The 288,358-nt window shown below is 48.1% G+C and overlaps 1 protein-coding gene and 1 long non-coding RNA gene across 2 annotated transcripts; both read left to right on the top strand.

Annotated features, from left to right (window-relative positions):
* Nucleotides 1-111,236: 111,236 nt before the first annotated feature.
* LOC146188142 (uncharacterized) lies at nucleotides 111,237-112,552 on the top strand. The gene is made up of 4 exons (XM_084604997.1): nucleotides 111,237-111,320; nucleotides 111,821-111,967; nucleotides 112,033-112,240; nucleotides 112,411-112,552. Exons 2-4 carry the CDS (start codon nucleotides 111,835-111,837, stop codon nucleotides 112,550-112,552), a joined length of 483 nt encoding a protein of 160 aa, XP_084461123.1. The 5' UTR covers nucleotides 111,237-111,320; nucleotides 111,821-111,834.
* Nucleotides 112,553-118,526: 5,974 nt separating this feature from the next.
* On the top strand, nucleotides 118,527-119,110 carry LOC146188141 (uncharacterized). The gene is made up of 3 exons (XR_014707176.1): nucleotides 118,527-118,609; nucleotides 118,677-118,895; nucleotides 118,967-119,110. It is a non-coding gene; the product is annotated as an uncharacterized LOC146188141 (long non-coding RNA).
* Nucleotides 119,111-288,358: the final 169,248 nt, after the last annotated feature.

The following is a 288,358-nucleotide window of genomic DNA, read 5'->3' as shown; positions in this document are numbered from 1 at the left end:
AGATCACGTAATGCAAGATGGCGTCCCAGGTCTTGTGTTCATCGTCGACATACATGGCGATCATGTCCTCGATCGTTTTGTTCAGGCGCTGCGTAAGGCCATTAGTCTGAGAATGGTATCCAGTTGTTCGCCGATGGCTTGTATGATTATTTCAGGACGGCTTCCGTGAACTCTGCTGTAAGCGCCGTTCCCCTGTCCGTGATGATCACTTCATGAGCACCATGTCGCAAGAAAATTTGGTCGAGAAAAATTTGGCAATTTCTGCCGCGGTACCATTGGGCAGTGGTTTTGCTTAGGCGTAACGAGTAAGGTAGTAAGTGGCCACGATGATCCACTTGTTACCCATAGACGAAGCTGGAAGGGGCCGAGGAGATCCGTCCCCATTTATTGAAAGGACAGGTCTGGGGGCAGAATCGGGTTTAGTAGTCCTGCTGGTGTGATCGGCGGCGTCTTCGTTGTTGGCACTCACGACATGTCCTCACGTAGTGGGCAACTTCGGCAGGCAGTCACGGCCAGTAGTACTTCTCCTGCATTCCAGGCAACGTCGGTGCAAACCCGAGACGGCCTACTGTGGGCTCATCGTACAACGCGTGCAGAATTAAGTGCCCGAGGTTTTTAGGCACGACAAGAAGCTGCGTGGTCCTGTTGGATGCCAAGTTCTTCTTAACGAGGAGGCCATTGCTTAACGCGAGCGATGATAAATGTCGCCTGAACACAGCAGGAGTAGAAACGGTCTTTTCTTCTAACTAATCGTCTAGCGCTTTCAGCTGAGGGTCTGATCGCTGGTGTTCTGCGAAACTGCTGGCGCTCACCGGTCCCAAAAAGTCGTCTTCGTCGTCGTTTTTCGCCGGCGTATCAGCAGGGGCTCGTGACAATCAGTCTGCATCGGAGTGCTTGAGGCCTGACTTGAACACGACTGTGATTTCGAATTCTTGATGACGTAGGCTCCACCGAGCAAGGCGGCCGGAGGGGCCCTTCAAATTTGCCAGCCAGCAGAGAGCGTGTTGATCGCTTACCACCTTGAATGATCGGCGGTATATGTACGGGCGGAACGTTGAAGTGACCCTGATTATCCTAAGGCACTCCTTCTCGGTGGTCGAGTAATTCGCCTCGGTTTTCGAGAGGGTTCTGCTAGAGTAGGCGATTACGTTCTCCTACCCGACATTTTCCTGAATGAGAATGGCGCCTAGGCAAAGACTCCTCGCTTCGGTATGTATTTCACAGGAGGAGATTTTGGCCGGCGCTTAAGTTCCTCGAAGGCTTCCGATTGCGGTGCTTCCCATTTAAATGACAGGTCTGCCTTTGTAATACAATAAGAACTGGTGGGCGAGTTGGTCTGACATATCTAGTGAAGCTGCACAACGGCACAAGGCCAGAGGAAGAAAGGGACAAACACAGCGCTGTGTTTGTCGCTTTCTTCCTCTGGCCTTGTGCCGTTGAGCTGCTTCCCTAGATATGCCTTTGTAAGCTGCGTCAAAGATTCGGCGAGGCGCGAAAAGTCTTGACCAATCGTCGGTAATATACGCACAGTCTGAGGAATCTGCACACAGCTTTGTTGCCACCTGGCTGTGGAAACTGCGATTGCAGCTGTTTTCTGTTAGTCGGGGTGCACTCCTTGCTTGCTGACAATATGACGAAGAAATATCTCCTTGTAGGCGAAGGACATTTTTCTACTTTCAACGTTAAACCTGACGACTTAATTGCGTCAAGTAGTGTTCGAAGCCTTCTCATATGGTCTTCAAAGTTTGACGAGAACACAACGACGTCGTCCAAGTATAGAAAAAAATCTGCCACATTAAGCCCACCAGGACAGTGTCCATTACCCTTTGAAATGTAGATGGCGCGGACCACAAGCCAAATGGCATTACCTTGAATACGAAGAGGCCGTACGGTGTTATGAACGCCGTCTTCTCGCGGTCTCTTTCGTCGACCTCAATTTGCCAGTACCCGCTCTTCAGGTTCATCGACGAGACTACTTAGCGTTACAGAGCCCTTCTAGAGTGCCGTCAATGCGGGGAAGCTGTTAGACATCCTCCTTAGTTATGCCATTCAGGCGGCGGTAATCAGTGCAGAAGCGAAGTGGGCCGTCTTTCTTCTTCACCAAAACGACTGTTACCGCCCAGGGGCTGTTGGATGGCTGGATCACGTCGTCACGCAGCGTTTCCTCACCTTGATCGCGTATGGCCTGGCGTTCTCGCGGCGATACATGGTAGGGGCTTTGACGTAGCGGTCGCGCGTTTTGGTCCGTGATGATGCTATGATTTGCCAACGGAGTTTGGCGCACCTTCGACGCTGAAGAAAAACACTCGCTGTAGTTTTCAAGAAGAGTGCGAATCCGGTCTTGTCTGTCTCGAGGAGCGCTTGGTTAATGTAGAAATTGGGCTACTTGTCTCGGTTGGATGCATCGTCTTAGTTGGCTGGGGAGGGCGAAGACTTCTCGGGTTTTCGCTAGCTCGTCAAGGAATGCAATCGTCATGCCCTTGTTCAGGTGCCGGTATTCGTCAGTGAAGTTCGTGACGAGCACATCAGCTTGTCCATGAAAGAAACGGACATTGCCTCTTGCGATGCCTAGTCCTCTATCCAGTAAAACTGAGTGTTTACTTCGACAACCCCTTTAATGATTTCACCTTCTGTTGTAACCACAGGGCCGATGACGCTTGATCGGGGCGGTACGATCAATTCTCTGTCGAGGACGCTGAGAGCGAATTGATGCGCAGAAGTTCTCGTAGTAGGGATGGCTTTGTCAGTCGAGAGCTTGATTAGTTTGTATCGGAGATCGATGATCGCTCGATGTTCGTTCAGAAAATCGATGCCCAGAATCACATCGCGGGAACAGTGCTTTAGGACAACGAAGCTGGTAGGGTAGGTACCGTCTGTTGCAGAAGTTTGCAGCCCAACGCGCCGGGCGGAGGAGCAGTATCGCTCCCGAGAGGCGACGCTGCGCCCGCCGGCGCTGCCTGGTGACGTAGCTTTAAAGAGTGAGGAGGCTTGTTCTCTTCCCCTCATCCAGCGGTTGATATCGCACATCTTTGCTCTCAGCCGCAGGATGAGGGGAAGAGATCAAGCCTCCTCTCTCTTTATAGCTGCGTGACCAGGCAGCGCCGGCGGGCGCAGCGCCGCCTATCGGGAGCGATACTGCTCCTCCGCCCGGCGCGTTGGGCTGCAAACTTCTGCAACAGACGGTACGTCCATTTACTGTAACCATTGTGGTGCATCGCCCCGACGGCCTAATAAGGTTACCACCAGCTATGCGGATTGGCGGGCCGTACCATGTGGTCATGACTTTCTTGAACTGGGCGGCGAAAGCTCCCCTGATGACAGAGCAGTCGGCACCGATGTCCACTAGGGCGGTAACCGTGCGTCCATCGACTGCAACCTTAAGGTCGCATGTTCGAGTCCTAGTATTGCACGTCGGCTTCAGTGGTCGAGAGTGGTCGCGGCCAGGGCACACCGTTGTAACATCGCTGGGCGGCGATGTGAACTTGAAGTCTGGTCACGATCTCGTCGACGTTGTCGTCTTGTGGATCGGCGATTTAATGGCTGTGTCGTCGTCACTCATTGGCGATGGAGGATCTTCGTGTTTTCGCCGTGAAGCAACCTCATCTCCAAAAGTTGCTGTTTAGTTTCCCGTGCGTGGGCTTGGGGACCTTTCGCGCAAAATCTCATCGTAATTATGATCTGGTGACGCAAGGCTAGCCCTGTACAGCAATGGAGATCTGAAACGAAAGCCTGGTGGCGCAATCTCACAGCTACGCAGATAGTTGTCAATTTCTTGCGATCGTTCACCAGGGCGTAGTCTTGAAGCGTCGACTGGAAATCCACGGAGAGCGATTCGTCGGTACGGACAGTGGCGCAGAATGTGGCCGGCCTCACCGCAGTGGAGGCATAATGGCCGGTTGTTTGTTGTCCTTCAGGTGTCGCACTTCCTGAGGCTTGGGGGTCGTAGGTAGTTTTGGTGGGAGTGGGCCAAGGGGTGGCTTCCAGGAACAGGACGGTAGCGGCGAGGGCGTGGAAAGTCATCACATCGGGACGCAAGGCGACGCAATGCAGCAGCGTAGTTCATCGCTGCTGCCTCTTGTGCTGGAACTGTCGCAGCCGTCGCTTGATGAAACCCCAGCGCATGCTGAACTTCTTCACTGACGACGTCCTCGAGCGTCGCAACCTGGGATTGTTGGAATGATGGTAGTAAGCGACGAAGTTCCTCTCGGACGATCTCACGGATGCGATCGCGAAGGCTTTCTCCGCTTGCAAATGCGCTGTGGTAGTGGCTTGAGTAGTCTGGTTGAAGTGGTCACTCGTAGTGGCGCCTCCGGGTGTCCAATGTCTTCTTGATGGTCGATGCTTCACTTTCAAATTCGTCCAGTTTTCGGCGGGTTTCGGACCAATTCTACAAAAAGCGACTCTTCAACGCCTCGGAGTAAAAATTTCTCTCTCACCTTCGCTTATGTTAGCGTCGGCGTGGAGAAATAGGCGCTTCATCTCCTCAACGTAGACCAGGACGGGCTTGTTTGGGAGTTAAATTCTTGATTGGAGGAGGACCTGAGCTCTTTCTTTTCGGACAGAACTCAGAAAGGTCATCCAATAATGTGCTTTGAATATCTCGCGATCCTTTAAAGAAGTCTCGCGATTTTCGAACCAAACTCGGGCATGTCCTTGAAAAGAAAGTAGACTTGCCTGAGTTTCGCCATATGGCAGCCGTTGAATTCTGCCATATGGTCAAAAAGGCCCATCCAGTCTTCCGCATCTTCAATGGGAAGTCCTTGGAAGATGGGAGGCTCCCGGTGCTGCACGAAGACGACTGGTGCTGTTGACTGGGCCATTTCTAAAGTTGATGCCTTCCGAAGTCCAACGGGGTCAGGCAGCAGACCGTGTTCAGGTTGTAAGCCTTGGAGTCGGCGGCTATTCGGTGACTTTTACGCTGGTCCTCCAGGGCGAGAGGAACAAGGCTGGGGTCTTCACGTGAAGGATCAAAGGCAGCACCTCCACCAGATGTCACGTAGTAGTGACAAGGCCGCAGACACTAAAAGATGACACAGTGTTGATTGTACCGAAATTAACTCTTTATTTGGCTTACTTGCGTCCACAAAAGAACTGAGCAACTCGGCGGCGGCAATAGCAACAAACGTGCTCTTGGATCGTAGAACAAAGATTCTGGCACGCGTACGCGTGTGATTCTGGCACGCGTATCAATTCTGTATACCGTGTTTGTTCATGCTCGTTGTCGCAATACGACGCGTTATCATTTTCTTTGTCGCGAACGATGCGCAGAGGTCTCTCTCGAAAATTGCGATCACTTGCGTATGTTTCTACAATGTTCCAGGTTGTGCTAGTAGCAGTTCGCGACGTTATCTAGATTGTTCTGAGCAGTCTTTAAATTGAGCGTTGACGAGTGTGACGGGCATTCTTTTTTCGACGATCGAAGAGCCCGTTGCTATCGCCGCCGCCGAGTTGCTTAGTTCTTTTGAGGACGCAAGTCAGCCCAATAAAGAGTTAATTTCAGTGCCATCAAGCCTGTGTCATCTTTTGGTGTCTACGGGCTTGTCACCACTACGTTACATCTGGTGGAGGTGCTGCCTTTGATCCTTCACGTGAATACCCCAGCCTTGTTCCTGTCGCCCTGGGGGACCAGCCTAAAGGTCACCAAGCCAGGCACCGGCTCAAAAGCCTGCAGCTTGAACACGGTCAGCTGCCCGACCCCGTTCGACTCCGCAAGGCATACTCTTTAGAAATGGCCCAATAAAAAGCACCAGTCGTCTTCGTGCAGCCCCGGGAGCCCCATTGTACATGGACTTCCCAGTGAAGATGCGGAAGACTGGATTGACCTTTTCGACCATGTGGTAAAATTCAATGGTTGGAACGACGCTGCGAAACACAGCCAAGTCTACTTTGTTCATCAAGGACATGCCCGAGTTTGGTTCGAATATCACGAGACTTCTTTAAAGGATTGGGAGATATTCAAAGCACAGTTTTTAAAGGCCTTTGCAATTTCTGTCCGAAAAGAAAGAGCTCAGGCCCTCCTCCAATAAAGAATTTAACCACAAAACGAGCCCGTCCTGGTCTACGTTCCGGAGATGAAGCGCCTGTTCCTCCGCGCCGACCCTAACATGAGCGAAGGTGATAGAGTGAAATTTTTAATGCCAGGCGTTAAAGAGTCGCTTTTTGCAGGGTTAATTCAGACCCCGTCGAAAACTGTGGCCGAATTTCAAAGGAAGGATCGGCCATCGAGAAGTCGTTGGACACCCGGATGCGCCACTACGAGCGACCACTTCAACCAGACTACTCAAGCCACTACCACAGCGCATCTGCAATCGGAGAGAACCTTCGGGACCTCATCCGGTAGTTCGGGTGAGAGGAGCTTCGCCGATTGCTGCCATCAAGCAACAACAACAGGTGGCGACGCTCGCGGATGTCGCCCGTGAAGACGTCCAGCAGGCGCTGGGCGTTCCTAAAGCGACGGCTGCGAAAGTTCCAGCCCAAGAGGCAACAGCGAAGAACTACGCTGCTGCATTACGTCGCCCTGCGCCCTGACGTGATGATTTTCCAAGCCATCGCCGCTACTGTCCTGTTCCTCAAAGCCGCCCCTTGGGCCCCGCCCACCAAACCTACCAACGACCCCCAAGCCCCAGGAGGTGCGACGCCTGGAGGACAGCGAACAACCGGCCATTATGTTTATACTGCGGTGAGGCCGGCCACATTCTACGCCACTGCCCGTACTGATGAATAGGTCTCCACGGATTTGCAGTCGGTGCTTCACGACCACGCACAGGTGAGCGACCGCAAGAAATCGACAACTATCTGCGTAGCGGTGAGATTGTACCAGCAGGCCATCGGTTCAGGTCTGCATCGCCGTATAGGACCCGCCTTGCGTCGCCAGGCCGTAACTACGATGAGAGTGTGCGCGGAAGGTCTCCAAGCCCGCGCAGGGGAAACTAAACAGAGCAACTTTTGGAGGTGAGGCTGCTTCATAGCGAAAACACGAAGATCCGCCATCGCCGATGATGAGTGAGAACGACGCAGCCATTAAGTGGCCGATTTACAAGACGACAACGTCGACGAGATTACGACCAGACTTGAAGTTGACATCGCCGCCCAGCGACGTTACGACGATGTGCCCCGGACACGACCTCAGTACACGAAGCAGAGATCGAACACCGAAGCCGACGTGCAATACTAGGACGCGAACAAGCGGCTTTGAGGTTGCAGTCGACGGACGCACGGTTACCGCCCTAGTGGACACCGGTGCGGACTAATCTGTCATCAGTGGAGCTTTCGTCGCCCAGTTCAAGAAAGTGACGACCACTGGTGGTAACGTATTACGCCGTCGGGGTGATGCACCGCAACGGTTACAGTAAATCGACGTACCTAACCCACCAGCTTCGTCGTCCTACAGCACTGTTCCCGCGATGTCCATTCTGGGAATAGATTTTCTGAACGAACATCGAGCGATCATCGACCTCCGATCCAAACTCATCAACCTATCGACCGACAAAGCCATACCTGCTATGAGAACGTCGGCGCATCACATTATTCTCAACGTCCTCGACGTCGAATTGACCATACCGCCACGATCAAGCGTCATCGTCCCTGTGGTTACAACAGCAGTCGAAAACACGAAAGTTGTCGAAATAAACACTCAGTTTTACTGGATAGAGCAGTAGGCATCGCAAGAGGCACCGTCCGTTTCTGCAATGGATAAGCTGATCTGCTCGTCACGAACTTCACCGACGAATACCGACATTTCAAAAAGGGCATGACGATTGCTTTCATTGAAGAGCTAGCGGACCCCCGAGAAGTCTTCGCCCTCCCCAGTCAACTTGAAGACGATGCACCCAACCGAGACAAGCCGCCCAATTTCTACATTAACCCAGCGCTTCCCCGAGACAGATGAGTTCGGATTCACACTCTTCTCGAAAACTACAGCGAGGTTTTTTCTTCAGCGTCGAAGGTGCGCCAAACTCCGTTGGCAAAGCATCACATCTTCATGGACGAAAACGCTCGACCGCTACGTCAAAGCCTCTACCTTGTATCGCCGCGAGAACGCCAAGCCATACGCGATCAAGCTGAAAAAATGCTGCGTGACGACTACATCCAGCCATTCAACAGCCCCCGGGCGGCACCAGTTGTTTTTGTGAAGAAGAAAGACTACACACTTCGCTTCTCCGTTGATTACCACCGCTTGAATGGCGTAACTAAGAAGGATTTCTACCCGCTTGCACGCATCGACGACACTCTGGAAGGGCTCTGTAACGCTAAGTACTCTCGTCGATGGATCTGACAGCGGGTACTGGCAAATTGAGGTCGAAGAAAGAGACCGCGAGAAGACGGCGTTCATAACACCGGACGGCCTCTTTGAATTCAAGTTATTGCCATTTCACTTTTGCTCCCCACCAGCCGCATTTCAACGAGTAATGGGCACTGTTCTGGCGGGCTTAAAGTGGCAGATTTGTTTGGTATACTTGGACCACGTCGTTGTGTTCTCGTCATTATTTGAAGACCATCTGAGAAGGCTTCGAACAGTACTTTACGGAATCATTGCTCAGGTTTACGTTGAATGTAGAAAAATGTCACTTCGCCTACAACGAGATGTTGTTTCTTGGTCATATTGTGACCAAGGAAGGCGTTCGCGCGACCCAGAGAAAACAGCTGCAATTGCAGCTTCCACAGTCAGGCGACAAGAAAGCTGTGCGCCGATTCCTCGGACTGTGCGCATATTACCGTCGATTTGGCAAGACCATTCGTGCCTCGTCGAACCTTTGATGCAGCTTACAAAGGCAGGCCTGCCATTTCAATAGGAAGCACCGCAAGCGGAAGCCTTCGAGTAACTGAAACGCCGCCCACAGTCTCCTCCTGTGCAGGCAACTTCAATGAGAATGCTGAGACTGAGATACATACCGATGCGAGCAGTCTGCGCCTAGGCGCCGTTCTCATTGAGAAGAATGCCGGGCAAGAGAAAGTAATCGCCTACGCTAGCAGGACCCTCTCGAAAGCCGAAGCGGATTTCTCCACTATCGAGAAGGAGTGCCTCGTGATCATCTGGGCCACTTCAAAGTTCCACCCGTACATATGCGACCGACCACTCAAGGTATTAAGCGATCAACACGCGCTCCGCTGGCTGGCAATTTTGAAGGACCCCTCCGGCCGTCTTACCCGATGGAGCCTACGTCTTCAAGAATTCAACATCACAAGCACTCCGATGCAGACTGCTTTTCACGAGCCCCCGGTGATACGCCGGCGAAAGAAGACGGCGAAGACGCCTTTTTAGGTGACCGGTGAGCGCCAGCAGTTTCGCTGAACAACAGGGTTCAGACTCTGAGCTGAAAACGCTAAACGATTACTTAGAAGAAAAGACCGTTTCTACTCCTGCTGTGTTCAGGCGACATTTATAATAGTTCGCGTTAAGCAATGGCCTCTTTGTTAAGAAGAACTTCGCAACCAACAGGACCGCGCAGCTTCCTGGTGTGCCTAAACAAATGCAGCAGGAAATTCTGCAGGCGTTGCAGGATGGGCCCACAGCAGGCCATCTCGAGTTTGCACGCACGTTACATCGAATTCAGATGTACTACTGGCCGCGACCGCCTGCCGAAGCTACCCACTACGTGAAGACATGTCGTGAGTGCCAATGACGCAAGACGCCGCCGATCAGACCAGCAGGACTACTAAACCCGATTCCGCCCCCAGACCTGCCCTTTCAACAAATTGGAATGGATCTCCTCGGCTCCCTTCTAGCTTCGTCTATGGGTAACAAATGGATCTTCGTGGCCACTGACTACCTTACGCGTTACGCTGAAGCACAAGCACTGCCCAATGGTACCGCGGCAGAAGTTACCAAATATTTTGTCGAGCAAATTTTCTTGCGACACGGCGCCCCAGAAGTCCTCATCACGGACAGGGGAACGGCGTTTACGTCAGAGTTGATGCAAGCCATTCTGGAATACAGTGATTCAAGCCATCGACGAACAACTGCATACCATCCTCAGACCAATGGCCTTACGGAGCGCCTGAACAAAACGATCGATGACATGATCGCCATGTATGTCGACGCTGAACACAAGACCTGGGACGCCATCTTGCCGTACGTGATCTTCGTGTAAAACGCGGCAGTCCAGGAGACGACCAGAGCGACCTCGTTTAAGCTTATACGGCAGGGAGCCCACGACGACGCTCGACGCCATGCTGCCGCACGTAACCAGCGAGGACAACTTTGACGTCGCCGCCTGCCTGCAGCGTGCAGATTAAGCCCGATGACTCGCATGGCTGCGTATTAAAGACCAACAGCGCACCGACTCCCGACGATACAACTTACGATGCCGCCACGCAGAGTACAATGCAGGAGAGCAAGTGTGGGTTTGGACTCCAATTCACCGCCGTGGACTAAGTGAAAAGCTGCTGCGTCGATACTTTGGCCAATACAAAATCCTTCGCCGCATCGGAATACTGGACTATGAAATCACTCCCGACGGTACGATAGCAGCACAACGGCGACGCGCTCGCCCAGAAATTGTACATGTTGTTCGCCTGAAGCCTTATTACGCGTGGTAAGTAATCTGTGGTGTTTAAACTTTGTAGTGTTTATGTTTAAGTTTTTTTGTTTTGGACCATCGAGGCGATGTTTTTTAAAGGAGGGAGTAATGCCGCGAAACCTTAAAAACTGTACTTGTTGTTTTTTAAAAGCCGCCGGCAATCGGCCTTATCACTCGGATTCTGGATCGCGTATCAGTTCTGTAGACTTTGTTTGTTAATGCTCGATGTCGCGAGACGCGCCTTTATCAGTTTCGTTGTAGCGCAAGATGCAGCGAGATCTGTCTCGAAGATTCACTCGTTTGTCTTTCTCCAATGTTCCAGCTTGTGCTTGTAGCAATTGCGAGGTTATCTACATTGTTCTGAACAGCTTTTAAATTAAGCGTTGACGAGTGCGACGGGCATTCTTTGTTCGACGATCGACGAGCCCGTTTGTTGCTTTCGCCGCCGCCGAGTTGCTTAGTTCAATGCAGGCGCAAGTCAGCCCAATAAAGAGTTAATTTCAGTACCATCAAGCCTGTGTCTTTTTTTTTGTGTCTACGGCGTGTCACCGCTACTTGAGAATATATTCAATTGATTCTAATGCTCTCTCGAGATACTTATTCCTGTTGTTCCCATTGTCATAAATTCATACATAAAATATGTCTTCCTATAATTTCTGTCCTCGATGATTTACTCTCTTGCTCGAAGGCAGGTCATTTTCAATTTGGCTTAGTGCCGAACAACTTAGTAATTACACATCAAATAATATTGTACATCAACTACTTATTATAGCCTTCATATGACAGCATTCGAAGCAAGGTGAGACACCAAATATACGGTTCCTGATTCCTGCAGATGACATCATAATAATTTCAATTCATTAATACCTAGAAGCACAGAACCTTCACACACAATCAGCTTTGAGCAATTTAGACGGGTACATTAGAGAGGCAAGCACGGAAATGTTGCCAAAAATGTCTAGCTTCATTAACATGGGAAACAAGAAGAGAAAAAATAAATTTAACGATTTTTGTTACGTCACATTGAAGATTCGCAACCACACATTAAAAGAAGTGGATGAGCTGAGGATCCTTGGGCTGCACATATGTATGAGGAAAGGAAAAACGTGAATCCATGTCACCAAAATCCAGGAGCGACCGCGTTACACTTCCTCAAAGGGACCTCATCCGGGAGAGGATCGGCCCAAACTGATATAGCTAGGCGCCTTGTAAGTACGTTCAGTAGGATCAATCTAGAATACTGTGTCAAGCTCATTTCCAAAGACTGGCGAAACGACAGTGGCTGTAGTGGAAACAATAAATAGAAACCCAATACCCGCCATTACGGGCTTGGTAAAGCTTACCCGCCTGCATATATTTAACGAATATGCATAGTTGAACACTGATGGAAAACATTGAAAAGGGAGCAAATACATGAAATATAAAGAGAAAGTATTGTGCGCCGGTTGCAAGCGTCCAAAATGAGATGAGAGCAAAGAAACCCAAATTAGCTGACCCCTCTGCCTGGGCGTACACGGCAATGACTACTAACAGGGCCACAAAAATACGCATCGGGAAATGAAAGTGCGGCAGCAACGGCGACTAGCAGCCCAGAATATAGAATATACGGAGTTATTTGTATCGCGAGTGCCTCACCCAAACCTCCCCCCTGTATTTGTTTGAGCACGCTATTCACTGTGCTCAAACAAAGGCTAATAATAACCACAGCCAAAGCTGTCCGTACGGCCTCTCTTCCCTTGAAGGAAATAAAACTCAGACGCACATCAAGGTGTGGAAACTATCCCCTAAAAGAAAAAGCAGTTTGACAGGGCGACGGATTACATCCCATAAAGGCGCAATATAAGCTTGAATACTGCGCTTACTCAAGACCTCGGGTACAAGCTTAAGAAAGGGGGGAAGGGGATACGAGGCTCGCAGGCTAGTACAGCAAGGCCGGCATCTTCAGCCTGTTGTCACCTACAACAAAGAAGCGCGTATGCCAACGCCGCAGAAACCGCGCCTCACCATCTCTTTCTAGCTGATCAGACAAGTACTTCCAGATGACGAGGCGCAGATTCCGCAGCGCTGGGTACATTGCGCGAGCAGGAGTCCGACGTGCCTCAGCGACGCCGCCACAGTACATACATGGTGGCGGCGACAAGTAAACGTGGAAAAAGGCCACGCTGGCGTCTTGTGCCAGGGCCTACGCGAACTCTAAACATGCGCTGCACGAGGCGCCACATCGTGCGTGCAACAACACATTCAAAGAAAGCATGCTGCAACGTTTCTACCCCACCACAATTGGCGCATCTATCGTTGGGTACCACGCCCCACCTGGCGAGGCGCTGGCGCGTGGGAAGAACCCCCCAGCGCCTGTTCCACTCAAAATCTACAACTTCATTGGGCATTCGGCCTGTCGCCAATGCCCGCCATTTGGAGATGGTTGTCATCCGGACTTCATCCGGTGTAAGGCGTGCACACGCGATTTGTTCGCTAATCTGAATGAGTGGCGTGTCTGTAAGGCTCGCATCAGGTAAGTCGGCGTCTAACGCCTCTTTCATTCCCGCGACAGCGCGATAGAAAGAGGACGGCCTCTCCGCTTGGGGGCCTACATGCCTACCAGGGCTGAAAGCCCGACGTGCCGTGCTTAATCAGTAGAAGAGTAGTGAGCGTCCTGGGTAAGACTCCCTTGTGAGAAGGGAACCCACTAACCTCACTGCCAGCACCCGCGACACAGTAGGGATGCACGGCAATCCAAGGCCCCCCCCTGTTTGTCGGCAGTGTTAACAAGTGACGGGCAACCAACGCAGTCCGGCCGTCCCACACAAAGGCGCCTACAAGAGACGCGAGGCGGCCCGCTGTACGGCGCGGAATTATTGCGACGCGTGCCACATAAAAAGCGAAAGCGCACACACGAGTTTTCACAACCGTGGCTTTTGCCCTTAGTGAGAGGCTGAAAAGTGCGGCCTCCGAAAGAGCGCCTGTTGCTCGCAACACAACCTCTTCCCAAGTACGGGAAGAAACACCACTTGTTTCGAACAATATCCCCAACACACGGACTGCGGCCACAAAGTTCACCGCCACAGGCAGTGGATCTCTGAAAGACCCAAAGCGCAGCGCCTGGCTTTTACTAGGGTTGAGCTGTGCACCTGACAGAAGAGCGTATTGGTCACAAAGGTGGATAGGAAGACTCGGAAGCTCTCGCTGTCCCGGACAAAAACACAGATATCATCCGCATACGCGGAAACCACTAGCGTTTCCTGTCCTACCATTGGGAAGCCCCGAATTCGTTTGTCGGCGAATACTTTACGCAGAAAAGGATCCAGAGCAAGCACGAAAAGGGCCGGTGAGAGCGGGCACCCTTGTCTTACCCCTCGTGTTACCGCAAAACTGCCTGCGATGGTGCCATTGAGGACGAGTTGGCTGGTTAAACCATTATATAGTGATCTTATGAGTCGTACAAATTGAGTCGGTAAGCCAAAGCAACTAAGCACTTAGAGAGATAGCTGTGATCTACGTTATCAAAAGCCTTCGCCTGGTCTAAAGCAACGAATATACCACTGACATTTTTGGCATTTGCGTAAGCGAATACATCTCTCGTTAACGTAAGGGAGGCAAACACCGACCTACCAGGTACCGCGCAGGAATGGTAAGGGCTTACCAGGTCCTCTAAGTAGGCTCGCAGCCTTCTGACAAGTAGAGTGGCAATCAGTTTATAATTAGTGTTCAGGAGGGTAACTGGTCGCCAAGACGCTGGGCTTGATGGTGTCAAGCCATCCTTTAGGAGCAAGATGATGCGCCCAGCGTTAAACGAGGGTGGTTTCGTGCCATTTGAAAGAAAACCGTTTACAAGCTTAAGAAGCAAACCTCCGATGATGTCGAAAAAGATGGTGTAAAAACCTGCCACTATCCCATCTGGACCAGGCGCAGTTGACTGATTCATGGCCCCTAAAGCGTCGCGCACCTCCTCCATAGTAGCTGGTGATGTAAGTGCCACGCGTGCCTCTTCAGGAACCTGAGGGAGGGGCCCGCAGAAGGAGCTGACAGCTTCTTCATACCCTTCTCGTTGGTCGACGCCCTGGGAAGAAAACAGGGCAGCAAAATGGCCGCAAAAGATGCGCTGGATATCGGCTTCATCTGCAGAGGGAGTACCATCTTCCCAGATTACTTCATCCACTTGCGGTGGCCGAACTTTAGACTGACCTTGCGAGCGCGCGTAACCAATGTCAGCTGTGTCAACAAGGGGAATGCGTGAACCTGCTGCCATACGTGATGAGCGGGAGCTGTTCTCAAGAATGCGATGATACCGAGTACACAGGGTGTCAAGATACTCTCTCATTGCGAAAGTTAACTAGCCAGCGCGTACAATCCGCATACGTCTGAGGACGTCGTTAAGCGCCGTAGTAACACGGACGCGCCGCGCTTTCCCCGTGAGCACGAGAACGTCTCGCCATCGTGACTTGAGGGTATCCCAGCCTGTGGGAGTCAAGTCAGTCACATCCGCTACCAATGCCCGCAGTTCCGCGCGAATCGTAGTAATGCACTCATCATCACGCAGTATGGATGCGTCCATTCGCCACATTAGTGGGCTGTTGGAGCGTCCAGGCGCCCCCTGTACAGTGACCATTACTGGGAGATGGTCGCTAATATTTCCGACCGCTGCAGGAAAGGGCAGCACCTCACACTCAAGCAAATTGGCCAGCAGGGCAGAGGGGACATAAACTCGGTCTAGCCGGCTAGCACTCCGACCCCTAGTGCGCGTTGCCACAAAATTGTCCCCATGTAGTGCGACCCATGTGTCCTGAAGGCACAGGGAGCGGACAAGCTTCCCCATTTCTTTTGCATGACAATGTGACGCGCCCTGTCCGGGCCCCTTGATGTCGCGCCATGAGTCCAAAACACAGTTAAAGTCTCCAAGCAGGACGTGTGGAACATCATCCAAAAAATGTGGCGCAATTGATTTGAAGAACTCGTTCTTCAAACTACGCGTGACCGGCGCGTAAACGTTGACGAAACGAGTTCTCCGGCCGTCCAAAAAAACGTCCACCGCAATCAAGCGACCGTCGAGACCGAATGTGCAGTGAGCACTCGATCTGAATGCAGGGTTAAGAAAAACGACACCCACGCCGCAAAACCGCGAGTCCGTCAGAGAAAAAAAGGCATCAACAATAAAATAAGAACGAAAGGAAATGACATCTGCAGGCGTATGAAAATTGCATTCCTGCAAGAACAAAGCATCAACTTGATACAAACGTGCAAGGTGTAGCACTTGCCGCTGCTTATCGGGATTACGGAACCCTTGCACCTTAAAAGTAAGAAAGCGAAACCTAGCCATCATAACAAATGAGTGAATGAAACCAAAACAGCAAAGAAACGCAGCTGGAAAACAAACAAAACGGCGAACTCACGATATAGTTCTGCGGACCAAGTTTGCGAGTGCACCCGGCGTCTGCGCCATGGAAAGGCATGACGGTGTCCCACAGGTCCCCGCTGAGGTTCCGGCTGTTAGCTCGACGCGGCAGCGGCGATACACGGACCATAGGCGGCGAAAACGTCCCGTCAGAGCGAGTGGCTATGGAAAAAGCACACAGTCACAGTCGAACCAACACACACTGCACCGCACGCACCGTCCATCGTTCACCACCGGCGCCGGCGAAGCCGTAGCCCCGACAAGATAGCAGTGGCTGGGGTGGAGCGCCAAGGTAGCGGCACTTCGGCCACCGCAAAGCGGGAAAGGGTGAGGTTGGCCGTCACGGCCTGTCACCTTGAAGAGTGGCGCCATAGCACTCACGTCTCGGAAAACGAGACGTCCAACGGTGCGTCGTTCTCAGCGGTCTTCGGCTTCTTTTTTGGAGCCGAGGGCGTCGTCACGCTTGCTCCACCATCCGATGCCGAGTGCTGGCGCTTTGTTTCGTCAGCGCCATCCAAAAGTAATGTTTTCCGCACACTTGTGCGTTGGGTCTTGGGAGCACTTGCGCCCAACTCGCGCAACGACCCGGGCAGGAGACTAGGTGTTCTGGGAAGCTGGGATTCATGGCTGTAGTCTTCCGACTGGGCATACACGGTAGCTCCAGGGGAGGGGAAAGCCGCCGACTCCGAATAGGCCTCGGGCAGAGCGCTCTCCTTCGTAATTGGTGCGTTCAGAGCCGCACCCTCGTATGTCGGTGTGGTGGGAAGCTACGACGCGTCCGAGTCAGTCACTGACGAGAAGGACACACGCGACGACTCGTCGTCGGACGTAACTTCCGAGCTCCTGACGTCGGATTCCGGCGACTGGGCGGCGGTGGACGTCCTCTCCAGTTCGCCCCTCAGAATGTGTAGTTGGGGTTTTACTTAACACTACCGAGGGCTCATTGAGGACTGTCACGGCGGCGTTTCCACCTTGGTGCGACATGGTATCAGGCGTAGCAGCGGCCGCATACGAGCGCGGCATCACGCAGTCCTTGGTCACGTGGTTACCGCCGCACCGTTTACACGCTGCTTGGCACGCCTCTGTCTCGTGGCCGTACGTGGAGCAGCGGCCACAACGTGCCGCTGTGCAGGAAGCACCAAAATGGCCCTCTGCGCCGCACTTGGAGCATACTCGCTTCATCCCACAATACTCCAGCATCGCACGGTGCCCAGCGACAGTGATGAAGTTGGGTGGTGCCCGGAGCATGTCTAGCTTTACCAGCCTCGCTCCGTTACGCACATCACTCTTTCCCTTGAAAACAGGCTCGGTAACAGCGCGGACCTTGCCGTACGGACTTAGAGCGGCGGCGAGGGAGTCGTCGCTCACTGACGGGGGTAGGCGGAACACCGTCACGTAAACCACTGGAGCAGCCATTTGCACCAGCGGTACTTGCTTTCCAGCGACGAGGATTGTGCCCGCCGCTACCATCTTAGTTGCTTGAGCCATCGACGAGACGGCAGCTAGGAACTTTGTTCCGCCGAGGTGCTGCAGGTACTGTAGACCCCCGACACCGACGACCGCCTCGAGTGCATCATTTAGGTCGTCCGCCGGAGCAGGCTCCGGTAGGGTGAACTGAAAGCATTGCGCTTTCGTAGGTCGCATGACTGGAGGCGGCAGGTCCATGGCTGCCCTAGCCCCGGACACCACAGCTGGAAGCGTGGCGCCTGGGCCCGGTACCTGGCAGCGGGGACTCCGAGGACGAGTTGGATCCGGGGGCCGCCGGAGTAGGCGCCACTGAAGGCAGTTCGACGACGGCGATAGAAAGAGAAGTTTATTTGGTACCTTGAAAGTACATTTGAAACCACAGACGATCATGGGTGCGATGTTTATACAGTCGTCAATAATACACGCTATTCACTGTGCTCAAACAAAGGGTAATAATAACCGTAGCCAAAGCTGTCCATACGGCCTCTCTTCCCTTAAAGGAAATAAAACTCAGACGCACATCAAGGTGTGGAAACTATCCCCCAAAAGAAAAAGCCGTTTGACAGGGCGACCGATTACATCCCATAAAGGTGCAATATAAGCTTGAATACTGCGCTTACTCAAGACCTCGGGTACAAGCTTAAGAAAGGGGGGAAGGGGACACGAGGCTCGCACGCTAGTACAGCAAGGCCGGCATCTTCAGCCTGTTGTCACCTACAACAAAGAAGCGCGTATGCCAACGCCGCAGAAACCGCGCCTCACCATCTCTTTCTAGCTGATCAGACAAGTACTTCCAGATGACGAGGCGCAGATTCCTCAGCGCTGGGTACATTGCGCGAGCAGGAGTCCGATGTGCCTCAGCGAGGCAGCGACGCCGCCACAGTACATACATGGTGGCGGCGACAACTAAACGTGGAAAAAGGCCACGCTGGCGTCTTGTGCCAGGGCCTACGCGAACTCTAAACATGCGCTGCACGAGGCGCCACATAGTGCGTGCAACAACACATTCAAAGAAAACATGCTGCAACGTTTCTACGCCACCACAATTGGCGCATCTATCTTCGCACCTGGCGAGGCGCTGGCGCGTGGGAAGAACCCCCCAGCGCCTGTTCCACTCAAAATCTACAACTTCATTGGGCATTCGGCCTGTCGCCAATGACCGCCATTTGGAGATGGTTGTCATCCGGACTTCATCCGGTGTAAGGCGTGCACACGCGATTTGTTCGCTAATCTGAATGGGTGGCGTGTCTGTAAGGCTCGCATCAGGTAAGTCGGCGTCTAACGCCTCTTTCATTCCCGCGACAGCGCGATAGAAAGAGGACGGCCTCTCTGCTTGGGGGCCTACATGCCTTCCAGGGTTGAAAGCCCGACGTGCCGTGCTTAACCAGTAGAAGAGTAGTGAGCGTCCTGGGTAAGACTCCCTTGTGAGAAGGGAACCCACTAACCTCACTGCCAGCACCCTCGACACAGTAGGGATGCACGGCAATCCAAGTCCACCCCTGTTTGTCGGCAGTGTTAACAAGTGACGGGCAACCAACGCAGTCCGGCCGTCCCACACAAAGGCGCCTACAAGAGACGCGAGGCGGCCCGCTGTACGGCGCGGAATTATTGCGACGCGTGCCACATAAAAAGCGAAAGCGCACACACCAGTTTTCACAACCGTGGCTTTTGCCCTTAGTGAGAGGCTGAAAAGTGCGGCCTCCGAAAGAGCGCGTGTTGCTCGCAACACAACCTCATCCCAAGTACGGGAAGAAACTCCACTTGTTTCGAACAATATCCCCAACACACGGACTGCGGCCACAAAGTTCACCGCCACAGGCAGTGGATCTCTGAAAGACCCAAAGCGCAGCGCTTGGCTTTTACTAGGGTTGAGCTGTGCACCTGACAGAAGAGCGTATTGGTCAAAGGTGGATAGGAAGACTCGGAAGCTCTCGCTGTCCCGAACAAAAACACAGATATCATCCGCATACGCGGAAACCACAAGCGTTTCCTGTCCTACCATTGGGAAGTCCCGAATTCGTTTGTCGGCGACTACTTTACGCACAAAAGGATCCAGAGCAAGCACGAAAAGGGCCGGTGAGAGCGGGCACCCTTGTCTTACCCCTCGTGTTACCGCTAAACTGCCTGCGATGGTGCCATTGAGGATGAGTTGGCTGGTTGAACCATTATATAGTGATCTTATGAGTCGTACAAATTCAGTCGGTAAGCCAAAGCAACTAAGCACATTAAAGAGATAGCTGTGATCTACGTTATCAAAAGCCTTCGCCTAGTCTAAAGCAACGAATATACCACTGACATTTTTGGCATTTGCGTAAGCGAATACATCTCTCGTTAACGTAAGGGAGGCAAACACCGACCTACCAGGTACCGCGCAGGACTGGTAAGGGCTTACCGGGTCCTCTAAGTAGCCTCGCAGCCTTCTGACAAGTAGAGTGGCAATCAGTTTATAATCAGTGTTCAGGAGGGTAACTGGTCGCCAAGACGCTGGGCTTGATGGTGTCAAGCCGTCCTTTAGGGGCAAGATGATGCGCCCAGCGTTAAACGAGGGTGGTTTCGTGCCATTTGAAAGAAAACCGTTTACAAGCTTAAGAAGCAAACCTCCGATGATGTCGAAAAAGATGGTGTAAAAACCTGCCACTATCCCATCTGGACCAGGCGCAGTTGACTGATTCATGGCCCCTAAAGCGTCGCGCACCTCCTCCATAGTAGCTGGTGATGTGCCACGCGTGCCTCTTCAGGAACCTGAGGGAGGGGCCCGCAGAAGGAGCTGACAGCTTCTTCATACCCTTCTCGTTGGTCGACGCCCTGGGAAGAAAACAGGGCAGCAAAATGGCCGCAAAAGATGCGCTGGATATCGGCTTCATCTGAAAAGGGAGTACCATCTCCAAGATTACTTCATCCACTTGCGGTGGCCGAACTTTAGACTGACCTTGCGAGCGCGCGTAACCAATGTCAGCTGTGTCAACAAGGGGAATGCGTGAACCTGCTGCCATACGTGATGAGCGGGAGCTGTTCTCAAGGATGCGATGATACCGAGTGCGCAGTGTGTCAAGATACTGTCTCATTGCGAAAGTTAACTCGCCGCCATCGCGTACAATCCGCATACGTCTGAGGACGTCATTAAGCGCCGTAGTAACACGGACGCGCCGCGCTTTCCTTGTGAGCACGAGAACGTCTCGCCATCGTGACTTGACGGTATCCCAGCCTGTGCGAGTAAAGTCAGTCACATCCGCTACCAATGCCCGCAGTTCCGCGCGAATCGTAGTAATGCACTCGTCATCATGCAGTATGGATGCGTCCATTCGCCAAATTAGTGGGCTGTTGGAGCGTCCAGGCGCCCCCTGTAGAGTGACCATTACTGGGAGATGGTCCCTAATATTTCCGACTGCTGCAGGAAAGGGCAGCACCTCACACTCAAGCAAATTGGCCAGCAGGGTAGAGGGGACGTAAACTCGGTCTAGTCGGCTAGCACTCCGACCCCTAGTGCGCGTTGCCACAAAATTGTCCCCATGTAGTGCGACCCATGTGTCCTGAAGGCACAGGGAGCGGACAAGCTTCCCCAGTTCTTTTGCATGACAATGTGACGCGCCCTGTCCGGGCCCCCTGATGTCGCGCCATGAGTCCAAAACACAGTTAAAGTCTCCAAGCAGGACGTGTGGAACATCATCCAAAAAATGTGGCGCAATGGATTTCAAGAACTCGTTCGTCAAACTACGCGTGACCGGCGCGTAAACGTTGACGAAACGAGCTCTCCGGCCGTCCAAAAAAACGTCCACCGCAATCAAGCGACCATCGAGACCGAATGTGCAGTGAGCACTCGATCTGAATGCAGGGTTAAGAAAAACGACACCCACGCCGCAAAACCGCGAGTCCGTCAGAGAAAAAAAAGCATCAACATTAAAATAAGAACGAAAGGAAATGACATCTGCAGGTGTACGAAAATTGCATTCCTGCAAGAACAAAGCATCAACTTGATACACACGTGCAAGGTGTAGCACTTGCCGCTGCTTATCGGGATTACGGAACCCTTGCACGTTAAAAGTAAGAAAGCGAAACCTAGCCATCATAACAAATGAGTAAATGAAACCAAAACAGCAAAGAAACGCAGCTGGAGAACAAACAAAACGGCGAAGGACTCACGATATAGTTCTGCGGATAAAGTTTGCGAGTGCACCCTGCGTCGGCGCCATGGAAAGGCATGACGGTGTCCCACAGGTCCCCGCTGAGGTTCCGGCTGTTAGCTCGACGACGACGCGGCAGCGGCGATACACGGACCATAAGCGGCTAAAAAGTCCCGTCAGAGCGAGTGGCTATGGAAAAAAGCACACAGTCACACTCGAACCCACACACACTGCACCGCACGCACCGTCCATCGTTCACCACCGGCGCCGGCGAAGCCGTAGCCCCGATAAGATAGCAGTGGCTGGGGTGGAGCGCCAAGGTAGCGGCGCTTCGGCCCCCGCAAAGCAGGAAAGGATGAGGTTGGCCGTCACGGCCTGTCACCTTGAAGAGTGGCGCCATAGCACTCACGTCTCGGAAAACGAGACGTCCATCGGTGCGTCGTTCTCACCGGTCTTCGGCTTCCTTTTTGGAGCCGAGGGCGTCGTCACACTTGCTCCACCATCCGATGCCGAGTGCTGGCGCTTTGTTTCGTCAGCGCCATCCAAAAGTAATGTTTTCCGCACACTTGTGCGTTGGGTCTTGGGAGCACTTGCGCCCAACTCGCGCCACGACCCGGGCAGGAGACTAGGTGTTCTGGGAAGCTGAGATTCCTGGCTGTAGTCTTCCGACTGGGCATGCACGGCAGCTCCAGGGGAGGGGAAAGCCGCCGACTCCGAATAGGCCTCGGGCAGAGCGCTCTCCTTCGTAATGGGTGCGTTCAGAGCCGCACCCTCGTATGTCGGTGTGGCGGGAAGGTACGACGCGTCCGAGTCAGTCACTGACGAGAAGGACACACGCGAGGACTCGTCGTCGGACGTAACTTCCGAGCTCCTGACGTCGGATTCCAGCGACTGGGCGGCGGTGGACGCCCTGTCCAGTTCGCCCTCAGAATGTGTAGTGGGGGTTTTACTTGACACTACCGAGGGCTCATTGAGGACTGTCACGGCGGCGTTTCCACCTTGGTGCGACATGGTATCAGGCGTAGCAACTGCCGCATACGAGCGCGGCATCACGCAGTCCTTGGTCACGTGGTTACCGCCGCACCGTTTACATGCTGCTTGGCACGCCTCTGTCTCGTGGCCATACGTAGAGCAGCGGCCACAACGAACCGCGGTGCAGGAAGCACCAAAATGGCCCCCTGCGCCGCACTTGGAGCACACTCGCTTCATCCCACGATACTCCAGCATCGCACGGTGCCCAGCGACAGTGATGAAGTTGGGTGGTGCCCGGAGCATGTCTAGCTTTACCAGCCTCGCTCCGTTACGCACATGACTCTTTCCCTTGAAAACAGGCTCGGTAACAGCGCGGACCTTGCCGTACGGACTTAGAGCGGCGGCGAGGGAGTCGTCGCTCACTGACGGGGGTAGGCGGAACACCGTCACGTAAACCACTGGAGCAGCCATTTGCACCAGCGGTACTTGCTTTCCAGCGACGAGGATTGTGCCCGCCGCTACCATCTTAGTTGCTTGAGCCATCGACGAGACGGCAGCTAGGAACTTTGTTCCGCCGAGGTGCTGCAGGTACTGTAGACCCCCGACACCGACGACCGCCTCGAGTGCATCATTTAGGTCGTCCGCCGGAGCAGGCTCCGGTAGGGTGAACTGAAAGCATTGCGCTTTCGTAGGTCGCATGACTGGAGGCGGCAGGTCCATGGCTGCCCTAGCCCCGGACACCACAGCTGGAAGCGTGGCGCCTGGGCCCTGTACCTGGCAGCGGGGACTCCGAGGACGAGTTGGATCCGGGGGCCGCCGGAGTAGGCGCCACTGAAGGCAGTTCGACGACGGCGATAGCAACAAACGTGCTCGTCGATCGTCGAACAAAGAATGCTCGTCACACTCGCCAACGCTCAATTTAAAGGCTGCACAGAACAATCTAGATAACGTCGCAAACAGCTACCAGCACGGGCTGGAACATTGTGGAAAGACACACGAGTGGCCGGAATCTTCGAGATAGATCTTGGTGCATCTTGTGCTACAACAAAACTGATAAAGGTGTGACTCGCGACATCGAGCATTAATAAAACAAAAATTACGGAACTGATACGCGATCCAGAATAATAGTGATAATCCTGTATGCCGGAGGCTGATATTAAACACCAAATACAGTTCTGAAGGTTTCGCGGCACTATAGTGTGGTCTGCCACTTTACTGGATAAGAAAACCGAGTACAACAATGACTGCGATCTTGATGTAACCCTTGTAAAATCCTTTACTATTTGCTTAAAGGGCAACTCCGGAGGTTTTTTTGACATTCGAATATTCTAATAAAAAATTTACTGTATATTCTCCTCTCCGTCCTGATGCATTCTACAAAATTTGGGCGCCGTACGATAATCCGTTCGCGCGCAACACGATTTTAAAATATGCTGTTTTCATGGCTTAAGTTGAGACTATTTCTGCCGGCAACACTGAGTTTCTGACATCACAAACAGTATACCGGAGTTACTGTCCACTTCCCGCATGATTATGTCATTGTGAGGCTTATATTGAACTACCTCAGACATTTTACGCAATGCTTCATGATTTCCATACGTTATTTTCACCATCCAATGCACGTACGAGTGTTTTTCTAATACTGAGTGTGACGTCACCATTTCGTCACCTGGGACGTCGTTTCCAACCGTGAAAGCAGTTTCGGTTTCGATTTGCTGTTTTTCTTTTTTTTTAAATATTTCTAATTGGAATTTCGAAAAACGGTTTTTTGTGTTGGAGTCAGGACGTACCGAGGAATGTTATTCAATGAAAAACAGAAAATGGTGGAAAAACCACCGGAGTTGACCTTTAAGGCTATGCGTAAACATAATTTCCATCATTTTATTTCCACTGCTTATTTCTACATTTCCTGTTGACAAAGTTTCCCAATTTTTGTGTGACAAATTGACGTCGTCAGCAATTATTAGTCTGGTGTTCTCATTTACATGAGAGTTAAGGAACAAAAGCAATTCATCCAAAAATTCAGGAGATGTAGAAGGCGGTCTGTACACAACACCTACTAAATGCACAACGTTCCCACAAGAAACCTTGCACCATACCATTTCAGAAAGGCTGCTGTTAAGAGCGACTGCAGATACTGTGCTTTTCGTGACAATAGCCCCACCCCCTCCTTTAGAATTTCTATCCCTTCTAAACACGTGGTAGCCAGGTGGAAATGCTATCGTTACCAATTCCCTCATGTAACCAGGTCTCGGTTATTAGTAATAGGTCTGGGTTCTCAGAAATTAGCAAATGTCCCATATCAGTTGTTTTGTTTGCTACACTGCGGGCGTTTAACAGAATAATTCTTAGCTATATTTGCAACGAATCGTTATGATTATCGGAATCGTCACTTGATTTGGTCGATATTAGCGAACTGTCACCAGAAGATTTATTGTTAACTTTAGGTCGACCTGTCTTATCTGGCTGGGTTTGGTACACACAACGCTCGTGTCGTTCGTGATCCCACGCGTAAATAGTTTACCTTAAGTTTACCATGTAGCAATTGTACCTTTGTTCCATTATCTCTTTCCGTTTCACTGCTTGCCATAGCTTTTTTCGTACTGCTACTGTTTCCTTCACATAGTCTTGGCTTACACTTATCGCGCCACATTTCAACTTCCCGCAGTTCTTAAATATCAGCTCTCTTTCTCTAGACTCGAAAAAGTGCATAATGACAGGTCAATGGCTACCAGCTTTTTTCTTGCCTATACGACGAATTCCGTTTATAGTATTCGCCTGAACGCCCATATTTTCATTAAATACCTTCTGAATCACTGCTTCCCTCAGATCGGAATCAGATTCGTCCTTTGCTTCTTTGGCACCGAAAACCAAAATATTATATAGATAAACAACGTGAAAACATCCAACCCTAAAGCGCATGTGCAGCGGTATCTTCTGGTTCAGGAATTGTATTTCTTGGATGATAACGATGGCTTGCTTACGCACGACTTTCGTTCAATATCAATCAAAAATGCTTCGAGTATTTCACGCTCCTTCTGGACTGAACTTGAAAACATGACCTGTGTCTGACTGTATATCAGAGCACAATTATACTGACAGCGTTTACAATGTGCCGCCAAGTGTCCCGAGCCTGATATTGCCTCGACTACCTGCCTGTGCTCCATTACCCGAACATTGATACAACGGCCAGTTTGGCCGATGTAGCAATTTCCACATGACAAGGGAATTCTGTAGACCACATTGGTCTTGCAGGCCACATACGGTATTTGATGTTTTATTGGGCAATGGCATTTTTCATTCTCTGAGGCAACCTTAACCGCCTTGCACAGTTCTGCCTTGCACAGTTTCCATGTGCTTTGAATCTAAAGATCACCAAATAGCCCAACTTTCCGCTTTAAATGCCTTGCTTTCTATTACATTGGGCCCTGTCCTTCCTCTTTCTTTGTGCGTGAAACTTCCCGCTACTTTCATCAACCTAATCGCTGTGACAACGTGCCGTGCAAAGACCTTCAGTTTTTCCCTGAACAATGGTCTCGTTCGTAGCATTGTTCACTCCGTGCTTTCCGTCGCTACGCCATGCCAAGAAGATCATCAAAATTGGACGTTCGGAGCTTTGTAAACAAGTGCGCCATTTTCAGTTGTGTCCGCGCATCCTTGCAGCGAGCAGAAGTACCAACCCGGAGTGCTGTGATGCCTTGTTGAGGACTTGGAGTAGGCAAGCTGTGCGTATGACTGATTTCCTCTGGCAGCTGTTGTCTGCCGAGGCTATGCACCTGGAAGAAAACCTGTGAAAAGAACACTGTGGCCGGGAGTGTTACATGCTTAGGTGGGTGTGCGCTGCCACACGAGGTTAAGCATCCACTCAGTCACGGACCAAAATTTTGCACGGAGCCAAGAAAGATAGCAGTGGGACTTGTTTCAATGGTGAAAAAGATTGCTAATTCGACTGTTGAGGAAGAGAAAAGTCATTGCACTTCGGAAGGTATAGATTGTCTCCTAAGGAAGGATTACTGTTTTGGAAAAATTAAGCTCAATGTTAAAGCAAGTGTTGATTATTTGAAATCTAACGATCTCACCTTGCTTGTCTCCAACGAGGAAGGTGGGTTTGTAGTCATGCGAAGACATTTCTTCCCTAGGCAAAGCGCGTTAGGCAATTCAGAAAATTTTTTTTGAAAAAGCGCTTAACTTGTGCAAGGATAAAAAAGCATGCCATTTCTCTTTGCAAAGACATGAACTTGGCTAGTCTGCAAAGAATGATTTAAGATGCTGACAAAATGTGTTGATGGTATTTTTCTCGGTAAAAACGGACAAACCTAAAATCCCTCTCCGTGCTATTATCACCGAAGCAGGCTCTTGGCAGGGTCTCCTTTCCTGTTCATACAAAAGCAGTTGAAGCTCCTTCCTGTTAATGACCCATTCAGAGTGGCTAAATCCAAGGACGTAATTATTTTTTCTCGAAGGAAGAGCTGGTCCTCTGGTACTGACTTCGCCTTCACAATCGACATTGAAAATGTGTTTTATTTTATTCCTAAAAGTGCTATTTTAGTGACACTACAAAAGGAAATGATTGAAACTTCAGGAACGGTGGTATTTCAAAACAATGCGGGTATTTCGTTGGTGAATTTTTTAACGCGTTTAGAGTTTTACTTTTCTAGCACATTTGTAAATTTTTATGACCAAATGTAGGTCTAACCTGAGGGTGTGTGCATATGTTCTTGTGTCGCCCCCGCGCTAAGTGAATTGTTTTTAGCTTGTTTTGACGGACGCATTGAAGCGCACCTTGACAACGATAAGATTCTAAACACATTTTCTTAATTTCGGGCATGAGCTTGCTAAAGATAGTAGCCTACAGTTCCTGGATGTTAGGCTTTTTCTAAGTGACGCACACGTTTGCTATATGTACCAGCCATGGTCTAAAAAAGAAATTTTCAATTTTAATTCGACTCATTCTAAATTATTTAAGAGAGGAGTCACCAAGACATGCCTTCGTGCCGCCCTAGACAAGTCCTGCTCACACAAGGTGATTGAAAGCCTGCACCTGCAGGCAGATCGCATGATGAAGGCAGATTTCCCTAGGGAGATCATGACATCCGTTGCTGAAGGCCTGTTATAATTAATAAAATCTGGGAAACAGGCAACGACAACTGAGCTGCAAGCTCATGCATGGGCGTGCTAAACGCCATACATTCACTAGCTGACACACCGCCTAAGGTGGCGGTGAAAGGCAATGTCCGAGTTGTGCTCACTGCACCAGATAAACTCGGAAAATAGTGCAAGGCTGTTAATGTTGCCTCAGAGAATGAAAAACGCCATTGCCCAATAAAACATCAAATGCCGTATGTTGCCTACAAGACCAATTGGGTCTACGGAATTCCCTTGTCATGTGGGAATTGCTACATCGGCCAAACTGGCCGTTGTATCAATATCCGGCTAATGGAGCACAGGCAGGCAGTCGAGGCAATATCAGGCTCGGGACACTTGGCGGCACATTGTAAACGCTGTGAGTATAATTATTCTCCGATATACAATCAGACACGTGTCACTTTTTCAAGTTCAGACCAGAAGGAGCGTGAAATACTTAAAGCATTTCTCATTCATATTGAACGAAAGTCGTGCGTAAGCAAGCCATCGTTTTCATCAAAGGAATACAATTCCTGAACCCGAAGGTAGCGCTGCACATGCGCTTTAGGGCTTGATGTTTTTACTTTATTTATCTATATAGTGAATGTGTTATCTAGAATAAAACCAAGTTGATTGCTAGAGTTCTTGATGTCCGCTTCTCCTCTGTCACTGTCTTTAGCGCTAGTTGCCACATGCTTTGAATCTAAAGATCACTAACTAGCCCAACTTTCCGCTTTAAAAGCACCTTCAAAATTTGTACGTGGAGAATTCATTATCAGAAGAACTCGACATGCTTGTTAACAAGACTAAAGAATTTCTAACCACATTCCATATCCCTGAAGAAAGAGTTAAACTCATTGATTCTAAAACAAAAAAAAAATGAGTAATTCACCAGACTAGTACCTTTACCGAGCCGGTAGAGTGACTGCATCCCAGATGAAAAATGTCTGCCGAACAACGGTAGACAATCCTAGCCTGTCCTTGCTGAAGTCAATATGCTATCCGAAAATAATTCACTGAAGTTTTCTGCCACTGAATGGTGTTTAGAGCATGAGCGGGATGCACTTCAGACCTATAAAGAGCAGTGCAAGAAGAAGCACGACAGTTGCATGTGTCCTAGGTCTGGTCTTCATCTCAGAGCGGAATACCATTTGCTGGAACCACACCAGAAGGATTATTCTCCTGTTCTACCTCATTCGCTGAAGCGATGACATGTCTGACGGGCATCAATAGTACTCTGCAGCTTTCAAAGCTGCACGAGTACCATTACCAAGTGCAAGTCCAAATTGTTATATGCAAGGTCGACTACTGTGACTTAATTGTGAGGGCTCCAAACCTTTTCTTTGTGCAAAGGATTAGCAGAGACGAAGAGTTTCGTAACGAGATGTTTTCAACAGCAAAAGAATTTTTCATCAAAGTTATCCTTCCCGACCAAGTTTTATACACGGCAAGAAAGAGCACCAGGAAAGGCATTGCCATCAGCAGAAGTTTACTGTTTCTGCCAAGGATCTGAAACAGGGAAGAAGATTGCATGCAACAACACGTCATGCAAATTTAAATGGTTTCATTTTCCGTGTGTAGAAATGACTCACGCGCCAAAGTCAACGAAGTGGCACTGCCCACAACGCAAGGAAGACAAGAGAACTAGCTTGTTTGGAATCAATGCTTTATTCTGCTGGGCTGCTCACTTATATGTTGATAAAGAAATGTACAAGCTCTGTAACAAACATATTTTCTTTACAGAACGTTTTTCTACCTTATGAACAAATAGTAAGGCAGCTTCAAGTTTGTAGCACTACATAATGCAGCCAGATTTTTCAGCATCCAGGTTAACACTATTAAACCTGTCGTAGATGAAGGCACTTCATTGTTGGCTTACTTCAGCTCTGCTACAATTGACGGACACAGGTTCGACAAAGCACAGCATACACCGACAATTCGATCGAGTGGTGGCGCATCACAACCTTCTCGACGGGCAACATAATCTATGCTAAGCGTGCATTTGAGGATGGTAAACTTGTTTCTTATAAGTCCAATCACACGTTCAACATGAATCCGCACGTTGGCAATCTTTCTGGTGCTCAGTATTTCTTCCGCCAACAGCTGCTTCTTTCCTTTCGTGTACGCAGTTACATGTAACCGCACACAATAAAAGCAGACACTCTCCGAGATGTTGAAGCCTCGGTAGGCGAGCACTAATCATCAGGGCGCAGGTTAGCCAGTACACCACTATGTTCAGTGATATGGTTGTCAAAGCAGCGGCCGCCCGAACCCTCCGACACAGAAGTGTCAACACCCCGAGTTGCAATTCCCATAAAGAACTTAGCAGTGTTGCTGTGTTTGTACTGATATCATGTCTCGCTTCGTGCTACATAGGATGCCAGCCGTTGTATTTTTATTTCAAAGCAGTCAATTATGACTGCCACATTAGTTATAAATGAATCAAAAAAGACCTGAGGCGTTGTCTCCTGCAATAAAACCTTTTCTGGTCAAGAAATGAACGACTTTAACCGACAGTCAGCAACATATAGCCATTTATCAAAAATGCGGCACACAGTGGCCTCTGAAACTCCAAACCTGAAGCCATGGTCAGTGTCATGCCAATTAAGTTTAGGCTTCATCAAAAAAAAAGAATAAACGCCTGGAAATTAAGCTGTTATTTCACTGTGTTGGACACGACACACTATAATTTCAAATATACCATAGAGAACATCAAAGTTTGACATGCCAGTGCAGTACACAACTTTAGCTTTGTTATTGCTGAATACCACTTCAGTCCACTGTAGCAGGTTAACCTGGGTACGCAGTGCATAGAGGTTGTCATTAAGTACGGTACACTGCTGCTCCAGAGCTGCAATGTCTTCCATGGTCAATTGAGCCTTTACGAAAACTCCTGAAATGAACAATGAAAACTTGAAGGATGAAAACAGTGGTGATCACCAGCATACAGATATTTATAAAGGGCGATGTAAACAAATATCTGGAGTGAACGAGATCTAGGTTCCAGGCTTAAAGGGGCCATAGAGATGCTTACCCGATTCATTTTCAGTAGCGTCGACTTCAGATTCAGCTCGCGGTAGTGCCTGGTTGTTTTCAGCATACGTGCTGTCGTCGGCACCGCCGTCACAGCGGTTCTCAGACGGCGCAGTGGTGACTCCGAATGCTCCTAAAGGTTCTATGACCTCTTTGTCGAGCTCAGGTGTCATTAGATTATTTCAGCGCTTTGAAGGCCATTCGTAGCGCGTAATACATCTGTGCTTTCAGTTGTATCCCAGTAAAAGAGTTGGGGCCCAGTACGGGTTCGTTTCGTCCCAGAGCTTGGCCGATCTCCCTACAAAAAGCAAGCAAATGTTATTCTAGTGCAGTGTAAAGTGCACCTTAAGCAATAATAACAAATTAGGACTTACCTGTTACAAAGTGGGCGCCGCACACTCGAATATTTGGAAGCCCGGCACTTAGATCCGAGCGCTTGATACGCGCAAGCCACAGGCTATACGCCTCTTCGCGCTGAGTGCCCTCGTTGGCTCGCATTGCCCTTCCATAATCTTCGGACGGCGAAAAAAGTTCGTGTTCGCCGACTCCTTCCTCGAACTGCTTTCACTGCGATTACTACAGCCAACAGCGCAAATAGCCATTATAAAAACAGTGCTATGTAAACATCACTGACAGATTGGGAGCACTCACGCGTGGTCCCGCGGTGCTCCGAAATGCCGGAAAACAGTCCCGTGTTTGTGGAAGTAACGTCAGTGCAAGCAATGTATAGCGGCAGAGTTCAAGTGTCCACGTGATTTGGAGTGTCTAAACTCTATTTTCAGTCTACCACATATAGTGGCGGCGCTCTCCGGGCTCGTTCGAATAATTAATAATATTGTTACGCCGCGTAGCGGCGTACAGAGAAGCAGCAGAAGAAGCGGAGGAAGCGAGGCGCGCGCAGACTGTTCCGGGGTTTTTCTGAGCCGTGTGCGTCCGTTCACCTGTATAAAAACCATTTCATCCGTTACATTTGGTGGAGGTGTTGGGTAAAACGTTCTGGATCCGCCAATACCTCGTCTCAGCCGTCGTGTAGCAGGTTTTCCACCTTTATCTCCTCAACAGTATATTTCAATGGCTACCTCCCACACGACGCAGACTCATGAACAGCGACCTGAAGAGACGACGGCCTTTCCCCACCAGCGAGAGCCGCGTACGTTCAACGGTGAGCCCGAAGATGACGTTGAGAAATGGCACCGACATTACGAAATATGCAGCACGTACAACCGCTGGAATTCAATCGCATGTCTGTACAATGTTGTCTTTTTCCTCGCTGGCACGGCCCTGACGTGGTTTGATAACCACGAGGAACTCCTGACGACCTGGGATCGATTTGTTGAAGAAATTACGAAGTCCTTTGAGGATACCCTTGCGAAAAAGGAACGCGCTGAGCATCAGCTTTCCCAGAAAGCCCAGCTGCCCAGTGAGACATGCACACGTTATATCGAAGAAATATTGAAACTTTGTCGCATTGTAAGCCGGCAGATGTCAGAAGAAGACAAGGTAGGGCACCTTCTCAAGGGGATTGCTGAGGATGTGTAAACTTCCTTATTTCGCAGCACACTCTTGCCACAGTTGCAGATGTCGTCAAGCAGTGCCGGACATTTCAGGCGTTAAAGGCACGTCACATAGCGCCCAAATTTGGCCGTCTTTAAAATGTGACAACTGTTGCCCGTATCGAGATTCCGCAGGCTAAAGACATCGCTTCTATGGTCAGGAGGATTATACGCGAGGAGCTAGATATTCAGCGGCAACGTACAAATTTCGATGTACCCTACCACCAGACATCGAGGTCCGTATGGGAACAACGCGCGCCATGGGCTGCACAAAATAACGGCCAACCATCTTACAACAACGGCGTGAAGCGGACCCTACACCCAACATCGCACCCTTATTTCCAGCAGAGTCCAGCCCATCCTGATGAAGTGCCTCGTGGTGCTCCTCGTCGCCCTTCTGTCGCCCCATCTCGGACATATCTTCCGCTTTTGCCCGCGTCGTCAATTTACGAAAGTTATGTTTGTGTGGGACAAAAACACTACGTTTTGTGGAGTTGGGGGGAACGGTTATTTCCGGTTGGCCTGTGCTCAGTTTCAGTTATAATTGGTGACGAGTGCTATAGGACAGAATTCGTTGTATTGAGACGTGACACGCATGACGTTATCTTGGGTGTTGACTTTTTGCGCGCGTGGTGGTGAAATTTGTTTGCAGCCGAACATTATCCCCGCATGAGTAGATAACATGTCTCAGAGTCATCAAGGAGTTCTCGCCTTGAAGGAAGATGTGCTGCTGCCTGCGATGACGGCGACGTTTCTCCTCGTGAAGTCATCTGAATCTTTCATGGGTAAACATTCAATAGTCATCGAGCCAGATGTCACGAATGGAGCGAAAAAAAAAATATTTTGGTGCCACGCTCCCTCGTGGAGGCGGAGGATGGTCGCGCATACCTCTGGGCTGTGAACGTGTCAGAGGAGCCTGTTCGTCTTCCTTCTGGTTTGACACTCGCGAGATTTGAGAATTATGTGCCTCATACCGTTGGAATTATTTCCGATTGCAGAGGAGCCGCGAAAGGCAAGTCTGAATATTGTGCTCCAATCGCTCCCATCTAGTGAACGTCTTATTCTGCAAGACATTTTGACAACTCATGCCCAAGTGTTCGACTTTGCCTCAAATGGATCGGGTAGCGATTTCCCAGCTTCTCGGCTACAGCACAAAATTAACAGAGGAAGCGCACCCCCTATTCGCCCAAAACCTTACAGAGTCTCCCCGGCAGACCGCAAGAAAATTCAAGAACAGGTGGATGAAATGCTGCACAAAGGAATCATCCAAGAATCTTCCAGTCCGTGGGCCGCACCTGTGATCCTGGTGCGAAAGAGACATTTCTTGGCGATTTTGTGTAGGTTACCGTCATTTGGATGCGGTAACAAAGAAAGACGTATACCCGTTACCTCGCACTGATGACGCTGTCGACCGTCTGGATTAGGCGTCATATTTCTCCTCTGTTGATATGCGATCTGGTTATTGGCAAATTCCTCTACATCCATCCGATCATGAGAAGACAGCTTTCGTAACACCAGATGCTTTATACGAATTTAATGTAATGCCCTTTGGATTATGCAGTGCTCCCGCGACGTTCGAGCGATTTATGGACACTATCCTTCGTGGCCTCAAATGGGAAATATGCATGTGTTACCTTGATGATGTTATCATTTGTGGAAAGACCTTTCGAGAGCACAATGAGATGCTCCATAAAGTTCTTGAATTCAATGGCAAAGCGGGCCTCATTTGGAATTCGAAGAAGCGCCATTTTGGAGAGCGACAAACTTTAGTTCTTGAGTTCCCCGTCAACGAGGATGGTATCAGGCCGGATCCGCAGAAGATTGCTGCAGCACGCGACTTCGAAACTCCACGCAACCTAAAAAGTCTTCGGAGCTTTCTTGGCCTCTCTTCATATTATCGTCGCTTCATTGCTGGTTTTGCGCATCTTGCCCACCCCCTTACTTCTCTACTGCACAAGGATTCGCAATTTGTGTGGACCCCAGAGTGCGAATCCTCTTTCAATCTGCTCAAGTCTTCTCTAACCTCAGCACCACTGCTGCGCCACTGTGACCCTTCGGCTGTGAGGGAAGTTCACACTGACGCCAGTGGCGTCGGTCTTGGGGCGGTGCTTGTGCAGCTGCATAGTGGGGCTGAGCACGTTGTTGCATTTGCCAGCTGCACGTTGACAAAATGTGAACGGAACTACACAGTTACCGAATTTGACTGCCTCGCAGTTGTGTTCAGTGTGTACAAGTTCCGACCATAACTATACGAACGCTACTTCACCATAGTTGCTGATCACCATTCGCTATGCTGGCTCCGCGATCCACCTGGTCGTCTGGCGCGCTGGGCATTACGCCTGCAAGAATGCAACTTTGGTGTCGCGTACGCGAGGGACGACATCACAGTGATGTAGACTGCTTGCCACGGCACCCATTGCCGACTTCCGTTAACGATGAAGACGGCTTCGACGGGTGTTTAGCCTCAATCGCTTCGACGTTCCCTAGTATGGCGACCTTTAGGCGCGAACAACGCAACGAGCCTCTTATACAAGAGGCAGAAGGAAGAGCAGAGTCAACGCAGTTTAGTATCGAAGATGGTGTTTTGTTCAAGAATACCTACTCAGTTAACGGTGCTGCCCTCCTTTTGGTCGTCCCAAAAAGTCTCCGTGCACAAGTTTTGCATGCCATGCACAATGATACTACCTCTGGACATCTAGGCTTCTGTCGCACCCTGCACCGAATTCGCCAGAGTTTTTATTGGCCACAAGTTTATAAGACAACCAAGCAATACGTCGCGACATGTGAAAAATGCCAACGACTTAAGGCACGCACCACTACCTTGGCCGGACGTTTACAACCCGGCAAGCCACCTACTTCACCTTTTTAAAAGATTACAATTGACCTGGTCGGTCCTTTTCCAAAGACTTTGGAGGGCTGCCGCTGGGTTATCGTCTGCGTTGACTATCTTACCAGATACGCGGAGACCGCTGCTCTCGCTACCGCATAAGCTGCTGATGTTTCGTCGTTTCCTTTGCATTCCGTTATTCTTCGCCACGGCGCACCCCGTGTTATTATTATAAGTGATCGTGGTCTGCAATTCACTGCTGATGTCGTGGAAGAGATGCTCCGAATTTGTGGTTCACACTACCGACACTCGACACCGTATCATCCGCAGACCAACGGCCTCACCGAGCGCACCAACCGCACCTTGACAACCATGCTGTCCATATACGTCTCGTCTGACCATCGCAACTGGGATTCAGTGCTACCGTATGTGACGTACGCTTATAACACTGCAAATCATGAAGTTACCGGCTATTCGTCTTTCTATTTACTCTATGCAAGAACTCCCAATGTTTTCTTAGACCCCATCTTCCCATTTTCCCTCAACGACGATGCGTCTGTTTCCCAGATACTATGCCGTGCCGAAGAAGCCCGTCGTATAGCCCGCTTACGCACACTGGCTTCTCAAAATCGCTCAAAAGAACACTACGATCTGCATCATCGTGCAGTTGCTTACTACCCTGGAGACTACGTCTGGCTTTGGACGCCTATTCGCAAGCGAGGATTATATGAGAAGTTCCTCTACAAGTACAATGGCCCCTTCGTAGTGTTGGACCAACTGAATGACGTGAATTACGTTATTGCCAAAGTCACGACGGATAACCGCCGATCCCGCAAGACACAAGTTGTTCACGTGGCTCGCATGAAACGCAGCCATCTTCGATCTACCTAATTTCCTCGAGGACGAGAATCGTTTGCCCGGGGGGAATTGTTACACCGCATTGTTGTTGTGGCTGTAGGAAGAAGGAAAAGAAAATGCACGGGCCTGCTACTGGCTCTGTAGCTGAGCCACCTCCGCTGCCTCGTGCAGATAGAAGAGAATATAGAGAAGAAAGAAAAAATTGGAGGCTTATCAAGTTTAAGCCCAGTGGATGCGAAACATGTTAAGCAGCTGCCTTAGTGTGGATGGGGCTAAGTAACAGAGACGTGGTTTTAGGTTAATCGTCGTAGGCATCTTGACCGCATACACGCCCGTCGCAAAGACGCTGGCGGGGTTGCGGGCACAGAGACTGACGCGACGGCGGGCGCGCGCAGCTTCATCCCTGGCGTGACGTCACATATCACGTGATGCAGCGATGGTGGTGCCGCCGCCGTGTCGCGCGCGACGGCGCGAACCGAAGCGTGGATATAGTGCTCTAGAATAGCGTGGAGGCCTCCGCCGGGCGACACGCCGACGGCGCGATATGAGGCCCCATCTGCAGCCGGTGTGACGTCATCACGTGACGTCATGTCACGTGACCCCACTTCAGGGTCAATGGTGGCCACCGCCGGGTGTCGCGCGAAGGCCCGAAACCTACGTTGGTTGGTTGGTTGGTTCATAGGAAGGGAAAGGCGCAGTAACTGTCACACTTGCTCTGTGGACACCTGAACCGCGCCGTAAGGGAAGGGATGAAGGTGGGAGTGAAAGTGGATAGAGAGAAAGGGGGGCCGTAGTGGAGGGCTACGGAGTAATTTCGACCACCTGGGGATCTTTAACGTGCGCTGACATCGCACAGCACACGGACGCCACTTCGTTTCGCCTCCATCGAAACGCAGCCGCCGAGGCCGGGATTCGATCCCGGGAACTCCGGCACAGTAGTCGGGCGTCTTACCACTGCACCACCCCGGCGGGGCCGAAACCTACGTTAATATGCTTTGCATAAAAGGAAGAGGGAAAGAAAGACGCGCGCCGCAACAACAGCCGTCGTCCACCACCATCGGTGGCGTGTGCAATGACGGCCCACAACAGACAAACATTCGGTGCCAGGCTAGCCCTCTGCCGCAAGCGGCGGTGACCCATCTGTACCAGCCCCATCAGGGGAGCATAATACCCGCGTAACGGCGCACTGAGAAACAGCAGGAGCAGCAGAAGAAGAAGTGGAGGAAGCGAGGCGCGCGCAGACTGTTCCGGGGTTTTTCTTTTTCTGAGCCGTGTGCGTCCGTTCACCTGTATAAAAACCATTTCATCCGTTACAATATTATTAACGATTGGTTCACAGGAAGGGAAAGGTGCAGTATCTATCACACTTATTTCTGTGGACACCTGACCGCGTCGCAAATGAGGAGAGGAAGGTGGGAGTGAAACTGGTAAAAGAGAAATAAGAGCCGTAGTGGAGGGCTGCGGAATAATTTCGACCACCTGGGGATCTTTAGCGTGCGCTGACTGCACAGCACACTGACGTCCGCTCTTCGTTTCGCCTCCATCGAAACGCAGCCGCCGGAAGCGTTTCGATGGAAGCGAAACGAAGAGGCGTTTGTGTGCTGTGCGATGTCACCGCACGTTGAAAAGTTTAACATGGCTTAGCTGTACTATGCCTGGATATACGTAGCGAAATGCAGTGACTACCTCGAGATCAGAAGTTAATTTCTCCAGTCTTCTACGCCGTTCGTCAGTAGCTAAATTCTCCTTGGCTTCCATGGCGAGTGCGTCCAAGTTCACCGGCGCTGTATAATTTGTTTACAGGAAAGGAAAGGCGCAGCATCTAATACTCGTGGAAGGCAAGAAGCGCGGCCCGGCGGCGTTGGAGAGCACTCGTTTCCGCTTAGTCCTCATAGCTGACACCAGATGGGTGACGTCCCATCATTCACATCAACCTAAACAGTGACTGCACCATTTTAGTTTTTGGTGCTTTCAAATTGGGCGTCAATCGCAGTATCTGTCACTCCCGGAATCCAGCTGTCATCCTCACGGTAGACAAGCGGAATTGTGGAGCGTTTCACGACCCGAGGCGTGGCCCAGTGGTGAAGCGCTCGGCAGGGGATCCAAGGGATGGAAGTTTGATTCCCGGATGGAATTTTGTTTTGATGAAAAGGAGTCTCGCACCTCTTAAGCATTGTTAGTCAACGCCAGCAGAGCTTGGTGAGGGGCATGGCGGTGAGGGGGCTGCGCATTTGGCTTTGGCTGTGACGTCACGGCATACGCGAAGCTCGGCTCTGACCTTCGTTACATTGCTCATATTCTAGAGCACCATACCCTCGTAGTGAAGTTATTCGCTTCAAACACCTGCGCCTCTCGTAGTGACGTCACTCGACGAGTACGCGCATCCACAGCTGTGGCTAAAACTGATCAACGCACGCCAGACCCAGTGTTGACTAGCCTAGTGAAGCTTTTCGCTTCGAAATCCCCAGGTGGTCGAAATTACTTCGTAGCCCTCTGATGCTGAAGTATCGCCGCGTGCTTTATGACGAGAGCATCATCGGACAAGAGAGCGATGACTGTGAGAGTCATCGTTTAGTAGGGACATTGCTCAGAACAGCAAAAGAATGTTAAACCAGGGCAAGCGGTGATAATCTGGTCCATATTCTGCGCGCAGCTATACTACATTTCTATTATTCTTCATAGGGCATACAATTTTCCTCTTTAAAAACGTGATACTAAACTGCCTCGATAGCCTAGGACTAGTGTGCCTGACGTACAAATGCACGGTCAGGAGTTTGACTCCTGTACCTACAGGCCCTTATCCTCCAACGCAAACTAGTGATATAGTCTAGTACTGCCACTTTATAGTTACACATGTCTGAGATTTTTGATTCAATTTGAAAGAAATAAAATTTCGAATAAGACAGGATACCTTTGTAGTTAATTGGATTTTCCTTGTGTATTTTACTACCACTAGGGCACGTGGTCAGTCTCAACGCTGAATATCGGGTTTGCTGCGAAACAGCTCTAATGCCACCGACTGAATAGGGGGGCGAAGCTTCCATGGTCAATTCAAGCGTAATTTTATAGTTCCTCTTTCTCCTCACAAGGCTCTTGGAACTCACGTAGAGAGCAGGAAACTCTGGTAATCCTTGCACAGATATATATTAGGCGATGTGGTCATAAGCGGAGCATCAACTTAGGTGTGTGCAACTGAAAAGCAGTAGATAAGATGGAGTAACTAATTAAATGTGTAGCATCATAATTCACAATTCAAAGACTCGATGAGGGGTGGTGCAGTGGTAAGACGCCCGACTACTGTTCCGGATTACCCGGGTTCGAACCCGGCCTCGGCGGCTGCGTTTCGATGGAGGCGAAACGGAGTGGCGTCCGTGTGCTGTACGATGTCAGTGCACGTTAAAGAACCCCAGGTGGTCGAAATTTCCGGAACCCTCCACTACGGCGTCTCTCATAGCATTAGTCGCTTTGGGACGTTAAACACCACAAACCAAACCAAACCAAACCAAACACTCGATGTATGAGCCGGATAGCGTCCATTGCCTTGATGGTAATCTTGTTGATGGTCTCATCGTCGCGGCCGTTCTTGTTTAGCAGCAGGCCCAGGACCCTGATCTTGGGAACATCGGGGATGCGCTGCCCCAATGCAGTCACGATGTTTATGTGATCACACTACCGAGGGGGAGCGCATTTCTGTCCCGGTGGTAGTGCTGTGAGGAGGAGCAGCTAGGATTATGCGGACAAGCACACTATAGGCCTGTGCCGTCAGGGTAATGTTCGATGGCAGTAACAGCCTCTTTAAGGGGATCTTAAGGGTGCGCTGACATCGGACAGCACAGGTGTTCGACTTGCAAACGAACTGTCAGGAGTTTGATTCCAGTACCTGCCTTTAACTTGCTTCCAGTGCAAACTAGTTCTACGCAACGTAATGATGTTTACCGCACACTGACTTTATAGTCACACTTGTCTGATATTTTGTTCAATTTGAAAGGAATAAAATTTTGAGGTTGACATCATAACTCTGTAATTTGATTTTCCTTGGGTGTTTTACTATCACCAGGGCACGTGGTCAGTCTCAACCAAGGAGGTTATAAAAAATTTATATAACCTCCTTGGTCTCAACACTGAACATCAGGGTTGCTACGAACCGTATCTCTAATGCCACCGGCTGAATACTGGGGCGACGCTTCCATGATCAAATCAAGCGTAAATTTGGAGTCCCCGTTTCGCTTCACAGGGCTCTTAGAAAATATGGGAGAGCAGGCAATTGTTATATTCTGAACAGATATATACTAGGCAATGCCACGGCCGCTCGATGGAAGTGCACTGGGTAGTGCGCTTCCATCGAGAGGCCGTGGCAATGCACTCGTTAGCGGAGGATCAATTTATATGTGTGGACTGACAAAGCGGCAGATAAAGAATAATTGTATCATCATACTTCAAAGTACCCAGCGTGAAGACAACTTACTAATGCCGAACAAATATTGCTATAATTTGAATATCACAGGTTACAAGTTGATCAAGAAGCACATAAAACCAGAGAACCTGTTTGACTTTTACCTCGCTGTACTCACTACTAACGGAGTCGATGCTTGTTTTTGTGGCTGTAGGAAGAAAAAAAGAAAATGCACGGGCCTGCTACTGGCTCTGTAGCTGAGCCACCTACGCTGCCTCGTGCAGACAGAGGAGAAAAATTTAGGAATGAAAAGGCGCGCTAACTGTCTCGCTTGTTTTTTGTGGACACCTCAACCGCGCCATAAGGGAGGGAAAGAAGGTGGGAGTGAAAGTGGAAAGAGAGAAAGAGAAGGCGCTGTGGAGGGCTACGCAGTAATTTCGACCCCCTGGGGATCTTTAACGTGCGCTGACATCGCACAGCACACGCACGCCTCTTCGTTTCGCCTACATCGAAACGCAGCCGCCGAGGTCGGGTTCGAACGCTGCTACTCCGGCAGAGTACTACACCACCCCGGCGGGGCCAGAGAGAAGAGATTTTTTTTTCTGATTTTTTTTCTGATTTATTTATAGGAAGGGAAAGGCGCGGTAACTGTCTCACTTGTTTTCTGTGGACACCGCAACCGCGCCGTAAGGGAAGGAAGATGGGAGTGAAAGGGGAAAGAGAGAAAGAGGAGCCGTAGTGGGGGGCTACGGAATACTTTCGACCACCTGGGAATCTTTAACGTGCGCTGACATCGCACAGCACACGGACGCCTCTTCGTTTCGCCTCCATCGAAACGCAGCCGCCGAGGTCGGGTTCGAACCCGGGTACTCCGGCAGAGTAGTCGGGCGTCTTACCACTGCACCACCCCGGCGGGGCCCAGACAGAAGAGAAAATAGAGAAGAAAGAAAAGGAAGAGGGAGAGGAAGAAGTGTGCTGCAACAACAGCCGTCGTCCACCACCGAAGCGGTGGGGGGTGCAATGACGGCCTACAACAGATTTAACGTCTGTGGCAGGCCCGCCCCCGCCACAAGCGGCGGTGACCTCCCTGTGCCTGCCCCATCATGGAAGTATCAGTACGTAATGTACTTGTTGTTGTGGCTGTAGAAAGAAGCAAAAAAATGCACGGACCTGCTACTGCCTCTGTAGCTGAGCCAGTAACAGGCCCGTGCATTTTTTTTCCTTCTTCCAACACACCACGCCGGCTGCGTTTCGATGGAGGCGAAACGAAGTGGCGTCCGTGTGCTATGCGATGTCAGCGCACGGTAAAGATCCCCAGGTGGTCGAAATTACTCCTTAGCCCTCCACTACGGCTCCCCTTTCTCACTTTCCACTTTCACTCCCACCTTCTTCCCTTCCCTTACGGCACGGTTCAGGTGTCCACAGAGTAAGTGTGGCAGATACTGCGCCTTTACCTTCCTGTGAACCAATTAAAAAAAGAAACAGCCACAACAACTACATTACGTACTGATATACTTCCCTGATGGGGTTGTGACAGGTAGGTAACCGCCACTTGCGGCGGGGGCTGGCCTGCCACAGAATTTTTATCTGTTGTAGGCTGTCATTGCACACGCCACCGCTGGTGGTGGACGACGATTGTTGTTGCGGCGCGCATCTTTCTTTCGCTCTTGCTTTTCTTTCTTCTCTATATTCTTTTCTACCTGCACGAGGCAGCGGAGTTGGCTCAGCTACAGAGCCAGTAGCAGGCCCGTGCATTTTCGTTTCCTTCTTCCTATAGCCACAACAACAACAACAACAACACCGAAGCGGTGGCGGGCGCAATGACGGCCTACAACAGCCAAATATTCGGTGGCAGGCAAGCCCCACCTTCCCCAGCTCAATGAGGGCAGTACCTTTACCAGGGGGACACGAGAAGACTCTATAACGTAGTGTTGTTGTGGCTGTATGAAGAGGGAAAAGAAAATGCACGGGCCTGCTACTGGCTCTGTAGCTGAGCCACCTCCGCTGCCTCATGCTGAGAGAAGAGAAAATTGAGAAGAAAAAAGAGAAGAGGGAGAGAAAGACGCGCGCCGCAACAATGGCCGTCGTCCACCACCACCACCGAAGCGGTGGCGGGTGCAATGACGGCCAACGACAGACAAAATATGGTGGCTGGCCAGCCATTTCTCTAGCGCTAGCTAGCAACCAAAACGCTATTGTACTCACAGACTCCCAAAATGTGTGGAGGAATATTACCAGCGGACTAATCCATCAATCATGTCTAATACTATTAGTAAAACACCCTCCAAATCATGCATCAATCATATGGTTTCCGGGACACATGGAACATATGGGAGGGAATGAGGGAATGACCACCGGCACGCCCGGCTTCTCTTACACCGGGATTCCCCTTTAGCCGACGAAGAAAAAGAGCATACTACGCAGTCTCTAATCACCTTTGCTGAACCCCTGCATACCTACAGACAGGCCAGACAGACGTACCCCCCACCTCAAAAAACTCTAGACTAGGAGGAAGAACACACCCTCCGCCGGCTACAAGCAGACACTCTCGTTATACCATTCAAACTCCACCAATGGTACATCTCACTTTACACACCAGAGTTCCAACACTGTGGAGAAATAGCTACGGCTTTTCACATGGTGTGGGCGTACCAATGAAATCCCGTTATCGATAAATTTCCTAATCCAAATTTGGAGCAGTGGAAGGCTATTCCGCACAGCGAGAACCCCAACCAACAACGAGGACTGGTTCCCAGGGCCCATATTGTGCCGCAAGCCATTGGGCTGCCGGAATAAGTGCACCACCCACAATTCCGAGAATTCCCATGCACTCAATGAAGTTTTCAATCCATCAATCAATCAACCAATTCCCACGGTAGAAAAGCGAAACTATAAAGAGAGTTTTTCGACGCGGGCAGGATCAGAAGTTAATTTCTTCAGTCTTCTGCGCAGTTCGCCAGCAGCTAAACTCTATCTTCCATGTCGAGTGCGTCTAATTTCACCGTTTACAGGAAAGGAAAGGCGCAGAATCTGTCGCTCGCGGAAGGCAAGAAGCGGCGCCTGGCGGCGTTAAAGCGCACTCGTTCCCGCTTGGTGCTAATAGCTGACGGGTGACGTCACATCCTTGACGTCACCCTAATTGATTGACTTAATTATTTTAGTCTTTGGTGCTTTCAAATTGCACCCAATTCGCAGTATCTGTCACTTGCGGAATCCCACTATCATCCTCCTAATAGACGAGATTAAGAGCGCTTCACAACCCGGATGTATTCAAAGATATAGAATTTGATGCTCAAATTGAGGTGATGTTTAGAATTCTTTCCAAAATGAAACGACTGCATTTTTCTCCGCCGGTAAGCGGCCTGCCAACCTTGTAAATATTTTGTACTGTATATTTTGTCATGTTCATTTAGCAATAAAGAAAAAAAGGGGGCGTGGCGCAGCAGGAAAGCGCTCGACTGGGAATCCAAGGAATGGAGTTTCAATTCCCGGATGGAGGCTACTTTTTTTATTGAGGAAGAGTCGCACACCTCTTAAGCTTTGCTAGGCATCGCCGGCACAGCTTCGCGAAGGGGCTGCGCATCTGGCCTTGGCTGTGACGTCACTCGGTCGCGGCATACGGCATACTCGAAGCTTGGCTCCGACACTCGTAGTGAAGCTTTTCGCTTCAAATGTGGTACGAAATTGCCTGGATAGTCTAGGGGTAGTGTTTCCGACTTTCAAACGAACGGTCAGGAGTTTGCTTTACCTGCCCTTTTACTTTACAGCGCAAACTTGTGATATATTCTCCGCATCGTAATGGTGTTTACCACACTGACTTCATGGTCACACTTGTTCAATTTGAAAGGAATAAAATTTCGAATTAAGACAGCGTGACTCTGTAGACAAATGTGATTTTCATTAGGTGTTTTAGTGTTTTTACTACCACTAGGGCACGTGATCAGTTTAAACGCTGAATATTCGGTTTGCTGCGAACCTCAGCTCTAATGCCACCGACTGAATAGTGGGCCGACGCTTCCATGGTGAATTCAAGCGTAATTTGGTAGCTCCATTTCACTACATAGGGCTCTCAGAACCCAAGTGGAGAGCAGACAACTCTAGTAATATTTGCGCAGATATGAGGCGATGTACTCATAAAGGGAGCATCAACTTATAGCAAAGCAATGGATAAGATTGAGTAACTAATTTAATATGTAGCATCATAATTCAATGTAGTGAGTGTGATGAAAACATGCTGATGACGATGAAACATTGTGGTAGTTTGAAAATAATAGGCTTGGAGAGCAGGCAACTCTGATCATCTTTGCACAGATATATATTAGGCAATGCGCTCATTAACGAGGCATCAACTTTTATATTAGGACAGGAAATGCGGCAGATAAGAAGGAAGTGGCAGATAAGGAGGAGTAATTGTATCATCATACCTCAAAGTATGCCAGCAAATTTGGACAACCCTGCAGTGGCCACAGGATTGGAGGAGGTCAGTTTACATCCCCATTCCAAAGAAAGGCAGTGCCAAAGATTGTTCCAACTACCGCACGATCGCGCTTATTTCGTATGCTTGCAAGGTGATGTTGAAAATCCTCCAAGGTAGGATGCGGCAGTATGTGGATCAGGAGCTTCCGGACGTGCAAATGGGTTTCGCAAGGGCAGAGGAACTAGCGATCAGATTGCCAACCTTCGTTGGATCATGGAAAAAGCAAGAGAGTTCCAGAAACTCATCTACTTCAGCTTTGTTGATTATGCGAAAGCATTTGACTGCGTAGATCACCGCAGATTGTGGCAAGCTCTCCAAGAGATGGAAGTTCCAATTCACCTCATCTGTCTCCTCAGGAATGTGTATGAAGGGCAAGAGGCCATGGTCAGAACTGGGCATGGTCTTACTGATTGGTTTCCGATTGAGAAAGGAGTGAGGCAAGGCTTCATACTGTCGCCCTGCCTATTTAACCTATATGCAGAGTGCATCATGAGAAAGGCCGGTCTGGACGAGTCTTCAGCTGGAGTGAAGATTGCTGGAAAACGTATCAACAACCTTAGGTATGCGGATGATACCACTTTAATGGCAGAAAGTGAAGTGGAACTCAAGAGACTTCTGATGCGCGTACAAGAAGAGAGAAGTTTCGGCTTAAACTGAACATTAAAAAGACAAAGATCATGGCATCTTGCCCTATCAAGTCCTGGAGCATCAAGGGACAAGAAGTGGAAGCTGTGACAGATTTTCTCTACTTGGGCTTCAAGATTACCCCGGAAGGAAACTGCAGCCATGAAATTATGAGATGCTTGCTTCTGGGAAAGAGAGCCATGGCTAGCCTTGACCGCCTAGTAAAGAGCAGAGACATTAGTCTGCCAACCAAGATCCGTATAACTCGTGCTATGGTCTTTCCAGTTGTGATGTATGGATGCGAGAGTTGGGCTGTGAAGAAGGCTGACCGCCGAAGAAATGACGAGTTGAATTGTGGTGCTGGCGGAGACTTTTGAGAGTTCCTTGGATGGTCAGAAGATCAAGTCAGTCGATATTGTCGACCATAAACCCTGACTGCTCATGGGAGGGTCAAATTTTAAAGTTAAAGCTCAGCTACTTTGGTCATCTGATGAGAAGAGAGGAGTCGCTGGAGAAAGATTTGATGTTGGGAAAGGTTGAGGGTCACCGGAGAAGGGTAGGCAGCGAACGCGATGGTTAGATGGCATCCTCGAGGCGCTGCAGATGAAGTTATGTGATGTTAGGAAGATAGTGAGAGACCGGAAAGCGTGGCGTGATATGGCCCATAGTGTCGCGAAGAGTCGGACACGGCTGAACGACTGAACTGAACTGACCTCAAAATACAGAATCTGAAGAAAACTTACTGACGACGAAAAAACGTTGCGATAATTTGAGATTCAAAGGCGTCAAGTTGATCACAAAGCATATAACAAAAATTTGGAGGACGCTTAAGCTTCGCCTTAAAGAGTGGAACGCGATAGCGTTATTGCACCTCGTCGAGAAAACTTATTAAACGCAAGGGTATTGGGGCATCCTCGCACCGGTACCCGCGCGGCCCGAAGGGGAGGAGTGGGTGAGCGAAGATAGTGATCTAAAGAAAGGAAAGACGCTTGACTCTACAACCCGTGAGGGTGCACGGCGAAACGTCAGGGGCGAGTGGCGCGCCACGTGTCGGGGCAGCGCCGCACATTGCGAGGAGGGGTTCTTCTGTGTTTGCCACAAGATGGCTCGGCATGTGCGCAGAGCGCAGAAGAAATGTAGCGGAAACGTACTTCGCTACTCGTGTAACTGCGACTTTTGTAAGTAACATGCTCATAATTACCGATATACACCGCAGTATAACGTTCTATGGCACGTTTCTAAGGCAACACCGCATTCACTAGAAGCGCTTTTATACCGCTTTCAAACATCGAACTCGTGGCTGAGTGCACCGGGGCCAAGATAAACTGGGAAAATAGTCATGGCTTTTGGCATGGAGACTGGGAAGCCACGTCGGACAATTTTTGTCGGCTCAATTGGGCATCTGTTCCAAAACGTTATCTTGGTGTACTGCTTGATGCCTATCGCGACCCAAAGCTATATTGGGCTAACCAAGCGTTGTCTGCAGAAGAAAAGGCTGACGCGTGGCAAGGAAGGCAATTGTCGATGTTTTCCTGAGCCACAATCTGCAATCTCTTCCTTGTATCTAAGATCTGGTATGTAATGAATGTGTTGGATGCCATGAGGATCAGTGTACAAAAAGTCCATCGTGTTTTTGCTGTCTTTATTTCGGCTTCGACATGGGAGAGAACAAGTCGAACCAATCTTTTCCTTCCTGCCAAAAAGGGAGGACTAGGGCTTGTGCATTTATTTAAGCGCCAGGTTGTATCGCGCTTTATTTATCTACACGACCAAAACAATCCATTTCTCCGGACAGTGATTCAAGTCAGGCTCAGCAGACTCCTTCCAGGGTTCGTGGTGTCGTCATGACAAAATAAGTGCGGTGCCATGACTGGATATCTGCGTGAAGTTATGCTTGCTATAGGTTGTTAAATGTGCGTTTCTCTCATGAATATCTGTGCACTGTCACCAAGAAGAAACTCTATAGAGACCTCACTGACATGATGCTTCCCCAGTCATTGTACCGTTTGCCATACCGTGGAGGCCCCGGACAAGACGTCCTTAAAAAAGTTAAAAGAATGCCGGTAATATCTTCAGTCAAAACTTTTTTCTTTAAATTGCACACTAACACGCTACTCGTTAAGACATGGCCTCATAGCAAAGGCATCTTCGTACCCTGGACTACCAATTGTTTTTTATGCAGAAAACCTGAAACAATAGAGCATGTTTTTCTTGACTGCTGGGACCCGATATTTCACTGGGATGTTTTACAGCGCACGCTTAAGAAACACTTACCACTCGATCCATATGGAATAAGGTTCTTGGCGATAGAAACATCACAGGATATACCATATGATTTGATTATGCTTCTGGGCCTACACTTAATATGGAAAACGAGGATGCAATTTGAACTTGCTGATCTTGTCGTGCGTCCTGTTCGCGAGCATTTTGTTGAAAGTGTCGTTTCACTAAGAGAGTGTTACCGAGCACTCCCTGATCCACCAGAATGGATTACCTTGCTTGATGTTTTGGTGTCGCTGAGAGAATTTTAATCCGTGTTTGCCGAAGCCTGGCTTACGCGGTTTATGCACTGTATTCTGATTTCACTTTCAAATGTCAAAGTCGGCCATAAAGAAAAAAAAAACACTCGTGGCTGAGTGGTAGCGTCTCCGTCTCACACACCGGAGACCCTGGTTCGATTCCCACCCAGCACATCTTGGAAGTTGCCTTTTATTTATGAAGTGCATGCCGGGATTTATCGCTCACGGCCAACGCCGCCGACGACACCGGCTTTTCTGCGACACGAGCTCCTTAACGCTACCGCGTTAAAACTGTTCGAAACCTAACTCATTGTAAAGCGAATTCATTGGGTTCATACATACATACTAAACGCACATTACTCACAGACCAAAGCAATATACAAAGCACTCTATGGTACATGTACATAATAAACTGAAAAACATGATTCCCCAGAGAGGGGAAACCAATAGAGGAGGGGGGGCTTCTATGAAAGGACGACAGGCATCTGAAGTCGGCTCCCCCGTACAACATAGAAGCCCGTGTGCCAGCATCGCTGAAACCGCGTCTCGCCATCCTTTTCTAACTGTCCAGACAGATACTTCCAGACGACGAGGCGCAGCCTCTGCAAGGCTTGGTACATTGAGCGGGCGAGAGGGCGGTGCGCCTCGGCGAGGCTCCTGCGACGCCACAACACAAACATAACCACCGTGAATACGAGGTGATCAAACGGGTTGCGCCGGAGCCTGATGCCGGGGTTCACGCGGACGTTAAACATCCTATCTGCGAGCCGCCACATTGTTCTCGCAAATACACATTCGAAAAAATAAAAAAACATGCGAGAGGCTTCCGGGAGCACCTCAGTTGGCAAAATGGTCATTGGGTACAATACCCAAAGTGGCAAGGCGCTGTCTTGTGGGAAGGATGACCAGCGCCTAAGCAAGTCAAAATCTCGCACTTCATTTGGCAACCGACAAGCTGCCCTTGTTCGCCATTTGGAGACAGCGGTCTCTCGTTGCTCATCAGCTGAAAGCCTGCGAACGGCAGCTAGTTCGCTGATGCGTATGGCTGATAGGTCGCCTACATTAACATCTGACAGTTGTGCATCAAGAGCCGACTTTGTCTCGGCAACCTCACAATAAAAAGACAGAGGTCTGTCCGCCTGTGTACCAAGATAATGTTCGGGAGTAAGCAAAGGATGCGCCGTGCTCATCCAGTACAAGATGAGCGAGCGACCAGTGTAAGACTCGTCAGCCAATAGCCTCTCCACCAGCCTTAACGCGAGACTCGAGCCACGTTCGGGATGCACGGCAAGCCAAGGCCTCCCCTTCTGCTCAGAAGGTGTAGGACGTGACGGGCGACTAGCGCTGTTCTGCCATCCGAAACAAAAGTCCTTATAAGAGACGCGAGTCTGTTCGTCGCACGGCGCGGGATTGCCGCGATACGAGCCACATACAGGGTGAAATTGCACACTCGTGTCTTGACGACACTGACTTTAGCATTGAGCGTGAGGTTGAAACGCGCTGCTTCAGAAAGGGCGTGCATTGCTCGCGAGAAAACTAAGTCTCAGTTACGGGGAGAAACACCGCTTGGCTCAAAAAGCAAGCCAAGTACACGCACTGAGTCCACAAACGGTACGTCGGCGGCTAAAGGGCTCCTGAACTGACCGAAGCGGAGTGCTTTACTTTTCTTCGTGTTGAGCTGCGCTCCAGATAAAGCTGCGTATTCCGAAAAGATGTTAACAAAAAAAAACAATGCAACTGTCATTGTCACACAGGAAGCGTGATATGTCGTCCGCGTATGCAGATACAACGACAGTCTCCTGTCCTACTGATGGGAAACATCGAGTACGCCTGTCCGCGGCGACCTTACGCAGCAGCGGGTCGAGCGAAAGTGTGAAGACTACCGGCGAGAGCGGGCACCCCTGACGCACTCCCCGCGTAATCGGAAAGCTGCCTGCAATTTGGCCATTCAGTACTAGTTCACTGCTATGGTCGGTGTAAAGGCCGCGCAGGAGCTGAACGAATCCGTCAGGAATAATCAAATGAGCGGAGCACCGCGAACAAGTAACCATGTCCTACGCAGTTGAAGGCCTTTGTCTGGTCCAAGGAAACGAAAGCTCCAGTGATCCGCTTGGTAAAGGCGTATTCGAAGACGGCTCTCGTCAGTGTCAGCGAAGCGAACACCGATCTTCCAGGTACCCCGCAGGACTGGTATGGGCTAAACAAATCCTGCACGTAGATTCGCACCCTACGAACAAGTAATGTGGCTACGAGTTTATAGTCGGTGTTAAAGAGGGTAACCGGTCGCCATGATGGGAAACTCGACGGTGTCATGCCCTACTTTGGAACTCATTGACGTCCGAAGCAAGTGTCTACGAGTTTATAGTGGGTGTTAAAGAGGGTAATCGGTCGCCATGATGGGGAACTCGACGGTGTCATGCCCTCCTTGCCTTGTAAGATGGAAGGAAGGATGGACTAGGTGCGATTCTCCCTGTGAGGGTACAGACCTCAACCTGCGACCATCATCATACTACGGCTACCCCAGGCAAGGCCTCCCGCACCATAAGGTTTGGGGGTATTTTGTTTCGGGGAGCGGGCTTTTCCCAGCCAAGGGGCTCATGCAATCCGGCCTGTTCCCACCGGGACGGGGTCACAGTGCATATGAACCACGTCCACACCACCCTGGTGGTTCGAAGCCTGATGCGAGCAAGTCTTCTAATATTTCACTTCTAGTTTTCCATTTTCGTCTTTGAAGATCACCATGGAGTGTCCCCATTCTTCAAAAAACTTCTTTCTCCCTAAGTGACGTCTCTCTCTCTCTCTAGGTGGAACCATAGTTCTTTTCTGATTTTGGCCTTCACTTAATGGAGGCTGGGCGTCTTGTTCGAGTAGGCCGCTTTGCAGCGGGCCAACCACACCTGATAGTTGACCTCTGTCAGTGTCAAGACAAACTGCTTGCGCCCTTCCTTTGGAAGCGGGCTGAAGTAGTGCATGGTGGGGTATGGGATCCCGGGGAGGCCGAAAAAATCTCTCAGACGCTCTGGGAGTGCTGTGGGAATTAGGCAGTCAAGAAAGATGTGCTCCGCTGTCTCTCAGGCCAAGCAGAAGGCACACAGGTCAATAATTCCCGATGTCGCAGGGATGAAGGCACGCCTTCTGATTGGTAAGATAACTCTTGCGAACCTGCACATCAGGGCATGGAGGAAGTGGGTGGTTATGTAATGCCAACTGGGTCTTTCTGCACGTAGCATGTAGCTTGATAGGCGGGCAAGGAGCGGAAGGGTGATCATATTGATATCTTTCAGGCGCATGGTTCGTGGGTCAACTTCAGACGAGTTTTCTTTCAAGTGCTCCAAGTCCGTGGCTGCGGTTCGGTAAAATGATAGGGGCGACACTGCATGCGGGGTGTTGTGGTGCAGGGCCTTCTCAGTTAATGTTCCCAGCCGTGTCTACAGATAGTACGAAGCCATCATTTTGGTTAGAGGCATGTCGCATTCGACGGCTCTGAATGTCCATTTGATGTGCAGACCCCTTGCGAGAATATCCAGATCGGGCAGCCCCAGGCCACCTTTGAATCTGGGCAGGCAGATAATGGCTCGCTTTACCTTATCGGGGGCTCCCTGCGTCAAAAAGCGGTATATATTTTTCTGGAGCTAATTTGCTTGTCTGAGGGGATTCTGGAGCTGTGTTTTCTTGTCTGGGGGGATACCAAGAATGCTGGCCACAAAGCTGAGGGTAGAAATGAGCATTGTCTTGATGATGGTGGCGTACGCAGACAGGGGACATTTTAGAGCACAAAGATTGTGAGTTTTGATGCTTAGTTGCTCTTCAGCCCTATTCCAATTTGTAGGCGCTGGTCCAGCGGAATCGAAGAAATATCCGAGGATTCGTGTCTCGCGAGTAACAGAGATCGATTGGATAGCGGTAGGGGAGGGGGTCATGTGCAAGGCCATAAAAGTGCTCTTTTTGTGATTGAGGCGAGCCCATTCACTTGGCAGTACTTCGTAGTTAGTTCAAGCAGTCTCTCCACTGATTTTGTGTCTGGCACCAACACAGAAACGTCATCCGCGTAGGCGAACACTGGAGGGCAGGGAGGGCCCGCTGGCAATGGTGTTTTGCGGATGCCGCCATCTCTAACAATCTTTTGAAAGAGGGGTTAAATCGCTATGACAGAGCAACGGGGAGAGGGGGCAACCTTGTCGGACACCCCTTTCCACGGATAAGGGCATTGAGATGCGCCCATGTACAATGACTGCTGCTTGTGGTGCGGCATAAAGCGCCTTGCACATATTCATGTATTGTACCGAAATTCGCGCCATTTCAAGTGTCGTAAACAGGTACTCGTGACTCAGGTGGTCGAATGCCTTCTCTTGGTCCAGGAAGCAAAGAAAGCCATTGAGGCTGCGCGATTCTATCTATGTCAGAAGGTCTCTCAGAGCCATGCCATGGAGTTCTATCCAGCGGCGTGGGACACAGCTAGCCTGGTGCGGGCCTACTATTGGCGATAGAACAGGCGTCAGACGCAAGGGAATACATTTGGCAATTGCCTTGTAGTCGGTATTTAGAAGGGGTATTGGCCTCCAAGCTTAGAGGCCGCTGATCCTGGAGGTGTCCTTGCACAGGATTGTGATGCGGCCTTCGTTCATACTTGGAGTTAGTTCCCCTCGCTCTAGGACATCGTTTTCTAAGTTCATGAAAGCGGTCTTTAGCGACGGCCAAAACGTTATGTAAAAGGCTGGCGGGAGTCCGTCCATACCCGGGCTTCTGTTTGGCTTCATCTGTTTTAGGGCTGTGTGTAGCTCTTCAGACGACAGCGATGTGTCGTCCAGGTTAGGTGCGTCAGTTGCTGCCTGCACTTGGAACGATCTGGGGGTGCAGGGCTCAGCAGCATAAAGTTCGATGTAGAAATCGCGTGCTAAACTCAATACCTGTTCAGGGTTCGTAACAATATGGCCGGTGAGTCGATCTTCGACTGCAGAGACGGTTTCATTTTTTCTGGCAAGGCGACGGAGTAGCAAATGATGGGAACACCATGCCACTGTTTCCCATCGTTCAGCGCGTGCTGTTGCGCGAAGTCTGTCCCAGCACCAATTTAGAAGACGATGGAGCTCCTTACGTAGGGTGGCCAACGCCGCGGGGATGCTCGGTCATTGAGAAAATGGGGCCGATAGCACGATGAAGGCATCCGAGACTATTCGGATTTCTTCTCTCTTCCCGTGCCATCTTCCTCCCCCACTCTTGTAGGCAAATCTTGATGGAGGTTTTCATATCCCAGCTTTCTGCATCCGTGTTAGGGGAGACGTAACACTTTATAACTTTGACGACATCCTGATGGACACGCTCGTCATCCAAAAGTCGCGTGTTTAATTTCCAGTAACCCTTTTCTCGTCGAGTAATATCAGCCGCACACAAGCCCGTGATAAGCAGCCTGTGATCACGTAGGGCATTGCGGAATACCCACACAGAGTGCAGGGAACCAGCTACGCTAGCAGAGACATAGACGCGATCAATACGGCTTTCGAGACCACGGCCAGACCAGGTCATGCCGGCGCGACAAGGTTGGAGTGCGCGCCAAGCATCGGTTAAGTCTAACTCCTCCACCAGATCACGGAAGGCCTGTGCGCCGTTGTGGTATCGTCTAAGCTGCCGCGGTGTACCCCGAAGAGAGCGGCAGTCTTCCTTGAAGAGGACACAGTTAAAATCGCCATGTGGGCTAGATCTTTAAATCAGGAATTGGGTAGATAAGGCATGTCTAACCAGACAGATATGCCTTATCTGGTACTCGAAATCAGGAATTGGGCAGATATGCCTTACCTGGCCCAGATCTGTCCTAATATACCATATCTGCCCAATTCCTGATATACCTGATCTGGAATTTTTTATAAGTCCAGATGTGGCATTTCCGTAAGGGACAAGCCCGTGATCAGCAGCCTGTGATCACGTAGGGCATTGGGGAATACCCACACAGAATGCAGGGAACCAGCTACGCTAGCAGAGATATAGACGCGGTCAATACGGCTTTCGAGACCACGGCCAGACCAGGTCATGCCGGCGCGACCAGGTTGGAGTGCGCGCCAAGCATCGGTTAAGTCTAACTTCTCCACCAGATCACGCAAGGCCTGTACGCCGTTGTGGTCTCGTCTAAGCTGCCGCGGTGTACCCCGAAGAGAGCGCTGGTCTTCCTTGAAGAGGACACAGTTAAAATCGCCCAATAACAATATTTTGACTGGGCCAATATATCTCTCTTCTAGCCCCTCAAAAAATTCTCGCTGTACAAAACGGCATGGGGCATATAGATTATAGATGCGCATGCCATTCTTAAGGTCAATCGAGACAAAGCGCCCTGCATTGTCCCGATCATGGCGTAGTACTGACGGGCTGGCGTCTCTTAGAAAGATGGACGCAACTCACCTGAACCCTTCCTTCCGAAACTCCAATAGGATTTTGTGCTGAAACGTAGGTCAAAATTTTCAATTTGTTCTTGCCGGTGAATATAAGTTTTTTGAAGTGCGAGGATGTCGATCTTTTTGGCGCGGGCTATGTCTATTGTTACAGCTTGTTTCGCAGCTTTAGTGCCGCGAATGTTTAGCGTTGAGAGAACGAAGTAAAAGGCCAGGATGTAGCTAAAGGAAGGAAGGAAGGGAATGCATGACCACCTCATGAGGATGGAGCGGTGTCATGGGCTGTGGGGGGGAGAAGCGGAAAGTGACTCCGCTGTGGAATCGCCGTCGTGGATGTTGTCCGAGATGTCCGAGTGGTAATCACAATTCGTTGTGTTGCAAATGTGACAGGGAGGTTGGCTCGGCATTTCTGTTTCAGTGTCAGAGCTGCCCTCGATTATATTAGTGGAGGCTGTTTCAGAAACGCACGCTTCGTCAACCGCGCGTCGGCGGAAGATTCCGATGATGTTGATGGCGCTGATTGTTTGGTTTTCTCATTTCTGGGACTGCACTTGCGTTTTGGGTGCGCAGTGGTCGTATCCATGTCCCTCTCTCCAGTTTCTGAAACTCATTGAAGTCCCAGCGGTTTCCAGTGCTAATGGAGCCGATGCTTCCAATGAAACCCAATCTTTACCTTCCGAAAAACGCGCGATGTTATCTTGGGTAAAGACGGAATTGTAAAAACATTTACCCAGATTTTTTAGTCGCATTCATATCTTATCAGTGGCCACCTGTCCCTCTACAGACACGTAATCATGGTGTTCTCCCCTTGCACTAACTAAGAAAATGAAAAAACAACAACAACAAAACAGCACACGCCGACTCCAAGCGAATAGCCCATCATGAGCCACGAAGCATGATTGTAAATTTGCTTACATGAAGGGAAAGGCACTGCATTTATCACATTTCTCGCTAGACACCGGGAATACTCCTTGGGGAAATAATAATAATTTGTTCACAAGTAAGGAGAAATTACAAGGGTTCTACCCTGCTGAACCAAATAGTGAACGAAAGCATTAACTTCGGGTGACCGGGCGTTCTTCCTGTTCTCTTTTTCTTCTTTCTCAGCCCACATATAAAGTTCCACTTTAACCAACCAGTGTGAACGTGCCTTAGTGGCATATAGGAGTAACGTGAATGTCAGGGTCCTAGCAGGCTGATTCTGACATAACCGTCCCATGTGAAACGAGAGACCCACGTTGGCAGCTCCTGCCAGCGCACATCGCCTAGTGTCACGTGGGTAAGACGTGGCTACCGGCCGCGCTACGGTGAAGGCTCGAAACCTAGAGTAGTATTGTATTCGCCATAAAACCCCCATATCTGTCACGCATTTTTGTGGTTGGTTGGTTCACAGGAAGGGAAAGGCGCAGTATCTGTCACACTTGCTCTGTGGACACCCGAACCGCGCCGTAAGGGAAGGGAGGAATAGGTGGGAATGAAAGTGGAAAGAGAGAAAGGGGAGCCGTAGTGGAGGGCTACCGAGTAACTTCGACCACCTGGGGATCTTTAACGTGTGCTGACATCGCACAGCACACGGACACCTCTTCGTTTCGCCACCATCGAAACGCAGCCGCCGTGGTCGGGTTCGAACTCGGGAATTCCGGCACAGTAGTCGGGCGTCTTACCCCTGCGCCACCCAGGCAGAAGAAGATTGATTGATTTATAGGAAGGTTGGCTGGTTGGTGTAAGGCGCGGTAACTGTCTCACTTGTTTTCTGTGGACACCTCAACCGCACCGTAAGGGAAGGGAGGAGGGTGGGAGAGAAAGTGGAAATAGAGAAAGAGGAGCCGCAGTGGAGGGCTACGGAGTAATTTCGACCACCTGGGGATCTTTAACGTTCGCTGACATCGCACAGCACACGGACGCCTCTTCGTTTCACCTTCATTGAAACGCAGCCGCCGAGGTCGAGTTCGAACCCAGGTACTCCAGCACAGTAGTCGGGCGTCTTACCACTGCACCACCCCGGCGGGGCTCGCCACTCCGGCAACTTTTACAAATGAGCCCTTGAAACTTAAAAGAGCTAGCATTGGCTGGTACTGAAATAGCCAAATGAAGTGGCCAACCAGGTTGAAAACTTAATGCCCATTAGTATCATGCTTTTACATTTTTTCCCATTCATGCCAACTGGAAAACTCATTCGCTGTGCGATGTCAGTGCACGTTAAAGAACCCCAGGTGGTCGAAATTTCCGGAGTCCTCCACTACGGCGTCTCTCATAGCCTGAGTCGCTTTGGGACGTTAAACCCCACAAACCAAACCAACCAACCTACCCGTCTTTCTCTCTTCCGTTACGGCGCGAGTCAGTTGCGCCACCCCGGCAACTGACCCGCGCCGTAACGGAAGAGAGAAAGACGGGTAGGGAAAATGAAAAGAGAAAATAACACGAGGTCCTGAGTGCTGCATTCTGCTACGCAGCTGGCACTAAGTAGTAACTAATTGTTTAAATAATTATTTGTCATTTATTGATTAATCATGAAGGAAATGAATCAATAATTACCTTAATATTTACCTAATCAATAGTTAGAAATTAATAAACTACTTAATTAGTCAATAATTAGCGCTCATTGCATAAATTATTAATAAATAATTAATCATTGTATGATAATTGATTGGCATATGGCATTTAAGGCACGCATTCGAGCATAGTGTGGTGGTGCTTTGTGAATGGTCGAGACCTCTATGACATCATCTAGCCTCGGCCAATCAAAGCCGCCGCAAAAGCGGGACACATTTTGTCACGACAGCATGAGCCATTGAAGGATTTCGCCTTAAAAGAGGTGTCTTAGTGGAGGGCTTCAGAGTAATCTCGACCACCTGGGGATCTTTGTCAACTGACATCTTATAGTACACGGACGCCTCGCCGTTTCGCCGCTATCGAAACGCAGCAAGCGGTCAGGTTGCAACCTTTGTACTCCGTCAGAGTAGTCTGGACCTTAACCACTGCGCCACCGAGCAAATCAGGTGGGATTAAAAGGAGGTTACATAGTGGAGGGCTTCGGAATAATTTCGAACAAGAAACTACAGCCACGGGGAACTTTCAGGGCATTGACATCGCGCAGCACACGGATGCCTTTGCATTTCCTTTCATTCGAAATGCGGTCGCTACCGTCGGGTTTGAATGTGCTTTCTTGAGATTGTGACAGAAAAATTCTTTTACAGATGCATAAAGTGACAACATTATAGGTCGTGACATCGTTGAACCACTGGCGAGTAGTGTATTAGCGAAAGCTGAAAGAAATTAGCGGAGGCTTAATGTGGTTACCTCATCGGCAGCGCGCCCAATAGAACCTCTTGCTCTATTTTGCCAGCCTCTTCAACATGAAATGGTGTTACCTTTTCCTGCCTACTATGAGCTTACTATCAGTCACATACGACGTATTTACCAAAGTAATTTCTAAGAGAATCGGGGCAACCTTAGCCTAGAATCAACCAAAAGACCAAGCAGGCTTTCGCGAAGGTACTTAATTATAGATCATATCCATTCTAGCAACCAAAGGACAGAAAAATTTTCGGAACAAAACCAGCCCCCATAGATAGCATTCATTGGTTACAAAGAGGCATTTGCTGTTTTGAATTCTCTATAGTTATGCAGGCATTGAGAAACAAGAGTGTAGATGAGGCGTCTGTGAAAACACCGGAATATATCTATAGTGGCTGCATACCAACCATGTTCTTCATAAAGAAAGAATAAAATTCCGATAAAGAAACGCATGGGGAAGAAGACACGATCTACCCGGCAATATTCTCAGTTTGCTTAGAGGAAGTATTCACAGACTTGGAATGGGAACATGTAGAGATACAGGTTGATAGACAATACCTAATTAATCTGCGAATAGCTAATGAAATTGCCTTCCTAGGTACATTAGGGGAAGAATTGCAAAGAATGGTTAGTGTTCTTGACAAGAAAAGCAAGAAGGCAGGCCTAAAAATTATGGCCTGCCTTATATAAAGTTAGGTATACTTAGGTAAAAAATAGAATTATGGTATACTTCACTGATCTAAAACATTAATTAAGATATAGGGGAAAAGACCCAACATGATAGCAACTGTTACCACCCCGCTTCAAAGGGGACGCTCTTACATTCCATCCATGCATCCATGCGGCGTGACAACTTGTTCCTTTCCTTAGAGTTTAGTTTAGGGGGCATTGTTCACTTGTTTGTGCATCAACTAGCTTGCTTGCGTTATTTTTTTTTTCAAATCGGCAAACCACCCTTTTCTTGTAGCTGCGCTCATTAGGCGGCTTAGTCCTGAATTGCATCCCTTATTCGCACCGACTGGGCGGGCTCTTGAGAGGACTTCATTGGGATTCCTTAAGTAGGTTGCTGGCACTTTGTTTTCTCACTGTGCGTCTCTCTATAGACTACCTGTATAGCCTCTCGATAAAACAGAAAAGCCAGTTTCTCGCAGAGTCTTTGTTCCCTACACATCTCTATCGGCAGCCTTATCTGGGATTTTTCGACACCACTGTTCTGAAGCGTGTTAGGCAAATCTGCATTCAAGCAGCCGCAAAAACGTCTTTTTTTTAAGTACACACAGCGACGTTCCCTGTGGACATTTGTTCATGATAAGGAGATATTTGTGACCTGGACGGTGAATTAACTGATCATTGCTTTATTCTGGGCCATGATGCTATGTTGTTCTGGGCCATACTACATATAACTCTTAAAACGGACATTGAAATTACACCATATACTATAATATTTTTGCCTCTAGACAAAAAGTGTGTCATGCCTCATGATCTATTTGTCTTGATGGGACCGCTCAGTCTTTAGAAGTGCAGTATTTAGAAAATTTCATCTATGGCACTACCACAGGGTGATGAGGTTCTATTGCTGTTGTGTAGGATGGCTGTTGTTCCAATTTCTGTGTAATTCATTTTTGTTTTGTTTGTGTGTGTATTCAGAGACAATTTTTGATTGACTATTGATTTTCATCGTGCTCTATATTGCTCATTTTTCGTTTTGTATTTTCCACTCCTGTTACAGCCCCTTATGGCGGCTGACAGTATTAATAAATGAAATGAAATGAAATGATTGACAGGCATGCCGAGCCAACAACATCGTCCAAATCCGTGTTTCGGGAGCAGTATGGTTCGGTTAGGAGCTATATATTGCACACGCGAAGAAGCTCCAAAATGGATGCCGTACATAGATGCATGTGTGTGCCTCCCAGAATTTTGATGTTTTGATGATGGTGCTCTATCGGGCTAGGGATATGGCGGGCTTGTATTAAGCAGCGCGGTAACTTCAGACATGGACAAGTTTAAGTAAGTGGAGCTTTCTTTTTTTGCAGGCGTTTTCAAATACAATCAAGAAACAATTGGCTGGGGCTGAGCTCGGTTAAGCTAGGATATCAGAAGCGAAGAGCTTCGGTGATGCTATGTAACGCGCAAGGCATTACTTACCGGTCTTAAATCTCGTAGATGACACAGTCTTTCGCAGACGTCGCATACATGACCGAACGGATTGTCCTCAAACTCAGTCTTAAACATCTTTGTAGCAATAGCGCTTTTACACACTTTCAATGTGTAGTCTCTACCCCGGCACTGTTCAGTTCGTCACCCATGGCCTCGTCACTTTCACTCTGCTCGCTGCTAAAACTGGTGGTAATTGAAAGCCGTCTTGAGCCTCTTGTCGTTTTTCCAGGCGCTCCTCTCTTGGGGGTCTCCACTGCTCGTTTGTCTCGACGCTTCTAATTATATCGTTCTTCTCTGCGTTCGGAATCTTCGTTAGTTATAGTGCTCGCCGCACTCAAACGACGCTCAGCGTCTGTGTCGCCGCATAACAAGGCGAGAATTCCACCCTTCGTTTCAGCAGCGTAGGGCTCAACAAGCGTTTCAGCAGCTTGTTGAGCCCTACGTCTGGCATTTCTCCGTTCTTGCTCGGCCAATTTCCACACCAACACTTCAGCATCGTCTTCTTCCATGGCCACCTGCGCTTCCCTTAGAGAGCTCCTACACATATACCGACCGCTCCAACCACAGCCGCGTATCTGCAGCAGCGCGCGGAAGCAGGTAAATGTCAACCGGCAGAGCAAGCGTGCGCCTCTCATCTGACGTCACGTGGTTCTTGCAGAGCTGCGGTGAGGTATGCTGCGGCAGCGGCTGCGGCGGATCGACCACGTGCGCCTCTCTTTCACTTCACACAGTTTCGCGCATGCGCAGCTGTGGCTTTTCTGACGACGATGCCACGCTCACCCCGGTGTTGACTAGCCTAGTGAAGCTCTTAGCTCCAAAAAGGGGCGTGGTGCAGTGATAAAACGCTGGGCCGGCGATCCAAGGAATGGAGGTTCGATTCCTGTGTGGAAGACAAGGTTTAAAATTTAATTTTTAGTATCGATTCAATGGTAATTGGGTATGTGATTTCTGGCTGGTTGCTTCGATTTTGGAGGCTACGCGCATGCGCATAACAGGCGGCAAAGACTCGCGCCAAAAGAGGCTCTGACCCGTGTAATGTACCTACCTTTAACCTGCAATAATTCGTACACAGGTAAAGAAAAGCGCAGTATCTGTCACACATTTTTGTGGACATCTGATCGGCACCACAACGGAAGGGAGAAAGACGGGTAGTGGACGTAAAAAGAGAAAAAGATGTGTCTAAGTTAAGGGCTTCAGAGTAATCTCGACCACCTGGGGACCTTTAACGTCCACTGATATTGTGCAGTACACGGACGACACAATCTACCCGGTACTATTCACAGCTTGCTTAGAGGAAGTATTCCGACTTGGAATGGGAGCATGTAGAGATAAGGGTTGATAGACAATACCTCCGTAACCTGCGAATCTCTGATGGCATTGCCTTCCTAGGTACATTAGGTGAAGAATTGTAAATAATGACTGGTGTCCTTGACAGGAAAAGCATAAAGGGTTTCCAAAACATTTATATTCTGATGAAGGAATTGAACAGCTGTTTACGATAGGTAGCGAGGGACTGGTAGTGGTGGGCTAATATGTCTACTTAACATAGGTAGTAAACCGTAACACCTAACCGAGACAATGAAATAACTAGGAGAATTGGGTTTAAAAATACCCGCAGGTTAAGGCTAGTGGATTACAGGTATCGCTCAAGAGGAGCGTATTAAAAGTTTCATCTTACCTGTACACGCCTGTAGGGCTGAACATGGAGGCAAACGAAAAGAATTGTACTTAAGCTAAGGCCGACGCATATAGGTAAGGAACAAAAAATGATAGGTGTAATGTTGAGAGAAAGTGCGCAGAAGTGGTCCATAGAAGATATTAGGCGAAAGGCTTTATGGGCTCTGGAGTGCGCATACCTCCGCAGTGTCACATTGAGCCGGTCAATCAAACCAGGGCCCGAACGTTGAATTTGTTTTGATGCACTGATCTGCCGTAATCCGGAAGCACATTTTCTTTCATTAGGAAGCCATAATTGGAAACATCCGGGAAACGAAAGAGATTTAACGAGATATGTTCCACACTTTACGATGTCAGTGCACTTAAAGAACCTCAGGGGATCAACATTTCGGGAGCCCTCCCCTACAGCGCGTCTCATACCCTTAGTCTCTGGGACATTAAACCAATAAACCAACCAACTATCTTCACTGTATAATTAATCCGCGTCTTCCTCCAACATGCTGCCATGGTGTCACATATTGATTCACCTATACACCATCTCAGAACATTTACCGATATGGAAACAAGGAGGCCTCACAAGCCAATCACGAGAGGGCCTTGATCCTGTTTCTCCTTGTCCCGCCGTCTGCAAGTGGTCTGAATGATGTATTTGACATGATCTAAAAAGGTGTAAATAGGTGTAATCTGCATATTAGCCCTGGAAGAACATTCAGGTGCTATAGAATAGCATTTTACTTTCCATTACCCTGTTTGCGACGACAGCTGCTCCTGTTCAATGTCTATATACAGACCCCAGCGAGAATTGCTGCATTGTGGTACCAAATGGTTTTTGTCAGTGTTAACTCTAAGGCTCGATCTGACATAGCAATTCGCGAATGCGCACTTTAAACCATGTTATCCCACATGATTGATGGGTCATTTTATAGTAGCACTACATTATGGAGCATTATGGCATCATTTCAGCTCTAATGGTATCATTGAAAGTGCTGCAAGGTTGTAAAAGTGCGGCAACAAGCGTGCGCCACCGTTGAGGCTGTGTTCAGCGTCCCACGCGGCCGGTTCCTCGCACCTGTTATGAAGGCTTTCGCCGCATCGCCGCAGGGATAGCGTCTGTTAGCGGGGTGCCGCTGATTGTAGATGAGGGATTTGAAACTCTTAATAAGGTTGAAAAATCCTTTTAAGGCACAAACCACGCAGGCCACGTGCAAGACGTGAAGGAGATAATTTCGTGTAATGAGTTCCAAGTAACAGTGCGGTACGTTGCGCAGACAAGCATCAGTGCGCCATCGAATACCATTAAAATAAAAATACTAAATATATTTATGTGCTGGCGTTTATCGTGCTGGCTGTTGCGCTACTAGCTTCATGCAATGTAACAACCGGCTTTGATTACCGCAACAGCCTTGCAACTTGAAGTGTGATAGACAGGAGCGGCAACAGAAAAGGAAGAAAAACACACGACGTTTGGGAACCTACACGGTTTCATCATCAGGTGTAACTGCAAGCGACTTCTTGATGGTGCTGGTGGTGGTGGTGGTGGTGGCGGTGCTATTAAAAATAAGCAAAGAGGAAGCAGAGGATTGTTGCCGGCTGCAGCAGTTGGTATCTATATCTTAAGCACTTGAGCTGTGGATGGCGGAAAGGAAAGATACAGGGTTCAGGAGAGTTGCGGCGTACCCGATTTTAATCCCGCGATTATTCATTCGCCGGGTCACCGAACTTAGCCCGTAGATGTAAAATGGAATGTGAGGGGGGAGGGGAGGATAACACCTGCTATGATTCCAGCAAGAGTCTCCTGTGTGAGCGCGGCTTTCTGTCCAGCACATTTTATTTTCTCTCCGAGCCATTCATGTGTTCGATTGTATCGCAGTGAATAGCCATTGCGCGTCGGTCTCTGCTCGTTTGTGTGACGTCCTCCTTGTGCTGTTCCATACTTTCGGGGAATTTTGCTTTTTTCCCGGCTGAGAGTAAAATGCTTGTGTCGTAGAACGGGGGCGCTTCTTCTTTGTTCGATTTTGCATTTCCCACGAAATGTCTGCTGCATGTCTTGGATTTCGCTGAAGATACCCCAATCTATAATATATTCGCTGTAGAGGTGAACATAAAAACGAATAAGCAGCATACTCTGCTATACGCATGCAATGAAAGGTCTACGACGCCTTCATCCAACGTCATGTATGTGCAGCATGCATGGCTGATGCCAAGAAATGACCCTTTTTCGCACCTTAAGACGTCAACAAGTGCACATCTGAAGCATGACGTGCGTAAAAAATGGAGCTCGAACTTACTTTTTGGGACGAACAAGGAGAATCCAGCGCTTCATTCGTTCCGCCTGCCAATGCCGCGTTAGGAAGCCGTAAAATTTTGTTCCAGTAGGCTAATTCATGTACGTGTAGTGAACCACGAAAGGATATCACGACGACAAGAAATAGAATGACGAAGTGCCGCTGCGCTGCTCGTTCTCGCTTGTGTGTGCCTGACTGGCTGTGTTCTTGTGTTGTTCGGCATTCCGCTTACAGAGGGCTATATTCCCTGTTAAAAGACTCAGTAAAACCCCTTTAACTTTGTGGAAGTGAGAATTTCCTGTCGCCCTGGAGCTTTGTAGCCGCACACTTCCGACAACAGCCATGACCGACGCTGGCACCCCTATTCCAACCGACTCCTCGTCCCCCCGCCAGCGGGATCCTCATATCTTTAGTGGAATCGGTGACCACGACGTGGAAGACTGGCTGTGCTCATAAGAGCGGGTCAGAACTCACAACCAATGGGACGACGACAAACAATTCAATGCCATACTCTACCTAACGGACGTTGTCAGCCTGTTGTTCCGCAACCATGAGGCCGATAGCGCATCGTGGTTTGCTTTCAAGATAAAGTTTTGCCGATATCTTCGGGCAGCCTGCAGTGCGCGCGCTGCGCGTTGAGCAACGCCTGCATGGCCGTGCACATCTTCCTGGCGAGAAGTTTAGAAGTTATGTTCAAGACGTTGTAGACCGGTGAAAGGGCGTGGACGCTTCAATGCCAAAACGCGCCCCGATTGATCCCTTATACAAGGAATTGACTATAACGCGTTCCGGATACTTCTGGCCAAATCTCCAGCAACTGTAGTCGACGCTATCAACGCCTGCCAAAACTTTGATGAGTTACGCAAGGGCCGTAACCTCACTTGTTCTTCACTCGAACACTCGCAGTCTCTTGCAGCCTCAACATCTGACTCAGAACAGTCGTTCTTGCTGCCAAAATAAAGCAGGCTGTTCAATAAATGGCCCGTCAAGTATTCCTCGTTCACCAGCGTCCTGACGCTTCCTCTCCTTTGGTGCCGAAGTTGCAGCAAGTCATCCGCGAACAAGTCGCAGAAGCACTTCTCGCGCTTACGAAGGCTCATTCTGTCGCTCCTTTGACATACATTGGATCACCATAGCCTACCACCCTCCAATTATCGGGGTGACTGACGACTCAACTGATCAGAAAGGTGCTCATAATGTACGTTGCCGCTGATCAGACCAACTCGGACGCTGTTCTTCTTTTCGCGACGTACGCTTACAACACTGCCACGCAGTCAACCACCGGATTTAGCCCTTTCTTCTTCCTCGATGGGCGTGAGGCGTCGTCCACGATGGACACTATCTTACCATATCGTCCCGATTCCTCCGAATGTAATCCCCTTTCAGACGTTGCGAAGCATGCTGATGAATGTCGCCAGTTTGCTCGCAGTTTTATCGGAATCTCAAGGCCGCCAAAAGCATCGTCGCGACAAAGATCAGACGCCACACGTTTTTTGTACAGAATCCCTCGTTTGGCTTTGGGCTCCTGGCACCCCAACAGGATTGTCATCAAAATTTCGAACCGAGTACCGTGGCCCCTACACCATCGACCACCAAACCTCCGCTGTAAATTATATCGTGGGGCTACTCAATGCCTCTTCGGACATGCGTAATCGCGGCCGCGAAGCTGTGAAAGTGAGCCGCATCAACACTTCCTACGCATCAACACTTCCTACGACCCTCTCCTGTTGCCCTCGACATAGGTCGCCAGGGTGCCTTCTCTTAGCTTAAATAATACTGCAGCCTACAACACAGTAGTGTTTCCGGCTATTTTTATGCGGCATTTGTGATCGAGAAAGAAGCGCACAGCTCATTTCTGACATGTCACTTTGCATCATTTGTGACGACGCGCACAGCACGGCACAGCTTTGCGTGCGCCGTCGTCTTTATGACAAGGACGTGTTCGCCGCCACGAGTGGCACGCATGTCGCTCCGGAGTTCGATGCACAGGGTACCAATAGAACACAGCCTAATAACCTTCTAAGTCTGCCTATCACTAAAGCAGAAATAATGGCAGAACTTCAAAACCTATATACCTCCTCAGCTCCCGGGTTAGACGATATAACCAATAAAACTCTGCGCAACTTAGACGCCCCCTCCATATCCCTCTTATCCAATTACTTTAATGAATGCTGGCAACATAGCACTTTGCAAGCCCAGTGAAAGGAGGCAAAAGTAGTATTTATACCAAAACCATGAAAACCGCTTCTCCCCATCAGTCTTCGATTCCCCTCACTTCTTTTGTCGGAAAATCAATTAAGCATCTCATTCATACACAACTAAGCAGCTTTTTGGAGGAACGGGAGCTTTTGCCAAACTGCATGCTTAGTTTCCGCTCGGGTCTGGCCACTCAAGATGTTTTCTTACAGCAAAAGCATCATATCCTCGATTCAAAAACTTGTGATGGACGAACCATTCTTGGAGTAAACCTCACCAAAGCGTTTGATAATGTAACACACACTACCATTCTTGATAATCTACAAACAATACATGTAGACAGCCACATGTATAACTACATAAGGGCCTTCCTCAGCAACAGAACAGCGACTCTCACACTGGGCCCTCATACGCTTCCAAACACCAAGCTCGGTGCTCGAGGAACACCTCAAGGAGCGGTCTTTTCACTGACAATCTTTAATATTGCCATTATTCATCTCCTAAAGCAACTTTCTCAGATTCCAGACATATATTTCGTCTTTTATGCGGATGACGTCACTGTCTGGGCATGTCGAGGCAGTGACGCCACCCTAGAGATGCCTCCAAACAGCCCTCAACACTACTGACACCTATGTGAAGGAGAGATGCCTATCATGCTCACCGTCTAAATCTCAAACCGAAATCTAGAAATCTATATAGCCCACCTATCACTCTGCACTCGGTGCACAACCGATTCCCGTAGTAACTCAAATCAGAGTACTAGGAATTAATCTCTACTCTCATGCAGCACATGGAGATGTAATGCAAACAGTCCAGACTCATGCTCATCAAACTAACCGACTCATCCGCCGTGTAGCACTTCGAAAAACAGGACTTCATAAAAGAAATACACTTCGCCTCACACAAGCATATGTTACCAGCAGAGTCGCATACGCTCTTTAATAAGTACCCCTTACTAACAAGGAACGCGATCGAGTGAACTCTTTACTCCGCAGTTGTACAAAAACAGCCCTGCGCCTTTCTCCCGGCACCTCAACACTCCGCTTACTCAAACTTAGGGCCCATAATACGTATGAATAACTGCGTGAAGCCACGTTCACCGCCTTTCGCGTACACCAGCAGGTCGCGCACTGCTATCTTCTCTACACATATCTCCAATAGGACTCCCATCTAAAGGCCCCCCATTACCTCCTGCAAGTCGCTCCAAAATTTGGTATCCCCCTTCTTAAGAACATGAACTCAGAACGGGACGGGAAACGTAGAACAGCCAGGACACAAGCCTTACACCGACAATATGGAGAAGACCTTAGTGCAGTATATCATGTAGGGTTGTTTGTTTTAGGTTAAAACCCGATTTTATCCGATTTTTGCACCCCGAGCGTGTTCCTAAAATATTGGGTAAAACCCAATTTTTCCCGATTCCTGAAACAACTGTGCCCACGGAATTGCTGTGACTCCAGTTGGTGCGCAACCGAGAAGCGGCCAAAGCGGCCGACAGACAGACAATCGTTGATTACAGTCCCTGTGGCGCCATCTAACGTCGGAGTCCCGAACACAGCGCCGGTAGCTTGAGCACGCGCAGCGGCGATATTTACACATCGTGCATTCGCAGCACTGCTTACTAGCGTTCAAGATGGGAAGAAAACGAAAGACATTGGATGATTGGTGCAAAAAACACGAGGATTTGCAGACTACAACAAAAGACTCTGAAAGCAACCGCGCGCTGGTGTGCAATTACTGCAAAACCGAGATGGTCACCGATCGAGCGAAGAAGCCCACGACCGAATTCGCGAGCATCTCGCGTCATCACGTCATAAGAAGTTGAAGATGGCGGTCCAAGAAGCTGAAAAGGAGGGAACATCTCAGCCAACGCTCTTCGATGTTTCCTGTAGGCAGCGTGCGAAAGAAATTGAAGCGGATGGCGTGATTCACGACGTCGTTCGTGCCCTGGCGTACAGTGGAATCAGCATGCATCAGGCGGAGGGACCTCTGGGGGATTTCGTACGCAAATACTGCCAGGCCGCTGAAACTATGCCGACTGGACAGCGACTTCGGATTAAATACATGAAAGAAGCTTTTGACAAGGACATGGCGAAAATCCGTGATGATATGCAAGCCGTTAAAGTGAGTGTTATCGTCGACGAATCCCCTGACATAACCGGAGTGCCTACCATTAACACTCTGATGTGCTATTATAGTCAAAAAGCAAAAAAGAAGCAGGTTTGTTTAGTCGACGTCGACAGAGGTAAAGCTTCGAACAGCTACACAGTGGCCCGGGTAGTCGGCAAGGCTCTCCTTGCTGTGGGCAAGACGTGGAAGGATGTTGTAGCCGTAGCCACAGATTCCGCGGAGTACATGCGAAAAATGGTACGTGAGATCTGCGAAGCTGAAGCGATCCACATATTGCATGTAAAGGACTTAGCCCATTTGATCCATGTGAGCGTTGCCATGCGATTTCGTCACCTTGCGTGTCTGATGTTCGATCCGCAGTGATCACGTCTGGAGCATTATTTAAGCACGCTAACAAGCTGCACCAAAAGTACATCGAAATATGTGCCTCTAATAGTCTGTTTGGCGCTGATTCAAAGAAGCCTCCTTCTGTAATTCCGAACAGATGGCAAAGCTTCTACAAAGCGCATGTTGTCGTCATAGAAATGTGGAGCTCATTAACAGAACTTGTTGAATGCTCGCAGATAGCACCAAAGCGGAAGCTATTCGAGCGATACTTTCTGAAAAAGAGGTTCTTAATGCAAAGGCAGTCTTAATGAGAGATGCACTCGAGCCTCTTTTAGATGTCCAGAAAAACCTTGAAAGCGGAGAACTCCTTATACCAAGCTTCGATCACCTCGTAAACGTCAAGCTACAGCAGACTGTCAACGAGCTTTCCACGACGATCGGTAAAAGTGATCGGGCGAAAGGTGTTTTGTCTATGTTGTCTAAGAGCAGTGCCATATTAGTAAAAACTTGTTGCGAAGAGTTTTGCTCCAAAATCTCCACAAAATGGGACTGCACTTTGAAACGGAACGTCTCAGACAAAGAAGAAAACCAGTTGACATTGTGGAAACTGGGAGCCGTACTCGATCCGTTCCAGAAGCGGCTGCTGAGTCAGTCGTTTGATGACTACCGACCTCTCTTTAATTCCGTGATGGACGATGTTGGCTCGCTTCGCGAGGAGTTCAACCAGTACTTGCTGGAAGCAAGCCCCACGAATGAAGGTGTTGAAGTGATGGACTTTTGGAACGACGCAACTGTGCGTTACCCAAGGCTAGCATATGCAACGTTATCATCGTTGTGCCTAGCTAATGGCAGCTGTGATGTTGAGCGAACGTTCTCTCAGCTAAGGTACCTGCAGAGACCAGACAGGTCCCGTATGGCAACCGAGACGTTGCGCATGCAGATGATTATGTATATTAATAAGGACGTGTAGAACGTCGATGACCAGCCCACGCGGATAAAATGTTTCTTTTCTCAAAACTGATCGTTGCCTCTCCCTGCGAGTAATAATTAATTACCAAATAAACACCAAATTTTGCAATATTTTCTTGAAAGCAGCCCGAAATCTAGCCCTAATTGTTACCCATCGGTTAGAGCAAAAAGAATAAATTATTAGTTTGCAAATTTAACCTAATAAAACCCGAATTGCGGAATTTTCCCACGAAAAACCCGATTTCTCCCCTATTATCAAGCCGAAAAATAACGCCCGATTTTTACCCCCCGAATTTGAAGAAATATAAAACCCGAAAACGAATAACCCTAAGTATATGTAGACGCGGCCACTTATGCAAACACCCATCGTAAGGTGCTAGCAGTTACTAACTATTGTGCAAAACTTCTCTCTGCTTGCTCAATACTCACCGTTTCTACAACAGAGGCGGAGGAGGCAGCCATTGCGTTAGGCATGATATCCACGCCCGCCGCGAAAATAATTTCGCATTCTAAAACAGCAACGTTAAACTTGGCCAATGGTTCAGTGTCCCCCAACACCCACCGCCTTTTGCGGATTTGGCAACCCTTATTTCACCCTTATTTGGACACCCACGCATGCGGGCCTTCCCGGTAATAAGGAGGATCACTCCCTGGCCCGAGGTCCCACTGCCCAGCTGGGGAGGAGCAGTCTTCCTCGGATGCCGAGAAGTGCCTGCTATCGTTTCGTGACATCCTTACCTACCACCGCGAAAATAGGAAGACTTACGCACCATCTGCCCCGAATCTCACAATAACACAAGCTGCCTATTGGCGCAAGCTACAAACACACACAGCCCCACACCCCATCATTCTCCACACCCGCTTCCCTGACCAGTTTTGTTCTTCCAGCAAGCTCTGTGGCAAACCTGGCGACGTTTTACATGCACATTTCACCTGTCCTTCCTTCCCTCATCCTCCTTCACCAGAGGTGGCCCTAGATGGACTTTTTGTTGGGCTAGTTGGTGCAGCATTTTTTTAAAAAAGGACAAAACGCTAACGACACATTGTCCGTGTCCGTGTATTCTTTCTTGTGAATGTGTCGTTAGCGCTTTGTCCTTTTTTTAAAAAAAGTGGCCCTAAACTACTGGGATAAGCTACTCACCAGTACCTCATATAAGGACCAGCGCAAGGTCATTACATACGCTCTCGCTCGGATAGCCCTCCAAGGGTTTTCCTTTGGTTTGTAAGAGGGTCCTCCGTACAAGTAGGTGGGTCTTAATAGCAATGCAAGGGGCAATGCCCCCATCCTCTGTAACACTGGCAGAAAATGTTTCTACCATGACCACCTATATAGTATATCTCATGCCGACGGTCGAGGCGGGAGCACGTTCAGGTATTTTGAATGAGGCGTAACCGTTTAGCTTGAGGAAGTGGTGTTGATGAGAACAATTATTTGGTAACGAGAGAGGATGATCCCCTTGGGTACCACATAACAAGGTATCGCCAATATTCCAGGGCGTTATTGAATGGAGATGGGGGAGGGCGGATTGGTCAGGATGGGAGCAGCACGAAGTGGTTTGAAGCCGCTCCCGTTGAACCAGAGCTTGTTGCTCAGCTGCTGAGCAGGGTCGCGTTTCGGACATCTCGAGTGGGGTGAGTAATAGGGAATACTTTGGGATGTTTTGACAGGCTCACACTATGTGGTAGGCATCTGTCACACCACCATAATGTTGACACGAGGCATTGATTTTTAGATTAAAATCTTTTGCTATAGCCACTAAGAGCAGCGCATTGGTTAGAAGGCGACATATGACGCGTTCTCGTGTAGCAGATGGGCATTTCCTCTGAGCCAATACACTCGGCACTGCTCGCAGTAAATAGGCTCAGATGGTGCTGAAGCGAAGCAGGGTGTGACATTCAGGCTGCTCAGAGAGGCACGCAGGATCCCTGAGAATATGCTGCGCGGGCCGCTGCATCTGCAGCTTTATTGCATTGAAGGCGCTGATGGCCAAAGTCCATATTGGGAAGCCCCTTCATCGCCGCGTACGCTTTTCGATCATTCAGCATTTCAGTGCGGTAGCTGTCACGGCGGTTTAAGAAGTTATGGAGCCTGAATAAAGCAGCGTTAGGAAGCGTTTTGCAGGTTATATGCCGTAGAAGAAGAATGCTGAAATCGGGCTATGCCAGTACCAATGTCATGCTTACATATACTCACGATTACTGATATGGCAGCAATATTATGTTTTGTTTTACAGTTATTGCCAACTCTTAGTTGTTCACTCTCCAATTGTCTTTTATGGATATCAGGCAATTTGAAATTAGGAAAAGGCTATACAATTTTCCGGTCTTAGTTGAAGTACCCTTACATCGTTCTGACGCCTTGAAATAGTGGCCAATCAGCGACGACACATACGAATCCGTTGTTCGGTTTGAGGATGCTTTGCTTATCAGCGCACTCGAACTCTTTCGGGAAAACGGCGGCGAAGCGGTCTCTATTGGATCCAAAACGGGCGCTTCCTATGCATCCCTCACGACGATGTTGAGATCATTTTTGGAGCTTATGGGACCGCCTCTTACATAGCGCAAGCAAAAATCAAGTATTATATTACAGCAAAACCTTGCGGATATTAAAACCACTAATGAGTGAAACTAATAAGCACTACTAGCAGCTTTAATACGTGGCGCTAATTACTATCACCGTGGTAAGTTATAGCGCAAGATGTTCATACAGCAAAGCTGTCGCCAATACTCTTGACCACACTTTAGCGCCCCATGAGTCTCACAAAGCTGATGCTTTGCTGTAATGTCCCAAGTAGCTTATTAGAAATGCATTGATTGATATAGATTTACATTCCTTTGTTTGCCTGACTAGCCGCCTGTTCCTACGCACATCGAGAGTACAACCATTTAACGGGTTTAAACCTTTCTTACATTGCGTTCATTTTTTGCATTATAAGGCACATCTGAGGGTCCTAATTGTAAATTGGCCGACCGCCGGAGGCTGCCTTTCGGTGAATGCAAATCAAAGAGGTGCCTTGTTCTGTACGATTTCTGTGCACTTTAGATTTCTAGGTAGTCAAAATCACTCCATAGCCCTCCACTATGGCTCCTCTTTCTTTCTACTTTCACTTCCCCCTTTCCTTACGACCCGGTGAAGGTGTCCACGGAACAAAGGTGTCGTCATGTTTGGAAGATGTTGAATTAACGACCATTAGTTCTTTGGTTTACTGGAATTCGAATTGTTACCTGACGTATCATGATGTCATACTGGCATTCGGCAAGTGAGAATGAAGTGTCTGGATCGGTTTACGAAGACGACATTGGGTGTCTAGCTGAGCGGTAAAGTGGTGCCCATCGATTCCAAAGTGGTGTTGCCCACTGGTGTGTTATTTCCAATCGTAACATTTTTGGTGGATTAGAAATAATCGATCCCGTACAACATGCTGGATCTCCGCAGTGGCCGCCACTTCGGTACCGTCACCATGTCCACAGACGCCTCCTCACCTACGGCCGCCACCCCAGCTCTCGTCATGGCTCAATCCAGGGACGCGGGCACCTTTTCGACGAGCTGACATCTGGGGCCACATGCAAGCAAAGGCTTCACGACCTCTTTGGAAACCTATTAAACGCCACCTCCCTTCCAAGAAAGACCTGGAATCTCGCGCCCAAACTTCTTCCGAATCCCATATTTCATACATACAAGACGTACAATCCCTGTACCGGGAAGTATACTGGGCCATTACTGAGGAAGGCGAGGTGGGTCACATACTAAAGGGTAGAGCTGACGACGCTTAGCACCTCCTCTTGTGTTAGGATTGTTCTACTGTGGACTCTATTCTTCAGGTGTACCCGCGCTTCGAACACAAGAACCAAAAACGCATATGTCACCGTTTGACCGCCTGCCGATCATAGCTGCTAGCTCGTCCTGTACTGTCCTGCGTACTCTCCGTCAGCCTTCCAACCAGAATACCTTGACCCGTATCGTTCGCCGCGAACTCGAGAACATGGCTCCCGCTGTTTCTTAATCGCAGATCACTTACAACATCCTGCCTACAGTATCCTTCATCCAGTCTGTTGTTCGCGAGGAGGATGTTAATATGGGCATCTCTCTGGCCATGTCCCGAACACCATCGACTCCAACTCAGGCCCTCCTGTGATCGCTGCTGCCTCCAGCTCCAGTTTCATACCTCGGTACCCCTACCGTAATCCTAATATTGGCGTATCACTAATGATCACCCAATCTTCTTCGCTTGTTTCCTTGTTTGTCATATCTCTCGTCACTGCCGCAAAAAACTGCTACCTGCGTCACGGCCATTCTACTATCTCAAACGCAGTGGAGTGTGCACCGCTCCGTTCCGCGCCCCAACTCAACCCGTCCCGTACCAATCTTGTTCCACCTGACATCTGCTGACCTTTTCTCCGCAATCTAACCTTATCGAAGTCCTTGTGGATGACATTCCAGTCTCTGCCCTTACTGACACCGGTGCCCAACTCTCTGTTCTCAGTTCTCGTTTCGTCGTCGCCCGAAGAAAGTCCAGACGCCAGCAATTTCGCTCACCATTCATGTCGACAATGACAGCAGTAATGCCGTGCTTGGCATGTGCACCGCTCGCGTAACCATTGCTAGTCGTTACACACCAGTGTTATTCACCTGTCTTCATAAATGCCCCCTTGACCTGATTCTTGGCCTTGACTTCTTGTCCGCTCACTCAGCCCTTATTGACTGCTCAACCGGCATTCTATGCTTGGACCTTGCCCTCTACTCTGAAGACCTCTCCACACCACCTCGCCTTCGCTCCTTTCCTTGCTGCTATTTCATCCATTTGGAGCGTCTGATGTGAGTATTCTACATTTTACAACTGTGCCACAGCTTCATAATGGCAGGTAGTGTTGTTCCTATCAACTTAAGGCATCCTACGTTTTTTTTTGTTTTCAATTTATTACATCTAGTTTTATTCTGTAATCTTTATTTGTTCGCCTTAAAAATGCGTTCAAAAATTGAAAACCGCACACCCAAAGACGCCGCCAAATTTGTGGCGGTGCTGCCGTCACCAGTGCTGCTATAGGCAAAGACAGTTCTTGGTATTGTTACCTGGTAGTGACAAGGCCATAGGCAACATTTTAACAGACCTGGATTTAGCGGAAATAAATATTTTATTGGGGCTGTCTTGCCCCTCAAAAGAACTTAGCAACTCGACGGCTGTGATAGCAGCGATCGTGCTAAGCAGTCGTGTTACTAATGCCCATCTCTAGTTAACGCCCAATTTAAAAGGCAAATAATAATCTACACAAAGCCGCAAACAGTGACTCGCATGATTTAGTTTATAGAAACACACGAGAGTGTGTGGAATCTTTCGAGATACGTTTCGGTGCATATTGCCTGAGATAAAGCGATGAAGCCGCGTCTCGCGATATCGAGCATGATGTAACAAAGGGTACAGAATCGGTACATGCGCTACAATGACCGCAATCTTCCTTTCATTTTAAATGATTGTCCCTGTCTTTGAACATGTTCCAAATATTTTCTGACTATGTATGCATTTTGTGCCCTGCCTGTAACGATCCCGCCCGGGATTGACAGTATTCTTAAGTAAATAAATAAGGTCGCTGGTGACTGTTGAAAAAGACCAAATAAAGAATTAAATGGTTCGCGGCAGAATACGCGGATCTGTCAACGGGTTTACTTAGTTATTCACTCAACTCATTCTATTTCAAGTTATTTTGGCACTAAAAATTTAAATTAAACCAAATCAGTGCTACTTAGTTATGGAGCCTTCTACGCTATCGAAACGGCGCGGCAGTCATTGTGCTCATAGAACTCCATAGAGTTGTTATATAACTGTAAATCATGTAATCTTCTAGAGCACTAAAGTCGTGTCGACAACGTTCGTCTTTCTAGACGCGAACCAACACTGCGAAAACGAATCTACCATGTGGAAAAAACTACGTTTTCAATGGTTCGGCAATGTTTGTCAGCTCCACAACCATTTGTTCGTTATTTCGGCGATGAAGTTTTTTAATGAAGCAAGCAAAAATAATTGAAAAGCTCGGCACACTGCCCGTTTAAAACATGCACTGGGAGAGGAACATTTTAAAGCTGCCTAACGTACGTATTAGCAGAGACATTAGTCTGCGAACCAAGATCCGTATAACTCGTGCTATGGTCTTTCCATTTGTGATGTATGGATGCGATAGTTGGACTGTGAAGAAGGCTGACCGCCGAAGAATTGACGCGTTTGAATTGTGGTGCTGGCAGAGACTCTTGAGAGTTCCTTGGACTGCTAGAAGATCAAATCAGTCGATATTGTCGACCATAAACCCTGCCTGCTCATTGCAGGGTCAAATTCTAAAGTTGAAGCTCAGCTACTTTGGTCATCTAATGAAAAGAGAGGAGTCGCTAGAGAAAGATTTGATGTTGGGAAAGGTTGAGGGTGGCCAGAGACGGGGTAGGCAGCGAACGCGACGGTTAGATGGCATCCTCGAGGCGCTGCAGATGAAGCTATGTGATGTTAAGAAGATAGAGACCGGAAAGCGTGGCGTGACATGGCCATAGGGTCGCGAAGAGTCGGACACGACTGAACGACTGAACTGACTGACTGAACGCACACATTCTTGCGCGGCCACCAAAAACAGACCCATTAAGATTAATTATGGTCACGCCATGTGTGGAAAGAATTCTCTATGTTTAAGTACGTTGCAGTGCGATGATCGGGTATGATAAGCGATCAAGCATAAAATAAATGACTAGAAGTTCGCACTGTAGAACCGGTCTTGTATCGAATTAAGAGAAAGTTTTAAAATACAATCATCTTTACTTAAAAGAGCAGCTTCACACATGTGCGAAAGCATGACAGTGAATAAATTCGGTCGGTTAAGGATGTTACATTGATCAAAATGTTAAGCAGTATGTACACACTGCAGTACGTTAGCAACTTCAACAATGCGTTTTTGATTTGCGACAACTTTTCTGACTTCATTTTGTCTACTTTTCACTCAGACGCAAAGACAACTGGCTGCAAGTAAGCATTGCAGTCTGAATTGTTCCTCTCTCTTCAATGCTGTACATGTTGCGACATCGGACTGGTTGTTTCAATTAATTTAGTAAAAATATTTTGTTTGTGTGTCCCAAAACTTACGAGGCATGCGTCGGTCATCCGCTTCGTAGTGACCTTCCGACGTGTTTCAGCTTGTTGCATTATAGTTAGCGCAACCGACATCAGAACATGATGGGTATTATCCCACCAGGAAATAGCAAAAACTGTAGCTCTTTTCTCTATAATAAGCTTGGCTATAGCTAGGAGCGCATTGCAAAACCATATGATTACCAGCCTCCAACCACCAACTAGAAAATCAAGTTTCCCGCAGAGCGCGCCTCGCAATATTGTCACGTGGTGGTGACAATGTCGATGACACAAATGAAGTCTTGTATTTCCGGGAAGAAACTCTTTATTGGGCTGAGGTGCGCCAGCAAAGGAACTAAGCGAATCCGCGGCGGCGATAGCAACACTTGTCAAGGCTCAATTTAAAGGCTGCTTCGAACCACCTAGACAACGTCACAAATTGTTACTAGCACAACCTGGAACATTGTATAAACATACCCGACCGGTCGGAATCTTCCAGACAGACCTCGGCGCATCTTGCGCGACAGAGAAACTGATAAATGTGCTTCTCGCGACATTGAGCCTCAATAAACAAAGAATACGGAATAGATACGCGTGCCAGAATCACAGCGAAAAGGGCGCATGCAGGCGGCTGTTGCAAAACAATAATACAGTTTTGAAGGGTTCATTTTTAACCAGCCAAAGGACGAGACACAAGGAAGAAGAGGACAGGACATGGCTGGACTAGAAACCGTTATACCGCACGCATTAATAAAACCCAATTCATCCTTATCCACAGTGATGCAGTTTTGCATACTAGAAGTCGGTCTTGTGGCAAAGCATAATATAAGTCCTCCACATAATGCTCATTGCAGAGCACCTACCCGGATTTCTGTCCATTAAAAACTCTAGCACCTTAAAAGAACACGGAATCAAAAACGGGTCCTGTACTCTCAAAATCTTTAGATGCTTCTTCAAAATCCCGAAATCTCGTACTCCCAGGCTCAACGTTCCGAAACAATGGTCCTGAAAGGAATGTCCGTCTTGTGCGTCTTCGCCAAGAAAAAAAGCATCCAAGTTGGCGTCTGTAGCTGCCTTCACCCTCGAACGTAAAGCCTTTAGGTTGTGATCATCTAACCAAGTGATAGCTTCCTTCCTGTAAGACGATGGCTTCGCTGTCACCTTCCTAAAATTCTCGGCAATCGCGACCGAGGCTTTTTCATAGAAAAAAGCTGTCGGGTACAACGACAGATAAGCCTTCCTTATCAGATACCACCAGACGCAGTCGGTTGTCAACCAGGTAGTCAAAAACTGATTTCAGACTGTACCGTGGCTTCTGATTACAATTCCGTGCCACTATTACGTCCGTGGCTGCACTCAAAAACCGACTCTTCTCATCTTCCGGAACATTACGAGCTATATTTCGAGACACTTTGTTGGCTGGTTAAAAATGAACCCTTACCAACTTGCCCAGTCGTAAACAGTTTTAAAGGTTTCGGGGCATTACTGGCCCCTTAAAATAACATCGCCTCGATGATACAAAACAAACCAACTTAAACACTACAAAGTTTAAAAACCAGATTCTTTAACGCGCGTAATATGGCTTCAGTGGTACATGTACGATTTCTGGGCGTCCGCGTCGCCGTTGTGATGCTGACGTACCGTCGGAAATGACTTCATAGTCCAGTGGTCCGACGTGGCAAATGATTTTTTACGGCCCAAAGTATCGACGCAACAACTTTCCGCTAAATCCACGACGGTGAACTGGTGTCCAAACCCACACTTGGTCTCCTGGATTGTACTCTGCGTGGCGGCGCCGTAATTTGTATCGTCGACTGTCGGTCCGCTCTTGGTCTTTAATACGCAGCCGTGCGAGTCGTCAGGCTTCCTCTGCACTCTGTAGGTTGGCGGCGTCTTTAAGGTTGTCCTCGTTGGTTACGTGCGGCAGCACTGCGTCGAACGTCGTCGTGGACTCGCTGCCGTACACAAGATTGGAAGGGGTCGCTCTGGTCGTCTCCTGGACTGCTGTGTTATACGCGAAGATCACAGCAGGATAGCGTCCCCGGTCTTGTGTTTGGTGTTCACGTACATGAAGATCATGTCTGTGATCGTTCTGTTGAGGCGCTCCGTAAGTCCGTTGGTCTGGGGATGGTAGGCAGTTGTCCTCCGGTGACTTGTCTGGCGATACTTTAGAATGGCTTGAGTGAGCTCTACCCTAAATGCTGTTCCCATGTCCGTGATGATAAATTCTTGGGCGTTGTGTCGTAGGAGGATTTAGTCGACGAAAACCTTGGCGACTTCCATGGCAGAACCGTTAGGAAGGTATTTGGCTTCGGCGTAACGGGTCATGTAATCAGCAGCTACGATGGTCCACTTGTTTCTCGTCGATGAAGTTGGGAAGGGTCCCAGCAGGTCCATTCCTATTTGTTAAAAAGGCTTAGTTGGGGGTGGTATCGGGTTCAGTAGACCAGCATTTCTCGCCGGATGTGTCTTGCGTCGCTTGCACTCACGGCACGTTTTGACATAATGGGCGACATCGGCAGCTGATCGTGGCCAATAATACTTTTTTGCGGATTCGATTCAATGTGCGTGCAAGGCCGAGATTTTCTGCCGTTGGCTCATCGTGACACGCTTGTAGAGTTTTCGTCTCTGAGGTTTAGAGGCACAACAAAAAAGTGTGCGTTCCTTTTGGATGCAAAGTTCTTCTTCACATGGGTGTCAATTTCTAACACGAAGGAGGACAACTGACACTTGAATACAGCGGGAGAGGAAGCAATAATCTTCCCTTCTAAGTAATCGGCTAGCGCTGTCAGCTCAGGGTATGATCTCTGTTGTTCTGCGAAACTGCTGGCGCTTACATATCCCAAAAAGACGTCTTTATTGTCTTCTTTCGGTGGCTAGATCATCAACGGGGGCTCGTGACAAGCAGTCGGCATCGGAGTGCTTGCGGCCAGACTTGTGACTGTGATGTCGAATTCTTGAAGACGCAGGCTCCATCGCGCAAGGCGGCCTGAAGGATCTTTGAAGTTGGCGAGCCAGCAAAGAACATGGTGATCGATCACAATCCTGTATAGTCGTCCGTACAAATATGGAGACACTGTGATGTGGCAAAAATGATGGCAAGACATTCTTTCTATGTCGTCAAATAATTTGGTTCAACTTTCTATTTATTTATTCAGGTTACCCCTAAAGGCCCTCCGAAGGAGGGTATTACATAGGGGGGGGGGGGGATACAATTGTAAAAAAACACGATGTAATTAGCAACAAATACAATAAGAGCCGTTATATAACATCAAAAGAGGAAAGAAAAACAACGCCAAAAATTCTACACATTTCCGTCACAGCGAAGTAGCTCTTGGAATTTATTTATGTTAGTTTCTGTAGCGATGTGCGATGGCAAGTTATTCCATTCAATGATAGTGCGAGGTATGAATGAAGTGGCATAAGATGATAAATGACACTTGGCGCGTTTAACTTTGAAAGCATGATCAAGTCGTGGAAAAATGATATCAGGTGACTGAAACAAATCACTGCGCAGTAGTGGATGGTGATAAAGCTTATGGAAAAGTGTTAACCGAGCGTGTTTACGACGACATGATAAGTCTTCCAGTTCAGCACGTTGTTTTAATGCTGTGACGCTAGTGAAAGGTGAGTAGTCTGAAAAAATAAAACGCACAGCACGGTTCTGCAAGGATTCGATGTTGGTGATAACATAGGCTTGATCAGGGTCCCAAATAGCCGCAGGATATTCAATTTTAGGGCGTATTAGAGTGATATAAGCAAGTTTTTTAACATGGATAGGAGCGTGTTTGAAAGTACGTTTAAGAAGACGAAGTGAACGGTTAGCAGCAGCTAGGGTGAGGTCGATATGGTGATGCCATGTTAGATCAAACTGAAAGTGCACGCCAAGGTATTTGTAAGTGTTTGTTAGTTCAACAGCATTGTCATTGAGCATGTAAGTGGTTAAAATGCGAGCGGTACGACGGGTGAAAGATATAAGTTTAGTTTTAGAAACGTTTAAAGTCATTAACCAGGTTGAGCACCATGAGCTTACTGCGTTCAGGTCCGATTGTAGGAATTGGCGGTCACTGTCATTAATAATGTTACGGTAAATTACGCAGTCATCTGCGAAAAGACGAACTCTAGATGTTACACAGGCAGGTAAATCATTAATATAGATTAGAAAAAGCAAAGGACCAAGCACGCTTCCTTGGGGTACACCAGATGTCACTTAAGTCGAAGAAGAGTTAGAATTATTAACTGAGGTATACTGAGATCTAGAAGAAAGAAAGTCCTTAATCCAGGCGAGCACATTAGCGTGGATGTTAAGCTGTGCTAGTTTTAGTAAAAGTCTGTGATGAGGGACTCGATCGAGTGCTTTTGAAAAATCCAGAAAATCTGCGTCGACCTGAAAGCCTGCGTTAAGTGATGATTGTAAGTCATTAACAAAGCCAGCTAGTTGAGTGTCACATGAAAAACCCTTGCGAAAACCGTGCTGATATTTGAAAATAATGTTATGATCTTCGAGGTAGTTAATGACTTGGCTATGAATTATATGCTCTAGAAGTTTGCAAAAGTTGCTGGTTAACGAGATGGGTCGATAGTTAAGTGGGGAGGAACGATCACCTGATTTGAATATAGGCATTACCTTTGCTACACGCCAGTCATTAGGAATTAGTCCGTTCGATAACGACTGCGAGATTAAACAGAACAAGATAGCGGAGACGCTTCTGGATGTATTTTTTAGAATCTTATTATTAAAGCCAAGGTAATCCGAGCTACTTGTAATTTTGAGATTGTTTAATAAGACTGAAATACCTGCTTCATTAATAACTATGTCAGGCATGCAGATGTCATGAAATGTAATTAAGATAGGAGATGAGCTAATGTCTTCATGGGTAAAAACTGATGAGAAGGTTACGTTAAGAACATGAGCACAATCGGATTCATTGATTATGACGCCGTTACTGTCGGAAAGCAAAATGTGAGGGTGAAAGCTAGGATTTATGATGCGCCAGAATTTACGAGGGTTGTTGGTTAACAGAGAGGATAAGTCATGATTGAAAAACTGACGTCGAGTGGATTTTAATAATAACTGGTATTCTCTGTCGCATTTCTTATACCTTTCCCACGTCCCTAAACTACCATCTTTTTTGGCCTGCCGATATAGTCGCTTTTTTTTGTTATTCATACGCCGCAGCTTCTGATTAAACCATGGTGTATCTAAATGCTGCTAACTTTCGACATGGAACAGCTAGCGTAGGCGATACCTTTCTCCTGTCCGGTGCTCTTTTTAACTAAAACAGCACCTAGGCCCAAACTGCTTGCATCGGTGTGTATTTCAGTCTCGGCGTTTTCATCAAAGTGGCCCAGGATAGGAGGAGACTGTAGGCGGCCCTTAAGTTCGTCGAATGTTTCTTCTTGCGGCGCTTCTCATCGAAAAGCTACTTCAGTCTTTATAAGCTGCGTCAACGGTTCGGCAATGCGCGAAACGTTAATGACAAATCCTCGATAATAAGCGACAGCCCAAGTAACCTGCGGACGGCTTTCATGTCGGTGGGCGGTGGAAAGTGCGCGATCGTAGCCGTTTTCTAAGGGTCAATGCGAACACCACCCTTGCTAACGATATGACCCAGGAACCGCTGTTCCTCGTAGGCAAAGGGGCATTTCTCTGCTGTCAAAGTTAGCCCTGATGACGTGATAGCTTCTAGCCCTCTCCAAAGCCTTTTTAGGTGGTCTTCAAAGCTAGAGGAGAAGACAACGACATCATCCAAGTATATCAGACAAATCTGCCACTTCAAGCCTGCCAACTCAGCGTCTACTACTCGTTGATACGTCGCTGGTGTGTAGCACAGGCTAAATGGCATCACCTCGAACCCGAAGATGCCGTCCGGTGTGATGAATTCGGTCTTCTCGCGATCTGTTTCATCAACCTGAATTCGCCAATATCCGCTCTTCAGGCCCATCGATGAGAAGTACCTTGCATTGCAGAGCCGGTCGAGAGGGTCGTCGATGCAAGGAAGAGGGTAAACGTCTTTCTTCGCCATGCTATTTAGGCGGTTATAATCGACGCAGCAGCGTAGTGTCCCGTCTTTCTTCTTCACCAGAACGACTGGTGCCGCCCAGGCGCTCTTTGATGGCTGGATAACGGCGTCCCGGAGCATTTCATCCACTTGCTCGCGGATGGCTGGACGTTTTTGCGGCGAGACGCGGTGGCTGCTTTGACGTAGAGGTCGGGCGTGTTCGTCCATTAAAATTGAATGCTTGGCCAGTGGTGTTTGTCGTACCTTCAATAATGACGAGAAGCACTCACTCTAGTTTCGAAGACTGCGAATCTGGTCTTTTCTGATGTGGGTTAAAGAGGGGTTGATGTCAAATGTGGGCTGACGAAATTGGTGAGGTGCGTCTTCCAGGGGTTGGCCGTGGACGGGGGATACATATCGAAGGTCCGCTAATTCGTCCAGAAAAGCGATCGTCGTGCGCTTGTTGAGATACCGGTATTCTTCGGTGTAGTTTGTTACTAGCACCTGAACACTTCCTCTCCAGAATTTCGCGATGCCTGTTCCTAGAGTAATCAGGTATTTCCTTCGACATTGCCTTCAGCGAGTTCGATGTCTGCGCTACCCACGCAGCCTACGACGCTTGATCGGGACGGCATGATCAATTCTCCATCGAGGATGTTTAGAGCGACGTGTTTCTTCGAAGTCGTCGTAACAGGTACGACTTTGTCTGCAGAGAACTTGATGAGCTTGGTAGCAGGTCGATGATAGCCCTATGTTGATTTATGGAGTGCATGCCTACGATCACGTCCAGGAAACACTGCTGCAGGACTACAAAGCTGGTTGGGTAAGTACGCCCATTTAAGGTTATTCTTGCAGTGCATCGTCACGATGGTGTAATCAGGTTACCACCTATGGTGCGAATCATTGGACCATCCCAAGTAATCGTAACTTCCCTGAGCTGGGAGGCTAGCGGTCCAAAGATGACTGATTAGTCAGCTACGGTGTCTACTGCGACCGTCTACAGCACCTTCAAGGTCGCTTGTTCGCGTCCTCGCATTGCACGTGGACCTTGGTGTCCGATCTTGGCTCCGTCGTTTCTTAAGGTCACGGCCGTGGCATACCATTGTTACTTCACTGGGTGGCGGTATCGGCTTGCACTCCGGTCGTGTTTTCGTCGATGTCATCATGTGGAGCGGTAGTGAAAAGGCTGCGTCGTCGTTAGTGGTCGTCGGCGGCGGAGGATCTTCGTCGTTTCGCCATTGAGCAACCTCACCTCCAGAAGTTGCTGTATTTAGTGCCCCTGCGCAGGCTAGGGGACCTTCCTCGTACGTAGCTCTGGCCTGGCGAGGCAGAGCGAGCCTTGAACGGCGAGGGTGAGCGTCACTGACGCTTTGGCAATGGGTGCTCTCCCCTCCGCGGGTAGTCGTCGATTTCTTGTGGTCGCTCACAAGGACGGGGTCGTGGGGCATCGACTTCAAATCTGCGGATGCCGACTCGTCCGTACGGGCAGTGGCGTAGAATGTGGCCGGCCTCACCGCAGGGGAAGCATAATGGCCTGTTGTTCGCAGTCCTCCAGGCATCGCACTTCCTGGGGCTTGGGTGTCGTTGGTAGGTTTGGCGGGCATGAGCCAAGGGACGACTTTCAGGAACAGGATACTAGCGGCGAGTGCTTGGAAAGTCACGTCGGGGCGCAGGACGACTTAATGCAGCAGCGTAGTTCCTGGCTGCTGCTTCTTGCAGTGGATCGGTCGAAGCGACCACCTGAGGAACACCGAGTGCCTTATTGACTTATTCACGAATGACATCCTCAAGCGTCGCCACCTGGGGTTGTTGCGATGATGGCAGCAATCGGCTGAGCTTCTCTCGCGCGATCTCCCGGATGAGGTCTCGAAGGTTCTCTCCGCTTTCAGATACGCTGGGGTAGTGGCCTGAGTAGTCGATCCGGTTACAGTGGTCGCTCGTAGTGGCGCATCCGGGTGTCCAACGTCTTCTTGATGGTAGATGCTTCACTTTCAAATTCTTCTACAGTTTTCTGTGTTTTCCGGACAAATACTGCAAAAAGCGACTCTTTAACGCCTCCCATTAAACATTTCACTCTCTCACTTTCGGTCATGTTAGGTTCGGCGTGGCGAAACAGGCGCTTCATCTCCTCACCGTAAACCAGGACAGTCTCATCTGGGAGTTGAAGTCTTGACTGAAGGATGGCCTTGGCACTTCCCTTTGGAACGACACTCGCAAAGGCTGCCAAAAACGCTTTCTTGGATATCTCCCAGTCCTTCAAAGGTGCCTCGTGATTTTCAAACCAAATACGGGCAGATTCTTCAAGAGCAAAATAGACTTGCCTTACCTTCGCTTCGTCGTTCCAGGCGTTGAACGTTGCACGAGTTCGAGCAGGTCCAGCCAGACTTCTGCATCCTCGTCCGGTCGCGCTTGAAAACAGGGGGGCTTACGGGATTGGACGAAAACCAACTGTGCTTTCAGCTCACCGGATACCATCTGCGGGGTCCGTCACGGTGTCGGGATTCAGCACCTCCACCAGATGTCACGTGGTGGTGACGAGGTCGATGACACAAATGAAGAGTCTTGGAGTGCAGGGAGAAAACTATTTATTGGGCTGACCTGCGCCCGAAAAAGAACTAAGCAACTCGGCGACGGCGAAAGCAACAAACGTGCTCGTCGATCGTCCAACTAATAATGGCTGTCGCAAATATCAACGCTCATTTTAAAGGCTGCTCCGAACTATCTAGATGACGTCGCAAACTGTTACTAGCACAACCTGGAGCATCGTAGAAACGTACATGACGGGTCGGGACCTTCCAGACAGATCTCGGCGCATCTTGTGCGACAAAGAAACTTATAAAGGTGTGTCTCGCGACATCGAGGATTGAAAAACAAAGAAAACAGAATTGATATGCGTGCCATAATCACAGTGATAAGGCCGCATGCCGGCGGCTGTTAAAAAACAAAAAATACAGTTTTGAAGGTTTCGGGGCAATATTTCCAGGAAAATTACAACCTCACTCAACCCGAGGTAGCCTTCGTGACAGTTTTTGAAGGGGCCCTTCGTGCACATGGCGTGAGAAGGCGGCTCGTTGGGATGACGTGTACACAACATGCCTCTCGAGAGGGGTGGAACTCCTGGTCGTGTGAATAAGGCTTTAAAAGTATAACGGCAGGTCCTTTAGAATCAATTTTTCATTCCTAGAGGAACTGCAGCGGGAGCCGCAACCGGTGGCCACTCTCGCTGTCGTATATTATACAAATAGAAGCAGAGCTTAAGCGTCCACATCATTTGCAGTGTCTAACCTCCATTTTCAGATCGCCACCTACAGCGGCTGTGCTATTCGGGCTCGTATGATGTATCTGATGCCAATTATCGCCACGTGCTTGATGACGACAGCAGCAGCGGGCAAGAGAGCGCTGACTGCGAGAGTCGTGTTTTAGTAACGACATTGCTCAGAAGCGAAAAGGAATGCTAAATCAAGGCAAGCGGTGATATTCTGAACTATATTCTGCGTGAAATTATACTAAATCTTTCAGTTTTACTTGTTATTCATCATACGGCCTACAATTTTAACCTTCAAATAAGCGATACGACATTGCCTCGATAGCCTAGGAGTGGTGTGTCCGACTTGCAAACGAACGGACAGGAGTCTGGTTGATGTACCTGCCCGTATCTTACTTTTTAGAGGAAATTAGTGATATAGTCAATGCATCGCAATGATTTTAGCGCACTGTGACTTATAGTCACACTTGTCTGATATTTTTGTTTTGATTGAAAAGAATAAAATTTCGAATTATTACCTGCTTACTATGTAGACTAATGTCATTTTACCTGGGTGTTTTACTACCACCAGGACATGTGGCCAGTTTCAACGCTGACTATCAGGTTTGCTGCGAAACTCAGCTCTAATGCCATCGTGTGAACAGCGGGGCGACGCTGATATGGTCAATTCAAGCGTAACATTGTAGTCACCCTTTCTCTTCACAGGACTCTAAGAACTGACGTGGAGAGCAGGCAACTCTGATAACCTTTGCACAGATATATATTAGGCATTGCGCCCATAAACGGAGCATCAACGTATATGTGTGGACAGACAAAGCACATGGTAAGAAGGAGTAATTGTATCATCATACCTCAAAGTACTGAGTGTGAATAAAAGCTACTGATGCCGAACAAACATTGCTATTATTTCAGAATCAAAGGTGACAAGTTGATCACGAAGCATATAAGAGCAGAAAAATTGTTCGAAGACTTCTAACTTCTCTGTATATAAGTTTTATTAGACAGTAGACATTCACATTAGACATTCACATGAGCGGCGACAAATGACCAAAACAGAAGATGCACATGAATAAGAACAAAGGAAAGTGCACATAAAATACATCCTAACAAACACATCACAAATCAGTATTTACATACAGAATATAAACTTGGGCTCTTAGAAGGAGAATTTATTAGATACATACATGCAAACAAACACGCACATTACTCACAGACCAAAGCACTACCACGGCCGCTCGATGGAGCGCTTCCATCGAGCGGCCGTGGCACTACACTGCAAAAAGAAGTTTATTGCTTCCATTCGCATAAAACATATCTTTGCGCACACCGGATAGTGTAACGTTCACAAACACAAAGATAAGGAACACAGAGTAAACGATGCGCGCATTTCAATCAAACCCAAGCTCTACCTTCTGAAAAACGCGCAAGCCTACCTTGGGTAAAGACCGAAATGTTAAAAAATGTGGCGAGATTTTTTAGTCGAATTTATATCATATCAGTTGCTTCCCGTTCATCCATAGGCGCGTAATTATAATGTTCTCCCCTTGCATTAACCACGAGATTAAACAAAACAGCACACACTGTCTCCAGGCGAATAGCCCAACATCTGCCTTCAAGATAAATTGTAAATTTGTTTACATTAAAGGGAAGGCGTTGCACTTTGCACATTTCTCGCTGGACTCCGACAGTGCTCCGTAGGGAAATAATAATAATAATGGTTCACTGGTAAGGAAAAGCACTGTATTTGTTACACATTTTTGAGGACACCTAACCCGCGCCGTAAGGGAATGGGAAAGGCAAGTAGTGAGAGTGGAAATCTGGAATCTTTAACGTCCACTGACATCGCACCGTACACGGATGCCTCGCCATTTCGCCTTTATCAAAACGTAGCCGCAGATAATCTCCAACCTGAGTACTCCGTCAGAGTAGTCGGCAATCTTCACCACTGCGACACCTAGTCGAGGCCCTGAGAAAATCCGGTGGGAATAAAAGGAGAGGTTACTGAATAGAGGGCTTCGGAATGATTACAATAAAAAAAATTGTGCGATAGGTGACTTCACGGGCGTTGGCATCGCGCAGCATTAGATGAGAGGAGGTGGTGAAGGGTGGCAGTTCCTGGCCCTACGGGGTTGAGTCGATAGGTCAACAGCGCTTGCGGTGAAGGCTAGCCAGTCACCAATTTTTATCTGTTGTAGGCCGTCATTTCACCCGCCACTGCTTCGGTGGTGGACGACGGTTGTTGTGGCGCGGGTCTTTCTCTCCCTCTTCTTTTTCTTTCTTCTATATTTTCTCCTGTCCGCGCCCCACCGGGGTGGTGCAGTGGTAAGACGCCCGACTACTGTGCGGAGGACCCGGGTTCGAACCTGACCTCGGCGGCTGCGCTTCGATGGAGGTGAAACGAAGACGCGTTCGTGTGCTGTGCGATGTCAGCGCACGTTTAAGATCCCCAGGTGGTTGAAATTACTCCGTAGCCCTCCACTACGGCTCCTCTTTGTTTCTTTCCACTTTCACTCCCACCTTCCTCCCTTGCCTTACGGCACGGTTGAGGTGTCCACAGAAACCGAGTGAGACAGTTACCGCGCATTTCCCTTCCTATACATCAATCAACCTCTTCTGTCCGCACGAGGCAGCGGAGGGTTGCCCCGCCGGGGTGGTGCAGTGGTGAGACGCCCGGCTACTGTGCCGGAGTACCAGTGTTCGAACCCGACCTCGGCGGCGGCGCTTCGATGGAGGCAAAACGAAGAGGCGTCCGTGTGCTGTGCGGTGTCAGCGCACGTTAAAGATCCCCAGGTGGTCGAAAGTAATGCGTAGCCCTCCACTACGGCTCCTCTTTCTCTCTTTCTAATTTCACTCCCTCCTGCCTCCCTTCCTTTACGGCGCGGTTAAGGTGTCCACAAAAACAAGTGAGACATTTACCGCGCCTTTCCCTTCCTATAAATCAATCAATCAGGCAGCGGAGGTGGCTCAGCTACAGAGCCAGTAGCAGGCCCATGCATTTTCTTTTCCTTCTTTCTACAAACGCAACAACAACAACGGGGATGCCTTTGCCTTTCCATTCATTCGAAATGCGGTCTGAACTCTCCCCTGATGGGGCTGGTGCAGGTGGGTCACCACTGCTTGCGGCGGACGCTAGCCTGGCACCGAATTTTTATCGGTTGTAGGCCGTCAATGCACACGCCACCGCTGGTGGTGGACGACGGCTGTTGTTGCGGCGCGCGTCTTTCTTTCCCTCTTCCTTTTGTTTTTTTTTGTAATTTCTCTTCTGTCTTCGAGGCGAAACGAAGAGGCGTCGTGTGCTGTGCGATGTCAGCGCACGATAAAGATCCCCAGGTGGTCGAAATTACTCCGTAGCCCTCCACTACGGCTCCTCTTTTTCTCTTTCCACTTTCATTCCCATCTTCCTCCCTTCCCTTACGGCGCGGTTGCGGTGTCCACAGAAAACAAGTGAGACAGTTACCGCGCCTTCCCCTTCCTATAAATAAAATCAGTTTTCTCTTCTGTCTGCACGAGCACCGTGTGCTGTGCGATGTCAGCGCACGTTAAAGAGCCCCAGGTGCTCGAAATTACTCCGTAGCCCTCCACTATGGCTCCTCTTTCTCCCTTTCCACTTTCACTCCCACATTCCTTCCTTCCCTTACGGCGCGTTTGAGGTGTTCACAGAAAACAAGCGAGACAGTTACCGTGCCTTTCCCTTCCTACAAATAAATCAGTTTTTTTTAAATCAGGCAGCGGAGGTGGCTCAGCTACAGAGCCAGTAGCAGGCCCGTTCATTTTCTATTCCTTCCTACAGCCACAACAACAATAATGCGGTCTCTCCCGTCAGGTTTGAACGGGCTTTATCGGGATGGTGACAACAAAATTTTTTTACAGACGTGTAAAATGACAACATCAGAGGTCGTGACGTCGTTGAATCACTGGTGAGTAGTGTATTCTTAGTGAAAGCTGAAAGAAATTAGCGGAGGCTTAATGTGGTTGCTCCATCAGCAGCGCGCTCACTTCTACCTGTTTCTCTAATGGGTCAACCTCTTAAACATGAAATGGGGTCATTTTTTACTACCTACTGTCTGCTACTAGTAGCTTACTATCAGTTACATAAGATATCCATATTAAGGTAATTTCTAATAGAAGCAGGGCAACCTTGGACTTCAATCACCAAAAGACCAAGGATGTTTTTGGAAAGGGTACTTTATTATCGATCATTACCATAATATAAATGAAGCGAGAAAATTTCTCGGAACAAAACCAGCCCCTATACATAGCATTAATTGATTACAAAAAAGCATTTGTTTTTTCGAATCACCTATTGTCATGCAGACATTAAAAAATAAGGGTATAGGTGGGACGTATGTGAAAGTACTGGAATATATCTATAGTGACTGAATAACAACCATAGTTCAGCATAATTTAATATTAAAATTCGCATAAAGAAAGGCATGGGAAATAAGAAACGATCTTACCGGTGCTATTCACAGATTGCTTAGAGAAAGTATTCAGAGAGATAAGGGTTGTTAGACAATACCACAATATTCGGCGAATCGCTGGGGACATTGTAATCCTAAGTAGATTAGGGGGAGAAATGCAAAGAATGATTTGTGTCCTTATAGAAAAAACAAAAAGGTAGGCCTAAAACGTAATATGCAGAAGAAGGAAAGGAACAGCTATTTACCATAGATAGCGAGGGACTGGAAGTCGTGGGCGAATATGTCTACTTAGGAGAGGTAGTACACCGCAACTGCTGACCATTAAAGGGAAATAATAGGAGAATAAGCTTTAAAAATACTCGCAGTTTAAGGGTAGCGGCTTACAGGTATCACTCAAGAGAAAAATATTAAAAGGTACATCTTGCTTGTACTCGGCTCTAGGGCGGAATATGAAGGCAAACGAAAAGAGATGTACTTAAGAAAAGACCAACGCCGATATGTACGGAACAAAAAATGATGTGTAACTTCGAGACATAGAAAGCGTGGCGACACTTCCAGGGAACTTGTTGTGGCTGTAGGAAGAAGGAAAAGAAAATGCACGGGCCTGCTACTGGCTCTGTAGCTGAGCCACCTCCGCTGCCTCGTGTGAACAGAAGAGAAAATAGAGAAAAAAAATAAAGTGGGAGAAAAGACGCGCGCCGCAACAGCTGTCGTCTACCACCTAAGGGGTGGCGGGTGCAATGACGGCCTACAACAGATAAAAATTCGGTGGCTGGCTAGCCCTCGCCGCAAGTGGCTTTGACCTACCGCTCCAGCCCCGAAGGGCCAAGAAACCTATTAGGCGAAAGGCTTTATAGGTTCATAAGTGTGCGTCCCTCCGCAGAAAGTGTCACATTCAAACTGTCAATCAAACCAAGGTCCGAACACTATGTTTTCATGCACTGATTTGCTGTCGTCTGGGAGCACATTTCCTTTCATGAGAAAGCCGAAGAGGAAACATACGGCAAACGGAAGATTGTTTATCGAGACAGGTTCTCCAGTCTGCGATGTCAGTGCACGTTAGAGAACCTCAGTTGGTCGAAATTTCCTGAACCCTTCCCTACAGCGCCTCTCATCGCCTTGGTATCTTTGGGACATCAAACCGATAAAACAACCATCTCCACTGCATAATTCATCCGCCCCTTTATCCATCATGGCGTCACGCTGTCACACATTTCATCCCAGAACATTTACCTCTATGAAAACTAGGAGACCTCACAAGTCAATCTCGAGAGCGCCTTAATGGTGTCTCTCCCTGTTCCGTCGTCTGCACGTGGTCTGCTTGCGGTATTTGAAGTATGGTCGAAAAATGGTGTAAATAGGTGTTATCTGCGTATTTAGCTCTTAAAGAACATTAAGATGCTATAGAATAGCGTTTTATTTTTCCGTTACCCTGTTTTTGACGGCCGCTCTTCCTGTTCAATGTATGCATACAGACCCCAGCGAGAATTGCAGCACTGTAGCGCCAAATGGTTTTCGTGAGTGAACGTTAAGGCTCGATCTGACATAGCACTTCGCGGATGCGCACTTTAAAACACGTTATCCCACATGACCGTTGAGAGATTTTATACCACCACTACATTCCGGAGCATTATGGCATCGCCTCAACTCTAATCGTAGCATTGAAAGTGCTGCAAGGAATAGGAACGGAGTATAGGCACTCTGCACCCGCTAGGCGCCGCCACCGTCGAGGTTTCGTTCAGCGCCCCACACGGCCGGTTCCTCGTCCCTATTATGAAGGCTACGTCCCCATTAACGCAGGGATGTTCTCTGTTGGCGCTGCACCGCTAATTGTAGAGGCGGGATTTGGAACTGTTAATGGGGTTGAAAAATTATTTCAAGACGCAAACATCAGAAGGGGAATGAAGTTTTTTTTAACCAAGCTATGTACAGTCGTACAACACTCAGTCGGTGACAGAGCTCAGGAGATTGGAGATTGGTTTATAGGAAGGGAAAGGCGCGGTAACTGTCTCACTTCTTTTGATGTGGACACCTCAACCGCGCCGTAAGGGAAGGGAGGAAGGTGGGAGTGAAAGTGGAAAGAGAGAAAGAGGAGCCGTAGTGGAGGGCTTCGGAGTAATTTCGACCACCTGGGGATCTTTAACGTGCGCTGATGGAGCTCAGGAAAACTGCATAGAAATGCATATAGCGGTAGCGACAGGGACAGCGACACGTGCATGTGGATGAATTGGGGGACCGCCACTGTTGTCTCGATCTTGTATAGCTGTTGTTAGATAAAGTTGGTATGCAGTTTTCCCGAGCTGTGCGACCGGCTGAGTGTTGTATACCACTTTTGCTCACATCTGTACATGACGTGAAGAAGATAATTTCGTGTGATGAGTTCCAAGTAACAGCCCTGCGCGTAGCGCCGCAAGTATCAGTGCACGATCGAAAACAGATAAATGAACGATAATAAATATATTTAGCTGCTGGCGTTTAGCCTGCTGACTGTTGCGCTGCTAGTTTTCTGGAATGTAACATCCGACCTTGATTACCGCTAGTCTTTCAACTTGAAGTGTGATTGACTGGAATAGCAACAATAAAGGGAAGAAAAACACACGACATTTCTGAACGTACTCGGTTCCTTCGTCAGGTGTAACGGCAAGCGTGTTCTTGGCGGTGGCGATGGTGGTGGCGACGGTGGTGGCGACGGTGTATTAAAAATAAGCAAAGAGGAAGTAAAGGAATGTTGTCGGCCGCGGCAATTGGTATTTGTATCTTAAGCATCCGAACTGCGGACGGCGGAAAGAAATGGGATAGGATGCAGGAGATTTGCAACGTACCTTTTTTATCTGGCGATTGGTCATCCGCCGGATCACCGTACGTAGCCCGTGGATGTAAAATAGGGTGGGGGGGGGGACGAGGGGGGAGGGGCGTGGAGGGATCCTGAGTACAGGTTTATGTTTCCTTGCGCCTATTCCAGCAAGTCACCTGTGTGAGCGCGGCTCTCTGTCCAGCACAGTATTTTTTTTCTCCTAGCCATTCTTGTGTTCGAATGTCTCGCAGTGAACAACCACCGTCCTACGGTCTCTGCTCGTTTATCCGCCTTGTTCTGTTCCATGCTTTGGGGGAATTTATCTTTTTTAAGACTTAGGATAAAATACTTGTGTCTTTGGACGGTGGCGCTTCTTCGTTCGATTTTGCATTTCCCACGAAATGACAGCTGCATATCTTGGATTTTGCCGTAGGTGCCCAATCTGTGGCCTCTCAGCTACAAAGGTCAACATAACAACAAATATGCAGCATACTCTGATATGCGCACGCAATGAACGATCTACGGCGCCTTTATCCGTCATGTATGTGCAGCATGTGTTGCAGATGACAAGAAATGTACCTTTTCCGCACTTTAAGACTTCAATACATCTGCACATCCACATTTCCAAATCTGTAGCATGACGTGCGTAAAAAAACGGAGCTTAAACTTACTTTTCACGACGAACAAGGTGAGTCCAGCGCTACCTTCGGTCCTCCTCCCAATGCCACGTTGGGAAGGCGTGAAATTTTGTTCCATCAGGCAAATTCAAGTAACTATAACTGCAGCCTACAACCCAGCAGTGTGTCCGGCTGTTTTTATGTGGCATTTGTGATCGAGAACAAAGCGCAGAGCTCATTTGTGACATGCCACTTTGCGTCATTTGTGATGACGCAAAGTGGCATAGCACTGTGTGCGCCGTCACCTTCATGACAGGAACGGGCTCGCCGCCGCGAGCGGCACGCATGCTGCTCCGGAGTTAGATGCACAGGGTGCCTATAGAACACAGCTCATGCCGGCGGTCGAGGCGGCAGCAGTTCTGAGCCCGTTCAGGTATTTGGAAGGAAGCCTGTCATTGTCCTGTGGCGTCAGATTATGGCGTTTCCCAGTTTAGCTTGAGGATGTCTTAGTGATGAAAACAATTATTTTGTAACTAGACAGGATGATCCTCTTTGGTACCACTTAACAAGGGATCGCCAATATTCCAGAGCGTCAATAAATGAGAACGGGGGAGTGTGGACTGGTCAGGAAGGGAGCGGCTCGAAGTGGTTGAAGCCGCTGCTCGAGCCCGTTGGACCAGAGCTCGTTCTCTAGTCCAGAGCTGCTGAGCAGGGTCGCCTTCCGGACACCTCAACTGGCGTAGGAAACACGCGTTATTTTAGGATTGTTTGGTAGTCCGAGACCAAGTGGAAGGCATACGCCACATCACCATAATGCTGACACAAGGCATTAGTTTTTGGATCAAGATGTTTTACTATAGCCAGTGAGAGCAACGTATTTGTTTGGAGGCGATATATGACGCATTCTTGTGTTGTGGATAAGCCTTTCTCCGGAGGCGATTACCTCGGCGCTGCTAGGAGTAACAGATTCGGATTGCACTAAAGCAAAGTAGGATGGGACGTTCAGGTTGCTCAGGGAAGCACGGAGCATCCCTGAAAATCATTACGCGGGCCACTGCATCTGCAGCTTCATTGCATCGAAGGCGCTAATGGCCTATACTCGGGGATACTTTTTCTTGGCAATGGGCGCAAAGGAAGGGGGGCGGGGCCTTTAAACGTGTCGCTCCGCCATGTAGTTCGACCGCGCGGCTTTCGGCCTGCATAGACGTTGCACATCATTTCTTTCGTTTGCTTCGACAGCCAGCATCTCTTGAACTTGACTCTAAACTTGTATGGCGAAAACGTTTCAAGTCATTTCGGAGTGAACGAACCAGAACCGGACCGACCCGAACAGTCGGCAGTCACCATCTTGTCTGCAAAGTAGGGGTGTCTCTAAAACCCGCGACAGACATCACAGAAGAAAACCTGGTGGAACTAAAACAAGTATTTTAGGCATAGCAGCTTCATTTTGGGAAATCCGTTCTGTTATAAAACAATATACCGTAAATAACTAGCGCTATGATTTTAATTTGTTTTTGCAGAAACTACTCATGTAACTAGGAACTATATTCAGCTGCGTAGAGAGATGGTGCATTTTGGCTCTGTGCTTTGGCTTCATTGCCAAGAAAAAGTGTCCCTGAGTATAAGTCCAGATTCGGGAGCACCTCCGTGGCCGGGTACTCTTTTCGATCATTCTGCTTTTCAATTCCGTACCTGCCACGGCGGCTGAAGTAGTCATGTGCGCCTGATGAAAGCAGAGGCAGGAAGCGTTTTACAAGATATATGCCACTGTAGAAGACTGATCTCCTTTGCTGACAATGGGCTATGCCAGTACCAATGTCATGCTTACATATTGTTACGGATGAGGAAGGAGGAAGAAGCGGGCAGTGGCTCGGGCAGGAGTGCTCGCGCTGGGCCCATCAACATTTCGTAAACACGTCAGTGGTCCGAAAGCATCCTGGGCGAGGATTCATCCCAGGATCGTCGTGGCGGCAAGCAGCTTTATTCCTACTTATTTTTCTTCTACAGCCATCTAGACATCTCCATAGTGATGTCATGGAGTCAGCAGCGTCGACAAAATTCCTCGTCTACGATCGGGAAGATCTCTCGGTGGCCCCGAGTGAGCTATGCACGAGGAAGCAGGCAGAAGCGGGCCGTGGCGCAGGCAGGAGCGCTCGCGCTAGGCCCGCAACGTTTCACTAAAAGCGTCATCTCACTGTCATCGAACATCATCTCCCGTTCTATTTCTCATGTGTTCACCGGCTTGACGCCATGTAACAATATACTCTCATTTACTGATATGGCGGTATTTTTTTGTTTTCTTTTACAGTTATTGACAATACCTGGTTCTTCTTTGTCCAATCATCTTTTATTGATATCAAGAAATTTTAAATTAGAAAAAGGCTATAAGCCGTTCCGGCCCTAGCTGAGTCACCCTTACGTCGTTCTGACGTCTTGAACTAGCTTGGCCAATCATAGCGACGAAACATACAAATCCGATGTTCGGTTTGGGGGCTCCATTGCTTATCCGCACACTCGAACCCTTTCGGGAAAACAGCGGCGAAGCGATCCCTATTGGAGCCAAAACGGGCGGTTCCTATGCACCCTTCAGCTGAATGTTGAAAAGATGGTTTATGGGGCTTATGGGACCGCCGCTTACATAGAGCAGGCAAAAATCATGCATTACATTAAAGCATATTCTTGCGGATAATAAAACCACTAAAATGTGCAACCAATAAACATTGCTAGCAGCTCTATTACGTGGCGGTAATCATTGTCACTGTGGTAAGTTCTAGTGCAAGATGTTCATACGGCAAAGCTGTCGCCTCAACTCTTGACGACACTTTAGCGCCCCCTGAGTCTCACACGCTAAAGCTTTGCTGTCACGTGCCAAATAGGTTTTAAAAATGCATTGATGACTACAATTTCACCTTCCTTTGTTCGCCTTAGTAGCCGCCTGTTCCTACGCGCCTCAAGAGTACAACCGTTTAACGTGGTTAAACCTTTCTTACAAACGGACCTACTGGGGCCCCACATTCTGTGCTACCTGAGTCAGATTCTGCTGCAATGTTTTTATGTCGCAATTAGAAGTTCCATGTGAACAATGTTTATCTATTATGTACTCATATAGTTTATATACCACCATTCGTAGAATTTTGTTTACATGCCAAAATCGGTACACAACTGTCCCCGGATTGCCAATACGTTGTCGGAGTATAATATAGCAAAATATGTAGAGCGGTTCCCAACGGGACGGTCTTTCTGCCCCTCTATAATTTTGCGGTGTACGGGCGCAATTAAGTTCAGTGGACGCCATCTTGGCTATGACGTTACAAATGAACTTGGGAATCCAAAACTATGGTGCCATTTCTTCCCCTAACATCGTAATCACGTGGTTTCACTTCCATCTGCTATACTGTACCATGACGACATCATTGGTAATGAAATTTAGCCGCCATCTTTGATTTAGGATTTTGGAACTGTGCCGCTATCTTTGGTTATTACAGAATGGTTTCACTTCTACCGCCTATATTGGATTATCATGCCATCATTGGCACCCGAGTTTGGCAGCCATCTTGGATCGACTAATGACGTCACCAATTATACAATATTATTGGCCAACTTGGGTTTATAAATGAGGTTGCCAATCAATCACTAAATGTGTTGCTTTTATTTTGGGGGCCTTTTTGATATAACCGGAGACGTCATCAAAAGCCGGCCATCTTTATATACCAGTAACGTCACCAATAATTCATTGACTGGATATTCTGGTCTGGTCTATGGGATTTAACGTGCCAAAGCGACTCAAGGCTATGAGACACAATAGTGCAGGGGATCAGGAAGTTTTGACCACCTGGCCTTCTTTAATGTGCATTGACATCGCACAACACACGGGTGCCTTGCTTCTCGCTTCCATCGAAAAGCGTCCGCCGCGGCCAGGATTCGATCCAACATCCTTGGGCACAGTATTCGAACGCTGTAACCACTCCACCACCACGGCAGAGAACTTGGGTGTACTTAGGACGCCACCAGTGAATCAACAATTGGGTTACTATATCAATTTACTATGGCCGCCGCCAAGTTGAATTCATAGGACATAGAAAATGTCACGACAAAGGAAGATGATAGTAGACCCTAACCAATCAAGAAACGTGATAAGTATGAGCTAACGCTCCTAAATCTGTGACATATACTGCTCGTTTTTTCTCCTGTAAACCAGTTCATTATAGGAAAGTAAGGGCGCCGCCTGATTGGCGCTTCATTTTGTCCATGCTCGCACGTGCTTTCAATCAGTGCCTGTTTTGGTGCGTGAGCTGTCTTATACAAATGTGGGGAGCACACACCCAAGCAGTTTTTCGAGACATCTTGAAAATATTTTGGTCGATACCTGGTAATTAGATTTTAACAAACTAATTGGTCAGCAGTCTCTAGGATGGAACAGAGAAGCCTCATTTTTCAAGCGACAGCTTCACTACGCAATGTAAAGCCAAAATCACCGTGTGCTTCCCTTGACCTTCGAACACCTTCGAGGTAAAGTTGCAACTTATGCCACAACCACTTTGGGTAGTGTTGCGATTCACCTCCGTCTTGTGCGACAACCGACGCGGACAAAGCGCAGCATAGGCAAAGCAGCGAGCGTTTCGGCCATTTCAGCGCCGTCCGATCGGCCGCCTAATGGCTCATTCACACTTGAGCATTCGGCGGCGAGAGCGAGCGAATTCCGCCACCGCGGGAGAGAATCCGCCGGAAATCTCCGCGTAAAGCCGAATCGGTCCGGGACCGATTCTTGCCGCCAGATGTTTTTCCGCTGAATGCCACCAGCCAATAGAAAGCCGAGGAATGTCTGAGCAGTGTCGCTCGGTGTAGCATCGCTCATGGGTCAACATGGGGACGGAGTGCTCGTAAGACAGCATAGCTACAGTGCGACAAGAATTGAGCGTCACGGCGGAAATGCGCATTGACGCTGTCAAGCTCTATTGCTGTATGTCTCGGAACATAAAAACAATGTACTCAAAGACGCCATTTGGAACAAGATTGACGCTGCCCTTGGCATGAGCGGTTAGTATGCCCCTTGTGTTTACTATGCCTGCAAATAGCATGTCGATACTTATATTGCCACAGTACATCAGTCGGATGTGCCATGCTTTAGTGAAGAATTGAATGTTAGCGCCTTTTGCTTTCGGCACGGCACATAGCGTAGCTGGATGCTCTTTATCGGCGTACTTAACTTCCCCCAAGCGGTAAGTCTAGTCGCTCGTGAATTCGAGGCCTCAGGCTGCGTGAAAATAGTAATGAACTGTTTCTGAATATCTTTTTAGCGAGCAGATGAATGTTTCCCGAGATGCGCAGTTTATTATAATTTAGTGCTAGCATCTTGGTATGCCACCACTCAGTTCCTCGACACCACGGTTGGTGTTCTACGTTTACGAGGCTCGCTCCCTGTTTGCGTAGTGATTTCGCCAAACGCTCGAAATGAATTAATATGCAATTAAGTCCACCTTATCGAAAAAGTTCGCCATGGCCAACAATTGTCATACGTCTGGAATTTATTAAAAGTGCGGGTTGAACGTTTGTGTCCAACCGAACTCTGTCGTTCCTAGTGTACCGTCCCTTGCGCTGTTGTACGTATGCGGCATGTTGTTCAAGGATGCAAGGCCGGACCATAGCATGTATAGAGAAGAAATTCGAAGTATTGCAATGAATCCTATTTTCCATTAATCGCTTGCCAGAAAAAGTTCGAAAACATAAAAGATAATTTTTTGAAGCACAGAAATCTAATGAAAAAGAAAATCTAAAGTGGGGTAGGCGCCGCGGACATCCCTGCAATTAAGTGGAAGGACTTCGATGCAATGATGAAAATTATGAAGCAAGTGTCCCCGGAACCAATGTAAGTTCAGTCATTGTTGTCTATTTTGTATTTGTAATACAAAATAACTGAGGAACCCATGTCTCAAGATCTTGCAAACTAGCAGAAAAACTAAAATGCATCTGTGCTTTCCTACAATAAAAGTACTGCTACTTGTGTGTTGCAACTTTTATGTCAACACTACAACTGAATATATCATGTGAATATTTGGACAATTCTTTTATATAACACAATAAAACGGAACTGTTCAACCGTGTCCAGCGAATTCGCCATATATCCTGTCCTCATAGCAGGTCGCTCGGCAGAAATGCCCTTAATGCAGCAATTTGTTTTTTACAGTAACGAGTCCAACTGGTACGAGAAAGTGTAGTCAGCATCCCTGTTGCGTAGAGCGCTCGAAAGATGCAATTTTCTGCAAGCAAAGTCAGATCTTGCCGCAATTAATCAGTTATAGAAGCAAAACTTGAGATGACGTAGTGCCACAGAAGCAAGGTAGGAATGAGCACCTAGCCCAGTAATTGGAAGCCAGAGTCTGATTCTCACTTTTTTAGCCCGATATATTCTGCTTGAGCGCTCTACACAAAGGTGACGCTATCTGTACATATATTATTATTGCTTCAGAAGACTAATATTCAAACTTTTTCAAACAAAGTGGAATTCTCAGCTGGACAAGAGTAAGTGACAGCACTGCATTATACACACATATGTCTTGTTTGGAAGTTCTTGAGACACATATGGCTCAAGGACATCAAAACTAATAGAAAAAACTACAATGTATCGGTGCGTTTCTACAATACTAATACTGCTACTTGTATGTTGTTGCAACTTTACGTGAACCATTATCTCAACAACAGAACTTTGGTCAGCCTTTTTCAAAAAATTAGCGCTTAAAGATTTCAATTCTGGACACTACAATGTGTGCCTTTAGGGCCGCTGGAGATACAGAAATGAATGGTTAAAAGACGTGCAACACGGAAGATTGCAGAAAAGCAAATCAGTTTTGTTGGTATTTATTTTTTCAAGGAAGCCTTCATATGTACCAAAAAGTTATGTAATTGAAAGCATGCAAGCATTCACAAGCTTTTCATGTTAAACAGCACTCATGGCATGTTCACTGATTGGGTTGGCAGTAATGTTTCAAGCCTTAGTTTTAATATTTTATTTCCATTTATTTAGCCTAACAGCTCCAGTGGGCAATAAATAAGGGAGGAAGCAAGAACAATGAACCGACTGCAACAGCAATGAGGCAATGTAAAAAAAGAGCATATAGGAATACATCAAAACAATTGGTCAATACATTGAAGTGGGGGAGGGGGGGGGGGGCAAAGGAAATAGTTAGCAGAATACAGCGGTAATAAGGACATGATAAAAAGAGCATTTAGGAATCCTTGGAACCAAGAGCATGGCAACATTTTTACTGCAGTATTAGAATACCAAAACTTGCAAAGAAAATGCTACACTTAATGAATGTAGGCACACTGTAAAGCTTAATTCTGTTGGGTGGTCTTTCACATTAGGGTGTAAGTGTCTATGGAAATAAATTAGTGTAAGATAATGGATACACAAATAAGTAAGGATATAACGAACAAGGAACCATTGATGATAATAATTCATGCCCTTGAATGTGGAGCTTAATTTTCGAACATTTATTTACCAAATGAAGTGAACGTTACGTGTTGCCGCATAGTATATGGTGCTGTTGCAGACAAGCACATGCAGAAGAAGACCCTCAGTCGCAGGAACCCCTTCAGATTCCTGCAGAGTCCCAGACAGTCCATTCACCTGGGAAACATTTCCTTCCAAGCACAGGAAGAGAAAGGTGAAAAAGAAAGCCTGGTCACTACAGCACTTCGAAATAGTGACAGCAATTTTGTCTTGATTATAGGTCACAGGATAAGCCGGAAGTGGAGGAGGACTTCGAATCTGAAAGGTATTTGATGACATGTGCACAACATTTGTGTTACGAATACAATTCCTTTATTTAGTGCATGTAGCATGCTTACTATAAAAGTTTGGTTAATGTAGTTGCTGTCTATTTTATAGCTGTTCAAGGCCAGCAAAAGCTCATAAAAATGGCAGCACCACAGAAAGGAAAAATGCTTTGAAATAAAATAATGGCCATTTAAAAGAAAAATTCTGTTTCCAGCTCTTCAGAAGACATGCATCTTCAAGTTGCTTCACCATGCTTGCAGAGAATTACGGCTCTTAGAACAGAGAAGCAAGACGACGATTTGCCGTATCGTTACTGTATGTCACTGGTAAAAAACCTGAGCGCTTTAAGCCCACTCTAGCAAGTCAATGCCATACATGAAATTGACAATATTGACACATGCCATTTATAGACGACGACGATTTGAACGGGCGATTCGGAGAAGACGACGAAGCAAAAACGGTCCTCCGCTTTCGTGCTGACCAGACAACTAGTCTGGTCAGCACGAAAGCGGAGGATCAGAAAGAAGAGCACCAACAACCAGTTGGTGCTCTTCGGTTGCAGAATGCCAGAGCGCCTTCTGTGTAACGTTACGTTACAAATCTGGTGGAGGAATTGCCGGGTATCGATACAGTCCTGCATAATCAAACCTGTCACTATGGAGCTTGCCCCCGTGCATCAACGCCTCGGCCGCCGCCTACGTGGAGAGCCCCTGAATTCGGACCCCTTCCGGCCGCTACCAGGACGACGCACTCTCAGACGGCCATAGAACCTGCTGCAATGACATCTGAGAGCAGGCTTCCCACCTACATCCTGTGTCATCAGCCGCGAACACCCCCCTCTTTTCATGAAAACGTGTTCGAGGACGCCGAGGACTGGCTTGAGACCTACGAGCGCGTCGCTCGTTACAACTGGTGGACTGATGCACGTAAGCTCCACAACGCCTACTTTGCTCTTGAAGAGTCTGCACGGATATGGTTTGAAAACCATGAGACTTCCTTCCCGTCCTGAGCAGCCTTCTGTCGTGATTGAAAGCCACTTTTCCTAGCGCCGACCGCCGGGAGCGAGCAGAAGCTGCGCTACACTCGCGCAGTGAGTGCCAGAACGAGAGCGTGCGTATGTTCTTTGAGGACATGACACGCCTTTTCAAGCGTACAGACCCACAAATGCCAGAAGATAAGAAGCTGCGTCACCTGATGCGGGGCATTAAACAAGAACTTTTCGCGGGACTGGTACGCAGTCCACCGCGCACTGTAGCAGAGTTTCTCAGCGAGACAGCGACCATGGAGACAACGCTGCAACACCGAGCCCGTCAGTGCAACCGTGACGTGAACATCATCGGATCGGACGCACCCCCTGTGCATGTCGGCAGTGACATAGACGCACTACGCAATCTCATCCGTTCTGTCGTGCGGGAGGAACTGCAAGCGCTCCGGATGCCTTGCAACACAACATATTTTCCTTCACTGGCTGAAGTTGTCCAGGACGAGGTGCGTATGGCAGGTCAGCAAGCTGCTGACGTTCCCCAGCAGCGCGTTCCCCACCAGACGTTCGACGTGAGGCCCACCTACGCGTCCATCCTACGTAAGGCTCCCCCGCCGGACCATAGTATCAACGCCGCAGCTCCAGCATGGAACCGCAGGGTCCTCGCATGGAGCCGCACGGAGCCGCATGGAGCCTCGCTACTCCCCTCCGCCAATCTACCAGCGACCCCTTAAAAGTCAAGTATGGCGGCACCGGGACCGTCGGCCCCTGTGCTATCACTGCGGGGAAGCCAGTCACCTTTACAGGGCGTGCCCGTACCGCCACGTCAACATGCAGGCTTTCGCCTCGGAGAATCTCTACCCTCGGAATGCCGACGGCCTACTGAGATTGCAAGTGACCTTGCAGCGCGACAGTATCCCGTCACGTCCGGTTACCAAGAGCGTTGGTCTACGTCCTCGACGGGTTACCGTTCGACAAGTCCCCACTCTTCAAACGCCGCTCCTCTCCCAGCCCTAGCCGGGAAAACTAATACCAGCGGCCTTCGGAGGCAGGGTCGCTGATGTCGGGAAATGTGAAGATCCTCCGTCATCGTCAGGCCGACCCGATGAGATTTGGCTTGTATCAGGTAGCGACAGCATCCGGCATACTACCTCCGATTTATGTGTAACGATTGATGGAGTGGATGTCACCGCGTTACTCGACACTGGAGCCGATTATTCAGTAATGAGCCGTGGTCTCGCCCGAGAATTAAAGAAAATTTTGACACATTGGTCCGGCCCGAAAATTCGCACGGTTGGAAGTCACTTGATTGAACCTGCAGGCAAGTGCACACGGCGGGTCGGCATCCGTGGTTTTGTGTATGTCGGAATATTTATCGTGCTTTCTGAGTGTTCGAAAGACTTGATCCTTGGTCTAGACTTCCTGCAGACCAACGGCGCTGTCATTGACCTGAAAGAAGCACGTGTTTCCTTTTCGACGAAACGAGCCGTGGCGCGCATTGAAAGCGACGATCCGGGTCTAAACGTTTTGCGTATAGTCGACGATGACGTGATGGTTCCGGCACGTTCTAGTGTGTTGGGACTTGTAAAGCGTGACTTATTTCACGATTACGAGGGCATCGCGGATGGGCACCTTCCGCTACTACTTGAGAAGGAATTAGCCGTCGCTCGAGGACTCGTACAACCCCAGAACAGTTGTGCTACTGTCCTTCTGACAAATTGGGCTAAGGAGATGCGGCATCTCGCCAAGGACACGGCTGTTGCCGTCCTTCACGATGTTACTGCCTTGCCTCATTTATGCACCGCCGGAGCGAACGCGATGGTTAGATGGCATCCTCGAGGCACTGCAGATGAAGTTATGTGATGTTAGGAAGATAGTGAGAGACCGGAAAGCGTGGCGTGACATGGTCAATAGGGTCACGAAGAGTCGGACACAACTGAATGACTGAACTGAACTGAACTGGAGCGAACCCTAAAGAAGAGGCCGCACCTTGTCATGCTCTGCAAACCGTTAAAATTAACCCCGACTTGAGGCCCGATCAGAGGAATCTTTTCTCGGTTCTTCTGAGCGATTTCGCACACTGCTTCGCCACAGGCTCTAAGGTCGGTCGTACTCCTGTCGCCAAGCACCGCATCATCACCGATGAGACCACGTCGCCGGTATGCCAGCGCCCGTACAAGGTTTCTCCTAAGGAACGTGACGCCATCAAAACGCAAGTGGGTGAAATGCTTGCGGTCGACGTGATCCAGTATTCGACGAGCCCATGGGCGTCTCCAGTGGTCCTTGTCAAAACGAAAGATGGCACCTTGAGATTCTGTGTCGATTACAGAAAGTTGAAAAATGTGAATAAAGAGGACGTCTATCCGCTGCCCAGGATTGATGATGCCCTCGACCGAATACGCGACGCCAGGTACTTCTCCTCACTAGACCTCAAAAGCGGATACTGGCAAATCGAGGTGGATCAGAGAGACCGAGAGGAGACTGCATTTGTGACGCCCGACGGCCTATACGAGTTTAAGGTGCTTCCGTTTAGTCTTTGCTCTGAACCGGCCACGTTCCAACGTATGATGAACACGGTTTTATCAGGTCTGAAGTGGCAGTCATGCTTGGTGTACTTAGATGATGTAGCTGTTTTCTCGCCTACTTTCGAGCAACACTTGGACCGGTAGCGCATCGTGCTTCAAGCACTCAAAGGCGCGCAACTAATGATCAAGCCTGAGAAATGCCACTTTGCTTTCAAGGAAGTACGCGTTCTCGGCCATGTTGTCAGTGCACAGGGCGTTCTCCCTGATCCGGAGAAGACTACCGCAGTGTCAAATTTTCCACGCCCCACCGACAATAAGGCACTTCGATGATTTCTAGGTCTTTGTTCATACTACCGACACTTCGTCCAAGATTTTTCTAAGATAGCTGAACCACTGACAGCACTAACCAGAGAAGACATACCCTTCCTGTGGGGAGACGATCAAGAACAGGCCTTCCAGGAGCTTAGATGCCGCCTGCACAGACCCCCAATACTCGCCAATTTCGATGAAGACGCCGCACCGACGTACATGCTGATGCCAGCAACGTTGGCCTCGGCGCGTTACTCATTCAGTGGCAATGCGGAGTAGAACGGGTTATCGCCTACGCGAGCCGAACACTCACGTTCGGAGGCGAACTATTCGACAGCGGACAAGGAGTGCCTTGCGGTAATCTGGGCCATCAGCAAGTTTCGACCATATTTGTATGGACGACCCTTCCGTATTGTCAGCGACCATCATTCCTTGTGCTGGTTGGCAAGCCTTAAAGACCAGTCTGGACGCTTAGCTCGTTGGAGCCTCCGTTTCAAGTGTATGAGGTCACTGTTGTCTATAAATCGGGACATAAACTCCAAGGTGCGGATTGCTTGTCACGCGCGCCATTGGATTCCGCTGCAGTGGAAAACGCCGACGATTTTCCCTTTACTGGGCCATTACCCAATCCCATATGGCTGACCTTCAACGCAAGGACCCGGAGATGGCGCCCCTCATCGATTATCTGGAACGACGCGGTGGTAGAGTACCGCTTGTTTTTCGTCGTGGCTTGCAGTCATGCGCTTTACGAAGTGGAGTTCTCTACAAGCGCTATTTTGAAAGATCAAATGAGACAATTCTACTCGTAGTACCTACGCACCTACCGCCTGACATCTTAAGCGCTTGTCACGACGAACCGTCCGCCGGCCACTTGGGAGTTAGCCGTACGCTTGCAAGAATTCGGGAGAAATACTACTGGCCGAAATTATTACCTTCAGTACGATCTTACATTAAACCCTGCCGTGATTGTGAACGCCGAAAGACTCCACCCGTGAAACCAGCTGGAGTTCTTCAGCCGATCGCTCCACCGAAAACTCCTTTCCAACAAGTGGGGATGGATCTTCTTGGTCCTTTCCCGAAGTCAACTAATGAAAAGCGTTAGATTGTTGTCGCGACAGACTACTTGACCCGATATGCTGAGACCACGTTTCTCACAAATGGAACTGCCACCGAAGTAGCAGAGTTTTTTGTCCACGACATCGTATTGCGTCATGGAGCTCCGGCTGTTATCATTACCGATCGTGGGGCAGCTTTTACGGCCCGACTGACTAGGGCTGTACCGAACCTTACACACATTAGCCATAGACGGGCCACGGCATACTACCCGCTAACTAATGGCTTGGTAGAACGGCTAAACAGAACTCTGGCCGACATGCTGTCTATATACGTGGATATAGATCATAAGACCTGGGATGAAATCCTCCCATATACCACGTTCGCATATAATACGGCACTTCAGGAGACGACGCGGCTCACACCCTTCGAGCTTGTCTTCAGCCGTCGAGTGACCACTCCACTGGATACAATGCTGCCCGTATACACCGATGACGAACATGAGCTTGACCTGGACATCGCTAGTTTTACCCAGCGTGCGGAAGAAGCGCGGCAGCTGGCAAGACAGCGCATATACCTACAACAGCAACAAGACGCTGACCGTTACAAAAAGGGACGGCGCTTCGCTGCCTACGAGCCTGGAGACTATGTCTGGATTTGGACGCCCGTTCGCCATCGTGGACTCTCTGAAAAATTGCTGCGCCGGTACTTCGGCCCATACCGTGTCCTCCGCCGCCTCAGCGACGTTACTTACGAAGTTGAATCCGCGACCCAAGATCCCTCGAGCCGCAGACGACGCAAGTTCACTGATGTTGTACACGTCGTCCGGATGAAACCCTACCACGATCGCCCCGCTCACTATTGTTGAGACTGGTAGTGCCCCGTTTTCTGTTGTGGTATCCCATACCAACCTAGCATACCATCTGTCAGCTCATCGCATCAAGCAGCATTTGCAGCATCGAGGCGATGCTGCCAAGAAGGGGGGACAATGACACATTCCATTCATAGACTACGAAGATTTGAACGGGCGATTGGGAGAAGACGACGAAGCAAAAACGGTGCTCCGCTTTCGTGCTGACCTGATTGGTTGTTGGTGTTCTTCGGTGCCAGAGTGCCAGAGCGCCTTCTGTGTAACGTTACGTTACAATACCATGTAACCAAAAATCAGGCAAGCAATGTTAATGCTCGATCCTTATTTCACTATAAAATAAAGTTGTGGTATTTTTCCTCCTTAAGCAAATATTTCCTTTTGTCACAGTCTCTGCAATACAATTAGATGCTATGTGTTATATTGAAATTCTGAACCCAATAATGAAGGAGGCACTGGCCAAGTATGACAACTGCCCCCGAGCATTGTGGAAGCTTCCAACAGCCTGTTACAAATGAGACTCTCCTATCATCCATCCAACTAGTCGCAACTGTAAGGTTATGAAAAGAAAAAAAATGTCAGATATATAATGCCATATATCACAGCTTTTCAGTCCACGTTCCCACTTACCATAGTCACTTGCCATGGTACTTTCCCGTCAGAGATTAGGTATTGGCAGAGTCTGTCCCTAACGTCGTGAGCAAGCCTTTAATGCAAATGTGCAAACACGCATCAAATACCATGACGTCAACTTAACGACACATGAGCTAAGGATAAATCAAAATACTGAACTAGCATGCAGATGATCCACAGTTAGCTGCAATGTTTTGGTACCTGGTTGAATGTCAGCCAGTGTGGGGCAAGCCATTGAGTGCTGAGTTCCCATCGTCTCCGGATCTCCAGGTTCAATCAACAACCCTCCTTTGCCAATAAGTGCTATCAGCTGTTCCAGACGGACAATACGCAGACCGACAGAGAGGAGGTTCTTTCATTAGAAAATATGCTAATGCTATGTATGCTAATTATACTAATGCAATATTATCTTCCTTCACCTTGAAAGGCCGGCGCAGTATGCGCCACCTCTGGGCCATAATGCCGAATTCATTTTCTACGACTCTACGAGCCCTGCAGAGGCGATAATTCAAGATTCTGTTCTTGTGGACCTCTTCAAAATCTGTATTCGATGGTCCATTGGAGTCACTCGAAGCGAACAGTGGATGGAGGCCTGTGAAATAAAAAATCAGTAAAGATCAGCATTAAGAATTAAAAAGCCAATGGCAGCTAATAAGTGATGTAGCCTATACGTATCATTTGTTCTAAAGGCCGTCTGCGTTATAGTCAGCGCTATAGTCGGAAGCAAATGTTTTAAATAATCAAGGGCTGCATAAAAGTTCGTATCATGGTAATTTGTGGTTTATTGATTGGTGTGTGATAGGTAATGACAAGTTAATGAAATAATTGTAATTGATATATTATTAATGATGTAAAGAAATGAAAAATAGCAAAATGGAGGATCAATGGTGTAAAAATGGTCAGAATGAAAAGGCATTGTTTCATGATGCTCATTAAAACAATTTAGTATAATTGTTCTATTGAATAAATGAAATAATTGAAAATGAAAAATACATTCGCAGGTTAAACTTCAGAATGGAAAGCCATTATTTGCTGATGCTAAGTACTTATAAATAAAAAAAAGTTCCAGAAATGAGGAAACATCATCCGTGTCTGTGAAACGCTATCACCTCACACCCTTAATGGCATAGCTTGTCCCACAAACTTTTTACTGCAGAGTGCTGATTATTTATCTGCATGCACAATGAACACCTCAGTGATGTGTCAGCCTATACACAATAAATAAGATGAAAGCAAGTTGCCCAATCTATTATTTAACACCACTTCAAAGGGTCAAACAAACGGTTGTACAGTGCTCCGGGTCAAAGTGGAGAGAGAAGGCAGGATGAAAATGGGAACGCATGGTGCGAATGAGCATATTGTCACGTAGTGGTGGCAAGGCCGTAGACACCAGAAGAAGACACAGGCTCGATGGCACTCAAATGAAATATTCGTTAGCTGACTTGAGCCCGCAAAAGAACTCAGCAGCTTGGCGGCGGCGATAGCAACAAACGTGCTCGTCGATCGTCGACCAAAGAACGCCAGCCACACTCGTCAACGCTCAATTTAAAGGCTGCTCAGAACAATCTAGATAACGTCGAAAACTGCTACTACCAAAACCTGGAACATTATAGAAACATACGCAAGTGAACAGAATCTTCGAAGCAGATCTCGGCGTATCGTTCGCGGCAAAAAAAATTATAACGCATCGTATCGCGACAACGCGCAAGAACAAACACGGGATACAGAATTGATATGCGTTCCAGAATCACAGTGATATAAGGCCGCATTCCGGCGGCTGTTGAAAAACAACAAATGCAGTTTTGAAGAATTCGTGGCATTACTCCCCTCTTAAAACATAACGCATCGATTTCCAAAATAATGAAGGCAACCTAAATAGAAACATTACAAAGTTTAAACACCACGGCGTCATTACCTTGCGGTTTCTGAGGTTTCTGAATGCAAGACAGTGACGCCGCTGTTGTCATCCGCAGCTGGAGATATTATCTCTGGTTATCAGTGTCGTCACGTTTTCTTTTGTTGTTTGTTCTATGTATATATTTTCGCGGGACAAGCAATAAAGCGAGTTGAAAGTCAGCGCTCGTTTGTGTACTTCGTTCGTCCTCGTCTTTTTTGCGCTGTTTACCCTCAATGGATTACCAACTTGCCCAAGCATCTGTTTTAGCCAGTTCTATTCATTGTACAACGCCTGCAGAATTTCCTGCAGGAGGTTTTTAGGCACATCAAGAAGCTTCGCGGTCCTGTTGGGTACAAAGTACGTCTTAACGAGGAGGCCATTGCTTGACGCGAACGACGATAAATGTCGCATGAACACAGCAGGAAGGAAAGCTGTCTTTTCTTCTAAGTAATCGGCTAGCGCTTTCAGCTCAGGGTCTGATCGCTGTTCTCCTGCGAAATTGCTGGCGCTTAAAGGTCCCAAAAAGGCGTCTTCGTCGTCTTCTTTCACCGGCGCATCAACGGGGGCTCGTGAAAAGCAGTCTGCATCGGAGTGCTTCCGGCTTGACTTGTAGACGACTGTGATGTTGAAATCTTTAAGATGTAGGCTCCATCGGGCAAGGCGGCTGGAGGGGTCCTTCAAATTTGCCAGCCAGCAGGGCGCGTTGTGATCGCTTACCACCTTGAATGGTCGGCCGTATATGTGCGGGCGGACTTTCAAGTGGCCCAGATGATCACAAGGCACTCCTTCTCTGTTGTCGAGTAATTCTCTTCGGCTTTCAAGAAAACACCAAAAGAAGACACGGGCTTGATGGTACTAAAATTAACTCTTAAAGGCCTACTTGACCGAAAATCCTCGCCGGTTAACTGTGCTCCCAATGCATCGGCAATGTAACCAACATTACTAATCTGCGATTTTAATGCTGTAAAGCGTTTGGTGTTCTAGTTACACGCGGTTAAACGCAGCAGACGACGCAGCCCTCTAACGGCGTGCTAAGCAACTAAGCATCAAACCGGAAATTGCGTACATTTGAGACGCCGCTCCGCTCCGCGGCTCCGCTACCACTGCCGCTACCCGTGCGTGAGCGGCCCTTTTGATTTGCTATCTTCGCGTGCTATTTGCTTTTGCGCTGCTGCGTCTCGCTAGCCTCGCTGCGAATGCTGACTTGGCTACTGTGGCGTCAATATCTGAATTTTTGGCGCCATGCCAACAAAATGCGTCGCTGTTGGTTGCTCCAACACCCACTCGGTTCCGGGGATCAGCCTTCATCGGTTTCCGAAGTGCGATAAGCTGCGCAAGTTATGGGTCTTGGCTTGAAAGCGAGACCGATGGGAGCCGACCAAGACAAGCGTTCTCTGTTCGGCACACTTCAAAGCTGAGGACTTTGTGCATGACGCCGACATCGCCGCAAGTTTGCCGTGCAAGCAGCTGAAACGACTTTTGAAGCCCGGTGCGTTGCCTTCAGTTTTCGCACACTGCAAACGCGGCGAGAACGTTCGGCCAGCCTACGAGAAGCGCCGTCGTATGGAGGTGATTATGCTTCTTTACAGTTGATATTACAGTGTTGCACCACAGCAGCCTTTATCGTTTTGTATTAATTTTTGTAGATCGTGAATAGCGCCTTAGCGGCGTCTGCTACTGCGAGCGTGGGCTCGTCTTCGGCAATCATCGCAGCGCCTGAAAGCAACCCAGATATCTGTCTCGATGTTTGCGGTAACCCTGCAGTGTCAACAAGTGATGGTAAGTTGTATGAACTTACTTCCAAACAGACGCTTTAGTGTGATATGGATAGGAGCTATAGGACACTGTAGCTGTATATGTAGCCGCCGCGCGAAAGCACTGACGTTTGGTGCTTGACAGAAACCTCGCTAGAACTTTGTTTTCCTGTTTTGATGCCTGATATTTTAAGCAGCTAGGTTTCCGATACTTCCATATTCTTCACTTGTTCAGTATACCTCGCAGTGAATTGTGCAAGTGCTAAATTCGGTTAACTTATGTAGCTCAGCAGCTTCAGAGTAGGACTTAGTGCGGCCGTAGTTAGGCTGTGATGACGTTTCTCGTTATCGGTGAAATGCGTGAGCTGAAATATAGTCAAATGTTTTTGTGTATACCTCATAAGTAATGAGGTTGAAGGAACTGATCCTGAGTATCCTGAGTTTTTGTGTGCCTAGTAGCACATACAGTATTATATTCATCAGTGTGTAATCATGCAATGATTTGCATTTTTTGCTTGTTTTCAGATGAATATGACCAAATGGACACTAATTTCACGTGCTCTGCTTGTGGCCACTCAACAACTTCGAAGTCTTCCAAATATGTTCAGGTGGACTTACCAAAGGCTACATGCAACAAAGGAACACTGACAGGCAGCCTGCTCAGGCACTGTGGTAATATGTTGACAGTTTTATGTACTTTTATTCGAAGCGTGACTTTTTTATTCTTTTTGTTGAAGGTGTGCAGACTGAAGAATCAAGCTTAGGGATGGTTGAGCGGTGCTCTACGCCTATCACAGACCATGTTCCAGACCGTTATTTTCCTGCATCTTACCTAGGAGACAGCGATTCCAGCAGTGATGCTTCTGATGAAAGTGACTCTGACAGTGTGTCAACGGATGAGATCAACGCAAACGATGAAAGTTTTGCATTATCAGAAGCTAGCAAGTGAGTAGATTGTGCGACGAATATCTTTTTTTTTTTCATTTTCCTTGTTCACTAACACGCACTTTATTACATTCTTGAAGCACAACTGGGGCCACAACAACTGATGCTGTTGCAGAGACGAAATATATCGTCTTTGAGAGCTGCCTGTTAGAGCTCCTTGGACCCTGCAGGACATGCTTGGCCCAGTGCACTACGGAAATCCGAAGGTCTGGGAGCCTGGTGCAAGCCACAGCAAACTGCCCATTTGGGCATGTGTGGTCATGGAAGAGTCAGCCATCTCTACACAGAAAGGCTATTGGAACATCCTTCTAGCTGGTTTGTGAATACAGTATTTGGGGCAGCATCTTTTGATAGTTTGATAATATAATACTGTATCTACTGTGTGCATAATGCTTTGCAGTACTAATTTTTAAGTTTTAATAAGGAAAACATCAGTGGGCATACCCTTGAATTCAACTGGTAGCTTTACTTTCAAGATTGCAAATTATTTAAAGGTATAATGGATCACTCTTGATTGGTTTGATTGGTGTATAATCCTTGTTTATGTACCCTGTGACTGGAATGAGCTGTAATGTACTAATTCTTATGACAACAGGTACATACATGGTGCAAGCAGTTTATGTTCCCCACATCATTGTGTAATATAACAAATATGCAGTACTTTGATTTGGCAACAGTTGTAAAGGCTAGCATAGAGTTGCTCTATACAACTGATTCATTCTGAAATTCATGTATAGATATGTACCATGATTGCTCACCTGACGTTTTATTTTCGTGATCAGAGCTTGGCATTTTATCGGCTTATTATGCCTCTCTGCTTACACTTCTTCTGGCAGCGAGAAATATTACACGCCTGAAGAATTGGTTGGTTTTGCACATCCCTATATTATACCATCTTACTATGTTAAGGAGAAAACAGTCAGTTCCGATGATTATGAACATTTCGGGCTTGCTGCAATATATTTTCTGCTGCAGCTGCATCATGCATTTCAGTCAGTATACTATTGTTGCCTAAATTTGCTCTTGTGTTGCAGCATTTATTTTCACTGATTTGTTCCAGCCAACACACATTTTTCTTACAATCCTTGCATAGATACTCTTGATAATTTACAGCATGCCTATTGCAAATCCTATAATGTCCTTCATTCTCTCTAGGTGCTATATTGTTCACAGGGTCAAATCCAAAAAAGACACTGCGACTCCTTTCGTGCATTGGAGTTGCAACACCGGGGGATGACGTATTCTTCAAAATTCAGAAGTGTGTATTATTCCCCTCTGTGCAGAAGGTAAGTGAAATTCAAATGTGTTCACAATTATTATTTATTTGTAAAAAAAAAGTACAAGGCAAATATATTTTTAAACAGGTGTGGAACGATGCACAGGATGTCCACCTCAGTAAAGCATCACAAAAGCCTCTGAGCCTGACGGGGGACGGTAGATTTGACTCCCCAGGATTCAATGCAAAATATATGACCTACACACTGAATGATGCCGAACAGGATGTCATTTTACACACGGAGCTTGTGCAGGTTTGTTTCATTTCATACCTTTGCAAGATTCAAATGTTTGTTGTCAGCTTCAGTAAAGCATATTTATGTCATATAGGTGAATGAAGTTGGTAACAGCGTGCGGATGGAAGTGGCTGGCCTAAGCAGGGGCATCAAATTTCTCCTTGGGAAGAAATACAATATCAGCAGGCTTGTGACCGACAGGCACAGTGCCATTCGTGCCCTTGTCAAAAAAGATTACCCCGATATAGTGCACCTTTTTGACTGTTGGCACATGGCAAAAGGCAAGAACATTTCTGTCACCCTTGTCATAACCTGGCACTTAGAAGCAAAATCAATTTTGTTTTGTTGATTGTCATTTCAGGAATAAAAAAGAAGCTCCTTGCAGCCACAAAGCGCCGTGACACAGAGGTACTCGGAAACTGGGCTCGTGCTGTTGTGAACCACTTGTATTGGTCAGCTGCTTCAAGCGATGGGCACCCAGAGCAAATTGTTCCCAAGTGGAGTTCGTTGACCAGATATGTGGTAAATGTACACCAGCACGAATCTGAAGTTTTTCCAGAGTGTGCCCATGACGACCTCAGTGAAGATGGAAGGCTCTGGCTGGTTGAAGGTAGCTAATAGAAAGCATTGGTATTTTCAACTGGTTTTCATTTGAATTTCTTTGCTTTTAAGGATCGGATGCCCACCGCAAGCTGTGCGAAATTGTACAGGCCCCATCACTCTTGAAGGACATAGCACAGCTGTCTACAAAGGAGCAGACATTTGGTTGTGAGGCTTTTCACAGCCTAATAAACCAGTTCGCACCCAAGACGTGCCACTACAGTTATGCAGGAATGCGAGCTAGGTTAGTGCTATGCTTGATTCACTGATGCAAGTCATAACACTCTCATATTGTAGTGCAGAAGTGCATATGTCTATAAGATTGTTATTTTGTTTTATTATGTGTCATGTAATGCTTTTCTAAAAAAATTATTAATGTTACTTGCAGAGTCCGCGTCGCAGCGTTGCATTACAACGAGAACCATGGGCGTCCTCAGGCAGTCCGAGCTGATGGCCAAAAGCGGTTTGCCAGGCGGTTTCGAAAGGGCCGAAATGGAGAGGCTAGCCTTTCATCTTTGAAAGTGGAGCCATCTTATGGTAAGTGATCGTTATTACACATCAAGGTAATTGTATCTATTTTAAATGCAGATCAGCTGAAACAATAACATCCCCTTTTAGTCTTTATTAAAAGCATATCCTCTCTGCTATGCCCACTCACTTCAAAGTTTACTTGGAAGAACAATTTCTGGTCACCATTAGCTCGTTAAAGATCATTGCAAGAGAAGCACATCTCTGAGAACGTTGAGGAAAATAGCTCCTCTGGCCTTCAAAAGAAATTGTCTCATAACATAATAGCACCACTCAGCCAAATGATCAATTACCTCACACTATGACTGGTTACTGGATTTGGTTAATTTGTTCAAAGCATTCTGCAACTTATACTCAAAACTGCAAGATGGGGCATGCATCACAAGAACACCCTTTTCCAGTTAAAACCAAATATAGAAAGTGAATTCACCATGGTATTACTGAAATTACTTGTTTCTTTCTTTTTAAGTAAAGAGTGCAATGTCTCATTGTCAGATAGCTGGGAGCAGGATTTCTCTTGGTATTATAGGCATCAGTAGAGGTTATCCAGTGCTTGTGTGCATGTTCACAGATCCACGAACCATCTGATGCAGAAACGTTTATTATGAGTGCATTCTCATTCTTTTCCTTTTTTTCAGGCTATGTGCGTTTGCTCTTGGAGCAGGCGCTGGAGTTATGTGCACTGCACAAAACCTACAAGGAAGCCCTGCAAGCCAGCGGAGGTTCTGAGCCTTCTCCTCCTCCAACTACTGCAGGGCGTGAAAAGCCATCAAAGGATGAGCTCTTGGCATCGCACCGCACCAGGTTTAATCAATGCTATCTTGGCAGTCCAACCAGGTGTAATGCGATGCATTACGGTAACTTTTGTATCCCTGTTTGTGGACAGGGTGTGAAGTGCGATGTAATGAAGGATTTTAGGCAAGTGTTTGTTGCATGGGGTCTCTATCATGTAATATTATTCTACTGCACCTTGATACTCCACCTTGTATTCCCTATTGTGCCAGCAGCGTGTCTTCGTGTTGAGTAGACTTAGATGGAGCTTTCAGACTTTTGTATATTCATTCACGTTTCTGTTACAGCAACTTCAATTCAGATCTTATTTTGTAACCATTTATTGTGATGTTTTTATTGTTTTTACTTTGTTTAGTTTCACCCTTAAAATATCTCTGTCATAGTTAGTGTAAAGACAGGTTCTTATTTTGTGGTTTGGTTTCGGTTGTTGGGTTTAACGTTCCAAAATGACTAAGATTGAAACACGCTATAGGGGAGGGCTCCAAAATTTCGACCACCTGAGCGGGGTCAACAGCACACAGGCGCTCATGACCGAGATTCGATCCCGCATCCTTGGGCACAAAAGTTGAGCATCATAACCGCTGCACCACCACGCTAGGTGTTATTTTATTCTTGCTTTGTTCCAATACATAGCTGCTGTCATAGCTTCTCACTGATGAGGGGTGTTAGGGCATTCATCGACTTGGAGCTGTATTGCAGGCATTCCAAAGTCAGCTATGCTTTTAGGTGTTATGAGATGATGTGGAAGATACCTTATTTCTAAATTTCTTTGCTTCTGTAACCAAATATTTTATTGCTTGTTCATTTTTTTAGCCATCTTATGTTTCACTGCAATCTGTTGAGCCGTTTCACTCTACCTCTGAGGTCACTCATGACCAGAAGTATTCATTTTATTGTGAAAGCAACACTCCGAACGCTAAACTGAGACCTTGCGTGGCTGAAACCATGCTGGAAGAGGCATAGCTACGGCCTCCTTATAAAAAAATTAGCCTTTCATGACATTTGAATTTACGTTACCCCCATGCCACGGGCAAGAGCTGCCAACTCTGGTCGCTCCTTTCATACGGGAGGGTGACATATCAGAATCAGCCTTCCAGAACCGTTTGCATTCTCGTTACCCCTACGACACGCAGGCACGTCCATGCGGCTTGGTTGAAGCATGAATTTATATGTGGGCTTATGCTCTCGCGTCAGAATGAGCCTAAGTGGCCCCAATAATGTAGCACCTTACACTGATAGGGCCTGATAGGGGAATAAAGTAGCAGGCAAAAGAAGCTTCCACCACTGCTTTCGCAATTCAACTAGGGCTAGCCAGAGCTAAACCACTACTACTTTTTTGTGTGTTCGCGAACTGTGACAAGGAGAGAATGTTTAGGTGCATACCGTCTTGGTCAGTTAACAGTGCTTTATAAAAACCATATTTCAGTTGATTCCTTATCATACAGGCATGAAGTTGTATTTCTACAGACTACCAAAATTTAAGTGGATCCTAGAAGTACTTAGCATATTCTTGGAATATGATTTTTGGTTTATGTGAGTTCAACGTACTTCTCTTACTGGTTCCCTGTTGCCTATTGGTTGATGATTAATGGTGATAAGAATAATTAAAGTAGTAGTAATATGTAGCATTTTTTTATGTGGCTGTGTTTTTTACATATTTGCTTTTTTTGTGATTTTAAGTGTTGACATAGGAATTGATTGAAAATGAAACTATTGCATCTAGTCTGCATATTTTTATGACTGGGTCTCTTTAAAACAAACAATTATAGAAGTTTAACACATTTGCTAATGAAAGACATGCTAAAAAAAATAGCAGTTACATAGATCAGTACATTGGAATAAGCAAAATGTGCTTTAGAACTTGCTGCTTGAAGATAGATTTGTTTGAGAAAAAGAATGGTTGAATTAGGAAAAGCTCACCGCCATTTTCGTTGCAGCATTTTTAATTTTTGTGTATAGTTCTTTACAAGAAGTAGCTTTTCTGCCACTGTCCATGGAATGGCCACAATGGCAATGGTACATTTAGTGATGTATCGTCAAGTGACACATGGAAAAAAATAAAAAAAAAATTGTTTACTGACACATTCCTGGTCACTTTAGTGTCACAGTGCATCTCAACCCCTCGATTTCCAGCGCCTATCTGAGCTTGTAGTTTCGTTCACATTTCATTATGTTGGTCTTACTGCTATACCACTTTTGTTAGCTGCACAAACTCAATTGTTTTTTCTACCGGTTTATATGTTTTGTGTGTCCATTGTTTTTTCTAATAAAGGCTGTTATCTGTAGTTGTCTCCACGTTCTGGGAAATGGCATCTCTAGTTTCTCATTAGCACCTGATGTTGCACTTCTCTACATTGGCGCGTCTGCTATTGTACCCTATGACAGATTTTATTTTTCAATATTACATATCGTTCCTTTTGTTTGGATAGCCACTGTTTCAGGGTCACCGATATTTTTTTTTTTTAAATAAAGCATAGTAGCTTATACAAGGAAAAATTTAGATCAGTTCATCTGCCCACCGGCCAGCCGTGTTTAGTGCATCGTCGGGCGGTTTGTTCCGCAAATGATGAGAAAAAATCTTAACTTATTTGACGAAGATTCATGGCTCTAGATATTACTTTTGCCATGACAAAGCTAGGCAATTAGTTTTATCAGCGAAAACGAAACTGAAACGCATGTTTTGCCTTTCTGCTTTTGGGGTACATAACAATGATAACATACCACATACGTACATGTGCTTCATTGTACAAGCAAACATGTCGGATATTAGCTCCGATCGCGAATCTGGCGAAGTGTCTTCGGATGAAGAGACCAGATATGGGGTCGTTCCATATCAATTCGAGCCGAGAAGCAATTCCGCCGAGCGCAACAGCACTTCTCAGCACCCGCCTTCGGCTCCAAGCCCCCCTAATTTAGACAGAATTATGAGCACGGCATGGTACGTATTCATGCATGCGTGTGTTGGACTGCTTCGTTGGAAATGCATGTGCACGCTCTTATCGCAGGTGCAGCTGCGCCCGATGCATAGTAATGCCAACCTGCGCGGAATGTGTGTGTTGCCGCGAAGATCAGCAGGTCCTGTTAAAGATAGTGAATGGCCAGACTTGCGTCACTGAAAACGCCGAATTCGTGACATACTGCCTCACGCCATTCATTCTCGAGGTCGAGTACAAGAAACTGCAATATTACCACCCGCGCTTTCACGACGTCGTTGAAGTGAATGCGTAAGCTATTTCAGTGATTATTTCCAAATGCACGCAATGTAATTTTGACTCTATTCTGCATTATTTCTCAGTCGATACAGGTACACTGCGTACCGACAGTTTGCGTGGTGGGCGTATGGTCGGCTAGGCTCCGGGAACCGCGTCATCTTGCCCAGCTGTGTCGTAACACTGATAAGAAAAACATTCCCATCGGTTGAGTACACGGGCTTCAAGTGGTCCTAGGTAAGTGCGTTAATAAAGTCGCTTCATATATGACACGTTTTTGTGTGCCGCACTTACTAAACTATGTTATTTCTCTACAGCGGCATGATGCTCCGAAGTACGATACCTTCCCGTACGACACCAGCGTCAATTCGTGCTCATGGAATAAAGAGGAGATTCTGATTCTTAAAGACGTAAAACTTTCCTGCTTTCTTCATTTACTTTACAAACGACATCTAGTCTTCTTATGAAATCGGCCTGGACGCACCGTACTGTCACTGAATCACCTCGCGTTTTTTACCCCTGCTCTGACTTGCCATATGCAATACCCGTGTCTGCCTGTAGAAATGACTTGAAGCAATCGGCTATTTGCTCTTCGGTTATACTGGATTATGCTTGATTCATTAAATGTGATCCGAACTCCGCATAAGCTCCACTTAAATACTTTAAGGCGATTATAGCTGCGTGACAAGTGTAGTGCGAGCACTTCGGCCACTGTGAACTGCTTTAAAACCTGTCGTACATAGACCACATGTATTTTACCCGAATGTATAGTGTTCACAGGAGACATCGCGTGTTCGTTTACGTATAATTGTCGTAAAAAACCAAGAAGCATCACGCGCAACCGCTGTCAGCGCTTTGCAGTCAGCGCTTCGCAACAGCCGCCCCCAGCAGACGACGCACATTTCCTGTCTCAAACAAGCGTCACATCCAGCGAGCGGTAATGGCGCCTGTTTTTCCAGTTTCGGTTCCAAAAATGCTGATTTTAGAGTCCCGCTTGCGCCGTAACTTCTCGGGCCTGAAAGGTTATATTTTTATGGTAGCATGCTCTACATGTATGTTATACAAACGTAGCTTTTTTGATGCCTAGAAAATTTGGGTAAAGTAGGCCTTTAAGTGCGCTCACTTACGCCCGCAAAAGAAGTAAGCAACTCGGCGGAGGTGATATATAGTAGAGGGAATTCATTGTCTTCCACATACATAGGTACTTGTATATACACACACAAGCACAGTTGTACATACATGGGAGGACAATGAAAGGTGCGATAAAGTCCCTAACTAGCAACAATCACATATTAATAGTCATTCCGTGTTCATCAATACCCACAGAACAGAAACTCAAAAGAATTACAGTGAGAAACTTAATAATAGATCATTAAATCCTGTATGGTTATATACTTCTCATGATCCGAGGTATGTAACAAAAGGGGGGAGGGGTAGTATGACAAAGCTGCCATAACAATTCTGCCGCCCCGAACAGAAGAAGAAACAGGTGTACCAGCGCTGCAGATACCGAGCCTCTCCATCTTTGTTCAGTTGATCAGAGATACTTCCACAATAGAAGACGCAGTATCTGTAGCGCTGGCTACATGGCCCTGGCTGGTTGTCTACGGACTTTAGCAAGGCAACGCCTCTTCCACAGCGCAAAATATACACAGCCGATTTCTAGCCGCGCAAAATATCAGCCTGGTAGCCTGGCGCCAGGACCGGCCATGCACGGAGAACATCCCTTTTATTGAGCGGTACGTGACCAGCGCGACTGGGCATTCAAAGAATGCGTGCCTCGTGCTTTCTGTGCGGCCGCACTTTGGGCATTGGTCATTCGGCACGACATGCCACATGGCGAGGTGTTCTCGCGTGGGTAACAAGCCCCATCGCCGCCGCCACTTGAAATCGCGGACCTCGAAAGGCACACGGCTCACTGCCCACCGACGCCACTCGTTCACGGCCATGCGAAGCTGGTCGTCGCGGTTTAGACGCCAGGATGCAGCCATCTCGCTGACCTGCATTGCGGGCACCTCAAAAATATAGAGGTCAGGCAGGTCACTGTCGACCGCTGTCTTAAAGCCTGCTACCGTTTGTTAAAACCTGTGAGGCCTTTCGGCCTGTGAGCCCAGGCGCCGTTCTGCAGTAAAGGCCCGGCGAGCTGTGCTCACCCAGTACTGTAACGGGGAGCGCCCCGGTTACAGCGGATCATTGAGCAGCGTGGCGACCAGTTTCGACGCGAGCACACGGCCCACCGTGTTGACGCATGGCAGCCCGATGCCTCCCCTTTCTACCGGTAGGTGAAGGAAACGGCGCGCGACAAGAGCTGTCCCGCTATCCCAGACGAAGGCCCCAGCCAGGGAGGCGAGGCGAACTATCGTTCGACATGGAATCACCGCAATGCGCGAAACGTAGAGCGCATAGGCATAAGCCTTATTCTTTACGAACGTGACTTGTCGGTACGGAACATGCAAAGTGGGCGGCCTCCGACATCGCACTTGTGGCACGCGCGACCATATCCTATCACGTCCGCGGTGACACGCCGCTCGCTTTGGAAATGACGCCCAGTACACGGACCGCGTGGACAAATGAAACACAAACGGGGAGAGGGTCCACGAAAGAGCCAAATCGCCGCGCGCGGCTTTTACTGGCGTTCAACTGCGCTCCAGACAAATTGGAACATGTGTCAAAAACAGCAAGAAAGGCGCCGCAGCTGCGGCCATCGCGTAAGAAAAGGGACAGATCATAAGCTGATATCGAGACCGTTTCCTGCCCCGTCATCGGAAAGCCCCGGATGTGCCTATCACAGGCAACTTTTCTCAAGAACGGATCCGATGACAGAACAAAAAGTAAAGGCGACAAGGGGCAACCCTGGCGAACTCCTCTTGTTAGGCGAAAGGAGGGGCTACTGACCCGTTCAGAACAAGTGCACTACTTAGATTGCTGTACAAAACTCGTATCCTGTCAATAAATACCGGAGGCAGACCGAAGCAGCGGAGGACAGCAAACAATTAGTCGTGCTCAAATCTGCCAAATGCCTTCGACTGATCTAAAGAGAGGAAGACCCCGTCTACTGCCTTTTCTTTTGTATAGGCGAATACGTCTCGTGTCAGCGTGAGCGACGCACAGAACGACCCGGAACTGCACATGATTTATGCTGACGAGACGGGGCGCAGGCGTGTGACCAAAAGGCAGGCGACCAACTTATCTGTGTTAAGTAGCGTAATCGAGCGCCACGCCTTCGATAACGTCGCATCATGCTTCGGCAGTGGTAAGACGCCCGACTACTGTGCCGGAGTTCCCGGGTTCGAACCCGACCGCGGCGGCTGCGTTTCGATGGAGGCGAAACGAAGTGGCGTCCGTGTGCTGTGCGATGTCAGCGCACGTTAAAGATCCCCAGGTGGTCGAAATTATTCCGTAGCCCTCCACTACGGCTCCTCTTCCTCTCTTTCCACTTTCATTCCCACCTTCCTCCCTTCCCTTACGGCGCGGTCGGGTGTCCACATAGCAAGTGTGACAGTTACTGCGCCTTTCCCTTCCTGTGAACCAATTTAACTAGCACGATCCGGCTTGAAGAAAGGGATGCTGGCTTTTTACCCTCTTCGAGGAAAATGTTCCCAAGGCGCTTCAGATACCTTCCAATGACATCAAAGAAAGTGCAATAAAACCCCGTCAAAAGGACAGAACTCCTATCTGTGATTTCTTCCATGCAATCCTCGGCTCCATGTTGGGACGGGGTTACTGTAGCTATGCTCAAAATTTTAGCAAATGAATTCACTCAGGATCTCCTGGACCTGGTTAACGAATCATTAGAATCTGCATCGCTGCCGCACGTCTGGAAAGTGGCGAAAATTATATTTCTCCTAAAAACCCCTGGTAAAATATTTCATGTTGAAAACATTCAGCCGATAGCTTTGACTTCGAATATGGTAAAAGTATTAGAAATAATTGTTTGTGGCCGCCTCTCAAAGCATATTGTCGCGTAGTGGTGTCGAGGCCGTTGACACCAAAAGAAGACACAGGCTTGATGGTACTGAAATTAATCTTTATTGGGCTGACTTGCGCCCGCAAACGAACTAAGCAACTCGGCGGCGGCGACAACAACAAACGTGAGCGTCGATCGTCGAACGAAGAATGCCCGTCACACTCGGCAACGCTCAATTTAAAGGCTGCACAGAACAATCTAGATGACGTCGCAAACAGCTACCAGCACGGGCTGGAACATTGTGGAAAGACACCGGAACCTTCGAGACAGATCTCGGCGCATCTTGCGCTACAACAAAACTGATAAAGGTGTGACTCGTGACATCGAGCATTAACAAACAAAGATTACGAAACTGATACGCGGTCCAGAATCAGAGTGATAAGCCTGTATGCCGGCGGCTGTTAAAAAACAACAAATACTGTTTTGAAGGTTTCGCGACAATATTTCAGAGGTTAATGCTTTTCGTTCTGCCCAGACTGGTTTCCGCATGGGATGCTCAAGATGGTCCGCACATGTAAATTAAGAAAGCAGAATTCGCCTTGCAATGTGCAACAAGGAGGAATCAGCGTTAGTGACGCTCGATATTGCTAATGCCCATGACAGCATTGAACATTCCATTCTACTAAATAAGTTATCGCTATTACGTCCCCCGTTCTACATTTATGCGTGAATCAAGGAATTTTTGAAATGACGAGAATTTTTTTGCACTGATGGCTGATTAATCTCAGATACCTAGCACAGACAAAAGGGTACCCCAGGGCTCTGTGCTCTCACCACTCCTTTTGAATAGAATAATGTGCGATATTCCGGTTCATTCTGATGTCACTGTATAAGGACATAGCATTCTTCTCTTCTGCAAAAGATATTCATGACCTCTATCGTTCACTACAGGCTTACCTAAATGCACTTGAGGTCTGGTTGGACAAAATTAAATTGGTTTTAACTGTGTGCAAAACTAGTGCGCTAGCTTTTAAAACCAAACCCCCTTATATGTTTCGTTAAACTACCATTCAGATGCCATTCCTCAAGTGAATGCTGTGCGGTGTTTAGGCATTACGTATGGTGCTAGCATGGATTGGAGGCCTCACATCTAGTTCAATGTTCGGAAAGGTGAGCATGCCCTTGGTAGGCGCATACGGATAAGTAACAGGAAACTTGGAATGCGTCGGGATACTCTTCTACTCCTGTACAAAGCCTATGTTACACCGATTCAGGAATTTGGCTGCATTCTTTTTTCTGGTTGTCCAAACTATAAGCTGCATCCTTTGCCGCTTTTAGAGCAACGTGCGTTGCGCCTCTGCCTAAGGCTTCCACAGTCAGTGTCTACCCCTGTTCTGTACTTGGAGGCCCGCATTCCGGAGGCTAACTCCTGCTTCTTCCTTCTATCTCTTAGATCATCTTACGGTCATTTGAGGCTACTGCAGGTGTGGCTATACCTATTTTTCTGTCAAACCCAGCCCTCTATCTCACTCACTAGTGGTCAAGGTTCAGCATGCCCCAGGTTGTTTTCACGCAGAGCATTTTAGCAAACATTGGTGTGGACCTCGGTTCTATATATCCTATTGGTTGCCCAACGTCCATTGAGGATAGCAATTATGATTCTATATTTCGATCTAATTTGAGGCACTTATCTTGAAGTCTAATATCCAGTCTCCTACGTGATCACCTTGAAACGTTCTCAGATCACACTGTAATTGCCACTGATTTGTCTGTGAGTCCGCAGAAAGCAAAGATTACAATTTTTTAAGAGTGTCTTTCCTGAAGTTTTTCGGTGCGTGTCCCAGATTACACATCTATCGTTTTAGCAAAGTTTATGGCGATTCGGCTAGCACTATAAACGTTCCCTGCAATCAGTCAAAAATAAATTTTCTAACACGCTCTCTTTCTGTTTTGTTATCACTGGAGTCAGCACAGAATGCTCATTTGAGCCGTTCACTAAACTATTTCATACCGAGGTGGGTGAAAGAAATACGCTTCATCTGGGTCCCCGGTCACTGCGGTATATTCCAGAACGAATTGGCAGACTGCTTGGCTAAATCAGCTCTTGATGCATCCTTTTCATGTACCATCCCTAATATCACCATTTATGGAATGTCCCGTTTTCAGCGTTATAAATACCTAGCCGCTTAATGCAATGACCCCTTGCTATCTACAGCCGAATACCAACATTTGATATACTCATGAAAAGTTCGTTCATGTAAATCACGGCAGTGTGAGGTAACGACGACTATCATGAGACGCAGGATTCCCCGCCTAAAACTTTATTTACGTAGATGCAGGATCAGCCCCACAAACCTTTGTGAGGCTTGCTGTGAGATTGAAAATATTGATCGTTTCCTTATCGCTTGCCGAAGGTTTTCAAACCAGAGGCGGGTGCATTTATAAATTCCAATAGCACGCTTGGAACTTACGTTGTCGGTCACGCTTCTACTCTCCTTTGGTACGAGTGCGAAAGGATTTAGGTTGCCTCAAATTTGTCAGTATTTACATAGCTACATAACAGCTAGGAGAGATTACCTTGCTAATTGCATTCCAAATTTACGAACTTCCAACTTTTTTGCTCCGTAGTTTTTCTAATACATTTTGTGATCTTAAATTGTAGGTTTTGGTTTATTTGATAATTATTTTATTGCACTAATTCAGTATGTGTAGGACATTTGGCAGTCCACACTGAACCCTGGCCCATCCCCCATCGTGGGTATGTGCTATTTATAAAAGCGAAAGGAGAAGCCACTGCTGCATGGCGGACTGAAAACAAGAGGAGGCGGTGGGCCGAGGAAAGTGAAGAACAGCGTGCCAAAGCGGTTTTAAAAGAGACATATGAGTGACGCAGCAAGACGGGTGCATTTTACTGCTTACAAGTACACTGGATGAGACGATGAGGTTAACCGTTAACGAAAAGTCGACCTTGACATTCGGGTGAGTGAGCTTGGCTATGCTACTCATGAGTTTCAGCCTCGCTTCGCAGACAATCTATTTCAAAGTGTGTGTTGTGGGCACCTTCGTCAAGGAACCACAAGCTAAGCCATGGCATCGCCGAACCTTTTCACTTTTGATATCCAGGCTTAACCAAGCTGAGCCACAACCAATTTTTTCTTACAAAACGTACTATCCCTGTGTCGCAAAGCCGACTCAGCCATGACTGAGGAAGCCGAGGTGGGCCGCATACTTAAGGGTATAGCCGACAACGCTTACCACCTCCATTTGTGTAAGGACGTTCTACTGTGGACTCTATTCTTCTAGTGTGCCGGCGCTTCGTGCAGGCGAAAAAAAAAAGCATGTCACAGTTTTGACCGCCTGTCGAACACAGCTGCTAGCTTGTCTTCTACTGTCCTGCCTACACTCCGTCAGCTTTCCAACCAGAATATTTGACACGTATCGTCCGCCACGACCTCGAGGCCATGTCTCCAGCTGTTTCCTCATCGCAGCTGACGGACAACACCCTGCCTACGGTATCCTTCATCCAGACAGTTGTTCGCCAGGAGGTTGCTGATATGGGCACCTCTCTGGCCACTTCCCGGACACCACTGACTTTAACTCTGACCCTCCTGTGATCGCTGCGGCCTCCAACTCCAGCCTCATGCCTCGATACCACTACCGTAATCCTAATGATTGGCGTACCGCTAACGATCACCCAATCTTCTTCGCTTGTTCCCTTGTTGTCCATATCTCTTGTCACTGCCGCAGCCACTGGTACTTGCTTCACGCCCATTCTAAACTGTCAATCGCAGTGGAGTCTGCACCGCGCCGTTCCTCGCTTTACCCAACCTCCCGTCCCGTACTACTCTTATTCCACCTGACCTCTGTTTACCTTTACTCCACAATCTAGCCTAATCGAAGTCCTTGTTGATGATATTCCTGTCTCTGCTCTTACTGACACCGATGCCCAACTTTCTGTTCTCAGTTCCTCGTTTCGACGTTACCTGAAGAAAATCCAGTCGCCAACAATTTCGCCCACCATTCGTGTCCACAATTACAGCCCTACGATCGTGCTTGGCATGTGTACCACCCGCGAAACCATTGCTGGTCGTCACAGACCTGTGTTATTCACATTCCTTCAAGAATGCCCACATGTCCTGATTATTTGCCTTAATTTCTTGACCGCTCATGTAGCCCTTATTGACTGCTCAACCAACATTCTACGCTTTGACCTTGCCCTCTACTTTGAAGACCTCTTCACACCACCTCACATTCGGGCTTTTTGTTGCTGCTAACGTTTCATTCGTTTAGAACGTCTGAAGTAAATATAGTGTTATGTGGTGTACCGTGCTGGCAATCAGCAAGCCGTTATTTTGAAGAAATAAGTGTCTGGGTGTGTGGACGAAGGCGGTGCTTAGTGTTGAGTTGTGCGGCTAAGCGGTGCCCAGCGATTTCAGAGTGGTGTTAACCACCGGTGCGTGATTTCCACTCATAACATCTTTGGTGGAGGTGAAATCATCGATCCCCATACAACAGGCTTGATATTCGCAGTGGAAGCTAAGTCGGTACCATCACCATCACCATGTCCACAGACCGCACCCCCTCTACGGCCGCCGCCACAACTGTCGTAATGGCACAACCCCGGGACCCGGGCACCTTCTGCGGGGCCGCCGACGTTGATGTGGACGACTGGTTGGCCCTCTACGAACGAGTAAACAAAAACAACCGCTGGGATGCAACGCTCATGCTGGCAAATATATTTTATTTGACCGGCACCACGCGCGTTTGGTTTGAAATGCACAAAAACGAACTGATATCTACGTATACGAACAGAAGCTTCACGACCTCTTCGGCAAACACATTGGACGCCCCGTTGTTGCCAAGAAACACCTGGCATCTCGCGCCCAAACATCGTCCTAGTCACGGTGGAAGAAAGAGAGAGGTGCTCCGACGGCGCCCGGAGGAGCGGCCGCTTAGTGTGACTTTTACGCATGGCGCGGCCGCCAGGGGCAGCACCGGTACTGGGGGCCTACTTCGTCGCTCGTTTTGCTGGCGCTCCTATGGGCGCGCCTGACACTGGCGCTTGATTTAACCGCATATATAATATTTATGCCCGCATTCCGGGTTATAGTTCGACTAGAAGCCTCATGAGTGACCACTTTATTGATATGCAGCTTTGCGATTTACCACGAACACGAGTAATACAATATTTCCTTAAAACACTCCTGTAAGCGGTGCGTAAAAAGCATCCAAAGTATTGCAAGATGAATTGGTGAGCCTTCACAGCTGCAAAGATATGTAAAGTTTTAGGTACTGTCATGCTGAAAAAAAAAAACAAAAGAAAACACAGTCACGTTCGTGTACTCCGCTGTTTGAATTTCTTCTCGCGTTCTTTTTTTCGATTGATAACAAAAACATGCTAATCTTCTAATTTATTGCACCACGGACAAATGTAGAAGGCTTTTTCTGCAACCCAAATGTGAGCATGACGCAAGAAATTTAGGCAGCGGAACCCGTAGGCGCGCCTTTGCTCGCATTTCTATTTATTACCATGTACACATGCGTGTAGTGCATTACACCACAATTTGAAGGTAGGATGCTAAAAGATGATTCCATTTATTTTATTTTAATAGTTTATTATAATCATTCGACTACGCACATCCCTTTCATTCCTGTACAGTTTCTTTAATGCTGTCCAGGCTATGCGTGTCGGCATGAAGTGCGAACCGCAGATCGAACGCGCAGCAAAATACCCAGTCTGGCCATGTGACTGCCGTCATCTGAGATAGCCACGCGCATCCGGCTACAGATAGCTTTCGCTTTTTTTTTTCGATACTTCGCTTTGCCACTGTAGCTCCACGTTCATTCTGATACCGATACTATCTGGCGCATAGCAGTTTCTCACGTGGCAGGCAAGGCTGTCGCGCTCGCGAGGATGCAGCGGGCGCCCAAACCTCGCCGACAGAGCTTTGATCTTGCTTCCTTCACCGCCGTGTTATCGGCGTCTGGTTGCGGTGCGAACAAGGGGCGGATAGAATAGCGAAGCTCCATTGCACACGCGTCGAACCACTACCCAAGAGGATCTGAGGACGCGAAAACGAGATCTCACAACGAGCGTCTGGGGTGCGCATGCCGCCCGCGCTCATGGTCGCTCCGGTGACCACATCGTCTCAAATGTAACGTCCTAAGTCCAGCCGACATCATTTCTGTACTTCTTAGTTGTTTTTTTAGCACCTGAAATCCAACCGGCGTGCATTTAATATATTAGCGGGTAAGAAGTCCGATCGACAAGAATTGCCAATCCTTGCGTAAGGGCCTTAATGAACTAGTGCATCAATATTGTGAATTATGTTTTAATAATTTTGTAAGCTTAGGTAGAGGAGAATAGATGGACAACGTTTAAGGCATAAAAATAATATATTTTTCATTGTCTTCCTAAATTTTAATTGCTTGTTGTTATTTTGTAATTAACGCGATCATATATCTGCATTGAAACGCTATATAAATAACAGTTACAGCATTTAATTGATAGAAAAGTATGCTGAGGACCATAGTGTGGAATTATTGCCGCTCTACCAGAAACTTTCTCAGAGATAAAGGCCTACAATGAAGGTAACATTGTTTCATGGGCCGATTTTGAAGAGTTTTATAACATCTACCAGAAAGTCAAAATGACCGAATACAAATAAAAACACGCATATATTCAGTGAGACAATTTTCAGCTAACTAACTTTACTATATTTTGTATAATTCGTAACCAAAGTTGGGCAAGACAGCAGAAAAGATAAGCGTGGCACTCCACATTTTTGTCATTATTAATTCTCTCTACCCCGAAAAAAAATTTCGGCAGCAAAACCAATCGTAGATATCTTCTTTCCAGTCATTATGCAAGAATACATAAAATTTGGAAATAAATATAAAAGGTCGACTGACCATTCTTTGTTTGATCTTACGGGGAAACACCCTGCAATCGATTGTTTTACTTGTATAGGTGATTTACCAGAGAAAGATTTGTGGTCCTTTTTCGTAATTTTTATTGTAAAATAGAAAGAAACAACAAGCCGTATAACGCATGTCTCTGATATCATTTAATGCAAGTGGCATCATTGTACTTGAACGCTTAAACAAAACTGAAAATACACAGAAAAACAAATATCAAAACACAGAAAAACGAGCAGCACCACACGCCAATTTTCACTTCGGTAGACGCACGTACACTGTCATACAAGTTATCACCGCGCACACTCCGTCGGTTCCGCCAAGTTGCTCCACAGATGTTTGGCATCGCGTTACCGCGCACCGCTGGACACTAGGACCCTTGTAGAAGACACAGGAGATGTGCTCGAAGACCAGGGCCGGCTTGCACAATAAAGCCCGAGCTAAGTCCAGACTTAAATGGTGTCTTTAGAAAGACCCAGCTTATTTAAGACGGCTCGTGTTCCGAACGTCGAACGATTCGGGTTCATGTTCACCAGAGTGGCTTCCCAGAACGGCCTCAGCAACCACTTGGGGCATTTTTCCTCGTAACACAATCTTAGGCCGCAAAACGCAATGGCACGGATTTTACACAACGCAAAATTGACGGAATGTGTACATCTTACAGCAGGGACAGTGCCAGCGCATCCCTGTATTTCCCTAATATATCTACTTAGACATCTGGCGTCCTTGTGTCCTAACCAAGACAGCACTAGAGTCGTAATCATACAAGCGACTTATTCAAGTCAGGACTGAAGCCCAGTCTTGACTCCAGTCTTAAGCGGCCATGCTAGTAGCCTATTCTTTAGACTCCAGTTAAGTCTGGACTTAGCTAAGACAGTCGTAAGATTGTTTTGTGCAAGCGGGCCCAGCTGTTCGCAGTAGGCTCTCGATCCCTAGCTGCCAGATCCGCGTACGCATCTTACCCGGCTTACACAAGCTTCGCGAGCTTTCTCAAGTTGCGCGACTTGCTGTTGTCCGATTTTTTCTGCCTGCTGAACTGCCGCATCCTCATTCCAACGTAGTAATTTAGAAGCTGTGCTGCCATATCTACTTTGTGCTTAGCACATGGAAATGCAAAGCGATGCTTATCAAGCATTTCGTCGATGGTGAGGTTATAAGCATCGGGTTTCGCAGTGTATTTTCGGAAAACTGTTTCAGCTCTCTCTAGCATTTGAAAAATATGAGATGCCGAGTGCAGCAGTCGTCCTTTTGTCTTGAGATTTACGAGAGCAGCCTCCGGCTGTTCAGAAATTGATACCGGCTTTACCAGCCCACTTCGACATTCTTCACATGATGTCGATTTGAGAAGTTTGCGGCAGAGGTATCCTGTCACATAATAAATTATTCAGTCTGCTTCATCTGGCTTTGTGTAGTCGTGGTCGAGCTCATTTTCGCACTCAATTTCACTTTCTACAAATCCGTCAAGCTTCTTTTTAAGCTCATCCAGCTTGTTCTCTTTAATCTGATTAGAGCTGAAAAAGGACTTCAGGTCAGAAAGCGACAAAACTCGTTGCTCCTTGCCATCATCTCCAACTTTACAGTTTCCGAATTTTGGGGGCTTTACGAGACTATAGATAGTCAACATGTTGTACAGCTGTATGAATATCGGCATGGACGGGTGATCGTTCTGTCCACCTACCTGCCGGATGGTACCAAAGAAACGCTCTAATACGTCCTGATTGAATTTTAATGTCAGTACGTATTTGTACCCACAGTTTTCTAACAAATATGTTGTGAGTTCCAGCGTTGACTGCACTGTGACGCGGAGGCCTTCAGATGTTGACTCCGTAAGAAAAGCGCCTTTCGAAATTCGCCCGCCGGATACTTCCTTTTCCCATGCGTCTAACCACTTTAAAAATGAATGAAGGGTGTCAATGTCACGGCTGCCTGATTTTATCGCTTCGGCAGGGAAACTTCGGTTGAGTGCGTCAAAGAGGTCGTTGAAGATGAGTGTGAACTTTAATGTCCCTTTCACATTCTGTAGTCCATGGACGCCGCGCTTGGAATAATATTCAAGTCCATCCGCGACACTCCTGCTGAAGAGCTGCGTTGCGAGCTTTACTCTCATCTTATCGGAAGTAGTCGGATTCAGGTGAGAGTACGAAAGCTAGGGTCATACTCTTAGGCACCATGGGTGCTTGGTGTCCGCCATATAAAGCCTATCGTAGTAGGCCCACGGGATTAGCTCACCGTTGATCTTGAGTGCTTTTTGGGCTAGAAGTCGATTTCGAACGCATTGTATTAAATGCGGAGCGTCCGAGAAAATGAACACTTTCCTACTGTCGTCAAGGGGGCGTACGAATGAGTTGGAGGCGTTTTCCAGTCTGCCGCTAATCCCGAACTCTCTCCACATACGGCGGTTCGTCGCAGCGCCGTCGCATACAACAGCATCCACAAACACGCCTGTATCCTCCAGACAGACTATTGCCTTCTCTCCAAGCTGGGCAAGGACTGTTCCTTGTGTTGGGCCTTTACTTGCGAAAACTGCGATTGGTTGTGATTTTTTTTTTCTCCGAACGAGCGGAACATAAGCACAAGCCCATGGTCAGCCAATTCTTCGCTTGGTGGTGCTTCCTCACCAAAGTCAGCAAAACCTGCATGTCATCGTTTTCGACTGAACCGCCATCTCTTTCGCACCTGTATCTAACCAAGAGAGTTCTACTTAAGTTGACAACCCAGAGGGCTATGGAACGAAAAATGGTAGGGGTAACATTAAGAGATAGAAAGCGTGCAGAGTGGGTCAGAGAAATAACTCAAGTTACCGACATTCTAGTGGAAATTAAGAAGAAATGGACATGGGCAGGACATGTAGTGCGAAGAGAGGATAACCGATGGTCGCTTAGGGTAACAAACTGGATTCCAAGGGAAGAAAAGCGTAGAAGGGGGCGGCAGAAATTTCAGTGGGCGGATGAGATTAAGAAGTTAGCAGGGGTCAAGGGGATGCAGCTAGTACAGAACAAGGTTAAGTGGAGAAATATGGGAGAGGCCTTCGCCCTGCAGTGGGTATAGTCAGGGTGATGATGATTATTATCTCGTCAAATACAAGTATTCCGTGTCGCTGAAAAGTATCCTTTGTGGCCATCTTTTTTTTAATGCAGCAAAGTAATTTTGATCAAATCCACATTTTGTCCTTACCATGCTCAAGTACCTTCTCACAGTCGGCAAGCATGGAAGCGGGAGAATTTCATTATCCCTCAGGAACTTGTACGATTAAGGGCTACGAATATGGAGCAGAAGGCATTAGAGCAACCACAACTCTGTGTAGCACCGGTTTTTCTTAGTTCTGGCTTTCGCAGCTGACAGACACTCTGTAATGAGAGTTCCTTGAGCTTCTGGCAAGTTGAGTTGGTCCAGCCTCTCACCTATACCTTCCTCAGCGAGGGCTCCGAGCTCTTGCTGTTCCTTGTTTACTTGTTCTTCTAGCTTCTGCACGCGTTTAATCAGACGGTTTCTCGATTTTCTGAGGGCGGCCCTTGCACTCCTCATGGCGGCTATTTTTTCTGGGCTTGCTGAAACCCGGACTCGCTTGTAAGGTCTGCGCTGTTGTTTCCTTACAAGGAGCCTTTTTACGTGAATTTGAAGCGTATGCCGCACACGTACGCACCGGCTACATGTCACTTCGTTGCCTTCAACACGTATAAGACATTCTTTGTGACGCCACTTCGCATCAGCATCAACGAATGCATTATGCGGGCGCACGTGAGGCTACGCCTTCACTTCAAGGCCTCCAGCACAGACACTTAAGTTGTCAAGTGTCTGCAGTGCCTCCTGCAAATCTTTTAGCGTTAACAGCTGGCACGCGATGCCAAGGTCTTCCAAGCAAATCATTTTTCCCATTACAACCAGTTTTGAATTAAAGTTCTGGTCTATTTCAAGACTTTTCTTGATGAACAAATCTATAGGCTGGTCAGGCGGAGTTGATTTTGCTTCCATGTGATGAAAAACAAGTGTCCTATGTCCTTCAAGGTCAACTCTGCACCAAGACCCATATATGGACGGCAGCCGGGCACGGCACGGATTTTGGAAAAGGCGCGCAAAACGTTCGCATCCACTGTCACTAGGAATGGATAAGCGTCCTCAGTGTCGTCAACACTAACATGCATCGAGCCCGTGTCCCCGTGCTCACCGTGGCTACCGCTGCACGAAGGGCCGAGGTATGTCGAGCCAGGAGTTTCAATGTCCTTGTCACAAACGATAGCAGGCGCTGAGTCCTTTTCCATGTGTTCCTCACTCGTTGTCGTCCTGAAGCCTTCACCATCAGACGCCACCTTTTTCGCAGAGGTACGCTTTGATTCCCTGCTGGCGGGGTTTTTCCTCCTTTTCACAGATTTTGATAGGTAGGTGGGACAGCTCGGAGAGATGGTTGGAACTGCATCTGGTGAAAGAACCGCTCGACGAGTTGTGGTGGCCAACACAACACTCTCGTGCTCTGCAGACCATGTCTTGCAAACGTAACTACTGTCAAAATGCTTTTCGCACACGTGATCAGAGCACTGGAGAGGACGGTCACTGCGGGGGATTGCTTTCCGCCACGCTTCCAGACGAACTTCATCTTTTGGAGCGCTGAAGAGGGATACCTGCTCCTTGCATGATGCGTAGCCGCTGTTGCAGCCTGGCACAAAGCACTTCTCGTCCATATTAGAGCAAAGTTATGGATTTCATGCAGCAAACAAATGCACAAAAGATAGACATCGGATAAGAGCGCGTACGTCTCTGCAATCGCAGTCGGAGCACGGTCGGAGAGAATGCGCAAGACGGTTCTGCACGCCGTCGCACACTCCTCAACTCAGCTGCTCATCACCCATCAGGCATTGCTCCGGCGGAAGGATGTCATGAAGCTGCTCTTTAACTGGCGAGACGAGGCAACAATCCGGTAGAAGCGCGCCCAGAGCGCGCTCCGGAGCGGCAGCGCAGCGTTTTTGCTTTGTTTGCTCGGAAATTGAGTTATTTGGCTAGTCAGCGCTACGAAAGTTTTTTACCCGCTCAGAAGTCGGGGTGCAAGTATCAAAAAAGAAATATCTAAAAATTGGGGCCTTTTAATGTTGATTTAAGTGGGAAATTATCACCGCGCGTGGCGGTGCTCCATAGACACAGCAGCCAGCAGAACCAGCGGAGAGGATGGCCCCCAGAACACGTGCTGCCCCTGGCGGCGGCCCTCTCTTCCTGTCACACTAAGCGGCCGCGCGCTCGCTGCATCGCGGCCGCGCCCTCGGAGCACCTCTCTTTCTTCCACCGTGGTCCGAGTGATATATTTCTTATATACAAGACGTCCTATCCCTGTGCCGAAACGTCGACTCGGCCATAAGTGAGGAAGATATAGAGGGCCACATACTAAAGGGTATAGCCGACGACGCCTTTTACCTACTCTCATGAAAGGACTGTTCAACTGTGGACTCTGCTTTTCAAGTGTGCCGGCACTTTGAGCAGGCGAAATAAAAATGCATATGTCACAGGTTTGACCGCCTGCCGCACACAGCTGCTACCTCGTCCAGTGCTGACCTGCCTACTCTCCGTCCGCCTTCCAACCCGACTAGCTTGACACGAATCACCCGCCGCGAACTCGAGGTCATGGCTCCCACTGTTTCATCATCTCAACTGACAGACAACACCCTGCCTACGGTATCCGTCATCTAGGCTGTTGTTCGTCAGTAGGTCGCTAACATGGGCATCTCTACTGTCCACGTTCCGAACACCATCGACTCCAACTCAGCCACTCCTGTGATCGTTGCTGCCTCTAACCCCAGCTTTATATCCTCGGTACCTCTACCGTAATCCTAATGACTGGCGGTACGCCAGTCATCGCCCCTGTCGCCCCATTTGCTTCAACTGTTCCCGTGTTGGTCATATCTCCCGTCATTGCCGCAATCGCTGGTATATGCCGTCACGTCCATTCTACTACGTCAATCGCAGTGGAGTCTCTGTACCGCGCCGTTACTCGCCCCAACCTGACCCGCCCGTGCAGATCCTGTTCCACCTGCTCGTGTTTCCAGCCGGTCGCCTTCCCCGCAAACCCGACGTTCCCACTCTCCTCTTCCTCGTCGTAATTGTTCATCGTCCTACGCCGGCCGCTTCTCAGAAAACTAGACAACGCAGCTGCCGGAGGTGATCCTGCATTCGCGACCCGGTCTGGAAAACCTCTGTTGACCTTTGCTCCACGCTCTAGCTTCATAGAAGTCCTTGATAATGGTGTTCCTGTCTCTGCCCTTATTGACACTAGTGCCCAACTCTCTGTCTTCAGTTCCTCGTTTCGTCGTCGAAAGTCCTGACGCCAGCAGTTTCGCCCACCGTTCGTGTCGCCAATGGCAGCCCTGCTGTCGTGCTTGCCATCTGTACCGCCCGTGTAACCACTGCTGGTCGTTACACACCAGTCTTATTTACCGCGCTCCAGGAATGCCCCCATGACCTGATCCTTGGCCTTGACTTCTTGACCACTCACTCAGCCCTTATTGACTGCTCAACCGGTCTTCTACGCCTGGACCTTCCTCTCTGCTCTAAAGACCACTCCGCGCCACCTCGCCTCCGCTAAGCAAAATAGTCCCGCCTCCCTCCGGAAGCTGTTGTTTATATTCCTACGTGCCCTTCCCGCCCGTGCCCGATGGAGACTGCCTGGCGTGCCCAATTACAGACGTCGTCCTGCAGCGTCACGTCAACCTCACACACCTCATCGTACACGTATCTCAGGATTGCACCACTCTCCCAGTCATAAACTTCAGTTTGTCGACGATCGTCCTCCCCAACGGAATATCATTAGCTGTGTGAAGAGGAAGAAGTGCACAAGGAACATGCCAGTCAGTGGCATCGTGATCGCTGCGCGTGCTGGATCTGACTGTGTTCGCAGCCGCTGTGTTCGCCGCTGATCTGCTCAGTCCTGCTGATCAAGTCCTGTTGATCTGCTGAATAAACCCCCCATTCTTACATTTGGTGGAGCTGCCGGTCAAGATCTATCCTCTCGCCCTGGAACTCCGCAGCCGTACATTACCACCTCCTGCGATGCCTGAGGACGTCAACCACCAAGCCGTACAAGTTGGCTCGGCCATCATCTGTCCCGGCTCCCTCCGCCAGCGAGACCCCGCCATCTTCAGCGGCACTGATAACCACGATGTCGAGGACTGGCTCACATCCTATGAACGAGTGAGCATTTACAACAAATGGGACGCGGAAACAAAGTTAAGCAACGTCATTTTCTATCTCACCGGCGTAGCAAACCTATGGTTTCGAAACCATGAAGCGGACATTCCATCATGGTCCGCGTTTAAAGCCAGCTTCTCTGAAGTTTTTGGCCGACCAGCTGTGAGGAGACTCCGCGCTGAACAGCGCTTGCGTACGCGGTCTCAGCAAGTTGGCGAAAATTTCACGAGCTATATCGAGGACGTCGTCGACTTGTGCAAGCGCGTTAACCCACAAATGTCAGGGGCCGAGAAGATCAAGCACATTCTGCAAGGCATCGATGACGATGCCTTTCAGATGCTGTCGGCTCGAGATATCCTCACCGTCGCGGAAGTGGTCACACTGTGTCAAAGTTATGATGAACTGCGGAAACAAAGGGCCATAACTCGCGCGAACACCATGAGTCCCTTGCTGGCCTGACAGATGCAGGCGAACATTCTGCGCTCCTGCCAAAAATAAGAGCTTCATTCGGGAAGAAGTTGCTCGACAGCTCTCCCTTATATCCTGCAACCAAGAACCTTCCTCACACCTAGCTCCCAGTTTGCGCCACATTATTCAAGAACAGGTAGCTAAATCTCTTCCTCCAGCCCCTCAACCCATGCCTGTTACAGCGCCGTTAACATATGCGGCTGTTGCGGCCCGACCGCCACCTACATATGCTCCACCGCCACCTGCCTACGTTCAGCCGCCTCCTGCGCCTGCGCGAGCACCTGCGCAGTTTATGCGACCAGCTCCAAGACCACGTAATCCCTGGCGCACAACGGATAACCGGCCAATTTGTTACACTTGCGGGCTTGCTGGACACATTTCTCGTTATTGCCGCAACCGTCTCCCGGTGTCGGCACCACCTACTCATGGTTCTGCATACTGGTCTCCGACGCCTCAGTATTCCGCGCCTACTGAGCCTCCAGGCCGCCCTCATTTCTCCCCAGACCGCTCAGCTATGTCCGACGGCCGTTCACCGTCGCCGCGACGCCGCTCTATCTCTCCGATGCGACGTCGACAGAACGCTTCACATGAGGAAAACTAGAGGCCGCAGTTCCTGAGGCGGGAACTGCGACCCAGTCGAACTTCCCCAAGTCCTCATCTGTCGCCGACAAACATAATTGAAGTTTTCGTCGAGGGTGTTGCTGTCATGGCTCTAATTGACACTGGTGCTGCGATTTCGGTAATGGACGCAAAACTATATCGCACTTTAAAGAAAGTGAAGACGCCAATTGCGGGACTTTCGTTGCGAACGGCCAGCGCTCAGCATATCAAGCCTTTAGCAGCGTACACCGCTCGAGTAGTTATCCAGAATTCCCTTTATACGATTGAGTTCGTCGTGCTGCCAAGTTGCTCACACGCTGTAATTTTAGGCTGGGATTTCCTGTCGCGTCATGTTGCTATTATCGATTGTGCTCGAGCTGAAGTGGGGTTCTCGACTGTGCCCGATGCCTTACCAGACGCTGATAAATCAAATTCCGGTGCTAAAGCTCTCGTCATCGAAAATATCGACCTTCCTCTCTGCTCTTCAGTGCTTGTTCGTGTCGCTTGTGCATCTATTAGCGATGACACCGTTCTCTTCACACCAGCCCATACTTTCCTGCGCCGCAAGTGCCTTCCATTGCCCTACGCAGTGCTCGCTATTTCCGCTGGCCTTTCCATGTTATTGGTCTCTAACCCATTTAACTCCCCTACTGCTTTGCGCCATGGCGAATGCCTCGGAAGTATCCAGCCAATCGAATCTCTTCTGATCTCTGAGGAACCTGACGACGCGCCGCACTGTGCCATGACTGCGCTCAGCCCTTCTTCACCTGCGCCCGCTCCCCCCTCTACAGACTTGTTCCTCCGTTCCATCGATGCCGATCTTCCTCCAGAGCAGCGCACTCAGCTTTTGAACCTACTACATCACTTTCGCTCCTCCTTCGACTCTCATCAAAGTTCTTTGGGTCAAACTTCTACAGTCACTCATCGCATCGACACCGGCACCCACGCACCACTACGACAGTGCCCCTATCGTGTGTCTGCAACCGAACGCCAAGCTATTGAAGAGCAAGTCGACCTAATGATCTAGAATGGCGTGATTCAGCCCTCAAGCAGCCCTTAGGCCTCACCTGTTGTCCTTGTAAAAAAGAAAGATGGTTCTATCCGCTTCTGTGTCGATTATCGCCTCCTAAATAAGACTACGCGAAAGGACGTCTATCCTCTCCCACGCATCGACGACGCTCTCGATTGTTTGCAAGGCGCCGAACTCTTTTCTTCCCTAGATTTACGTTCCGGGTTCTGGCAAGTCCCCTAGGAGGCGGCTGATCGCCCCAAAACTACCTTTGTAATTCCCGATGGCTTGTACGAATTCACAGTTATGCCGTTTGGCCTTTGTAATGCTCCGGCAACATTTGAGCGGATGATGGACACCATTTCGCGTGGCCTAAAGTGGAAGACATCCTCTGCTACCTCGATGACATTGTCGTCTTTTCTCGTGACTTTGACATACACCTCTACCGTTTGGAGCACGTTTTGACCTGCCTATCTGATGCCGGACTGCAGCTGAATTTGAAAAAATGTCGTTTTGCCGCCCGCCAGCTCACCATTCTCGGCCACGTTGTTTCCAAAGAAGGTGTATCTCCAGACCCTGCCAAACTTCGTGCCGTAACAGCCTTTCCCAAACCGACTTCCAACAAAGATCTACGTAGCTTCCTCGGGCTGTGCTCTTACTTTCGCTGCTTTATTAGGAATTTTGCTTCCATTGCTGCTCCCTTGACAGAACTTCTGTCCGGCAGTTCCGACCTTTCGTCGTGGTCACCAGCATGCGACGATTTCTTCGATGCTTTACGACACATCCTCACGGCACCGCCTGTCCTACGTCACTTCGACCCCACAGCGCCTACTGAGGTCCACACAGATGCCAGTGGTATTGGTCTCGGCGCTGTGCTCGCTCAGCGCAAAGCAGGTTATACTGAATACGTGGGCGCCTATGCTAGCCGTACACTCACGAAGGCCGAATCCAATTACTCTGTCACTGAAAAAGAATGCTTAGCGATTATTTGGGCTCTTACTAAATTGCGCCTTTACCTCTATGGTCGCCCTTTTGACGTAGTGACGGACCACCATGCGCTTTGCTGGCTTTCCTCACTGAAAGACCCGTCCGGCAGACTGGCAAGATGGGCTCTTCGCCTTCAGGAATATGATGTCCGCGTTGTTTACCGCTCTGGCCGCAAACATCACGACGCCGATGCACTTTCCCGCTGCCCCCTTACAGCTGAGGTTGCGAGCCTTTCCCCTTCCGACGATTCCCCGCCATCGCTTCACATCAATGACATGCCGTCAGCGCAGCGGCAAGATCCTTGGATAAACTCTATCCTCGATTTTATCTCCGATCCCACAGCCGCTTCTCCATCGCGTGCTCTCCGCCGCCATGCTTCCCACTTCGCCATTCGTGATAACCTCCTCTACCGCCGCAACTACTGCGGAGATGGCCGCAAGTGGTTGCTAGTTATTCCCGGCAGCTACGTTCGCAAATTTGTGACTATTTCTACGCTGACGTACAATCCGGTCACGCGGGCGTCTTCAAGACATACACGCGTCTCCGGCTGCGTTACTACTGGCGGGGTATGTACACCTTTGTACTCAAGTACGTTCGCTCATGCCTCACCTGTCAACGTCGCAAGCCATCTCCTCAACGTTCTGCTGGAGAGTTGCTGCCGTTAAACACCCCACCACGTTCTTTCGACCGCGTCGGCATTGATTTGTACGGGCCGCTTCCCTACACTGCGGCCGGCAACCGCTGGGCTATCGTAGCCGTTTATCATCTGACGAGGTATGCAGAAACCGCCGCACTTCCATCTGCCACAGCGTCAGAAGTAGCTTCTTTCATTTTGCAGCGATTTGTTCTTCGCCATGGCGCACCCCGAGAGCTGCTCAACGACAGAGGACGCGTTTTCTTGAGTGACGTTGTGAAAGCCTTGCTCACCAAGTGCAACACATTATTCATAGAACCACCTCCGCCTATCATTCCCAGACTAATGACCTCACTGAGCGTTTCAATCGTACCCTTGGCGACATGCTCTCTATGTACGTCTCCTCCAACCACTCAAACTGGGACCTCGTCCTTCCGTATGTCACATACGCATACAATACCGCAACGCAGTCTACTACTGGCTTCTCTCCTTTTTTTTCTCCTCTACGGCCGTCACCCCTCTGCTGCAATCGACACCATACTCCCGTATCAGCCAGACATATCAGAGTATACACCTGCGTCTCAAGCAGCCCAGCATGCTGAAGACTGTCGACAAATCGCCCGCGCATTCACGGCTAACACCCAGTACCGCCATAAATCCAACCATGACAGCCAACACTCGACACCGCACTTCTCGTCTGGCGCTCTTGTGTGGCTATGGATACCTTCCAATACCCCTGGACTGTCTTCAAAATTTCTTGCTAAATACCATGGCCCATACCGTGTTCTGGAGCGCACCTGTCCGGTTAATTATGTGGTGGAACCTGTTACGCCGTCCCATGATCTACGCCGGCGCGGACGCGAGATTGTTCACGTCCAGCGCCTCAAACCCTATTACGACCCTGCCGCCTTGCTCACGCCGTAAGTCGCCAGGATGTCTCCTCTTCGTCCCGCGGGTAATTGGGAAGAGGAAGAAGTGCACAAGGAAGATGTCAGTCAGTGGCATCGGGATCGCTGCGCGTGCTGGATCTGACTGTGTTCGCTGCCGCTGTGTTCGCCGCTGATCTGCTCAGTCCTGCTGATCAAGTCCTGTTGATCTGCTGAATAAACCCCCCATTCTTACAGCTGAACTTTCCCCGCTAACCGACTGTGAAGTTTCAGCCCTAACTTCCGACCCTCCCTCTGCACCTTGCACAGCCCCTACCGCTCCTATGTCGTCTCCTTTACACCGTGATCCTGTTTTGAGCATGATTGCGGCCGACCTGCAACGTGATTCTGTCGACACACTCTGCAAGCTGTTGCTTTCATATAGCGACATTTTTTATTTTGGGGCCCGACCTCTTGACCAAACGTCTGTTGTAGCCCACCGCATCGACACCGACGATGCTGCTCCTGTTCACAAGCGACCGTACCGTGTCTTTCTTTCCGAGCGCCATGTGATTGAACGTGAAGTTGACAAGATGCTAGCCGACGACATCATTGAGCCTTCAAACAGTCCCTGCGCGTCACCTGTTGTGCTAGTCGAGAAAAAATCTGGAACCTGGAGATTCTGCGTCGACTATCGCCACCTTAACAAGTTGACCAGTAAAGACGTCTACCCTCTTCCGCGCATCGACGATGCACTTGATTGCTTACATGAAGCCAGCTACTTTTCCTCCATTGAACTTCGCTCTGGCTACTGGCAAATCTCCGTCGATGAAAGAGACCATGAAAAAACAGAAATTATGACTCCTGACGGCCACTACCAATTTAAAGGCGTGCCTTGTGGCCGATGTAACGCCCCTGCAACTTTCGAACGGATGATGGACTCGTTGCTGCGCGGCTTCAAGTGGACCACTTGTCTTTGTTCCTAAGAAGACGTCATTATTTTCTCGTCCATTTTTGAGACACCTCTCTCGCCTTTCTATCATTCCCGAGCTATTCCGCCGCGCCAGCCATCAACTCAGCTTCAAGAAATGCAGTTTCGTCCTTCGAGAAATCAAAGCTCTTGGCCACTTAGGGAATGCTGTTGGTATCCAGCCTGACCTCGGTAAGTTTCGTGCCATTCGCGCTTTTCCCACACCACGTTCATCTAGTATGTTCGAAGTTTTCTTGGCTTGTGTTCTTATTTCCGTCGTTTCGTCCAGAACTTCGCAGCCCTTGTTTGCCCTCTCACGGTCCTACTGATAAAGATGCACCTTTCTCTTGGGGCCCCGACCAAGGTGCAGCTTTCTGAGAACGTATCGCTGCTCTCACCAATCCACCCGTCTTGGCTCATTTCAGCCTTTCGGCCCCTACCGCACTCCTCACTGACACCAATGGTCACGGCATTGGAGCTATTCCCGCTCAGCGACACCACGGCTGCACCAGAGTGATTGCGTATGACAGCCGCCTACTATATAAGGCAGAACAAAATAACTCCTTCACAGAAAGGAAGTGTCTAGCTCTTGTTTGGACTATTGCGAAATTCCGCCCTTATTTGTTTGCACGACCCTTTACTGTTATCGCAGACCACCATGCCTTGTGCTAGCTATCTTCACTCAAAGACCCTACTGGACGTTTGGGACACTGGGCGTTAAAATTTCAATACACCTTTTCCGTGGATTATAAGTCTGGTCTGCTTCACCAAGATGCAGACTGCTTGTCCCGCCACCCTGTCAACCCTCCCAGCTCTACGGCCTGCGACATTGACGCATGCATCCTGTCTTTATCGGCCTTTCCCCACATAGCCGACGAACAGCGCTTGGCCTCCACGATCCGGTCTATCATCGACTGTCTCACTACCGGCCAGTCTCATCCTGCCCTCGCGATGTTTGCACTCCAAGGGGACGCATTATACCGCCGCAATATGCGACCTGATTGCGCTGAGCTCTTGCTCGTTGTTCCAAAACATCTGCGCTCCACCATTTCTGGAACAATTTTATGATGCTCCCACCGCCGGACATCTTGGCGTGTCTCGCACGTATGACAGCGTGCGCCGACATTTTTACTGTCCAGGCCTCTATCGCTCAGTTCAGCATTATGTGGCCGCATGTGAGCTGTGCCAGCATCGGAAAAAACCATCCGCATTACCGTCAGGACGCCTACAGCCAATATCTATCCCGACTGACCCGTTTTTCCGTGTTGGTGTTGATTTGCTTGCACCTTTCCCGGTGCAAGCAAATCAACACCGCGCTATCCCAACCAGCTGCGCTACGGACTTCGCTGATTCCCTCCTCCACGACGTGATACTACAACACGGTGCCCCTTGTGGACTAATCACGGATCGTGGTCGCTGCTTCCTCTCCAAAGTGGTTGACGAGCTACTTCGTGTGTGCACCGTCTGCCACAATATTACCACGGTCTATCATCCTCAGACCGACGGCCTGACCGAACGCCTCAACCGTACGCTCACAGATATGTTATGAATGTATGTCTCCAGCGACCATCGGGATTGGGATATTGACCTACCTTTTGTAAAATTTGCGTATAACTCTTCTCGTCATGATACCGCTGGCTACTCTCTCTTTTATCTGCTTTTTGGCCGACACCCATTACTTCCCTTTGATACATCGCTACCCACTACTTATGCTGCCACTAGTACGTACGCTCGTGATGCCATCTCCCGCGCTAAAGATGCTCGCCACATTGCTCAGGAGAGGCTCTTCCCCTCCCAAGGCTCCCAGCAAACCAGGTATAACAGTAGCCATCGCGATGTGCACTACGCCCCAGGCTCTCTCGTTCTGCTCTGGCTCCCATCACGCCGGTTGGGCTTGTGCGAAAAACTTCTACCACGCTACACAGGCCCCTACCGTATCTTGCGCCGAGTCACCGACGTCACATATGAAAGCGAACCTTTCAACCCGAAGTCTTCTGCATCACAAGCTTCCGACATTGTGCCTGCGACACGACTTAAGCCGTATTTTTCACGCCCTGCTTCGTTTACCTAGAACGCACCGGACTGCGCTTCTGCAGCGGGGGTAACGTTATGTGGTGTACCATGCTGGCATTCAGCAAGCGAAGAAAGAAGTGTCTGGGTGTGTGGACGAAGACGACGCTCAGTGTTCACTTGTGCGGCTAAGCGATGCCCAGCGATTTCAGAATGGTGTTAAATATCGGTACGTGATTTCCACTCGTAACAATACTACGTTTTAAAACTGTGCCACAGCTTCATATATGCAGGTACTGTTGTTCCTAGCAACTAAGGGTACCCTACTTTTTTTGCAGTAAATGCCAGCTACTTTTATTCTGTAATCTTGCTGATCTCGCTGTCAAAATGCGTTAAAAAATGAAAACCGCACACCCAAAGACGCCACCATAAATAGCGGTGCTGCAGTCACCAGTGTTCCTGTAGGCAAAGACAATTCCTGTAGACAAAGACGTATTGTGACCTGGCAATGACAAGGCCATAGGCAACAATTGAACAGACGCAGGTTTCGCTAAAATAAGCTTCTTATTAGGCTGATTTGCCCTTAAATAAACTCAGCAACCCGACGGCTGTGATAGCAGCTGTCGTGCTAAGCGGTCGTCGAGTTACGAATGCTCGTCGCCCTAGTCGGCGCCCGAATAAAGGGCGAGGAACGATCTGGATAAAGCCGAAAACGGTGAGTCGAATGGCTTTTTTTTAGCAACACACGCGAATTTGTGAAATCTTTAGAGATACGTCTTGGTTCATATAGCCTGAGAAAGAAAATGATGATTCCGCGTCTCGCGATAACGAGCATGAAGTAACAGAGTACAGAATCGATCCGCGCGCTACGACTACCGCGATAAGGTCGTATGCTGGTAAGTATTGAAAAAGAACAAATAAAAATTTGAATGGTTTGCGGCAATATCTGCGGGATCTGTCAGCGGGTTAATTTATTTATTTTGGTATTCCGATCCTGCTGTGCCCGAATTACTGTCAGCGCTAGATGTTCGAATCAACTATTAAATCCACATTTCACTTGGTGGAGGTCAATCCGAGCTTCCCTGTACCCCTCTCGCCCTGGAACTTCGCAGCAGAAGGTTGACTACCCCAATCACGGAGTCTACTTCATTGTACCTACCTCCGCCAGTCACCTGCACAGGTGCCCTTCGTCAACGGGACCCCACTACCTTCAGTGGAAGCAGCGATGACGACGTTGACGATTAGCTGTCCACTTGCGAACGGGTCCGCCGTCACAATAACTGGGACCACAACTGTAGGATCAGTAATGTCATCTTTTACTTGAGCGACGTCGCTAATCTGGTTTCGAAGCCACGAGTCGGACTTTACCTGGGCGAATTTCAAGACCAAAGTTTCTAATGTCTTTGGACGCCCTGCCGTCCGAAAACTCCGCGCAGAACAGCGTCTTCGATCGCGACTACAGCTGCCCGTTGAAATGTTCACTACATTGAGGACATTGTTTATTTGTGTCGCCGCGTTGACACGACCTTGACGGAGACCGTTAAGATATGTCATGTCCTCGCAGGAATTCATGACGGCCCTTTCAACATGCTCATCGCCAAAGGCCCCACAACGGCTTTTGTGCGTCAGGAGGTCGCGCGACAACTGTCCCTGCAGCCATATCGACACCAACTGGCCTTGTTCCGGAGCTTCGCCGTGCAATCCAGCAACATGTATCTGAAGTCGTCCCTAATCCTGCTCCTCAATCAGACACAGTCGCACCCTCAATGCTGTTCCCCACGTCCACAATTTCATCGCGCGGCGTTGCGCCATTGAGCTACGCTCCAGCATTTGCGCCAGCTCGGGTACTGCGTCGCACGTATGCCGAAGTTACTTCAAGTCCACCGCCTGAGCCAGCATATGCCTATGCTTCGCCCCCTATGCGTTCGGCACCAACAGCTTTTGCTCCCTCCTTGCGCCAGACACCATCTCCATGGCGCACTTCAGACAACAGGCCTATTTGCTACCACTTCGGCATCCCTGGACACACTTCACGCTACTGCCGGCGCCGAATAAATATGGCCTTTGCTGCACGGCCTGCGCCACCTTATTTGGCCCCCCAGTTCCCCGTCCCATCGGGTCCTCCAACAGCACCCCCCGATCCTCCAGACTTCCTGCCTGGTCGTTCGCCATCACCACGTCGCCGCTCCATTTCGCCAATGCGCCGACGACCCACTACTCAGCCGGAAAACTAACCGCCGCAGTTCGCGAGGCACGAACTGCGTATTCGACAGAATTTCAAAGTCCTCGTCCTAATCCCGCGAATGTTACTGCTGTCATCGCTGAAGGTGTTTATACTCTTGCGCTCGTCGACACCGGTGCCGCTATATCAGTTATCAGCAAAAACTCAGCCGCTCCCTCCAAAAGGTGACTACGCCTCTCGAGGGGCTATCGCATCGTACCCGCATCCGCTCACAGTATACAGCTGACAGCTGTCTGCACTGCTCGCGTCGTCATTGCTGTAGCCTTGTACATCATCGAATTCGTCGTTCTCCCCACATGTTCTCATGACGTCATTCTCGGCTGGGATTTTCTGTCCCAGCATCATGCTATCATTGACTGCGCCAATCCTCAAGTAGAGCTCATTGAACCAAGTGATGCACCGTCTGATGCTCTGCTGCACTAGTCGTGTCCTCGTTTTGCGGTCAAACTCCTCGTAGCTCATGACACAACCATCCCACCCGTTAGCGCTGTTCTGGTTCCCCTCACTGCCCCTTTTACCACCGCCGCGACTGTCCTCTTTGTGCCCTCTAACGTTGTCTGCCGCCGCCGCCACTTACCGCTGCCGTTTGCCGTCCTTGACATGAACAACGGCACTTGCTCACTCCTGGTAGCCAATCCACTTGCGTCTCCCGTTATGTTGATCGAAGGGGAGTGCCTCGGCCGCATCGAGCCCGTGGACCTTCTGTTCGCCTTTGATGATGTGTCATTCCCTGTTTGCCAAGTTGACGCCTTGACTCCAACTCGTGTGGCTTCAGATCCGCTACAGCGGGACCTTTTTGACCATTCTGCGGACAGCACTCTAGAGCCGCGCCACCGCGAGCAACTTCTTGACCTTCTACACCAATTCCGCTCCTCCTTCGACATCCCGCAATCTTCCTTGGCCCGCACGACGACCGTTTCTCACCTCATTGACACTGGCGCTCACCCACCTCTCCATCAGCGGCCATATCGTGTGTCCCCGACTGAGCGCCGTGTTATTGCTCAACACGTCGATGACATGCTGAAACGCGGAGTAATTAGAGAATCCTGTAGTCCATGGTTGTCTCCTGTGGTCCTAGTTAAGAAGAAGGATGGCTCCATACAATTTTGTGTTGATTATCGCCGCCTCAACAAAATTACTCGTCGTGATGTGTATCCCCTCCCACGAATCGACGAAGCTCTAGACTGCTTGCAAGGCGCAGAATTCTTTTCCTCACTCGATTTGCGCTCTGGATATTGGCAGGAGCCCGTGGCAGAAGAACATCGCGCTAAGTCCGCCTTTATTACTCCAGACGCACTATACGAATTTAATGTTATGCCGCTCGGACTCTGTAACGCCCCAGCCACATTTTAAAGAATGATGGACACTGTACTGCGTGGCCTGAAATGGAACATCTGTTTATGCTACCTCGATCATGTCGTCTTTTCAACCGACTTCCCGACCCACCTGACTCGACTTCGCCAGGTCTGCCTAACCCGCCTAACCCTGCCTAACCCGCGCCGGTCTTCAACTAAACCTCAAAAAGTGCCGCTTCGGTGCCCGCCAGCTCACAATACTCGGACATGTGTGCAAAGATGGAGTTCTGCCTGATCCTGAGAAGCTGCACGCCTTTGCTGACTTTTCGAAACCGACCACTTTGAAACAACTGCGAAACTTCGTGGGCCTCTGCTCGCACTTCCGTCGTTTTGTTCGCAATTTCGCAATCATCATAGCCCCCTCTTACACAGCTCTTGAAAGGCGCCCCTAACCTCTCCTCTTGGTCGCCAGCCTGCGATGTTGCATTCGCGACGCTGCGCAATGTTCTGACGTCACCGCCAATCCTTCGCCATTACAACCCTACTGCACCTACAGAACTTCACACCGATGCCAGTGATGTCGGCCTCGGCGCCGTCCTCGCCCAGCGCAAGCCTGGCTTCTCCAAATACGTTGTCGTCTACGCACGCCGTGCTCTTACCAAAGCCGAGTACAACTACTCCGTTACCGAAGTGGAGTGCTTATCAATCGTGTGGGCTATAACGAAGTCCCGCCCTTACTTATATGGCCACTCCTTCGAGGTAGTTACAGATCATCACGCTCTCTGCTGGCTCGCGTCTCTCAAGGATTCGTCTGGCCGTCTCGGGCACTGGGCTCTCAGGCTTGAGAAATACGACATCGGTGTAGTGTACCGCTCTGGCCGCTAGCACTCTGACGCCGACGCTCTTTCTCGGTCACCGGTGCGTTCGCCTAACTCATCATCCCCTCCTCAAGCCTCCTTGTCATCATTCACCATTGAGGATATGCCTTTCGAGCAACGACAAAATCCTTGGGTTTCTATAACCTGCTAGATGTCCTTGACACTACTTCCGCGGCTATGCATCCTCGGGCACTCCGCCGACAGGCATCCCACTTTACCATTCGGGACGGCCTCCTTTACAGAAAGAACTCCAACTCAGACGGCAGAAAATGGCTTGTCATTCCGCGCCACCTCCGCTCCGAGGTTTGCGCCCACCATCACACTGACCCACAAAGCGCTCATGCCGGCGTCCTGAAAACCCATGATCGAATTCGTCAGAGATATTAGGGGAATGCACAATTTCGTACGTCGTTACATTCGCTCTTGTACCGCCTGTCAACAAAGCAAGATTTCTCGCCTCTCCGCCGGCCCTCTCGAGCCTTTACCGTGTCCAGCTAGCCCGTTTGATCGCGTGGTAATCGACCTTTGCGGTCCGCTACCATGCAGTGTCGCCGGTAATCGATGGGTCATCGCCACCGTCGACCACCTGACCGGTTATGCGGAGACTGCTGCACTTACCGCGGCGACAGCCCGAGAGGTAGCCCATTTTCTTCTGCACCACTTCATTCTTCGACACGGCGCCCTCAGTGATAGAGGTCGTGTCTTTCTTTCCGAAGTAGTCCAAGAGCTCCTGTCGTCTTGCAAATCGATACATCGGGCTACAATCGCGTACCACCCGCAAACCAACGGCCTCACGGAGCGTTTCAACCGTACGCTTGGGGACATGCTAGCAGTGTAAGTTACATCTGAATCTGGGAGCTTCAACTGGGACCAGGTATTGTAATTCGTAACATTCGCGTACAACACTGCCACCCAAGCAACAACTGGTTTTTCGCCCTTCTTTCTCTTATACGGCCGTGAACCATTTTGTACTCTGGATACAATTTTGCCATAGCATCCAGATGCCTTTGAGCACAGTGCTTTGTCCGATATTGTACAGAAGGCCGATGAATGCCGTCAGCTAGTTCGCACGTTTACCTCCAACACTCAAGGCTATCGCAAAGATCAGCATGATAGCGATACCCCTGCTCCGACGTTCCTGGCCGACAGCTTCATTTGGCTATGCGTTCCTGCCACCAGCAAACTAGAAACGAAATACCACGGACCTTATCGCGTCTTGGAACGCATATCCCCTGTTAACTACATCATCGAGCAAGTTATTTCTTCCGACCACCGTCGCCGCGGCCGTGAGGTTATCCATGTTAGCCGCCTCAAGCCGTATTACAACCCTCTGGTTGTCTCTTCTCCGTGAGTCGCCAGGATGGCGATTTCTTCACGCGGGGGAAATGTAAAGAAGATGAAAAAGAATCAACGCTGCGGCATCGCCATCACCATCGCTGGTCTCCGGCGCCCATCTCTCTCGTCCTGAAGCTGTGCCCTGCGGCCGGTATTCCGATCCTGCTGTGCCCGAATTACTGCCAGCGCTAGACGTTCGAATCAACTATTAAATCCACATTTCAATTTACTTATTTTTATTCTATTTCAAGTTATTTTAGCACTCTCAATTCATAATTAGTTATTGAGACCTTCTACACGCTAGCTAAGCGGCGCGGCAGTATTTGTCCTCATAGCGCTCCTTAGAGTTGCTATACTAAATGTATGTAGTGTTGATGACGTAAGTGTTCCTAGACGCGAACCACCACTGACAAAACAAGACTACCATGCTAAAAAAATTACCTTTTCAACGGTTCGGCCATATTTGTCAGCTCCACAACTGTTTATTGTTATTTCGGCGGTGGAGCTTTCCAATGAGGCAAGAAAAAAAATAGTTGAAAAATCAATAGACTGTCCGTTTGAAACATGCCGTAGGAGAGGAATATTTTAAAGCTGCCCAATGCACAAATTCTTACGCTGCCACCAAGAACAGACCCCTCGAAGGAGGATTATGATCATGCCATGTGTGGCAAGAATGTTCGTAGTTTAACGAAGTTGCAGTGCAATGATGGGGTACAATAAGCAGTCAGGCATAAAAGAAAAGACAAACACTAGAAATGTCACTTCTCACTGCATACCCGGACTTGTATCAAATTAAGAGGAAGCTTTAAAAATACAATCAGCTTTATTAAAAGAGCAGCGTGACAAACGCGCGAAAGCATGGCAGTAAATTCGTTCGGTTGAGGATGTTAAATTTATCGAAGTGTTTATCGGTATGTACACAGTGCGGTACGTTAGTAGCTCGCACAATGCGTTCTTTCTTTTGACACGTTTTCTGACTTCATTTTGTCTACGTTTCTCTCAGACGCAAAGACAGTACATAATTGGCTGGCGGTAAGTATTGTAGAATAAATCCTCTCGTTTGAAGGCTGTACCTTTTGCGGCACCTAAGGGATTAGTCGGCCATCCGCTTCTCGTGTTCCCGCTTGATTTATTATAGGCGCGCAACCGACATCAGAAAGTCATTGGTATTATCCCAGCAGGAAAAGAAAAAAAATGTTGCTCCTTTGTCCATAATAAACATGGGAATTTCAAGGAGCACATTGCAACAAAGACACGGTCACCTGCCACGAGCCACCGACTAGAAAACCAAGTTTCCCGCTGATCGCGCCTCGCAATGATGCCAGGAGAGTTAAGAAAAGGCCGATAACCTTAGGTATACCTTTTTGCCTGTTTTTGAAGGGGCTAGCGCAGAAACCACAAAATTCGCAGAAGACATTAGGGACACTTTCACGGTCAGACCACTGCCCAGAAATATCGACCCTGTCAGTCATAACGGCAGAAAGAATGCAAGAGCCAAAACCCTTGACAAACAACTGAACACAAAACATTTTGTGATGTGCGTCGACGGAGCGAGGTACAAAGGCAGAGAGGCAACCGCAGCCGCGGTCCCTGACTCACGATGCAAGCTCATATACGGAACAAGTATACCAACCAAAACATCCGCATAGCGGGCGAGGTAGCAATAGCCCTAGCAATCTGGAAGCCAACTGACAACACACCTGCTGGATAGTCTCGGACTCGCAAGTCACCTGTCGAGCCTTCCAAAAGAACAGGATTCATCACATAGAAAACAAGTTCCTAGCCGGCCGGCCAGAAGGAACAGACCTAAGTAGGCAACACACAATTGTTTGGGTCCCCGACGCTGGGGTGGAGGCTAACAATAGAGATGCCGTCGTCTGAGGTTTCATAGTTTCACTAGCACGCCATTTACACGTGACCATGGGACATCACGCCAGACCGATCTGATGTTCTGATGGTGGCGGCGAGTCCATACATGGCGCTGTGTCGCAGCCGAGAGAGGGCGCTCGCTGTTTGTGACAGTGACTTCACGCTAGGAAGATAAATGAGGTTGTGGCTCGGCTCTTCGCAGTAGTCGGGGCGCACCCTTACGGTATGTCGGATGACGCGTATAAGGCGTATACGGCCCATTTAAATGGGCAAACAAGAAGTGAATTAAGCTACTAGAAGCAACCAGAAGCAACCAACAGCAGCCTCCATGCTTTCGCATTACTCCAATGTAGATTCTGCAGTGCTCTCATTTTTTTTCAGACCACCACCTATAGCGGCGGTGCTCTCCGGGCTCGTTTGAATAATTAATATTCATAATAATTGGTTCACAGGAACGGAAAAGCGCAATATGTATCACATTTGTTTCTGTGGACACCTGAACCGCGCCGTAGTAGCAGGCCCCTGCATTTTCTTTTCCTTCTTCCTACAGCCAGAACAACAACAACCTCCGCTGTCTCGTGCGGACAGAAGAGAAAATAGAGAAAGAAAAAGAAGAGGGACAGAAAGACGCGCGCCGCAAAGACGCGCGCCGTCGTCCACCGCCGAAGCAGTGGCGGGTGCAATGACGGCCTGCAACAGATAAATTTCAGTGGCTCGCTACCCCCCCCCCCCCCCCACACTCAAGTGACGTTGACCTACTGTCCCCGTCCCGTAGGGCCAGGAACTGCTACCCTTCACCACCTTCAATCCAAAGGCGGATGACTATCGCCGTAACGAATTCCGAGGGCAAAATAATCTACTGCGCCTCAGTCTGCACGTCCAACCCCACTCACGCAGAGGAGGCAGCCATTGCACTAGCGCTAGCTACCAACCCAAACGCTATTGTACTCACAGACTCCCAATATCTGTGCAGGAATATTAACAGCGGACTAATCCATCAATCATGTATAACACTTAGTAAAACACCCTCCTAATCATGCATCAATCATGTGGTTTCCGGGACACATGGAACGCACGGAAGAGAATGTCGCCAACCACCTGCATGCCCTACCTCGCTTACACCGGGACTCCCCTTTAGCCGACGAAGAAAAATAGCATATTACACAGCCCACAATCACCTTTGCTGAACTCCTGCAGACCTAGACCGGACAGACAGAAGTACTCCACACCTCACAAAACTCTGGACTATGAGTAAGAATTCACCCTCCGCCAGGTACAAGCAGACACTCTCGTTATACCATTCAAACTCCACCAATGGTACACCACTTTACACACAGAGTTCACATACTGTGGAGAAATAGCTACAGCTTTTCACATGGTGTGGGCATACCAATTAAATCTCTTTAGCAATAATTTTCCTAATCCCATTTTGGAGCAGAGGGAGGCCTTTCCGCACAGCGAGGACCCCAACCGGCAACAATGACTGGTTCGCAGGGTCCACGCTGTGCCAGCAAGCCACTGGGCTGCCAGAATAAGCGCACCACCCACAATTCCGAGAATTCTCATCCACTCAATAAAGTTTTCAATGAAGCAATCAATCAGTCAACCAATGCTAACGGTAGACAAGCGGAACTATGAAGAGCATTTCTCAACGTTGTTGTTGTTGTGGCTGTAGGAAGAAGGAAACAAAATGCACGGGCCTGCTACTAGCTCTATAGCTGAGCCACCTCCTCTGCCTCGTGCAGACAGAAGAGAAAATAAAGAAGAAATAACAGGAAGAGGGAGAGAAAGACGCGCGCCTCAAGAACAGGCGTCGTCCACCACCGAAGTGGTGGCGGGTGCAATGACGGCCTACAACGGATAAAAATTCTGTGGCAGGCTAGCCTTCGCCGCAAGCGGCGGTGACCATCAGATGACCAAAGTAGCTAAGCTTTAACTTTAGATTTGACCCTACAATGAGCAGTTAGGGTTTATGGTTGACAATATCGACTGATTGGATCTTCTGGCCGTCCAAGGAACTCTCAAGAGTCTCCGCCAGCACCACAATGCAAACGCGTCAATTCTACGGCGGTCAGCCTTCTTCACAGTCCAACTCTCGCATCCATACATCACAACCGGAAAGACCATAGCACGAGTTATACGGATATTGGTTGGCAGGTTAATGTCTCTGCTCTACTAGACGGTCAAAGCTATGGCTCGCTTTCCCAGAAGCAGGCGTCTCCTAATTTCATGGCTGCAGTCTCCTTCCGGGGTAATCTTGGAGCCCAAGAAGAGAAAATCTGTCACAGCTTCAACTTCTTGACCCTTGATTCTCCAGGACTTGATAGGGCAAGATGCCATAATCTTTGTCTTTTTAATGTTCAGTTTAAGCCCGTCTCACTCTCTTCTTGTACGCGCATCAGAAGTCTTCCGAATCTCTCTGCCCCGCCGGGGTGGTGCAGTGGTAAGACGCCCGACTACTGTGCCGGAGTACCCGGGTTCGAACCCGACCTCGGCGGCTGCGTTTCGATGGAGGCGAAACGAAGAGGCGTCCGTGTGCTGTGCGATGGCAGCGCACGTTAAGGATCCCCAGGTGGTCGAAATTACTCCGTAGCCCTCCACTACGGCTCCTCTTTCTCCTTTTCTACTTTCACTCCCATCTTCCTCCCTTCCCTTACGGCGCGGTTGCGGTGTCCACAGAAAACAAGTGAGACAGTTACCGCGTCTTTTCCTTCCTATAAATAAATAAATCCCGAGTCTCTCTTTCCACTTTCACTCCCACCTTCCTCCCTTCCTTACGGCGCTGTTAAGGTGTCCACAGAAAACAAGTGAGACAGTTATAGCGCCTTTCCCTTCCTGTGAACCAATCATCATCTCGAGTTCCACTTCACTTTATGCCATTAAAGGGGTATCATCCGCATGTCTAAGGTTGTTACGTTTTCCAGCAATCTTCACTCCAGCTAAGAGTCGTCCAGACCGGCCTTCCTTATGATGCTCTCTGCATATAGGTTAAATAGGCAGGGCGACAGTATGCAGCCTTGTCTCACTCCTTTTAACGCGGTAACGTTCAGCTCGTGTCGCAGAAAAGCCGGTGTGGTCGGCGTCCAGTGAGCGATAAATCCCGGCATGCACTTCATAAATAAAAAGCAAGTTCCAAGATGGGCTGGGTGGGAATCGAACCAGGGTCTCCGGAGTGTGAGACGGAGACGCTACCACTCAGCCACGAGTTTTTTTTTTTTTATTGCCTGTTTTGAGTTCACATCAATTCAAAAAAGATCCACAATAATGGTAAAACTCGCAACAACCAGACTTCGGCTGTCACGAAAGGTTTAAATTTTTTTGAGGACAACCAGTTCATCGAGCACACTGATCCAGTCAGGTGGATCAGAAAGCACCCGATACGTTTCTCTAAGGAGCAGCACACTCTCGATAAAGTTCTCGCGTACAGAACGCGTATTGACATCTGCATGTTGCACTTGCATCCTTGTTTTTCACAGGCTGTGGAGGTCCAAGACCATGACTAAATCCAAAGGAACACCCTCACTCAGCCACGAGTTCGACGCTTCAAAGCGGTACAAAAGCGCTTCTAGTGAATGCGGTGTTGCCTTAGAAACATGCCGTAGAACGTTATACTGCAGTGTATATCGGTAATTATGAGCATGTTACTTACAGAAGTCGCAGTTACACGAGTAGCGAAGTACGTTTCCGCTACATTTCTTCTGCGCTCTGCGCACATGCAGAGCCATCTTGCGGCAAACACAGAAGAACCCCTCCTCGCAATGTGCGGCGCTGCCCCGACACGTGGCGCGCCACTCGCCCCTGACGTTTCGCCGTGCACCCTCGCAGGTTGTAGAATCAAGCGTCTTTCCTTTCTTTAGATCACTATCTTCGCTCACCCGCTTCTCCCGCTCACCCGCGGGTACCGGTGCGAGGATGCCCCAAAACCCTTGCGTTAGTAAGTTTTCTCGACGAGGTGCAATAACGCTATCGCGTTCCACTCTTGAAGGCGAAGCTTAAGCGTCCTCCAAATTTTTTTAATCGGAAACCAATCAGTAGGACCATGCCCAGTTCTGACTGTGACCTCTTGCCCTTCATACAGGTTCCTGAGGAGACAGATGAGGTGAATTGGAACTCCCATCTCTTGGAGAGCTCGCCACAATCTGCTGTGATCTACGCAGCCAAACACTTTCGCATAATCAATAAAGCAGAAGTAGATGGGTTTCTGAAACTCTCTTGCTTTTTTCCATGATCCAGCGAAGGTTGGCAATCTGGTCTCTAGTTCCGCTGCCCTTACGAAACCCAACTTGCACGTCCGGAAGCTCCCGATCGACATACTGCTGCAGCCTACCTGGGAGGATTTTCAACATCACCTTGCTAGCATGCGAAATAACCGCGATCGTGCGGTATTTGGAACAATCTTTGGCACTGCCTTTGTTTGGAATGGGGATGTAAACTGACCTCCTTCAATTCTTTGGCCACTGCAGGGTTGTCCAAATCTTCTGACATAATGTATGCAGAATGTTAACAGCGTCATGGTTGAGGGTTTGAGCTGGAATGCCATCACTTCCGCTAGCTTTGTTCTTAGCAAGGCTGGCTAAGGCCCAGCATTCTATAATTCGTTTACAGGGAAGAAAAGGCGCAGCATCTGTCACTCGCGGAAGGCAAGAAGCGGCGCCTGGCGGCGTTAGAGCGCACTCGTTCCCGGTTGGTTCTCATGCTGTCCTCCAATGGGTGACGTCACATCCTTGACATCACCCTAATTGAGTGAGTTAAATATTTTAGTCTTTGGTGCTTTCAAATTGCACCCCAATCGCAGTATCTGTCACTTGCGGTATACCGCTATCATCCTCACGGTAGACAAGATGAATTATGAAGAGCGCTTCACAACCCGGGGAGCAGTGTGCTTTGGTGAGAAGTGTATATGCTGCACGTGAAGAACCTCCAAACTGGATGCCGTATCTAGACGCATGTGTATGTCTCCCAGACTTTTGATGTTCTGATGATTGTGCATTGTCGGGCTGGGGATATGACGGGCTCGTATTAAGCAGCCCGGTAACTTTAGACATGAACATGTTTAAGTAAGTGGAGTTGTTCCTTTTTTACGGAAGTTTTTCCATGCAATAAAGAAAAAAAAAAACCCGGGGCGTGGCACAGCGGTAAAGCGCTCGACTGGGAATCCCAGGGATGGTTGTTCAATTCCCGGATGGAGACTACTTTTTTTTATTAAGGAGGAGTCGCACACCTCTTAAGCATTGCAAGGCATCGCCGACATAGCTTCGCGAGGGGGCTGCGGATCTGGCCTTAGCTGTGACGTCACTCTGTAGCGGCATACGGCATACGCGAAGCTTTGCTCCGACACTCGTAGTTAAGCTTTTCGCTTCAACAGTGGTTCAAAATTGCCTCGATAGCCTAGTGGTAGTGTATCCGTCTTTCAAACGAACGGTCAGGAGTTTGATTCCTGTGCCTGCCCTTCTTTTATTTTCCAGCGCAAACTTGTGATATTTCCTCCGCGTCGTAATGGTTTTTACCAGACTCTGACTATATAGTCACACTTGTTCAATTTGAAAGGAATAAAATTTCGAATTAAGACAGCATGACTCTGCAGACAAATGTGACTTTCACTCGGTGTTTCGATGTTTTTACTACCACCAGGGCACGTGATCAGTTTAAACGCTGAATATCGGGTTTGCTGCGAACCTCAGCTCTAATGCCACCGACTGAATAGTGGGGCGACGCTTCCATTGTCAATTCAAGCGTAATTTTGTAGCCCCCCTTTCACTTTATATGGCTCTCAGAACCCACGTGGTGAGCAGGCAACTCTTATGGCAAAACAATGAACAAGATGGAATAACTAATTTAACATGTAATATCATAATTCAAAGTAATGAGTGCGAAGAAAATTTGCTGATGAGGATGAAATATTGCAATAACTTGAGGATCAAATGTGTCAAGATCACAAAGCATATAACAAACACTGTTCGTACACCCTAACTCACTCTAAAGCGAATTTACTGCGTACATACATACATACATACAAAACGCACTTTACTCACAGACCTAAGCAATATGCAAACCACTCTATAGTACATATACATAATAAACTGAAAAACATGACTCCCCGGAGAGAAGAAAACAATAGAAGGGGGGGGGGGGTTCTAATAAATGACGACAGCATCTCAAGTCTGCTCCCCCATACAGCATAGAAGCGCGTGTGCCAGCTTCGCAGAAGCCGTGTCTCGCCGTCTATTTCTAACTGTTCAGAAAGATACTTCCTGACGACGAGGTGCAGCTGCTGGAAGGCTGGGTACATTGGGCGGGCGGGAGTGCGGCGTGCCTCAGCGAGGCACCTGCGACGCCACAACACAAACAGAACCGCAGTGAACACAAGGTGTTCAAAAGGGTTGCGCCGGCGCCTGATGCCGGGGTTCATGCGGACATTTAACATCCTGTATGAGAGCCGCAACATTGTTCTCGCACCTACACATTCAAAAAACACATGCACGAGGCTCTCGGGAGCATCACAGTTGGCACACTGGTCATTGGGTATAATACCCCATCTGGCAAGGCGCTGTCTCGTGGGAAGAACGTACCAGCGCCTAAGCCAGTCAAAATCTGGTACTTCATTTGGCAGCCGACAAGCTGCCCATGCTGGCCATTTGGGGACAGCGGTACGTCTCTCGTTGCTCATCAGCTGAAAGCCTGCGAACGGCAACTAGTTCGCTGATGCGTATGGCTGGTAGGTCGCTTACATTGACAAATGACGGATCCGCATCTGGAGTCGACTTTGTTTCGCAACCTGGCGGTAAAAAGGCAGAGGTCTGTCCGCCTGTGGACCGAGATAATGTTTGGGTGTAAGCGCACGACGCGCCGTGCTCATCCATACAGGATGAGCGAGTGAACAGGGTAAGACTCGTCAGCCAAAAAATAGCCTCTCCACCAGCCGTAACGCGAGTACTCGATGTACTCGAGCCACTGTCCGGATGCACGGCAGGCCAAGGCCTGCCCTGCTCCTAGAAAGGTGTAGGATGTGACGGGAGAATAGCACTGTCCTATCATCCGAAACAAAAGTCCGTATAAGCGACGCGAGTTTGTTCGTCACACGGCGCGGGATTGTCACGATACGCGGCATATAAAGGGTGAAAGCGCACGCTCGTGTCTTGACAACACTGACTTTAGCACTCAGCGTAAGGTTGTAACGCGCTGCGTCATAAAGGGCGTGCATTGCTCGTGAGATAAGTACGTCTCAGGTACGGGGAGAAACCCCGCTTGGCTCAAACAGCAAGTCCAGTACACGCACTGAGTCCACAAATGGTACGGCGGCGGCTAAAGGGCCCCTGAACTGACCGAAGCGGAATGCTTTACTTTTCTTCGTGTTGAGCAGCGCTCCTGATAAAGCTGCGTATTCCGAAAAGGTGTGCAGAAAAACAATAATACTGTCATTGCTGCGCACGAAGAGTGATATGTCGTCCGCATATGTCCTACTGATGGGAAACCTCGATTACGCCTGTCCGCAGCGACCTTACGCAGAAGCGGGTCGAGCAAAGGTATGAAGAGGCGAGAGCGTGCACCCCTCATGCACTCCCCGCGTAATCGTAAGGCTGCCGGCAATTTGGCCATTCAGTACTAGTTCACTGCTAAGGTCTGTCTAAAGCCCGCGTAGGAGCTGAAACTTTTCGTCAGGAATAACCAAATGAGCGGAGCACGGCGAACACGTAACCATGTTCTACGCAGTCGAAGGCATTCGCCTGGTCCAAGGAAACGGAAGCTCCAGTGATCCTTTTGGCACAGACGTATTCGAATACGTCTCTCGTCAGTGTCAGCGAAGCGAACACCGATCGTCCAGGTACCCCGCAGGACTGGTATGGGCTAACCACATTTGAAGGTAGATTCGCACCCTACGGACGAGCAATGTGGCTACGAGTTTACAGTCGGTGTTAAGGAGGGAAATTGGTCGCCACGATGAGTGACTCGACGGCGCCATGCCCTCCTTCGGAACTCCCCATTGCATCATTTACAGACGCTCACAACAGTCAGTGCTTATAAAGCCGATGTTTGCAATGAAACCCAACCTCTACCTTCTGAAAAACGCGCAATCTTATCTTGGGTAAATACCGAAATGTAAAAACATTTAGCCAGATTCTTTTAGTCACATTGATATGTTATCAGTTGTCACCTGTTCCTCTACAGGCACGTAATTATAGTGTTTTCCCCTCGCGCTAACCAAGAGATCGAAAAAAAAACAGGGTACACCGAGTCCAGGCGAATAGCCCATGATGAGCCATCAAGCATAATTGTAAATTTGTTTACATGAAGCGAAAGGCGCTGCATTTGCCACATTTCTTGCTAGACACCGGAAATGCTCTCTAGGGAAATAATAAAAATAATTTGTTCACGGGTAACCAAAATTACAAGCTGCTGAACCAGATATTGAACGAAAGCATTAGCTTCGTGTGGCCGAGCGTCCTTCTCTTGTCTTCTTCCTCAGCCCACATGAACGTGCCTTAGTGGCCTATAGGGGTGACGTGAATGCCAGGGTCCTGGTAGGCTGATTCTGACATAATCGTCCCATGTGAAACGAGAGACCCATGTTGGCAGCTCCTGCCAGCCCGCGTCGCTTAGTGTCACGTGGGTAAGACGTGGCTACCGGCCGCGCTGCGCTGAAGGCTCGAAACCTAGAATAGTATTGCTTTCGCCACAAAAAACGCAGTATCTGCCACACATTCTTGTGGAGAACTGACGCGCGCCGTAACGGAAGGGAGAAAGACGGGTAGTAAAGGTGGAAAGAGAAAAAAATACGAGGTATACTTTAGCGACTAAAGCAGTGAAAGGCGAAATCCTCAGTACCGCATTCTGCTATGCATCTGGCACTAAGTAGTAATTAATTGTTAGTTAATTATTAGTCATTTATTGAATATCATGAAGGAAATAATCAATTAATTACGTAATTATTTACCTAGTTATTCGTTAGTATCAGTAAACTACTTAATTAGTCAATAATTATTAATTCTTGCCTAATTAGTCAGTAATTATTTATACGTAATTGAGCATGGATTGACATATGGCCATATAAGGTACGCTTTTGCGCATACTGTGGTGGTGCTTCGTGATTAGTCGAGACCTCTATGACGTCATCTAGCCTCGGCCAATCAGAGCCGCCACAAAAGCGGGACACAATTTTTCCACATCAGCATGAGTCATTAAAGGCTTTCGCTTTAAAAGAGGTGTCTTAGTGGAGGGCTTCAGAGTAATCTCGACCACCTGGGGATGTGTCCACTGACATCGTACAGTACACGCGCGCCTCGCCGTTTCGCCGCTATCGATTTTTGGATTGGAAAACATTTATTCTCAGCAATGAGCGATTTGTGGGCGCTACACTTAGACGGCCTCAAGTCGGTTGCTCTCGGCGACCATTTGAGCTCGTTCAGTGGCCCGAACTTGTGTCAACGGGTCTGAGCTGGCTAGTATAGCCTCCCACCGCTCTAAAGAAGGGACTGTTAGTAGGTCCGCTGGTGGCGCTGCTTTTTTGCAGCTCCATAATATATGATCGTATAATGCTATTTAGCCGCAGTGTTTACAATTTGGATTGTATTGGGATGTGTACATGTGCGCTAATTTAGATGGGCTGTAGAAGGCGCGCGTCTGGAGCCGACGCCAGATTACTTTCTGCCTTTTGTCTAGTTTCTTGTCTGGTGGAGGATATATCCGTTTTCTAGATTAAAGTGATTAGTGTAGTCATGACATGAGGTAAGTGCATCTCTCGAGACGCAGCCAGCGGTGCGGTTTCAACCTTAGTACTCCGTCATAGTAGTCGGGATCTTAACCACTGCGCCACCGAGGAAATCAGGTGGGATTAAAATGAGGTTACATAGTGGAGGGCTTCGGATTAATTTCGACCAAAAAACCTCAGCCACGGGCAACGTTCACGGGCATTGAAATCGCAAAGCACACGGATGCCTTTGCATTTCCCTTTATTCGAAATGCGGTCGCTACCGTTTGGTTTGAATGTGCTTTCTTGGAATCATGACAGAAAAATTCTTTTACAGATGCATAAAGCGACGACATTATAGGTCGTGACATCGTTGAACCAGTGGCAAGTAGTGTATTAGCGAAAGCTGAAAGAAATTAGCGGAGGCTTAATGCGGTTAACTCATCGGTAGCGCGCCCAATATAACCTCTTTCTCTATTGGGTCAGCTTCTTCAACAATAAATGCTGTTATCTTGTACTACCTACTATATTCTACTATGAGTTTACTATCAGTCACATACGACGTGTTTACCATAGTAATTTCTAAGAGAATCGGGGCAACATTAGACTGCAATCAACCAAAAGACAAAGCAGGCTTTCGTAAGGTACTTTATTATCGATTATATCTATTCTATCAACCAAGGGACAGAAAAATTTTCGGAACAAAGCCAGCCCCCATACATAGCATTCATTGGTTACAAAAAGGCATTTGCTGTTTCGAATCCTCTATAGTTATGCAGGCATTGAGAAACAAGAGTGTAGATGAGGAGTCTGTGAAAGTACCGGAATATATCTATGGTGGCTGCATAACAACCACGTTCTTCATAAAGAAAGAATAAATTTCCCATAAAGAAAGGCATGGGGAAGATGATACGATCTACCCGGCACTATTCTCAGCTTGCTTAGAGGAAGTTTTCACAGACTTGGAATGGGAAGATGTAGAGATAAAGGTTGATAGACAATACCTCATTAATCTGCGAATAGCTGATGATATTGCCTTCCTAGGTACATTAGGGGAAGAATTGCAAAGAATGATTGGCGTCCTTGGCAAGAAAAGCAAAAAGGCATGCCTAAAAATTATTATGCAAAAGAAGAAAAGAACAGTTGTTTACTATAGGTAGTGAGGGACTGGAAGTGATGGGCGGATTTAAACGAGGTAGTAAACCCCAACTTCTGGCCATGGAAGGGAAATAACTAGGAGAATAAGATTTGCCAAACACAAGCAGGTTAAGGCTAGCGGCTTACAGGTATCGCTCAAGAGGAAAGTATATGAAAGTTGCATCTTGCCTGTTCTCGTATATAGGGCGGAACATGGAGGCAACGAAAAGAGTTGTACTTACGCTAAGGCCAACGCACATAGATAAGAAACAAAAAATAATAGGTGTAACTTTGAGAGATAGTAAATGTGCAGAAGTGGTCCAGAGAAGGGATTAGGCGAAAGGATTTATAGACTCATGAGTATGCATCCCTCCGCAGTGTCACATCCAATCTGTCAATCAAATTAGGACCCGAACGTTGGCTTTGTTTTCATGCACTGATTTGCCGTCCTCCGGCTGCAGATTACTTTTCATGAGGAAGCCGAAGAAGCGGAAACATCTGCGAAACGAACGATATTTACCGAGACAAGTTCCCCAGTCTGCGATGTCACTACACGTTAAAGAACCTCGGGGAGGGGCGGGGGGTCAAAATTACTGGAGCCCTTCCCTACAGCGTCTCTCATATCCTCAGTCTCATTGGGACATTAAACCAATAAACGAATCAACCATCTCCTCTGTATAATTCATCCGTGCCTTTCTCCAGCATGGTGCCATGGTGTCACACATTCATTCACCTATACTCCATTCCAGAACATTTAGCGCTATGGAAGCTAGGAGACCTCACAAGCCAATCACAAGAGTGCCTTAATCGTGTTTCTCCTTGTCCCGTCGTCTGCACGTGGTCTGCTGGCGGTATATTGAGATATGGTCGAAAAAAGGCGTAAATATGGGCTGTCTGCGTATTTAGCCATTGCAGAACATACAGCTGCTATGGAATAGCGTTTTACTTTTCGTCACCCAGTTTGTGACGACCGCTCTTCCTGACGAATGTACACTTACAGACCCCAGCTAGAATTGTATCATTGTGGCGCCAAATGGGTTTTGTGAGTGAACGACAAGGCTCGATGTGATATAGCACTTCGCGAATGCGCATTTTAAAACAAGTTACTCCACATGATCGAAGGGCCATTTTATAGTAGCACTACATTCCGTAGCATAATGACATCGCCTGAACACTAATCGTAGCTTTGAAATTGCTGCAAGGAACGGAAATGGAGTATTGGCATCTTTCACCCGCTAGGTGCCGCCAACGTTGAGGTTGCGTTCAAAGCGCCACGCGGCCGGCTACTCGTCACTGTTCCAAAGGCTCCATTAATGACTCTGCAGGAATGTCGTCTGTTAGCGGTGTGCCGCTGTATTGTTGAGGAGGGATTAAGAGCTGTTAACGCGTTTAAAAAAATCAATCGAGGAGCAAACATCAAGAAAGGAATGAAGTTTTTTGAAGCAGGCCATGTACACGACGTGAAGGAGGTAATTTCGTGCTATGGAGTTCCAAGTTACAGCTCGGTGCGTTGCACAGACAAGCATCAGTGCGCCATCGAAAACCATGAAATTAAAGGTAAATATATTTAGCTACCGGCTTTAAGCGTCCTGACTTTTGCGCTGCTAGCTTTATGGAATGTACAACCGGTCTTGATTGCCGCTACAGATTTGCAACTTTTAAAGTGTGATAGACAGGAACGGCAACAAAAAATGGAAGAAAAACCCAGGAACGGGCGCCAATGAGCTGCGCTCTAAAACAAGGGACGTTTCAGAATCTCCTCGGTTTCTTCATTAGGTGTAACTGCAAGCGAGTTCTTGGTGGTGGTGGTTTATTAAAAATAATTAAAGAGGAAGTAAAGGAATGTTGCCGGCCTCGGCAATAGGTATCTGTATCTTGAGCATCCGAGCTGCGGACGGCGGAAAGAAAACGGACCGGATGCAGGAGACTTGCAGCGTACCTTGTATTTAAGCTATTCGATGCGCGGCTGCGGCCGGCCACGCCTCCTCATACCTCTTCGCCGTCTTCGCGCGTTCACGATAGCTACCGCGTCCATCTCCATTTTATATCATCGGCCGATATACACTCGCTGTCCCACCTTGTTATGCAGGCGACAGGCTCACTAGACTGTTTCTCATGAACCTGGTGTATGCTCGGCAGGGGATCGAAGAGTTGTATAGTTCTGGCGAGGCTTTTTCGTTGTGGATATTGTCTGCGTACAGAATCTGATCCTTCAGCTTATGAAAAAAGAAATTCTTTGGCTTTAATAGGCGCGCTGGAGCAACCTCAGGGACTAAACGAGTGAGGAAAAATCTGATATCCCGACCACCAGCTGTCTCTTAACACGCAGATAATTTGGAACTTGTGGTAACGGCATTTGCTTATATATTGGTTAAATTCGTTTATTAAGCTAACATAGTTTGCAAAAACAGACTAATTTGGAGCTCAGCAGAGCAGGAGTGCTAAACCGAAAGATTAAATGGACAGCCTTTTGAAGAAGACGAGCATAAAAATATCGGCATATTCTGGTACATCTTGCCACTTGGAGCTCGTGTTGAGAGAACTCACTGTTTAGATAGAAATGTTTATTTTAAATTGATCAGTAAAGTGAAGTTTCAGTAGCAAGTCGCGCTATACACTGTCCTTTCGTTGCTGCTAAACAATTCATTTGTTTGGAGCGTCTGAAGTGAATATAGCTCGATCTACAACTCTGCCACAGCTTCATATAGACCGCTTTACCGAGAGCAAGCAGGAAAGGAGGAAAATACTCTCTAAACAGATTCTTTGCGCCAACCCATTGTTGCCAGTACTGAGTGGGCTGTGCATTCGCACGCTTCATGCATACCAGAGCCACGGCCGCTCGATGGAAGCGCACTTCCATCGAGCGGCCGTGCCAGAGCGTTCTTGCACCTCAGTATATTATCGTTTGAGAAACTTAAATACCTTTATTAGCGCCCATTTCAGTGGTAATGTCATCGAGACAGCAATGCGCGATCATGGACGGCACAAACAATCAAGGAAATCGCAAGATATTGCCGAGAGCATATGCAGGAAGCATGCATCGAAAGCCCGAGTTCATCTGTGATATATTTCGGCTTCAGCGCTTTCCAGTCTGTCCTGATTTATTTCGCCCATGAACGTTTTACGTAAGCCAGATAGACTCAGTACCAATGACGGACTCACGAATAAGATGCCCATTTCACTTCCTCCGCCGTAGTAACCCCGCGCGCCGATCAGGCCGTGCCTCCCGCAAGCCCTCCGCGCCAACAATATACGGTGGATCTCTCCCGCCTGCGCAAGAAGAGTGTGGTAAAACATTTTTTTATCTTATACAAAAAGCCGGCATCAAAAAAGACAAAAATACGTCTTGCGGATTTCTGACCCATACTGTGTTATTGATAACTGCAATGCAAACAAGTTACGCAACGCAATGTCGCTGGTGCGGCGCACGGCTCTCGTCTGCACGCTAGCTCCGCTGCTAACGCGTCACCGAAATTTACATCTTTCTTTTACTGACACAAAGGTATCGGCAGCAAGGCAGTTCCATGAGTGACCATTTACTCTAGCGCTGAGCAATTACAAAGCGCCGTCGGAAGTGCATTCGATGCGAAACAATTTAGGCCTAGCGACGACTAGGCAGTGGCGCTCGACGAGAGTACCGTAATCCGCCGAGCCAGCGGGCGGTGCGGCTTTCGTAAGTGCTGCTGTATGTGCTGCGAATTTGTCGTCTTCGTTCATAGTGCAGCTGAGAGCGCACGTTTTTCGATGATTTGCTCAACAATACGTCGTGCAAACGATGCTGCTACGATGTACGGGACGGTGCTATACCATGTTGCGCCGCGGGACGAACACCAAGGCTGCATAAAAAAGTCGACGGATGATACTTTAGACCCTACTTCTTTTATCTGCTGGTCTTGAACCGTGGTTGAAATTGAAAGTATACATTGTTGAAGCAGGACAGTTCGATCGTATATCGAAATGGGTCGCACCTCACGTTAAATCAATGCGGCGATAACTGGAAAGCATCTTTCGTAGTATCAGCATTCCGCGCTCGGTAGCTGCCCGTACGGTTCATTCGCTGTGTGTTTGTGCGTATAGTTATTATTGCAATTATAAAATATAATTGAAAACACATGTGTCGTGAAAGATCCAACCGATACATCCTCACTGCGGAAGTGGAACGCAGTCCTATGCAGTCACCCCGGCCGCTAGTGCTGTTTCCAACAGCTGCCTCCATGCCTAACGAATGGTAAACGGTTTGCTGGCGCGCTCAAATAAAGCGCAAATAGCACCAAGGTGTCGGATAGCTTTCACGAGCATCGAGAAAGAGCGTTTTTACATTGCCGCACCGCAGCATCAACACGCACAGCACAGCCCAAGATGGCGTTAAGAGGAGCCGCATTGGACACTCCCAGTTTCGCCCATAGGGGGCGCCACCATTAAACTAAGATGGCTGCGCCCAGGCATCGAAACTAAAAAGGTCTATAGGCAGTATCGTTCTTCCATCAACTTAAGGTATCCTACGTTTTTTTTTCCAAAAAAATGCAGCTACTTTTATTGGGTAATCTTGCTTTACACGCTTTCAAAATGCATTAAAAGAATTGAAAACCGCACATCCAAAGACGCCGTCATACTTGTAGCGGCGCTGTCGTCACCGGTGTTACTGTAGGAAAAGATAGCTCTTGGTAGTGTCACCTGATAGTGACAAGGACATAGGTTAACATTTGAACAGACATGGATTACGCTGAAATAAACTTCTTATTGGGCTGTTCTGCCTCTCAAAAGAACTCAGCAACTCGACGGCTGTGATGGCACCTGTCGAGGTAAGCGTTCGTCGAATTACGAATGCCCGTTGCACCAGTTAACTCCCAATTTAAAGGGCAAATAAGATCTATATAAAGCCGCAAACGTTGACTCGCATGGTTTGTTTAGAAACACACGTGAATGGATGAAATCTTTCGAGATACGTCTCGCTGCATATTGAGTGACAAAGAAAACGACAGAGCAGCGTCTCGCGATAATGAGCATTAAGTAACGAAGAGAACAGAATTGATCCATGCGCTACAATTACCATGATAAGGTCGCATGCTGTGATTGTTGAAAAAGAACAAATAATGATTCGAATGGTTCGTGGCGCTATCTGCGGAGTCTGTCACCTGGTTTATGTGGTTATTTACTCAATTCATTCTATTTGAAGTTAGTTTAGCACTCTCAATTCAATTTTAACAAAATCAGTGCATGTTAGTCACTCAGACCTTCTGCACGCTACCTAAGCGGCGCGGTAGTCGTTGTGCTCATAGAGCTCCATAGAGTTGCTATACTAACTTTATGTCGTGTCGACCAACGTTACTAGAGCCAGCTTCGGTTTGCAAACTCCCCGCCTCCACTGTACATCGCAGGCGGCGCCCTCTGGCTTCCCGGTGTAGGTGTCGCGGTGGTCGCAACCAGCTCCTGACTCGCTGTGGAGCGGCAGCGAAAGGTGATTCCCTCTCGGTGAAGGGCAGCATTTCCGAAGTATTAATGTTGTCTAAGGCAATGATGCAAACGTGAATTTTTAGTTTTCAGCAGCTGCGACCTTGGCAGTTGCAAAAAGGTAAGGAACTAATGTAGAATTTTGCAAATAACCATTCTTAAGGTGAGCTACATGCATGTACGCGAAAGCTCACGCGAGTGTGACGGTGGTGGTGGTAAAAACATTTATGGTACATTTTGAAGAAGGTTCGTTTGGCACAGAGCCTTAAGGGCCTCGACCTTACAATACTGGGTGGAGTCCCTAGTCATAGACCTCATTGTTGTTTGCCGCCACCCGTGCACGCCTCGTTAAAGCCCTTTGGGCCTGTAGGTCGCAGCAGCCGAGCAGGGTCGCCTCCCACTCCTGCCGGGAAGGGTTAGGAATGGGGGGAAGAGATGGGATTGCTTGGCAGGCCCGTACCATGTGGTAGGCGTCAGCCACATACCCCCAGTACTGGCACTGGCCAGTGAATTGGGAATCAAGATGTTTAAGTACTGCCAGGCAAAGTATCGTGTTCGTGAAGAGGCGCAGGAGCAGTCTCTCTCGTTCGCTTTTTCCAGCCCTTTGCAGGGGTTATGTTATTTGCGATGCGAGTTTTGATAAAAAAAAATATTTGAATGTGTAGGTCGGATTGGAATTGATGTCTTCAGTCGATACCAGTCCAGAGGAAACTGCTCGCAGGAAAAGCGCGAGGGCAGCTGCATCAGTTGCCTCGTTCCCTGCAAGGTCGTGGTGGCTAGGAGCCCAGACGAGATATCGGCACGCGGGATCTGTGTCCCGACTGCAATTTTGATATATTACATAGGCTAAGCGGGTGGTCTACCCTTGCGCAACGTCACAACAAGCCCCTCGTGAGTCGGTTATGATATGTTTATAGGTATGGTCTGGAGGTGGCGAGTGCAATGGCTACCTCTTTTGCGTGTGTTATAGATTTCGCCTTGAAGGTAAGGCCATCGACTGTCTTCCAGTTCTGAACGACTGCGGCCGTATGCCAGCGCCCCTGATGGAGGCCCGAGGCACGTACGTAGAACAAACCTGATTTTCTGCCATAATGGCGGGCCAAGGCTTCCTCCCGCGCCAGGCGCCGCCATTATGGTCTTCTTGTGAAATGTTGGCAGGGAGAGGCCGCACTCAGAGGGCGCGTCTGGAGAGTTCTGGGAAGCGGAGTCTATCCTTTTTGAACTGTTTATGTTGACTGTTTAGCTGGATAAGAAGGCGGCGACCCGACTATGTCTGTGTGAGGCGGGTATACTGGTTCATCAAATGTCCTTCCCGAAGCTCCCTAAAAGTGTTCACCACACCTAGGGTCATGAGCCGACTTTTAGAGCTGGAGATTGGGAGGTCGAGGACACGTTTCATGATTTTGCGGAGGGCCACCTCGAGGGTATCCTCCTAGTGCTTCCGCAAGTGGAAGTAAGGAGTCAAATACAGGATTCGACTGGTTACGAAGGCATTTGCCAGCCGCAAGGCATCCTTAATTAGCAAACCCCTCGTTTTTTAGACACCCGGTGGACCATACGGCCTACCTGGCCCCCCACATGGCGGGGCTTGGATGGTGTTGTGTCAGGGCGTCTTTGGTGACGGATGAAGAGACCGAGTACCCTGATCTCTTTTGATTTATTAATGGCACCGCTCGCAGGAGGGAGCGAGATTTGTGTGGTGCATCTTGGAGATGGGCGGAGATGCACAAACTGCGATTTCCGGTGGACATTGAAGACCACAGCACCGGGCATAACGATCCACTATGCTTGCCGCTGGTTCCAGGCAAGTCTCAATGCCGCCCACGCTGCCCTGCGGGGCCCAGAGGGTGATGTCGGCGTATAGCGCGTGCTGCACTCTTTCGACCTCAGCCAGCTGGGCCGGCAGACGTATCATGGCAATGTTAAAAAGCAGCGGGGAGAGAACTGCACCCTGAGGTGTGCCCCGCGTGCTAAGCATAAATGGTCCGTGCTCCTTGTCTTGTATTTTGATGTAGGATTGTCGGTCTGTAAGGAATTGTCATATATAATTGGAATTATTGGTTCCACAGTTTATTTGACTTAGGTGGGTCAGCATGACTTCGTGTGTGACGTTATCGAAAGCGCGTTTCAAGTCTAGGGCGAGTACAGCCCGGTCATTGTGGGGGCTTTCGAATGGGCTGAGAATTTTTGTTAAGTTGAAGAAGGACATCCTGCGCGCATCTGTGAGGGCGAAATCCTAACATGGTGTCCGCGAAAGTGTGCCTGTGTTCAAGATACTCGGATAACCGGTCGCGCACCATAGTCTCCATTAGTTTGCCCGCACAGGAGGGGAGAGAGATCGGGCGGAGGTTATCCGTGTCAATTGGTTTCCTAGGTTTTGGGATGAAAGTCACAAGTGCCGTTTTCTAATCGATAGGTAAGGAGGTTTCCCCTGTCCAGATTGCGTTAATGTATTTGAGTAGGCACTGGTACGTCGAGTCATGCGGCACGCGACGACGCGCCGTCGCACGAACTGAAATGCATGTGTCGCTTGGCTCGTCGCCAGGAGCTGCCGCAATAGAAAATTTCAATCGTTCGTCCGAAAGTGCATGCTGAATCATGAAGTAGATACGCTACCTTGACGTACACTAAGCGTGCGTGATCGACTGCCGCTCATTTTGCATGCTTTATTTTTTGGAGTGTTGCCTGATGATTGTGCTTTGCCGCATAAATTTCTAATTTTGTACCAACAATGGTACACGGATTCAACGAACGTCTAATCTCAAAAAAAAAAAATCAAGGTCTCGTGACCACTTTTATAGAGCAATCTAACACATATTAAGTGCCTCAGACTCAACATGGTGGGCTCTAAATTAATATTCGTTTGCAAGTTGTCACAAGATAATTCCGTTATTGCAATTGTTCCGACTGTTATTGAATTTGCAAATAAGTTTGCGGTGTACTACATCATAGAAGGATGCGCACTATGTCAACTACACAGAGCGTCCTCGGCATTTCGCATTGCCGTCAGTCTGCGCTGTCGCGTGCATGTGTATCTTCCCAAGCAGACGACAGAGCAAACGATGATCGCTTTCGCCGCGCCGCCTTTACGCGTCGCTTCCTTTTTCGCTCGCATGTAGCTCGTCTTTACGGTGCAGCAGTTGCGCGCACGCCGGATGTGTGGGTTATTTTCGCCAATCGAGAAGGTTATGCTTTTCTGGTAAAGATTGCACGATTTGTAGTAACAATCAATAGCCAGAAGGCCTGCTTTTGAATAGCTGGATGTTTCTGCACATTTTAGTTAAGACAAATTGTCCATATGTTCAAAAGCTTCTACAGCAGGCTTTACAATTGAACCGCGTTTTCTCCCGCCACACTTGGCAATTCCAATAGTCAGATATGAAAATAGAAACATGAAAAACTGCCGGTCGTGCAATTTGACGGAATCAATAGGGGCGAATCTTAGTGGTTGGTAAAGTGATGTGAAATAAAATTAGTGTGCATGCATATGATCAATATAGCTACTTTTAATAAGTAGCATTACTAGTTCCTTACTCATCGTGTACGGAATGTGTGTACACAATTTGTCCGCAGTGGCTGTGTAGAGATTATGCCGATACGATTGCGCTAGAATAATTGTAGTGCTCAGTTGTAACCTGCAAATGAGTATATTTTGGATTATATTTCACACTCATTGTGTTGTAAATGTCATATATTTATTTTTTAAATGTGAATATACTTTAGCTACATCATTAGGTCATACCTTGTTCGATTGCCTATGTAAAGTATAATTAACCTAGAGTAACTGCAGGACTTATTTAGTTGTTCATTAGTTATCTGTGATTAAAAATTTCATTTCATGCTACAGTATTAAATCCTATGTTGTTGGATAGATCATGAGTAATGTAATTGCACCTCTCTATTGATTGTCGCCATTCGTCACTACGAATAAATGCGAACGTTATACTACAAAATCAAGTCAATATTTTTGGCCAACTTGTAGCGAGTATGATCGCCCTGCAATAATTTTCACTACACTAATAGCACTACACATGCTGCCAGGAAAGTTGATGTTGCATTGCGCTGCAAACAGAAAGCGCCGCAACTTGTAAAGGATAGAAGCGTGGTCAAATGTAGACAAGCGCGTTATGTTCGCCTTCTATACCTTCAAGGTTTTCACACCGCGCACTTGGTTTTTTCAGAGCCCCGCCGGGGTGGCGCAGTGGTTACGGCACTCGACTACTGTTCCCAAGGATGCGGGATCGAATCCCGGCCTCGGCGGCCGCTTTTCGTTGCTAACGAAAAGCAAGGCGCCTGTGTGCTGTGCGATGTCAGCGCACGGTAAAGAACCCCAAGTAGTCGAAATCTCGGGAGTCCTCCACTATGGCGTCTCTCATAGCCTTAGTCGCTTTGGGACGTTAAACCCCACAAACCAAACCAAAACGTTTTTCAGAAATTTGAGAAAGTAACGTCCCCGGTTCGCGCGGAAAGGGTCTTTGAGCACGCGATTTAGTCATCCATTGACTGAGTGTGCATAGCAACATGCGGACGGAGGGACCTTCAAGCACGAAAAGGACTCATCTTACACACCGACAGCCGCACGCTTTCAAAATAGCTCGTAGGCAGGGAAAGTGGTTCGTTTACGAACCTTCCCGCCACCGTTATCGAATGCAGTGGCAACAGGCCGCCCACATGAATGGAATCTGTTAACTGAGCGAACTATGAAAAAAGAAAATCACGGGAGTAGAAAAACTATATTCAATATTTCTGGACCCGCTAGGGTTCTACAGTGTCAAGCCAGTGCTTTGAACTCGCCCGCGTCCTGCGAAAACGCCTGCAGCCGCCGAAAAACGCACCGGCGCGATGAAGCATGGCGCGACTGTAGCGCCAGTCGTCGCACGCAAGGCAGCGGCGGCTCCGCGCGGCGCTCAGGAGAATTCACAACAGCCTACACTTTCAATCAAATTACTCAGCTGTACCAAAACAGACACAATCTTTACCCCCATCCATGCAAAGAATTACCGAGAGCGGAGGAACGCGTGTTTCTTCTCCTCCTTACGAACACCAAGATGCGCCCGGCGTCCTCTAAACAGTTTGACTGCCTTCTCCGGGGAGTGCCCACACTGTGGGAAATGTCCTCGGACCTCTTCCACATGGTGTACGCGTGCCCCTCCGACCCTGGTCGTACACCTAACCCAAACATCCCACGGGAGGACTGGAGGCGAACCTACTCGCCTGCTCCGACCTAAAGCCCGAAAGGCGTTGGTCACACGAGCAATGGCGGCGGCGGAAGCCATTGGTACTGGGAGTCCACCTAGTGCTTGGAGGAGAACGGCCCTAAGCCTGTCCCTAGAGCAACCTCTGTGTAACTCTTTCTATTTAATAAACGTTTTCGCCACTTCCAATTGGTGTAGGCGTGCCCCTCCGACCCTGGCCGTACACCTAACCCAAACACCCCACAGGAGGACAGGGAGCCGAACCTACTCGCCTGCTTCGACCTAAAGCCCGAAAGGCGTTGGTCAAACGAGCAATGGCGGCGGCGGAAGCCATTGGTACTGGGACTCCACGTAGTGTTTGGAGGAGAAGGGCTCTAAGCCTATCCCTAGAGCAACCTCTGTGTAACTCTATTTAATAAACGTTTTCGCCACCACCACCCGAGTAACGTTGTGTTTCTAGACGCGAACTACCACTGAGAGAACGAGACTACCTTGGGAAAAAATTATGTTTTCAATGATCCAACCATATTTTTCAGATCCACAACCATTTATTTGTTATTTCAGTGATTGAGATTTCCAATGAAACAAGAAAAAAATGTTTAAAAAGTCATACACTGTCCGCCTAAAACATGCCCAGGAAGAGGAATATTTTGAAGCTGCCTAATGCACAATTACTTGAGCGGCCACCAAGAACAGACCCCTTGATGAGTCATTATGATCATGCCATGTGTGGCAAGAATTTTCGTTGTTTAAGGAAGTTGCAGTGCGTGGTCGGGTACGATAAGCAATCAGGCATAAAAGGAAAAAAGAAAAGACTAGAAGTTCGACTTCACACTGCATACCCAGACTTGAATCGAGTTAAAAGGAAGCTTCAAAAACAATCACCATTACTTTAAAGAGCCGTTTTACACACGCGCGAAAGCATGATAGTGAATATATTTGTTCGGTTGAGGATGTTACATTTATTAAACTGTTTATCAGTATGTACACACTGCAGTTCGTTAGCAGCTCGCACAATGCGTTTTTTTTTTTGCTACATATTTTCTGACTTCATTCTAGCTACTTTTATCTCAGACGTGAAGACAGTATATAATTGCCTGCAAGTAAGCATTGTAGACAAAATTTTCCCTCTCGTTTGAAGACTGTGCCTTTTGCGGCACCGGACCGGTTGTTTCGGTTAATTTAGTAGAAATATTCTGTTTGTGTGTCCCACACCTCGCGAGGGATGCATCGGCCATTCGTTTCGTAGTGACCTTCCGACGTGTTGCAGCTTGTTTTAATAGAGATAGCGTGACCGACATCAGGATGTGATTGGTACTATCCCACCAGGAAAGGGCACAAATTGCAGCTTTTTCTCAATAATATTCTTGGCAATTACAACGAGTTCATTGGAACAACGATACGGTCACCAGCCACTGACTACCAATTAAGAAAATCAAGTTTCCCCCAGAGCGCGACTCACAAAATATTACCGGGAGAGTTAGGAAAAGACAGATAACCGCACTCCATCCGAGGTAACCTTTGTGCCAGTTTTTGACGTAGCCCTTCGCGCACACGGTATGCGAAGGCGGCTCGTTTAGATGACGCATACACAACATGCCACTCAAGAAGGGTGAAACTCTTGGTCGCGTGAATGACGCTTTAAGAGCAGAGCATCAGGCCCTTTAGAATCACTTTTAAATTCCGCGAGAAACTGCAGTGGGAGCAGCAAACGGTGGCCACTCTTGCTGTCGTATATTATACAAATAGAGGCAGAGCTCAAGTGTCCACATGATTTGGAGTGTCTAACCTCGATTTTCAGACCACCATCTACAGCGGCGGCACTTTCCCGGCTCGTTTGAATAATTAATATTGTGAGCGCGGTGCCAGAATTTTCACCTCTTTCAGCTGTACATTCGCAGCATCGCCATCATTCACCGGTGTTCGCAAGACCAAGCGCAACGTTCCAGATTCTGGCTGGAATATAGAAGTTTTGCTCGAGCAGAGGCTCACATGTGGCGGAGGAGCCCTTAGTATCCGAAGCTTCTTGCTTTCGACCTGTCTACTGTTCCCCCTGGAGCTCCGTTCCGGCCTTCGCTTGCCCTCACACCCCTTCGGTATGAATGATGGCAACGGAACCCGCCCGCTCCCGGCATCTTCCCCTGCTGTTGTGGCTGCCCCTACCTGGACCATCACCAGCCGCCTGCGCGATCCCCAGCTTTTTGCCGGCCTTCGCGGCGACGATGTCCAAGACTTGTTTAATAATTACACCAGAGTGAGTTCCTTCAAACGCTGGGATGACTCCCACAAGCAACAGAACGTTGTCGTCTACTTGACTGACGTCGCAAAAACATGGTACCTCAATCACGAAGACCACATTCCTGATTGGTCAAACTTCACGCAGCAGCTGCGGAAAATTTTCGGCACGCCATCCGGGCGTTCTGAGTTGGCTAAGAGGAAGCTCGAAGCCCGTCTGCAGCAGCCTGGTGAATCCTACACATCATATATTGAGGATGTTTTAACCCTTTGCCGCCGAGTCGATGCTGCTATGACGGAAGCTGAACGCGTTCGCCATATTGTTAAGGCCATCGGAATCGTCGCATTTAATGCCTTGCTGCTTCAGAACCCCTTCACTGTGTCGGACATAACCCCCACTAGCCAACGCCTGGACGAACTTAGTCTTGCCGCCTGCAGCAAGACAACATCAACGACCGCGTTCTTGTTGACGAAAACCTGCGCACCATCATCCGTGTTATTATACGAGAGGAGTTCGCTAAACCAGCAAGATTAGTTCCTGGTAGCTCGAACCTCCCGCCAGCCACTTCAGATTTGCACAGCGTCGTCAAAGACGAACTGGCCGCCTTCACCTGCGCCGTGGCACCAGCCACATCGACTACAGCCTGACGCTTCCCCACGTACACTGAAATGACTTCGAAGCCACCTGCCCTAGCCCATTCCTCTTAGTTTATGGTCGTCAACCAACTCTGCTCGACACCACCTTCTTCTCTGGTCCCGCCTCTCCATCTGCATCGTTGGGCGACCAGTCTTCTACACGTATGGCCCATTACCGTCAATTTGCTCGCCGCAACGCTGAAGCTGCCCAGCAAGAACGGAGGCACCGCTATGACCAACACCACTGCACTGCCTCCTCCTCAACCGGTGATGAAGTGCTACTCTGGAGGCCAATCCGCACGCCTGTATTGTGCTAGAAGTTCCTCCATCACTATATCGGTCCTTACACCGTGCTCCAGCAAACATCTTCCGTAAACTACCGCGTTGTCCCATCGCATACCATCGCCGATCGGCGTCGGCGCTCAGAACAAGTTCATGTTTCGCGCATGAAGCCGTACACTCACCGACTCGCTTCTATCTAAACAGCGACCACAGTGGCCGCTTCCTTACCGAGGGATTTGTGTGAGCGCGGTGCCAGAACTTTCACCTGTTTCACCTGTACATACGCAGCATCGTCATCATTCACTGGTGTTCGTAAGATCACGCACAGCCTTCCAGATTGTGGCCGGAATAAAGAAGTTTGTTCGAGCGGTGGCTCACATAATAATAATTGGTTCACAGCAAAGGAAAGGCACAGTATCTATCAAACCTGTTTCTGTGGACACTTGACCCGCGCCGTAAGGGAGGAGAGAAAGGTGGGAGTGAAAGTGGAAAGCTAGAAGGAGGACGAGTAATTTCGACCACCTGGGGATCTTTAACGTCCTCTGATATTGCACAGCACAAGGATGGCCGCCTCTTGGTTTCGCCTCCATCGAAACACTGCCGGCGGCTGCGTTTCGATGAAGGCGATACGAAGCGGCATCCCGGTGTTGTGCGATGTCGCCGCAGGTTAAAAATCCCGAGGTGGTCGAAATTAATCCGTAGCCCTCTGATGCTAAAGTACCGCCGAGTGTTTGATGAGGAGAGCAGCATCGCGTAAGAGAGCGATGACTGTGAGCGTCATATTTTAGTAAGGAGATTGCTCAGAACAGCAAAGCAATGCTAAATCAGGGCGAGCGGTGAGGTTCTGGTTCATATTCTGCGGGCAACTATACTAAATCTCTCAGTTTTACTTATTATTCATAATAGCGCATACAATTTTCCCCTTTAAAAAAGTGATACTAAACTGCCTCGACAGAATAGGGGTAGTTTGCCTGATGTGCAAATGAACGGTCAGGAGTTTGATTCCTACACCTAGTGGCCCTTAACTGCCAGTGCAAACTAGTGATAAATTCTACTACTCTTACTTTATAGCCACTTTGTCTGATATTTTGTTCAATTTGGAAGGAATAAAATTTCGAATTAAGGCATCATGACTATGTAGACTAATGTGATTTTTATTGGGTGTGTTCACTATTACCAGGCAACGTGGTCAGTTTCAATGCATAACATCACGTTTCATGCGATCCTCAGCTCTAATGCCACCGGCTGAATAGTGGGGCGACGCTTCCGTGATGAATTCAAGAGTAATTTAGCAGTCCTTTCAATTTTCAGGGCACTCAGAACTCACGTGAAGAGAAGGCAACTCTAGTAATCTGTGCAAAGATATATATTAGGTGATGCGCTCATAACCAGAGCAGCAATTTAGGTGTGTGCAAAGACAAAGCAGTACATAAGATGGAGTAACTAATTTAATATGTAGGATCGTAATAAAAAGTACTGATTAGGAATAAAACTTGCTGATAACATTCAAGCATTGTGATAGTGTGAGAAGATTAGGCTTGGAGTTATACTAAACAAATTGTACTCATAAACGGAGCATCAACTTATGTGGACAGGCAGTGCAGCAGATAAGAAGGAGTAATCTAATATGCATCATCACACCTCAAAGTACTTAGTGTGAAGAAAAACTCACTGATGACGAACAAACATTGCGATAATTTGAAAATCACAGGTGAGGAGTCGAAAAAAAACATACAGCAGCAGAAAAACTGCGTAAAGAGAAATTATTGGGTACAAACATACAAACAAAAATGCACATTACTCACAGTCGAAAGTACTATAGAAAACACTTTATTCTACATATTCATAAACTGAAAAACATGATTCCCCAGAGAGAGGAAAACAATACAAAGGGGAGGGGGGTCTATTAAGACAGGCGTTTCAAGTCTGCTCCCCCGTACAACATAGAAGCGAGTCTGCCAGCGCCGTAGAAACCGCGTCTTGCAGTCCGTTTTAGAGCGCAGCTCTTTGGCGTCCGTTCCTGGGTTTCGCGTCGTCGTCGGCCTCGTAACCAGCTCCGCCCCCCTTTCATCCCCCCAGCGCTAGCAGCGACCGACTGATACCGCTGGATGCCGCTGACGCCGCTAGAGAGTCAAGATAACGTGACTGCATAGAACACCGTCGCCGCCATGCAGAAAGAGGAGGGGAGGGTCCCCCCCCCCTGTTCCTGTGTGGCGGATAGGGTGCTCTTCAGTTGCCGACGCGCCGGTTATTTCACGTAGGCCCCGGCACGTCGACGAATACGTGACCACCTTCCCATGGCTAGACCTGGTTCTTGGCGCTGCGGAAGCGAGGGTATCATATTGTTTGCGTCGGCATCGGCGGCGTTGTCCCTGAAACCAACTCTGCAGCTGGGGTTGATTCACTATCGGCGTCAGCAGCATCAGTCAGTCGCTGCTATCTCTTCCCTCCACCCTTTATCGCGTTGTCCGCTTGTTGCGCGCGCTTCTGCCCCCATCGTTTGCCGCTGGGTGTACACGCCGCCCCCCTCCCCCCTCTTCCTGCGAGTCTCCGGTTGTCAAAGCGCCGGCTCGAACTTAATTCCTTTCTTCGCTCCTCCTCCAATGCAACCCCTGTGCGGTGGCAATCAGAGAGCCAGATCGGTGGTGGCGGATCTGTATATGTGCACCGCCAGAGCCGAAATTGCCGCTGCCGTTCGCTACTGCGAAATTATCTGCCAGTTCTTTCTGAGCCATGAGCGAGACGAAAAAATTTTGTGATAGCACATACATGTGTTGCCCGATTTCTTTGCCTCAATATATCGAAAAGGTGAAACAGCTTATTTGCTGCGCACAAATTTCGCATTAGGAAGTAACGTAATCGTCGGTAATTTTTTAACTGGCCAGTCAGATATTTAGGTGACGACGAGGAAACCTGGTACATTGCGCGGGCGGGAGTTGTTGTGGCTGTAAGAAGACGGAAAAGAAAATTCACGGGCCTGCTACTGGCTCTGTGGCTGAGCCACCTCCGCTGTCAGACATTGATTTATAGGAAGGGAAAAGGCGCAGTAATTGCCTCACTTGTTTTTCTGTGGACACCTCAACCGCGCCGTAAGGGAAGGAAGAAAGGAAGGTGGGAGTGAAAGTGGAAAGACAGAAAGAGGAGCCGTAGTGGAGGGCTACGGAGTAATTTCGACCACCTGGGGATCTTTAACATGCGCTGACATCGCACAGCACACGGACGCCTCTTCGTTACCTCCGCTGTCTCGTGCAGACAGAAGAGAAAAAAAACTGATTTCTTTATAGGAAGGGAAAGGCGCGAGAGAAAATAGAGAAGATAGAAAAGGAAGAGGGAGAGAAAGACGCGCGCCCGCAACAACGGCTATCGTGCGCCACCTAAGCGGTGGCGGGTGCAATGAGGGCCTACAACAGATACAAATTCGGTGGCATGCCAGCCCCCGCCGCAAGCGGCTGTGGCCGACCTGTCCCAGCCCCATCGGGGGAGTTTTCGGGGATACGGCGAGCCTCATCTAGGCACATTCGACGCCACAACATAAACAGAACAACAGTGAACAGATGGTGTTCAATAGGATTCCGCCGGCGCCTGACGCCGGATTCATGCGGACGTTAAATGTCCTATATGCGAGCCGCCAGATTGTTATCGAAACTACACATTCGAAAAAAATCTGCGAGAGGCTCTGTCGAGCACCGCACTTGAGACACTGTTCATTGGGTACAATGCCCCATCTGGAACGGCACTGTCTCCTGGGAAGGACGCGCCAGCGCCTAAGCCACTCAAAATCTCGCACTCCATTTGCCAACCAACAAGTTGCCCACGCTCGCCATTTGGGGACAGCGGTCTCTCGTTGCTCATCAGCTGAAAACCTGCGAACGGCAACTAGTTCGCAGATGCGTATGGCTGTTAGGTCGCCTACGTTCACATCTGACTGGTCTGCATCGTCTCGGCAACCTGGCGGTAAAAAGGCAGAGGTCTGTCCACCTTTCGACCGAGATAATGTTCTGGTGTACGCGCACGATGCGCCGTGCTCATCCAGTACAAGATGAGCGAGCGACCAGGGTAAGACTCGTCAGCCAATAGCCTCTCCACCAGCCTTAACGCGAGTACTCGAGCCACTGTCGGGATGCACAGCAGGCTAAGACCTCCCCTGCTCCTCAGAATGTGTAGGACGTGACGGGTGACTAGCGCTGTCCTGCCATCCCAAACAAATGTCCCTATAAGGGACGCGAGTCCGTCACACGGCGCGGGATTGTCGCGATACGCGCCACATAAAGGGTGGCCACATAAATTCGGTGGCAGGAAAGCCCCCACCGCAAGCCGCGTGCCCCTACCTGTCCCAGCCCCATAAGGGGAGTGCCATCGCCTGCTCCCCTGATGGGGCTGGGACAGGTAGGTCACCGCCGCTTGCGGTGGGGGCTAGCCTGCCACAGAAGTTTTAACTGTTGTAGGCCGTCTTTGCACGCGCGACCTCTTCGGTGGTGGACGACGGCTGTTATTGCGGCACGCGTTTTTCTCTCCCTCTTCCTTTTCTTCTCTATTTTATGCTCTGTCTGTACAAGGCAGCGGAGGTCGGCGGCTGCGTTTCGATGGAGGCGAAACGAAGAGGCGTCGTGTGCTGTGCGATGTCAGTGCACGTTAAAGATCCCCAGGTGGTCGAAATTACTCCGTAGCCCTCCACAACGGCTCCCATTTCTCTCTTTCCACTTTCACTCCCATCTTCCTCCCTTACCTTACGGCGCGGTTGCGGTGTCCACAGAAAAAACAAGTGAGACAGTTACCGCGCCTTTCCCTTCCTATAAATAAATCAATCAATAAATCAAATAAATCAATCAATCAGGCAGCGGAGGTGGCTCAGCTACAGAGACAGTAGCGCCCCGTTGGGGCGGTGCAGTGGTAAGATGCCGGCTACTGTGCTGGAGTACCCGGGTTCGAACTCGACCTCGGCGGCTGCATTTCGATGGAGGCGAAACGAAGAGGCGTCCGTATGCTGTGCGTTGTCAACGCACTTAAAGATCCCCAGGTGGTCGAAATTACTCCGTAGCCCTCCACTACTGCTCCCCTTTCTCACTTTCCACGTTCACTCCCACCTTTTCCCTTCGCCCTTACGGCGCGGTTGAGGTGTCCACAAAAAACAAGCGAGACAGTTACTGTGCCTTTCCTTTCCTATAAATGAATAAGAGCCAGTAGCGGAGCCAGTAGCAGAGGCCGGAAACAAGATATCAAGGGAAGAACATTAGCGGACGTAGCCGAATAGTTTGGCTGCAAGCTAATCACAGATCCCGCTAACCCCACGAAAATCTGTAATAGTGTGAGCACGGAAACTTGCCCGGACCTCACATTCGTAAGGAAGAGCAAGGAGTCACAGTGGGAAAACATGATGGAAAACCTAGGCAGCGACCACTTTATCCTCCGTACGCGAATAGCATCGGAAAGGGTAAGATGCCGGATCGTACAAGCAAAACTCACGGACTGGAACGCGTTCCGCGGGGCTTGCAAAAAATCTGAAGGCGGCATCCAATCACTAGAATACTGGAGCGGCTTGTTGACAGAAACGCGAGACAAATGCACAAAAGTGTAAGACGAACAACAACGCCTGAAGTAGACGGGCACCTTGTGCGACTATGGGAAGCCAGACGCAGTCTCACCAAAAGATGGCGGAAGCAAAAACACAGCAGGAAACTAAAACTATAGATAGCAGAAGTGTCGGCAAAAGCTGAAGAATACGCAGCACAACTCGCGAGACAAAATTGGGAACAATTCAGCGACTCGCTTAATGGAAGCTTAGGTACGGCCAGAACCTGGAATCTCATAAGAGCACTAATCGATCCGGCGAAAACATAATCAGAAAACAATCAGAAAAAAGTGACGACCTCATACAAGAGCTCGTAAGCTTTCTAAATAAACACTGGGAGGCGGAGACGGTTGCGGAAGACTGGGAACACGCCGAAGTAATTATAATTCCTAAACCTGGCAAACAGCTCCAAATTGAAAATCTCAGGCCCATCTCGCTCACGTCGTCCTCGGCAAGCTATGCGAGCGGGTGGTGATGCTCAGACTGCAAAATTTCATGGAAGATAATGACTATATACCCCATACCATGTTCGGCTTCAGAGCAAAACTCTCGACGCAGGACGTGCTGCTTCAAATACAAGATGGGCTCCGCCACTTACCCCGAACAGGTGAAAATGTCATAATGGCCCGTGACATCAAGGGAAAATTAGACAACGTCAGTCACGAAGCGATCCTTAGAGGCCTAGACGACCTGGACTGCGGACGCAGAATCCACGGGCACGTCAAAGCCTTCCTGTGAGATAGAACTGCCACCATCGGCATGGGAGACCTTTGATCGAACCAAATTCACGCGCCAAACAAAGGAACACCCCAATAATCAGTCATCTCACCTATCCTCTTCAATATAGCTATGATAGGTCTAGCACAAAAACTAGAGAAGATCGAAGGCGTCAGGTACGCCATGTATGCAGACGACATAACAGTCTGGACGAACACCGCTTTCCTCGGGGAGAAGGAAGAAAAACTACAGGAAGCGGCCTCCTGTGTACAGAAATATCTCGGAAATAGAGGACTCGCATGCTCGACCGAGAAATCGGAACTGCTTCGAGTGTGGAGAGGCAAACAAAACCGGACCGTCCCAACCAGAGAGAACCTGCAACTCAACATACCTGGAAGGAATGCCCATCCCGGGAAAGACAACAATAAGAATATTAGGTATGTGGGTTCAATCGAACCAACGCAGTAGTCACACTTTTACCATGCTCAAAACTACAACGCTACAAGTGACACGCATGATCACCTGCATCACCAACAGGCGGCATGGCATGCGCGAAGAGGACACACTAAAACTAGTTAGAAACCTGGTAGTGAGCCGAATTATGTACAGCCTGCCCTACCAGTGCCTCAACAAGAGTGAAATACAACAAGCGGATGCCCTGCTACGCAAAGCGTATAAGCCGGCGCTCCGATTACCGCGCAACACGTCTACAGAAAAGCTCACGGCGCTTGGACTGCAAAACACATTCGAAGAACTACGCGAGGCGCAGCTTTAGTCGCAAAGACTCAGGCTGCTGCAGACAACGACTGCAAGAGCTCTCTTACGGAGACTCGGATAGTGTGATCGGATGCGAGAAATAGCGAGGACGGTAACGATCCCCGACGAATTTCGCAAGTCCCTCAAGGTAGCTCCAATCCCGAGAAATATGGACCCTAACCTCCACGAAGGTAAAAGAGAAGCAAGGGCCGATTTTATTCGAAAAACATACGTTCCTAAAGACACGACCGTATATGCACACGCTTCCTCGTGAGGAGGACACAACAAAATTGCAGTGGCCACGGTGGTCGATTCGTCTCTACGCGAAGTGACCAGCGCCTCTATCCGACACTTCACAGTAGCAGAGGCCGAGGAAGTAGCCATTGCTCTAGGGCTATAGACCTGGGCGGTCGCAAACGATACTCACGGACTCTCAAACAGCCTGTCGAAATTTCATGAATGGTAGGGTTGGTCGTCATGCGCTCCGTATACTCCTCGAAGCGAGCGACAGAATTAAAAACCACGAAGAAAACAAAACCATACACAAAATTATGTGGGTACCGGGACACATGGGGGTGGCAGGGAACCAAGAGTGACAGGATAGCTCGAGCATACACTACTTTCCGAGCATCCAACGGGTCCGCGGAACTTTTGCCAGCCCCCAAGGCATACTCGGCGATACTAGAAAACTATAGAGGAAGAAGAATGCGATATCCCCCACCGCACAGTTATCTCACCAGAGAGGAAGCTGTCATATGGAGACAATTACAGGCGGGTTCATACCCAAGCCTACACATACTAAACAAAATGCACCCTACCATATACGCTGACAGATGTTCGCGGTGCGATGAAAAACAAACACTATATCACATCACATGGGCCTGTCAAAACATAGATGTGGTCCCCAAAATTCAAAACCCGAGTGCGGAGCAATGGGAGACTCTGCTGTCCAGCGACCGCTGCGAAGACCAGCAAGGTCTGGTACAGCGAGCCCAACGGGCGGCAGTAGCCAGCGGAGCCCTGGACTGAGGGCAACCGACCATTGTGCAAAAGTGAACGAAGTCGACGGAGAAGACACTTGTGGACTCAACAAGCAGACATCTCTGAAGACGTCCAAAAACCGCCAAGTAATACAGGGCTAAATAATGTTTTTCCTCTTCCTCCTTCTTCCTACAGCCACAACCACAACTATGAAACCCAAGCTCTACCTTCCGAAAAATGTGTAAACGTATCTTGGGTAAAGACTGAATTGGTAAAAAATGTAGCGTGGATTTTTAGTGCCATTTATATCTTAATGGTCACTTCCCGTTCCTCTTTAGGCGCGAAATTATAGTGTTCTCCGCTTGCACTTACCAAGAGATCGAAAACATAAAAAAAATTGGCAGTGGCTTAGTTTGATTAAGTCTGGTAATTGATTAAGCAATAGCTATGGCTACGCCCTGGTTCAGTTGGTGGTGTAGCTGGTATTGTGCTTGTGGTTATGCTCATGGTTATGCAGTGATTCACTGTGGCCGCGGCATATGGATCAACTATTGTTTATTGGGGGTTTTTGTATGTATAACTAGTAGCGGAGGCAAGGTGTGCCGTGGCTGCAACGACATACTTGGTTTGTGTGACGTTAAGGCAGAATGTACAACTGCCGCTCCGGCACCGGCTGCAACGGCATTCTTTACGCCAGCAGAAATGAAAGCATCCCTGGAGACTGCGTTGGTTCCACCTGCGGCTAGGCCACCGCCTATCCAACTTTGCACCCCAGGCGGTAGCTGCGGTTGCAGCCCCATAATTCTTCTTAGCTTTAGGAGCATGTGGCACAACTGCAGCTCCGCCCGGCCGTAGATCAACGTTGGGCTTAACTCTCGCTGTGTAAGGCGTACCCGAACCGGCGCCTTAAACGTCGTTCTAAACGCTCTCACAACAGTCTCAGTGATGACGTCACTCCGGCTGTAGCGCCTCTCGTGGAAGGAGCGGGAGTTAGGCCACGGTTGGTAGCTACCGCCTCGCTAGTTGACGGCGCGAGTTGGCGCCCCTGTTTTTGTGCAGCTGTGCTTGGCGGCGCGCCAAAGGTCACGCTAAAGGTCAATGGTAGCTATCGCCTCGCTACGCGAAGGGCTGAAAAGTGATAGTATTGCCTTCGCAATAAAAACAGCACATGTCGGTGCCAGGCGAATAGCCCATCATGAGCCTCCAAGCTGAATTGTATATTTGTTCACATGACGGGAAAGGCGCTGCATTTGCCACATTTCTCGCTAGAAACCGTAAATGCTCGTAGGGAAACAATAATAAAAATTTGCAGTGCTATATATACGTCCTGGATATACGTAGCGTAAAGCATAAAGGGCCCGCGGAGTGCGCTATGGGAAAGCGTTTTGTCATGATGGTACATCGCGCGCCCGTTTTGGAACAAAACCAGCTTTTCATAGAACTCATTAAAGTTCACCGGCGTTCTCTTATTCCTTTATAGGAAAGGAAAGGCGCAGGATCCGTCACTCGCGCAATCCCGGTATCATTCTCATTGTAGGAGAGCGTTTCACGATTCGGGGGTGGTGGTGAAAACATTTATTATTATAATACATATAGGTATGTACACTAGGTGGGATGCCTAGACAGGCACTCCATTGGCGTTTGCCGCAGCCCGGGCGAGCTGCGTTAAGACCTTTTGGGCCTCTAGGGTGCAGCAGCCGGACAGGGTCGCCTCCCAGTTCTCTCGGGTGGGGTTGGGGATAGGGGGCAAAGATGGGGTTTTTTGGCAGGCCCACACCATGTGGTAGATGTCAGACACCTCCCCACAGTGCGAGCACAGCCCGTCGAATTGCGGATCAAAATGTTTTAGAATAGCCGGGCACAACATTGTATTGGTGAGCAGGCGCAGGAGCACCCGCTCGTTAGCCTTCCCCAGCCATTTGCACGGGGTGGGAAGAGTTTGGTGCGTAGATCTGTAATATTCACATATTTCTTTAAATTTGTACACTGGGCTGAAATCAAAATCCCGGTCCGCGTCGGGTCCCGTGGGAAATGCCCGGAGAGAAAGCGCGCGGGCGGCGGCGTCGGCTGCCTCATTCCCTTGGAGACCTTGGTGACCTGGAGCCCAAACGAGAGATCGGTACGCGGGATCCGAATCTCGACTGCAGTTTTTGTATATGCGGTAAGCTAGAGGAGCAGTCCACCCTTGCTGGACGTTCCGACAAGCCCCTCGCGAGTCGGTTATGATGTATTTGGAGGAGGAGTCAGAGGCTGCGAGGGCGATGGCAACCTCTTCTGCGTGTGTTGGTGACTGGGCCTTGAACGTAAGGCCATCTACTGTTTTGCCCTTGTGGATGACCGCGGCTGTGTACCAACCCCTAGGGTTTGGGCCGGAGACATCCACGTAGAAAACTCCTGGTTTGCTTCCATAATGGCGGTCCAAGGCTTCCGCCCGCGCCAGGCGCCGACCATTATGGTCCTCCTTGGACATGTTGGCGGGGAGAGGCCGCACATGGAGGGCGCGTCTCCATTTTTCGGGAATGCGACATCTCTCCTCTGAGTTGGGTGTGTTGGACGTGAAGTCGGGCAAGAAGACGGCGACCCGACTCTGTCTTTGTTAGACGCGTGTACTGATTGGTGAGATGGGCCTCCCGAAGCTCCTTGAAAGTATTCACCACACCCAGCGCCATGAGACGGCTGGAAGAGGTGGTGACCGGGAGGTCCAGTGCTCGTTTGATGATTTTACGGAGGATAACTTCGAGAGTATCCTCCTCCTGTTTCCGCAGGTGGAGGTAGGGAGTCGAATACAAGATTCGACTGGTCACGAATGCGTTCGCCAGCCGCAAGGCGTCCTTGCATCGTAACCCACCGCGCTTGTTGGAAACCCGACGGACCATGCGGCCCACCTGGTCCGCCACCTGCCGGAGCTTGGCGAGTATTGTGTCGCATCGTCTCTGGTTGTGTATAAAGAGCCCAAGAACTCTGATTTCCTTAGATTCTTGAATGGGACCGCTTTGCAAGGTGAGATTGATTTGAGTCGAGCATGAGTGCGAGGGGCGCAGATGCACGAATTCAGATTTCTGCGGTAAGCATTGGAGACCACAGCTGCGGGCATAGCGGTCCACTATGCTAGCAGCCGTTTGCAGGCTTGTCTCCATGTCCCCCAGACGCCCTTGCGTGGTCCAGAGGGTGATGTCGTCGGCGTACAGCGCGTGCTGCACACCTTCGACCGCACCCAACAGAGCAGGCAAGCGCATCATTGCAACGTTGAATAGCAGAGGGGACAGCACTGCGCCTTGCGGAGTGCCCCTCGTGCCGAGCAAAAAAGGTCCGTGTTCTTGATCCTGTATTCGGATATAAGACAGTCTGTCTGTGAGAAATTGTTTGATGTAGTTGAAAGTGTTCGTGCCGCAGTGAGTTTGACTCAAGTGCGTGAGTATGACCTCGTGTCTTACATTGTCGAATGCCCCTTTGAGATCCAGGGCGAGGACGATTTTGTCGTTTCTTGTGCATGTGATGGGGTTCAGTATTTCGCGGTCGAGTTGAAGCAGGACATCCTGTGCGGATCTGTGTGGGCGAAATCCGAACATGGTGTCCGCGAAAGTGTTGTGTTGTTCAAGGTACTCAGACAGCCGATCCCGCACCATCGTCTCCATCAATTTGCCCACACACGAGGTGAGAGAGATGGGTCGGAGGTTGTCCGTATCGACTGGTTTCCCAGCTTTGGGAATAAAGGTGACGAGAGCCGTCTTCCATTCAATGGGAAGGGGCGTTTCCCCTGTCCAGATTGCATTGATATAGTCAAGAAGGCACTGGTGCGCCGTGTCAGGGAGGTTCGCCAGAAGTTTAACGGTGACCTTGTCCCTGCCTGGCGCAGTGCCCTTCTTCATTTTGGCCAGACTGGCCCGCAGATCGTGGAGCCGGAATGGGTTATCCAACTCCGAGTTTTCCCTGCCTGCATAGGAATAGGCCGATCCACGGGGGTCCTGAATTGTGCACAGGTAGCGATCGCGTAGCGCCACTGCCAGCTGCATTGTGTTTCCTTGGAATGAGTGCATGGCTTTGTGTAGGTGTTTTTGCGTTTCCGTGCGTGTCTGTGTCGGATTCATGAGGGCTCGGAAGAGTCGCCACGTGTTGCGGCTCGACATTTGCCTCGCCGCCGTGTTGCAACGGTCCACCCAGTAGAGTCAGCGAGTTGGGCCGCGTACTCTGCTGCCTGCCTGGTGAGATCCGCAATGCGAGCTTTCAGCTTCTTGTTGTGTTTCTGACGCTTCCAGCGGCGCGTGAGGCCACGGCGTGCTTCCCAGAGATGCAGGAGGTGGTTGTCCACGTCCGTAACTACCTCTGTGAGCTGTATTTGTTTCTCATGGGAGTGAAAGTGCGCCATGACTGACTGGGACCAGGTCGTGTAGTCCTGCTCTGTGATGTTCGTGTTAGTTTCTGTTGGGAAATTTTGGCGAAAGGTAGTCCAATCGGTGATGCGGGCTTTCGTTGTGTGGCGCTTCAGGGGGCGTGTGTAAACGGTTGTGTTGAGAATACAGTGGTCGCTACCGAGGGTCTCCTCGGTGTTGATCCAGTCTGCGTGTCTTATGTTGCGAGTGAAGGTGAGGTCCGGGCATGTGTCTCGGGTCACCGAGTTGCCTACGCGGGTGGGAAATGCTGGGTCGGTGTGGAGGGTGAGGCCCAATGTGGACGCCAGTTCTGCCAGCATGCGTCCACGCACTTCCTCCTTACGATAGCCCCATAGCTGGCTAGGGGCGTTGAAGTCACCCACAATCAGCAGGGGATCACGACCCGCCTCTTTAAGCGCACGGCTAAAGAGGCCCGCGAAGGTCACTCGCTTTATTTTCGGGGAGCAGTATACGTTAAGCACGTGCAGGGCAGGATCCGATCGCCTAAGAGGGAGGATCCTCACCATCATGTATGAATAGGGTATGTTGAGATCGAGGTCAATTTCGGTGGCTGTGTATGATTTGTGCACGAGGAGACACGACAAAGGGTCATACTGGAACGTCGCGTAATTAGTCAACTTGGCTGCCGCTCCTGGCTCTTGGAGGGCGACCACGGCGGGCAAAGCCTCGAATGTTTCGAGGTAGAGACGCAGGTTCGAGCGTTTCTGCCGAGCCTTAAAGCCTCTACAGTTCCACTGCGTTACGGTTATGGAATTGTGAGCTTTGGGAGGAGAGGAACGCGTGTTAAGCCGTCCTGCCATGATTAGGAACGGAAATGATAGATGGGGGGTTATGAGACTCCGACCCAGAGCCAGCACCGGGTGGGGGTGCGGGTTTGGAGTCCTCTGATTTCGCATCTGTGGGACTGACGACAATTTTCTTGTGCCTGTTGAAGGCTTGGATCCCTTCGAGCCGATGGCTCGTTCGGGTGGTTGATTTCATGCAGCGGGTGATGGCTGCAGGGACCGATGCCTTACATTTGGTCTCCAAGCAGCCCATGGCCGCTTGTACCATTTTCTGGAAATGGGAGGTGAGGCGCGCCTCCATCGCGGCCATTGCCGACGCGAACGCGGGCGGCAATTCGGGCTCACTCTCCATGGCGTCGGGACTCGAGACACCCGTCACAGCGGACAGTTTTTCCTCTAAATTTTGAATTTTGGCGAGCAGTTGCCCGATCTGCGCTTTAAGCTGCTCATTTTGCCTGCGACTTTCGACATCAACGCCGTGTATCGAGGAAGGGGAAGCGAGTGAGGATGAGGGAACGCAGGAGGCGGCCCGCGCCCAGCTGATCACCTGAGTGTTTTGTTGCTGCGCCGGGGCCCGGGATCCGGCAGCGCCATCTGGATTGAGGGCGGGGAAGTGCTTAGCATCGTCTCCGTTGGGGGGCGGTGGCGGCGTCTGCTTCTTTTTCTTGTTTTTCTTTTTCCTCTTCCCCTTCTTCCCAGTTGACGACTGTAATGGAGAGGAGGGGTCTGTGTTCACGTCACTTTGGTGTGAGCCGGTGGTAGGATCGCACCGTGGCGCTCCGCCATTGGCTCTGCCGGTGGAGTGACCTTGCTTGCTTTCAGACGCTGGCGTCTCAGGTCCTTCAGGTTGTGAAGGTCTGGCTCCGGCAAGATGGAGTCGGCGAAATTTGGCCGTGCAATCTCTCGATCCCTGTGGGGTGGCCTAATCCACAGATTGCACAGGTCGGGTTGCATTCGTGTGGCGCAGGACCGTCCTGCGTCACAGTCACAGTTTGGCCGCAAAGGCCGCACCTTGGCGAGTTCGGCGTGGGGCAAATGTCCGAGCGGTGTCCCACCGCACCACACTTTACACATGCCGGCACAGTTCGCTTATATTCTCGGACGGGTGTAAGTTCCCCGTTGCAGTGGACGTATCGCGGGACCACCTTTCCCACAAATGTGATGAGCGCGATGGTTGATTTTCCGAGCCGGCGGATGCTGGCGATCTGGCCTCCTCGCCAGACAATTTGGGCAGTGAGCGTCGCGCTTGTTTCATCGTCGGCGATGCCCCCGATGATACCGCGGCACACGTCTCCGGTAAGCTTTAAATTCCCGTGCACTGGTAGGGGGCCTTTACCAGTTGGCAAATCAAATTCGCCGATGAGGCGATCGGCGAGGTCTGGATTTCGTGTCCCTACAACAAGCAGATTCTGCTCCCATGCGGGTACAATGTCGAGAACATTGTCGGCAGCAGAAATGCCTAGGTGCGAGTTCAGTGCCTTGCCTAGCTCACCGCGTCGGAAGGTGTTCCTCAGGTCCGCGGTGACCCTGGGCTTGATGACGACAACATAGTCTTGAGGGTGCATCCGTGGCATAGGACGGGGCTTCCACAGACACGGCTTAGCTTGGTTTCGAAGCGATGAGGCAGATTCGTGCGCTGGCGCTTGCTGCTTGGTTTGGGACGCCGCCGGTGTGGCAGCGCTGTGTTGGAGCCGGCTCTGGAACGCCGGCTGACAAGTTGAAAGAGCTCCTCGTGCTTGAAACGGGCAGGTTCCGTCACAGCTTCAGGTTGGACAGTCGAAACAGTCTTCCAGACCATTTCGGAAGGGTCGTATCCCCTCAGAGAAGCTTGAGAAGCCATCTTGATAGGTGACGAGGGTGAGTCACTGCCTCCGGGAGCGACGCAGCCGTTAGGCCTAGCGCCAACTCCTCGTGGCAGAGTGAAAATCTCCCCTCGCTAAATGAAAATTGGGCCACCTGGCTATATTTGGCGTTCACAGTATCCTGATGATGTTAGGAATACAGTAGCACAAATTTCAAGAGGGCCCGAGTTGGTACGCCGCAATAATTAGCGAAACTTGACGGAGCCGATGTGGCATGCGTCCGCTCGCAGTCACAGCAGCAGCAAGTGTGGCGGAGAAAGACGAAGACGCTATACCGTGTGGTAAAGATGCTTTCCGCTACAAAGGTTCAGTCGGCCTCTGGGCTGTTCTGGACGGCTGTGCCTTAAAATATTCATTGCTGGAAACAGCGCACTGGCCGTTGTCCAAGGTATTTCCACTTCTCAGGATACTACCCTATTGCAAAAACCAGCGCCTCCCAGCGTCTTCCAGGGTGAAACCAGTAAATTTTTCGCGCTAGTTTAGCAGTGGATATGCTGGAGACGCTGGAGGTCTGTGATATTTACAGAAGCAGTGACGGGAAGGCACTGATTGACCTAGCGAAGGCATTTGACAAAGTTCTGCACGATTTCTTGTTCGCGGTCTTAGAGCATACAAACATTGGTGACGTCTTATAATGCTGTGGGATATGAACTCGTATACAAGACTAATTGTTAATCAGGAGCAATTGAAACTAATACCACTGGAATTATCTGTTCGTCAAGGATGTCCACTGTCTCGATCCATTGTTGTTTGCCTTATATTTGGAACCCATCTGTCTCAGTATAATTAACAGCGCAGCCATCCGTGGTTTCTTTCCCGCTCAATGTATAGTTAAGATTGTAGCCTACGCTGACGATACCGCCCTGTTTTGTTCAGACAAAAACAGTGTACTTGTAGCTTTTCACTTGACTCAACAGTTCTGTGATGTATCAAGCCCGGCTCTTAATTTAGATAAATCCAAAGACGTTTGGTTGGGTCATTGGGGCACTAGACCAAGCCAGTTCGTAGGCATATGCTGAGACTGTAGTCCTCTTCAGTACTTAGGGGTTCCGCTTCACCAAGTTCACAACAGCGCAGCCTACTGGGACTCACAAATCGTACCTATGCGGCGATACACACAGGCTTGGATTGGTAGGGAACACTCATTGTTTGTTAGAGCAGAGGTATGTAACCAATTTGTGTTTGGAAAGCTTGCGTATGTCCTTCAAGTCCTGCATTGTGAGACGAGGAAGGTAAAAGTAATAGACAGAATATTTGCGACATTTGTGTGGCGCTCTCAATGGGAGCTCATTCTCACGGGAGCCATTCTCAAGGGAGACAACGAAGAGACCTATATTACGTAAGTTATAGCAGAGTAATTTAGGAGCGTCGATAGGGTAATCTCCGCACTTCAGGAAACAACACAAGGTAGCAGAATACAAAGCAGCTTAGAACTGACCAATCTAAACTGAAAAAGGCAAAAAGACAATATTCCTAAAAACACATATACAGGAATAGGTGGAATTCCGATCAGTCTGATTAATGAACTTGGTCCAAGAAGTAAGGAAAAGTTGTTAAAAGCTTTGGAAACAGTCATAACGAATAAGCAAATTTCGGACAGTTGGCGGCAGAGTGAACTAAATTTGATTTATAAAGGGGAAGGAGACAAGATACACATAAAATCCTACAGGCCAATTACCATAACATCGGTTATATTCAGGTTGGGTACGGGTAGAAAGTAAGAAGATACTCGGAGAAATTCAGAACGGCTTTAGAAATGGTAGGCGTTTAAACGATAGCCCGTTCGTGCTTACCCAGTGCATCGAAATGTCTAGACTGGAAAATAGAGCTTTGTATTTGACATTCCTGGACATAAACGGGGCGTACAACAACGTAAACAGGGAACTACTTTGGAAGAAGTAAAAGAAAAAGGTATCGGTCATCAGATAATAGATTTACTACGGGAAATGTACCGGGATAGCACAGTATAAAATACATGGGAAGGGCTAAAAAGTACGGAAACTGTCAAGGTACGCAAAGGATTAAGACAAGGTTGTCCTCTATCACCGCTGCTGCTCATGCTTTTTATGATAAATATGAAACGAAGGATACACAAAAGTAACCTAGGTTTAAACCTGTCATATAACATTAATAAGAAAGGTGGTAGAGCAGCGTCTCCGTGGTTTAATATATGCAGACGATATTGTGCTGTTAGCAGAAAGCCAGAAATCAGGAAGACGTACAAGCTCTAGTCAATATTGGGGAGACAAAGGGGACCCTCTAGGCTTCAGGTTTCGCGCCGGTAAGTCGGGCCTGATAATTTTCAACGCCTCAACTGATCAGTATTAAAATACAAGGCCATGAAATGCTCACAATGGCAGAATATAAATATCTCGGGGTATGGGTAAACAAAGGATTGGCATACATTGAAATGCATGAGCAATCACTTAGGGCAAAAGGGCAAAGAAATGCCGGAATAATAAAGTATAGGGCATTGTGGGGATACAACAGGTATCAGTTGTTGATAGGCATTTATAAAGGAATTATAGTGCCCAGACTTACTTTAGGAAATGCGGTTTTGTGCTTAAAAGCAGAGGTACAGCCGACATTAGAAATAAGTCAGAGAGCTGTCGAGGGCTGTCAGAGAGGGAGCAGTCAGGGAGCTGTCAGAGAGCACTGGGTGCCCAGGGCGAAACCACAAATGAGTCAGTACAGGAAGATATGGGCTGAGCATCTTTCGAAGCACGGAAAGCTCATAGTAAAATATTATGTGAGGAACGCCGGAGAAAATTGGACAGTAACAGGTTGGCAGCTAAAGTATTTAAATTATATCTATACCGGTATCGCTCAAGAGGAAAGTATACAACAGTTGCATCTTACCTGTACTCACCTATTGGGCTGAAACGTGGAGGCTAACCAAGAAGGTTCTATTTAAGTTGAGGACAACCCAGTGGGCTATGGAACAAAAAATGCTAGGGGTAACATTAAGAGATATGAAGCGTGCAGAGTGGGTCAGAGAAATAACTCAGGTTACCGACATTCTACTGGAAATTAAGAAGACGAAATGGGCTTGAGCAGGACATGTAGTGCGAAGAGAGGATAACCGATGGTCGCTTTAGGGTAACAAACTGGATTCCAAGGGAAGGAAAGCGTAGCAGGGGGCGGCAGAAAGTTAGGTGAGCGGATGAAGTTAAGAAGTTCGCAGGGGTCAACTAAATGCAGCTAGCACAGAACTGGGTTAATTGGAGAAATATAGGAGAGGCCTTTGCCCTGCAGTGAGCATAGTCAGGCTGATAATGATGATGATAAATAAAAAGCGTTGACTCACATTGGGGGAATAGAACTAGGAAACTAACCAGTAAGTATGCTAGTCACAAGGAGGAAGAAATAAAGAGCATTAAGAAGCAGGTGAAAAACACAGAAGGTAAAAATTGGATAAATTCTATGGAAAAGAAACAAAGTGTGGAACTACACCGAAATTGGAAAATGTAGATCAGGAAGGAAGCTTGCTTTGATAACTCATGAAGCAGTGTCCTACTTTTTGAAGCTACGTCGGGGTGCCTTAAAACACGCAGCTACAAAAAGAAATTTACCAACGAAGACAACAGACGTGCAGTGTGTGATAAATCCACAGAAACAAGTGACCAACTTATACTCGAATGTGATGGTGCCTATCCGGAAGTCGATGCATGCGCACTCACTCTTCTTGAGGCCCTGGTATTTATAGATACCAGTGGCTGGGTGAATGAACCTTCGGTGGAAGCTACAAAATAACGATTGGAAGATTGGTTGGCTTAAAAGCAGAAAAGTAACAGTGTTAGTAATGTAGAAAACAAAAATTCAAGGAATAGAATGATGGTATAGTTAACTGATCTAAAACATTATTTAGGATATAGGGGAAAAGAACTAGCATGATAGCAACTGTTACCACCCCTCTTCAAAGGGGACGCTCTCATATTCCATCCATCCATCCATGCGACGTGACAACTTGTTCCTTCCCTTAGGGTTTAGTTTAGGGGGCCTTGTTCATTTCTTTGTGCATCAGCTAGCTTGCTTCTGTTATTTTTTTTTTCAATTCGGCAAACCTCTCTACTTGTAGCTGTACTCATTATTTATTTACATATACTTTACAGGCCTCCAAAGAGGCATTGTGTAAGGGGGGACAAATACGAAGGTATCCGCAAAATGGGTAAACAACAAAATCACAATCGCAAGTACAGGAAAACAGTGTTAATTTACAAATCTATAAACATAATAAACAATATATCGAAATTCAGAGGGAGTTACAAGAAGTACTAAGCATAAATCATATAAGGCAAGCAAGAAGATTACAAGGTATTATACAGATGCAAAAAAAAATGTAGATTGAAATATGCCACAGAACTACTGCTCATCAAAAAAGCCCCTTCAAGGAATAGTGACATAAATTACGGGAATATACATGATATGCTATGCGTTATCAGTGAAGTGCTTCAGCATATCTTCGCGAAACGCTTCGTGATTGTGGAGCGATGCGATGCTTTTCGGAATATCATTCCACAGGCGGATGGCGCGCGGGAGTGATGAGAAGTTAAAAGCGTCAGAACTGCCGTAAAAGCGAGCATAGTAGTAGTCGTTCTGCAATCTATGCGATAGTTAGGAGGGACGTTGTATATGACTTAGGGATGACCGAGTGCCATGGGCGTATTTATGAAAAAGAGATATAAGGGCGATATCTCGACGGAGATTTAACGGATGAAGTGAAAGTTCAAGCTTGAGCTGGGTTACGCTGAAATGGAAATTATAATTACGCGAGATGAAACGACAAGCCCTGTTTTGTATTGCTTCCAAATTCTCTAGTAAATATTGCTGATGAGTGGACCAGATAGAGGAGGCGTACGCTAGGAGCGGACGAACAAAAGTTATGTAGGCGTCTAAGTCCTCATTTGCATCGCTTATTCGCACCGACTGGGCGGGCTCTTGAGAGGACTTCATGGGATTCCTTAAAGCACTTTAATTTCTCACTGTGCGTCTCTCTATAGACTACCTGTATGGTATCTCGATAAAGCAGAAAACCCAGTTTCTCGCAGAGTCTTCGTTCCCTACACATTTGTATCGGCAGCCTTATCTGGGATTTTTGGACACCACTGTTCTAAAGCGTATTAGGCAAATTTGCATTCAAGCAGCCGCAAAAACATTTTTTTTTTTACCTAAACACAGCGACGTTTCCTGTGAAGACGTTTGTTCATGATAAGGAGATATTTGTGTCCTGGACGGTGAATTGCCGTCTCTGTAACGTGCCTCAGGTCATTGCTTTATTCTGGGCCGTGATGCTATGTTCTTTTAGGACATACTACTAAGAACTCTTAAAATGACATTGAAATTACACCATATACCATTATATTTTTGCCTTTAGACAAAAAGTGTATCGTGCCTCATGATCTATTTGTGTGGATGGGACCACTCAGTCTTTAGAAATGCCGTATGATTGACAGGCATGCCAAGCCAACAACATCATCCAGATCCGTGTTTCGGGAGCAGTATGGTTCGGTTAGGAGTGCATATGCTGCAGGCGAAGAAGCTCCAAACTGGATGCCGTACATAGAAGCATGTGCGTGCCTCCCAGGATTTTGATGTTTTGATGATAGTGCTCTATCGGGATAGGGATATGGCGGGCTTGTATTAAGCAGCCTGGTAACTTCAGACATGGAAAAGTTTAGGTAACTAGAGTTTTCCTTTTTTAGAGGTGTTTTCATATACAATAAAGAAAAAAATTTCTGGGGCTTAGCTCGGTTAAGCCCGGATATCAGAAGCGAAAAGCTTGCGCTATGCTATGTTACGCGCAAGGCATTACTTAACGGTCTTAAATCTCGTAGATGCCACAGTCTTTCGCAGACGTCACATACATGACCGAACGTATTGTCCTCAAACTCAGTCTTAAACATCATTGTAGCACCAGCGCTTTCACACACTTTCAATGTGTAGTCTCTACCCCGGCACTGTTCAGTTCGTCTTCGATGGTCTCGTCACTTTCACTCTGCTCGCTGCTAAAACTGGTGGTAGTTGAAAGCCGTCTTTGAGCCTCGTGTCGTCGTCGTTTTGCCAGGTGCTCCTCTCTTTGCTTGGGGGTCTCCACTGCTCGTTTGTCTCGTCGCCTCTAATTATATCGTTCTTCTCTGCGTTCGGAATCTTCAACTTTTGCTACAACTTTTCTGACTTCATTTTGTCTACTTTTCTCTCAGACGCAAAGACAACTGACTGCAAGTAAGCATTTCAGTCGGAATTGTTCCTCTCTCTTCAATGCTGTACCTGTTGCGACATCGGACTGGTTGTTTCAATTAATTTAGTAAAAAATATTTTGTTTGTGTGTCCCAAAACTTGCGAGGGATGCGTCGGTCATCCGCTTCGTAGTGACCGTCCGACGTGTTTCAGCTTGTTTCATTATAGTTAGCGCAACCGACATCAGAACATGATGAGTATTTTCCCACCTAGAAATAGCAAAAACTGTTGCTCTTTTCTCTATAATAAGCTAGGCTATAGCAAGGAGCGCCCTGCAAAAACAATATGATCACCAGCCACCGACCACCAACTAGAAAATCAATTTTACCGCAGAGCGCGCCTCGCAATATTGTCACGTGGTGGTGACAATGTCGATGACAAAAATGAAGTCTTGGAGTTCAGGGAAGAAAATCTTTATTGGGCTGAGGTGCGCCAGCAAAGGAACTAAGCGAATCCGCGGCGGCGATAGCAACACTTGTCAACGCTCAATTTAAAGCCTGCTCCGAACCACCTAGACAACGTCGCAAATTGTTACTAGCACAACCTGGAACATTGTAGAAACATACGCGACCGGTCGGAATCTTCCAGACAGACCTCGGCGCATCTTGCGCGACAGAGAAACTGATAAAGGTGCTTCTCGCGACATTGAGCCTGAATAAACAAAGAATACGGAATAGATACGCGTGCCAGAATCTCAGTGAAAAGGGCGCATGCAGGCGGCTGTTAAAGAACAATAATACAGTTTTGAAGGGTTCATTTTTAACCAGCCAAAGGTCTAGACACATGGAAGAAGAGGACAGGACACGGCTGGACTAGAAACCGTTACCCGCACGCATTAATAAAACCCAATTCATCCTTATCCACAGTGATGCAGTTTTGCACACTAGAAGTCGGTCTTGTGGCAAAGCATAATATAAGTCCTCCACATCAATGCTCATTGCTGAGCACCTACCAGGATTTCTGTCCATTAAAAACTCTAGCACATTAAAAGAACTCGGAATCAAAAACGGGTCCTGTACTCTCAAAATTTTTAGATGCTTCTTCAAAATTCCGAAATCTCGTACTGCCAGGCTCAACGTTCCGAAACAATGGTCCTGAAAGGAATGTCCGTCTTGTGCGTCTTCGCCAAGAAAAAAGCATCCAAGTTGGCGTCTGTAGCTGCCTTCACCCTCGAACGTAAAGCCTTTAGGTTGTGATCATCTAACCAAGTGATAGCTTCCTTCCTGTAAGACGATGGCTTCGCTGTCACCTTCCTAAAATTCTCGGCAATCGCGACCGAGGCTTTTTCATAGAAAAAAGCTGTCGGATACAACGACAGATAAGCCTTCCTTATCAGATACCACCAGACGCAGTCGGTTGTCAACCAGGTAGTCAAAAACTGATTTCAGACTGTACCGTGGCTTCTGATTACAATTCCGTGCCGCTATTACGTCCGTGGCTGCACTCAAAAACCGACTCTTCTCATCTTCCGGAACATTACGAGCAATATTTCGAGACACTTTGTTGGCTGGTTAAAAATGAACCCTTACCAACTTGCCCAGTCGTAAACAGTTTTAAAGGTTTCGGGGCATTACTGGTCCCTAAAAATAACATCGCCTCGATGATACAAAACAAACCAACTTAAACACTACAAAGTTTAAAAACCAGATTCTTTAACGCGCGTAATATGGCTTCAGTCATACATGTACGATTTCTGGGCGTCCGCGTCGCCGTTTTGATGCTGACGTATCGTCGGAAATGACTTCATAGTCCAGTGGTCCGACGTGGCAAATGATTTTGTACAGCCCAAAGTATCGACACAACAACTTTTCACTTAGTTTGCGACGGTGAATTGGTCTCCTGAATTGTAGTCTGCGTGGCGGCGCCGTAATTTGTATCATCAGCGGTCGGTGCGCTCTCGGTCTTTAATACGCAGCCGTGCGAGTCGTCGGGCTTCCTCTGCTCTCTGTAGGTTGGCGGCGACGTTAAGGTTGTCCTCGTTGGTTACGTGCGGCAGCATTGCGTCGAACGTCGTCGTGGGCTTCCTGCCGTACACAAGATTGGAAGGGGTCACTCTGGTCGTCTCCTGGACTTCTGTGGTATACGCGAAGATCACAGCAGGATGGTGTCCCAGGTCTTGTGTTTGGCGTTCACGTACATGAAGATCATCCCTGCGATCGTTTTGTTGAGGCTATCCGTAAGTCCGTTGGTCTGGGGATGGTAGGCAGTTATCCTCCGGTGACTTGTCTGGCGGTACTTCAGGGTGGCTTGAGTGAGCTCTGCCGTAAATGTTGTTCCCATGTCCGTGATGATAACGTCTGGGGCGTCGTGTCGTAGGAGGGTTTAGTCGACGAAAACCTTGGCGACTTCCATGGCGGAACCGTTAGGAAGAGATTTGGCTTCGGCGTAACGGGTCATGTAATCAGCAGCTACGATGATCCACTTATTTCTCGTCGATGAAGTTGGGAAGGGTCCCAGGAGGTCCATTCCTATTTGTTAAAAAGGCTTAGTTGGGGGTGGTATCGGGTTCAGTAGACCAGCAGGTCTCGCCGGAGGGGTCTTGCGTCGCTGGCACTCACGGCACGTTTTGACATAATGGGCGACATCGGCAGCTGATCGTGGCCAATAATACTTTTTTGCGGATTCGATACAATGTGCGTGCAAGGCCGAGATTTCCTGCCGTTGGCTCATTGTGACACGCTTGTAGAGTTTTCGTCTCTGAGGTTTAGAGGCACAACAAAAAGTTTGCGTTCCTTTTGGATGCAAAGTTCTTCTTCACAAGGGTGTCAATTTCTAACAAAAAGGAGGACAACTGACGCTTGAACACAGCGGGAGAGGAAGCAATCTTTCCTTCTAAGTAATCCGCTGGCGCTGTCAGCTCAGGGTCTGATCTCTGTTGATCTGCGAAACTGTTGGCGCTTACATATCCCAAAAAGACGTGTTTATTGTCTTCCTTCGGTGGCTAGATCATCAACGGGGGCTCGTGACAAGCAGTCGGCATCGGAGTGCTTGCGGCCAAACTTGTGACTGTGATGTCGAATTCTTGAAGACGCAGGATCCTTCGCGCAAGGCGGCCTGAAGAATCTTTTAAGTTGGCGAGCCAGCAAAGAACATGGTGATCGATCACAATCCTGTATAGTCGTCCGTACAAATATGGAGACACTGTAATGTGGCAAAAAGGATGGCAAGACATTCTTTCTATGTCGTCAAATAATTTGGTTCAACTTTCGACATGGAACAGCTAGCGTAGGCGATACCTTTCTCCTGTCCGGTGCTCTTTTGAACTAGAACAGCACCTAGGCCCAAACTGCTTGCATCGGTGTGTATTTCACTCTCGGCGTTTTCATCAAAGTGGCCCAGGATAGGAGGAGACTGTAGGCGGCCCTTAAGTTCGTCGAATGTTTCTTCTTGCGGCGCTTCTCATCGAAAAGCTACGTCAGTCTTTATAAGCTGCGTCAACGGTTCGGCAATGCGCGAAACGTTAATGACAAATCCTACATAATAAGCGCACAGCCCAAGGAACCTGCGGACGGCTTTCATTTCGGCGGGCGGTGGAAAGTGCGCGATCGTAGCCGTTTTCTAAGGGTCAATGCGAACATCACCCTTGCTAACGATATGACCCACGAACCGCTGTTCCTCGTAGGCAAAGGGGCATTTCTCTGCTTTCAAAGTTAGCCCTGATGACGTGATAGCTTCTAGCCCTCTCCAAAGCCTTTTTAGGTGGTCTTCAACGCTAGAGGAGAAGACAACGACATCATCCAAGTATATCAGACAAATCTGCCACTTTAAGCCTGCCAGCTCAGCGTCTACTACTCGTTGATACGTCGCTGGTGCGGAGCACAGGCTAAATGGCATCACCTCGAACTCGAAAATACCGTCCGGTGTGATGAATCCGGTCTTCTCGCGAACTGTTTCATCAACCTCAATTTGCCAATATCCACTCTTCAGCCCGATCGATGAGAAGCACCTCGCATTGCAGAGCCGTTCAAGAGGGTCGTCGATGCAAGGAAGAGGGTAAACGTCTTTCTTCGTCATGTTATTTAGGCGGTGATAATCGACGCAGCAGCGTAGTGTCCCGTCTTTCTTCTTCACCAGAACGACTGGTGCCGCCCAGGTGCTCTTTGATGGCATTTCATTAACTTGCTCGCGGATGGCTGGACGTTTTTGCGGCGAGACGCGGTGGCGGCTTTGACGTAGAGGTCGGGCGTGTTCGTCCGATAAAACTGAATGCTTGGCCAGTGGTGTTTGTCGTACCTTCAATAATGACGAGAAGCACTCACTCTAGTTTCGAAGACTGGGAATCTGGTCTTTTCTGATGTGGGTTAAAGAGGCGTTGATGTCAAATGTGGGCTGACGAAATTGGTGAGGTGCGTCTTCCAGGGGTTCGCCGTGGAGGGGGGATACATCTCGAAGGTCCGCTAATTCGTCCAGAAAAGCGATCCTCGTGCCCTTGTTGAGATACCGGTATTCGTCGGTGTTGTTTGTTACTAGCACCTGAGCATTTCCTCTACGGAATTTCGCGATGCCTGTTCCTAGAGTAATCAGGTATTTCATTCGACATTGCCTTCAGCGAGTTCGACGTCTGCGCTACCCACGCAGCCTACGACGCTTGATCGGTACGGCATGATCAATTCTCCGTCGAGAATGTTTAGAGCGATGTGTTTCTTCGAAGTCGTCGTAACAGGTATGACTTTCTCTGCAGAGCACTTGATGAGCTTGGTAGCAGGTCGATGATAGCCCTATGTTTATTTAGGAAGTACATGCCTACGATAACGTCGAGGAAACACTGCTGCAGGACTACAAAGTTGGTTGGGTAAGTACGCCCATTTAAGGTTATTCTTGCAGTGCATCGCCACGATGGTGTAATCAGGTTACCACCGCGACTCATTGGACCATCCCAAGTAATCGTAACTTCCCTGAGCTGGGAGGCTAGCGGTCCAAAGATGACTGATTAGTCAGCTACGGTGTCTACTGCGACCGTCTACAGCACCTTCAAGGTCGCTTGTTCGCGTCCTCGCATTGCACGTGGACCTTGGTGTCCGATCTCGGCTCCGTCGTTTCTTAAGGTCACGGCCGTGGCATAAAATTGTTGCTTCCCCGGGCGGCGGTATCGGCTTGCACTCCAGTGCTGTTTTCGTCGATGTCATCATGTGGAGCGGTAGTGAAAAGGCTGCGTCGTCGTTAGTGGTCGTCGGCGGCGGAGGATCTTCATCGTTTAGCCATTGAGCAACCTCCCCTCCAGAAGTTGCTCTATTTAGTGCCCCTGCCTGCGCAGGCTAGGGGACCTTCCTCATACGTAGCTCTGGCCTGGCGAGGCAAAGCGAGCCTTGAACGGCGAGGGTGAGCGTCACTGACGCTTTGGCAATGGGTGCTCTCCCCTCCACAGGCAGTCGTCGATTTCTTGTGCTCGCTCACAAGGACGGGGTCGTGGGGCATCGACTGCAAATATGCGGATGCCGACTCGTCGGTACGGGCAGTGGCGTAGAATGTGGCCGGCCTCACCGCAGGGGAAGCATAATGGCCTGTTCGCAGTCCTCCAGGCATCGCACTTCCTGGGGCTTGGGTGTCGTTAGTAGGTTTGGCGGGCGTGAGCCAATGGACGACTTTCAGGAACAGGATACTAGCGGAGAGTGCTTGGAAAGTCACGTCGGGGCGCAGGACGACTTAATGCAGCAGCGTAGTTCCTGGCTGCTGCTTCTTGCAGTGGACCGGTCGGAGCGACCACCTGAGGAACACCGAGTGCCTTATTGACTTATTCACGAATGACGTCCTCAAGCGTCGCCACCTGGGGTTTTTGCGATGATGGCAGCAATCGGCTGAGCTTCTCTCGCGCGATCTCCCGGATGAGGTTTCGATGGTTCTCTCCGCTTTCAGATTCGCTGGGGTAGTGGCCTGAGTAGTCGATCCGGTTACAGTGGTCGCTCGTAGTGGCGCATCCGGGTGTCCAACGTCTTCTTGGTGGTTGATGCTTCACTTTCAAATTCTTCTACAGTTTTCTGTGGGTTCCGGACAAATCCTGCAAAAAGCGACTCTTTAACGCCTCCCATTAAACATTTCACTCTCTCACTTTCGGTCATGTTAGGTTCGGCGTGGCGAAACAGGCGCTTCATCTCCTCACCGTAAGCCAGGGCAGTCTCATCTGGGAGTTGAAGTCTTGACTGAAGGATGGCCTTGGCACTTCCCTTTCGAACGACACTCGCAAAAGCTGCCAAAAACGCTTTCTTGTTTATCTCCCAGTCCTACAAACTGCCTCGTGATTTTCAAACCAAATACGGGCAGATTCTTCAAGAGCAAAATAGACTTGCCTTACCTTCGCTTCGTCGTTCCAGGCGTTGAACGTTGCACGCGTTCGAGCAGGTCCAGCCAGACTTCTGCATGCTCGTCCGGTCGCGCTTGGAAACAAGGGGGCTTACGGGATTGGACGAAAACCAACTGTGCTTTCAGCTCACCGGATACCATCTGCGGGGTCCGTCACGGTGTCGGGATTCGGCACCTCCACCAGATGTCACGTGGTGGTGACGAGGTCGATGACACAAATGAAGAGTCTTGGAGTGCAGGGAGGAAACTATTTATTGGGCTGACCTGCGCCCGAAAAAGAAGTAAGCAACTCGGCGACGGCGATAGCAACAAACGTGCTCGTCGATCGTCGAACTAATAATGCCTGTCGCAAATATCAACGCTCAATTTAAAGGCTGCTCCGAACTATCTAGATGACGTCGCAAACTGTTACTAGCACAACCTGGAACATGGTAGAAACGTACACAACGGGTCGGGATCTTCCAGACAGATTTCGGCGCATCTTTCGCGACAAAGAAACTTATAAAGGTGTGTCTCGCGACATCGAGGATTGAAAAACAAAGAAAACAGAATTGATATGCGTGCCATAATCACAGTGATATGGCCGCATGCCGGCGGCTGTTAAAAACAAAAAATACAGTTTTGAAAGTTTCGCGGCAATATTTCCAGGAAAGGTATAACATCACTCAACCCGAGGTAGTCTTCGTGACAGTTTTTGAAGGGGCCCTTCGCGCACATGGCGTACGAAGGCGGCTCGTTGTGATGATGTGTACACAACATGCCGGTCGAGAGGGGTGGAACTCCTGGTCGTGTGAATAAGGCTTTAAGAGTATAGCGGCAGGTCCTTTAGAATCATTTTTTCATTCCTAGAAGGAACTGCAGTGGGAGCCGCAACCGGTGGCCACTCTCGCTGTCGTATATTATACAAATAGAAGCAGAGCTTAAGCGTCCACATCATTTGCAGTGTCTAACCTCCATTTTCAGATCGTCACCTACAGCGGCTGTGCTATTCGGGCTCGTATGATGTATCTGATGCCAATTATCGCCACGTGCTTGATGAAGAGAGCAGCAGCGGGCAAGAGAGCGCTGACTGCGAGAGTCATGTTTTAGTAACGACATTGCTCAGAAGCGAAAAGGAATGCTAAATCAAGGCAAGCGGTGATATTCTGAACTATATTCTGCGTGAAATTATACTAAATCTCTTAGTTTTACTTCTTTTTCATCATACGGCGTACAATTTTCCCCTTCAAATAAGTGATACGACATTGCCTCGATAGCCTAGGAGTGGTGTGTCCGACTTGCAAACGAATGGACGGGAGTTTGGTTGATCTACCTGCCCTTATCTTACTTTTTAGAGCAAATTAGTGATATAGTCAATGCATTGCAATGATTTTTAGCGCACTGTGACTTATAGTCACATTGTCTGATATTTTTGTTTAGATTGGAAAGAATAAAATTTCGAATTAATACGTCATCACTATGTAGACTAATGTAATTTTACTTGGGTGTTTTACTACCACCAAGCCATGTGGTCCGTTTCAACGCTGAATATCAGGTTTGCTGCGAAACTCAGCTCTAATGCCATCGTGTGAACAGCGGGGCGACGCTGATATGGTCAATTCAAGCGTAACATTGTAGTCCCCCTTTCTCTTCACAGGACTATAAGAACTGACGTGGAGAGCAGGCAACTCTGATAACCTTTGAACAGATATATATTAGGCATTGCGCCCATAAACGGAGCATCAACGTATATGTGTAAACAGACAAAGCGCATGGTAAGAAGGAGTAATTGTATCAGCATACCTCAAAGTTCTGAGTGTGAATAAAACCTACTGATGCCGAACAAACATTTCTATTATTTCAGAATCAAAGCTGACAAGTTGATCACGAAGCATATAAGGGCAGAAAAAAATGTTCGAAGACTTCTAACTTCTGTGTTTATAAGTTTTATTAGACAGTAGACATTCACATTAAACATTCGCATGACATGAGCGGCGACAAATCACCAAAACAGAAAATGCACATGAATAAGAACAAAGGAAAGTGCACATAAAATACATCCTAACTAACAAACACATCACAAATCAGTATTTACAAACAGAATCTAAATTTGGCTCTTAGAAGGAGATTTTATTATGTACATACAAACAAACACGCACGTTACTCACAGACCAAAGCACTACACTGTAAAGAGAAGTATTTTGCGTCCATTCACGTAAAACATATTTTTGCACACACCGGGTGATGTAATGTTCACGAACAGAATGGAAAGAACAGGGAATAAAAGACGCGCGCAATCGAATCAAACCCAAGCTCTACCTTCCGAAAAACGCGCAAACCTATCTTGGGTAAAGACCGAAATGTTAAAAAATGTAGCGAGATTTTTTAGTCCAATTTATATCTTATCAGTCGCTTTCCGTTCATCCATAGGCGCGTAATTATAGTGTTCTCCCCTTGCATTAACCACAAAATTAAACAAAACAGCACACACTGTCTCCAGGCGAATAGCCCAACATGTGCCTTCAAGAAGCTAAATTGTAAATTTGTTTCCATTAAGAGAAAGGCGTTGCATTTTGCACATTTCTCGCTGGACTGCGACAGTGCTCCGTAGGGGAATAATAATAATAATAATAATGGTTCACAGGTAAGGAAAAGTACTGTATTTGTGACACATTTTTGTGGACACCTAACCCGCGCCGTAAGGGAAAGCGAAAGGCGGGTAGTGAAAGTGGAAATAGAAAACGAGGTGTCATAGTGGAGGACTTGAGAGTAATCTCGACCAACTTGAATCTTTAACGTCCACTGATATCGCACCGTACACGGATGCCTCGCCATTTCGCCTCTATCAAAACGTAACAGCAGATAATTTCCAACCTGAGTACTCCGCCAGAGTAGCAGGGAATCTTTACCACTGTGCCACCAAGGCGAGGCCCTGAGGAAATTCGGTGGGAATAAAAGGAGAGGTTACTTAGTACAGGGCTTCTGAATGATTTCATTTAAAAAGGTTGTGCGATAGGTGACTTCACGGGCATTGGCATCGCGCAGCATTAGATCAGAGGAGGTGGTGAAGGGTGGCAGTTCCTGGCCCCATGGGCCTGAGTCGGTAGGTCAACGCCGCTTGTGCGAAGGCTAGCTAGCCACCGATTTTTATCTGCTGTAGGCCGTCATTTCACCCGCCACTGCTTCGGTCGTGGACGACGGGTGTTGCAGCGCCCATCTTTCTCTCCCTCTTATTTTTCCTTCTATATTTTCTCTTCTGTCCGCGCCCCGCCGGGGTGGGGCAGTGGTAAGACGCCCGACTACTGTGCCGGAGTACCCGGGTTCGAACCCGACCTCGGAGGCTGCGTTTCGATGGAGGTGAAACGAAGAGGCGTCCGTGTGCTGTGCGATGTCAGCGCACGTTAAAGAATTCAGGTGGTCGAAATTACTCCGTAGCCCTCCACTACAGCTCCTCTTTCTCTCTTTCCACTTTCAATCCCACCTTCCTCCCTTCCCTTACGGCGCGGTTTAGGTGTCCAAAAAAAACAAGTGATACAGTTACGGCGCCTTTCCTTTCCTATGAATGAATCAGAGCCAATAGCAGAGTCAGTAGCAGAGGCCGGAAACAAGATATCAAGGAAATAACAATAGCGGACGTAGCCGAATATTTTGGCTGCAGGCTAATCACAGATCCCACGACTGCCACGAGAATCGGTTATAGTGTGAGCACGGACACTTGCCCGGACCTCACATTCGTAAGGAAGAGCAAGGAGTCACAGTGGGAAAACATGATGGAAAACCTAGGCAGCGACCACTTTATCCTCCGTACGCGAATAGCATGGGAAAGGGTAAGATGCCGAATCGGACAAGCAAAACTTACGGACTGGAACGCGTTCCGCGGGGCTTGCAAAAAATCTGAAGGCGACATCCAATCACTAGAAGACTGGAGCAGCATGTTGACTGAAACGCGAGACAAATGCACAAAAAGTGTAAGACGAACAACAACAACGCCCGAAGTAGACGGGCACCTTGTGCGACTATGGGACGCCAGACGCAGTATCACCAAAAGATGGCGGAAGCAAAAACACCACAGGAAACTAAAACTAAAGATAGCAGAAGTTACGGCAAAAGCTTAAGAATATGCAGCGCAACTCGCAAGACAAAATTGGGAACAATTCAGCGACTCGCCTAAGGGAACCTTAGGAACGGCCAGAACCTGGAATCTCCTAAGAGCACTAATCGATCCGAACAAAACATAATCAGAAAACAATCAGAAAAAAGTGACGACCTCATACAAGAGCTCGTAAGCTTTCTAAACAAACACTGGGAGGCGGAGACGTTTCCCGAAGACTGGAAACACGCCGAAGTAATTATGAATCCTAAACCTGGCAAACAGCTCCAAATTGAAAATCTCAGGCCCATCTCGCTCACTTCGTGCCTCGGCAAGCTTTACGAGCGGGTGGTGTTGCTCAGACTGCAAAATGTCATGGAAGATAATGACTATGTACCCCATACCATGTTCGGCTTCAGAGCAAAACTCTCGACGCAGGACGTGCTGCTTCAAATACAAGAAGATGTGCTCCGCAACTTACCCCGAACAGGTGAAAATGTCATAATGGCCCTTGACATCAAGGGAGCATTTGGTAACGTCAGTCACGAAGCGATCCTTAGAGGCCTAGACGACCTGGACTGCGGGAGCAGAATCCACGGGTACGTCAAAGCCTCCCTGTCAGATAGAACTGCCACCATCGGCATGGGAGACCTTCAATCAAACAAAATTCACGCGCCAAACAAAGGAACAACCCCAAGGATCAGTCTTCCACCTATCCTCTTCAATATAGCTATGATAGGTCTAGCACGAAAACTAGAGAAGATCGAAGGCATCAGGCAGGCCATGTATGCAGACGACATAACAGTCTCGACGAACACGGGTTCCGTCGGGCAGAAGGAAGAAAAACTTCAGGAAGCTGCCTCCTGCGTACAGAAATATCTCGGAGAAAGAGGACTCGCATGCTCGACCGAGAAATCGGAACTGCTTGGAGTGTTGAGAGGCAAACAAAACCGGACCGTCCCAACCAGAGAGCACCTGAAACTCAACATCTACCTGGAAGGAATGCCCATCCCGGAAAAGACAACAATAAGAATATTAGATATGTGGGTTCAATCGAACCAGCGCAGTATTCACACTTTTACAATGCTCAAAGCAACATCGCTACAAGTGAGACGCATGATCACCCGCATCACCAACCGGCGGCATGGCATGCGCGAAGAGGACACACTAAAACTAGTTAGAAACCTGTTAGTGAGCCGAATTATGTACAGACTGCTCTACCAGTGCCTCAACAAGAGTGAAATACAACAAGCGGATGCCCTGCAACGCAAAGCGTATAAGCCGGCGCTCCGATTACCGCGCAACACGTCTACAGAAAAGCTCATGGCGCTCGGATTGCAAAACACATTCGAAGAACTACGCGAGGCGCAGCTTGAGTCGCAAAAACTCAGGCTGCTGCAGACAACGACTGGAAGAGCTCTCTTAGAGAGACTCGGATACTGTGAGCAGATGCGAGGAATAGCGAGGACGGTAACGATCCCCGACGAACTTCGCAAGTCCCTCAAGGTAGCTCCAATCCCGAGAAACATCGACCCTAACCTCCACCAAGGTAAAAGAGAAGCAAGGGCCGATTTTATTGAGAAAACATACGCTTCTCGACCGTGGATGCAGGCGCTTCCTCGAGAGGGGGACACAACAAAATTGCAGTGGCCACGGTGGTCGATTCGTCTCTACTTGAAGTGACCAGAGCCTCTATCCGACACTTCACAGTAGCAGAAGCTGAGGAAGTAGCCATTGCTCTAGGGCTATAGACTTGGGCGGCCGCAAACGATACTCACGGACTCTCAAACAGCCTGTCGAAATTTCATGAATGGTAGGATTGGTCGTCACGCGCTCCGTATACTCCTCGAAGCGAGCGACAGTATTAAAAACCAGGACACAAAATTATGTGGGTACCGGGGCACATGGGGGCGGCAGGGAACCAAGAGGCTGACAGGATAGCTCGAGCATACACTACTTTCCAAGCATCCGATGGGTCCGCGGAACTTTTGCCAGCACCCAAGGCATACTCTGCGATACTAGAAAACTATAGAGGCAGAAGAATGCGATATTCCCCACCGCACAGTTCTCTCACCAGAGAGGAATCTGTCATATGGAGGCAATTAAAGAAGGGTTCATACCCAAACCTACACATACTAAACAAAATGCACCCTACCATATACGCTGACAGATGTCCGGGGTGCGATGAAAAACCAACACTATATCACATCACATGGGCCTGTCAAAACATAGATGTGGTCCCCAAAATTCGAAAGCCGAGTGCGGAGCAATGGGAGACTGCTGTCCAGCGACCGCTGCGAAGACCAGCAAGGTCTGGTACAGCGAGCTCAACGGGCGGCAGTAGCCAGCGGAGCCCTGAACTGAGGGCCACCAACCATTGTGCAAAAGTGGACGAAGTCGACAGAGAAGACTCTTGTGGGTTCAACAAGCAGACATCTCTGAAGACGTCCAAAAACCGCCAAGTAATATTGGGCTAAATAAAGTTTTTCCTCCTCCTCCTTCTTTCTAAAGCCACAACCACAACAATGAAACCCAAGCTCTACCTTACGAAAAATGTGTAAATGTATCTTGGGTAAAGACTGAGTTGGTAAAAAATGTAGCGAGGATTTTTAGTGGCATTTGTATCTTAATGGTCACTTCCCGTTCCTCTTTAGGCGCGAAATTATAGTGTTCTCCGCTTGTACTAACCAAGAGATCGAAAACATAAAAAAAAAAAATTTGGCAGTGGCTTAGCTTGATTAAGTCTGGTAATTGCGAAAGCAATAGCTACGGCTACGCCTAGGTTCAGCTGGTGGTGTAGCTGGTAGTGGTGCTTGTGGTTATGCTCATGGTTATGCAGTGATTCACTGTGGCCACGGCATATGGTTCAACTATTGCTTATTGCGGGTTGCTACCTGGTTATTGTATGTATAACTAGTAGCGAGGCAAGGTGTGCCGTGGCTGCAACGATATACTTGGTTGTCGGTGAGGTTAAGGCAGAATGTTACAACTGCCGCTTTGGCATCAGCTGCGACGGTATTCTTTACGCCAGCAGAAATGAAAGCATCCCTGGAGACTGCGTTAGTTCCATCTGCGGCTAGGCCACCACCTATCCAACTTTGCACCCCAGGCGGTAGCTGGGGCTGCAGCCCCATAATTCTTCTTAGCTTTAGAAGCATGTGGCACAACTGCAGCTCTGCCGGCCGTAGATCATCGTTGGGCTTAACTCTCAGTGGGCGTACCCGAACCGGCGCCTTACACGTCGTTCTAAACGCTCTCACAACAGTCTCAGTGATGACGTCACTCCGGCTGCAGTGTCTGTCGTTAAAGGAGCGGGAGTTAGGCCACGGTTGGTAGCTACCGCCTCGCTAGTTGACGGCGCGAGTTGGCGCCCCTGTTTTTGCGCAGCTGTGCTTGGCGGCGCGCCAAAGGTCACGCTAAAGGTCAATGGTAGCTACCGCCTCGCTACGCGAAGGGCTGAAAAGTGAAAGTAGTATTGCCTTCGCAATAAAAACAGCATGTCGGTGCCAGGCGAATAGCCCATCATGAGCCTCCAAGCTGAATTGTATATTTGTTCACATGAAGGGAAAGGCGCTGCATTTGCCACATTTCTCGCTAGAAACCGTAAATGCATTAAGGCAAACAATAATAAAAACTTGCAGTGCTATGCCTGGGTATACGTAGCGTAAAGCGTAAAGGGCCCGCGGAGTGCGCTGTGGGAAAGCGTCTTGTCATGACGGTACATTGTGCGCCCGTTTTGGAACAAAACCAGCTTTTCATTGAACGCAATAAAGTTCACCGGCGTTCTCTTACTCCTTTATAGGAAAGGAAAGGCGCAGAATCCGTCACTCGCGCAATCGCGGTATCATTCTTATTGTAGAAGAGCGTTTCACGATTCGGGGCGTGGCGGAAGACGCTATACCGTGTGGTAGTATTTCAAGATGCTCTCAGCTGCAAAGGTTCGGTCGCCCTCTGGGCCGTTCTGGACGGCGGTGCCTTAAAATTTTCATTCCTGGAAACAGTGCATCGGCCGTTGTCCAAAGTATTTCTACTTCTCAGGTATTTCTACTTCTACCCTATTGCAAAACCCTGCGCCTCCCAGCGTCTTCCAGGGCGAAACCTGTAAATTTTTCGCGCTAGTTTCGCAGTGGATATGCTGGAGACGCTGGAGGTCTGTGATATTCACAGAAGCAGTGACGGGAAGGCACTGATTGACCTGGCGAAGGCATTTGACAAAGTTCTGCACGATTTCTTGTTCGCGGTCTTAGAGCATGCAAACATTGGTGACGTTTTATAATGCTGTGGGATATGAACTCGTATACAAGACTAATTGTTAATCAGGAGCAATTGAAACTAATACCACTGGAATTATCTGTTCGTCAAGGATGTCCACTGTCTCGATCCATTGTTGTTTGCCTTATATTTGGACCCATCTGTCTCAGTATAATTAACAGCGCAGCCATCCGTGGTTTCTTTCCCGCTCAATGTATAGTTAAGATTGTAGCCTACGCTGACGATACCGCCCTGTTTTGTTCAGACAAAAACAGTGTACTTGTAGCTTTTCACTTGACTCAACAGTTCTGTGATGTATCAAGCCCGGCTCTTAATTTAGATAAATCCAAAGACGTTTGGTTGGGTCATTGGGGCACTAGACCAAGCCAGTTCGTAGGCATATGCTGAGACTGTATTCCTCTTCAGTACCTAGGGGTTCCGCTTCACCAAGTTCACAACAGCGCAGCCTACTGGGACTCACAAATCGTACCTATGCGGCGATACACACAGGCTTGGATTGGTAGGGAACACTCATTGTTTGTTAGAGCAGAGGTCTGTAACCAATTTTTGTTTGGAAAGTTTGCGTATGTCCTTCAAGTCCTGCATTGTGAGACGAGGAAGGTAAAAGTAATAGACAGAATATTTGCGACATTTGTGTGGCGCTCTCAGTGGGAACCCATTTTCACGGGAGACATTCTCAAGGGAGACAACGAAGTGACCTACATTACGTAAGTTATAGCAGAGTAATTTAAGAGTGACGATAGGGTAATCTCCGCAACTCAGGAAACAACACAAGGTAGCAGAATACAAAGCAGTTTAGAACTGACCAATCTAAACTGAAAAAGGCAAAAAAACAATATTCCTAAAAACACATATACAGGAATAGGTGGAATTCCGATCAGTCTGATTAATGAGCTTGGTCCAAGCAGTAAGGAAAAGTTGTTAAAAGCTTTGGAAACAGTCATAACGAATAAGCAAATTTCGGACAGCTGGCGGCAGAGTGAACTAAATTTGATTTATAAAGGGAAAGGAGACAAGATACACATAAAATCCTACAGGCCAATTACCATAACATCGGTTATATTTAGGTTGGGTATGGGTAGGATGTAAGAATATACTCGGAGAAATTCAGAACGGCTTTGGAAATGGTAGGCGTTTAAACTATAGCCCGTTCGTGCTTACCCAATGCATCGAAATATCTAGACTGGAAAAGAGACCTTAGTATTTGACATTCCTGGACATAAACGGGGCCTACGACAACGTAAACAGGGAACTCCTTTGGAAGAAGTAAAAGAAAAAGGTATCGGTCATCAGATAATAGATTTACTACGGGAAATGTACCGGGATAGCACAGCATAAAATACATGGGAAGGGCTAAAAAGTACGGAAACTGTCAAGGTACGCAAAGGATTAAGACAAGGTTGTCCTCTATCACCGCTGCTGCTCATGCTTTTTATGATAAATATGAAACGAAGGATACACAAACGTAACCTAGGTTTTAACCTGTCATATAATATTAGAAAGAAAGGTGGTAGAGCAGCGTCTCCGTGGTTTAATATATGCAGACGATATTGTGCTGTTAGCAGAAAGCCAGAAATCAGAAAGACGTACACACTCTAGTCAATATTGGGGAGACAAAGGGGACCCTCTAGGCTTCAGGGTTCGCGCCGGTAAGTCGGGTCTGATACTTTTTAACGCCTCAACTGATCAGTATTAAAATACAAGGCCATGAAATGCTCACAATGGCAGAATATAAATATCTCGGGGTATGGGTAAACAAAGGATTGGCATACATTGAAAAGCATGACCAATCACTTAGGGCAAAAGGGCGAAGAAATGCCGGAATAATAAAGTATAGGGCATTGTGGGGATACAACAGGTATCAGTTGTTGATAGGCATTTATAAAGGAATTATAGCGCCCAGACTTACTTTAGGAAATGCGGTTTTGTGCTTAAAAGCAGAGGTACAGCCGACATTAGAAATAAGTCAGAGAGCTGTCGAGTGCTGTCAGAGAGGGAGCCGTCAGGGAGCTGTCAGAGAGCACTGGGTGCCCAGGGCGAAACCACAAATGAGTCAGTACAGGAAGATATGGGCTGAGCATCTTTCGAAGCAGGGAAAGCTCAGAGTAAAATATTATGTGAGGAATGCCGGAGAAAATTGGACAGTAAAAGGTTGGCAGCTAAAGTATTTAAATTATATCTATACCGGTATCGCTCAAGAGGAAAGTATATAACAGTTGCATCTTACCTGTACTTAACTATTGGGCTGAAACGTGGAGGCTAACCAAGAAGGTTCTATTTAAGTTGAGGACAACGCAGAGGGCTATGGAACGAAAAATGGTAGGGGTAACATTAAGAGATAGGAAGCGTGCAGAGTGGGTCAGAGAAATAACTCAGGTTACCGACATTCTAGTGGAAATTAAGAAGACGAAATGGGCTTGGGAAGGACATGTAGTGCGAAGAGAGGATAACCGATGGTCGCTTATGGTAACAAACTGGATTCCAAGGGAAGGAAAGCGTAGCAGGGGGCGGCAGAAAGTTAGGTGGGCGGATGAGGTTAAGAAGCTCGCAGGGGTGAAGTGGATGCAGCTAACTCGGAACCGGGTTAATTGGGGAAATATGGGAGAGGCCTTCGCCCTACAGTGGGTATAGTCAGGCTGATATGGATGATGATACCTAAAAGCGTTGACTCACAATGGAGGAATAGAACTAGGAAACTAACCAGTAAGTATGCTGGTCACAAGGACGAAGAAATAAAGAGCATTAAGCAACAAGTGAAAAACACAGAAGGTAAAAATTGGATAAATTCTATGAAAAGAAGCAGAGTGTGGAACTACACCGAATTTGGAAAATGTAGATCAGGAAGGAAGCTTGCTTTGATAACTCATGAAGCAGTGTCCTACTTTTTGAAGCTAGGTCGGGGTGCCTTAAAACACGCAGCTACAAAAAGAAATTTAACAATGAAGATAACACACGTGCAGTGTGTGATAAATCCACAGAAACAAGTGACCAACTTATACTCGAATGTGATGGTGCCTATCCGGAAGTCGATGCATGCGCAGTCACTCTTCTTGAGGCCCTGGTGTTTAGAGATACCAGTGGCGGGGTGATTGAAGCTTCGGTGGAAGCTAGCAAATAACGATTGGAAGATTGGTGGCTTAAAAGCAGAAAATAACAGTGTTAGTAACATAGAAAACAAAAATTCAACAAATAGAATGATGGTATAGTTAACTGATCTAAAACATTATTTAGGATATAGGGGAAAAGAACCAGCATGATAGCAACTGTTACCACCCCGCTTCAAAGGGGACGCTCTTATATTCCATCCATCCATCCATGCGGCGTGACAACTTGTTCCTTCCCTTAGCGTTTAGTTTAGGGGGCCTTGTTCACTTGTTTGTGCATCAGCTAGCTTGTTTCTGTTACTTATTTTTTTTTTTTTCAATTCGGCAAACCTGTCTTTTCTTGTAGCTGTGCTCATTATTTATTTACATTTACCTTACAGGCCTCCAGAGAGGCATTGTGTAAGGGGGGACAAATACGAAGGTATCCGCAAAAGGGGTAAACAACAAAATCACAATCGCAAGTACAGGAAAACAGTGGTAATTTACAAATCTATAAACATAAACAATATATCGAAATGCAGAGGGAGTTATAAGAAGTACTAAGCATAAATCATATTAGGCAAGCAAGAAGATTGCAAGGTATTATACAGATGCAAAAAAAAATGTAGATTGAAATATGCCACAGAACTACTGCGCATCAAAAAAGCCCCTTCACGGAATAGTGACATAAATGACAGGAATATACATGATATGCTATGCGTTATCAGTGAAGTGCTTCAGCATATCTTCGCGAAACGCTTCGTGATTGTGGAGCGATGCGATGCTTTTCGGAAGATCATTCCACAGGCGGATGGCGCGCGGGAGTGATGAGAAGTTAAAAGCGTCAGAACTGCCGTAAAAGCGAGCATAGTAGTAGTCGTTCTGCAATCTATGCGATAGTTAGGAGGGACGTTGTATATGACTTAGGGATGACCGAGTGCCATGGGCGTATTTATGAAAAAGAGATATAAGGGCGATATCTCGACGGAGATTTAACGGATAAAGTGAAAGTTCAAGCTTGAGCTGAGTTACGCTGAAATGGAAATTATAATTACGCGAGATGAAACGACAAGCCCTGTTTTGTATTGCTTCCAAATTCTCTAGTAAATATTGCTGATGAGTGGACCAGATAGAGGAGGCGTACGCTAGGAGCGGACGAACAAAAGTTATGTAGGCGTCTAAGTCCTCATTTGCATCGCTTATTCGCACCGACTGGGCGGGCTCTTGAGAGGACTTCATGGGATTCCTTAAAGCACTTTGTTTTCTCACTGTGCGTCTTTCTATAGACTACCTGTATGGTATCTCGATAAAGCAGAAAACCCAGTTTCTCGCAGAGTCTTCGTTCCCTACACATTTGTATCGGCAGCCTTATCTGGGATTTTTGGACACCACTGTTCTAAAGCGTATTAGGCACATCTGCATTCAAGAAGCCGCAAAAACGTTTTTTTTTAACTACACACAGCGACGTTCCCTGTGAAGACATTTGTTCATGATAAGGAGATATTTGTGTCCTGGATGGTGAATTTCCGTCTCTGTAACGTGCCTCAGAAAACTGATCATTCCTTTATTTTGGGTCATGATGCTATGTTGTTGTGGGACATAATACAAAGAACTTTTAAACGGGACATTGAAATTACGCCATACACTATTATATTTTTGCCTCCTGACAAAAAGTATGTCGTGCCTCATGATCTATTTATTGGATGGGACCGCTCATTCTTTAGAAATGCCGTATGATTGACAGGCATGCCGAGCCAACAACATCGTCCAAATACGTGTTTCGGGAGCAGTATGGTTCGGTTAGGCATGTATATGCTGCGCGCCAACAACCTCCAAACTGGATGCCGTACCTAAATGCATGTGCGTGCCTCCCAGAATTTTGATGTTTTGATGATGGTGCTCTATCGGGATAGGGATATGGCGGGCTTTTATTAAGCAGACCGGTAACTTCAGACATGGAAAAGTTTAGGTAACTGGAGTTTTCCTTTTTTACAAACGTTTTACATATGCAATCAAGAAAAAATTGGCGGGGGCTTAGCTCGGTTAAGCGCGGATATCAGAAGCGAAAAGCTTCCGCGATGCTATGTTACGTGCATGGCATTACTTAACGGTCTTAAATCTCTTAGATTCCACAGTCTTTCGCAGACGTCACATACATGACCGAACGTATTGTCCTCAAACTCAGTCTTAAACATATTTGTAGCACCAGCGCTTTCACACACTTTCAATGTGTAGTCTCTACCCTGGCACTGTTCAGTTCGTCGTCGATGGCCTCGTCTTTTTCACTTTGCTAGCTGCTAAAACTGGTGGTACTTGGAAGCCGTCTTTGAGCCTCTTGTCGTCTTCGTTTTGCCAGGCGCTCCTCTTTTTGCTTGGGGGTCTCCACTGCTAGTTTGTCTCGACGCCTCTAATTATATCGTTCTTCTCTGCGTTCGGAATCTTCGTTAGTGCTCGCCGTACTCAAACGACGCTCAGCGTCTGTGTAGCCGCATAACAAGGCGAGCCTTCCGCTCTTCCGGCATTTCCGCAGCCTGCTGAGTCCTACGTCTGGCATTTCTCCGCTCCTTCTCGGCCAATTTCCACGCCGCCACTTCAGCATCGTCTTCTTTCATGACCACCTGCGCTTCCCTTAGAGAGCTCCTCCTACACATATCCCGACCGCTCCAGCCACAGCCGCGTATCTGCCGCAGCGCGCGGAAGCATCTAAAGGTCAACCGGCAGAACCAGCGTGCGCCTCTCATCTGACGTCACGTGGCTCTCGCAGAGCTGCGGCAGCGGCTGCAGCGGCTCGACCACGTGCGCCTCTCTTTCACTTCACACAGTTTCGCGCATGCGCAGCTGTGGCTTTTTCTGACGACGATGCCACGCTCACCCCTGTGTTGACTAGCCTAGTGAAGCGTTTCGCTCCAAAAGGGGCGTGGTGCAGTGATAAAGCGCTGGGCCGGCGATCCAAGGGATGGAGGTTCGATTCGTGTGTGGAAGACAAGGTTTATAATTTAATTGTTTGTATCGATTCAATGGTAATTGGGTATGAGATGTCTGGCTGGTTGCTTCGATTTTGGCGGCTACGCGGATGCGCATAACAGGCGGCACAGACTTGCGCGAAAAGAGGCTCTGACCCGTGTAATGTACCTGCCTTTAATCTGCAACAATTGGTTCACTGGTAAGGGTAAGGAAAAACGCAGTTTATGTCACACATTTCTGTGGACATCTGATCCGCGCCATAACGGAAGGGGGAAAGACGGGTAGTGGACGTGGAAAGAGAAAAAGATGTGTCTAAGTTAAGGGCTTCAGAGTAATCTCGACCACCTGGGGACCTTTAACAACCACTGATATTGTGCAGTACACGGACGACACAATCTACCCGGTACTATTCACAGCTTGCTTAGAGGAAGTATTCAGAGACTTGGAATGGGAGCATGTAGAGATAAGGGTTGATAGACAATACCTCAGTAACCTGCGAATCCCTGATGGTATTGCCTTCCTAGGTACATTAGGGGAAGAATTGTAAATAATGACTGGTGTCCTTGACAGGAAAAGCATAAAGGGTTTCCAAGACATTTATATTCAGATGAAGGAATTGAACAGCTGTTTACGATAGGTAACAAGGGTCTGGAAGTGGTGGGCTAATATGTCTACTTAACATAGGTAGTAAACCGTAACACCTAACCGAGAAAATGAAATAACTAGGAGAATTGGCTTTAAAAATACCCGCAGGTTAAGGTTAGTGGATTACAGATATCGCTCAAGAGGAGCGTATTAAAAGTTTAATCCTGCCTGTACTCGCCTGTAGGGCTGAACATGGAGGCAAACGAAAAGAATTGTACTTAAGCTAAGGCCAACACACATAGGTAAGAAACAAAAATTGATAGGTGTAACGTTGAGAGATAGAAAGTGCGCTGAAGTGGTCCATAGAAGATATTAGGCGAAAGGCTTTATAGGCTCTGGAGTGCGCATACCTCCGCAGTGTCACATTCAGCCGGTCAATGAAATCAGGGCCCGAACGTTGAATTTGTTTTGATGCACTGATCTGCCGTAATCCGGAAGCACATTTCCTTTCATTAGGAAGCCTAAGTGGAAACATCCGGGAAACGAAAGAGATTTAACGAGACATGTTCCACACTCTACGATGTCAGTGCACTTAAAGAACCTCAGGGGGTCAACATTTCTGGAGCCCTCCCCTACAGCGCCTCTCATAGCCTTGGTCTCTGGGACATTAAGCCAATAAACCAACCAACTATCTTCACTGTATAATTAATCCGCGTCTTCCTCCAACATGCTGCCATGGTGTCATATATTGATTCACCTATACACCATCTCAGAACATTTACCGATATGGAAACAAGGAGGCCTCACAAGCCAATCACGAGAGCGCCTTGATCTCATTTCTCCCTGTCCCGTCGTCTGCAAGTGGCCTGAATGCGGTATTTGACATGGTCTAAAAAGGTGTAAATAGGTGTAATCTGCATATTAGCCCTGGAAGAACATTCAAGTGCTATCGAATAGCATTTTACTTTCCATTACTCTGTTTGTGACGACAGCTGCTTCTGTTCAATGTATGTATACAAACCCCAGCGAGAATTGCTGTATTGTGGTACCAAATGGTTTTTGTCAGTGAACGCTAAGGCTCGATCTGACATAGCACTTCGCGAATGCGCACTTTAAACCATGTTATCCCACATGATCGTTGGGTCATTTTATAGTAGCACTGCATTACGGAGCATTATGGCATTATTTCAGACCTAATGGTACCATTGAAAGTGCTGCAAGGTTGTAAAAGTGCAGCAACAAGCGTGCGCCACCGTTGAGGTTGTGTTCGCGTCCCACGCGGCCAGTTCCTCGCTCCTGTTAAGGCTTTCGCCGCATCGCCGCAGGGATGGCGTCCGTCAGCGGGGTGCCGTCATTGTAGATGCGGGATTTGAAACTCTTAATGGAGTTGAAATGGAGGATGGGCATGTACTGTGTTATCGAGGTTTACCAGAGAGGCGACAACTAGGAGTAGGTTTCCTTGTCAATAAGTATATAGCGGGTAATATAGATGAATTCTATAGTATTAATGAGAGGGTTGCAGGCATCATAATTAGGCTTAATAAGCGGTATAAACTGAAGGTTGTACAGGCCTATGCACCTACAAGTAGTTATGATGACCAGGCAGTTGAAAGCTTCTATGAAGATGTAGAATCGGCAATGCGAAAAGTAAAGACGCAGTATACTGTACTAATGGGCGACTTCAATGCCAAGGTAGGGAAAAAACAGGCAGGAGACAAGGCAGTAGGTGACTATGGCGTTGGTTCTAGGAATAGCAGGGGGGAGTTACTAGTTGAGTTTGCAGAGCGCAGTAACTTACGAATCATGAATACCTTCTTCAGCAAACGGAAGAACCGGAAATGGACATGGAAAAGTCCTAACGGAGAGACTAAAAATGAAATTGACTTCATAATGTGTTCAACCCCCGCCATTGTGCAGGACGTAGAGGTAATCGGGAAAGTGCGATGCAGTGACCACAGGATGGTGAGGTCCCGAATTAGCCTAAATCTGAAAATGGAACGCAACAGATTAGTAAGAAAGAAACCCATCAATGAATTAGCGGTGAGGGGGAGGGCAGAAGAGTTCAGGATCTCGCTACAGAATAGGTATTCAGCTCTAACTGAGGATGGCGACATTACCCTAGAGGCAAGGAACAATAATTTCAGAGATATCATTACTGAGTGCGCGGTAGAAGTAGGCGGTAGGATAGTTAGAGAGGATACCGGTAAGCTGTCTAAGGAGACGAAAGATTTGATTAAGAAACGCCAGAGTATGAAAGCTTCCAATCCAACAGACCAGATCGAATTGGCCGAGATATCAAAGCTAATCAATAAGCGCAAGGTGGCCGATATAAGGAAGTATAACATGGAGAAAATTGAGCATGCTGTAAAGAACGGGGGAAGCCTTAAAGCGGTAAAGAAGAAATTGGACATAGGCAAAAACCAGATGTATGCGATAAGGGACAAGGCGGGCAACGTCATCACTAATATGGACAAGATAGTCAAAGTAGCCGAGGAGTTCTATACAGATCTCTACAGCAGCCAAAGTAGTCAGGATCGTAATGAGATTGGCGGTAGGGAAAAACAGTCAGACGTTCCACCAGTGACGAAAGACGAGGTCAAGAAAGCATTAGAAACTATGAAAAGGGGGAAATCAGCTGGAGAGGATCAGATAACTACAGATTTGCTGAAGGACGGGGGGGATATCGTGCTAGAAAAACTGGCCACCCTGTATACGCAGTGCCTGGTGTCATCGACGGTACCGGAACCATGGAAGAATGCAAACATTATCCTCATTCACAAGAAAGGGGACTCTAAGGACCTTAAAAATTACAGACCAATCAGCTTACTGTCTGTTACGTATAAGGTATTTACTAAGGTAATCGCTAATAGAATCAGGACAACCTTAGACTGCAATCAATCAAAGGATCAAGCAGGGTTTCGGAAACGGTACTCTACTATCGATCATATCCATACCATCAACCAGGTGATAGAAAAATGCTCGGAATATAACCAGCCCTTATACATAGCATTCATTGATTACGAAAAAGCATTTGACTCAGTTGAAACCTCGGCGGTGATGCAGGCATTGCGAAATCAGGGGGTAGACGAGCCGTACGTGAAAGTGCTGGAAGATATATATAGTGGCTGCACAGCAACCATAGTTCTGCATAAAGAAAGTAACAAAATTCCCATAAAGAAAGGTGTTAGGCAAGGAGACACAATCTCCCCAGTACTATTCACAGCTTGTTTAGAGGAAGTATTCAGAGACTTGGAATGGGAGCAGTTAGGGATAAGGGTAGATGGAGAATACCTCAGTAATCTGCGATTTGCTGATGACATTGCCTTGCTAAGCAACTCGGGGGATGAACTGCAAATAATGATTGATGACCTAGACAGAAAAAGTAGAAAGGTAGGCTTGAAAATCAATATGCAGAAGACTAAGGTAATGTTCAACAGCCTCGGGAAGGAACAGCAGTTTACATTAGGTAGCGAAATACTGGAAGTAGTAGGCGAATATGTCTACTTAGGACAGGTAGTAACCGCAGATCCGGACCATGAAAAGGAAATAACAAGAAGAATAAGATTGGGATGGTGCGCATTTGGCAAGCACTCGCAGATTATGACTAGCAGCTTACCGGTATCGCTCAAGAGGAAAGTATACAACAGTTGCATCTTGCCTGTACTCACCTATGGGGCTGAAACGTGGAGGCTAACCAAGAGAGTTCTACTTAAGTTGAGGACAACCCAGAGGGCTATGGAACGAAAAATGGTAGGGGTAACATTAAGAGATAGAAAGCGTGCAGAGTGGGTCAGAGAAATAACTCAAGTTACCGACATTCTAGTGGAAATTAAGAAGAAGAAATGGACATGGGCAGGACATGTAGGGCGAAGAGAGGATAACCGATGGTCGCTGAGGGTAACAAACTGGATTCCAAGGGAAGGAAAGCGTAGCAGGGGGCGGCGGAAAGTTAGGTGGGCGGATGAGATTAAGAAGTTCGCAGGGGTCAAGTGGATGCAGCTAGCACAGAACCGGGATAAGTGGAGAAATATGGGAGAGGCCTTCGCCCTGCAGTGGGTATAATCAGGCTGATGATGATGATGATGATGATGATGATGAATGGAGTTGAAAAATTCTTTTGAGGCGCAAACACCAGGAAGCGAATTTAGTTTTTTTTTTTGTGCAGGCCACGTACAAGACGTGAACGAGATAATTTCGTGTAATGAGTTCCAAGTAACGGTCCGGTACATTGCGCAGACAAGCATCAGTGCGCCGCCGAAAATCATTAAAATAAAGATAATAAATATATTTATATGCTGGCGTTTATTGTACTGGCTGTCGCGCTACTAGCTTCATGCGATGTAACAACCGGCCTTGATTACCGCAACAGCCTTGCAACTTGAAGTGTGATAGACAGGAACGGCAACAGAAAAGGGAGAAAAACACACTACGTTTGAGCCTCCTCTGTTCCTTCATCAGGTGCAACTGCAAGCGACTTCTTGGTGGTGCTGGTAGTGGTAGTGGTGGTGGTGGTGGTGGCGCTATTAAAAATAATCAGAGGAAGTAAAGGGTTGTTGCCGGCTGCGGCAGTTGGTATCTATATCTTAAGCACTTGAGCTGTGGATGGCGGAAAGGAAAGATACAGGGTTCAGAAGAGTTGCAGCGTACCCGTTTTTAATCCCGCGATTATTCATTCGCCGGGTCACCGAACGTAGCCCGTGGATGTAAAATGGAATGCGAGGGTGGGAGGAGAAGATAACACCTGCTATGATTCCAGCAAGAGTCTCCTGTGTGAGCGCGGCTTTCTGTCCAGCACATTTTATTTTCTCTCCGAGCCATTCACGTGTTCGATTGTAGCGCAGTGAATAGCCATTGCGCGTCGGCGCCTGCTCGTTTGTGTAACGTCCTCCTTGTGCTGTTCCATACTTTCGGGGAATTTCGCTTTTTTCCCGGCTGAGAGTAAAATGCTTGTGTCGTAGAACGGGGGCGCTTCTTCGTTGTTCGATTTTGCATTTCCCACGAAATGGCTGCTGCATGTCTTGGATTTCGCTGAAGATACCCTAATCTATACAATATTCACTGCAGAGGTGAACATAAAAACAAATAAGCAGCATACTTTGCTATACGCATGTAATGAAAGATCTACGACGCCTTCATCCAACGTCATGTATGTGTAGCATGCATGGCTGATGCCAAGAAATGACCCTTTTTCGCACCTTAAGACGTCAACAAGTGTATATCTGAAGCATGACGTGCGTAAAAAACGGAGCTTGAACTTACTTTTTTGACGATAAAGGAGAATCCAGCACTTCATTCATTCCGCCTCCCAATGCCGCGTTAGGAAGCCGTAAAATTTTGTTCCAGTAGGCGAATTCATGTACGTGTAGTGAACCACGAAAGCATATCATGAAGACAAGAAAGAGAATGACGAAGTGCCGCTGCGCTGCTCGTTCTCGCTTGTGTGTGCCAGACTGGCTGTGTTCTTGTGTTGTTCGGCATTCCGCTTACAGGGGGCTATATTCCCTGTTAAAACACTCAGTAAAACCCCTTTGACTTGGTGGAAGTGAAGATTTCCTGTCACCCTGGAGCTCTGCAGCCGCACACTCCCGACAACACCCACGACCGACGCTACCACCCCTAGTCCAACCGGCTCCTCGTCCCCCGTCTTCTGCGCTGGAGCTTTGCGCCAGCGGGATCCTCCTATCTTCAGTGGAATCGGTGACCACCACGTGGAAGACTGGCAGTCCTCATAAGAGCGGGTCATAACTCACAACCAATGGGACGACGACAAAAAATTCAATGCCATATTCTACCTAACGGACGTTGTCAGTCTGTTGTTCCGCAACCATGAGGCCGATAGCGCATCGTGGTTTGCTTTTAAGATAAAAATTTGCCAATATCTTCGGGCAGCCTGCAGTGCGCATGCTGCGCGTTGAGCAACGCCTGCATAGCCATGCACACCTTCCTGTTATGTTCAGGATGTTATGTTATGTTATGTTATGTTCAGGATGTTATGTTCAGGATGTTATGTTCAGGATGTTATGTTCAGGATGTTGTAGACCTGTGAAAGCGCGTGGACGCTTCAATGCCAAAACGCGCCACGATTGATCCCATTATACAAGGAATTGACGATAACGCGTTCCGGATGCTTCTGGCCAAATCTCCAGCAACCGTCGTCGACGCTATCAAGGCCTGCCAAAATTTGATGAGTTACACAAGGGCCGTACCTCACTTGTTCTTCGCTCGAACACTCGCAGTCTCTTGCAGGCTTAACATCTGACTCAGAACAGGCGTTCTTGCTGCAAAAATAAAACAGATTGTTCCAGAAATTGCCCGTAAACTATCCCTCGTTCACCAGCGTCCTGACGCTACCTCTCCTTTGGGGCCGAAGTTGCAGCAAGCCATGCGCGGGTAAGTCGCAGAACCTCTTCCCGCGCTTCCTAAGGCTCTTTCTGTCGCTCGTTTGACATACATCGGATCACCATAGCCTACCACCCTCCAATTATTGGGGTGACTGACTACTCAACTGATCAGAAAGGTGCTCATAATGTACGTTGCCGCCGATCAGACCAACTCGGACGCTGTACTTCTTTTCGCAACGTACGCTTACAACGCCGCCACGCAGTTAACCACCGGATTTAGCCCTTTCTTCTTCTTCTATAGGCGTGAGGCATCGTCCACGGTAGACACTATCTTACCATATCGTCCCGACTCCTCCGAGTGTAATCCCCTTTTAGACGTTGCGAAGCATGTTGATGAACGTCGCCACTTTGCTCGCAGTTTTATCAGAATCTCAAGGCCGCCAAAAGCATCTTCGCGACAAAGAGCAGACGCCACACGTTTTTTGTACAGAATCCCTTGTTTGGCTCTGGGTTCCTGGCACCCCACCAAGATTGTCATCAAAATTTCGAACCGAGCACCGCGGCCCCTACCGCATGGACCACCAAACCTCCGCTTGAAATTATATCGTGGGGCTACTCAATGCCTCTTCGGACATGCGTCATCGCGGCCGCAAAGCTGTGTACGTGAGCCGCATCAAAACTTTCTACGACCCTCTCCTGTTGCCCTCGACATAGGTGCCTTCTCTTAGATTAACTAATACTGCAGCCTACAACACAGTAGTGTGTCCGGCTATTTTTATGCGGCACTTGTGATCGAGAAGGAAGCGCAGAGCTCATTTGTGACATGCCACTGTCCATCATCTGTGACGACGCGCACAGCACGGCACAGCTTTGCGTGCGCCGTCGTCTTTATGACAAGGACGTGTTCGCCGCCACGAGTGGCACGCATTTCGCTCCGGAGTTGAATGCATAGGGTACCAATAGAACACAGCCAAATAACCTTCTAAGTCTGCCTATCACTAAAGCAGAAATAATGGCAGAACTTCAGAACCTAAATACCTCCTCAGCTCCCGGGTTAGACGATATAACCAACTGAACTCTGCGCAACTTAGACGCCCCCTCCATATCCCTCTCAAGCAATTACTTTAATGAATGCTGGCAACATGGCACTTTGCCAGCCCAGTGAAAAGAGGCAAAAGGAGTATTTATACCAAAACCAGGAAAACCGCTTCTCCCCACCAATCTTCGACTCCTTCACTTCTTGTGTCGGAAAATAATGAAGCATCTTTCATACACGACTAAGCAGCATTTTGGAGGAACGGGAGCTTTTGCCAAACTGCATGCTTAGTTTCCGTTCGGGTCTGGCCACTCAAGGTGTTTTCTTACAGCAAAAGCATCATATCCTTGATTCAAAAACTCGTGATACACGAGCCATTCTTGGACTCGACCTCACCAAAGCATTTGATAATGTAATACACACTGCCATTCTTGATAATCTGCAAAGGATACATGTAGACGATACACATGTGTAACTACATAAGGGCCTTCCTCAGCAACCGAACAGCGACTCTCACACTCGGCCCTTATACGCTTCGAAACACCAAGCTCGGTGCTCGAGGAACACCTCAAGGAGCGGTCTTTTCACCGACAATCTTTAATATTGCCATTATTCATCTCCTAAAACAACTTTCTCAGATTCCAGACATATATTTCTTCTTTTATGCGGATGACATCACTGTCTGGACATGTAGAGGCAGTGATGCCACCCTAGAGACGCCTCCAAACAGCCCTCAACACTACTGACACCTATGTGAAGGAGAGATGCCTATCATGCTCACCGTCTAAATCTCAACTCTTCCTTTACCAACCAAAATCTAGAAATCTTGATAGCCCACCTATCACTCTGCACTCGGTACACAACCGATTCCCGTAGTAACTCAAATCAGAGTACTAGGAATTAATCTCTACTCCCATGCAGCACATGGAGATGTAATGAAAACAGTCCAGACTCATGCTCATCAAACTACTCGACTCATCCGCCGTGTAGCACCTCGAAAAACAGGACTTCATAAAAGAAATACACTTCGCCTCACACAAGCATATGTTGCCAGCAGAGTCGCATACGCTCTTTCATACTTACCCCTCATTAGCAAGGAACGCGATTGAGTGAACTCTTTACTCCGCAGTTGTACAAAAACTGCCCAGCGCCTTCCTCCCGGCACCTTCTCAAACGTAGTGAAACCATGTTGACCGCTTTTCGCGTACACACATATCTTTAATAGGACTCCCATCTAAAGGCACCCCATTACCTCCTGCAATTCGCTCCAAAATTTGGTATCCCCTTTCTTAAGAACATGAACTCAGAACGCGACGCGAAACGTAGAACAGCCAGGGCACAAGCCTTACACAGACAATATGGAGAAGACTTTATGCAGTATATGTAGACGCGGCCACTTATGCAAACACCCATCGTAAGGTGCTAGCAGTTACTAACTATTATGCAAAACTTCTCTCTGCATGCTCAATTCTCACCGTTTCTACAACAGAGGCGGAGGAGGCAGCCATTGCGCTAGCCATGACATCCACGCCCGCCGCGAAGATAATTTCGGATACTAAAACAGCTACGTTAAACTTTGCCAATGGTTCAGTGTCCCCCAACACCCACCGCCTTTTGCGGTTTTGGCAACTCTTATTTCATCCTTATTTGGACACCCACGCATGCGGGCCTTCCCGGTAATAAGGAGGATCACTCCCTGGCCCGAGGTCCCACTGTCCAGCTGAGGAGGAGCAGTCTTCCTCAGATGCCGAGAAGTGCCTGCTATCTTTTCGTGACATCCTTACCTACCACCGCGAAAATAGGAGGACTTACGCACCATCTTCCTCGAATCTCACAATAACACAGGCTGCCTATTGGCGCAAGCTACAAACACGCACAGCCCCACACCCCATCATTCTCCACACCCGCTTTCCTGACCAGTTTTCTTCCTCCAGCAAGCTCTGTGGCAAACCTGGCGACTTTTTACACACATTACTCACATTCCCTTCATTCCCTCATCCTCCTTCAACCGAGGTGGCCCTAGATTACTGGGAGAACCTACTCACCAGTACCTCATTTAAGGACCAGCGCAAGATCATACATGCGCTCTCGCTCGGATAGCCTTCCAAGCCTTTTCTTTGCTTTGTAAGAGAGTCCTCCGTACAAGTAGGTGGGTCTTGAATGCAATGTAAGGGGCAATGTCCCCGCCCTCTGTAACATTACCTGTAAATCTTTCTACCACGACCACCTATAGAGTATATCTCATGCCGGCGGTCGAGGCGGGAGCATATTCCGGTATTTTGAATGAAGCCTGTCTCCGTTTAGCTTGAAGAAGTGGTGGTGATGAGAACAATTATTTGGTAACGAGAGAGGGTGATCCCCTTGGGTACCGCATAACAAGGTGTCGCCAATATTCCAGGGCGTTATTAAAGGGGGATGGGGGAGGGCGGATTGGTCAGAATGGGAGCAGCACGAAGTGGTTTGAAGCCGCTCCCGTTGAACCAGAGCTCGTTGCTCAGCTGCTGAGCAGGGTCGCGTTTCGGGCATCTCGAGTGGGGGGATTAATAGGGGTTACTTTGGGATGTTTTACAGCCTCACACTATGTGGTAGGCATCTGTCAAACCACCATATTGTTGACACGAGGCATTGATTTTTCGATCAAAATCTTTTACTATAGCCACTCAGAGCAGCGCATTGGTTAGAAGGCGACATATGACGCGTTCTTGTGTAGCAGATGGACATTTCTTCTGAGCTAATACACACGGCACTGCTCGCAGAAAATAGGCTCAGATTGTACTGAAGCGAAGCAGGGTGTGACATTGAGGCTGCTCAGAGAAGCACGCAGGATCCCTGAGAATGTGCTGCGCGGGCCGCTGCATCTGCAGCTTTATTGCATTGAAGGCGCTGATGGCCAAAATCCATATTGGGAAGCCCCTTCACCACCGCGTACGCTTTTCGATCATTCATTTCAGTGCCGTAACTGTCACGGCGGTTTAAGAAGTTATGGAGCCTGAATAAAGCAGCAGAAGGAAGCGTTTTGCAAGTTATATGCCGTAGTAGAAGAATGCTGAAATCGGGCTATGCCAGTACCAATGCCATGCTTACATATACTCACGATTACTGATATAGCAGCAATTTTATGTTTTATTTTACAGTTATTGCCAACCCTTAGTTGTTCACTCTCCAATTGTCTTTTATGGATATAAGGAAAAATGAAATTAGGAAAAAGCTATACGATTTTCCGGTCTTAGTTGAAGTACCCTTACATAGTTCTGACGCCTTGAAATAGTTGGCCAATCAGCGACGACACATACGAATCCGTTGTTCGGTTTGAGGGATGCTTTGCTTATCGGCACACTCGAACTCTTTCGGGAAAACGGCGGCAAAGCGGTCTCTATTGGTTCCAAAACGGGCGCTTCCTATGCACCCCTCAGGACGATGCTGAGATGATTTTTGGAGCTTATGGGACCGCCTCTTACATAGAGCATGCAAAAATCCCGCATTATATTACAGCAAAATCTTGCGGATATTAAAACCACTAATGAGTGAAACTAATAAGCACTACTAGCAGCTCTAATACGTGGTGCTAATTACTACCACCGTGGTAAGTTACAGCTCAAGATGTTCTCACAGCAAAGCTGTCGCCTCTACTCTTGACGACACTTTAGCGCCCCATGAGTCTCACAAAGATGAAGCTTTGCTGTCACGTGCCAAGTGGCTTATTAGAAATGCATTGATTGATATAGATTCACATTCCTTTGTTTGCCTGACTAGCCGCCTGTTCCTACGCACATCGAGAGTACAACCATTTAACGGGTTTAAACCTTTCTTACAATGCGTTCATTTTTTGCATTATAAGGCACATCTGAGGGTCATAAATGTAAATTGGCCGACCGCCGGAGGCTGCCTTTCGCCGAAAGCAAAACAAGGAGGTGTCTTGGGCTGTACGATTTATGTGCACTTTAGATTTCTAGATAGTCTAAATCACTCCATAACCCTCCACTATGGCTCCTCTTTCTTTCTACTTTCACTTCCCCTTTCCCTTACGACGAGGTAAGGTGTCCACGGAACAAAGATGTCGTCACTGTCCGGAAGATGTTGAATTAACGACCATTACTTCTTTGGTTTACTGGAATTCGAATTGTTACCTGACGTATCATGATGTCATGCTGGCATTCGGCAAGTGAAAATGAAGTGTCTGGATCGGTTTACGAAGACGACATTGAGTGTCTAGCTGAGCGGTAAAAGGGGTGCCCATCGATTCCAAAGTGGTGTTTCCCACTGGTGTGTGATTTTCAATCGTAACATTTTTGGTGGATAAGAAATAATCGATCCCGTAAAATATGCTGGATCTCCGCAGTGGACGCCACTTCGCTACCGTCACCATGTCCACAGACGCCTCCTCACCTACGGCCGCCGCCCCAGCTCTCGGCATGGCTCAACCCAGGGACGCGGGCACCTTTTGGACGAGCTGATATCTGGGGCCACATCTGGGGCAAGCAAAAGCTTCACGACCACTTAGGCAAACCTATAAGACGCCACCTCACTTCCAAGAAAGATCTGGAATCTCACGCCCAAACTTCTTCCGAATCCTATATTTCATACATACAACACGCACTATCCCTGTACCGGGAAGTCTACTCGGCCATGACTGAGGAAGGCGAGGTGGTTCACATACTAAAGGGTATAGCTGACGACGCTTAGCACCTCCTCTTGTGTTAGGATTGTTCTACTGTGGACTCTATTCTTCAGGTGTACCGGCGCTTCGAACACGCGAACCAAGAACGCATATGTCACTGTTTGACCGCCTGTCGACCATAGCTGCTAGCTCGTCCTGTACTGTCCTGCCTACTCTCCGTCAACCTTCCATCCAGAATACTTTGGCCCGTATTGTCGGCCGCGAACTCGAGAACATGGCTCCCGCTGTTTCCTAATCGCAGATGACTTACAACACCCTGCCTACAGTATCCTTCATCCAGTCTGTTGTTCGCCAGGAGGATGCTAATATGGGCATCTCTCTGGCCATGTCCCGAACACCATCGACTCCAACTCAGGCCCTCCTGTGGTCGCTGCTGCCTCCAGCTCCAGTTTCATGCCTCGGTACCCCTACTGTAAATCTAATGATTGGCGTACCACTAACAATCACCCAATCTTCTTCGCTTGTTCCCTTGTTGGTCATATCTCTCGTCACTGCCGCAAAAAACTGGTACTTGCGTCATGGCTATTCCACTATCTAAAAAGAAGTGGACTGTGCACCGCGCCGTTCCGCGCCCCAACTCAACCCGTCCCGTACTAATCTTGTTCTACCTGACCTCTGCTGACCTTTTCTTTGCAATCTAACCTCATCGAAGTCCTTGTCGATGACAATCCAGTCTCTGCTCTTACTGACACCGGTGCCCAACTCTCTGTTCTCAGTTCCTCGTTTCGTCGTCGCCTGAAGAAACTCAAGACGCCAGCAATTTCGCTCATCATTCATATCGACAATGACAGCTGTAGTGCCGAGCTTGGCATGTGTACCACTCGCGTAACCATTGCTAGTCGTTACACACCAGTGTTATTCACCTTCCTTCATGAATTCCCCCTTAACTTGATACTTGGCCTTGACTTCTTGACCGCTCACTCAGCCCTTATTGACTGCTCAACCGGCATTCTATGCTTGGACCTTGCCCTCTACTCTGAAGACCTCTCCACACCACCTCGCCTTCGCTCCTTTCCTTGCTGCTATTTCATCCGTTTGGAGTGTCTGAAGTGAGTATCCTACATTTTACAACTGTGCCACAGCTTCATAATGGCAGGTAGTGTTGTTTCTATCAACTTAAGGCATCCTACGTTTTTTTTTTCAATTTATTACATCTAGTTTTATTCTGTAACCTTGCTTTATTTGCTTTAAAAATGCGTTCAAAAATTGAAAATCGCACACCCAAAGACGCCGCCAAATTTCTAGCGGTGCTGCCGTCACCAGTGTTGCTATAGGCAAAGACAGTTCTTGGCATTGTTACCTGGTAGTGATAAGGCCATAGGCAACATGACCTGGATTTAGCTGAAATAAACATTTTATTGGGGCTGTCTTGCCCCTCAAAAGAACTTAGCAACTCGACGGCTGCGATAGCAGCGATCGTGCTAAGCAGTCGTGTTACGAATGCCCAACGCTCTGGTTAACGCCCATTTTAAAGGGCGAATAATGATCTACACAAAGCCGCAAACAGTGACTCGCATGATTTGTTTTATAGAAACACACGAGTGTGTGGAATCTTTCTAGATACGTTTCGGTGCATATTGCCTGAGAAGGAGCGATGAAGCCCCATCTCGCGATATCGAGCATGAAGTAACAAAGAGTACAGAGTCGGTACATGCGCTACAATGACCGCAATCTTCTTTTCATTTTAAATGATTGTCCCTGTCTTTGAACATGTTCCAAATATTTTCTGACTTTATGTATGCGTTTTGTGCCCTGCCTGTAACGATCCCACACGGGATTGACAGTATTCCTAAATAAATAAATAAGGTCGCTGGTGACTGTTGGAAAAGACCAAATAATGAATTAAATGGTTCGCGGCAGAATACGCGGATCTGTCACCGGATTTACTTAGTTATTCACTCAATTCATTCTATCTTAAGGTATTTTGGCACTAAAAATTTGAATTAAACAAAATCAGTGCTACTTAGTTATGGAGCCCTCTACGCTATCGAAACGGCGCGGCAGTCATTGTGCTCATAGAACTCCATAGAGTTGTTATACTAACTGCATGTCATGTAATCTTTTAGAGCACTGAAGTCGTGTCGATAACGTGCGTCTTTCTAGACACGAACCAACACTGCGAAAACGAATCTACATTTTCAATGGTTCGGCCATGTTTGTCAGCTCCACAACCATTTATTCATTATTTCGGCAATGAAGTTTTCCAATGAAGCAAGCAAAAATAATTGAAAAAGTCAGCACACTGCCCGTTTAAAACATGCCCTGGGACTAGAACATTTTAATGCTGCCTAACGCACACATTCTTGCGCGGCCACCAAAAACATACCCATTGAGATTAATTATGGTAGAGCAATGTGTGGAAAGAATTCTCTTTATTTAAGGAAGTTCCAGTGCGATGATCGGGTATGATAAGCGATCAAGCATAAAATAAAAGACTGCAAGTTTGAATTCGCACTGTAGAACCGGACTTGTATCGAATTAAGAGAAAGTTTTAAAACTATAATCATCTTTACTTAAAAGAGCAGCTTTACACATGCGCGAAAGCATGACAGTGAATAAATTCGGTCGGTTAAGGATGTTAAATTTATCAAAATTTTAATCAGTATGTACACACTGCAGTACGTTAGCAACTTCCACAATGCGTTTTTAAATTGCTACAACTTTTCTGACTTCGTTTTGTCTACTTTTCTCTCAGACGCAAAGGTAACTGGCTGCAAGTAAGCATTGCAGTCTAAATTGTTCCTCTCTCTTCAATGCTGCACCTGTTGCGACATCGGACTGGTTGCTTCAATTATTTAGTAAAAAATATTTTGTTTGTGTGTCCCAAAACTTGCGAGGGATGCTTCGGTCATCCGCTTCGTAGTGACCTTCCGACGTGTTTCAGCTTGTTTCATTATAGTTAGCGCAACCGACATCAGAACATGATGAGTATTTTCCCACCAGGAAATAGCAAAAACTGTTGCTCTTTTCTTTATAATAAGCTAGGCTATAGCAAGGAGCGCCCTGCAAAAACGATATGATCACCAGCCACCGACCACCAACTAGAAAATCAAGTTTCCCGCAGAGCGCGCCTCGCAATATTGTCACGTGGTGGTGAGAATGTCGATGACACAAGTCTTGGAGTTCAGGGAAGAAACTCTTTATTGGGCTGAGGTGCGCCAGCAAAGGAACTAAGTGAATCCGCGGCGGCGATAGCAAAACTTGTCAACGCTCAATTTAAAGGCTGCTGCGAACCACCTAGACAACGTCGCAAACTGTTAGTAGCACAACCTGGAACATTGTATAAACATACGCGACGGGTCGGAATCTTCCAGACAGACCTCGGCGCATCTTGCGCGACAGAGAAACTGATAAATGTGCTTCTCGCGACATTGAGCCTCAATAAACAAAGAATACGGAATAGATACGCGTGCCAGAATCACAGCGAAAAGGGCGCATGCAGGCGGCTGTTAAAAAACAATAATACAGTTTTGAAGGGTTCATTTTTAAAACCAGCCAAAGGTAAAGACACAAAGAAGAAGAGGACAGGACAAGGCTGGACTAGCAACCGATATACCTCACGCATTAATAAAAGCCAATTCACTATCATCCAGAGTGATGCAGGTTTGCACACTAGAAGTCGGTCTTGTGGCAAAGAATAATATAAGTCCTCCACATCAATGCTCACTGCAGAGTACCCGGATTTCTGTCGATTAAAAACTCTAGCACCTTAAAAAAACTCGAAATCAAAAACGGGTTAAAGTTAAATTGGTTCACAGGAAGGGAAAGGCGCAGTAACTGTCACACTTGCTCTGTGGACACCCGAACCGCGCCGTAAGGGAAGGGAGGGAGGTGGGAATGAAAGTGGAAAGAGAGAAAGGGGAGCCGTAGTGGAGGGCTACGGAGTAATTTCGACCACCTGGGGATCTTTAACGTGCGCTGACATCGCACAGCACACGGACGCCACTTCGTTTCGCCTCCGTGTGCTGTGCGATGTCAGCGCACTCAAAAATTTTTAGATGCTTCTTCAACAATTCCGAAATCTCGTACTGCTTTGCTCAACCTCAACGTCGAACCTGGTCGGTCGGTCGGTCGGTCGGTCGGTCGGTCGGTCGGTCGGTCGGTCGGTCGGTCGGTCGGTCGGTCGGTCGGTCGGTCGGTCGGTCGGTCGGTCGGTTGGTTGGTTGGTTGGTTGGTTTGGGTTGGTTGGTTGGTTTGGGTTGGTTGGTTGGTTGGTTCGTTTGGGTTGGTTTGGGTTGGTTTGGTTTGGGTTGGTTTGGCCTGGTTTGGTTTGGGTTGGGTTTGGTTGGGTTGGGTTAGGTTGGTTGGTTGATTGGTTGGTAGGAAGGGAAAGGCGCAATGTCGGTCACACTTGTGTCTGTGGACACCTGAGCCGCGCCGTAGGGGAAGGGAGGAAGGTGGGAGTGAAAGTGGAAAGAGAGAAAGAGGAGCTGTAGTGTAGGGCTGTGGAGTAATTTCGACCACCTGGCGATCTTTAACGTGCGCTGCTATACGAGATTTCGGAATTTTTGAAGAAGCATCTAAAGATGTTGAAAGTTCAGGACTCGTTTTTGATTCCGAGTTCTTCTAAGATGCTGGAGCTTTTAAGGGACAGAAATCCGGGTAGGTGCTCTGCAATGAGCATTGATGTGGATGACTTATATTATTCTTTGCCACAGGACGGACTTCTAAGGTGTGTGCAAGACTGCATCACTGTGGATAATGATGAATTGGCTTTTATTAATGTGTTCGGTATATCGGTTGCTAGTCCAGACTTGTCCTGTCCTCTTCTTCCCTGTGTCTCGTCTTTTGGCTGGTTAAAAATGAACCCTTACCAACGTGCCTAGTCGTAAACAGTTCTGAAGGTTTCGGTGCATTACTGGCCCCTTAAAATATCATCACCTCAATCACACAAAACAAACCAACCTAAACACTACAAAGTTTAAAAACCAGATTCTTTAACGCGCGTAATATGGCTTCAGTCGTACATGTACGATTTCTGGGCGTCCGCGTCGCCGTTGTGATGCTGACGTACCGTCGGGAATGACTACATAGACCCGTGGTCCGACATGGCAAATGATTTTGTACAGCCCAAAGTATCGACACAACTTTTCACTTAGTCCGCGACGGTGAATTGGTCTCCAAACCCACACTTGGTCTCCTGAATTGTACTGTGCGTGACGTCGTCGTAATTTGTATCATCGGTTGTCGGTGCGCTCTTGGTCTTTAATACGAAGCCGTGCGAGTTGTTGGGCTTCCTCTACACTCTGTAGGTTGGCGGCGACGTTAAGGTTGTCCTCGTTGGTTACGTGCGGCAGCATTGCGTCGAGCGTCGTCGCGGACTCCCTGCCGCACACAAGATTGGAATGGGTCGCTCTGGTCGTCTCTTGGACTGCTGTGTTATACGCGAAGATCACAGCAGTATGGCGTCGCAGGTCTTGTGTTTGGTGTTCACGTACATGAAGATCATCCCTGCGATCGTTTTGTTGAGGCTATCCGTAAGTCCGTTGGTCTGGGGATGGTAGGCAGTTATCCTCCGGTGACTTGTCTGGCGGTACTTCAGGGTGGCTTGAGTGAGCTCTGCCGTAAATGTTGTTCCCATGTCCGTGATGATAACGTCTGGGGCGTCGTGTCGTAAGAGGGTTTAGTCGACGAAAACCTTGGCGACTTCCATGGCGGAACCACTAGGAAGCGCTTCGGCTTCGGCGCAACGGGTCATGTAATCAGCAGCTACGATGATCCACTTATTTCTCGTCGATGAAGTTGGGAAGGGTCCCAGGAGGTCCATTCCTATTTTTTAAAAAGGCTTAGTTGGGGGTGGTATCGGGTTCAGTAGACCAGCAGGTCTCGCCGGAGGGGTCTTGCGTCGCTGGCACTCACGGCACGTTTTGACATAATTGGCGACATCGGCAGCTGATCGTGGCCAATAATACTTTTTTGCGGATTCGATGCAATGTGCGTGCTAGGCCGAGATTTCCTGCCGTTGGCTCATCGTGACACGCTTGTAGAGTTTTCGTCTCTGAGGTTTAGAGGCACAACAAAAAAGTGTGCGTTCCTTTTGGATGCAAAGTTCTTCTTCACAAGGGTGTCAATTTCTAACACGGAGGAGGACAACTGACACTTGAATACAGCGGGAGAGGAAGCAATCTTCCCTTCTAAGTAATCGGCTAGCGCTGTCAGCTCAGGGTATGATCTCTGTTGTTCTGCAAAACTGCTGGCGCTTACATATCCCAAAAAGACGTCTTTATTGTCTTCTTTCGGTGGCTAGATCATCAACGGGGGCTCGTGACAAGCAGTCAGCATCGGAGTGCTTGCGGCCAGACTTGAGACTGTGATGTCGAATTCTTGAAGACGCAGGCTCCATCGCGCAAGGCGGCCTGAAGGATCTTTTAAGTTGGCGAGCCAGCAAAGAACATGGTGATCGATCACAATCCTGTATAGTCGTCCGTACAAATATGGAGACACTGTGATGTGGCAAAAATGATGGCAAGGCATTCTTTCTATGTCGTCAAATAATTTGGTTCAACTTTCGACATGGAACAGCCAGCGTAGGCGATACCTTTCTCCTGTCCGGTGCTCTTTTGAACTAAAACAGCACCTAGGCCCAAACTGCTTGCATCGGTGTGTATTTCAGTCTCGGCGTTTTCATCAAAGTGGCCCAGGATAGGAGGAGACTGTAGGCGGCCCTTAAGTTCGTCGAATGTTTCTTCTTGCGGCGCTTCTCATCGAAAAGCTACTTCAGTCTTTATAAGCTGCGTCAACGGCTCGGCAATGCGCGTAACGTTAATGACAAATCCTCGATAATAAGCGCACAGCCCAAGGAACCTGCGGACGGCTTTCATGTCGGTAGGCGGTGGAAAGTGCGCGATCGTAGCCGTTTTCTAAGGGTCAATGCGAACACCACCCTTGCTAACGATATGATCCAGGAACAGCTGTTCCTCGTAGGCAAAGGGGCATTTCTCTGCTTTTTAGGTGGTCTTCAAAGCTAGAGGAGAATACAACGACATCATCCAAGTATATCAGACAAATCTGCAACTTCAAGCCTGCCAGCACAGCATCTACTACTCGTTGAAACGTCGCTGGTGCGGAGCACAGGCTAAATTGCATCACCTCGAACTCGAAAATGCCGTGCGGTGTGATGAATGCGGTCTTCTCGCGATCTGTTTCATCAACCTGAATTCGCCAATATCCGCTCTTCAGCCCCATTGATGAGAAGTACCTCGCATTGCAGAGCCGGTAAAGAGGATCGTCGATGCGAGGAAGAGGGTAAACATCTTTCTTCGTTATGCTATTTAGGCGGCGGTAATCGACGCAGCAGCGTAGTGTCCCCTCTTTCTTCTTCACCAGAACGACTGGTGCCGCCCAGACGCTCTTTGATGGCTGGATAACTTCGTCTCGGAGCCTTTCAGCCACTTGCTCGCGGAAGGCCTGACGTTTTTGCGGCGAGACGCGGTAGGGGCTATGACGAAGAGGTCGGGCTTGTTCATCCGTTAAAATTGGGTGCTTGGCCAGTGGTGTTTGTCGTACCATCAATAATAACGAGAAGCACTCACTCTAGTTTCGAAGACTGCGAATCTGGTCTTTTCTGCTGTGGGTTAAAGCGGGGTTGATTTCAAATGTGGGCTGACGAAATTGGTGAGGTGCGTCTTCCAGGGGTTGGCCGTGGAAGGGGGATACATCTCGAAGGTCCGCTAATTCGTCCAGAAAAGCGATCGTCGTGCCCTTGTTGAGATACCAGTATTCTTCGGTGTAGTTTGTTACCAGCACCTGAGCATTTCCTCTCCGGAATTTCACGATGCCTGTTCTAAGAGTAATCGGGTATTTCCTTCGACATTGCCTTCAGCGAGTTCGATGTCTGCGCTGCCCACGCAGCCTACGATGCTTGATCGGGACGGCGTGATCAATTCTCCGTCGAGAACGTTTAGAGCGATGTGTTTCGTCGAAGTCGTCGTAACAGGTATGACTTTGTCTGCAGAGACCTTGATGAGGTTGGTAGCAGGTCGATGATAGCCCTATGTTTATTTATGGAGTGCATGCCTACGATCACGTCGAGGAAACACTGCTGCAGGACCACAAAGCTGATTGGACAAGTGCGCCCATTTAAGGTTATTCTTGCAGTGCATCGTCACGATGGTGTAATCAGGTTACCACCTATGGTGCGAATCATTGGGCCATCCCAAGTGATCGTAACTTCCCTGAGCTGGGAGGCTAACAGTTCAAAGATGAGTGATTAGTCAGCCCCGGTGTCTACTAGGGTAGTGACTCTGCGACCGTCTGCAACAACTTCAAGGTCGCTTGTTCGCATCCTCGCATTGCACGTGGACCTTGGTGTCCGATCGCGGCTCCGTCGTTTCTTAAGGTCACGGCCGTGTCATACCATTGTTACTTCGCTGGGCGGCGGTATCGGCTTGCACTCCGGTCGTGTTTTCGTCGATGTCATCATGTAGAGCGGTAGTGAAAAGGCTGCGTCGTCGTTAGTGGTCGTCGGCGGCGTAGGATCTTCGTCGTTTTGCCGTTGAGCAACCTCATCTCCAAAGGTTGCTCTATTTAGTGTCCCTTGCGCAGCCTAGGGGACCTTCCTCGCACGTAGCTCTGGCCTGGCGAGGCAAAGCGAGCCCTGAACGGCGGGGGTAAGCGTGATTGACGCCTTGGCAATGGGTGCTCTCCCATCCGCAGGTAGTCGTCGATTTCTTGTGGTCGCTCACAAGGACGGGGTCGTGGGGCATCGACTGCAAATCTGCGGATGCCGACTCATCGGTACGGGCAGTGGCGTAGAATGTGGCCGGCCTCACCGCAGGGGAAGCATAATGGCCGGTTGTTCACAGTCCTCCAGGCATCGCACTTCCTGGGGCTTGGGTGTCGTTGGTAGGTTTGGCGGACGGGAGCCAAGGGACGACTTTCAGGAACAGGACAGTAGCGGCGAGTGCTTGGAAAGTCACGCCGGGGCGCAGGGCGACTTAATGCAGCAGCATGGTTCCTGGCTGCTGCTTCTTGCAGTGGAGCGGTCGGAGCACCCACCTGAGGAACACCGAGTGCCTTATTGACTTATTCAGGACGACGTCCTGAATAAGTCAATAAGGCACTTTCGAATTCTTCCACAGTTTTCGGTGGGTTCCGGACAAATCCTGCAAAAAGCGACTCTTTAACGCCTCCCATTAAACATTTCACTCTCTCACTTTCGGTCATGTTAGGTTCGGCGTGGCGAAACAGGCGCTTGATCTCGTCCCCGTAAGCCAGGACAGTCTCATCTGGGAGTTGAAGTCTTGACTGATGATGGCCTTGGCACTTCCCTTTCGAACGACGCTCGCAAAGGCTGCTAAAAGCGCTTTCTTGGGTATCTCCCAGCCCTTCAAAGCTGCCTCGTGACGTTCAAACCAAATACGGGCAGATCCTTCAAGAGCAAAATACTCTTGCCTTACCTTCGCTTCGTCGTTCCAGGCGTTGAACGTTGCCACGCGTTCGAGCAGGTCCAGCCAGTCTTCTGCATCCTCGTCCGGTCGCACTTGGAAACGGGGGCTTACGGGATTGGACGAAAATCAACTGTGCTTTCAGCTTGACGGATGCCATCTGTGGGGTCCGTCACTGTGTCGGGATTCGGCACCTCCACCAGATGTCACGTGGTAGTGACTAGGTCGATGACACAAATGAAGTCTTGGAGTGCAGGGAGGAAACTCTTTATTAGGCTGACTTGAGCCCGAAAAAGAACTAAGCAACTCGGCGACGGCGATAGCAACAAATGGGCTCGTCGATCGTCGAACTAATAATGCCTGTCGCAAACTTCAATGCTCAATTTAAAGGCTGCCCCGAAATATCTAGATGACGTCACAAACTGTTATTAGCACAACCTGGAACATCTTAGAAACGTACACGACGGGTCGGGATCTTCCAGACAGATCTCGGCGCATCCTGCGCTACAAAGAAACTTAAAAAGGTGTGTCTCGCGACATCGAGAATTAAAAAAAAAAAAAACAGAATTGATATGCGTGCCATAATCACAGTGATAAGGCTGCATGCCGGCAGCTGGTAAAAAAACAAAAAATACAGTTTTCCAGGTTTCGCGGCAATATTTCCAGGAAAGTTATAACCTTACTCAACCCGAGGTAGTCTTCGTGACAGTTTTTGAAGGGGCCCTTCGCGCACATGGCGTACGAAGGCGGCTCGTTGTGATGACGTGTACACAACATGCCGGTCGAGAGGGGTGGAACTCCTGGTCGTGTGAATAAGGCTTTAAGGGTATAGCGGCAGGTCCTTTAGAATCAATTTTTCATTCCTAGAAGGAACTGCAGTGGGAGCTGCAACCGGTGGCCACTCGCTGTCGTATATTATACAAATAGAGGCAGAACTTTAGCGTCCACATCATTTGCAGTGTCTAACCTCCATTTTCAGATCGCCACCTACAGCGGCTTTGCTATTCGGGCTCGTATGATGTATCTGATGCCAATTATCGCCACGTGCTTGATGACGAGAGCAGCAGCGGGCAAGAGAGCAATGACTGCGAGAGTCGTGCTTTAGTAACGACATTGCTCAGAAGCGAAAAGGAATGCAAAATCAAGGCAAGCGGTGATATTCTGAACTATATTCTGCGTGAAATTATACTAAATCTCTCAGTTTTACTTGTTATTCATCATACGGCATACAATTTTAACCTTCAAATAAGTGATACGACATTGCCTCGATAGCCTAGGAGTGGTGTGTCCGACTTGCAAACGAACGGACAGGAGTCTGGTTGACGTACCTGCCCTTATCTTACTTTTTAGAGGAAATTAGTGATATAGTCAATGCATCGCAATGATTTTTACTGCACTGTGACTTATAGTCACACTTGTCTGATATTTTTGTTTTGATTGAAAAGAATAAAATTTCGAATTATTACCTGTTTACTATGTAGACTAATGTGATTTTACCTGGGTGTTTTACTACCACCAGGACATGTGGCCAGTTTCAACGCTGACTATCAGGTTTGCTGCGAAACTCAGCTCTAATGCCATCGTGTGAACAGCGGGGCGACGCTGATATGGTCAATTCAAGCGTAACATTGTAGTCACCCTTTCTCTTCACAGGACTCTAAGAACTGACGTGGAGAGCAGGCAACTCTGATAACCTTTGCACAGATATATATTAGGCTTTGCGCCCATAAACGGAGCATCAACGTATATGCGTGGACAGACAAAGCACATGGTAAGAAGGAGTAATTGTATCATCATACCTCAAAGTACTGAGTGTAAATAAAAGCTACTGATGCCGAACAAACATTGCTATTATTTCAGAATCAAAGGTGACAAGCTGATCACGAAGCATATAAGAGCAGAAAAATTGTTCGAAGACTTCTAACTTCTCTGTATATAAGTTTTATTAGACAGTAGACATTCACATTAAACATTCACATGACATGAGCGGCGACAAATCACCAAAACAGAAAATGCACATGAATAAGAACAAAGGAAAGTGCACATAAAATACATCCTAACTAACAAACACATCACAAATCAGTATTTACAAACAGAATCTAAATTTGGCTCTTAGAAGGAGATTTTATTATGTACATACAAACAAACACGCACGTTACTCACAGACCAAAGCACTACACTGTAAAGAAAAGTTTATTGCCTCCATTCACGTAAAACATATTTTTGCACACACCGGTTGATGTAATGATCACGAACAGAATGGAAAGAACAGGGAATAAAAGACGCGCGCAAACGAATCAAACCCAAGCTCTACCTTCCGAAAAACGCGCAAACCTATCTTGGGTAAAGACCGAAATGTTAAAAAATGTAGCGAGATTTTTTAGTCCAATTTATATCTTATCAGTCGCTTTCCGTTCATCCATAGGCGCGTAATTATAGTGTTCTCCCCTTGCATTAACCACAAAATTAAACAAAACAGCACACACTGTCTCCAGGCGAATAGCCCAACATGTGCCTTCAAGAAGCTAAATTGTAAATTTGTTTCCATTAAGAGAAAGGCGTTGCATTTTGCACATTTCTCGCTGGACTGCGACAGTGCTCCGTAGGGGAATAATAATAATAATAATGGTTCACAGGTAAGGAAAAGTACTGTATTTGTGACACATTTTTGTGGACACCTAACCCGCGCCGTAAGGGAAAGCGAAAGGCGGGTAGTGAAAGTGGAAATAGAAAACGAGGTGTCATAGTGGAGGACTTGCGAGTAATCTCGACCAACTTGAATCTTTAACGTCCACTGATATCGCACCGTACACGGATGCCTCGCCATTTCGCCTCTATCAAAACGTAACAGCAGATAATTTCCAACCTGAGTACTCCGCCAGAGTAGCAGGGAATCTTTACCACTGCGCCACCAAGGCGAGGCCCTGAGGAAATTCGGTGGGAATAAAAGGAGAGGTTACTTAGTACAGGGCTTCTGAATGATTTCATTTAAAAAGGTTGTGTGACAGGTGACTTCACAGGCATTGGCATCGCGCAGCATTAGATCAGAGGAGGTGGTGAAGGGTGGCAGTTCCTGGCCCCATGGGCCTGAGTCGGTAGGTCAACGCCGCTTGTGCGAAGGCTAGCTAGCCACCGATTTTTACCTGTTGTAGGCCGTCATTTCACCCGCCACTGCTTCGGTCGTGGACGACGGGTGTTGCAGCGCCCATCTTTCTCTCCCTCTTATTTTTCATTCTTCTATATTTTCTCTTCTGTCCGCGCCCCGCCGGGGTGGGGCAGTGGTAAGACACCCGACTACTGTGCCGGAGTACCCGGGTTCGAACCCGACCTCGGAGGCTGCGTTTCGATGGAGATGAAACGAAGAGGCGTCCGTGTGCTGTGCGATGTCAGCGCACGTTAAAGAATTCAGGTGGTCGAAATTACTCCGTAGCCCTCCACTACAGCTCCTCTTTCTCTCTTTCCACTTTCAATCCCACCTTCCTCCCTTCCCTTACGGCGCGGTTTAGGTGTCCAAAAAAAACAAGTGATACAGTTACGGCGCCTTTCCTTTCCTATGAATGAATCAGAGCCAATAGCAGAGCCAGTAGCAGAGGCCGGAAACAAGATATCAAGGAAAGAACAATAGCGGACGTAGCCGAATATTTTGGCTGCAGGCTAATCACAGATCCCACGACTGCCACGAGAATCGGTTATAGTGTGAGCACGGACACTTGCCCGGACCTCACATTCGTAAGGAAGAGCAAGGAGTCACAGTGGGAAAACATGATGGAAAACCTAGGCAGCGACCACTTTATCCTCCGTACGCGAATAGCATCGGAAAGGGTAAGATGCCGGATCGGACAAGAAAAACTTACGGACTGGAACGCGTTCCGCGGGGCTTGCAAAAAATCTGAAGGCGACATCCAATCACTAGAAGACTGGAGCAGCATGTTGACTGAAACGCGAGACAAATGCACAAAAAGTGTAAGACGAACAACAACAACGCCCGAAGTAGACGGGCACCTTGTGCGACTATAGGACGCCAGACGCAGTATCACCAAAAGATGGCGGAAGCAAAAACACCACAGGAAACTAAAACTAAAGATAGCAGAAGTTACGGCAAAAGCTTAAGAATATGCAGCGCAGCTCGCAAGACAAAATTGGGAACAATTCAGCGACTCGCCTAAGGGAACCTTAGGTACGGCCAGAACCTGGAATCTCCTAAGAGCACTAATCGATCCGAACAAAACATAATCAGAAAACAATCAGAAAAAAGTGACGACCTCATACAAGAGCTCGTAAGCTTTCTAAACAAACACTGGGAGGCGGAGACGTTTCCCGAAGACTGGAAACACGCCGAAGTAATGATGAATCCTAAACCTGGCAAACAGCTCCAAATTGAAAATCTCAGGCCCATCTCGCTCACATCGTGCCTCGGCAAGCTTTACGAGCGGGTGGTGTTGCTCAGACTGCAAAATGTCATGGAAGATAATGACTATGTACCCCATACCATGTTCGGCTTCAGAGCAAAACTCTCGACGCAGGACGTGCTGCTTCAAATACAAGAAGATGTGCTCCGCAACTTACCCCGAACAGGTGAAAATGTCATAATGTCCCTTGACATCAAGGGAGCATTTGGTAACGTCAGTCACGAAGCGATCCTTAGAGGCCTAGACGACCTGGACTGCGGGAGCAGAATCCACGGGTACGTCAAAGCCTCCCTGTCAGATAGAACTGCCACCATCGGCATGGGAGACCTTCAATCAAACAAAATTCACGCGCCAAACAAAGGAACAACCCCAAGGATCAGTCTTCCACCTATCCTCTTCAATATAGCTATGATAGGTCTAGCACGAAAACTAGAGAAGATCGAAGGCATCAGGCAGGCCATGTATGCAGACGACATAACAGTCTCGACGAACACGGGTTCCCTCGGGCAGAAGGAAGAAAAACTTCAGGAAGCTGCCTCCTGCGTACAGAAATATCTCGGAGAAAGAGGACTCGCATGCTCGACCGAGAAATCGGAACTGCTTGGAGTGTTGAGAGGCAAACAAAACCGGACCGTCCCAACCAGAGAGCACCTGAAACTCAACATCTACCTGGAAGGAATGCCCATCCCGGAAAAGACAACAATAAGAATATTAGATATGTGGGTTCAATCGAACCAGCGCAGTATTCACACTTTTACAATGCTCAAAGCAACAACGCTACAAGTGAGACGCATGATCACCCGCATCACCAACCGGCGGCATGGCATGCGCGAAGAGGACACACTAAAACTAGTTAGAAACCTGTTAGTGAGCCGAATTATGTACAGACTGCTCTACCAGTGCCTCAACAAGAGTGAAATACAACAAGCGGATGCCCTGCAACGCAAAGCGTATAAGCCGGCGCTCCGATTACCGCGCAACACGTCTACAGAAAAGCTCATGGCGCTCGGATTGCAAAACACATTCGAAGAACTACGCGAGGCGCAGCTTGAGTCGCAAAAACTCAGGCTGCTGCAGACAACGACTGGAAGAGCTCTCTTAGAGAGACTCGGATACTGTGAGCAGATGCGAGGAATAGCGAGGACGGTAACGATCCCCGACGAACTTCGCAAGTCCCTCAAGGTAGCTCCAATCCCGAGAAACATCGACCCTAACCTCCACCAAGGTAAAAGAGAAGCAAGGGCCGATTTTATTCAGAAAACATACGCTTCTCGACCGTGGATGCAGGCGCTTCCTCGAGAGGGGGACACAACAAAATTGCAGTGGCCACGGTGGTCGATTCGTCTCTACTTGAAGTGACCAGAGCCTCTATCCGACACTTCACAGTAGCAGAAGCTGAGGAAGTAGCCATTGCTCTAGGGCTATAGACTTGGGCGGCCGCAAACGATACTCACGGACTCTCAAACAGCCTGTCGAAATTTCATGAATGGTAGGATTGGTCGTCACGCGCTCCGTATACTCCTCGAAGCGAGCGACAGTATTAAAAACCAGGACACAAAATTATGTGGGTACCGGGGCACATGGGGGCGGCAGGGAACCAAGAGGCTGACAGGATAGCTCGAGCATACACTACTTTCCAAGCATCCGATGGGTCCGCGGAACTTTTGCCAGCACCCAAGGCATACTCTGCGATACTAGAAAACTATAGAGGCAGAAGAATGCGATATTCCCCACCGCACAGTTCTCTCACCAGAGAGGAATCTGTCATATGGAGGCAATTAAAGAAGGGTTCATACCCAAACCTACACATACTAAACAAAATGCACCCTACCATATACGCTGACAGATGTCCGGGGTGCGATGAAAAACCAACACTATATCACATCACATGGGCCTGTCAAAACATAGATGTTTTCCCCAAAATTCGAAAGCCGAGTGCGGAGCAATGGGAGACTGCTGTCCAGCGACCGCTGCGAAGACCAGCAAGGTCTGGTACAGCGAGCTCAGCGGGCGGCAGTAGCCAGCGGAGCCCTGAACTGAGGGCCACCAACCATTGTGCAAAAGTGGACGAAGTCGACAGAGAAGACTCTTGTGGGTTCAACAAGCAGACATCTCTGAAGACGTCCAAAAACCGCCAAGTAATATTGGGCTAAATAAAGTTTTTCCTCCTCCTCCTTCTTTCTACAGCCACAACCACAACAATGAAACCCAAGCTCTACCTTCCGAAAAATGTGTAAATGTATCTTGGGTAAAGACTGAGTTGGTAAAAAATGTAGCGAGGATTTTTAGTGGCATTTATATCTTAATGGTCACTTCCCGTTCCTCTTTAGGCGCGAAATTATAGTGTTCTCCGCTTGTACTAACCAAGAGATCGAAAACATAAAAAAAAATTTGGCAGTGGCTTAGCTTGATTAAGTCTGGTAATTGCGAAAGCAATAGCTACGGCTACGCCTAGGTTCAGCTGGTGGTGTAGCTGGTAGTGGTGCTTGTGGTTATGCTCATGGTTATGCAGTGATTCACTGTGGCCACGGCATATGGTTCAACTATTGCTTATTGCGGGTTGCTACCTGGTTATTGTATGTATAACTAGTAGCGAGGCAAGGTGTGCCGTGGCTGCAACGATATACTTGGTTGTCGGTGAGGTTAAGGCAGAATGTTACAACTGCCGCTTTGGCATCAGCTGCGACGGTATTCTTTACGCCAGCAGAAATGAAAGCATCCCTGGAGACTGCGTTAGTTCCATCTGCGGCTAGGCCACCACCTATCCAACTTTGCACCCCAGGCGGTAGCTGGGGCTGCAGCCCCATAATTCTTCTTAGCTTTAGAAGCATGTGGCACAACTGCAGCTCTGCCGGCCGTAGATCATCGTTGGGCTTAACTCTCAGTGGGCGTACCCGAACCGGCGCCTTACACGTCGTTCTAAACGCTCTCACAACAGTCTCAGTGATGACGTCACTCCGGCTGCAGTGTCTGTCGTTAAAGGAGCGGGAGTTAGGCCACGGTTGGTAGCTACCGCCTCGCTAGTTGACGGCGCGAGTTGGCGCCCCTGTTTTTGCGCAGCTGTGCTTGGCGGCGCGCCAAAGGTCACGCTAAAGGTCAATGGTAGCTACCGCCTCGCTACGCGAAGGGCTGAAAAGTGAAAGTAGTATTGCCTTCGCAATAAAAACAGCATGTCGGTGCCAGGCGAATAGCTCATCATGAGCCTCCAAGCTGAATTGTATATTTGTTCACATGAAGGGAAAGGCGCTGCATTTGCCACATTTCTCGCTGGAAACCGTAAATGCATTAAGGCAAACAATAATAAAAACTTGCAGTGCTATGCCTGGGTATACGTAGCGTAAAGCGTAAAAGGCCCGCGGAGTGCGCTGTGGGAAAGGGTCTTGTCATGATGGTACATCGCGCGCCCGTTTTGGAACAAAACCAGCTTTTCATTGAACGCAATAAAGTTCACCGGCGTTCTCTTATTCCTTTATAGGAAAGGAAAGGCGCAGTATCCGTCACTCGCGCAATCCCGGTATCATTCTCATTGTAGAAGAGCGTTTCACGATTCGGGGCGTGGCGGAAGACGCTATACCGTGTGGTAGTATTTCAAGATGCTCTCAGCTGCAAAGGTTCGGTCGGCCTCTGGGCCGTTCTGGACGGCTGTGCCTTAAAATTTTCATTGCTGGAAACAGTGCATCGGCCGTTGTCCAAGGTATTTCTACTTCTCAGGATAGTTTAGCAGTGGATAGGCTGGAGACGCTGGAGGTCTGTGATATTCACAGAAGCAGTGACGGGAAGGCACTGAGTGACCTGGCGAAGGCATTTGACAAAGTTCTGCACCATTTCTTGCTCGCGGCCCTAGAGCATGCAAACATTGGTGACGTTTTACAATGCTGTGCAATATGAACTCGTATACAAGACTAATTGTTAATCAGGAGCAATTGAAACTAATACCACTGGAATTATCTGTTCGTCAAGGATGTCCACTGTCTCGATCCATTGTTGTTTGCCTTATATTTGGACCCATCTGTCTCAGTATAATTAACAGCGCAGCCATCCGTGGTTTCTTTCCCGCTCAATGTATAGTTAAGATTGTAGCCTACGCTGACGATACCGCCCTGTTTTGTTCAGACAAAAAGAGTGTACTTGTAGCTTTTCACTTGACTCAACAGTTCTGTGATGTATCAAGCCCGGCTCTTAATTTAGATAAATCCAAAGACGTTTGGTTGGGTCATTGGGGCACTAGACCAAGCCAGTTCGTAGGCATATGCTGAGACTGTATTCCTCTTCAGTACCTAGGGGTTCCGTTTCACCAAGTTCACAACAGCGCAGCCTACTGGGACTCACAAATCGTACCTATGCGGCGATACACACAGGCTTGGATTGGTAGGGAACACTCATTGTTTGTTAGAGCAGAGGTCTGTAACCAATTTTTGTTTGGAAAGCTTGCGTATGTCCTTCAAGTCCTGCATTGTGAGACGAGGAAGGTAAAAGTAATAGACAGAATATTTCCGACATTTGTGTGGCGCTCTCAATGGGAACCCATATTCACGGGAGCCATTCTCAAAGGAGACAACGAAGTGACCTACATTACGTAAGTTATAACAGAGTAATTTAAGAGCGACGATAGGGTAATCTCCGCAATTCAGGAAACAACACAAGGTAGCAGAATACAAAGTAGCTTAGAACTGACCAATATAAACTGAAAAAGGCAAAAAAACAATATTCCTAAAAACACATATACAGGAATAGGTGGAATTCCGATCAGTCTGATTAATGAACTTGGTCCAAGAAGTAAGGAAAAGATGTTAAAAGCTTTGGAAACATTCATAACGAATAAGCAAATTTCGGACAGCTGGCGGCTAGAGTGAACTAAATTTGATTTATAAAGGGAAAGGAGACAAGATACACATAAAATCCTACAGGCCAATTACCATAACATCGGTTATATTCAGGTTGGGTATGGGTAGAAAGAAAGTAAGAAGATACTCGGAGAAATTCAGAACGGCTTTAGAAATGCTAGGCGTTTAAACGATAGCCCGTTCGTGCTTACCCAATGCATCGAAATATCTAGACTGGAAAAGAGACCTTAGTATTTGACATTCCTGGACATAAACGGGGCGTACGACAACGTAAACAGGGAACTCCTTTGGAAGAAGTAAAAGAAAAAGATGTCGGTCATCAGATAACAGATTTACTACGGGAAATGTACCGGGATAGCACAGTATAAAATACATGGGAAGGGCTAAAAAGTACGGAAACTGTCAAGGTACGCAAAGGATTAAGACAACTCTATCACCGCTGCTGCTCATGCTTTTTATGATAAATATGAAACGAAGGATACACAAAAGTAACCTAGGTTTTAACCTGTCATATAATATTAGAAAGAAAGGTGGTAGAGCAGCGTCTCCGTGGTTTAATATATGCAGACGATATTGTGCTGTTAGCAGAAAGCCAGAAATCAGAAAGACGTACAAACTCTAGTTAATATTGGGGAGACAAAGGGTACCCTCTAGGCTGCAGGGTTCGCGCCGGTAAGTCGGGTCTGATAATTTTTAACGCCTCAACTGATCAGTATTAAAATACAAGGCCATGAAATGCTCACAATGGCAGAATATAAATATCTCGGGGTAAGGGTAAACAAAGGATTGGCATACATTGAAAAGCAACCAATCACTTAGGGCAAAAGGGCGAAGAAATGCCGGAATAATAAAGTATAGGGCATTGTGGGGATGCAACAGGTATCAGTTGTTGATAGGCATTTATAAAGGAATTATAGTGCCCAGACTTACTTTAGGAAATGCGGTTTTGTGCTTAAAAGCAGAGGTACAGCCGACATTAGAAATAAGTCAGAGAGCTGTCGAGTGCTGTCAGAGAGGGAGCCGTCAGGGAGCTGTCAGAGAGCACTGGGTGCCCAGGGCGAAACCACAAATGAGTCAGTACAGGAAGATATGGGCTGAGTATCTTTCGAAGCACGGAAAGCTCAGAGTAAAATATTATGTGAGGAATGCCGGAGAAAATTGGACAGTAACAGGTTGGCAGCTAAAGTATTTAAATTATATCTATACCGGTATCGCTCAAGAGGAAAGTATACAACAGTTGCATCTTACCTGTACTCACCTATTGGGCTGAAACGTGGAGGCTAACCAAGAAGGTTCTATTTAAGTTGAGGACAACCCAGGGGGCTATGGAACGAAAAGTGGTAGGGGTAACATTAAGAGATAGGAAGCGTGCAGAGTGGGTCAGAGGAATAACTCAGGTTACCGACATTCTAGTGGAAATTAAGAAGATGAAATGGGCTTGGGCAGGACATGTAGTGCGAAGAGAGGATAACCGATGGTTGCTTATGGTAACAAACTGGATTCCAAGGGAAGGAAAGCGTAGCAGGGGGCGGCAGAAAGTTAGGTGGGCGGATGAGGTTAAGAAGCTCGCAGGGGTCAAGTGGATGCAGGTAACACAGAACCGGGTTAATTGGGGAAATATGGGAGAGGCCTTCGCCCTACAGTGGTTATAGTCAGGCTGATATGGATGATGATACCTAAAAGTGTTGACTCACAATGGAGGAATATAACTAGGAAACCAACCAGTAAGTATGCTGGTCACAAGGACGAAGAAATAAAGAGCATTAAGCAACAAGTGAAAAACACAGAAGGTAAAAATTGGATAAATTCTATGGAAAAGAAGCAGAGTGTGGAACTACACCGAAATTGGAAAATGTAGATCAGGAAGGAAGCTTGCTTTGATAACTCATGAAGCAGTGCCCTACTTTTTGAAGCTGGGTCGGGGTGCCTTAAAACACGCAGCTACAAAAAGAAATTTAACAATGAAGATAACGCACGTGCAGTGTGTGGTAAATCCAAAGAAACAAGTGACCAACTTATACTCGAATGTGATGGTGCCTATCCGGAAGTCGATGCATGCGCAGTCACTCTTCTTGAGGCCCTGGTGTTTAGAGATACCAGTGGCGGGGTGATTGAACCTTCGGTGGAAGCTAGCAAATAACGATTGGAAGATTGGTGGCTTAAAAGCAGAAAATAACAGTGTTAGTAACGTAGAAAACAAAAATTCAACAAATAGAATGATGGTATAGTTAACTGATCTAAAACATTATTTAGGATATAGGGGAAAAGAACCAGCATGATAGCAACTGTTACCACCCCGCTTCAAAGGGGACGCTCTTATATTCCATCCATCCATCCATGCGGCGTGACAACTTGTTCCTTCCCTTAGCGTTTTGTTTAGGGGGCCTTGTTCACTTGTTTGTGCATCAGCTAGCTTGTTTCTGTTATTTATTTACTTTTTTTTCAATTCGGCAAACCTGTCTTCTCTTGTAGCTGTGCTCATTATTTATTTACATTTACCTTACAGGCCTCCAGAGAGGCATTGTGTTAGGGGGACAAATACGAAGGTATCCGCAAAATGGGTAAACAACAAAATCACAATCGCAAGTACAGGAAAACAGTGGTAATTTACAAATCTAGAAGCATAATAAACAATATATCGAAATGCAGAGGGAGTTATAAGAAGTACTAAGCATAAATCATATTAGGCAAGCAAGAAGATTGCAAGGTATTATACAGATGCAAAAAAAAATGTAGATTGAAATATGCCACAGAACTACTGCGCATCAAAAAAGCCCCTTCACGAAATAGTGACATAAATGACAGGAATATACATGATATCCTATGCGTTATCAGTGAAGTGCTTCAGCATATCTTCGCGAAACGCTTCGTGATTGTGGAGCGATGCGATGCTTTTCGGAAGGTCATTCCACAGGCGGATGGCGCGCGGGAGTGATGAGAAGTTAAAAGCGTCAGAACTGCCGTAAAAGCGAGCATAGTAGTAGTCGTTCTGCAATCTATGCGATAGTTAGGAGGGACGTTGTATATGACTTAGGGATGACCGAGTGCCATGGGCGTATTTATGAAAAAGAGATATAAGGGCGATATCTCGACGGACATTTAACGGATGAAGTGAAAGTTCAAGCTTGAGCTGGGTTACGCTGAAATGGAAATTATAATTACGCGAGATGAAACGACAAGCCCTGTTTTGTATTGCTTAAAACTTCTCTAGTAAATATTGCTGATGAGGGGACCAGATAGAGGAGGCGTACGCTAGGAGCGGACGAACAAAAGTTATGTAGGCGTCTAAGTCCTGATTTGCATCACTTATTCGCACCGACTGGGCGGGCTCTTGAGAGGACTTCATGGGGATTTCTTAAGGAGGTTGCTAGCACTTTGTTTTCTCACTGTGCGTCTCTCTATAGACTACCTGTATAGTATCTCGATAAAGCAGAAAACCCAGTTTCTCGCAGAGTCTTCGTTCCCTACATATTTGTTTCGACAGCCTTATCTAGGATTTTTGGACACCACTGCTCTAAAGCGTATTAGGCAAATCTGCATTCAAGCAGCCGCAAAAACGTTTTTTTAACTACACACAGCGACGTTCCCTGTGAAGACATTTGTTCATGATAAGGAGATATTTGTGTCCTGGATGGTGAATTTCCGTCTCTGTAACGTGCCTCAGAAAACTGATCATTGCTTTATTTTGGGTCATGATGCTATGTTGTTGTGGGACATAATACAAAGAACTCTTAAAAGGGACATTGAAATTACGCCATATACTATTATATTTTTGCCTCCTGACAAAAAGTATGTCGTGCCTCATGATCTATTTAGTGGATGGGACCGCTCATTCTTTAGAAATGCCGTATGATTGACAGGCATGCCGAGCCAACAACATCGTCCAAATACGTGTTTCGGGAGCAGTATGGTTCGGTTAGGCATGTATATGCTGCGCGCCAACAACCTCCAAACTGGATGCCGTACCTAGATGCATGTGCGTGCCTCCCAGAATTTTGATGTTTTGATGATGGTGCTCTATCGGGATAGGGATATGGCGGGCTTGTATTAAGCAGCGCGGTAACTTCAGACATGGAAAAGTTTAGGTAACTGGAGTTTTCCTTTTTTACAGACGTTTTACATATGCAATCAAGAAAAAATTGGCTGGGGCTTAGCTCGGTTAAGCCCGGATATCAGAAGCGAAAAGCTTCCGCGATGCTATGTTACGTGCATGGCATTACTTAACGGTCTTAAATCTCTTAGATTCCACAGTCTTTCGCAGACGTCACATACATGACCGAACGTATTGTCCTCAAACTCAGTCTTAAACATATTTGTAGCACCAGCGCTTTCACACACTTTCAATGTGTAGTCTCTACCCTGGCACTGTTCAGTTCGTCGTCGATGGCCTCGTCTTTTTCACTCTGCTAGCTGCTAAAACTGGTGGTACTTGGAAGCCGTCTTCGAGCCTCTTGTCGTCTTCGTTTTGCCAGGCGCTCCTCTTTTTGCTTGGGGGTCTCCACTGCTAGTTTGTCTCGACGCCTCTAATTATATCGTTCTTCTCTGCGTTCGGAATCTTCGTTAGTGCTCGCCACACTCAAACGACGCTCAGCGTCTGTGTCGCTGCATAACAAGACGAGCCTTCCGCTCTTCCGGCATTTCCGCAGCCTGTTGAGTCCTATGTCTGGCATTTCTCCGCTCCTTCTCGGCCAATTTCCACGCCGCCACTTCAGCATCGTCTTCTTTCATGACCACCTGCGCTTCCCTTAGAGAGCTCCTCCTACACATATCCCGACCGCTCCAGCCACAGCCGCGTATCTGCCGCAGCGCGCGGAAGCATCTAAAGGTCAACCGGCAGAACCAGCGTGCGCCTCTCATCTGACGTCACGTGGCTCTCGCAGAGCTGCGGCAGCGGCTGCGGCGGCTCGACCACGTGCGCCTCTCTTTCACTTCACACAGTTTCGCGCATGCGCAGCTGTGGCTTTTTCTGACGACGATGCCACGCTCACCCCTGTGTTGACTAGCCTAGTGAAGCGTTTCGCTCCAAAAATGGGCGTGGTGCAGTGATAAAGCGCTGGTCCGGCGATCCAAGGGATGGAGGTTCGATTCCTGTGTGGAAGACAAGGTTTATAATTTAATTGTTAGTATCGATTCAATGGTAATTGGGTATGAATGTCTAGCTGGTTGCTTCGATTTTGGCGGCTACGCGCATGCGCATAACAGGCGGCACAGACATGCGCGAAAAGAGGCTCTGACCCGTATAATGTACCTACCTTTAATCTGCAACAATTGGTTCACTGGTAAGGGTAAGGAAAAGCGCAGTTTATGTCAGACATTTCTGTGGACATCTGATCCGCGACATAACGGAAGGGAGAAAGACGGGTAGTGGACGTGGAAAGAGAAAAAGATGTGTCTAAGTTAAGGGCTTCAGAGTAATCTCGACCACCTGGGGACCTTTAACGACCACTGATATTGTGCAGTACACGGACGACACAATCTACTCGGTACTATTCACAGCTTGCTTAGAGGAAGTATTCAGAGACTTGGAATGGGAGCATGTAGAGATAAGGGTTGATAGACAATACCTCAGTAACCTGCGTATCCCTGATGGTATTGCCTTCCTAGGTACATTAGGGGAAGAATTGTAAATAATGACTGGTGTCCTTGACAGGAAAAGCATAAAGGGTTTCCAAGGCATTTATATTCAGATGAAGGAATTGAACAGCTGTTTACGATAGGTAACAAGGGTCTGGAAAAGGTGGGCTAATATGTCTACTTAACATAGGTAGTAAACCGTAACACCTAACCGAGAAAATGAAATAACTAGGAGAATTGGCTTTAAAAATACCCGCAGGTTAAGGTTAGTGGATTACAGATATCGCTCAAGAGGAGCGTATTAAAAGTTTCATCCTGCCTGTACTCGCCTGTAGGGCTGAACATGGAGGCAAACGAAAAGAATTGTACTTAAGCTAAGGCCGACGCATATAGGTAAGGAACAAAAATGATAGGTGTAATGTTGAGAGATAGAAAGTGCGCAAAAGAGGTTCATAGAAGATATTAGGCGAAAGGCTTTATGGGCTCTGGAGTGCGCATACCTCCGCAGTGTCACATTCAGCCGGTCAATCGAACCAGGACCCGAACGTTGAATTTGTTTTCATGCACTGATCTGCCGTCATCCGGAAGCACATTTCCTTTCATTAGGAAGCCGAAGTGGAAACATCCGGGAAACGAAAGAGATTTAACGAGATATGTTCCACACTCTACGATGTCAGTGCACTTAAAGAACCTCAGGGGGTCAACATTTCTGAAGCCCTCCCCTATAGAGCGTCTCAAGCCTTGGTCTCTGGGACATTAAGCCAATAAACCAACCAACTATCTTCGCGGTATAATTAATCCGCGTCTTCCTCCAACATGCTGCCATGGTGTCACATATTGATTCACCTATACACCATCTCAGAACATTTACCGATATGGAAACAAGGAGACCTCACAAGCCAATCACGAGAGCGTCTTGATCATGTTTCTCCTTGTCCCGTCGTCTGCAAGTGCTCTGAATGCGGTATTTGACATGATCTAAAAAGGTGTAAATAGGTGTAATCTGCATATTAGCCCTGGAAGAACATTCAGATGCTATAGGATAGCATTTTACTTTCCATTACCCTGTTTGTGACGGCAGCTGCTCCTGTTAAATGTCTATATACAGACCCCAGCGAGAATTGCTGCATTGTGGTACCAAATGGTTTTTGTCAGTGTTAACGCTAAGGCTCGATCTGACATAGCCCTTCGCGAATGCGCACTTTAAAACATGTTATCCCACATGTTCGTTGGGTCATTTTATAGTAGCACTACATTACGGAGCATTATGGCATCATTTCAGCCCTAATGGTACCATTGAAAGTGCTGCAAGGTTGTAAAAGTGCGGCAACAATCATGCGCCACCGTTGAGGTTGTGTTCGCGTCCCACGCGGCCAGTTCCTCCTCCTGTTATGAAGGCTTTCGCCGCATCGCCGCAGTGATGACGTCCGTTAGCGGGGTGCCGTGATTGTAGATTCGGGATTTGAAACTCTTATAGGGGTTGAAAAATTCTTTTGAGGCGCAAACACCAGGAAGCGAATTAAGGTTTTTTTATGCAGGCCACGTACAAGACGTGAAGGAGATAATTTCGTGTAATGAGTTCCAAGTAACAGTCCGGTACGTTGCGCAGACAAGCATCAGTGCGCCACCGAAAATAATTAAAAAAAGATAATAAATATATTTATATGCTGGCGTTTATTGTACTGGCTGTCGCGCTACTAGCTTCATGCAATGTAACAACCGGCATTGATTACAGCAAGAGCTTTGCAACTTGAAGTGTGATAGACAGGAAAGGCAACAGAAAAGGGAAGAAAAGCACACGACGTTACGGAGCCTCCTCGGTTCCTTCATCAGGTATAACCGCAAGCGACTTCTTGGTGGTATAAAAATAATCAAAGAGGAAGTAAAGGGTTGTTGCCGGCTGCGGCAGTTGGTATCTATATCTTAAGTACTTGATCTGTGGATGGCGGAAAGGAAAGGGACAGGGTTCAGGAGAGTTGCAGCGTACCCGTTTTTAATCCCGCGATTATTCATTCGCCGGGTCACCGAACGTAGCCCGTGGATGTAAAATGGAATTTGAGGGGGGAGGAGAGCATAACACCTGCTATGACTCCAGCAAGAGTCTCCTGTGTGAGCGCGGCTTTCTGTCCAGCACATTTTATTTTCTCTCCAAGCCGTTCATGTGTTCGATTGTATCGCAGTGAATAGCCACTGCGCGTCGGTCTCTGCTCGTTTGTGTGACGTCCTCCTTGTGCTGTTCCATACTTTCGGGGAATTTTGCTTTTTTCCCGGCTGAGAGTAAAATGCTTGTGTCGTAGAACGGGGGCGCTTCTTCTTTGTTCGATTTTGCATTTCCCACGAAATGTCTGCTGCATGTCTTGGATTTTGCATACAATATTCGCTGCAGAGGTGAACATAAAAACGAATAAGCAGCGTACTCTGCTATACGCATGCAATGAAAGATCTACGGCGCCTTCATCCAACGTCATGTATGTGCAGCATGCATGGCTGATGCCAAGAAATGACCCTTTTTTGCACCTTAAGACGTCAACAAGTGCACATCTGAAGCATGACGTGCGTAAAAAACGGAGCTTGAACTTACTTTTTGTGACCAAAAAGGAGAATCCAGCACTTCATTCGTTTCGCCTCGCAATGCCGCGTTAGGAAGCCGTAAAATTTTGTTCCAGTAGACGAATTCGTGTACATGTAGTGAACCACGAAAGGATATCACGAAGACAAGAAAGAGAATGACGAAGTGCAGCTGCGCTGCTCGTTCTCGCTTGTGTGTGCCTGACTGGCTGTGTTCTTGTGTTGTTCGGCATTCCGCTTACAGAGGGCTATATTCCCTGTTAAAACACTCAGCAAAACCCCTTTAACTTGGTGGAACTGAGGATTTCCTGTCGCCCTGGAACTCTGCAGCCGCACACTTCCGACAACAGCCATGACCGACGCTACCACCCCTAGTCCAACCGACTGTTCGTCCCCCGTCTTCTGCGCTGGAGCTTTGCGCCAGCGGGATCCTCCTGTCTTCAGTGGAATCGGCGACCGCGACGTGGAAGACTGGCAGCCCTCATAAGAGCGGGTCAGAACTCACAACCAATGGGACGACGACAAACAATTCAATGCCACATTCTACCTAACGGACGTTGTCAGCCTGTTGTTCCGCAAACATGAGGCCGATAGCGCATCGTGGTTTTCTTTCAAGATAAAGTTTTGCCGATACCTTCGGGCAGCCTGCAGCGGGCATGCTGCGCGTTGGGCAACGCCTGCATGGCCGAGCACACCTTTTTGGCGAGAAATTTAGAAGTTATGTTCAAGATGTTGTAGACCTGTGAAAGCGCGTGGACGCTTCAATGCCAAAACGCGCCACGATTGATCCTATTATACAAGAATTGACGATAAGGCGTTCCGGATGCTTCTGGCCAAACCATCAGCAACCGTCATCGACGCTATCAACGCCTGCCAAAACGTTGATGAGTTACGCAAGGGCCGTAACCTCACTTGTTATTCGCTCGAACACTCGCAGCCTCTTGCAGCCTTAACATCTGACTTAGAACAGTCGTTCTTGCTGCCAAAATAAAGCAGGTTGTTCAAGAAATTGCCAGTCAACTATCCCTCGTTGACCAGCGTCCTCGTTCACCAACGTTGCAGCAAGCCATGCGCGGACAAGTCGCAGAACCTCTTCCCGCGCTTCCTAAGGCTCTTTCTGTCGCTCCTTTGACACACATCGGATCACCATAGCCTACCACCCTCCAATTATCGGGGTGACTGACGACTCAACTGATCAGAAAGGTGCTCATCATGTACGTTGCCGCTGATCATACCAAATCGGACGCTGTTCTTCTTTTCGCGACGTACGCTTACAACACTGCCACACAGTCAACCACCGGATTTAGCCCTTTCTTCTTCCTCTATGGGCGTGAGGCGTCGTCCACGACGGACACTATCTTACCATATCGTCCCGACTCCTCCGAGTGTAATCCCCTTTCAGACCTTGCGAAGCATGCTGATGAACGTCGCCAGTTTGCTCGCAGTTTTATCGGAATCTCAAGGCCGCCAAAAGCATCGTCGCGACAAAGATCAGACGCCACACGTTTTTTGTACAGAATCCCTTGTTTGGCTCTGGGTTCCTGGCATCAAACCTTCGAACCGAGCACCGCGGCCCCCCTACCGCATCGACTACCAAACCTCCGCTGTAAATTATATCGTGGGGCTACTCAATGCCTCTTCGGACATGCGTCATCGCGGCCGCGAAGCTGTGCACGTGAGCCGCATCAAAACTTTCTACGACCCTCTCCTGTTGCCCTCAACATAGGTCGCCAGGGTGCCTTCTCGTAGCCTAACTAATACCGCAGCCTACAACACAGTAGTGTGTCCGGCTATTTTTATGCGGCATTTGTAATCGAGAAAGAAGCGCAGAGCTCATTTGTGACATGCCACTTTGCATCATTTGTGACGACGCGCACAGCACGGCACAGCTTTGCGTGCGCCGTCGTCTTTATTACAAGGACGTGTTCGCCGCCACGAGTGGCACGCATGTCGCTCCGGAGATCGATGCACAGGGTATCAATAGAACACAGCCAAATAACCTTCTAAGTCTGCCTATTGCTAGAGCAGAAATAATGGCAGAACTTCAGAACCTAAATACCTTCTCAGCTCCCGGGTTAGACGATATAACCAATAAAACTCTGCGCAACTTAGACGCCCCTTCCATAACCCTCTTAACCAATTACTTTAATGAATGCTGGCAACATGGCACTTTGCCAGCCCAGTGAAAGCAGGCAAAAGTACTATTTATACCAAAACTAGGAAAACCGCTTCTGCCCAACAATCTTCGACTCCCTCACTTCTTGTGTCGGAAAATTATTGAAGCATCTCATTCATACACGACTAAGCAGCTTTTTGGAGGAAAGGGAGCTTTTGCCAAACTGCGTGCTTAGTTTCCGTTCGGGTCTGGCCACTCAAGATGTTTTCTTACGGCAAAAGCATCATATCCTTGATTCAAAAACTCGTGATACACGAGCCATTCCTGGAGTCAACATCACCAAAGCATTTGATAATGTAACACACACTGCCATTCTTGATAATCTACGAACGACACATGTAGACAGCCACATGTATAACTACATAAGGGCCTTCCTCAGCAACCGAACAGCAACTCTCACACTGGGCCCTCATACGCTTCCAAACACCAAGCTCGGTGCTTGAGGAACACCTCAAGGAGCGGTCTTTTCACCGACAATCTTTAATATTGCCATTATTCACCCCCTAAAACAACTTTCTCAGATTCCAAACATATATTTCGTCTTTTATGCGGATGACATCACTTTCTGGGCATGTCGAGGCAGTGATGCCACCCTAGAGACGAATCCAAACAGCCCTCGACACTACTGACACCTATGTGAAGGAGAGATGCCTATCATGCTCACCATCTAAATCTCAACTCTTCCTTTACCAACCGAAATCTAGAAATCTTGATAGTCCACCTATCACTCTGCACTCGGTACACAACCGATTCCCGTAGTAACTCAAATCACAGTACTAGGAATTAATCTCTACTCCCATGCAGCACATGGAGATGTAATGAAAACAGTCCAGACTCATGCTCATCAAACTACTCGACTCATCCGCCGTGTAGCACCTCGAAAACCAGGACTTCATAAAAGAAATATACTTCGTCTCACACTTCGCCTGTTACCAGCAGAGTCGCATACGCTCTTTCATACTTACCCCTCACTAGCAAAGAACGCGGAACTCTATGAACTCTTTACTCCGCAGTTGTACAAAAACAGCCCTGCGCCTTTCTCCCGGCACCTCAACACTCCGCTTACTCAAGCTTGGGGCCCATAATACGTATGAATAACTCCGTGAAACCACGCTGACCGCCTTTCACGTACACCAGCAGGTCGCGTACTGCTATCTCCTCTACACATATCTCCAATAGGACTCTCATCTAAAGGCACCCCATTACGTCGTGCAATTCGCTCCAAAATCTGGTATCTCCCTTTTTAAGAACATGAACTCAGAACGGGACGCGAAACGTAGAGCAGCCAGGGCACAAGCCTTGCACAGACAATATGGAGAAGACCTTAGTGCAGCATATGTAGACGCGGCCACTTATGCAAACACCCATCGTAAGGTGCTAGCAGTTACTAACTATTATGCAAAACTTCTCTCTGCTTGCTCAATTCTCACCGTTTCTACAACAGAGGCGGAGGAGGCAGCCATTGCGCTAGCCATGACATCCACGCCCGCTGCGAAGATAATTTCGGATTATAAAACAGCTACGTTAAACTTTGCCAATGGTTAAGTGTCCCCCAACACCCACCGCCTTTTGCCGTTTTGGCAACTCTTATTTCATCCTTATTTGGACACCCACGCATGCGGGCCTTCCCGGTAATAAGGAGGATCACTCCCTGGCCCGTGGTCCCACTGTCCAGCTGGGGAGGAGCAGTCTTCCTCAGATGCCGAGAAGTGCCTGATATCGTTTCGTGACATCCTTACCTACCACCGCGAAAATAGGAGGACTTACGCAACACCTGCCTCGAATCTCGCAATAACACAAGCTGCCTATTGGCGCAAGCTACAAACACGCACAGCCCCCCACCCCATCATTCTCCACATCTGCTTTCCTGACCAGTTTTCTTCTTCCAGCAAACTCTGTGGCAAACCTGGCGACTTTTTACACACATTACTCACATGCCCTTCATTCCCTCATCCTCCTTCACCAGAGGTGGCCCTAGATTACTGGGAGAAGCTACTCACCAGCACCTCATATAAGGACCAGCGCAAGATCATTACATGCGTCTCGCTCGGATAACCCTCCAAGCCTTTCCTTTGCTTTGTAAGAGGGTCCTCCGTACAAGTAGGTGGGTCTTAAATGCAATGTAAGGGGCAACGCCCCTACCCTCTGTAACATTGGCTGTACATGTTTCTACCACGACCACCTATAGAGTATATCACATGCCGGCGGTCGAGGCGGGAGCACGTTCAGGTATGTTGAATGAAGCCTGTCACCGTTTAGCTTGAGGAAGTGGTTGTGATGAGAACAATTATTTGGTAACGAGAGAGGGTGATCCCCTTGGGTACCACATAACAAGGTGTCGCCAATATTCCAGGGCGTTATTAAATGGGGATGGGGGAGGGCGGATTGGTCAGAATGGGAGCAGCACGAAGTGGTTTGAAGCCGCTCCCGTTGAACCAGAGCTCGTTGCTCAGCTGCTGAGCAGGGTCGCGTTTCGGACATGTCGAGTGGGGTGAGTAAGGGAGGTTACTTTGGGATGTTTTGACAGGCTCACACTATGTGGTAGGCATCTGTCACACCACCATAATGTTTACACGAGGCATTGATTTTTAGATCAAAATCTTTTGCTATAGCCACTCAGAGCAGCGCATTGGTTAGAAGGCGACATATGACGCGTTCTCGTGTAGCAGATGGGCATTTCCTCTGAGCCAATACACTCGGCACTGCTCGCAGTAAATAGGCTCAAATGGTGCTGAAGCGAAGCAGGGTGTGACATTCAGGCTGCTCAGAGAAGCACGCAGGATCCCTGAGAATGTGCTGCGCGGGCCGCTGCATCTGCAGCTTTATTGCATTGAAGGCGCTGATGGCCAAAGTCCATATTGGGAAGCCTCTTCATCGCCGCGTAAGCTTTTCGATCATTCAGCATTTCAGTGCGGTAGCTGTCACGGCGGTTTAAGAAGTTGTGGACCCTGAATAAAGTAGCGGAAGGAAGCGTTTTGCAAGTTATATGCCGTAGCAGAAGAATGCTGAAATCGGGCTATGCCAGTACCAATGTCATGCTTATATATACTCACAATTACTGATATGGCAGCAATTTTGTTTTATTTTACAGTTATTGTCAACCCTTAGTTGTTCACTCTCCAGTTGTCTTTTATGAATATCAGGCAATTTGAAATTAGGAAAAGGCTATACAATTTTCCTGTCTTAGTTGAAGTACCCTTACATCGTTCTGACGCCTTGAAATAGTTGGCCAATCAGCGACGACACATACGAATCCGTTGTTCGGTTTGAGGGATGCTTTGCTTATTCGCACACTCGAACTCTTTCGGGAAAACGGCGGCGGAGCGGTCTCTATTGGATCCAAAACGGGCGCTTCCTATGTACCCCTCAGGACGATGTTGAGATGATTTTTGGAGCTTATGGGACCGCCTCTTACATAGAGCAAGCAAAACTCACGTATTATATTACAGCAAAACCTTGCGGATATTAAAACCACTACTGAGTGAAACTAATAAGCACTACTAGCAGCTCTAATACGTGGCGCTAATTACTATCACCGTGGTAAGTTATAGCGCAAGATGTTCATACAGCAAAGCTGTCGCCTCTACTCTTGACGACACTTTAGCGCCCCATGAGTCTCACAAAGCTGATGCTTTGCTGTCACGTGCCAAGTAGTGTATTAGAAATGCATTGATTTATATAGATTCACATTCTTTTGTTTGCCTGACTAGCCGCCTGTTCCTACGCACATCGAGAGTACAACCATTTCACGGGTTTAAACCTTTCTTACAATGCGTTCATTTTTTGCATTATAAGGCACATCTGAGGGTCTTAATTGTAAGTTGGCCGACCGCCGGAGGCTGCCTTTCGGTGAAAGCAAAACAAGGAAGTGTCTTGTGCTGTACGATTTCTGTGCACTTTAGATTTCTAGATAGTCTAAATCACTATAGCCCTCCACTATGGCTCCTCTTTCTTTCTACTTTCACTTCCCCCTTCCCTTACGACCCGGTGAAGGTGTCCACGGAACAGAGGTGTCGTCACTGTCTGGAAGATGTTGAATTAACGACCATTACTTCTTTGGTTTACTGGAATTATAATTGTTACCTGACGTATCATGATGTCATACTGGCATTCGGCAAGTGAAAATGAAGTGTCTGGATCGGTTTACAAAGACGACATTGAGTGTCTAGTTGAGCGGTAAAGTGGTGCCCATCGATTCCAAAGTGGTGTTGCCCACTGGTGTGGGATTTCCAATCCTAACATTTTTGGTGGATAAGAAATAATCGATCCCGTACAACATGCTGGGTCTCCGCAGTGGCCGCCACTGCGGTACCGTCACCATGTGCAAAGACGCCTCCTCACCTACGGCCGCCGCCCCAGCTCTCGTCATGGCTCAACCCAGGGACGCAGGAGTCTACTCGGCCACGACTGAGGAAGGCGAGGTGGGTCACATACTAAAGGGTATAGCTGACGACGCTTAGAACCTCCTCTTGTGTTAGGATTGTTCTACTGTGGACTCTATTCTTCAGGTGTACCGGCGCTTCGAACACGCGAACCAAAAACGCATATGTCACCGTCTGACCGCCTGCCGACCATAGCTGCTAGCTCTTCCTGTACTGTCTTCCAACCAGAATACCTTGACCCGTATCGTCCGCCGCGAACTCGAGAACATGGCTCCCACTGTTTCTTAATCGCAGACCACTTACAACACCCTGCCTACAGTATCCTTCATCCAGTCTGTTGTTCGCCAGGAGGATGCTAATATGGGCATCTCTCTGGCCATGTCCCGAACACCATCGACTCCAACTCAGGCCCTACTGTGATCGCTGCTGCCTCCAGCTCCAGTTTCATGCCTCGGTACCCCGACCGTAATCCTGATGATTGGCGTACCACTAACAATCACCCAATCTTCTTCTCTTGGTCCCTTGTTGGTCATATCTCTCGTCACGGCCGCAAAAAACTGGTACTTGCGTCACGGCTGTTCTACTATCTCAAACGAAGTGGACTGTGCACCGCGCCGTTCCGCGCCGTAACTCAACCCGTCCTGTACTAATCTTGTTCCACCTGACCTCTGCTGACCTTTTCTCCGCAATCTAACCTCATCGAAGTCTTTGTGGATGACAATCCAGTCTGTGCTCTTACTGACACCGGTGCCCAACTTTCTGTTCTCAGTTCCTCGTTTCGTCGTCGCCCGAAGAGGGCCGAGCTTGGCACGTGTACCGCTCGCGTAACCATTGCTAGTCGTTACACACCAGTGTTATGCACCTTCCTTCATGAATGCCCCCTTGACCTGATTCTTGTCCTTGACTTCTTGACCGCTCACTCAGCCCTTATTGACTGCTCAACCGGCATTCTATGCTTGGACCTTGCCCTCTACTCTGAAGACCTCTCCACACCACCTCGCCTTCGCTCCTTTCCTTGCTGATATTTCATCCGTTTGGAGTGTCTGAAGTGAGTATTCTACATTTTACAACTGTGACACAGCTTCATAATGGCAGGTAGTGTTGTTCCTATCAACTTAAGGCATCCTACGATTTTTTTTTTCAATTTATTACATCTAGTTTTATTCTGTAATCTTGCTTTATTCGCTTTAAGAATGCGTTCAAAAATTGAAAATCGCACACCCAAAGACGCCGCCAAATTTCTAGCGGTGCTGCCGTCACCAGTGTTGCTATAGGCAAAGACAGTTCTTGGCATTGTTACCTGGTAGTGACAAGGCCATAGGCAACATGACCTGGATTTAGCTGAAATAAACATTTTATTGGGGCTGTCTTGCCCCTCAAAAGAACTTAGCAACTCGACGGCTGTTATAGCAGCGATCGTGCTAAGCAGTCGTGTTACGAATGCCCATCGCTCTGGATAAAGCCCATTGTAAAGGGCGAATAATGATCTACACAAAGCCGCAAACAGTGACTCGCATGATTTGTTTTATAGAAACACACGAGTGTGTGGAATCTTTCTAGATACGTTTCGGTGCATATTGCCTGAGATACAGCGATGAAGCCGCATCTCGCGATAACGAGCATGAAGTAACAAAGAGTACAGAATCGGTACATGCGCTACAATGACCGCAATCTTCCTTTCATTTTAAATGATTGTCCCTGTCTTTGACCCCTTCATGGATCACTGCCTTGTCGTGGCAGAGGGGCTTGCGAAACTCGATGAAGTCGTGAGCTCTGCTGTGTAGGGCCACCCAAGATAGACAGGTCACGGCAGAGAGTTCTGAGCAAATGTGATTCACTGGAGAAGGTAATGGCAACCCACTCCAGTATTTCCCGCCAAGAAAACCTTATGGCCAGTCACAATACCATTAATGATATCGCGCCGGAAGATGAGCCCCCCAGGTTGGAAGGCGTCCCACATGTTACTGGGGATGAACAAAGGGCTCCAGGACGAATGAAGCGGCTGGGCTAAAGCCAAAAGGACGCTCAATTGTGGATGTGTCGGGAAGCGACCGGAAAGTCCGATGTTGCAAAGAGATATACCACATAGCAACATATAATGTAAGATCTATGACGCAAGGTAAACTGGATGTCGTCAAGCGAGAAATGGACAGATTGAACATCGATATTTTGGGTATCAGCGAGATCAAGTAGACCGGAATGGGAGAATTTAACTCCGGCTACCATTATGTCTTTTATTGTGGGCATTAATCCAAGAGAAGGAATGGGGTCGCTCTCATAGTAAACAGAAGAATGGGCAAAGCAGTGCTAGGGTACAACCCCAAAAACGACCGAATGATTTCACTTCGGATGCAAGGTCGCCCTTTCAACATAACAGTTATCCAAGTCTATGCACCGACCACTACTGCTGAAGAAGCTGACGTTGAGAGATTTTATGCGGACCTACAGTGCCTTTTAGACCGCACCCCATCATCAGACGTCGTTTTTCTCGTAGGAGACTGGAATGCTAAGGTCGGGAGTGAAGAAATATCCGGAATTATAGGCAAGTTCGGTCTTGGCGAGCCAAATGAAGCTGGGCAGAGGCTAGTAGAGTTTTGTCAAGAAAACAACCTGACCATAGCGAATACTCATTTTCAACAGCACAAGAGGCGCCTGTACACATGGACTTCACCGGACGGTCTGTAAGGAATCATATCGATTATATTCTTTGCCGACAGAGATGGAGAAGCGCTATACAAGCAGTAAAAACAAGGCCTGGGGCAGATTGTGGCACCGATCATCAGCTTCTTGTTGCCAAAATTAAGCTTCGATTGAGGAAAACGCAGAAAACTAGAAGGCCTTTCAGGTATGATTTGGAACAAATTCCATTAGAATATGCTGTGGAAGTGAGGAATCCATTTCAAGAATTAGATCTAGAAGACAGAGAGCCCGAAGATATGTGGACTGATGTTCGTGATATAATACAAGAAGTTGCTACTAAGGTAGTTCCAAAGCAAAAGAAATGCAAGAAAGCAAACTGGTTATCTGAAGAGGCTTTGCAAATAGCTGAGGAAAGGGGGATGGCAAAAGGTATGGGGGTGGTCGAAATTACTCCGTAGCCCTCCACTACGGCCCCCCTTTCTCTCTATCCACTTTCACTCCCACCTTCATCCCTTCCCTTACGGCGCGGTTCAGGTGTCCACAGAGCAAGTGCGACAGATACTGCGCCTTTCCTTTCCTATGAACCAACCAACCAACCAACCAACCAAAGAGAAAGATACAAGGTTCTCAATGCGGATTTTCAGAAAATAGCAAGGAGAGATAAGAATGCCTTTCTGAACATACAGTGCCAAACAGTTGAGGACAACAGCCAATTAAGGAACACAAGAGCTCTGTATAAGACAATCAAAGATATCAAAGAAAGCTTCTGTGCTAAGCTGGGCGTGATAAAGGAAAAACGAGGCAAGGACCTCACTGAAGCCTTAGAGATAAAGAAGAGGTGGCAGGAATACGCAGAAGAACTGTACAAGAAGGACTCGAATGTGCAAACCCAACATAAGACGGTTGTGGTTACTGATCTTGAGCCGGGCATCCTGAAGAGTGAAGTTGAATGGGCCTTAGCCAGCCTTCCTAAGAACAAAGCTAGCGGAATTGATGGCATTCGAGCTGAGTTGCTTCAAAACCTCAACCATGACGCTGTTAACATTCTGCATACATTATGTCAGAAGATTTCGACAACCCTACAGTGGCCACAGGATTGGAGGAGGTCAGTTTACATCCCCATTCCAAAGAAAGGCAGTGCCAAAGATTGTTCCAACTACCGCACGATCGCGCTTATTTCGCATGCTAGCAAGGTGATGTTGAAAATCTCTCCAAGGTAGGCTGCAGCAGTATGTGGATCGGGAGCTTCCCGACGTGCAAGCTGGGTTTCGCAAGGGCAGAGGAACTAGAGACCAAATTGCCAACCTTCGCTGGATCATGGAAAAAGCAAGAGAGTTCCAGAAACCCATCTACTTCTGCTTTATTTATTATGCGAAAGCGTTTGACTGCGTACATCAAAGCAGATTGTGGCAAGCTCTTCAAGAGATGGGAGTTCCAATTCACCTCATCTGCCTCCTCAGGAACCAGTATGAAGGGCAAGAGGCCACAGTTAGAACTGGGCATGGTCTTACTGATTGGATTCCGATTGAGAAAGGAGTGAGGCAAGGCTGCATACTGTCGCCCTGCCTACTTAACCTATATGCAGAGTGTATTATAAGGAAGGCCGGTCTGGACGAGTCTTCAGCTGGAGTGAATATTGCTGGAAAACGTATTAACAACCTTAGATATGCGGATGATACCACTTTAATGGCAGAAAGTGAAATGGAACTCAAAAGACTGCTGATGCGCGTACAAGAAGAGAGTGAGAAGTTTGGGCTTAAACTGAACATTAAAAAGACAAAGATCATGGCGTCTTATCCTATCCAGTCCTGGAGCATCAAGGGACAAGAAGTGGAAGCTGTGACAGATTTTCTCTTCTTGGGCTCCAAGATTACCTCGGAAGGAGACTGCAGCCATGAAATTATGAGATGCCTGCTTCTGGGAAAGAGAGCAATGGTTAGCCTTGACCGCCTAGTAAAGAGCAGAGACATTAGTCTGCCAACCAAGATCCGTATAACTCGTGCTATGGTCTTTTCAGTTGTGATGTATGGATGCGAGAGTTGGACTGTGAAGAAGGCTGACCGCCGAAGAATTGACGCGTTTGAATTGTGGTGCTGGCGGAGACTCTTGAGAGTTCCTTGGACTGCCAGAAGATCAAATCAGTCGATATTGTCGACCATAAACCCTGATTGCTGATTGGAGGGTCAAATTCTAAAGTTAAAGCTCAGCTACTTTGGTCATCTGATGAGAAGAGAGGAGTCGCTGGAAAAATATTTGATGTTGAGAAAGGTTGAGGGTCGCCGGAGAAGGGGTAGGCAGCGAAAGCGATGGTTAGATGGCAACCTCGAGGCGCTGCAGATGAAGTTATGTGATGTTACGAAGATAGTGAGAGACCGGAAAGCGTGGCGTGACATGGTCAATAGGGTCACGAAGAGTCGGATACGACTGAACGACTGAACTGACTGACTGAACGCACACATTCTTGCGCGGCCACCAAAATCAGACCCATTAAGATTAATTATGGTCGCGCCATGTGTGGAATGAATTCAGTTTGTTTAAGGACGTTGCAGTACGATGATCGGGTATGATAAGCGATCAAGCATAAAATAAAAGACTAGAAGTTTGACTTCGCACTGTAGAACCGGACTTGTATCGAATTAAGATAAAGTTTTAAAAATACAATCATCTTTACTTAAAAGAGCAGCTTCACACATGCGCGAAAGCATGACAGTGAATAAACTCGCTCGCTTAAGGATGTTAAATTTATCAAAATGTTAATCAATATGTACACTCTGCAGTACGTTAGCAACTTCCACAATGCGTTTTTGATTTGCGACAACTTTTCTGACTTCATTTTGTCTACCGTTCTCTCAGACGCAAAGACAACTGGCTGCAAGTAAACATTGCAGTCTGAATTGTTCCTCTCTCTTCAATGGTGTACCTGTTGCGACATCGGACTGGGTGTTTCAATTAATTTAGTTGAAATATTTTGTTTGTGTGTCCCAAAACTTGCGAGGGATGCGTCGGTCATCCGCTCCGTAGTGACCTTCCGACGTGTTTCAGCTTGTTTCATTATAGTTAGCGCAACCGACATCAGAACATGATGAGTATTATCCCACCAGGAAATAGCAAAAACTGTTGCTCTTTTCTCTATAATAAGCTTTGCTATAGCTAGGAGCGCACTGCAAAAACGATATGATCACCAGCCACCGACCACCAACTAGAAAATCAAGTTTCCCGCAGAGCGCGCCTCGCGATATTGTCACGTGGTGGTGACAATGTCGATGACACAAATGAAGTCTTGGAGTTCAGGGAAGAAACTCTTTATTGGGCTGAGGTGTGCCAGCAAAGGAACTAAGCGAATCCGCGGCGGCAATAGCAACACTTGTCAACGCTCAATTTAAAGGCTGCTCCGAACCACCTAGACAACGTCGCAAATTGTTACTAGCACAACCTGGAACATTGTAGAAACATACGCGACCGGTCAGAATCTTCCAGACAGACCTCGGCGCATCTTGCGCGACAGAGAAACTGATAAAGGTGCTTCTCGCGACATTGAGCCTTAATAAACAAAGAATACGGAATAGATACGCGTGCCAGAATCACAGCGAAAAGGGCGCATGCAGGCGGCTGTTAAAAAACAATAATACAGTTTTGAAGGGTTCATTTTTAACCAGCCAAAGGACGAGACACAAGGAAGAAGAGGACAGGACATGGCTGGACTAGAAACCGATATACCGCACGCATTAATAAAACCCAATTCATCCTTATCCACAGTGATGCAGTTTTGCACACTAGAAGTCGGTCTTGTGGCAAAGCATAATATAAGTCCTCCACATCAATGCTCATTGCAGAGCACCTACCCGGATTTCTGTCCATTAAAAACTCTAGCACCTTAAAAGAACTCGGAATCAAAAACGGGTCCTGTACTCTCAAAATCTTTAGATGCTTCTTCAAAATCCCGAAATCTCGTACTGCCAGGCTCAACGTTCCGAAACAATGGTCCTGAAAGGAATGTCCGTCTTGTGCGTCTTCGGCAAGAAAAAAGCATCCAAGTTGGCGTCTGTAGCTGCTTCACCCTCGAACGTAAAGCCTTCAGGTTGTTATCATCTAACCAAGTGATAGCTTCCTTCCTGTAAGACGATGGCTTCGCTGTCATCTTCCTAAAATTCTCGGCAATCGCGACCGAGGCTTTTTCATAGAAAAAGCTGTCGGGTACAACGACAGATGCGCCTTCCTTTTCAGATACCACCAGACGCAGTCGGTTGTCAACCAGGTAGTCAAAAACTGATTTCAGACTGTAATGGCTTCTGATTACAATTCCGTGCCGCTATTACGTCCGTGGCTGCACTCAAAAATCGACTCTTCTCATCTTCCGGAACATTACGAGCAATATTTCGAGACACTTTGTTGGCTGGTTAAAAATGAACCCTTACCAACTTGCCCAGTCGTAAACAGTTTTAAAGGTTTCGGGGCATTACTGGCCCCTTAAAATAACATCGCCTCGATGATGCAAAACAAACCAACTTAAACACTACAAAGCTTAAAAACCAGATTCTTTAACGCGCGTAATATGGCTTCAGTCGTACATGTACGATTTCTGGGCGTCCGCGTCGCCGTTGTGATGCTGACGTACCGTCGGAAATGACTTCATAGTCCAGTGGTCCGACGTTGCAAATGATGTTTTACGGCCCAAAGTATCGACACAACAACTTTTCACTTGGTTCGCGACGGTGAATTGGTCTCCTGAATTGTACTCTGCGTGGCGTCGCCGTAATTTGTATCATCGGCTGTCGGTGCGCTCTTGGTCTTTAATACGCAGCCGTGCGAGTCGTCGGGCTTCCTCTGCACTCTGTAGGTGGGCGGTGACGTTAAAGTTGTCCTCGTTGGTTACTTGCGGCAACATTGCGTCGAACGTCGTCGCGGACTCCCTGCCGTACACAAGATTGGAAGGGGTCGCTCTGGTCGTCTCCTGGACTTCTGTGGTATACGCGAAGATCACTGCAGGATGGTGTCCCAGGTCTTGTGTTTGGCGTTCACGTACATGAAGATCATCCCTGCGATCGTTTTGTTGAGGCTATCCGTAAGTCCGTTGGTCTGGGGATGGTAGGCAGTTATCCTTCGGTGACTTGTCTGGCGGTACTTCAGGGTGGCTTGAGTGAGCTCTGCCGTAAATGTTGTTCCCATGTCCGTGATGATAACGTCTGGGGCGTCGTGTCGTAGGAGGGTTTAGTCGACGAAAACCTTGGCGACTTCCATGGCGGAACCGTTAGGAAGGGATTTGGCTTCTGCGTAACGGGTCATGTAATCTGCAGCTACGATGATCCACTTTTTTCTCGTCGATGAAGTTGGGAAGGGTCCCAGGAGGTCCATACCTATTTGTTAAAAAGGCTTAGTTGGGGGTGGTATCGGGTTCAGTAAACCAGCAGGTCTCGCCGGAGGGGTCTTGTGGTCTTGTGTCGCTGGCACTCACGGCACGTTTTGACATAATGGGCGACATCGGCAGCTGATCGTGGCCAATAATACTTTTTTTGCGGATTCGATACAATGTGCATGCAAGGTCGAGATTTTATGCCGTTGGCTCATCGTGACACGCTTGTAGAGTTTTCGTCTCTGAGGTTTAGAGGCACAACAAAAATGTGCGTTCCTTTTGGATGCAAAGTTCTTCTTCACAAGGGTGTCAATTTCTAACACGGAGGACAACTGACACTTGAATACAGCGGGAGAGGAAGCAATCTTCCCTTCTAAGTAATCGGCTAGCGCTGTCAGCTCAGGGTATGATCTCTGTTGTTGTGCGAAACTGCTGGCGCTTACATATCCCAAAAAGACGTCTTTATTGTCTTTTTTCGGTGGCTAGATCATCAACGAGGGCTCGTGACAAGCAGTCGGCATCGGAGTGCTTGCAGCCAGACTTGTGACTGTGATGTCGAATTCTTGAACACGCAGGCTCCATCGCGCAAGGCGGCCTGAAGGATCTTTTAAGTTGGCGAGCCAGCAAAGAACATGGTGATCGATCACAATCCTGTATAGTCGTCCGTACAAATATGGAGACACTGTGATGTGGCAAAAATGATGGCAAGACATTCTTTCTATGTCGTCAAATAATCTGGTTCAACTTTCGACATGGAACAGCTAGCGTAGGCGATACCTTTCTCCTGTCCGGTGCTCTTTTGAACTAAAACAGCACCTAGGCCCAAACTGCTTGCATCGGTGTGTATTTCAGTATCGGCGTTTTCATCAAAGTGGTCCAGGATAGGAGGAGACTGTAGGCGGCCCTTAAGTTCGTCGAATGTTTCTTCTTGCGGCGCTTCTCATCGAAAAGCTACTTCAGTCTATATAAGCGGCGTCAACGGTTCGGCAATGCGCGAAACGTTAATGACAAATCCTCGATAATAAGCGCACAGCCCAAGGAACCTGCGTACGGCTTTCATGTCGGTGGGCGGTGGAAAGTGCGCGATCGTAGCCGTTTTCTACGGGTCAATGCGAACACCACCCTTGCTAACGATATGACCCAGGAACCGCTGTTCCTCGTAGGCAAAGGCGCATTTCTCTGCTTTCAAAGTTAGCCCTGATGACGTGATAGCTTCTAGCCCTCTCCAAAGCCTTTTTAGGTGGTCTTCAAAGCTAGAGGAGAAGACAACGACATCATCCAAGTATATCAGACAAATCTGCCGCTTCAAGCCTGCCAGCTCAGCGTCTACTACTCGTTGATACATCGCTGGTGCGGAGCACAGGCTAAATGGCATCACCTCGAACTCGAAAATACCGTCCGGTGTGATGAATCCGGTCGTCTCGCGATCTGTTTCATCAACCTCAATTTGCCAATATCCGCTCTTCAGCACGATCGATGAGAAGCACCTCGCATTGCAGAGCCGTTCAAGAGGGTCGTCGATGCAAGGAAGAGGGTAAACGTCTTTCTTCGTCATGCTATTTAGGCGGTGATAATCGACGCAGTAGCGTAGTGTCCCGTCTTTCTTCTTCACCAGAACGACTGGTGCTGCCCAGGCGCTCTTTGATGGCTGGATAACGTCGTCCCGGAGCATTTCATCCACTTGCTCAAGGATGGCTGGACGTTTTTGCGGCGAGACGGGGTGGCGGCTTTGACGTAGAGGTCGGGCGTGTCCGTCCGTTAAAATTGAATGCTTGGCCAGTGGTGTTTGTCGTACCTTCAATAATGACGAGAAGCACTCACTCTAGTTTCGAAGACTGCGAATCTGGTCTTTTCTGATGTGGGTTAAAGAGGGGTGATGTCAAATGTGGGCTGACGAATTTGGTGAGGTGCGTCTTCCAGGGGTTGGGCGTGGAGGGGGGATACAGCTCGAAGGTCCGCTAATTCGTCCAGAAAAGCAATCGTCGTGCCCTTGTTGAGATACCGGTATTCTTCGGTGTAGTTTGTTACTAGCACCTGAGCACTTCCTCTCCAGAATTTCGCGATGCCTGTTCCTAGAGTAATCAGGTATTTCCTTCGACATTGCCTTCAGCGAGTTCGATGTCTGCGCTACCCACGCAGCCTACGACGCTTGATCGGGACGGCATGATCAATTCTCCGTCGAGGACGTTTAAAGCGATGTGTTTCGTCGAAGTCGTCGTAACAGGTATGACTTTGTCTGCAGAGAACTTGATGAGCTTGGTAGCAGGTCGATGATAGCCCTATGTTTATTTATGGAGTGCATGCCTACGATCACGTCGAGGAAACACTGCTGCAGGACTACAAAGCTGGTTGGGTAAGTACGCCCATTTAAGGTTATTCTTGCAGTGCATCGTCACGATGGTGTAATCAGGTTACCACCTATGGTGCGAATCATTGGACCATCCCAAGTAATCGTAACTTCCCTGAGCTTGGAGGCTAGCGGTCCAAATATGACTGATTAGTCAGCTACGGTGCTTACTGCGACCGCATACAGCACCTTCAAGGTCGCTTGTTCGCGTCCTCGCATTGCACGTGGACCTTGGTGTCCGATCTCGGCTCCGTCGTTTCTCAAGGTCACGGCCGTGGCATACCATTGTTACTTCGCTGGGCGGCGGTATCGGCTTGCACTCCGGTCGTGTTTTCGTCGATGTCATCATGTGGAGCGGTAGTGAAAAGGCTGCGTCGTCGTTAGTGGTCGTCGGCGGCGGAGGATCTTCGTCGTTTCGGCATTGAGCAACCTCACCTACAGAAGTTGCTCTATTTAGTGCCATTGCGCAGGCTAGGGGACCTTCCTCGTACGTAGCTCTGGCCTGGCGAGGCAAAGCGAGCCTTGAACGGCGAGGGTGAGCGTCACTGACGCTTTGGCAATGGGTGCTCTCCCCTCCGCTGGTAGTCGTCGATTTCTTGTGGTCGCTCACAAGGACGGGCTCGTGGGGCATCGACTGCAAATCTGCGGATGCCGACTCGTCGGTACGGGCAGTGGCGTAGAATGTGGCCGGCCTCACCGCAGGGGAAGCATAATGGCCTGTTGTTCGCAGTCCTCCAGGCATCGCACTTCCTGGGGCTTGGGTGTCGTTGGTAGGTTTGGCGGGCGTGAGCCAAGGGACGACTTTCAGGCTCAGGATACTAGCAGCGAGTGCTTGGAAAGTCACGTCGGGGCGCAGGGCGACTTAATGCAGCAGCGTAGTTCCTGGCTGCTGCTTCTTGCAGTGGACCGGTCGAAGCGACCACCTGAGGAACACCGAGTGCCTTATTGACTTATTCACGAATGACGTCCTCAAGCGTCGCCACCTGGGGTTGTTGCGATGATGGCAGCAATCGGCTGAGCTTCTCTCGCGCGATCTCCCGGATGAGGTCTCGAAGGTTCTCTCCGCTTTCAGATTCGCTGGGGTAGTGGCCTGTGCAGTCGATCCGGTTACAGTGGTCGCTCGTAGTGGCGCATCCGGGTGTCCAACGTCTTCTTGATGGTAGATGCTTCACTTTCAAATTCTTCTACAGTTTTCTGTGGGTTCCGGACAAATCCTGCAAAAAGCGACTCTTTAACGCCTCCCATTAAACATTGCACTCTCTCACTTTCGGTCATGTTAGGTTCGGCGCGGCGAAACAGGCGCTTCAGCTCCTCACCGTAAACCAGGACCGTCTCATCTGGGAGTTGAAGTCTTGACTGAATAATGGCCTTGGCACTTCCCTTTCGAACGACACTCGCAAAGGCTGCCAAAAACGCTTTCTTGGATATCTTCCAGTCCTACAAAGCTGCCTCGTGATTTTCAAACCAAATACGGGCAGATTCTTCAAGACCAAAATAGACTTGCCTTACCTTCGCTTCGTCGTTCCAGGCGTTAACCGTTGCACGCGTTCGAGCAGGTCCAGCCAGACTTCTGCATCCTCGTCCGGTCGCGCTTGGAAACAGGGGGGCTTACGGGATTGGACGAAAACCAACTGTGCTTTCAGCTCACTGGATACCATCTGCGGGGTCCGTCACGGTGTCGGGATTCAGCACCTCAACCAGATGTGACGTGGTGGTGACGAGGTCGGTGACACAAATGAAGAGTCTTGGAGTGCAGGGAGGAAACTATTTGTTGGGCTGACCTGCGCCCGAAAAAGAACTAAGCAACTCGGCGACGGCGATAGCAACAAACGTGCTCGTCGATCGTCGAACTAATAATGCCTGTCGCAAATATCAACGCTCAATTTAAAGGCTGCTCCGAACTATCTAGATGACGTCACAAACTGTTATTAGCACAACCTGGAACATCTTAGAAACGTACACGACGGGTCGGGATCTTCCAGACAGATCTCGGCGCATCCTGCGCTACAAAGAAACTTAAAAAGGTGTGTCTCGCGACATCGAGAATTGAAAAACAAAGAAAACAGAATTGATATGCGTGCCATAATCACAGTGATAAGGCTGCATGCCGGCAGCTGGTAAAAAAACAAAAAATACAGTTTTGAAGGTTTCGCGGCAATATTTCCAGGAAAGTTATAACCTTACTCAACCCGAGGTAGTCTTCGTGACAGTTTTTGAAGGGGCCCTTCGCGCACATGGCGTACGAAGGCGGCTCGTTGTGATGACGTGTACACAACATGCCGGTCGAGAGGGGTGGAACTCCTGGTCGTGTGAATAAGGCTTTAAGAGTATAGCGGCAGGTCATTTAGAATCATTTTTTCATTCCTAGAAGGAACTGCAGTGGGAGCCGCAACCGGTGGCCACTCTCGCTGTCGTATATTATACAAATAGAAGCAGAGCTTAAGTGTCCACATCATTTGCAGTGTCTAACCTCCATTTTCAGATCGCCACCTACAGCGGCTGTGCTATTCGGGCTCGTATGATGTATCTGATGCCAATTATCGCCACGTGCTTGATGACGACAGCAGCAGCGGGCAAGAGAGCAATGACTGCGAGAGTCATGTTTTAGTAACGACATTGCTCAGAAGCGAAAAGGAATGCTAAATCAAGGAAAGCGGTGATATTCTGAACTATATTCTGCGTGAAATTATACTAAATCTCTTAGTTTTACTTGTTATTCATTATACGGCATACAATTTTAACCTTCAAATAAGTGATACGACATTGCCTCGATAGCCTAGGAGTGGTGTGTCCGACTTGCGAACGAATGGACAGGAGTTTGGTTGATCTACCTGCCCTTATCTTACTTTTTAGAGCAAATTAGTGATATAGTCAATGCATTGCAATGATTTTTAGCGCACTGTGACTTATAGTCACACTTGTCTGATATTTTTGTTTAGATTGGAAAGAATAAAATTTTGAATTATAACTTCATTACTATGTAGACTAATGTAATTTTACTTGGGTGTTTTACTACCACCAAGCCATGTGGTCCGTTTCAACGCTGAATATCAGGTTTGCTCCGAAACTCAGCTCTAATGCCATCGTGTGAAAGCGGGGCGACGCTGATATGGTCAATTCAAGCGTAACATTGTAGTCCCCCTTTCTCTTCACAGGACTCTAAGAACTGACGTGGAGAGCAGGCAACTCTGATAACCTTTGCACAGATATATATTAAGCATTGGGCCCATAAACGGAGCATCAACGTATATGTGTGGACAGACAAAGCGCGTGGTAAGAAGGAGTAATTGTATCATCATACCTCAAAGTTCTGAGTGTGAATAAAACCTACTGATGCCGAACAAACATTGCTATTATTTCAGAATCAAAGGTGACAAGTTGATCACGAAGCCTATAAGGGCAAAACAATTGTTCGAAGACTTCTAACTTCTGTGTTTATAAGTTTTATTAGACAGTAGACATTCGCATTAGACATTCACATAAGCGGCGACAAATGACCAAAACAGAAAATGCACATGAATAAGAACAAAGGAAAGTGCACATAAAATGCATCCTAACTAACAAACACATCACAAATCAGTATTTACATACAGAATATAAATTTGGCTCTTAGAAGGAGATTTTATTAGGTACATACATACAAACACGCACGTTACTCACATACCAAAGCACCACTCTGTAAAGAGAAGTTTATTGCTTCCATTCACGTAAAACATATCTATGCACACACCGGGTGGTGTAATGTCCACGAACAGAGAGAAAAGCAACAGGGAGTAAAAGACGCGCGCATTCCAATCAAACCCAAGCTCTACCTTCCGAAAAACGCGCAAACCTATCTTGGGTAAAGACCGAAATGTTAAAAAATGTAGCGAGATTTTTTAGTCGAATTTATATCTTATCAGTTGCTTCCCGTTCATCCATAGGCGCGTAATTATAGTGTTCTCCCCTTGCATTAACCACGAGATTAAACAAAACAGCACACACTGTCCTACAGGCGAATAGCCCAACATGTGCCTTCAAGCTAAACTGTAAATTTGTTTACATGAAGGGAAAGGCGTTGCATTTTGCACATTTCTCGCTGGACTCCGACAGTGCTCCGTAGGGAAATAATTATAATAATAATGGTTCACGGGTAAGGAAAAGCACTGTTTTTGTCACACATTTTTGTGGACACCTAACCCGCCCCGTAAGGGAAAGTGAAAGGCGGGTATTGAAAGTGGAAATAGAAAAAGAGGTGTCATAGTGGAGGACGTCAGAGTAATCTCGACCAACGGGAATCTTTAACGTCCACTGACATCGCACCGTACACGGATGCCTCGCCATTTCGTCTCTATCAAAACGTAGCAGCAGATAATCTCCTACCTGAGTACTCCGCCAGAGTAGTCGGGAATCTTTACCACTGAGCCACCTAGCCGAGTTCCTGAGGAAATCCGATGGGAATAAAAGGAGAGGTTACTTAGTAGAGGGCTTCGGAATGATTTCAATAAAAAACTTTTGTGCGATAGGTGACTTCACGGGCTTTGGCATCGCGCAGCATTAGATCGGAGGAGGTGTTGAAGGTTGGCAGTTCCTGGCCCTATGGGGCTGAGTCGGTAGGTCAACGCCGCTTGCGGCGAAGGCTAGCCAGCCACCGATTTTTATCTGTTGTAGGCCGTCATTTCACCCGCCACTTCCCGTCCCTCTTCTTTTTCTTTCTATATTTTCTCTTTCCATATTTTCTCTTCTGTCCGCGCCCCGCCGGGGTGGTGCAGTGGTAAGACGCCCGACTACTGTGCGGAGTACCCGGGTTCGAAGCCGACCTCGGCGGCTGCGTTTCGATGGAGGTGAAACGAAGAGGCGTCCGTGTGCAATGACGGCCTACAACAGATCAAAATTCTGTGGCAGGCCGGCCCCCGCCACAAGCGGCGGTGACCTACCTGTCCCAGCCAGATAAAGGAAGTATCAGTACGTAATTTAGTTGTTGTTGTGGCTGTAGAAAAAAGCAAAAAAAAATGCGGGGGCCTGCTACTGCCTCTGTAGCTGAGCCAGTAACAGGCCCGTGCATTTGTTTTCCTTCTTCTAACGGACCACGGCGGCTGCGTTTCGATGGAGGCGAAACGAAGTGGCGTCCGTATGCTGTGTGATGTCAGCGCACGTTAAAGATCCCCAGGTGGTCGAAATTACTCCGTAGCCCTCCACTACGGCTCCCCTTTCACACTTTCCACTTTCACTCTCACCTTTTTCCCTTCCCTTACGGCGCGGGTCAAGTGTCCACAGAGTAAGTATTACAGATACTGCGCCTTTCCCTTCCTCTGAACCAATTAAAAAAAACAGCCACAACAACTACATTACGTATGATACTTCCTTGATGGGGCTGTGACAGGTAGGTCACCGCCGCTTGCGGCGGGGGCTGGCCTGCCACATAATTATCTGTTGTATGCCGTCATTGCACCCCCAATCGCTTCGGTGGTGGACGACGGCTGTTGTTGCAGCGCGCTTCTTTCTCTACCTCTTCCTTTTCTTTGTTCTCTATTTTCTGTTCTGCCTGGCCCCGCTGGGGTGGTGGAGTACTGTGCCGGAGTATCCGCGTTCGAACCCGACCTCGGCGGCTGCGTTTCGATGGAGGCGAAACGAAGAGGCACGTGCGTGTGCTGCGCGATGTCAGCGCACGTTTAAGATCCCCAGGTGGTCGAAATTACTCCGTAGCCCTCCAACGGCTCTTCTTTCTTTCCACTTTCACTCAAACCTTCCTCCCTTCCCTTACGGCACGGTTGAGGTGTCCACAGAAACCGAGTGAGACAGTTACTGCGCCTTTCCCTTCCTATACATCAATCAATCTCTTCTGTCCGCACGAGGCTGCGGAGGGATGCCCCGCCGGGGTGGTGCAGAGGTGAGACGCCCGGCTACTGTGCCGGAGTACCAGGGTTCAAAAATGACTTCACCGGCGGCGTTTCGATGGAGGCGAAACGAAGAGGCGTCCGTGTGCTGTGCAGTGTCAGCGCACGTTAAAGATCCCCAGGTGGTCGAAATTACTGCGTAGCCCTTCACTACGGCTCCTCTTTCTCTCTTTCCAATTTCACTCCCATCTGCCTCACTTCCTTTACGGCGCGGTTAAGGTGTCCACAAACAAAAAGTGAGACAGTTACCGCGCCTTTTACTTCCTATAAATCAATCAATCAGGCAGCGGAGGTGGCTCAGCTACAGAGCCAGTAGCAGGCCCGTGCATTTTCTTTTCCTTCTTCCTACGAACGCAACAACAACGGGGATGCCGTTCCCTTTCCATTCATTCGAAATGCGGTCTGAACTCTCCCCTGATGGGGCTGGTACAGGTGGGTCACCGCTGCTTGCGGCGGGGGCGAGCCTGGCACCGAATTTTTATCTGTTGTAGGCCGTCATTGCACACGCCACCTCTGGTGGTGGACGACGGCTGTTGTTGCGGCGCGCGTCTTTCTTTCCCTCTTCCTTTTCTTTCTTCTCTATTTTCTCTTCTGTCTGCCCGAGGCAGCGGAGGTGGTTCAGCTACCGAGCCAATAGCAGGCCCGTGCATTTTCTTTTCCTTCTTACTACAGCCACAACAACAACAATGCGGTCTCTGCCGTCAGGTTTGAACGGGCTTTATCGGAATGGTGACAACAAATTTTTTTTACGGACGTGTAAAGTGACAACATCAGAGGTCGTGACGTCGTTGAATCACTGGTGAGTAGTGTATTCTTAGTGAAAGCTGAAAGAAATTAGCGGAGGCTTAATGTGGTTGATCCATCAGCACCGCGCTCAGTAGTACCTGTTTCTCTAATGGGTCAACCTCTTAAACATGAAAGGCGGTTATTTTTTACTACCTACTATCTGCTACTAGTAGCTTACTATCAGTTACATACGATATACATATTAAGGTAATTTCTAATAGAATCAGGGCAACCTTGGACTTCAATCAACCAAAAGACCAAGCAAGTTTTTCGAAAGGGTACTTTATTATCGATCATATCCATAATATAAACTAAGGGACAGAAAATTTCTCGAAACAAACCCAGCCCCTATACATAGCATTCATTGATTACAAAAAAGTATCTGTTCTTTCGAATGACCTATTGTGATGCAGATATTAAAAATAAGGGTATAGGTGGGACGTACGTGAAAGTACTGGAATATATCTATAGTTACTGAATAACAACCATAGTTCAGCATAATTTAATATTAAATTCCCATATAGAAAGGCATGGGCACTAAGAAACGATCTTAGCGGTGCTATTCACAGATTGCTTAGAGAAAGTATTCAGAGAGATAAGGGTTGTTAGACAATACCACAGTATTCTGCGAATCGCTGGGGACATTGTATTCCTAAGTACATTAGGGGAAGAAATGCAAAGAATGATTTGTGTCCTTATAGAAAAAACAAAAAGGTAGGCCTAAAACGTAATAGGCAGAAGAAGGAAAGGAATAGCTATTTACCATAGATAGCGAGGCACTGGAAGTTGTGGACGAATATGTCTACTTAAGAGAAGTAGTAGACAGCAACTCCTGACCATGAAAGGGAAATAATAGGAGAATAAGCTTTAAAAATACTCGCAGGTTAAGGGTAGCGGCTTACAGGTATCGCTCAAGAGGAAAATATTGTGGTTTGTGGGGTTTAACGTCACAAAGCGACTTAGGCTATGAGAGACGCCGTAGTGGAGGACTCCGGAAATTTCGACCACCTGGGGTTCTTTAACATGCACTGACATCGCACAGCACACGGGCACCTCGCTTTTCGCGTCCACCGAAAAGCGGCCGCCGAGGCCGGGATTCGAACCCGCGTCCTTGGGAACAGTAGTCCAGCGCCGTAACCACTGCGCCACCCCTTTTTTTTTCCTGACCGAGGACGTACAGAAAAAAGACACATGTGACATCAATAACATGACAAAATAAAAGATCAAACATTGACTTAAAGCTTCAGCCTTCCTTAGCTGAAGTTGTCGGATTAAAAATTCCTCATATGTGACAACCCTTCAAAACTAACTAACCATTCTGGCTCTAGTTTTAAAGCTTTCTGTTCGTTCACATATGCCCGTATGCTCTCTCTAAAGAGCTGTCTCGCTGAACGTGCATCGACGTCACCGTGCTCTACAGCCATTCTGCTTTTCCATATGCTGTGGAGAGCCAGTAGCATTAAAAGATCCAACGGTGTATCATTGTTCGCTTCTACTGGCAAGAATCGGATACCATGTGGGCTTATGGGTAGTTCCTTTTTAAGCGTCCTCTGGAGCACGTCCCATAAAAATACGGCATCCCAGCATTCGAGAAACACGTGTTCAATCGACTACTCTTTCCTGCATATTATGCAGTGGACACCCCAGGGTATAAAAAGCCCTTTCTGTTCCTTCCATTTCTTTACCTCCCACCAGTGTGCAGCTTAAAAAAGAACGTTTTCACCCCTGCCGGCACCATCATCCTCTTCACTCTTTTAAGAACATTTTTGCCCCCTGTGGACGAGTACACAGCTCTGTACAACGGTTCTGGAAGCACCACATCGCACAAGTCTTTATACAGTTTTTTTCGGTTTACACTCCACAAATAGTCTAAAGTAAACCGCACCATCAAGAACCTGTACGCCAAGACCACTTCCCTTAGATACCCGTGGACACCTCCTGACATGCGGTCAGAAGAAACGACAATTCCCGGGAGAGCTTGGCCCAGGCGTAACTGACAGACCATACGAAGAAATGGATTTTTCACATTCCTCAAAAACATGAAACGATTGACTAACTGGCGCAGAAACAGATGTGCCAAACCAAGCCCGCCGTCCTTCACCCGGCGGAAGAGATTTGTCCGACTTGTTCGTTCCCACGAAGACCCCCACACAAAGACGGCAAAGATACGATGCATCTTTTGGACATTAGCTCTTGAACAATATAACACTTGAAGCACATACCAAACATTTGCCACTAAAAACAAATTACAAATCGTGGCCTTAGCAAACACCGACCACTGCCATCCATTCCATTTGTCCACTCTATCTTTCAATTTACCGACTTGGTTTTTCCAGTATGGGTCACTGTCCCGATACGATTCAAGAGGGGCACCAAGGTAGCTGACAGGGTTGGTAACAAATTTCATGTTAGCAAAAATGCCTGGGGTCGCTGGCCAGTCACCGTGCCAGAAGCCCAGGCACTTGCCCCAGTTAACAGCACTGCCGCTAACAGTGCAAAAATCTTTTACAGTTTTCACAACTTCTACGATGCTTTCGTAGTCTACACAAAACATCGCGACATCATCGGCATAAGCCAAAAGCTTCACTTCTGCTTGATGCAGCTTGAAGCCCCGCATTTTCTCATGCTTGATAATGCTTAAACATAAAGGTTCAAGATAGATACAAAAGAGAAGAGGTGAAAGGGGGCAACCTTGACGAACTGAGCGTTGGACAGCAATACTGTCACCGACAGATTTGTTCACAATTAGCCTAGTTGTACAAGCACTGTAAGCCATAGCCACTCCTTCTCTGATGACGCATCCGACCTTGGCATAGTCTAATATACACAAAAGCAAGTCGTCGGGCACTCTATCAAAAGCCTTTTCAAGATCTATTTGGAGCATTGCTACTCCAAGTCCACCAGCATCGCAACATTCAAGAATGGCCCTCGCGATGTGAATGTTCGTAAAAATGGACCTGTCTTTAATACCGCATGTTTGGTGGTCTCCAACAATATCTTTAATAACTGTTTGCAGTCTTTTAGCTAGTATTTTCATAAAAATTTTATAGTCAACATTGGTTAAACTAATCGGCCGGTAAGAGGTAACACTGCGTAATTGACCTCGGCCCTCCGTTTTGGGAATTAGCACAGTATGAGAAGATGCAAAGGACGGCGGCAGCACATTAAGCTCATATGCTTCATTATACACTTTTCCCATTACCGGCGAGAGAAAATCCTGGAAAGCTTCATAAAATGCGGCGCTAAGTCCATCAGGCCCAGGCGATTTGCCGGGGTTCAAATTCCCAATAGCGCATTTCACTTCGTCCTCCGTGATGGGGGTCTCTAGCACACTTGTCGTCTTTTCGTCGAGTTTTGGCATTAAAGGTAAATAAACTCTCTTGAAACTCTCGATATCAACTGCACGCCGTGCGAACTGTTGACGATAATGCTCGAAGAAAGCTTGCTGGATTTCTTTTCGTTGGTAATGGTCCCTTGGTATTCAATTTCATCTATCTGATTCCTTCGAGCGTGCCACTTTTCTGTGCCTAACGCCCTTTTTGTCGGACCTTCCCCCCTTATCAGCCGTTCGGCTCTAGCTCTGACAAGGGCACCGCGATATCGGTCAGCGTCGAGTAGTTCAAGCTTGCCCTTAAGGGCCCGTATGTCGTCTATGAACAAACCGGGGTTATTGCTTTCCACATCGATTAGACGCTGTAGATTCACGTGAAGGCACCTTTCTTCGGCCCTTTCTTGTCTGGCTATAGCGCTCGATCTTTCCAATGCTGTCATTTTGACATTCTGTTTAAAAACCTCCCATTTAGCCCCTAACTTTGTTACGCCTTTGTCATTCATATTTGCTATATGCCTTTCAACGTCGGCTTGAAAACTGTCATCAGCTAATAATTTTGAGTTTAACTTCACATTTGCCAGTCAAATCCTTGACTTTTAGTTTTCTTCCCAGCGATAGTGACGGTGACCAAGCAGGCCACTGCGCCACCCCTGCGGGGTAGAAAAATATTAAAAGGTACATCTTATTAAAAGGTACATCTTGCCTTTGCTCGGCTCTAGGGCGGAACATGGAGGCAAACGAAAAGAGATGTACTCAAGAAAAGACCAACGCCGATAGGTACGGAACAAAAAATGATGTGTAACGTCGAGACATAGAAAGCGTGACGAAGTGGTCCAGGGAACTTGTTGTGGCTGTAGGAAGAAGGAAAAGAAAATGCACGGGCCTGCTACTGGCTCTGTAGCTGAGCCATTTACGCTGCCTCGTGTGAACAGAAGAGAAAATAGAGAAAAAAAATGATGTGGGAGAAAAGACGCGCGCCGCAACAGCTGTCGTCTACCACCTAAGCGGTGGCGGGTGCAATGACGGCCTACAGCAGATAAAAATTCGGTGGCTGGCTAGCCCCCACCGCAAGTTGCGTTGACCTACCGCTCCAGCCCCGAAAGGCTAAGAAACCTATTAGGCGAAAGGCTTTATAGGCTCATAAGTGTGCGTTCCTCCGCAGAAAGTGTCACATTCAAACTGTCAATCAAATCAGGGTCCGAACACTATGTTTTCATGCACTGATTTGCTGTCTTCTGGGAGCATATTTCCTTTCATGAGAAAGCCGAAGAGGAAACATCCGGCAAACGGAAGAGGTTTATCGAGACAAGTTCTCCACTCTGCGATGTCAGTGCACGTTAAAGAACCTCAGGTGGTCGAATTTCCGGAACCCTTCACTACAGCGTCTCTCATCGCCTTAGTATCTTTGGGACATCAAACCGATAAACCAACCATCTCTACTGCATAATTTATCCGCCCCTTTCTCCAGAATGGTGTCACGCTGTCACACATTTCATCCCAGAACATTTACCTTAATGAAAAAAAGGAGACCTCACAAGTCAATCACAAGAGCGCCTTAATCGTGTCTCTCTCTGTTCCGTCGTCTGCACGTGGTCTGCTTGCGGTATTTTAAGAATGATCGAAAAATTGTGTAAATAGGTGTTATCTGCGTATTTAGCTCTGAAAGAACATTAAGATGCTACAGAATAGCGTTTTATTTTTCCGTTACTCTGTTTGTGACGGCCGCTCTTCCTGTTCAATGTATGCATACAGACCCCAGCGAGAATTGCAGCACTGTAGCGCCAAATGGTTTTCGTGAGTGAACGTTAAGGCTCGATCTGACATAGCACTTCGCGGATGCGCACTTTAAAACGCGTTATCCCACATGACCGTTGAGACATTTTATACCACCACTACATTCCGGAGCATTATGGCATCGCCTCAACACTAATCGTAGCATTGCAAGTGCTGCAAAGAACAGGAACGGAGTATAGGCACTCTGCACCCGCTAGGCGCCGCCACCGCCGAGGTTTCGTTCAGCGCCCCACGCGACCGATTCCTTGTCCCTATTATGAAGGCTCCCTCCCCATCAACGCAGGGATGTTCTCTGTTGGCGCTGCACCGCTGATTGTAGAGGCGGGATTTGGAACTGTTAAAGGGACACTAAAGAGAGAAAGAAAGTGAGTTTGCATCGATAGAATGCCAGTTCCTGATTACAAAAAGACCACTCTTACTGAAAACAGAGCTGTTATAAGGTAGTAAAGAAGAATAACAGAAATACAGGTATCGCCACCACAGCCAAACGGCCGAGGCTCGCAACTACAAATCACGTGACGCGCTAGGGATCCCGGAGGCTGACAAATGCGAATTACGTTGCATGTTTGAATGCGGTAGTACGTTTTTTCTCAAACATGATAACACGCTTTTATCATACGTAAACGACGGCGAAAAGGCAACGTAAACGTTGCAAGGCAAATACAAAAATATACTTGGTGACGCCACAGGCGGCCACTTCAGTTTTGGTTATGTTTCGGCTCAGGCATTTCGTGCGCACTCGGATAGTTTGTTTGTACCTGCAGCGCCTGAATTACGAGCTTGGAGCAGCAGATGCGCCTTGATGGTTCCCATTTGAGCATTCGGAGGCACGAGCGAGCGAAATCCGCTACCGCCGACACAGTCCTTCGTTCACACTTCTGCGCCAACATATCGCCGCCGTTGCCGCTTCGACTGCGACCTGACCGCTTGACTGCAGCTACGTACGCCACGAAAAGCATACATATGCTAAGTACCGAAGAAAAAACGCATTATTATTCAATTGTTCACTAAATCATGACACATCTGACCAACATATACTGCGTCAACAAGACCTTCAACGTGCTATTTGCAGGCGTCGTAAACAAAAGGGGCATACGTGCCGCTCATACCATGGAGAGCGTCGATATATTGCGCTCGTCGCCCGGCGAAAAAAAGGGCCTCGGGTAAAAAGTAAAAGCTAAAAATAACGAAGCACCAGAAATACATTACAAAAGGTTAAAAAAAAATCGATTTGTAAAAAAAAAAAATGCCAAACGCGGTAAGACTCGAACTCGCTACTGCTTGCTTCGAAACGTACGACGCTAACCACTCGGCTACGCCGCGCCACAAGAACCTTCAAAATATTTCTAGTTTTTATGTCATGGCCCCATTTACAATAAAGTGTTTCTGCTGCCGGTCTAAAAATTACAACTTCTTGATCATCGGCGCATGCTGCCTGCTCTCACGTCTTGCAACTAATGTTCTGTATGCCTATGCGCACTATATTGTGCACTGGATCCATTTTAACATGTGGAATTTCACAGCGCTGGCAAATGTAGTGGCGCCGGCACTTCGGTCATGTTCTGCTACCGTGGACGTAATTTTCGCTGAACACGGAGCTGTAGCACAAACCTTGA

The sequence above is a fragment of the Amblyomma maculatum genome, chromosome 5, assembly GCF_055883805.1.
Source record: "Amblyomma maculatum isolate TAMU_Amacu chromosome 5, ASM5588380v1, whole genome shotgun sequence".
NCBI lineage: Eukaryota > Metazoa > Arthropoda > Arachnida > Ixodida > Ixodidae > Amblyomma > Amblyomma maculatum.
This window is presented reverse-complemented; position numbering and strand designations above follow the sequence as displayed.

Bases quoted from the DNA above. Each gene is read 5' to 3' on its own strand.
- LOC146188142 (XM_084604997.1), top strand. From the start codon at position 111,835: ATGGACACTAATTTCACGTGCTCTGCTTGTGGCCACTCAACAACTTCG. The intron at 111,968-112,032 runs GTAATATGTTGA...TTTTTGTTGAAG, and splicing joins CAGCCTGCTCAGGCACTGTG to GTGTGCAGACTGAAGAATCA. The intron at 112,241-112,410 runs GTGAGTAGATTG...TGGACCCTGCAG, and splicing joins GCATTATCAGAAGCTAGCAA to GACATGCTTGGCCCAGTGCA.